General features: G+C 53.4%; 46 protein-coding genes and 1 non-coding gene across 47 annotated transcripts; 29 read left to right on the forward strand and 18 right to left on the reverse strand.

Moving 5' to 3' along the window:
* Window positions 1-3,307: 3,307 nt before the first annotated feature.
* N0V96_000622 (uncharacterized protein) lies at window positions 3,308-4,942 on the forward strand (the record flags this gene model as incomplete). The annotated part of the gene is made up of 1 exon (XM_053197677.2): window positions 3,308-4,942. The coding sequence occupies one exon, from the start codon at window positions 3,308-3,310 to the stop codon at window positions 4,940-4,942; it is 1,635 nt and encodes a 544-aa protein (XP_053044900.2).
* A 1,532-nt stretch (window positions 4,943-6,474) lies between these two features.
* On the reverse strand, window positions 6,475-7,273 carry RCF2 (Replication factor C, subunit RFC4; the record flags this gene model as incomplete). The annotated part of the gene is made up of 2 exons (XM_053197676.2): window positions 6,475-6,533; window positions 6,637-7,273. The coding sequence occupies 2 exons, from the start codon at window positions 7,271-7,273 to the stop codon at window positions 6,475-6,477; spliced, it is 696 nt and encodes a 231-aa protein (XP_053044899.1).
* Window positions 7,274-17,252: 9,979 nt separating this feature from the next.
* On the forward strand, window positions 17,253-19,592 carry SFP1 (Transcriptional regulator of ribosomal biogenesis proteins; the record flags this gene model as incomplete). The annotated part of the gene is made up of 4 exons (XM_065755991.1): window positions 17,253-17,944; window positions 18,079-19,158; window positions 19,218-19,398; window positions 19,455-19,592. 4 exons carry the CDS (start codon window positions 17,253-17,255, stop codon window positions 19,590-19,592), a joined length of 2,091 nt encoding a protein of 696 aa, XP_065615231.1.
* Window positions 19,593-20,841: 1,249 nt separating this feature from the next.
* On the reverse strand, window positions 20,842-23,253 carry N0V96_000625 (uncharacterized protein; the record flags this gene model as incomplete). The annotated part of the gene is made up of 3 exons (XM_065755992.1): window positions 20,842-21,760; window positions 21,816-22,749; window positions 22,821-23,253. 3 exons carry the CDS (start codon window positions 23,251-23,253, stop codon window positions 20,842-20,844), a joined length of 2,286 nt encoding a protein of 761 aa, XP_065615232.1.
* A 1,015-nt stretch (window positions 23,254-24,268) lies between these two features.
* slp1 (WD repeat-containing protein slp1) lies at window positions 24,269-26,130 on the forward strand (the record flags this gene model as incomplete). The annotated part of the gene is made up of 2 exons (XM_053197673.2): window positions 24,269-25,952; window positions 26,009-26,130. 2 exons carry the CDS (start codon window positions 24,269-24,271, stop codon window positions 26,128-26,130), a joined length of 1,806 nt encoding a protein of 601 aa, XP_053044896.2.
* Window positions 26,131-27,275: 1,145 nt separating this feature from the next.
* TOA1 (transcription factor IIA subunit alpha) lies at window positions 27,276-28,415 on the forward strand (the record flags this gene model as incomplete). Its single annotated transcript, XM_053197672.2, has 1 exon — window positions 27,276-28,415. One exon carries the CDS (start codon window positions 27,276-27,278, stop codon window positions 28,413-28,415), a length of 1,140 nt encoding a protein of 379 aa, XP_053044895.2.
* A 24,228-nt stretch (window positions 28,416-52,643) lies between these two features.
* Window positions 52,644-53,434, reverse strand: ATP20 (ATP synthase subunit G atp20; the record flags this gene model as incomplete). The annotated part of the gene is made up of 3 exons (XM_053197670.1): window positions 52,644-52,920; window positions 52,982-53,066; window positions 53,170-53,434. The coding sequence occupies 3 exons, from the start codon at window positions 53,432-53,434 to the stop codon at window positions 52,644-52,646; spliced, it is 627 nt and encodes a 208-aa protein (XP_053044893.1).
* A 928-nt stretch (window positions 53,435-54,362) lies between these two features.
* lad1 (L-arabinitol 4-dehydrogenase) lies at window positions 54,363-55,559 on the reverse strand (the record flags this gene model as incomplete). The annotated part of the gene is made up of 2 exons (XM_053197669.2): window positions 54,363-55,293; window positions 55,363-55,559. The coding sequence occupies 2 exons, from the start codon at window positions 55,557-55,559 to the stop codon at window positions 54,363-54,365; spliced, it is 1,128 nt and encodes a 375-aa protein (XP_053044892.1).
* Window positions 55,560-57,711: 2,152 nt separating this feature from the next.
* N0V96_000630 (uncharacterized protein) lies at window positions 57,712-58,403 on the forward strand (the record flags this gene model as incomplete). Its single annotated transcript, XM_053197668.2, has 2 exons — window positions 57,712-58,206; window positions 58,347-58,403. 2 exons carry the CDS (start codon window positions 57,712-57,714, stop codon window positions 58,401-58,403), a joined length of 552 nt encoding a protein of 183 aa, XP_053044891.1.
* A 5,826-nt stretch (window positions 58,404-64,229) lies between these two features.
* Window positions 64,230-65,900, forward strand: FCY21 (Purine-cytosine permease fcy21; the record flags this gene model as incomplete). The annotated part of the gene is made up of 3 exons (XM_053197666.2): window positions 64,230-64,475; window positions 64,536-64,752; window positions 64,804-65,900. The coding sequence occupies 3 exons, from the start codon at window positions 64,230-64,232 to the stop codon at window positions 65,898-65,900; spliced, it is 1,560 nt and encodes a 519-aa protein (XP_053044889.1).
* A 2,514-nt stretch (window positions 65,901-68,414) lies between these two features.
* On the reverse strand, window positions 68,415-72,410 carry N0V96_000632 (uncharacterized protein; the record flags this gene model as incomplete). Its single annotated transcript, XM_065755993.1, has 2 exons — window positions 68,415-71,543; window positions 71,622-72,410. 2 exons carry the CDS (start codon window positions 72,408-72,410, stop codon window positions 68,415-68,417), a joined length of 3,918 nt encoding a protein of 1,305 aa, XP_065615233.1.
* A 3,400-nt stretch (window positions 72,411-75,810) lies between these two features.
* On the forward strand, window positions 75,811-77,149 carry LSP1 (lipid-binding protein; the record flags this gene model as incomplete). The annotated part of the gene is made up of 5 exons (XM_053197664.1): window positions 75,811-75,867; window positions 75,928-75,985; window positions 76,081-76,214; window positions 76,273-76,456; window positions 76,515-77,149. 5 exons carry the CDS (start codon window positions 75,811-75,813, stop codon window positions 77,147-77,149), a joined length of 1,068 nt encoding a protein of 355 aa, XP_053044887.1.
* Window positions 77,150-77,528: 379 nt separating this feature from the next.
* N0V96_000634 (uncharacterized protein) lies at window positions 77,529-77,965 on the reverse strand (the record flags this gene model as incomplete). Its single annotated transcript, XM_053197663.2, has 2 exons — window positions 77,529-77,759; window positions 77,855-77,965. The coding sequence occupies 2 exons, from the start codon at window positions 77,963-77,965 to the stop codon at window positions 77,529-77,531; spliced, it is 342 nt and encodes a 113-aa protein (XP_053044886.2).
* A 482-nt stretch (window positions 77,966-78,447) lies between these two features.
* On the forward strand, window positions 78,448-82,281 carry RAD2 (DNA repair protein rad2; the record flags this gene model as incomplete). The annotated part of the gene is made up of 1 exon (XM_053197662.2): window positions 78,448-82,281. One exon carries the CDS (start codon window positions 78,448-78,450, stop codon window positions 82,279-82,281), a length of 3,834 nt encoding a protein of 1,277 aa, XP_053044885.1.
* A 4,051-nt stretch (window positions 82,282-86,332) lies between these two features.
* On the forward strand, window positions 86,333-87,912 carry TOS1 (target of Sbf; the record flags this gene model as incomplete). Its single annotated transcript, XM_053197661.2, has 4 exons — window positions 86,333-86,572; window positions 86,639-87,162; window positions 87,223-87,395; window positions 87,449-87,912. The coding sequence occupies 4 exons, from the start codon at window positions 86,333-86,335 to the stop codon at window positions 87,910-87,912; spliced, it is 1,401 nt and encodes a 466-aa protein (XP_053044884.1).
* A 2,120-nt stretch (window positions 87,913-90,032) lies between these two features.
* Window positions 90,033-91,177, forward strand: N0V96_000637 (uncharacterized protein; the record flags this gene model as incomplete). The annotated part of the gene is made up of 3 exons (XM_053197660.1): window positions 90,033-90,209; window positions 90,301-90,490; window positions 90,591-91,177. 3 exons carry the CDS (start codon window positions 90,033-90,035, stop codon window positions 91,175-91,177), a joined length of 954 nt encoding a protein of 317 aa, XP_053044883.1.
* A 1,243-nt stretch (window positions 91,178-92,420) lies between these two features.
* PEX13 (Peroxisomal membrane protein PAS20) lies at window positions 92,421-93,701 on the forward strand (the record flags this gene model as incomplete). The annotated part of the gene is made up of 2 exons (XM_053197659.1): window positions 92,421-92,913; window positions 92,965-93,701. The coding sequence occupies 2 exons, from the start codon at window positions 92,421-92,423 to the stop codon at window positions 93,699-93,701; spliced, it is 1,230 nt and encodes a 409-aa protein (XP_053044882.1).
* Window positions 93,702-95,157: 1,456 nt separating this feature from the next.
* YET3 (Endoplasmic reticulum transmembrane protein 3) lies at window positions 95,158-95,956 on the forward strand (the record flags this gene model as incomplete). The annotated part of the gene is made up of 3 exons (XM_053197658.2): window positions 95,158-95,228; window positions 95,316-95,465; window positions 95,581-95,956. 3 exons carry the CDS (start codon window positions 95,158-95,160, stop codon window positions 95,954-95,956), a joined length of 597 nt encoding a protein of 198 aa, XP_053044881.2.
* An 880-nt stretch (window positions 95,957-96,836) lies between these two features.
* N0V96_000640 (uncharacterized protein) lies at window positions 96,837-97,333 on the reverse strand (the record flags this gene model as incomplete). Its single annotated transcript, XM_065755994.1, has 3 exons — window positions 96,837-96,913; window positions 96,982-97,047; window positions 97,129-97,333. The coding sequence occupies 3 exons, from the start codon at window positions 97,331-97,333 to the stop codon at window positions 96,837-96,839; spliced, it is 348 nt and encodes a 115-aa protein (XP_065615234.1).
* A 1,399-nt stretch (window positions 97,334-98,732) lies between these two features.
* N0V96_000641 (uncharacterized protein) lies at window positions 98,733-99,216 on the forward strand (the record flags this gene model as incomplete). Its single annotated transcript, XM_053197656.1, has 2 exons — window positions 98,733-98,993; window positions 99,094-99,216. 2 exons carry the CDS (start codon window positions 98,733-98,735, stop codon window positions 99,214-99,216), a joined length of 384 nt encoding a protein of 127 aa, XP_053044879.1.
* Window positions 99,217-101,773: 2,557 nt separating this feature from the next.
* Window positions 101,774-102,318, forward strand: N0V96_000642 (uncharacterized protein; the record flags this gene model as incomplete). Its single annotated transcript, XM_053197655.1, has 2 exons — window positions 101,774-101,838; window positions 101,940-102,318. The coding sequence occupies 2 exons, from the start codon at window positions 101,774-101,776 to the stop codon at window positions 102,316-102,318; spliced, it is 444 nt and encodes a 147-aa protein (XP_053044878.1).
* A 714-nt stretch (window positions 102,319-103,032) lies between these two features.
* On the reverse strand, window positions 103,033-105,474 carry DUS3 (tRNA-dihydrouridine synthase 3; the record flags this gene model as incomplete). The annotated part of the gene is made up of 3 exons (XM_053197654.2): window positions 103,033-103,114; window positions 103,200-105,113; window positions 105,167-105,474. The coding sequence occupies 3 exons, from the start codon at window positions 105,472-105,474 to the stop codon at window positions 103,033-103,035; spliced, it is 2,304 nt and encodes a 767-aa protein (XP_053044877.1).
* A 1,492-nt stretch (window positions 105,475-106,966) lies between these two features.
* Window positions 106,967-108,415, reverse strand: pzh1 (serine/threonine protein phosphatase Pzh1; the record flags this gene model as incomplete). Its single annotated transcript, XM_053197653.2, has 1 exon — window positions 106,967-108,415. The coding sequence occupies one exon, from the start codon at window positions 108,413-108,415 to the stop codon at window positions 106,967-106,969; it is 1,449 nt and encodes a 482-aa protein (XP_053044876.2).
* An 8,366-nt stretch (window positions 108,416-116,781) lies between these two features.
* Window positions 116,782-117,807, forward strand: N0V96_000645 (uncharacterized protein; the record flags this gene model as incomplete). Its single annotated transcript, XM_053197652.1, has 1 exon — window positions 116,782-117,807. One exon carries the CDS (start codon window positions 116,782-116,784, stop codon window positions 117,805-117,807), a length of 1,026 nt encoding a protein of 341 aa, XP_053044875.1.
* An 826-nt stretch (window positions 117,808-118,633) lies between these two features.
* Window positions 118,634-122,398, forward strand: WDR6 (WD repeat-containing protein 6; the record flags this gene model as incomplete). The annotated part of the gene is made up of 2 exons (XM_053197651.2): window positions 118,634-118,651; window positions 118,766-122,398. 2 exons carry the CDS (start codon window positions 118,634-118,636, stop codon window positions 122,396-122,398), a joined length of 3,651 nt encoding a protein of 1,216 aa, XP_053044874.2.
* A 2,093-nt stretch (window positions 122,399-124,491) lies between these two features.
* Window positions 124,492-127,234, reverse strand: N0V96_000647 (uncharacterized protein; the record flags this gene model as incomplete). The annotated part of the gene is made up of 2 exons (XM_053197650.1): window positions 124,492-126,949; window positions 127,005-127,234. 2 exons carry the CDS (start codon window positions 127,232-127,234, stop codon window positions 124,492-124,494), a joined length of 2,688 nt encoding a protein of 895 aa, XP_053044873.1.
* Window positions 127,235-128,197: 963 nt separating this feature from the next.
* On the forward strand, window positions 128,198-129,554 carry N0V96_000648 (uncharacterized protein; the record flags this gene model as incomplete). Its single annotated transcript, XM_053197649.1, has 3 exons — window positions 128,198-128,333; window positions 128,416-128,528; window positions 128,592-129,554. The coding sequence occupies 3 exons, from the start codon at window positions 128,198-128,200 to the stop codon at window positions 129,552-129,554; spliced, it is 1,212 nt and encodes a 403-aa protein (XP_053044872.1).
* Window positions 129,555-130,672: 1,118 nt separating this feature from the next.
* N0V96_000649 (uncharacterized protein) lies at window positions 130,673-131,879 on the reverse strand (the record flags this gene model as incomplete). Its single annotated transcript, XM_053197648.1, has 3 exons — window positions 130,673-131,164; window positions 131,221-131,695; window positions 131,752-131,879. The coding sequence occupies 3 exons, from the start codon at window positions 131,877-131,879 to the stop codon at window positions 130,673-130,675; spliced, it is 1,095 nt and encodes a 364-aa protein (XP_053044871.1).
* Window positions 131,880-139,672: 7,793 nt separating this feature from the next.
* On the reverse strand, window positions 139,673-140,107 carry TIM10 (protein transporter tim10; the record flags this gene model as incomplete). Its single annotated transcript, XM_053197647.1, has 2 exons — window positions 139,673-139,862; window positions 140,010-140,107. 2 exons carry the CDS (start codon window positions 140,105-140,107, stop codon window positions 139,673-139,675), a joined length of 288 nt encoding a protein of 95 aa, XP_053044870.1.
* Window positions 140,108-140,785: 678 nt separating this feature from the next.
* On the forward strand, window positions 140,786-142,697 carry MSK1 (mitochondrial lysine-tRNA synthetase; the record flags this gene model as incomplete). Its single annotated transcript, XM_053197646.2, has 3 exons — window positions 140,786-141,179; window positions 141,296-141,472; window positions 141,550-142,697. The coding sequence occupies 3 exons, from the start codon at window positions 140,786-140,788 to the stop codon at window positions 142,695-142,697; spliced, it is 1,719 nt and encodes a 572-aa protein (XP_053044869.2).
* Window positions 142,698-143,783: 1,086 nt separating this feature from the next.
* Window positions 143,784-146,040, reverse strand: N0V96_000652 (uncharacterized protein; the record flags this gene model as incomplete). The annotated part of the gene is made up of 3 exons (XM_053197645.2): window positions 143,784-145,060; window positions 145,113-145,536; window positions 145,591-146,040. 3 exons carry the CDS (start codon window positions 146,038-146,040, stop codon window positions 143,784-143,786), a joined length of 2,151 nt encoding a protein of 716 aa, XP_053044868.2.
* Window positions 146,041-158,372: 12,332 nt separating this feature from the next.
* On the forward strand, window positions 158,373-160,185 carry N0V96_000653 (uncharacterized protein; the record flags this gene model as incomplete). Its single annotated transcript, XM_065755995.1, has 4 exons — window positions 158,373-158,644; window positions 158,702-158,891; window positions 158,948-159,709; window positions 159,757-160,185. 4 exons carry the CDS (start codon window positions 158,373-158,375, stop codon window positions 160,183-160,185), a joined length of 1,653 nt encoding a protein of 550 aa, XP_065615235.1.
* Window positions 160,186-164,957: 4,772 nt separating this feature from the next.
* On the forward strand, window positions 164,958-167,084 carry ROK1 (RNA-dependent ATPase rok1; the record flags this gene model as incomplete). The annotated part of the gene is made up of 1 exon (XM_053197643.2): window positions 164,958-167,084. The coding sequence occupies one exon, from the start codon at window positions 164,958-164,960 to the stop codon at window positions 167,082-167,084; it is 2,127 nt and encodes a 708-aa protein (XP_053044866.1).
* Window positions 167,085-167,812: 728 nt separating this feature from the next.
* Window positions 167,813-168,703, reverse strand: N0V96_000655 (uncharacterized protein; the record flags this gene model as incomplete). The annotated part of the gene is made up of 2 exons (XM_053197642.1): window positions 167,813-168,383; window positions 168,459-168,703. The coding sequence occupies 2 exons, from the start codon at window positions 168,701-168,703 to the stop codon at window positions 167,813-167,815; spliced, it is 816 nt and encodes a 271-aa protein (XP_053044865.1).
* Window positions 168,704-177,955: 9,252 nt separating this feature from the next.
* On the forward strand, window positions 177,956-179,667 carry N0V96_000656 (uncharacterized protein; the record flags this gene model as incomplete). Its single annotated transcript, XM_065755996.1, has 2 exons — window positions 177,956-177,961; window positions 178,009-179,667. 2 exons carry the CDS (start codon window positions 177,956-177,958, stop codon window positions 179,665-179,667), a joined length of 1,665 nt encoding a protein of 554 aa, XP_065615236.1.
* A 45-nt stretch (window positions 179,668-179,712) lies between these two features.
* Window positions 179,713-181,615, forward strand: N0V96_000657 (uncharacterized protein; the record flags this gene model as incomplete). Its single annotated transcript, XM_053197641.2, has 2 exons — window positions 179,713-181,452; window positions 181,505-181,615. 2 exons carry the CDS (start codon window positions 179,713-179,715, stop codon window positions 181,613-181,615), a joined length of 1,851 nt encoding a protein of 616 aa, XP_053044864.2.
* A 762-nt stretch (window positions 181,616-182,377) lies between these two features.
* On the forward strand, window positions 182,378-183,757 carry N0V96_000658 (uncharacterized protein; the record flags this gene model as incomplete). The annotated part of the gene is made up of 1 exon (XM_053197640.1): window positions 182,378-183,757. One exon carries the CDS (start codon window positions 182,378-182,380, stop codon window positions 183,755-183,757), a length of 1,380 nt encoding a protein of 459 aa, XP_053044863.1.
* Window positions 183,758-184,092: 335 nt separating this feature from the next.
* Window positions 184,093-185,035, reverse strand: RRF1 (ribosome-recycling factor; the record flags this gene model as incomplete). The annotated part of the gene is made up of 2 exons (XM_053197639.2): window positions 184,093-184,915; window positions 184,968-185,035. The coding sequence occupies 2 exons, from the start codon at window positions 185,033-185,035 to the stop codon at window positions 184,093-184,095; spliced, it is 891 nt and encodes a 296-aa protein (XP_053044862.2).
* A 165-nt stretch (window positions 185,036-185,200) lies between these two features.
* On the forward strand, window positions 185,201-185,274 carry N0V96_000660. Its single transcript has one exon. It is a non-coding gene; the product is annotated as a tRNA-Val (tRNA).
* Window positions 185,275-185,647: 373 nt separating this feature from the next.
* N0V96_000661 (uncharacterized protein) lies at window positions 185,648-187,510 on the forward strand (the record flags this gene model as incomplete). Its single annotated transcript, XM_053197638.1, has 3 exons — window positions 185,648-185,709; window positions 185,774-185,822; window positions 185,936-187,510. The coding sequence occupies 3 exons, from the start codon at window positions 185,648-185,650 to the stop codon at window positions 187,508-187,510; spliced, it is 1,686 nt and encodes a 561-aa protein (XP_053044861.1).
* Window positions 187,511-187,968: 458 nt separating this feature from the next.
* On the reverse strand, window positions 187,969-191,943 carry RAD50 (DNA repair protein rad50; the record flags this gene model as incomplete). Its single annotated transcript, XM_053197637.2, has 2 exons — window positions 187,969-191,688; window positions 191,740-191,943. The coding sequence occupies 2 exons, from the start codon at window positions 191,941-191,943 to the stop codon at window positions 187,969-187,971; spliced, it is 3,924 nt and encodes a 1,307-aa protein (XP_053044860.1).
* Window positions 191,944-195,979: 4,036 nt separating this feature from the next.
* Window positions 195,980-197,488, forward strand: N0V96_000663 (uncharacterized protein; the record flags this gene model as incomplete). The annotated part of the gene is made up of 1 exon (XM_053197636.2): window positions 195,980-197,488. One exon carries the CDS (start codon window positions 195,980-195,982, stop codon window positions 197,486-197,488), a length of 1,509 nt encoding a protein of 502 aa, XP_053044859.2.
* Window positions 197,489-199,397: 1,909 nt separating this feature from the next.
* Window positions 199,398-200,796, forward strand: N0V96_000664 (uncharacterized protein; the record flags this gene model as incomplete). Its single annotated transcript, XM_065755997.1, has 5 exons — window positions 199,398-199,479; window positions 199,645-199,668; window positions 199,875-200,069; window positions 200,274-200,461; window positions 200,638-200,796. 5 exons carry the CDS (start codon window positions 199,398-199,400, stop codon window positions 200,794-200,796), a joined length of 648 nt encoding a protein of 215 aa, XP_065615237.1.
* Window positions 200,797-201,068: 272 nt separating this feature from the next.
* On the reverse strand, window positions 201,069-203,179 carry N0V96_000665 (uncharacterized protein; the record flags this gene model as incomplete). Its single annotated transcript, XM_065755998.1, has 6 exons — window positions 201,069-201,709; window positions 201,742-202,126; window positions 202,207-202,223; window positions 202,284-202,800; window positions 202,891-202,993; window positions 203,049-203,179. 6 exons carry the CDS (start codon window positions 203,177-203,179, stop codon window positions 201,069-201,071), a joined length of 1,794 nt encoding a protein of 597 aa, XP_065615238.1.
* A 2,979-nt stretch (window positions 203,180-206,158) lies between these two features.
* Window positions 206,159-206,731, reverse strand: N0V96_000666 (uncharacterized protein; the record flags this gene model as incomplete). The annotated part of the gene is made up of 1 exon (XM_053197633.2): window positions 206,159-206,731. The coding sequence occupies one exon, from the start codon at window positions 206,729-206,731 to the stop codon at window positions 206,159-206,161; it is 573 nt and encodes a 190-aa protein (XP_053044856.2).
* A 22,997-nt stretch (window positions 206,732-229,728) lies between these two features.
* Window positions 229,729-231,488, forward strand: GT2 (Type 2 glycosyltransferase; the record flags this gene model as incomplete). The annotated part of the gene is made up of 4 exons (XM_053199037.1): window positions 229,729-229,814; window positions 229,935-230,789; window positions 230,862-231,156; window positions 231,216-231,488. 4 exons carry the CDS (start codon window positions 229,729-229,731, stop codon window positions 231,486-231,488), a joined length of 1,509 nt encoding a protein of 502 aa, XP_053043544.1.
* Window positions 231,489-251,014: 19,526 nt separating this feature from the next.
* GWT1 (Glucosaminyl phosphatidylinositol (GlcN-PI) nositol acylation protein) lies at window positions 251,015-252,676 on the forward strand (the record flags this gene model as incomplete). Its single annotated transcript, XM_053199036.2, has 2 exons — window positions 251,015-251,122; window positions 251,285-252,676. 2 exons carry the CDS (start codon window positions 251,015-251,017, stop codon window positions 252,674-252,676), a joined length of 1,500 nt encoding a protein of 499 aa, XP_053043543.2.
* Between the last annotated feature and the right edge of the window lie 4,985 nt (window positions 252,677-257,661).

The following is a 257,661-nucleotide window of genomic DNA, read 5'->3' on the forward strand; positions in this document are numbered from 1 at the left end:
TGGGACGCCTCTGCAAGAATAGCTCGATGCGATTGTGAATCTTGTCGGGAAAAGGAGATTAGGAGTTAATCTTCCAGGAAGAGATCCGAATCGTTCGTCGGAACTGCAACATAACCCCCGGTTTCCTGTTGTTCGATTCGTCATACTCGTCAGAGCTGGCGAGGTAATGACGCAAATCAGATATCACATCGGGGAGGGGCTCCAAAATGCCCATCAAACAGATTCGGGGGCTGGGATATCGTGGGGATTTCCTCCTCGTCAACACGCAGGTCGCTTCGCACACGTGTATGGGCCGGAGGCCAGAACGTTCTCTCTCTCTCTCTTTCTCAAGTTCTCAACCCCCGGCCTTGGCAGGGTGGCAGGCAGGAAAAAGATCCGGGACTTGAATCGTGTATCGTGCATCGGGCAACACTACGGATATGGATTGCAGCTCAAAAGCTACCGGGAATGGAACTCCAAATTTCCAACTTTCCCTTGGTGGACTGACTCCAAACTCCGCTAAACCCCCTCATAAACTCCTCATCGCTTTCTGCTTCAAGCCTATCCCAGAAAACCGATGTTCCCAGCACCCCGGGAATGGACTGTCTTGGGTGGCAAGGGGTCCTATCCGAGCGGCTGGCAACACAACTCTTCTCGGGTCTTCTGACCTCGTAGGCTCACCGTTTTCGTACGAAGAGTCGCGACGGTCTCTGGACGGTTGGTAAATTGATCACGCAAGCATACCTACTCACACCCCTTCTCTTGAATCGCCAAAAACACACAATGTTGCAACTTCCTTGATTGACCCCCAGATGGGAATTGCGTCACTGTAATCTCAGTAAGGCAGAGTCGCTTCTTATCTTACTTTCTGCTTAGTTCCCCCGGACTCCCGGTGGGAGTCTCAAAGCTCACACCCAAGAGAGCGGCACGACTTGCCTGCCCGTTTCGATTGGGAAAGGCTTCGAAAATGATTAAGGTTTCTTGTGTAACCCGTCAACTATGAGATGACGTTGTGGATAATGGACGCGGCCCCGCGCCGCCGGCCAAAGGAGTTGGTTGCGGAGTCTCACTGTAGCTTGCCTGCCAACCTCCCTCCGGAGTCTTGAAATGCTGCTGTCGGTTAAAGGGAAGGTTCACTTACTCATACAAAGCATGCCATTTCGGCAAAAGATGGCCATACCCCGATAGGAATCCCGAATTGTTATCACTTCAAAGCCCGAGCGACGCGGTGATAGCAGCGGGCAATGACTGGGCAGAACTTCTCCTCGTCGACACGAGGAATTAGGTGCTAGCTCGGTCATGCTGTGAAGTCGAAATATCGAGAGCTGGATTGGGAAAGGAGCCTGGTGAATACCGAGACATGTCAGAGCTTTCGCTGGGCTAAGAGAGAAGATGGAAAAATCAGGTCTCACTTTCGCTCTTAGTCCGACTCTGAGTTCAAGTCCCGGCCGGCAGTAAATGAGAAGGTGCAGCTGGAAATCCTGGGGCTTCAGAGAGAAGAGAAACCCCTTCGTTACGTTTGTCGCTTACTCGTTTCTATCAGACCGAGTGGCCTTGGACTATGATTGTTAATTTGTGCATTCTTGAGTAGGTTCACCCAGCCAACTATAAATGGACCCATTATCAACTTGGGTAAACGCTCCCCGCCGTCTGTAATGAGTTCGTTAGCTACGAGATGGTGCTCAACAACAGTGTCATAAGTGGGATCGGGTTGTTATTTCCGCGAGGCATGTTAGGAAGTTGGGATAGTCCCTTCAACGATTTGCTGGGCAGAACTTGCAGAGAGATATATATAGCACTTATAACCTCGGGCAACCGGACCTTTTACTAGTGAAACGTACCCAGCGGATGATGATATTTCCTTGAGTGCAGAAAATGGTCACCTTGACCTGGTGATTTCTCCATTTGAGTTCGTTTTCACCGAAAATATCCATAATTGCGCTTCTCCGGAGACATATCGGTCGCCCGGTGTTCGCACACTACTTTGATGCCACGTTGTATCCCTACAGGGAAGATATTCAAGACCCTGATCGCGGGGTGTGACTATGTGAGATGTTGGTCCCCCTCATGGTTACATGCTGTTGTTTTCCATGCGCAGAGACAAGCCTAGAGCTGATCTGAGATCGAATCCAAGGAGAGACACTGTCTCGAAGTACAAGACGCATTATCCGTACGAGGACTTGGAATCTCACACATGATGGGACATGTCACTGAGCATCTACAATACGTGTGAAGTAATTGGCAGATGCCAGCTAGAGAGGATCACCTGTGACCTCACGCGACCAATCACACCCACCCTGGGCGGACTGCCTTACCATGCCCCCGAGTGCCACCGTGACAGCAGGACAGCGGCAGGTAGCGGACAGGCTCGAGGAGCACAGCAGGCCAATGCAGGGGCCGACAGTGGTCTGTGCTTGGCTTTAGCGAGGGGAATGCCTTAACGAGAGTTGTGATACGTGGGCGGAATTGCTCAGGGACCAGAGGCTAGCCCTTCCAGCCCTTCTAGGCCTTCTAGCCTTCGGATCCCGCCAATCTCAGCCCAGGGAAGGGACGGAGCCGATGGATGCTGCTCCAGCAAAGTACCTTTCATTACCTCATCTCAAGGCTTAAAGCACACCTAGTTTCCCGTAGATGACATGGGGGGGCACACCTGCCTGTCTGTGCCTTACTGTTAACCTACCCGAGGCCTGGCAGTGACCGCACTAACAAGGCCCCGTCACCGAGGTCGTGCGACGCACCTTCCCCCCTGCCAGTGCCAGCCCACGTCCGCCCGCCCTCCCCTCTGTCTTCTTGTCAGGGCCAGCGCCAGCAACTGTACCTACCTACTTCCTTCAACACGGATACCACTACCAGCGCCTACTACAGCACTAGAGCCTTACTTGGGACCCGACCTTGCAAACCTAACAAGACGAAAGTGGATCTCTTTTCTGCGGCTGGGCTCCAATTCTTTCCTCTACCTTCCTACGGCTACCTGGCGTTCTGCAACCGAACTACACGTACCATACCTCACAGTAAACCACACAAACCCCGAGTCATCCAACGACACAGCAACTGCAACACAACCCTCGACAACCCAAGTAAACAAAGCTGTCCCTCGACTCAAGCCCCGAAGCCCCCCCGACGCACGTCCGCCAGCCTGTTCCCGAGTCACGGCTCTCCCGACGACCTTGCCTCGCCAATTGGCCCGGTATACCACCTTCTTTCTGCCCTCTCTTTCCACACCATCTCCCTCCCTCGAACCGCATTCGCCTTGTCCCAAAGACCGACCCCCGGGGCAATCATCCACATCCTCGCGAGAGGGGGGCAATGACCATTCCCCCGCCGAACCATGGCTGATTCGGCCAGGTCCTCGGACAAGAACCCCCGGTCGCCACTCAAGTCCAAGGTTGTACGCTCTCAGAAGATCTCTCCGCCCAACGATTCCCGGCCCCCACCACCGGGCGTGCCCGACGATCTCGAGGACTTCAGTGACCGCGACATCGAGCAGCACCGCCGTGTCCCCTCCGCTCCGGGAGGTCCCATAATCCCGCGTTCCCATACGCCCGGCCATCTTGCCTCCAAGAGTCAAGACCGTCGCCGCAAACCTTCCGAACTCTCCATCCGCCAGCGCTCCCAGTCGGCGTCCCAGGCCCAGGCCTCGCAACAGTCTCGTACAACACCCACGAGCGCGAATACCCCTAGGCCTCCTCCGCCGTCCTTCCGGCCGAGCAATACTGCCAGCGATGCCACGACGCTGAACAGCAACGATGGCTCCGAGTCTACCGGTGGCCACGGCTCCGACCGTGACGGCCGCCGCCCTATCGCCATGCGCTCCACATCTGCCATAGCCGCAAAGCCTTCTTCACTCCCTCTCTCGTCATCCTCAACACGCCAGCTTTCGACGACAATCTCCTCGAGATCCGCCCCCAAAGGTCAACATATCCTCTTTCCGCCCCTTCAGGATCCAAAGACTGCGCCAGATGTTCCTCCGGCCCCATCATCAGGCATGTACTGGTCGCGAGCGCCCGTCTCAGGGGCTCCTCATACGTCACTTCGCGCTCACACGACCACGCTTGTCGGATCCAACATATTTGTGTTTGGAGGCTGCGACTCCCGCGCCTGTTTCAACGAGCTCTACGTCTTTGATGCAGATGCCTTCTACTGGTCCGTACCGCACGTTACCGGCGAGATCCCTGTGCCACTGCGCGCAATGACCTGCACAGCTGTCGGCAAAAAGCTGGTAATTTTTGGCGGTGGCGATGGGCCCGCCTACTACAATGATATATACGTTCTAGACACGACAAATTTCAGGTGGCACCGGCCAAAGATTATAGGCGACCGTGTCCCTTCCAAACGTCGCGCGCATACAGCCTGCCTCTACAAGAATGGCATCTACATCTTTGGAGGCGGTGATGGGGTTCGCGCCCTCAACGATGTCTGGCGCCTCGACGTTAGCGACATGAACAAGATGTCATGGAAGCTTGTCTCCGGGCCCGAGCGGGCCCCGCCCCCGGGCGTCCGGGAGACTCGTCCGAAGCCCCGCGGCTACCACACCGCCAACATGGTGGGAAGCAAGCTGATCATCTTTGGCGGATCCGATGGCGGCGAGTGCTTCAACGACGTGTGGGTCTACGATGTCGACGCCCACATCTGGAAAGCCGTGTCCATCCCACAGACCTACCGTCGCCTATCACATACGGCCACCCTCGTTGGCTCCTATCTATTTATTGTCGGTGGACACGATGGCAACGAATACTCCAACGATGTCCTCCTACTTAACCTCGTTACCATGACGTGGGATCGTCGGCGTGTCTACGGCTTACCACCTAGCGGCCGTGGATACCACGGCACCGTGCTTTACGACAGCCGTCTGTTCATTATTGGTGGATTTGACGGCAGCGAAGTGTTTAGCGATGTCTGGATGTTGGAACTGGCTGTGCACGCGTATTATTCCCAGATTAGCCACTTCACTATTGAGGTCTGAGATTCAAGGGCCTGGGAGTCTGCCGTTGTTCTTGCTTTCAAAAACGTCTTTGTGTCATATACCATAATCTGGTTTAATCTGGTTCTCCTCACCCCCAAATTTTGCGTGTCGTTTTCCAAAGCAGCAATGCTTCTTATCTACAGTTATCTACCTATGCTTGATGACGGAACGGCTTTATTAAAATCCCAGGTGGGCGATGGATAGGTGGGTGGGCAGGCATGCGTTATCCTTTGTTTTATTTTATTTACCTATCCTATATATCTGTTGAACATACTCAGCCCTTTCACATCAGAGGGACGGAGGCACAGAGTGTTGGGATCTGCCCTCTTGTCCTCTTCGCTTATCTATCGTTGTGTGACGTGACGTGACGAATCCGTAATTGTGAGATCTCTCTCTCTCTCTCTCTCAAAACTACTTGGGTATGTCACATCGGGTGGTGGTTGCCCATGTATCCGTACTTCACCCAATCGTTGGGATGCCGGATCGACAAACGCAACTCGTACTTTTTTTTTTTTTTTTTGGACTGACTCGCGATTCTCTCGGTGTCTGGCCTGGCCCGTACCGCTTGCTGCGCGAGTAGGGGGGGGCAGGGTTTGATGCGGAGAGGTACGTCATGTCCAGCAAGGAGTCGGTCTTTTTTTGATGATGATCATTTGGAGTCGTGGCCAGTACGTAGACTGAGTTGGAGTAGGTATTTGAGGTTTACTTGGAGTAAGGTAGCGTAAGGAAGAAAAAAAGTTACCGTCGGAGGTCCCAGGACGGAGTTGAGGAGGAGGTAGAGGGGAGGAGGAAAAGGAGGGGTGGGTTGCGCTCCGCCAAGGATCACGGGAGCTTGGCCCCCCCTTCTCCATCTGGTCTCGATGTTCCGCTGTACGGATACCGTAGCCTAGCGTGTCCTGGGTAGCTAGTGTTTCCGTTCCCCTGCGATCCTGCTGTTGGATGGCAGCGAAACCGATAACGGGCATCAAAAATACCTTAGGAAAAGAATTAAAAATAAAAAAATGGTGGCTTCGGATTAACGATTGCTTGGGAAAGGAGTAGGCATATATGGATCTGGTGTATAGTTGTATCACACCACCTGAGTGGTCTGATTTTACGTGGACAGAGAAGAAACACCGCTTGTCTCTCTGGCATCACTCGCATCGGGACTGCTTTGGCTGCTATAACCAGCAAGTGAATTAAATAGAAATTGTATTTGGCAAAGCCTTGCTAAACCGCCAGATTGATAAATCAAACATCTAGGTTCTTGCTTGTCAATGCCGCTCTCTCATAGAGACGTTTTGAGCATTCATCAATGGGTGTTGAACGACCAGGCCGTGGCCCGGCCATTGACACTTTTCTCCGTATATTAAAATAACGCCGGCAATGCAAGATAAGAATCATCCGCCAAGCTGATCATCTCTCCACTCCGTGAGGAACTTTGCTCCGCAAAAGACATAGGAAATAAATCGTACAGAGAACCCTGTGTGGGTTTATAGAATTGGTGGATGTATGGTTGGATGGTAGGTCGTGTGGCTCATTTTGAGAGACGTTTACTTCTGCTCGGAAGCCTTGCGGGCAGCAATACGGCGCTCCTCGGCAGCAACCATATCTGTTTGAAAGAATGTCAGTAAAGAGCTCCGACAGCAAGAGTGGGGATCAGCTGATCACCCGCCCGAGGGAGATAGGTTCAGACGGATGATGAAAAAACGTACCCTTCCACAAGTCCTGACCCTCATACTCCTCCTTGTGAATCTTCTTCTCAATAAGGTGCTTGTGCTCCGGGTCTTCGGGGTCGATAATCATTACCGTCTCCCAGCGGCCGGCGCCCGTCTTGGCGTCCTGCATCTCAAAGGCGGCCGTCACGACAAGCATGACGACAGCGAGAGCCTGCGCGTAGACACGCGCCTGGACGAGCTTCTGAGCGCCTGTGAGATACTTATCCTTGCCGACGATCGCGAGCGCGACACCCATGGACGCGAGCCACGACGCAAAGACGATGGAGTATCGGTTCTCGCGGCCCCACTCCTTGAGCTTCTGCATCTCCGTCTCGTTGGCTTTCGCCTCGGCGATGGCGCGCGCCGTCGCGTCCTGGTAGCCGTACATGGGGTCCTTTTCCTTGCCGTAGCGGATGGACTCGCGGTCGGCGTGGACGATGGCGCCAAAGGTCGCGGACGAGGTGACGAGGAAGGAGCGGAACGGCAGAGTGAGCTGACGGAAGGACGGGTAGCGCTTGCTTGCGAAGAGGACGCCGCCGAGACCGACGGCCAGACCGGCCGTGCCGCCGATGAGGCCGGCCTTGACGACGACGCTGTAGTGCTCGGCCTCCTCTTCTTTGCTGAGGACCTTCATGATTGCGGTTTGTGCGGGGTGGTTGTGATGTGAAAAGTGGTGTGGATCTTTCGGATCGTAGAGGGGGAATAGGTGTTTATTCCTGAATGAGGGGAGAAAGAGTTGAAGCTGCAAAGAGTGACGTCTAGGTGCGCAGCCTCGTAGGTTTTGGTGTTGTCGGGATCTGAGCCGGCGGTGGTCGTGGGGATAGTAATGTCGTAATTAGGTGGTGGTTGGTGACGGATGGATGACGGATCGGGATTCGAAGCTACCTTTGCTCGTTTTCGCTAAGGGCAATGGTCTCAGTGGACTGACTGTTCTCTTGAAAGTCTCGATGGATATTTCTGTGCAGCTGAAAATAAGACCGTGAGGCTGAAGACGAGTGTCAATGGCCTTATATCCAATGAAAGGAATTGTCAAAGTTGATGACAGGTGCAGACGGCGATTGAAAACCTGGTGGACGGGACGCCGCGTGGGCGAAAAAAGCTCCCATGGGACCCAGAATCGTGCCATGAGGTCGTCGCTACGGCATGATGTAATGGACCCTTGTTGCCCGGTCTTTGCCGTCCCGCAAGTGCTGGCCCTGCTCTCAGCAACGTCTCGCGGCACCGCAAAGCGGCTGTTCAGCGGCCGGGCTCTCTCAGTCTAGAGCCCTCCGCGGAATCACTCACCTCTGCAAATACCGAGAAATTTCCGCAGTTGCTGAGTAAGCCCAGAGAGAACACTTTAGTCTCTTCTGATTGGCTGTCACCTACCTCAGAGGCACAAAAACCGGACGAGGCGCCGCACATTCCCATCGGTCGTCAGTCTGACCACTTTGGCAGAGAGTTCCCTATTTTCGCCGTTTGCTCAAGGCTCCAGTAAATTATGGGATTTCAAACGCCGAACGCCTTGTCCCCCCCGAGGCTTCAAGCAAACATGCTGCATTGAAAATACTCGCGTATCGGGGATCATTCAGCTGCGGACCTGGAGATCGCCGACTTATGTCCACAGCTTTCTTGATGACGGGAACGCCGCCCTCGGGTTGGGTCAACTCTCCTATCCGCGTTGGTCGGGCCTGAGCGTCCGGTAAGAAATGCTGCCTTTCAAGTACATCGAACCTGGCCTGCCGAGGGCGACCTCCTGTGACTACAGAGTATCACCGTAAAACGGCCCCTTTCTCTCACCGGCCGTGCCCGAACCCTCAGCCCGGTGCCCCATAATATCCGCGTACGCACATCCCGTTGGACACGAATAAGCAAGGTACGAATCATCGCCAGATGCTCTCTGTAAGGATGGGAATGGCCTGATGTTGGTAATCTGCATTTCTGGCACCACTCCCACTCATCTTTACCATTTTCCTTTCTTTGATTTGTGCGCTAGCCAGGCGCAGACGTGGCAAAGAGGATTTTGTAATTGCAACACCAGAGTGCGCATGAAGGGTTAGTCCGAGGTCGCCCTAGAAATATGTTGTCGTGGTTGTTGTTTATTCCCAGCCCTTGACCGCCCTGCAATGGCTATGAGTTGTTCTCATCTCGCAAGTGGAGGCTCAGGGTCCGGCCATGTTGAATGGCGCTTCGCAACAACTAGAAAAGCCCAGCGAAGTGTCAGCTGGCTAAAAAGGCCATGCATTACCTCTTGCTTCAAACTGGTGCTAGGTAGCAAAAGGAATCGCATATATGTGTTTGTCAGTCCGTTCCCGCGTCGTGTTAGGTGTCTTCCCCGCAAAGCACGGCGCTTGGAGATGCCTAGGAGAGCGCGTGATGTTTCTGAGCAAGCTTCACAGATTCGCAAGACCGGCCTGAAGTGAATGTTCAGCGCAGGAAGTGTCAAACAACACATCTTGGCGGTGTGTGGGCGAGCATCCAGAGGCGGTGAGCAGAAACTCATCTCATGGCTGCGTCAAACCGGCAAAACCCAAATCCTTTCTAGCGTGGCAGCAGCGGTGCTGTTGGTGCATTGGCGCGAGAATATAGGAGGCCAAATTTCCGTAGCTTAACTCTCGTCAAGTTTCGGGTGCTCCTCTGTTTCAAAGCTTCGAGAGATACTCAGGGTCCAAGTCATGCAGTCCACCAATATCCACATGCAACAGAGCTTCCGCCCCGATTCAGGGTCCTCGCTATTATGCGTTGCATACAGAATACAGATGCGCCCCGTAATTCTCACCGCTGGTTGGATGATGGATTACCCCGTTGCAATACACAGTCTACGAATTCGTGTGTTAGCATGGCAAACGAAATCACAGACCAGGTCTAGGTCCCCTACGCAGTAAATTAGTGAAGGCCCGTCCTCACGAGGTCTTGATGAAAGGGACGGGGGCGATTCCCGTGCGCCTCATTCTTCAGCCCGAACCGTCTTCTAGAAACCTTCCACGATCCTTGCTAGGGTCAGGGTCCTCTGTGCGCTCCCGCCTGCCACGTTTGCCCTCAGCCCCCGACAGAGCCCGAGTCACCGAGCGACTTCTAGCTTTTGGAGGGTACAGATCTCGAAGGCTTGAAGCCACGGCAACTGATCCGAGTCTAAATCGTCACTAAGCCTCAAGAGGCTGCTTCTTCCTTGTGTAAGGACGTCTTTGTTGGTGTATTCGTTTCGTGCGCCCCTTTAACAATTGCATTCCCAATGTCGTCCGTCGTCCACAGCGTTGCTTCATTCGTACAGTCGTCCGAACTGCTGGCTCTCGGCTCTAGACCTCCTTTAGTCTGAATCATGCCTCATGCATGCATCATGGACTGTCGTTGTGCAGAGGCTGTTTGAGTACAACCCCTTGTGTTACTGGGCCTACTTCAGCAATGTCCTCTCTACCTAATACCGACCGCGTCAAGGCTTCATCCTGGGCGAGTCCGGTCCGAAGCTCTCAGATCGGTTGGCGCCGAGTCATTCGCTTGGAGCGAACACGGCGTTGAAGACATTACGTACCTATCCAGAATAATTCGGCTTTAGCGCTAAGTAGTGCGTATAGGCCCCGAAGTTGCTAAGTAAGGCATCTCTCCTTCTCTGTGTACCCGTTTATCGAGAAGAACCCAGAATGGTTGGTAATGCCTGTTGAAACCAGACGCCTTCTCGGGCATTCGAAAGCAGGCCCTGCGAGTAGCTCCTGTGAGGTCATGCCCGTGATCCAAAGTCCTTCGCCATTGAGGAGCTCTTGCCTTTCCTTGAGGTCAATTCCGCTGATGCGTTTTGCAGTGTTACGGTAGAGTCTAGGGCTTCCCAAATAACATTTGTGGTGTGTGATGACTGAGGGACTGCGGACATGCAGCCAGGGAGTTTAGTAGCCACAAGGCTCAATAGCAATAAGGCACGGAACCTGTAATAATCTCCTACCCGAGGGGAGAAATATCGGCTCGTGTGCAGAACCATGTGTATCCACAGGTGGGCCAGTGAAGAGTGATGGACAGCCGACCATGCAGTATCGAGATTGCGGCATTTCAGGCGTTACCCCGCTACGATTCCTGGCATTAACATATTGCCATCTGGGTGGACGGCCGAACGGTGGACAAACGCTGACGTTACTGTAACTGTCTCCGCGATCTCGGCCGGGTCGTGTAACATGAGGAGTGTTCGGGACTCCGTGCCTGCGGGGTGAAGTGTGGGTGGTGGTATCAGTGTTAGTGGTTCGTCGGCCAAGCGTACGCAGGATCTTGGATTGCTCCTTCAACAGTTGGCCGGGTCGGCGGGGAGACGATTGTGGCAAGCCGGTTTTGATGAGCACGATCGGCAAGGAAAATCGTACAACATGATGCTTCTGGCCACGGCCATCACATGCAGTACGTAGGTCGACGGCGGGTCATACCATCGAGGATGCAGCCTAGGTAGGAGTGAAGTGGAGGGGTTCGAGATCGAGGTGTAAACTCAAGATCGCACAGAGATCCGGTAGCTTGCGGGCACGCTTCGAGGCCCATGTGCACCTCATCTGGTGGGAGAGATGACAAGCGAGTCAATCCCCTGGAGATCTACGGCTTTTTTGGTCCACTGCCCTGGACCACGTTGCCCGTCGAATCATGGGAGGAAAGCATGGTAGAAAGGTTGGTATAACGCTTTGCCAATTCAAGCTGTATCCAACTGAGATGAAGGTTGCGGCGAGCCCCAGCAAGGGGGAAAGGTTGTCCCAAAGCTTTTGGGGCGAGGAAATGATGCGTCAAGCATTTCGGGGCGCCGTTTGCAGTGGTACTTTGGCGTTGGAAACTTGAGATATCACTCGGTATCTGCGTTTGCTGTTTCTCGCTACCCGCGGCTGCGTACTAAAGTCGATCTCTTAGTTGTCTGTGGCTTCCTCTTCCTGCAACTCGCTCATCAGTCTGTAGGCGAAATGAGAAGCCTCGGTCTTCTCAAACGCGCCCTTGTTCTGTGCTTGATGAGCCAGGGAGTATGCGTATCTGTACGGAATTGCTGTAGATCGTGGGCGGTCGTCTGCCGTGGTAGGTAAAGTGTCCGTGAGAAACGTCCCACACCGCCTTTCCTCCCAAGAGCGAGGTATCCGTAGTGACGATAGGTTGCTCGTTACAAACGGTCCTCCCCTCTGAGACAGGTCAGAAATGTCGGCGAAATTGGGATCCAGGCATGCGGCGCTAAGGAGCGGTGTTCGTAGGCGGCTTTGGGGTTTGCCAGACTCTACTTCTGCCAGCCAGCCAACGCTAGGAGCCATGTCCCTGAGTAGCAAAGTGTCAAGTGCCTTGCGCAGCCCACCCATGCGACGGTGAATTCATCCGGAGCGGGAGCGAATTCTAGGAAAAGGCAGCAGGGTGTGCACGGCGAACGTTAGGCTCGTTTTAGTTGTTGCGGCTAGCAAGGATATCGTAGCGAGGCACAGACCTGGCGTCCCGACTCTGGACTTGGCTGCATCTTTGGCCTTGGGGGTGCCATTGTCCAAACTGTCATTCGTCGGGTCCGGAGTGGACCGGCGTCGGCGGTGGAGTGTTGCTTCTGTTCCGCTTCTGCATGTATTCGCTGCACCGTGTTCCCATTCCCAGCCGTGCCAGCGTGCCATTGCCTCCACCATGAGGTAAACGTCGTGGGTAAGGCACCCAGCCCAGGACCCCAAAAGCAGACATGCAAGTATTGTAAGACCAGACCGCCTTCCTTGCTGCAGGCCCAGAGGTCGCAGAGCTGAGAGAGAGACCCTGTTTCTGCCACTTTCTTTTCCGACGTTCCCACAGACTTCTTAGGAATTTCCATGGATGTCACCTTGAGCTCGCTTTGAGTTCCCTGAGTGCTTGACCGTCGTCATATGTGTAGAAAGTGAAGTAGGGTGCAGGCATCGTCTGAAGCGCGTCTCCTCTCCCTCCATCGCTACCCAGCCGTGTGCAGTGTCAGAAGGAATCGAATCTTGAATTTAGTTGTCGGAGGGGTTGACTGCGGAGGTGGTGGTGGTAGTTGGTACACCATGAATTCGGAACCCCCTCCGTAGCCTCCTACCTTCCCTATGTCTGAAAGCTGGGATATGCTTTTGACTCGGCCGCTTCGGAAAGCCCTGCAGCACTCTGCGTAGCAAACTCTTTGCTTCCTCGTCCTCTCAGCCAAGGCACTTTACTTTCAGTAACAATTTTCTATATTGTCTTTGTTGTTGAAGACGGTCAATCACCGAGGACGGGTAGTGGCCGATGTGTGCAGGAGACTCTGACATGGAGCATGGGGTGGCCAAGCAGGCCTGTCCCCGACACTAAATGTCTGGCTATGAGTCAAGCATGGCAGCTTAGAGGCGGGTGTGCGGCAGCCTTGTCCAGTCATCTCGTGGCATCTCCATCCGTCGGTACCGTAGGATCCACCGCTACAGAATAATTCTGGGCAATTCGTGGCTCGCTGACGTTGATTTTCTGATTTGACGTTATTGCCAGCCGGTGCTTCTGCCACGAAAATCAATATTGGGTCTTTTGGTACAGCGCTCGCGGCTCGCATCTGCGGACAAGGCCTAGGGGACAAGTTGGAGTAGCAGCCTCCAATATGTCTCAGTAGGTACTGTATGTACTCCGTACGTTGCCTGGGGACATCGTCGATGGTCGACTAACTGACACCTGCGATTGGCCTGCGGCTGGTGACGTCCTTGTCGGCAAGGCAGGTTGACGATCAGGCGCAGGGCCGGCGCAGCTCACCCACCAACCAGCCTCTCTCAGCTGAAGCCAATGGTGCCTGTTCTGTATTCGATGTGTAGAGTGTATTCGCACCAACAGCCAGCTTGACCAGCCTTTCGTTGTCTCGCAGGAACTCCGACCCAGCGCTCCGGGTTACTCGAAGTAGACAGGCACACAGGCTCGCTGCTCCATGTTTGGCGACCTGAATCGTGCCCGTGCGTGACTTGTCGGTATAGGAGATGAGAGGTGATGAAATAGTTCCATCGATCCAAGTACGTATCCGTCGAATGTAGGCATTTCATGTGGCCTGGCGTGGATATGGTGGGCAGACAGGCTTGAAGGCTCCATTTAACACAGTGACCATGACCTTGTTCGATTCCCAGAGCGTCCCCAAGAGACTGGGTCGATCACGTAACGGTTTGGATCCTGCTCCGTCCCCTGTGCTTGAGGCCTTCGTCTCTGACACGGGATTCATATTTACCCCCGTGGACTCTGCTGTATGTGCATTTTCTCTTCCTTTCTTGGGGAGTTAAGATGGGCTATCGTGGGTGGGAACAGCGGAAAATAGACGGTGGATAAGAAGCGTTTGATCATGGATCATGTAAGTCATTGCGCTAGGACAGCCTGTGACAGACGTAGACAAGACTTGGCCTGGGAGGTAGTGTCGAAAGGGGAGGCCAAGGGACCAATGGGCCATAATTGGGGGCCGGTCGGGATGGTGCCGGCAAATGTCGACGGACGCCGCTGGCCGTGTGGCGACAAGCTGATCTAGGAACGGTTCGATGCAGTGTAATGGGTGTGTGCGGCTTTGGCGAGAAGGTATTCAGCATGGCAGAAACGCGTCCAAGAATGGGCGGTACAGAGCCATGCAGCGAAACTCGTCTGTTGATTTTTGATTGATCGATGACAATGTTGACTGCGGCTGATGCCAGGAGGTCGGGCGGCGGGGAAAGAATCGAAGCCATAAACGAGGTGTGTTATGTTATTCCAGGCTTTACGGAGCACTTCGTACGAATATTCGCAGATGAGAGAAGGGGATATCCGCCATTACGTACCTTGCCGTGTGGTAAGGTATCCGCCTCGAGACAAGCGCTAAAAATCGGTACAAGGCTACAGGCAGGCACGCAGGCATGCAGGCAAGCCCTCGCCTTCACCTGTTCATTGTTGCTTCTTTTTCGACCTCGGTGCCTCCCTTGCCCTCCTTCGAGACTCGAAAGTAAGAATGGAGTCGTGAAAGAGTGGGATCACAGGTCCCCTGGGGGGCGCCAGCTGGTCGACTTGTTGCTTTTTCCTCGTCTGTTGTTCCTTCCTCGGTGGATCGTGCCACGCCTGCCTCGAGAAAAGTCCCTTACCATGACCGTTGCCTTGCCTCTACCTTACCTTTTCCGACCCTGTCATTCGTCGAGAAGATCGTCTGACCCAGGACGCACTTGCCTGCCCAGTGTCATCTCCTGCCTCCTTCCTGTCGTCGCCGCCTCCGTCGTTCATGCGGAGCGCGGAGCAGGAGCGTGTACCGCACTGAGATGCGTACCTACCTGCTCATACCTTTACCTTAAGGTAGGTATCAGCTCGTTGGAAGTCTGCAATGGAAGATGAGGTACGGAGTACTTGGGAACTTACCTAGAATCATCAATGACGGGAAGGAAGAGTGTCGTAAGCCGAGTTAGGTACCGTACGTTGAACTGAGGAACGCTACCTTTGGAGGCAGGTACAAAGTATCTTGTACTTGCCGTCTCTCCAAAATATCAGGTCCTGCCTCACACAGTAAGGTACCCCCGAATATCAATATCGAGGCCAAGGCCATCCCACACAAACCCCCTAACAAACGGTGCAATTGTCTGTCTTACTCTACCCCGGAAAACATCAATGACCGGTACATCGGACCAGATCAGACACTTGGGGCTTATTTTGCCTTTTGATTTGGTTGTTGTAGAGAGCACCGTTTGTCGTCGAGGAGTCACACTAACAGTCATCGGCCGTTAGGGTGTGTGTCTGTGTGGTGCCATTCGCCCGTGTTCCCCCGTTCTTCTCTGCCTCGCCCGCGCCTGAGGTTGGGCTCAGACCCAATATCTACGGTTCCAATGGGAAAGTACGCAGGCAGGCAAGCAGGTTACCAGCTTATTGGTGGTGTGTGTGTGTGTGTGTGTTATTGCAGCAAACTCCCCATCTGGATCTAGGAGTGCTGAAAGTCTAAGGTGTAGCTCAACATCGGTGTGCCTGTCAGTCCGAGACAAGACGATTGGGTCCCCTCTCGCTTTCCTGCTTTGCCTTTCTCGCCATCTCCTGCATACCTCCAGCTTGCTTCACCTACTGCGTAAGGTAGAGACCGTACTTTACGTTCGGGCAGTTGTAACTATGTATGTAGATGGACAACCCTTCATGGGACAGAAAGACAGACAGACGGACAGTAAGGTGCTACTAACATGGACTGGAACCCCCGTCGTCAATGACACCCCCAAAACCTTCCCACACTTCCCACCCCCAAACATCGGCCGAGCTTTCGTCGAGGGACCGCTTTCCAAGCGCCTTCCAAGTTCCGTGCTCTGCCTTATCCTACAGATACCCTCCTCTTCTCCTCCTCCTTCTCCCCAAGTCCCAACCTACTTCCCAAGGTGCCCTTGGACCGATCAACCTAGAGCCTGGACTGACCAGGTCAAGTACCTTGACTCTCACGCCAGGACAGCCCGGATTTGTTCTTGTGTCGAGTCAACGCATGCCCATCTCCTCCATCATACCGCTTGCCTTCTTATTCATAACCCCGTCCCCTTCCTGGCTTTCGTCCCCGACATCTGTTGTGCTTCTACTCTTGACTTCGTCCCAGATCTGCTCCCCCAAATCTATCATACACTTATACTGCCTTACCTTTGCTTCCTCTTTATCTCGAGCCCCCAAAGGCCTCGTCCATTTACAGTCTGGTGTTGTCGACGGAAGTACATTACACAGCAATCGATACCAATACCCACTCCAGCAACCCCTTGTCGAGACTATAAGACGATTTCTTATAATCATAATAAACAGCATCGACAACACCCAAGCAACCGTTCAAAAAGTACAATAGGCGTTGATTCGTCTCGAAAGTCGACTTTCTTCTTCGATGATCAACACTCATCTCCATCCTCAGCTCAAAGCCTCACCCAGCGTCGCTGTTACGACACCGCGGGCATAGACCGGTCACAACCTTTTCGGAGATAGCATCATCCAGCCGTCACCACTACTTCCACAGTCTTCCGGAGCTAGCTCGTTTCCGATCTTTGGACAATAGAAACCACTAAGACGCGGAAGACTTGCGCACTCGATTTTCGCCTCCGACATTTGAACGCGCCTCTAGAGGTCATTACCAATACCACGCGCCGTCGCCGTCGCCGGAATACCTACCCATCCACCATCCTCGGTCGGTCCCCAGCCCACCTTTATTCGCCTCCCTAGGCGGTACACCAAAACCACGGCCACCACGAACTGTTCCGTCAGGTACCTCCCAACCTTTCACTGCCCAAGGTACTTTCCGGGAAAAGGTACTTGGACCATCGCTTTTTAAGCTTCGACCTGCCACCGCCGCAATACCCCCAGCAAATCGTATTCGAGACATCCAATACCTACCTACCTTTTGCACCGAGTCCGCCCTCCCCTCAATATTTTCTGTCTATTCCCCAGAATTCGCAGAGAATCCAAACCAAAGACGAAAACAAGAGAAACAGGGGAAAAAAGAAGTGCAGCACACAAACACAGCGCATACACGCACGCTTTCCCTCGCACCCCTCCCCCCTCTTTTTTCTCTTGACACATTACAGCGGCAGCGCTGCTAGTCGAGACGCGGACTCGATCTCCTTTTTCGGGGCGCATCCGCCGGCTGCATTCAGTGGCCCGATTAAATAAGTACCCACAAAAAGGGTCGAGAAACGTTCTGGGAGCCACGGATCCCCTGCCTAACCCCAATACAACGGCTACTTCCAGCTGACATGAGGAGCGCCCTTCGCTGGTTCAACCCAACAAGTACCGAGGACCCAAGGGACCCGTCGACCCGGTCCACCGCCGCCGCCGCCCACAACAGCGAACCCAGGCGCACGCCCAGCAGAAGTGACTGCGCCAGCGCCGATAATATTAGTTATCGTGCGTCGGCTTCCTCTTTCACCACTACAACACCACCACCACCTTCTGCCTCCGACAACATCTTCGCCTCTCCTTCACCAGGTTCTTCCAACTCGTCATCCCGCACTCCAAACTCTCCTTCCTCGCAACCCCTCACACCCACCGACCCCTTTGACGTTCGTGATTCCCGCGCAGGCCTCTGGTCCACCAAGCCAATCACCATCGCCACACCCACAAGCACGAGGGACCCTTCATCCACCTCCCCCTCAGGCCCCGCAAAGTCCAGCTTCGACAGAAACCCCTTTGCTCTCCCCGACGAGCTTCTCGACTTTGCTCCCATCTCAACCAAGAGTATCGATATGACCACTGGCCCAGCCATGGATTCGGCCATGGGTCGGAGTCGCCAGGACTCCTTTGTCAGCGCTGGTCCTAAGCCAATTTCTATGGCCAACCCCAACCGCGACCATGTCAACCGCCAGAGACGAGAGAGTCTCGCTGGCAGCCTCATGGGTGCTGGCGCGAGCTGGGGAGGAATGTCATTCGGCAGCTTTATTCGCGATGAGTATGTTCCCGCCTTCCTTTCTGGCCTCCTACATTCATTTGCGTTACATACATGCTTTGGTGGCGACCATTGGCATGTCATCAGTCGCAGTGACGCTCGTGCGTGCGAGAATTATCGCTGACTGGTTCTACTAGCATCGCCATGGCAGGCACGTCACCATTCGCACACCAAGCCTCGCCATCCTTCCACTCCGGTTCCTATTTGCCCAAGCTTGAGGCGAGTTTTATGAAGGATTTCACTTGTTGTGGTTTGAACTTGCCGAACCTTCACGATCTGTTACAGCATTATGAAGAGTCTCACACCCAACCCAGTCCGAACACTGCGCGCAATGCGCCCTTTTCTTCCCAGTTTGCCGCGATACCCACACAACCCTCATCCAGAGCTAGCAGCGCAAGACCACAGACTCAGCAACAAAACACCACTTCAATGTCACAGCTTGGACAACCAAGCCGTCCAGGTTCCAACCTTGGCGGAGGCATGGGAGGTTTGGGGATGCAGCTTGGTCAGCAAAATATGGCAGGACAACAGCATGCACAAATGTCGCAATTCGACGAGATGGACGCCGTCGGTGACATGGAGATGGACGATGCTTTGGGAACCATGGAGATGGACGATAGCCAGAGAACCATGTCCCAAACTCGGCAAATGTTTGGCCAGCAACAGCGACCTCAGTTGCACGTCAACGCCTCGGGTCTCACTCAAGGACTGCGGACATCCCAGCCACCAACGCCTGCAGCCGCCAGCTTTGGGCTGCAGCACAACCCCACGGTATCATCTGTAAATACTCCGACCCTTACCACCCAGCAAACGCCACAGCAACAGCGTCCCAACAACGGTTTCCAGAACTCCCCAATGCAGCCCATGGACGATATGGACGACATGGACGATGACCTGCCAGGCATGCCTATGGGTGGCAACATGGAGCTTAACGGGTCCAACTTTGGGGATGTGAGCTTCGGAAACTCTGCCTCCGAGTTCTGCATCAACGATCCCGGCAAACACCTGTTCAGCCCCGGAGGCGCTCTCACCAACCAGCAGCGGGCAATTCAGGCACATCTCATTGGAATGGGTTTCGATCCTAGCCAGCCCAACAGCGCGGCGAACAAGGCTCTAATCCAAAAGTTTGGCGCAATGATGATTCCAGAGGAACACAAGCCTTTCAAATGCCCCGTCATCGGCTGCGAAAAGGCGTACAAGAACCAGAACGGTCTCAAGTAAGTTTCCACATCCTGGCTGGTGTGTATGACAGGTGATTAATCAGGGTCCAAATCAGGTACCACAAGACACACGGGCACCAAACGCAGCAGCTACACGAAAACGGTGATGGCACTTTCTCCATCGTCAACCCTGAAACGAGCACCCCTTATCCCGGTACTCTGGGTATGGAAAAGGAGAAGCCTTTCTCATGTGACGTCTGCGGAAAGCGCTACAAGAACCTCAACGGTCTCAAATACGTAAGTTTTTATATGATGCTAGGAGCGAGAGATGCGGTGACTGACAGAAAACACAGCACAAGGGACATTCCGCACCTTGCAATCCCGATTTTAAGTTCTTAGCTGCAGGACTCAACAATCTCGCTAGCCTGCCGGGTCTCATGGAGAATTCGATGACCAACCTGCCGGGAATCGGCGAAGACCAGATGATGTAAGGGATCAATGCGTCCGACGATTCCACCACACCCAATTCAAGTGACTTCCGAGACATCGCTGGGGTCACTGGGAATCGTACAGCACCCCGACCTCGGCCTCGGAATCGCGACTACATATCTCGGCCATGCGGTTGGTTTGCGGCATACGGAGCGGCGTTTGAATGCTTTTGCGGGCGGTTTTCAGGTCGATTGTCAGGTCGATCGAGTCTGTTCCCCATTTTATACCCTCATAGACTTACCAGTAACGCTTGCGATTCTTCGACCACGATACAACTCCTTTCTTAGATTAATACAAGCCTCGGCAGCTTCAGTCGAGGTTAGACGGCTTTGATGCCATCAGAGCAGGCCGGCAATGTTTGGTTTCTTTTGGTTTCTCTGCTTGTTTAGTTTTCTTTGTTGGAATTTAGCTGCCTGTCTAGGTTTGCTTTACCATTCATTCCCACTGCTTTGGGGGCAGGAGCGTAGTGACGCTGGTCTCACGTCGTGGATGGGTCCAATCCTGTTCAGGGATCGCGAGATTTCCGGGGATGGGAATTACGAAGCTCCAGTGGAGGATGGAGAGCGAATGCGGAAATGATGGTCTGGAAAAGTCTTTGTATGAGCTTGGAGGCAATGAGTTGGAAGAAAAAAAAAACAGACGAGTAAGGGTTGGCTTGACTTTAGGGCTATTGAATAGTCTCTTGTCATTTTTCGTTCTCTCAAGTCTCTTCTCAAAACGATCTTCCCTCGTCATATGCGAGGGATTCGAGCTCGGTTGATAGTGTGTAGGCGTTGCAGTAGGGCATCGGTTGGGAAAAGTTCATTCATGATTTTCATTTCATTTATTTTCTTGCCTGCTTTATCGACAATCTCCCAAAATATAGACTGAACGAATGTATTGAACGATCGATTTGCAAAAAAAAAGAAGCAGAAAAGAAAAAAAGCTTTGTGTGATTGTGTTTGGGATATCAATGACTACCAGACAGCAACTCCAGCACGATTTGAGTAAAGACAAAAAAACCAGAGCCAAAGCCGCTCTACAAACCAACACCATACCATGCCGAAAACCATTAGCCACCACATAAGACATTTCTTCGTTACTTGCAAAAGCCATGAACGTTGAGGTGAAATTGTGCAAGCCAGCCAGTTTGCACCGTAATCATGTTCACGTTATTGGGGGCATCTTGCTAGTCCCTTCCTAAACATGTTTCGCCTCAGCAAATCGACGTGGTGTATAAGCCGTGCCTGGATGAACGACATAAGCACCCATTTAGCTCATCTCCATGCCGTCTTCGTCGTCGGCTTCGCTGTCAAGTAGCTGCGTGTGATTGCTGCTCACACTCTCCTTGCGGCTGACGACAGAACACCCATCTCCGAACCGGGAACCTGCTAACCCGCCGACGTATTCCAGTTCATCACCGCCGACGACGCGGCCCTCCATGTCGATTTCCTGAGAGAGTTCAACAAGCGCTGACCGTGGCAGGCGAAGGAACCCTTGGGTTCGTACGATACGACCCCAGTGTGTGAGACAGAACTGTGCAGCCCGCTTGCGGAGCCACTCTTCGTTCGCTAGTCCAGCACAGTGCCAGATGACACAGGCATGGTCAACATCGAGTTCTTTGGAGAGTCGGTTCACGCACAAAAGTCTCAGATGCGGAATACCATAAATGTTCGACATGACGAGAAGCCCAGCCACGTCAGACAAATCAGTGGTGGCACCGCTCTCGTTGACAGACGTTCCATGTATGCTGTCCGTGTATAGGTAATAAAGGAAAGCCTTGACCACTGAGTATGGCTCGGGGATGTGCATCTTCTTTGTGTGGAATTCCGCCATCTGGGAGTTGTATAACCGAGCAAAGTGTGGCCAACGAGCCTGAAGAATAAGCTTGTGGACGTGGATTGGTTGGGACGTAGGAGCGTCAGGCGCGAGCCAATTTTGACCTGCAGACGCATCTGTGACACGAGACATTATGTCATCGTCTTCATAGTCGCCCTCCAGGGCCGTGACGATGAAGTCAGTGCCACTGCCACTCTCGGGAGGATGATCAAAGAGTTTTGCCAAGTCAGCCCCGAGCCCTTTTGAGGGTTGGTCGACTACTCGCGTTGTCGGCCTTGATTCTATACGTGGCTCAGAAGAAAAGTTGTTTCCCAAGAAGCCGTATCTACGAAGATCGATCTCCATTATGTCGCTGCGAGTGATAAATCAGAAACGCCCATGCTTGATAGTTGGTTGAAATTACTCACCTCAGGTATTCTTCGAACCCGTTGGGGCCCAAGTCCGAAGCGACAGGGTCGGTAGGACATCCAAGCAGCCATGCCTTGGTTCCGTCCTCGTTCATGGTACAGTAGTGCCATCGATAGCCTGACTTGAAGATTTCGCGGCCCTCAGCCAGCTTTTGCCATCGCAAAGTTCCCAGGTCCAGTGCTGATAAGGAGCACTCCTTGGAAGTGATAGTTGCAGCCGGTGTAACAAAGTCAAGTAGCGTGCCCGATGAGTACACATGGAAGTGTATGCCGGACCCTTGTGAGGGGATGTTGGGTCCAGAAATGAACTTCAGAGACGAAATTGTTCCTGGGGCCATGGGTGAAAAGGTCTTAAGCTGAAAAGAAGGTGGGTTGACTTGTTGAGTCCGCGAGTTGGCGGCATACCCTGAAGAGCCGACTGCAGGTGGTGGATGCGCCATAGAATAAGGTTGTCTTGGCGATCCAACAGCGCGGCTGGTGCCAGATTGACGGTCGTATATCCCAACGTGGGGTGCGGAATCAAAAGCCGGACTACCCTTGAGGTCGAGCCACCAGAGATCGCCAATCTTGTCCATGTCCTCAGACAATCCGCCAAAGACCCATACTCTGTCTCCATAAATGTAGGCAGAGTGATCGAATCGACCTACGAAACGCCAGGAGCGGGACCAAGTGAAGGTCTTGAGATCGAGGTAGCAGATATCGTCAAGAACGTAGTTATCATGGCCAGTTATGCCTCCCACGATGAACAGCTTATCCTCGTGTAGGACTGCTGCGTGTCTTGCTCGACCCTTGGGCACGGGACCAGTTACCGAGGGTTGTGTCCAGTGCGCAGTTTTCAGATCAAAAATGATCAGGTCGGAGAGATAGGTCCGGTGCTCGTTTTCGCCGCCAAAGACCAGAAGTTTATCACCTTGGTATAGAGTGGCAGTATGACCTGGGTTTTGTTAGATCATGGCAGTGGGGGAAGGCTCGAGGAAGCCGCGCTCCGCGATCAAGTTGACTTACCCATTCTTACGCCGGGAATATCGCCGTAGTTGTCAACCAAACTCCACTGGTGGCTGACCAAATCCAGCTTGAGTACATGGTTGTAGACTTCGTCGGTGTACTGATCGAAGCCTCCGAAAGCGTAGATGTGATTATTGCCACAATAGGTGACCGAGGCGTTGACAAGGCAAGCTGGTCGCTGGCCTAAGGTCCTTGTTACCCTTGGACGATAGCCATCCAAGGTACCTCTACTCTTGATGGGAGAGTTGGGCATGATGTACGTGTTGTTGCTTGACGCTGCTGAACCCGGAGTTTGGTCCATCGGAGAGGGCGAAGGTTGCGTGGATGTGTTTGAAGGCTGGTTGGGTGTCGATAGGGCCTGAGCAGCCGGCCCACCGAAGAGGGATTGGGCCAAGGCCCCAGGAGTCGCTGGTGATGGCTGAGGCTGGGCCATGATGGGCAGCGAAGGTAGGGTGGATGCTAACAAATCATCTCAACCGTATGCGAGGTCGCGAAAGTGGTGCTGGCTATGGCGTGTAGTTGGCTGAACAGCGTGGGGACGCAGAAGTCGCGGCAGGAGCGGGTGACGCTTTTCGTTCGAGTGCAAGTTCGACAGAGGGACGGCAAGCGACAGTGAGATGGGATGGGATGTCGTCGCACACCGGGGACTGGAGGTGGAGATTCGCAATGTTCCTGCATAGGTTGACAACCCAGGCCTCTTAATTAGGGATTCACGGGCCACCCTCCTGTCTCCAGCCTGTGTCTCTGTCGTGGCAACTGCAGACGGGCTGTGTGCAGGGGACCGGGAGGCTGCGCTTCGTTCATTGGCTTGTCCGGTTTTCGGCGGTTGCGCCCGACTTACAACGGAGCCCACGTGACCCGTCGTTTCTCCTAAACCTTACCTTACGTCAGCGAGAGAACAGTGAACAGTCACTAGGCAGTTTCCATGGCAGAGAGAAGTTTGACGGTGCAACGTCAGAAAGCCCCACTCATGTCAATCTGGCAACGCCGCAACGCTGGCCCAAGCGTCGTTGCCCGGCCGCGATGATGGTGGGGCACAAAGTAAATAAAAGATGATGAGAGCTCCTGTCCAACTTCGAGCTTTTTCCTCTCTATACCAAACCTCTTCACTTCCGCTATCCTCTACTACCTTGAATCTGCTCTCCCACGCTTTCGAGCTGGGTCAAGCTTCTCAATCAAAGCCTTTTCACAAGAACAATCAAGTCCGCTAGATCTCATCGCTGTCCACAGCCATTTGGTCGCCCTTCCGACTTCGAGTCCTTCTCGTGACGGCACTACTTCGAATATCGAGCACAACGACAGAATACTAACAGAACACGCGAAACATCCAGGAACCTTTCGATAGAGTCTCTTGGAGCTCTCATCACCTCTTCCCTCGGTGCGCCAAGCTGCACCCGTTGGAGATTCACAATTCGTTTTATCACGATACCCCACATACACTACTCAAAATGGCCACTGCATCAGTATCCACCCCCATCAAGTCCCACAAGGGTCTCTTTTCTTCCCGCACCGCTGGCGGTCGCATGCCTCTTACACCTTCGCCCCGTCAGCATTCCACCTCTGTCTCGGTGAACCTGAACTCTTCCCCCTTCACCCCTGAGAAGCAGTCTGGCAGCGACGCCTACCGCGCATCAGGCAAGTCAACCTACGGTGGCAACCTCACCGCCCACTTGGCTAGATCCACCACCACTAAGTCGTCTCACCGCGACTCTCCCAAGTCCAACATTGCCAGAGGCGTTTCAACTCCTCGCAGAGCTCTCGAGCTTGGCCTGTCCGATTTCGCTTTGACCAGCTCCGGAACCTCCAAGACGCCTTCTAGCGCCAAGTCCAAGAAGACCTCCCACAGACAAAAGACCAGCAAAACGACTGTCAACTATGGTGGTGACCGCTTCATCCCCAACCGTAGCGCCAGCTCTGCTATTTCCAACGCCGGCAGCAGCAAGCTCGACCGACCCGACAAGCGCTCCAAGGCCAGCGTAAGCGAAGCATCCAACGTTCTCTCATCCGCAACGGAGGACGCCATCGCTGCCCTCGAGGGTCTCAACATTGAGGACGAGGAGCCTTCCACCTACTCTCGTCCTTCTCCCAACACCGTTGCGTACCAAGATTCTCTTGCAAGCGCTTGCGGAGTCAGCCTCAACACCCGCATTCTGCAATTTAAGCCTGCGCCCCCCGAGTCTTCCAAGCCCATCGACCTCCGCCAGCAATACAACCGCCCTCTCAAGCCTGCGAGCGCCACGTCAGCCCAATTCCGCCGTCGCGTTGCCACTGCCCCTGAGCGTGTTCTCGATGCTCCTGGTCTGATTGACGACTATTACCTCAACCTTCTCGACTGGAGCTCAGGCAACCAGGTTGCCATCGGCCTTGAACGCAACGTCTACGTCTGGTCCGCTGACGAGGGAAGCGTCAGCTGCCTCCTTGAGACAAGCCCCGACACGTACGTCAGCAGTGTTAAGTGGTCTGGTGACGGCGCGTATGTCGGTGTTGGTCTTGGCACCGGTGAGGTTCAGATTTGGGATGTGGCCGAGGCCCAGAAGGTCCGCAGCATGTTTGGTCACGACACCCGGGTCGGTGTGATGGGCTGGAACAAGCACCTTCTGTCTACTGGTGCTCGCAGCGGACTCGTTTTCAACCACGATGTCCGCATTGCGGAGCACAAGGTTGCAGAGCTGGTCTCTCACACTTCAGAAGTCTGCGGTCTGGAGTGGCGGTCGGATGGTGCACAACTGGCCACCGGAGGCAACGACAACCTCGTCTCTATCTGGGACGCCCGCTCGCTCTCTGTGCCTAAGTTCACCAAGACCAACCACAAGGCTGCTGTTAAGGCCCTTGCGTGGTGCCCCTGGAACATGAACCTTCTGGCTACGGGTGGTGGCTCTTATGATCGCCACATCCACTTCTGGAACTCCACATCTGGTGCTCGCGTCAACAGCATCGACACTGGCTCCCAGGTCACCAGCCTCCGATGGAGCCCCCACTACCGTGAGATTGTCAGCTCTAGCGGCTTCCCTGACAACTCCCTGAGCATCTGGAGCTACCCCACGCTGGTTCGCAACGTCGAGATCCCTGCACACGAGAGCAGAGTCTTGCACAGCTGCCTTAGCCCTGACGGTCAGATGCTTGCTACCGCAGGTGAGTCTTGGGAATATGAAACCTAACAATGACAACTGCTAACCACTATCACTTAGCTGCCGATGAGAGTCTGAAGTTCTGGAAGGTCTTCGAGAAGAAGGCCGGTGCCAGTGCCAGTGTTGGCAGCAGCACGTCTTCGGCAAAGGCGGACATGGTCAAGCAGATGACCATCCGGTAAACGGTTCACCATCGACCAAGCCTGGCGAATGTCGGTCAAACGACGTCAATAAATGTAGGTATATCTCCTCTGGCATTTGTCGGTCATGGGTTCCTGGCGGTTGGGGTCATCTTCAGCGAGGAGTTTGGTTTTATTGCATCCGACTCTACGTGGCACGAAAGGGCTTCTCCACGGGAAACGAAATTGCTTGGTCATGAGTTACGACAGAAGATATCATTCATTGCTGTTTAGCATGGGACAGATTTGTAATGCTTGTTTTTTTTCGAAGGAATGCATCGTCAGGGACGTGCTGTAGTATCATAGAAGACGGCCACAGTTCAGTGACAAGGACCGCTCTTACAATAAAGAAAACCTGGTTTTTTACCTTTTTCTGATATCATTACTTTGATTGCCTTTGCTATTACCATTTGCTCAGTATCTCGTTGCTTCTGAAGTGTGCAGCAGGTTATTTCAACTAAGGCTTTAACCACATTTGCTTGCTGGCGACCGGAGGTGCTGTTCACACCCCGCATTCCGGCTTCAACCCACTTCTCAGGTTGGCTTATCGGGTTAATTAATGCCTTATCAGTCCCTGCGGGAAGTGTGGATCCTTCAGCGATCATCGCGCGGGCGGTTTGCGGGCACTTTGAAGTTGGCAGGTGCCTGAGTTCAGCCTTCCCACTGTGCGGCTGCCGCCTAAGCTTACTAATAGGCGAGCGCTTGCTTCGAGCCTCAAAACGAAACCCACCGAACAAAGGCAATCTTGACCCGGACACATCACCAACCGAAAAACAGGGCCCAGCCAGATACCCTGTCTACATCTAAATTTCCGGATACCAATCAGCGAGATCTCGTCGGCAATCGATTGCGTTTCCGCCGTTACCGATTTTACACAGGCGCATGCCATTTTGGGCAGCGAGAAGTGGCGGATTGAGCAGGCGATTCCCCATTGACGACCCAAGAGCAACCCTGTGAGGCGGATTTCGATTCAATATCCTCGAACATTTTCACGACTCGGTATTCCAACTTAATCCGACAGTCAGGAAGGAGGGATCAGGTTGGAGAAGGCGCGACCACAAAAGTCGCACATCCGTCTCGTCGGTACCGAAGCTTGACACGACTTTCTTCGATAAACACACAGTTGACGACGACCAACAAACGCCACCATGTCTAACAACGCGGTGGGTAACGTCTACTCACAAATCATCGATGAGGTGATAAATTCTTCTCGAGTCGATTTCGAGGAGGGTGGTGTTGATGAGAGTGTGCTGGAAGAGTTGAAGAAGGGATGGCAGGAAAAGCTCACTCAACTGGAGGTCGCAGCGTTTCCATGGGACCCCGTCAAGGAAGCTCCAGCTCCTGCTGCACCACCTCCGACTACGGCTGCTCCCCCGCCTGCGGCCCCATACTCTCAGGCCCAGCTCAGTCCGCAACTCCCAGTGCCTGGTCTACCTCTGCCTGGCGGAAACCAGGCTCAGCAGGCCAGTAACATGCCTGTGAAGGAGGAGCCTTACATCAAGCCAGAGCCTGGCATGCAGAATGTGCCGATGCCCCCATCTCAACAAGACAGCGCTGGGCTCGCAGCTTACCGAGCCGCTCAACATGTGCGCGGTCAGTTCGGTGAGAAAGGCGCGGCCTCCATGAACGCCATTCAAGCTTCGGCGACCAACAGGCCCGCCAACCAACCGCCTCTGCCCCAAATGCCCGGCCAGCCTCAGCAGCAGCAGCAGCAGCAGCAACAGCAGTATCGCCCTGGAGTTCCTCAACAGGGCCAGCCTCAGCAGCGCCCGCCTAGCAACGGTCAGCCAGGTGTGAATCCCTCGCAGACCGATGGTGCAGGCGACGACTTCGACTTTGAAGGTGTTCTGCTCCAACGAAACCCTGATGGGTCTCAACGCGAGATTGGACGTGTTGATATTGATCGCATGATTCACGCACGGATTGCCGCCAACGCCAAAAGCATGGAGGGCGGCGGCTTGATGCTGCCTCTTAAGGAAGCCACGAGACATTCGTCAGCTGCCACCGCGCGGTCCAAGGGCAAGGAGCATGGTGGAATTGCCGGTTACGACGGTTACGATGATGACGAAGTTGACGAAGACGCAATCAACTCAGATCTTGACGACCCTGATGAAGACAAGGATGACGACGAGGTCGACGATGAGGGTCTTGGACATATCATGCTCTGCATGTACGACAAGGTCCAGCGCGTCAAGAACAAGTGGAAGTGCGTCCTCAAGGATGGTGTTCTCACCGTCAATGGCAAGGAGTACGTCTTCCACAAGGCTACTGGCGAGTACGAGTGGTAAGGAACCCGACGCGTTTTGCACGACGAATCGACGCTTTTTAGTCGTATGAAGAGTGGAGTCTTTTCGATTCTATCGGTGCCACTTCATTGCCTACCCAATTTCGATCTTGTAGACTAGCAGAGGGCAGAGGCTAAAGAACAGTCTCACGCCCAAAAAATTCAGCATCGTTCAATTTGATTTCTTTGTCGGAATGGCAGTCGACGCTCGATTCCTAGTGCAATGCCTCGAAACCGTTTGCGATGCAATGACGCTGGATTTCGTAATTTGGCGTCTGTCTCCCAATACCATCAAAGATTGTGGCTGCAACCCATCGCGTCTCAAGGCACATGCATCTCGAAGCGCAAAGGCATGCTCTGAGAGTCGACTCGGGGGCCATGCTATATCCACGGAGGGCATAGGAGGGACTGAGAGCTTGGAGGTTTGACCGAGGAAGTTGAGAAGTTCTATAGGGGAAAAGACCAAAAGGAAGACTCGCTCCAGTCAAGCAGAGAGGGAAGACGGATCAGAGCACATTGGTTTTTTTTCCCCCATTCTGCGTTGGTTTCGATGGGAATGCAGCAGACCCCTTTCATTCATTGCACGATAAAGACAATCAACGAAATGGAATTCAACCCAAAAAAAGAAAAACGTGTACAACAGCAAGAAAATCATGAAGTTAATTCCGACTCTCTAGAATAAAAATCTGCTGCCACGAAGTGTGTCCGTTCCTAAGTACCTATCGGCCCGCTGCCCGGCCTTAATATGTTGAGAAGTGAAATGTTCCAATATCAGATATACGCCACAACCCTTTGTGAAACGTACCTTGCCGTTCTGTCTTAACCTGACGATGTACTCCAATACCCTCATTGCCCAAACCCTCCCCCCTTTTCACTCACCCTATGCCCCTCCCTTACACCTCGTGTTCTCTCATTTTGAGTGGCATCTATACAAGAATGTAGAAACTCGGCAGTGTGCCGTGCCGTCTTTGGAATCAAACCAAACGAGATAGATGGAAAATCCCCTCTTTCTATTATCTACTCCTTGATGTCTCTGTTTCAAACTCTAACTTGCCCTTGCGGTCTCTTCCTTTCCAAAAAAACAACTCCCCCCGCCCGCTGTTATGATGTTTGACCAAGATGTCATGGGGTACTGAGACAAGAGTGACAGACAGGTAGTCATAGAGGTGATTAGGGAGAACTCAAGAAGTGTGTGGTCATCAAAGCTTCAACGTATGTGATCGATTGCCAGAACCGGGCCCCGGTGTCAGCCACATAGCCAGCCGTGTTTCGTGATAATCGGTCTGGCGCGCTCGATCCGTTCCGTGGAGGAGGTTCACATTCCTCGTGACGTGGCCGGGGAGTTGAGGGCTCGTAGAGCAGGTACTCTATCTTGCGCCTTGTGGATGGGGGAGTCAGCTCTACCCTCTGCTGGACAGGTTCCTCGGCCTCGTTCTCACTTTCACACAGTCATGGGGCCATCCCGAAGTCCCGGGATCCGACACAAATCATTCAGACACGTCTCCAGATTGCAGGTTTTCCCGGCATCATTGATGTGTGGATGCTCACAAAAGGTTGGCCCGGCATGGCTAGATATCATCGAATTCAGAGCAGGAGAGAGTAGGAGGAGGGGATGCTTCGAGTCATCCGCGTCCAGATATTCGTTCAATAAGTAGGAGACATGGATCAACGACGGGGGTAGGGCTGAAAAATGAGGCTCACAGTATCTTGCAAAGATCCCTACGTGCAGAGACCCCGAGACGCGATGCTGAGTATCCGAGGGACTCGCAGAGTAGTTCCCAGGGTGTGACACTGAAGAGTTACTCTCATCCAGATGAATGCCCTTTGGCGTAGATGACAGCTGCTTATGTGGGCATAGAAGGAAGGCATTTACGCAGGAATTTTATCACAGGGGCCATCTTTCGCAAGACACTGTGAGGATTGGCCCGTTTCGTCCAAGCCCAATCAATACGTTGAGATATGAGGAAGATGATCAAAACCCTCAAGAGTTCCGGTGTTCTCGACTCATACCTTTCTTCTAAAGTGGATGACAGGAACACCTCGGGAATCATGCTTCGTTCCCCTATTGCCGTCCCGGGTGGACAATCCCCTCCTCCCCAAGCACCGTATCATGAGGAGATCTTCGTTGAGCCCTAAGCTTGAATCCCCAATTCAAGCATCGAAACCAGATAAAGTCCCCCCTCCACGTAGAAAGCACACCAAAACACCAAACCGTCGGTCCGTTCCACGAACACCCCCCCACTCTACAGATTACCAGCAGAGGCCAGCGGCTCACAGCAAACGCAAACGCAAACGCCACACAAGCCATCCTTAATAGGCGGGCCCCCGGGGCCCGGGAGATGGTTTCCGCCGCGCTCCCGGCAGCAACACGATCGACTCGATTCGTAACCTCCAGTGCTCCATGGCAATATGGTTCGTCCTCGGGTGTGATGACCTCACGGAATCTCCAGCTCGCGTCCCTCGGCTCGGCTATCCAGAGAGTTGAGCCTATGGGCCCACGGGGCAGCCAGATTGCCATGGGCAGACAATCGATCTCATCGGCTACAGGACATCGGAAAACCTACGTATCCGTAGGGCCTAGGCTAGATTAACCCGGGGGACGGAGGGTGAAGTGAACCATGGCCCATGGTGGCCGGTATTCCGCTTTCCGTCGAAAGGGAAAAAAGTTTGGTTCTTCACCACGAACAGTACAACCTCATAATGTACGCCGTGCCGAAAGAGGGATAGGAGTAATCCAGGAGCAAATCGCGTCTGCCCATCTCGGCCGTATTCCGACTTGGTGGATACCGACCAAGTACCGACGTTACAATCTGCAAAACAGGCAGTAGCAAGACCGTAAGACTGAAAAAATAAATCTCGAATGGCAAGTTTGTAGAGCTGCGACTTTGTAGTGTATTCATCCGTAGTTCCGGACACTTGCGGATAGAATATAGCCAAGGACGAATACCTAGGGCCCGTCAATCGTCAACGGACGGCTCCTCGGGCTTGACCACCGAGCAATCACCGGAAAGCCCATCATGGGACCCTTGAAGGTGATGACCTCTTCAAACCCCAGCCTATGGGTTAATTGGGGCCAATGGATCAGCGGCGAGCATAATCTGATGCGATCATCAGCAAGCAGCCCTTCAAAAGGCATTCACATATATGTAACCCTCACCGTAGCCGCGTGTTCATTCAAGCGCTCTGCTCTGTGTTACGGGAGGAGATGCTCGTCATTGCTGTCCTTGTTCGACAAAGCTGCAACAAATACTCGTGCAAAGCCCCGTGGTCTTGTCCAGCGGGGTTTCGTTTAGATTGCATGACCGTTTGAGGTTCGCTTCATCATCGGAAATCCCTTGTAGAAGTATGAATAGTGGAATGGCCCATGGAGCCACCGATCGTCGTGTGGTCTTCTCGTCGAGGCCCACTGGCGATTTTCACGTCCAGCCTCTTGAGCCCCGCCGTTTCCCATACTCAATCGGAAGTGTGTAGCATGCACCGACCGACTATGTACTCCGTACGGAGCAGGCTCTAGGTGATACGAATAGGCTACTATCGGTGAGTGCACTTCTCACGCGAGCCTCAAACACGTTTACACACGCCGTGGTACGGCCCGTTGAGGGTCCTCGATGAGCGTGCAGCGCATCAAGACCAGCCAGGGTATCCGTACTCCGACATGTTACGATTGACGTGGTTCCACTTTCGACGAATGGGCGACACGCCTGATTTGTTTGTGATGAGCCTACTTCTTCGTGGTTGACTATTACAGAAGTGGGAACCAAGTTGTACCAAGGGCGCTTAAAACCCGCGTTGAAATGTTGTTGCTCATCCTTCTTCTATCAAGCAGGGAATAGCCATAGCTATTTTGAGACGCCTACCGATGCGCCGGATGGTTGGTGCTCTGGTATCACAGCTCGTCATCGTTGGTCAGCTTTTGAATCCATGTCGAATGACTCTGGGCAAGCCTCAGAGGAGAGGGAAGAGGGCCTCTTGATGTTCAACTAGGCACTGAGCTACATCCCGCTCGCTTGCAAAGTAAATATTCGCAAGATGGTCGCTGTCAATATATACAATATCACCCAATCAAAGGCCACTCAAAGAGCGAATAATTGCCGACGGCTTATACTGTCTGCTGCTGAATATGCTGTAGCCTTCGTGGCGAGCATTGTCCTCAATTGTCACCGAGTATGGAAACATCTTTGGAGGTGGGTTAAGATGAGATGAGATGGTTGTGATAATGCTGACTGGTGGACAAACGAAGTCACGTCAACCGACCAATTGAGAAACGCACCTCGTGCTAGTTATTCTCGAAAAGCCAGAGGACAGGGCGTACTGGCACAGAGACTGGACCCGAGAGCTTGGAACCGCTATTGCAGGATGGCGTCTGGGATCGCATTCCCTGTCGGTCAGCTTCGCTCGGGAAATTTGTTGTTCGTTGTTTCTCGCACCGGCTCCGGTTTGCTACTATAAAGAGAAGGAGTCTAATTGGAGTGAGCGGCAGCGACTCCGGCCCATGGTTATGCTGTGATAGATTGCCGCTGGACTGTGCCGCGTTCTTGTTGATTATCTTGCCAGGCTTGCCAGGCTTGCACACTTTCGCTGTCTGCGTGATCATCATGCCGCAGATTGCAATCGTATTCGGTGTCATTTGGGTGTTGTAGTGACGGGTGGTTCACCGTATTGAGTATCGACCAGGCAAGGATCTAGGATGCACATTGTGAGGCGATTAGCTCAGCCTGTTCTCCAACAGAAATTCGATGTTGCGCCTTTGTGCCGACGTTGGCGGCGCAGCAGATCACCTATCCTCTTGACGCATTGTGATCGGCAGGCAAGATTCAACGGCGGTACCCAGCCATAGCCGCTCGGCGAGTCCTGACCGCTGCTGTGATAGCATGGGATCAAGTGAAAGGGAGCCAACTTGATGTAACGTCGCTGAACCTGTCCGAGAGGCTCCGGTGAATAGTACCCTGGTTTTTAGTCCTGTGTCTCCAAGATGTGCAGCGATGGTCGCCACTGGAACCTCAGGAATGTTGCCTTGCTGCCTGCACGCCACTTGTGTGACAAGATCTGGTTATCCGTCGATGACAGCCAACGTCAAACCTGGCTCAACTCAAGACTGAAGCCAACTAGAGTTACCAGACTGCGCAGGTAATCTGGGCAGACCATTCTCTTTTGGCGCCCCAACTGCCGAAAACATGACCCAGATCGCCCATCAGGGTTGAACCATGTCAAATTGATTCGGAGTAGATTTGCGCCATTCTGAAGGGGAAGATGGAAAGATTCAGGTGTGTAGGGTAAGAAAAAAATCAGTCCCCGAGGCCCATTAGTGTACTGTGTAAGTAGGGTGGCAGGGGTTGAGTACATAGACATAGGCAATCAACCCATTTGCCCGTCTAGATGGGTCAAAAGATTGCCAATAAGCAAACCCTGGTTGCTGTTATGCAGCGACCTGGCAAAGACTGGGATGCCCGCCGAACCCCGTTGGATGCTCGACTGCTGCGCGTCAACACCGATGCCTGCCTGGCTCGCCAGACGATGTAACCAACGTCTATCTGGACGGAGTATGGCTGGATGATATCCGAATACTTGCCGTAAACAGGACAGTAATAGCGCGGATATGTGGTCGCACCGAGTCCAACTATTTGGATCCCTCCATTGTCAATGGTACTTTGTGGGACTGCCAGCGGAATTCGCCCCGTTTGCTTGACGGAGACGTCGGTGCAAAACACCTATTCGTAGGAAAATGGCGGCCGCCTCATGGCACTACGATATACTATCGGCCCAGAGCTCCGGGCGATCCTTATAGCGCCTTTGGCCGTGAATAATCCGCCTCGTTATCGAGGCAAAAGCAAGCTCTGTCGTCTGCTTGGCAATAACGAGCAACTTCAGATGAAATCAAAGTGCGGGGAAGACTCGGGTGACTCGAGCTCGAGTTAAATTTTGACCGTCGTGTCTAGACGCTTAGCCCTCCAGGCCACCAGAAGTTGGTTGATGCAAAAGTCCCTGCATGTCACCGATCATGTTCGATTAAGGTTTGGCGCCGTCCATGCCACCTGAGGTCTCAAGACTAGTTGACACCTCACTCAGCAGGCGGAAGGTGCTTCCTTACATTAGTCATTCCATTGCTCTGGTACCGGCTGGTCTTCGTCATGTTCCGGTTGAGGAGCGTTATTGTGGTGGGCGCGTACGTGGTGTGTGAGCAAATGCACCCTGCTCTGGTTCAGGGCAAGGATTCGCCTACCCGGCAAATTGGAACACGGCAAAATAGGAGATACTTGGAATTCTCGAAGCGTGTCGGCCGCGGAGGCTCGGCTTCGCATATAGGCCCACTCATCTTCCTTTTGTTGTTCTTCCCGCCCAGACTGTGAGCTTGTGACTCAGTTGACAGGCTTCCGATGTCGTGGCTGACGCCAGGGTGAGTAGCGGGCAAATGCAGAACCAGAGTGTCGGGTCGTTAGTCTCAGGGGTCAAGGGTCGAGGAGCGTCATCACCGCTGCCAGCTCATCTAACCCCGACATCAGCCTCAGACATTACCACGGACCCCGGGATGGTTTGGTATGCAGCCCCGAACAGAAGCGGGAAAGTCGTGGAACCGAGCCAGCAACGACCAATCACTCAGCTGGGACCAAGACACAGCCCATCCATCGTCTCGGTCCAACACGACCATGCTGGAAAGAATCGCGAGTCCAATTTCGACTGCTAAGAACTTGGACAAGCGTGCCACTGATACTCTCACTGACCAGTAACTGTATCTGTCCATTTGAGCCCGGATGGGCGTCTCGAGCGCCTCCACGCCCTTCCGGGCTGGGACCTTGCGGAACAAAGATTACAGGGAAACCATCCGGAGAGTACTTGTGCTAAAGGCGAACAGACAAAGGTGGCCAGGGTAGCTCCTCGACCGCCCCCATCTCCTGGAAATAACACCGCTGGTGCCGATCGGTCCCAGGCTATTGGAACCGTGGCTTCGGATGATTCGTACCCCTTGGACCTGGGACCTCGACAACCAGGGATCGCGTCGGCCGCTGCAAAGGTGCATTGTGATTCGTTTATTCGCATTCGACTCCATCTGATTAGCCTAGTGAGGCCAAGATCATTCCAAAGTCCCTGTCAACGATTCCTGTGATGCCGTTTCAAGGAGGTTGGTGACATGCGCTGGAAATGGATCAAGACCTGATTGCCGCTGTAGGCGAGGTTTAATGGCTGCTTGGTACCGTATAGGTGTGCCCAGTCTCCTGGGATTGCATCTTGGAAGCGTTGAACGCAGGAGGTGTCTCACAAGCCCAGGGACTTGCATCCGTATCTGTAAGGCAAAGGGCAATTTGCGCCACGCGAGCACATGGCCGTGGAGGAGCGGTATGCTGCCAGTGGCACATTTGATGCGAGACCTCATTGGTCCGGTGGTGTCGTCCTATTCTTTGAGAGCCACGGCGACACACACATTCCGAGTCTCAAGAGTCGACGGATCCCTTTTCCTTGTATGCAAGAACCGTCTCAGAATTCGGGTTTCTCGTGGTACACATGACGGGAGCTCTCGTTCCAGAGTGAAACAAAAGACCATTATTGGATATATTACCATCCTGGGAGGGCGGACGTTGAGGGGGGTGTAGATCAGATCCAGTCCTCCGGTTCCAGAGGCCATGTACTCATTACAGACTGGGATACAAGCAGGCATCGTGAGCTGGTCTGCACTTGCCGGCAGTCTAGTGCTCAATCGGCTGACATCAGCAGCCTACCGCCTTGCACCGCTTTGCTGCAGGGCCAAGCTGGTTATTCGGATACATGCTCGAATTTCGACAGTATCTTCATGAAGGAAGCAGCAGAATATGGTGCGGTTGGTGTGTCTCTGACAAGTCATGCCTGATTGGACCACTTCGAACTGTCTTGGAAAGGCCGTGTTTCGATCAATTCTTGACTTCAGATATGTGCTGTCATGCTGGATGAAGTAATGCTTTCGCGGTAGAGCCGGAGCCACCCGGAGGCGCAAGTTATTCCATCCTCCCATTCACTGTGTTACGTGACGCGAGGTTGCGAACAAGGTGGTGTAAGGCTCCTTGCAGGATTCGTCTGCGTTCCGGAAAAGCTGTTGCCAGCTTGGGCGAGGTAAGGGGGTGGAAATTCCGAGAAGCTGGGTGCCACGACGTCATCCCTGCAAATACAGGAAATGGTAGTGGCACGACGGTGTGGAACGTGGATATTGTAAGGATTTGTTAGATATCGTTAAAAGCTCCGTGAACAGGGCCGTTACAGTACTCTGTACCATATCAGGGATGCCATTCCTACCCAGGACGGACAGGACTTGTGTGATGCTGGGTATGAAGCAGGCTGGACACAGTGTGCGGAATCGAGGTTTCTCAACACACCTACTTGTGAAGGGGGCCGCGTTCCGGATGGCAGCACGCACCGTATGGTAAGAATTATCATATTGATTCCCCACTAGCAATGCTGGCGCTATTGTTGGGGACCTCATGGTGGAGTTGGACTTTGCCCAGGTTGTTGGTATTCCTGGCCGTTTCCTGCGACGAGCCATCCAAAAATGCGGTCCATTTCCTGGTCGTCATCTTTTGTCTCCAGGCATTCGACCTGTACAAACGAACATGCCTGAGCGACCTTCGCGAAGAGCTCAGCACATGGGCTTCTGGACATATCCAGGCCGTGATGGTCGAGATGGGATCGGGTGGATACTTGATTTTTGTTGACTCAGTACCTATTCGTACGGATGTCGTGGTATCAGAATGGACGGCGTACGGTCTGGTTGTTTCCTTGTCGCAGCGTCGTATTTCGGGTTCGATCTGGGCAGGTGACCTGGACATGGTCATGCCGCCCTTCTCTTAACTTCCTTGCAGAGTCACCTACTGTCACAGTCTGTGATGTTGAACATCGAGGTAATAGCCCAAGAGAATCATCAGAGGCTACCGTGTAAAAAAAGAGGAAGAAAACGAATGGCGTCGTGAGATACTATTGTAATAAGCATCTCCTTAGCATGCATCTTCGGAAGCATCCCGTCTTGCGTCAGAGAACTCGAGGAGGGGTATTCAGTGAGCATGTCTCGAACCTTGAGATAGGTAGAGTGGATGCACCTTGCGCCTTGGAGCAGTTGATGATTGAGTTATTAAATGCGCGGACTGTCTGCAATGGGGTCTTTTGCGGCTATGCATGCAAAATGCGAAGTTGATCTGGGTGCGGTGATGGGGCAAAGCTGGTTGACTGAATGATGAATGCTCTAGACGCATCGTCAGCCGGGAGATATTGTCGATGAGGATACCATATCTGAAGTCAGGCACGGCAGCCACAGGCGATATTTTTGATGCTGACCTGATGCAAAAGAGATAAAGATTACTAAATAAGCAAATAGGTAGGTATCCAAGCCGAATGGCCAGTGGCAGTGGACAAAAACCTTGGAGGTAGAGGCAGGGCGGAAAAGGAAAGAATGATGAAGAGAAAGCAGGCACTTAGAGGGCGTCCATCCACTTCGAAACGGGGCAAATACTACCCAAGGTAGGTAACGTCCCAGTTCAGGACCGCCCGCCCGGAGCCCTGTTGATGCTTTCCTAAGAAGGGAAACCGCAGTGAACCTGGTGAAGATGTGGTGAAGATGACCCGACCAACAAGCGACAAACTGATAAAGAGGAGACTTTGAGGTTGTCCCTCTCATCTCCCAGCGTTTATCCGAAAGGCAAGTTGGTCCGCCAAGTTGCTTGACATGCTTGACACTGACACTGACACTGACAGGCGTGGAAGTATCCAGGTGCGAATACATACTGCAGTACTTACAGGGACGGTCTTGTGCCCAGCGCCGGCCCGCTTATAGCTTTGCACAGGACGCGCTTGCTTTACTGCGCAGTACTGTTCATTCATTACCCATGAGACCCATGCGACCATGCCAGAACGCTCAACTCGTTGTACCGAATCCATCTTGTTTCACCGAATCAGGATCGAGCGGAGGAACGCGCGATGAAAATGGGGGCGCGGGAAGAGACACAAGGGGCCAGTAGGTGGGGGGCCAAGGGGGGACTTCCCCCTCAAGATGGCTTGCAGGGTATAAGGTATTTCCAAAATGTGGCCGGGGTGAAGCGGGAACAGGGCTTCCTCCAGGGCTCCCAGCTGTTTCTACGCCGTGGAACCCCAGCCAGCACAACCTGGGCTTTTGCAAGGGATCACTAAGACATAGTGGACGGGCACTAGAACCAACCGCCGTGTAAAGTTGTTGCTGGCAGCCAGTGGCCTGTCGTCAAGGCCGCAAGCCCTGGGAACTTTGTTGGACGCCATTGAGGAGAGCATCATGGTGACATGACTTGACGTTTCTGAGCTGCTCATTATGGAGTAGTAATGGGAGGCATTTGTGTCCGTACGGATGGAGAGGTGCCAATATGTGATCTCGGTTGAGTTCTGGAATAAGCCTTGACCAGCTTGGAATGAGGTAGTTGAGTAAGGTGAGGTAAGGTATCTGTCCGTACTCCGTAATTACGTACCCCGAACTGAGTGAGGTCTTCGACACATGGCGTCTGGCCTTTGATACGTATCGAGAACCAGATTGCCAGGTCCCACACGATGATTGCTTGCCTTGATGATCCTGTCTGCCTGGCTACCCATACGGATACCTAGTACGGACAGGCCTAGCATTAGTGTATGGAGTATCCGTACGTTGTGGGTAATGGGTGAAGGAACATGAGGGTGGGAATCTGAAATGGGCGGGCGGATACTGGTCCCCTGACTCTCTCCACCAAACCTGCCCTACTGGTAGACGTACAGTAGCGCCGCAGTCCAGGTAGTAAAACACAAAGAAGGAGGCTGGACGGGCGAAACAGACACCTGGTTAAGAGTCGAGACATCGGGTTGGGGAATGGACGCGGTTGGGGTAGATGGACTTGGTCTCAGGTCGAATCAGTCGGAGACTCGAGATGACAGGTCATACCTTATGCCCTTTATCAAGGGAACAGCAAGCCCGAATATCAAAAGTGAAGTTGAACAAGAGAGAAGACAAAAACAAATGGTAAAAAGGGTAGAGTTGGAACAGCGTTTGGTACTGCGGAGTGGCCACCGCCGCATCTCTCACTTAGGTTGTAGGTACTTACCTTACCTCAGCAAGCACTGTTGAGTGAAGGTGCAGAGTGCAGTTGAAGACGCTCCTTCAGTGGCGCTGATTGCCGTACGCTAGAGCCATTTTGGCAAGGCAGATTTATTGCAGACTATGCCGACTTGGTCCAAGTTGAATCTGAGGTGCCCATCCATGTACAGATAATGGACATGTACTTTGAGATACGTACTCTTTCTTTGTGTTGGACTAGGGTTGCAAAGAGCTAAGTATAGGTAGGGCAGGAAACTTGAGGGGCATGGTATGGAACGGAAGGAAAAATGGGTGATGGCAACGTGGGATGGGATGAGGAGAGAGACCGGGAGTGAGAGCAGAAGAAAGAACAGAGTCGGTGAAGAGCACGAAAGAAGGGTAGAGGTAGTGAGACACACAACTCAAGGCAATACTTGGAGATGGACTTAGCAATGAAACCCCGAAGGTTGTTGACAACTTGGTATTGATTTACCATGGTAGAAGAGGTATTAAAGTCGACAAGACACAAAGAAACTAGTAGGCAGTCGTCCTTCGTCCTTCATCAGTTGTCAGTCGACGTCTCTGCTTGAGGTGAGGTGGATCCAATGTATGGATAAGGTAGGTAAGGTAGCGTATCCGTACCTCAGGTAAGAGAAGAGACGGGATGAGATGAAGACGAAAATAAGGAGGAAAGAGAGGTGTAAACATTGGAACTGGGAACAAGGTAAGGTAGAAAAGGTACTTTAGGACGGGATGATCCAGTAGGAGGGTTCCAATTTTCCTTTTGCACCTTCCGTGCTTCCATCATCGTGTGTGCTACCTTCCTCCATCACCCACCACCTCTTTCCCCTTTATTTTCCATCGCCTTCGTTGGAGCACAGACCCCAACGCCTCGCCTTCCTTGCCTCGCCTTGCTTCATTCACCTAACCTAACCTCACCTCAACTTCCCGTCTTAACCAACTGAGCCCGTATACCCCGTGGTACGAACAGGCTACCTCACATCGAATTTCCCATTTATGAAGCTGCGGTCCTTCAGGCGCCTTGCCTCGCATTCCCATCTCCCACTGCAAGTCGTCTTCTGCCAGCTCGATTTTGCTCCCTCCAGTTACCTATCACGGCGCTGTCTGTCTGTGCAACACCCCGGCTAGCTAAGGAACACGGACTCGGTTTGCATTCCTCGCACACCCTTTTTTTTCTTCTTTTTCTCTACACCTGGCCTACGGAGTACGGATACCTTGCCCATCTTCGAGCTGGTCCGAACTGGCTTCTCGATATCTTCTTCATCCACTATATTACGCGGAGGCCCTGCTATGGGTTAAGATTGCTTCCAAGGTAGGAGACAAGCCCCCTTTCCGCATTTCCCGTGCTTCTATCCAAGTGTCATGATCCATGACGGGCTGGGATTGAAAGAGCCTGGGGGTGCTTTTCTTAAGGGAAAAAGTGACATGGTGAAATGGAGACAGATGGAGTGGGACGAGTGGAAAGCCAGGCCTTTTGATGGGCGCCAAACCACGGATAGACCAACGACAATGACACGGGCAAGGCTCTGGAAGTCCACAGAAGAAACGGACCCTGGAAGCGCAATTACACCAGCCCGCTGTCCGTCAGCGGTTTCCCACCTTCATGTTACAGGCCATCATCTCCAGCTCTAGCTCCAGTCCCAGCTCCAGCTCCATCACATCAGGCGTCCTCAAGTCTCCCGGGCAGGGGTGGCATCAACCCAAAATCCCACAGCAACCATGGGAATTGCATGCGCCAGCACCAGCGCCAGGAACAGGGAGGGGCAGGACACACTTGCGCGAGGACAAGGAGAGAGAGAAAGAGAGAGAGAGAGAGAGAGAGAGGTATCCGTGGAAAAGGCAGAAACAGAACAAGAAGATGACGACGAAGAAACCCACTAATTCTACTTAACAGCGGACGATCCCCCGAGCTGTGGGACGCGGAGAGCAAACTCTAGTCCACGATTACCTTGCGACGTTTCTCTTCTCAAGAGCCGATATTCAACAGCATCCGGCAGCCTAGCCTTCAATCCGAAAGTCCCTGCTCTGTCTGCATTTCACACCTCTGCCACCCACAGACCTCACAGAAAGCGTCGTAGGCGCCGCCACCGTTTGTCCGCCGGTCCACCCACTCCAAAGCTAGACTTGCTTGACGCTACTCCTACCAACAAGTACTTGTCTACGTTGACTCTCAAAGCATTCAGATACCCGCGTTGACCTTGCATACGGATACTACAATTACACCTCACACCTGCCGGTGCACGTACACACGCATACACACACACATACACACATACACACATACACGCCACCACCTGTTCTCTAGAAACGTTCTAGGGCCAAAGCACAGAAAGACAAACACCAACACCCGGGACTTCCAGCGAGCCAGCCAGCCACAACTAGCAGAAACTAACAGAGAAACTGTCTATCTCTCCATCTGCATCACTCCGTCCTCGCTTGCTCACTCGATCGAGTCCAGGGTCCCCCCTCACAACGTCGCGGAAAGACGCAAACACACATCTGCCGCAGCACGATTGTAGTCCACACGACCGGCTATTTGTACCTTACCCACCGTAGTTTACCACCTCTGCTCGTCGTCAGATTCCCAAGGTCAGGAGCTCCTTGCTTGTTCCAGCGGTTCTGCCCTCTAGACAACTACAGAGAAGAGCGAGCATCCCTACCTCCCTTGTCTTTCTGTTGGATTACTTCTTCCCTTTCTTTTACTCCATACATCCCATCCCATCAGATCGCTGCAGCTCCTCCCGCTCCCGCCCGTCGCCAAAAAGAACCCGACCTGACCCAACCTGCCCAACCGAGACTTGAAGCTCGTCTCGCCCGCGTCGACTTGCATCACATCTCGTCACCCTGCAGCGTTCTCGCCCACGGCCACAACCAGGACCACACTTCGAAACCTCAGCTCTCGACCTTGATCCGGGCTCTGACCGCGAATCTTGGCCAATTTCACCGCCCTGTTCTCGATATCCTTGCATCTCAAGTCGACTGGACAGCTTTAGCCATCGCCTTGGGCTCACCTCATTCTGGCTAGGTCTATCACGTCGTTTACTTTATAATTCCCAAGTCGGCCTATCTCATCGCCAAGATATCGAGGCGGAAGGTCGAAGTCGCTCTGAAACTCCAACCCCAACCCAGCCCGACCCAACCAACGGCTTCTCGCCTTCTGCGACGCCTCTCGTCGTTTCGCAACCTATCGATTTCCTGGCCAATCTGCACACGACGAGAAAGACGCCGAATACCGCAGCACCGGACCCGGTCTGTACAACCTCTCCAACTCGTTGTGCGACATCAATTGACTCGCTCGACGTCCTAAGCGGTCGAGGAAGAAACCTCGCTCTCCATCCCAAACATGTACGTCAGTCGCTGTCTGCTTTCCTTTCGTCGTCTCGCCTGTTCTCTGGACCAACCCGACCACATGTCACCTGTTCAACTTGCCTGCCTGCCTTTGGACAATCCCCGCCGCGAGGGGTGCCTTATTTTGTATGCACGTTACGAACTTCAATGACACTTTGGTCGGTGAGAATGCTCCTGCGTCGTTCCCTATCTAGCCCTCCCCTTCCCCAGCATGTCAAGAAGAAACTTAGGACTGGTTATGTGGACAAGATGAGCCTACCTCTCCACAAACAGACACAGTTGCACACATGCATTCTGCACAATTTCCTTACACCCCCAGCTTCGAGCAGGCTGATGCTGCGACCGTTTACATGCAGGTACATGTACTGGTACGCTGTCACGGCCCAGCATTCGGCCCTCTCCTCTGCCCTAAGCTGCTGCTCCTCGACCCATGTCATTTTCACCACCCATACCACTATGGAGGGCAAAAGCTGTTCTGCAGCTCTTCCTTTCGCTTCCTCTCTCTTTTTGGTCGCATCGTCGTCCGCCGTGTTGTTGGCTGGGCATTAAGTTGGAGTGTCGCGCCAGCAAGGTTATTGTGCATCGAAGAGACCATAGTCACCCAAATGCAGAAGGATGCGTTCGATCCAATGTAGGCGCGCGCTCGCGGGTATGTGTTGGTTGACGCAAGTGCAAGTGCAAGTGTGGCCTGGTCGAAGAGAGTGTCTCATGTGTGTTTTTGTTGTGGTGAACAACGCCATGTGTGTGATGGCGTCGGTCTTGAGTAAGAGAGGCGCCTGGCTACTTGCGTATCGACGCAATTCTCTTGGAAATACAAGAAGCTGGTGGGAGTCACCCAGGTCAGACGCAGGAACGAGACTCTGGCTTGATCACCGCCTCCTTCATTGCCTTGCCCCTTTTCCGACTGGTGTCTGTTACATTTGACCGTCTGTCGTTTCCCTCATTCGCGGTACCAACCCTCATGACATGAGACGGGGCTTCTGCTCAGGTCACATTTCTCCATAAAAGGCAGTCGTACTGGCAGTGTTATTCCCTGGATGCCATCAGTGTGTGCTCCCATCGACTTGCAGCCGCCTGCACTGCGACCATCATTTCGTTTCGTTTCCCATTCAAGACTTACTACTGCACGCACACTTTAAATTGCCCGCTGCTCGATTCCACTCCTCCAGGTCCAATCCCCTTTTCATGTTTCAAGGTCACCAGCTTCACTTCACACCTTGCCTATCGGCTCATGGTCCATTTCCTCACCACGCGGACGCAGAGCTTTATCGTAAATTTACTAACTTGCAGAAGCCACCACCATCACCGTACCGCAACGAAACGAAACGCCCGCAGTGTAGCAAGAAGCTCAAACATAGCACCACTCTCTTAGTTCTTGGACGTTGGTGATAGATTGACCTGCTGCTTTTGCGCCCATCGCCCGTCACTTATTGATGCAAGTCCCTGGGAGAGACTAGAATCCCACCACAGTCGGCAGATAATTTTGATTCACGTTGCCTTTCGCATGGTAACAATGTCACAAAACGGGTATGTCATGATGCCAACACGACGGTGGCATTGCTGCTCTGGACACTATCAGAACACAGCGCTAACGTGCCATCTACAGTGGGACTGTTGGTACCGAGTACCCTGACTACACTGAGCATGGCCGCCAGTATGGCTCATTCGGACGCGGGCGGTATCTTTTTCCTGTCGATGAGGTAGGTTACCTATAATTCCTTGCCGCGGTAAATCTTTCCTCATGCTAACTCACTGTGAAGCTCGAGAAAGACAGGCTAGACATCTTCCACCATCTGATCACCAAGGCAAGAGGAGGCCTTTGGGAAGTGCCTCTGCCTGCCAAACCCCATGTCCTTGACCTCGGGACGGGCACTGGCATATGGGCGATCGACGTGGGCGAGTAAGACCATCCACCCAAGCCACCGTGCATCGACAGCTAGAACCTAGATTTGCTGACACTGTCACCCTAGCAAGCTATACGTGAACGAAGATCAACGGGCTCAGGTCTTGGGGCTCGATCTTTCTCTCATTCAACCCAAGCTGTATGTTCTGCATCTCCTTTTCTACCGCTGTTCGTAGCGAAAGCTCATCGTTTTACAGGATCCCTACATGTGTAAGGTTCGAGCGAGCCGACGTGGAGGCGCCACTACCAGCTCCGGAACAAACCTTTGATCTGGTTCATATTCAGATGCTGCTTGGTTCCATAAGAGATTGGCCAGACCTCTACAGGAAGTCATTCAGGCACATCAAGCCCGGAGGTTACATTGAGCAGGTGGAAATCGAATGGATTCCCCGCAGCGACGACAACACTATCGCGCCTGATTCGCCTCTCGCCGTTTGGGGTATGAACTTTCGGAGTGCGATGCACAGGTACGGGCAACCCATCGATATAATCGACACGAAAAAGGAGCTCCATGCTGCGGGCTTCACAGACATCACCGAGAAGATGATTAGACTACCAACGAACCCGTGGAGCCAGAACCCGATGGAAGAAGAGCTGGGTAGATGGTTCAACCTCGGCCTTACGCATTGCTTGGAAGGCCTCACACTTGCGCCCTTTATTCAGGTGGAACGCTGGCCAAAACATGATGTGGACAGACTGGTGGACGAGCTCAAGAAGGACATCTGTCGACTCAATGTCCATGCCTACTGCAGAATGTAAGTTACCGCATGTAGACTGCCGTCTGGTAGCTCCTAGCTTTTCATGATGCAGAGTACTGATTGCCGGACGCAGGTTTGTTTGGACGGCAAGGAGACCAATTCCAAGGCAAACCCAATGATTCAAGAGTGGTCACTCAGACTGCCGAGGGTTACGTCCCGTCTCACAGGATGGGGGCAGACTGCTGGCGATTTTGCTGCCGTCACCCTCCCGTCGCATGTTCATATCCAAAACGGGATGAGGCAAGCTAGCAACATTCGACACCTATTGCCAAAGCAAGACATCTCAAGCGGAACGTCAGAGCGATTTGTCTTCTGTGCCATCACTTCTCGTCTACTCGAATGTCAGAAGTACGACTTGGTCGCTCTGGCGCCGTCCTGCCAACAAGCAAGCGTGCTTGCTGCTACCCATGCGACATTTCGCTGAATAATTTGTCGATCGTCCTTTTCTACTGTACTTCGTGGGAGTGCCGCATGCTTGCTTCCTCTCCTTCTTCTCCCTTACCAAGATAGACCTCCAGTTCTCGGGCTGGCCGAGCGCGGGGCAAACATGGCGAGATCGGGAGCTCCAGACTGCCATTTAGCCCAATTAGTTTCACGGGCTTCATCGTCCTGCTCTCCTCAAGGCTTTGGTAGCCCCTGTAGAGTACCGCCTGCCACGCGATTCGGCAAGCTTTCCCACTTTGTTCGGGCCAGGCGTATACGGACGCGATGAGGAATGCATCAAAACATGCAATCAAGTTCTGCTTTCCTCTTCACGCTGTCTCGGTACCCTTGGACATGTTCTGCCACGTTGTCTCATTGTTTTTTGTTTTTTTTTCTTCGGGGGGCTTCGCAGGCTCGGCAGTCACAGATCGAGTTCGATGCTCCGCGGAGTGGCCTTACTTCTGCCCTTGGCCTTCCCCAGCATTACGCTCTGTCTCTGAGCTACAAAGTCAAATTCGAGGTAACACACGAGCGCAAACAATATTGTTGCCAGACAGCACAAAGTCACAGTCGCTACGCCTCTCTTGTCACTACATCATATCCTTTTTTCAGTACGGATTCATCGGCGGAGAAGAAAATGGGCCGGGTTTCACCAAAAGTTGATGGCGGCGCCGGCTTGGCAGCATTGCAGTTGGGCCGTATTTTTTGCATACTGCATACTCTGCTCTCTTTCGGCATGGAGCAGACTCAGGCTTGGGGCGTTGGATTTCATTGTGCAAGCTCCTGCGGATTGCAAGAGGGCGCGATGAGAAGAGTGGCCAGTACGGGCATGTCGGCCAGCGGAGCATTGCACGTCATGTCTTTTAGCATGACCAATGTTAATCGGGCTGGTTGTCACGTCCGCATCGCAAGGGCTAATATGTGCGGCCGCTATTTTTCTTCCCTCTACCTACCATGTTATGATATATATAAAAATAGAATCTGGTCATGATGGACGGTAACCCAAATCAGCAATCACAAGAGCGGCCTTCTCAAAGTTCGATTACAAGTGAGCCGACCCGGCCAGCGGCGACTCAAGAAAAGGCCGAGTCAGGCTACTGGTGCTACCACGAAAAAGTCATTTATGTCGCGACTTACAAATTGAGTGAACGTGGAAGGTACCAACGGTTGTTACTCAAGGTTTTGCGGCCAGGAGGATTTGTCATTTCCCTCCTACGTTCCTTCAGAGCTCGAGCAACATCAAATGCACAAGCCACGATAGTAGAGCCAAGGTTGGTCGACAGCTGGATACCATCCCCTTACCCATCTCCACTTCCTCATGCTGGTTTACATGACTCCCGCATGCCCATCCGCATCATTCGATCATCCCTAGTGCCCCCATTTCTTGTTTGTCTGTTGGTTGCTCTTGCTCCCACTTCCCCGTCCCGCCAATGGGATATTGTGCTGACAACGTTACAGTCCTTCGTTGAGCCCTCCCAGGTTGGGCAACAGCTGCATGGTGCGAAGGCCGGGATAGGAACTTCGCTGTGTCTGCCAACATTTGAACAGCAAAGCAATGAACCCTCGAGGCACTGTATGTAGGAGACGGCACACCGATACTCAGTGAGACGGAGAACCTGAGCGTCGTGCGATGGGCCACATCCTGCGAGCCACCGTTCTTGTCAACCGCCTCATACTGTTGCTCCATGGCGACACGTTGCAGACGAGGAGGCACTAAGATCTGTGCCTCCATCTTCTTGGTGATCGACCACGTTGATGAGGTACGTTTCCCTTGCTCATATGATCCTATGTCCCATGTGGGCCGATTACAGTAGTATCAAAAGAGCTTACTATTTTCAGTTTGCTTGTCTCCGGCTCGGCTCTTTTTTCTGGATTATCTCGCTTGCCCTGGGAGATAGGACACGCTCTTTCCCCGAGGTGAAGTTGGGCAAGCGTTCCCTCTTCATTAAGGCTGCCAACCAACGCCTCGACCCGCATCGAGCCAGCAACCTACATGCACTCTCGACGTACGACTTGCATGACGGAGAGGAGTCCCGCCGCCCCGAGCCTGCAGTCCATATGTTGGCTGGATTGGCGGATCTCCTCATGATACGCTACAAAGTACGATGTACTCTACACCCAGCCTTGCGCCCCCTCTTCGCTCTCCACACACACTTGTATTTCATATGCATGCGAGCACACACTCACACTTCTTTATACTTATCACTAATGCCCTTCCCTTTTTGGGACCTTGCCCCCCCCTCTTCTGGTGTATCTGGGCACCCATCGAACGCCCGATGCCCGGATCCGGGAACACGGATCTCGAGATGAGTGGTTCGGGTAGAAAAGGAAAAGGGCATTGAGCTAAGTTTTTTTTTTTTTTTCTGCCCAATCCTACACATCTAACGGTGCGTAAAGAAGAGGAGCAAGAGGGAGAAAAAAGACAGATTCATGCTGCAAGATTGTGGAAACTTGTATCAAGCTTCCTCCTCATACCAGTCCATCACCGCAAGGCCTTTCTCCTCCTCACCTCCATCCCTGCCCTTTCTTTTTGTTTCTTCCTCTGCATCCACAAGAAGCTGCACCGTTGCCCAACCAAACTCGAGACCGGTCTGGATCTCGATTCTCGGCCTCGGCCTCGGACCGGGGGTTGGTGATGAGTGATGAGGGGCCGCCTACGACGAGGCCCTGCCACGCTGGAGCTCAGAGCCCGGGATCAACCTTCCTCGTCTCATGCGGGAACAGCTGGCTCTGCAGGATCACAGAGGTAGGTGAAAGGTGACGATGGGAAGGATGAGGCACCCCAGCCTCCGGTGTTATGCTTCTTTCTCCTCGGGTATTTCTTTCGTAGGATCGCGAATGCGATTACCTGGGACACAAAACTTCCCACGCTGCCAACGGGCGTAGGGGGAGGGGTTATGCATGAAGGGGCGCGCGAGCGAGCGGACGGGCGTTGTCCGACTACCAGGGAGTGTTCCAACGAGAGAGTTTTGGGTTCGGAGATGGCGGAAGCGTACCGGGTGACTGCCATGCGTGTTTCCTCTGGGGAAGGAGGAGGGGGCGAGACATTTTTTGCTTTGAAGGTGCTTTTGAACCGAATAATCTCGAATGATATAGTCATGCACGATACGGCGGTGTGTTTTGTTGGGTTCCTGTTTTTGGTCCTTCGTTCTTGCCGCCTGAGAGGGAGAGGGGAACTTCATTGCGTTGGATCCGGGGGAAATTTGGTATTGGAATCTTGTCCGGGAGTTTTCGGTTTTGCCTCCTTTAACTAAGATATTTTCACTGGAACAGAGCTTTTTACGTCTCTTGTTCTGAGACTTTGTCACGAAATTAGAATCACTGTCGATGAAATCTGCTTCAGTGAAGACCGGCCCGCTCGGCGATGACTAGTAAAAGCAAGATCATTACCCCTAAGCTTTCCGCTTCGATTATTCTCATTCTATGGACTGGGTTGGGTCACATCGAGTATTATGTCTTCTTACAGAAGCTCTTTGGTGCCTTGATATTTGCGAGTTTCGTTGTTGAGAATTCGGTCGACTACGGATCCATGTGGTTTTCAACCTTTTTCTGTTTTCTCGAGTATGAGTTCTGAAGGCACAGATACATTTGAATGTTGAAATATTTTCCCGCCTAGCTTTCACTTCATTTTTACGTGAGTAGCGAGGTTGACTTGGTCGTACAAAGAATCAGGAGAGGTGATGATTCTATACCATCCCTACCAATAAGAGTATTTATCTACATCACGGATACAAGTCCGAACGATCACCACGGAATGAGCCATCGGCTCTAGTAGCGAGAACATCTGCTCATGTCATGACAGTCTTCATAGTAACATGTGTAGGTAGGCAATCCACAAAAGGAAAAGAAGACCGGCCAGGAAGATTTGGCAAAAAAGATACTCGTTTGCAGCCTTCTTAGGTCCTCCAAGAATTACTCAACTATGACTGGATTCCCTTGACCACCATCAATCCTCTACCCCAAGAGGGAGAACCATTTACCTCTTTCGGCAATGTTCAGGGGGTGTGAAAACGGTCTATTCGTTCCTTTCTTCCATCCTGACCCGACGGAATGGTAAAAGGGGGCCCAGACATGGGGGGGGAACCAAAGTCCCCAAACATTTGAGTCCCGTAAGGCTACTCGTGGGATTCTCTTCCTGGTAAGATGTACCCATGGAAACGTTTTTGCCCGAATAGTTGTTGGTTGACATCTTGATCCTTCTATGCTACGCCACTGCTAAGTGTCAAGTGTGTAGCTAGGGGATGAGGGAGGGGGAGTGAACAAAGGGGGCGTCGATCCAGAAACAATGTCAGTGTACGCCACCATGCAAGATTGAGGCGTTTGGACAGTAGACAGCGGTATGTATTGGATGAGAGGGGGGCATGGGATCAGGGGTCTGTTTGTGAGTACGAATACGGGATCACCTGGCAAACGGTACGGGCCTTGAACGGAATTCGGCGGGTGAGTTGAAGGTGAGAGTGGCAGGCGTGCAGCGTAAAGTTTGATTGGGAGGGGGGGACGTCTAATGACCCTCTATCTGCCTATAGTATCATGAACGGAAAAGGGAATCCTCCCCATTCTGGCTGGCTGCTGCCTGAGAGACTGTGCGACAACGAGTTGGCCTTTCCCGGCAAGACAGCATGAGTACGGGGTCATTGTTGGTTGCCAAAAAGGGGTAAGTGCTTTTGTGTCCTGACCGATGACCGGGTTCTCGGACTGGTAAGGCAAAAGAAGGGGAAGTGGCTTAAGGGATTTGTGTGACATGGGACTTCTTGATAATATGGATGAGGCTCGGCGAGGATGATTTGACGGTCTCTCGCTGTTGACGAATACGATTTTTGGCTCCTCTGACGGCTGACTGTATTTCCATGCGAGGATTTTAATAGAGCTATTTGTGTCAGTTCAAGGGCATGGGCTGAAGTACATCTTTACTACTCATCTGCCTGTCGGATTCTCATTGCTGGTAAGTACATAGAGGTAGAAGCATGAGAAGGTGGCAAGGAAGCATTTTATATAGTGATAATCTGCCTTGCCAACCACAAGAATTACTAGATAGAACCAAGACACCCCTTGAAGAACAAGACTCGGTTATCTTCATGTTGAGGTTGATATTTATCCCATACCATCATTGCTTGGATTCTCCGCAAGTGGCCCTTGCGCAATCCATATCTTTACTTTTGATACCTGCATGTAAAGTGAATTGCGCTCAATCCATTGGAAAGACCAAAAAGGGATAACTACTTCTGTGGGTAGGTATAGTAATGAATACTGCCTACTCCCAAAAGCGAAATTAAGAGGAAAAATAAAAGGAAAGAAAGGAGGGGGACACTGACCTTATAATTCACGCCCCTGCCCCGATTCGAACAGCGCACCCCTCAGTCAACCCGGACTCTGACTTCATTAGAGTATTTTTTATTTTATTGTAACTAACTCGACCACCTCGCACACAGCTTGAACTGCCCTCGTCGACCTAGACGGGCGCTGCTGTGCTGGTGAAAGGAACGGTGAATAGATCCCTTAAGTAGGTAAATAGGTACGTCAGGTCAGGTAAGGAGAGGGGGGGAGGTGCCTTCCAAGTCGGGAGGAAATCCATCCTTTCTTGACTGACTGAGGAGTAAAATGAACCATCGCAACGTCCTTCCCGAGCCGGCAGCGAAGGGGATAAGAAAAGACGGCAGGTAGAGAGGAGCTCTGTGTCATTAGTCTTGGTCAGAATGGGTGTTAATTTGCGATGAAGACCAAAGTCGCACTTCTAGCCATACAAACCCCGCCGTCACCCCAGTGTTATAGCTTTGCATACTTTTGGTGTGATATGGGAGGAATTAGGCCATCCGACGAATACGCGGGAAGTAGAACGGCGCGCTCGTTTACATCCGGCTAGTCAAGCAGTGTTCAGTTAACAGTGGTGTTGTGTATCAACTGCGGATCATACTCGAGGGTCATCGATCATGAACGTGTATGCCTGATCCCGGTACGCCACAGCTTTGGCTACTTATCTAGAGGAGCACCATGGTCTATATGAGAAGATAGTAGGATGCGCTGCAACATCCAACTCGCCAGCCAGTTTCCAAAAAGGGGTCATCATCGTCTTACCTGGTTTCTCGAGAAGCAAATCTGCATAAATCTTTCTAGTAGAGCGGAAGAAAGAAAGGGCACAGGAATGCATCTCATTCTCGTCAATACAGCCATAGTGGTTGTCACGTCTTGAGGTCAAGGCTCTTGCCGACGCGAAGTGCCCGATCCGGCTTCTGCTTTCAATCCAATAGAGTTTCACGAAATTGGTTCCACCAAGCAGAACATTTAGTTCAAAAGGTTTCCTGATATTTACCTGCAGGAGGCAGGTTTCGCAGCATGGGTGGGCTGCGGTTGGCGTGTGTGATGTACAGAGTCTACATAAGGAAATAATCAGGTGGCCTGTTGAGAAAACGCGTACGGCGGTGACCGGATCCAAGGCCCCCCGAGACCGATTCTCTTTGCTTCTCTCCCAGTACATCAGCCCCCGTAAACGGTCAAGGGAATATCGACCGGAAGGGAACCGTGCGACTGGATAACATGAACCTCTACCACGGACATCGAGCATTCATGTCATTTGGTTCCAAAATAAAAACACCCCCTTTCCCACCGATTTCTATAACCCGAAGCCACCATTTGCGCTCTTTTTCTTTAGATGCAGTTTGAATTAATTACCCGGGAAACAAACCCCTCTTCCATCACGTCGTCGTTTCGAATCGGTACGAGACTGAGAGGGAGCGGAGTTTAGAAAGGTTCTTTCTCCGTTTAGTGGGCAGCGGCGTGGGTCTCGCCGTGGTATCCAACGAGCTTGAAGCGGCCGAGCATCTCGCCGACGGTGAAGAAACCGAGGCACTCAGCAGCGACAACTGCACCGGTAGCCACGGTCGCGGTATTAATGCGGGAGGCGATGGTGGCGGGCTTCGCAGCGGCGGCGGTGTTGGCGGCAGAGCTGGCGGCTGAGGAGGCGGAGCTCAGGAGGGCGTTGGGGTTCTTGACGGCACCGAGGGCGGTCTGGAAGTAGGACTGGAAGGTGCTGACGGGGCTGTATATCTTGCGTCAGAAGCTGAATGGACTAGACGTTTCGCTCCAATGCTGGAACTTACGGGGGAGCCATCTTCTGGCCGTGGAAGACAATCTTGGACAGCTCAAGAGTGACGCGGGAGTAGTAGACAACCCAGGGAACCTGCTCTGTAGTCGGACATCCGTCAGCAATTGGCCCTTGAAGTTAAGGATGCGCGCTCAATCGCGCCTCTGCTCATAGAAATTCCCTCGTGACCGGATTGAAGCGTACTCTCAATGAAGTTGATGACCTTGCCGGTGCGGCCGCCGACCTTGCCGAGGGCGTTGACAGCACCAGACAGAGCGGGACCGGCGGCGCTGGCGGCGCGGCTCAGGCCCTGAGCGGCCTTGGCCGAGTACTCACTGGCCTTTCCGGCAGCATCCTTTGCGGACTCGGTGGCCTTCTTGGTGGTGGTCGACTCAAAGCGAGCGGCGACGCGGGAAGGGAGAGTGCGAGCGGTGGTCCGCATGAGCGGGCGGGCGAGGGCGGAAGACATCTTGGACCGGGGGGTTGGGTGTTGTGGAAGAGAGAGAGGAGGTCGACGGATTGAAAATCGGGGTATCTGGATCTCGGATCGGGGTGCGTCGATGTGGGCGGCTCCGGGGTCGAAGAAGGAGCTTCGTTGGCTGCCAATTGATGGGAAGGGGGTGGTGGTGAGTGATGTTTTTTGCGTAAAGTGAAAAAAAGAGCTCTCTCTGTCTCTCTTGCCAGAGTCTGCCCGACCTCTCGGAAGATTTCGCTTGTGCTGTTGTTGCGAGCCGGAGGAGCGATGGCCCGTGCGCCCTTCTCTTTTCTTGCGTATGAAAAATGTCAATTGGTAAGGTCAGGTACAAGGAATAAGGTACCTTTTTTCCCTTGCTCCCAGGGGAAAGAGACGCTGGCACCCGTCGGCCCAGCGGACTATGCCGCTTTAAGATCTAACCAATCACAAAGTGGATCTTCCCAAGGGAAGTGGGGGCTCTTTTCAGTGCTGGCAGCCGTGACAGGGCAGTTCACAGGTGCAGGCAGGCACAGTTCACTGGTGAGATCCATTGAGTGAGAAAAGGTTCACCGGCAGGTGCTGGGGCAGAACGGGTTCTTGCCATGAATGGATACCTCCTACATTATCACCTGTTCCATTTCAAGGGTAATTTACCTTTTATGGAAGCAGTTTGTCACTGACTTACAACCCCCAAATCCCATCATCCCCATCACTACCTCACTTCACTCTCAATACCAACACCATCACCATCGCCAACACAACAATCCACATCCCTGCCTACAAACAAGCATCGTCAATCTGATGAAAGCTTCATATTGTCATACGAATTCATTGGGAACATATCTCTAAAATATAGTCAAAAACCCATCCGTGACACCAAATCGCCAGCACCGCCATATTATGCCCAAAAAATCAATCGTGTCGTCTAACCATCAGGCTTGGTTTAGTCCAAGCTCTGGATCATGACCTTAATAGCGCCTGACTTGGGGTCCTTAGCCGCTTCGAAGGCGCCGAGGGCATCCTCGAGCTTGAACTTGTGTGTCACTAGCTTGCTGAGGTCAACAACACCGCTCTCCACCAAACGGATGGCTCTGGGCCAAGTGTTGCAGTAGCGGTACTGCAGTTGAATATCGACCTCGCGAACGCTGGCGCGCATGAAGGGGAAGCTGATCTCGTTGCGACCAACACCGATAATGAAGACCTTTCCACCAAACTTGCAGGCCCAAACAGCCGAAGCAATGCTGCTCTCAACACCAGTGCACTCCATAACGACGGCCGGCTCAACACCTCCAAAGGACTCAACAATGCGCTTGGCCTCTTCCTCGGCGGTTCCACGACCGACCTTGTGGGTGATGGCCGTGGGCACCAGCTCCTTAGCAAAAGCCAGACGTCCGTCGTCAATATCCGTGACAACCAGCGGGCAGGCACCGGCAGCCTTGGCGCAGAGAAGGGTGATGAGGCCAATAGGGCCGGCACCGCAGACGAGAACCGGATCGCCAAGGCGCACACCGGCACGCTGCATACCGGCGAGGGCGACACTCAGGGGCTCCAGCATGGCACCGTTCTCATATGACATGTTGCCGATCTTGTGGCACCAGACAGCAGGGTGGTTAACGTATCGTCGCAGCAGACCAGGCACCGGCGGGGTGGACAGGAACTGGACCTTCTCGCAACCGTTGTAACGACCGGTCAAACAGGGCTCGCAGGAGTTGCAGATGACGTTCGGCTCGACGGCGACTCTGTCGCCAACCTTGAGGTGGGTGACGCTAGGGTGGACGGCGAGGATCTCACCGGCGGACTCGTGGCCGAGAATGTGGTCGCCATCGACAATCATGGGTCCGATGCATCCGTGCTTCCAGAAGTGAACGTCGGACCTGTATCTCTCCATTAGTCTCGTCCTTGCGTTATCGAGGGGCACTCTTGTCTAGCATGAAAATCCTTACCCGCAAATACCGGTGCTTCTGATGGCTACCGTGACTTCGCCATGCTGCAGTCCCTCGCCGGCCTGAACGGCTTCCAACTTGGGCTCGGCCTCGTTGATCCACAGGTCGTGTGCGGGGTTGGTGTAGACACCAATGTTGGCCTTAGACACCTTAACGGAGCCGACCGAGGCGGGAGGATCAACAGCTGAAGGGGACATTATGAAAGCTGGGTTGTCTCTGTGTGCGAGGAGTGATCTGAAAGAACGGTCCAGAAGAGTGTTCTCTTGCTAGGTAAGAGTATGATGTGTCGGTGGGGTGTGAAACGTGGGTGCGAGACTGACGAGACGACTGACAGCGACAGCAACGGCGAGAACCTGAGTCGAGGGTATGGACGAACAGAACAGACGAAGCGGGCTGAGAGGAGGAAGAGTAGAGCGGACTGGAGCACAACGACACACGACCGGACAGTCGCCCGGCTGGATATATACCTTGGAGCTACACGTGGATTTTTTTATTTTTATTTTTCTGGGTCGGCCGACAATCCAGCAGCTTCGTCGGCCCTTTGGTCAACAATTATTCGAATCCAGCCCCTCATCACCCCTCGTCGCCCAAGGCGAATAGTTTGACCCCAGTTCCCCACGTCGAAACGTCACGCAGGGTCGAAGCTTGTTGGCAGGGGTGGGGCGCTGCCGCGTTGTGGGAATCGTTCGGTCGCTGTAAGACCGATTCTTCCTCTTTGCGACTTTCCGCTCCAATCACGATGACGATCCGTACCCGACATATACCATTCCCCGCGACAAGCTCACTGACATTCTACGCTTTCTCTCATATAGTCTCACTACGGATACAACCAAGCGGCACGTCTCGCGCTTTTCCAGGTCCAGGCACGCCGGGAGGGGCAACCATCTCAACACACGCGCCACGGGGATTTTTCTTTTGCGTTCACGTGGTATCCGAACCAGGGGACTTCGTTGGGCTTCCGCATCTTTACGGTTTATGGTCGACCATCGCCTTTCCCTTGTCGTCGTATCGTCGCTTGCTTAGGACCATGGCGCTCCACGAATCGCGACTGCGGCCGACGCAAGATCCTTTATTAGCTCCACGAAAACATGAACCCCCTCCCCCTCCCTTCCCCATCTCATCTAGCTCCAAAATATTCTGGAGGTCGGCCCCGAATTACCCCCATTCCAACTTCGCCTTAATCATCGGGGAGTCGCATGCGGCAGACGCCTTAGGTAGCAGTGAACATCGTGCCTCGGTCCTATACCTCCCTTTTCGAGATGCGCCTCCATGGGGAAGTCTTTCTTAACTTTCATCGTCTCATTACGCCCAGACGCGCTCCCGAAAGCTAATTATATGCTTGGAAATTTGCTGCCGTGCATACTGATGCAGTCAGAACCTCATGCTGTTGACATATGAGACTGTGTCTGTTTCTCGTCCTGCAGTAGGCCAGGCAACTCTTGTTGGCCGCGGGGTCGGACGATAGCCGCGCCGACGCACATCTTCCCGAAGAACTGATAGATAGGCCAGGCTTTTGACACCTCCATCCGATACAAGCGCTGCAATGCGTTGCTGCTTTGTGCGTGCTCTGCGGGATTTCTTATCTACCGACTTCTTGGTACTGCATGAATGAAATCTGACCTTTTCTTCTTCAACCTACACACACTCAGTGACATTAACACCCGTCCAATCGCTCCAGACCATTTATTACCCGCAATCGGGGCAAGAAGTGAGCTGTACCCGCCGCTGTCGGGACTAGAATATCCGAGGAAAAAACTCGGACCCTTTTCGCACCTTTGTCATGCGCCCAGACTTGACCTTTGGCCCGCCGGGCGACGAGTGGCACTACGACAGACCGTCGCGAACCTATGATCTCACCCGGGGCCGGTCGCCGGCTTGGAAGGTCGGCACCAGCCAAGGACCAGCGGGGACGTCGGTTTCGGTGAACCCCCACAGCACGGCGCTCGTGATTGTCGATATGCAAAACTACTTTTTGCATCCCAGCTGTCGAGACCACCCGGCCGGGCTGGCTGCGGTGGAGCAGACCAAGAGGGTTGTTGAGAAATGCCGCGAATTAGGTATTCAGGTACGGCCTTGACCCCATTCTATACTACTCCCCTCCCCCGCCCTATTCGGACGTTCGGGGCATCCGGCAGACGTTACCGCCCGTCTTTCCGGAGGTACAGTAGCAGGAGTCGCTAGACATTACAGAGATGAGGGGCACGCGGGGTTAGATGCCTGGAAGGGGATTGGGGAGGGAACTTTGCTGGGGTAGTGGCGGTTAAACAAGCGACGTATCGCAGCTCACTTTTTTTGCTATTGTAGGTAATTTGGCTAAATTGGGGCCTGACCGACGACGACCTGGCGCGGATGCCCGCCAGCGTTCAACGCGGCTTCTCGCGATCGCTCATCCTGGGTGAGGAGACGACCAATGACAAGGGCACCGTCGCCCGCCTCGGCCTCGGCGCAGATCTCGGCGACGGCATGGGCCGCTGCCTCGTCGCGGGCGAGTGGAATGCCGACATTTACGAGCCGCTGAAGCGGAGCAGCCTCCGCCCGGAGGAGGACGTGCGGTGCGACAAGAATAGGATGTCGGGGATGTGGACCCCGGAGCAGCCGCTTCGGAGGTATCTGGAGCGGACTCGGGAGGATGCTAATGATGGTGAGGAGGCTGCCTCCGGGACCGGGAAGGGAAGGGCAGCAGGAGAGATACGAACGCTGCTCTTCGCCGGGGTGAATACCGACCAGTGCGTCCTCGGCACGCTGACGGATGCGTATAATGCCGGGTGGGATTGCATCTTGATTGAGGACTGTTGCGGGACCGGGACGCCTGGGGCTCCCGAGGTGTGCCTTTACAATATTTCTGTGAGTTTTCGTTTCACCCCCTTCTTCTCTGGTCTATACCCTCTCGTCCCCCCACTTTGGTCATGGTCGTGGACTTCCTTGTGATTGCGGGTACGGCTGTGACGAAAGGTGAACGAACAGCTCACTAAGCCTTGTCGTAGGGCTCATACGGGTTCGTCGTCTCGACAGAGACATTTCTCGCCGGAACAGCCTCGTGAAGCATTGGCGTTAGCCCACCTTGCACGTCTGGGTGATGTCAAGGTGAGGTTATGTGGTTGAGTGTGAGATCAAACATCGCTGAGTCAAGCCATGAAAAAAAACGTACGATGGGGCTCAACCTTCAAGGTTGGCAAACAAACTCGTGGAAAATCGACGAATGCGGTCCTGTGTCGTGAGGTGGAAGTTGGAACACCCGCTAGACGGCCTGTTCTCGTACCGAATATGCGGGACGCTTATCGTGCAAAACGAAAAGCCACCCCAATGGACCGATGTTTGCAATACGAGACAGTGGCCAATGGACGGGCAACATGGGGGGGAAGGTGAGCAAAGAGTCAGAGAGAGAAGAGAAAATGTCTCCGAGAGGCGCCCCAGTCAGCACCAAACATGTACTTTTCTGTATCCCGTGGATCCGTAACTCCTTTCTGAAAATAAGTCTGAAATCACTTATGTCTATACTTTTGTTTTTTAGCATGTGATTGATGATGGTATGATCTGTCAAGACCGTGACGATTATGTGCATGATTTCATGGTAGGTTTTATTTTAATTTCTTCAATACTCTCTATCTGAAGATGTCCTTTTCCCCGGAGGTCGATTTATGACCTTGTCATGTCCTGACAGCTCATTCTCGGTAAGATGACCCAATAGCTAGCAAAATAATCATGTAGTCGTGTCTAGTGTGAGCCCGGTGCAGCCGTCTCACTCCGCCGCCCGACCGCCCAAGAAACTCTTTCTTGAAGGCCGAGAGGGTGAGAAGGGGGCAGCGGAACTCCGACCGACTCTTCCCATTCGTCGAAAGAGGAAGAAGAATGTGTTCTCAAGATACCCGACGAAGATACGCATGGCCAGACCGAAGTGTGGTGGATGTGCTGCGTGCATCTGCATGTCTGTGGTCGGTGTCCGTCGTCCAATCCCGAATAGGAAGTCTGCTAATCCCTGGTCCTGCAAAAAAGCAAGGGCTCCAATTTGTGGGAAACCCTAGGTTGCGCCCGTAAAACGCCGTATCTATCTGACTTGTTGAGGGGGATGGGCCCGTATGTGAATGCCGATATGTGCATGTCGTTCTAGTCGACTCTGGCTTTGTGTGATAGGTAGGGTGTTGTGGTGGTGGTGGTGGTGGGCGGCCTTTCATCGTCGTCGTGTTAACGTTGAATGAAACGCTTTGACGATGTTTTGGCGCCTGTTCATGTTGCAGAGGTGTTGTTGACCTTTGAGCTTCTGATGGAAACGATTCTCTGCATTCAACCGCTCATGACGACGACATCACCCTTGCAGACGCCGTATGAGCAGCAAATCTCAGGGCTGGCTTTGCCGTTGAGGATGTCATCTCGCTTCCACTATATATGAAAAAAGTCAGAATCTCTTCGTGATATTGCGGTGGGCACCGAAGGGGTTGGAGGAGGAGACGACGAACATCGGGACAGGGAGATGGGCGAGCCTGGACGAAGGCGCTGAGAGAGGCAATGGCGAGAACCATGGAGAAGACCGCCGGGAACTGCATTTTTTCCCTCTAGATATGATGTCAAAAAAGAGCCGGGCGAGTTGGTGTTTGTTTGTTGTGGTTGTTGTGTCGGTGACTTTGACTTTATCCGAGATATCTGATGAAATTGGGAACCCAAATCGTCGCTTTGTTGAAGGCAGCGATAAAGGTTGAAAGGTAGCGAGGGAACACAGGGAGGAAACAAGTGAGGAACGAGTAAAGAGACGGGAAAGCGGAAGAGGCCAAGAGACTTCTTTATGAAGCTGTTACAAACCAGGTATCTCACGGAATGCAGTGGGGTCGAGTCTGGGTGACGACAGGGCGGGAGGAATGCTATTTAATATGGACAAACAAAACAAGATGTACTTCGTACACAAGCATCCTGCTCTGATGGGGAAGCCCATCGGCAGCCCAAGGGTGACGGCGTTAGTCCGCGCCACGCCTTGCAGCTTCTTGCTCCGGCCGTTAGTCAACGTCCATCTGCCGCCCGTCGCAGTCATCTGGAAACCCAGGGGTGCTGGAGGTTTACGAGGGGCCGCTTGTTCTGGAAAGCAATTACAGATGGAAGGGAGAAATACAGACGACATGGGCCTGACAAGTCCCCCCAACCCACGATCCATCATCTGGCAAGATTAATGTGCATCACTCAGACACGGCAGCTTGAAATTTACCAGTCGGATACACGATGCCTGGTGCCATCGGTCTTGTAGCAGCTGTGGTAACCTTTGCCTCTCATTCTGGCACAGGAGGGGATAGCAGGTGCTCCGTTCTACAGAGGAGAGATTGACCGGGGATGGACTGCCAAGTGTACAAACGAAATCGAGTCTGATGGATCAAGATCTACCAAACCAGGGCTATTGCCGGGGGACGTAGGGTTGTACCTCGTGGGTGATGGTCTACTGGACCGGCGACATTCAATCGCTTTGGCCGAGACCTTGTGAAGGGAAGCAAACGCTACTGGCAATTTGTCGCGAACGAGTTCTCCAAGATGGCTAGCACGCTGGGTAGTGGTCGGCAGGGACCGAGAATGCTGGGAATCTGGGAAACATTGTCTGTGCCATTAGCACGAGCTGAGGGCGTGGGACTAGGACAGGGGAGGTTTGGCGCTGTTGTGGTGGGGAGCTGAGGCATACGAAGATTCTGACGAAGAAACTGAGGCGCGGGGGTCGCAGCCGGCGAGCTCGGGGAGGCGATATGTGGGACAAGAATAGAAACTGTGGCTGAGAGGCACCCAGACGCAAGAGAAAGTTGATGACCGACTCAAGCATGTGGTATGAGAATACTCCGTAGAGTGCAAACAAACGGCCGTTACCGTCAAAGGCGCCCAGCCTTACTGCAACCAAAAAGCAAATGTTTGGGAAATGTCGTCCATGCTTTTTCCCAATGTGTTGATCGCGTTGGACATTAGACGATGATAAACAAGGTTCGCCTTGGCTTGCTGCTGAGACCTCTGATGAGATTGCATTCTGACAATTCAAACTCTGAGCGGGATCGTGAGTCTTGGTGGGCAGCGACGCGGCGTGGCTCTCCCTCGTGTTCACGACGCAGTCTTGGTCCAATCGCCGTTTGAATCGCGCCATGGCTGACGGGAGGCTGCTGAATCTTCTTTGTTCAACGCTGATATCGAGCTTTCGCCGTCCGTTCGACTCTCGAGTCCATGCAACGAACGACCCGACCGCAAACAGTGAGGGGCCAGCGTTGTGAGCGTCAGGACGATGGAAGATGCCCCCAACAGCTTTCCTTGGCAGTCATCCGTGTTGGTGCGAAGAGAGTTAGCGGCAGAAGCTTGGACGACGTCGTTGGACAGGTCTGAATCCCACGAGAGGTCTGAAGGGAGCGCCCCGAATGGTGTTATCGGACGATAGGGTAAAGTCTCACTGCCCTGCATCCCCTTGGTTTCAGGACGACGAAATCGTAGGACAGCCCGTCGTAGTAGGCATCTGTAGCCTCGACTTGGCCTCTTCCAGACTTCTGTGCTCAAAAGTGTTGCTTCTGCTTCCAGCAAGGAGCCTTGATAGCTGCCGGAATCCGCTGCACCAGTGTGAACGGTCGGTGACCACGACGTGTTCCATGTATCCGTACGGATACCAACCAGAGCCAGACATGTCCATCTGTGGTTGGGTTGCTTGGTGTCACCCCACGTCGTGCCGTTTGCAGGATGGGGGTTGTGTATGTTGCGTAACATTTTGAGGCCAACACGTTCAATGAGGTAACACCTCGAAAACATGGTGCCAATGGCTCGTCTAGACGCTGCATGAACCAAATCCTCGCGCTCTCAGTTGTTTATTGTCCTGTGATCGAAACGCGTGTCGAGCTCCAGCTATTCCCGAGTAGGTAGTCAGGATATGGAATAGTTGCGCAGAGAATTCGTCAAATGCCTTCTTCAGGAAGAGGCGTCATTGCACCAATGGAAGCTCAAAAGGGGGCTGGAGGCCATCGAAGTACAGTCCAGGCCATGACTGGCATCAAGACAATTTGAGCGGGAATTGATCGAGATGTTACGAGATTCCCCGACCTTCTCAAGTATGGCGCTGAAGCAGCCCGTTCAGAACCTGGGGTTCGATGGAATGTAAAGAGATCAGTTGACAGACAGGCTTTCCTTCATATCTGCGAATACGGGCCGGGCCACGACTCTGCCTGCACCTGCTTTGCCGCAAATGCAACCATAGTTGTTCGGGTGAGGTAGGCGGACCGAGTTGTTCATCATGTCGGAATACTTGAATTATGAGGGAGTCGAGGCTGAGGAACAGAGATGTTATGTGAATGGAAGAGGTGTTCGGTATTCATTCATCTTGGAAGGACCTCTGCTGGCTGTGCACCCACCGCCACATGTGGCTTGTGGATTATTGCCAAGCCACGCCTTCCCTTTGCAAAAAGCTAAGCTTTGTGGGCACGAACCCTGGGACGGGAAGTTGTGGGCGGCCCTTCCCTTTTTCGCGATGCATCTCACCAGTCACCACTCACAAGTCATAACTCGTGGTCACTGCCAGTGGTCACGACTCGCTACGCCGTACTATGTAAGGATACCTATCGTGCCGGATATTGATGTTTCGGTCTCTTCCTGCGGATAGTTCCTGCTGCCCTCAAGTGTCGATCAAAGCAAGCACGATAAGATTTGACGGGCACCTCCTATCTCCAGACTTCGGACCCGGGCGCTCTTCAATCCTCTCCCCCATCTGGAGACCCCAAACTTCATCTCTTGCGCTAGACTCTAGTCCGCATGGAAGCCAAACAAGATCATCACCAATCTCTCGTCTTTTCATGCTTTCGGCTCTGCGGCAGCTAGACTCGGCCCCATAGCGGACATACTGGTCTCCAATAACCAATTGCAGTCCTTGTAATCCCCTCAATCCTGGTCTATCTTATCGTTCAGATTCGTCGGCCAAGATAAGGCATCTTCAGCAACTCTCGACTCTTCGGATTTACTCACCGGGCCTCTCCCATTTTGCCTCCCGTGTTGCAGGTTCACGGACTAACAAAAACCTGGGTAGCCAATCCCTGCTTGCTATCAGCACGGATGGCACTCTGCAATGCGTCCACTCAGGGAAATACGCCTCCTTTTTCGAACCGTGGGGTGATACCCTCTGCCAAATAATCAGCAAAAATGAAAATAAAAGGTCAAAAATCAGAGTTGTCTCGAAGAAGCACGTCAAGCCCTGACCTACGGGCTACGGCCTCCGCAACTATCGCCTGACTGCCTCCATAGTGACCAACAAGTATCCAGAATCATTGCCCATTCGAAATTCGCCATTGGGCAGATCAGCCCGGAACACCCGAACTTTGCCTCCCAGTTCTTCTTCTAGCTTACTTCGAGAGCTCCAGTTCCCCTTGCCGAACCTATCCCAAACGGCTGTCAAGTGCCGGCCACCTTCCGAACCACACCAGTCCCGCCATCAAGGACGCGTCGGTGGGCCATCAAAGGCTCTTCAATGCCGCGGTTCTTATCTTGATCGCTCCATGTCCCCCACCTACACCAGTTTCGCGTCAGGACTTGGTGTGTGCTCTGCAAAAGCCCACGACTGAGGCTGTATCTAGACTCCAGAAATCTGGGTATTCCGCGGTCCGCCGTCTGTCGCGCCCTGATAAGGGTTCCTCCACTTTCCGCAATGAATATTACTACTCGGCTTGCCACTACATGTTCTGGCGGCTTCGTGGATCTCCCAGTCTCATCCCCTCATAGTTCACCAGTGCTTTGAGCATCTGCTCCTCTCTGCCGGTATCCCGCCCACGAACCTCCCCCCTCCCCCGGTCTACCATTCTCAGTCCGTCTTCGGGGAAAGCAATGAGCTGTCGGTGAACTAGATTCAATCTCATCACCAACCTCACGGGAATCACCACAGTCCAGATATGGCTATATTCGAGACCAAGAGCGACATTTCGTCGACTGGCGGGGAAAAGAAATCAGCAACCGATGTCGAACGAGGCTTCTTGGGGGATGATCATGCCGTCCACCAGGCCGACTTCGCAACCGGAACCAGCACCTACGCGAGACTGCAAAGGCTGGCTGGCAAGCTTGGTGTCGAGCAGAGAGGCATCGAAAGGGTCCCCGAAGACGAACGAATCAACGATGCCGTCGCCAACGTCGGAACGTTGGTAAGTCCAGCTTGATGGCTGCGCTCATTCCGCCAGGAAACCATCCTGACCATTTCACAGTGGTGCTCTGCCAACATGGTAGTCTCATCCTTTGCCATTGGTGTTTTGGCTATTCCAGTCTTCAGTCTCGGTTTTGTTGATACGGCTTTGACCATCATCTTTATCAACTTTCTGGGAGTCTTACCGGTCTGCTTCTTCTCGACTTTCGGCCCCACATTCGGTTTGCGACAAATGGTCCTGTCCCGTTACTGGTTTGGCTTTTACGCTGTCAAGCTGAGTATGTAACTATCTGCCAAATCGTCATGGCCTTACTGACTGGTTGAACTAGTTGCGATCTTCAATATCCTTGCCTGTCTCGGTTGGTCGGCAGTCAACACCATCGTCGGTGCTCAACTCTTCCATGCGGTCAACAACAATATGCCTGGGTGGGCTGGTATCCTCGTTATTGCCATCTCAACTCTGATGATCTGCACCTTTGGCTACCGAATTGTCCACACCTACGAGCGATTCTCTTGGATCCCCTGCGCCATCATCTTCCTCATCGTTCTCGGCGTCTTTGCGCACTCGGGCAAGTTCAACAGCATGCTGCCCATGAGCACTGGCCCGTCAGAGGCGGGCTCTGTCCTCTCCTTCTCCGCTAGCGTCTACGGCTTCGCGACAGGTTGGACATCCTACGCGGCCGATTACACGTGCTACTACCCAGCGTCCACCTCCCGGATGAAGGTCTTCCTCGTCACCTTCTGCGGCCTCTTCTTTACCCTGTGCTTCACCGAGTTGCTAGGAGCCGCCGTAATGACCGCCAGCGTCACCGACCCTACGTTTTCCGACGCCTACGCCAACTCTGGAATCGGAGGTCTACTGGCAGCCGTTCTGGTCACCAAGCTGGGTGGCTTCGGCCAGTTCTGCCTCGTCATCCTCGCCCTTTCGATCATCGCCAACAATTGCCCGAACATCTACTCTGTCTCGCTCTCTCTTCAGGTCTTGTCCAGAAAGACCGAGCGTATCCCCCGATTCATCTGGGTCTTTGTCGGGACTGGCATTTACATCGCCATCAGCATTCCGGGCTACGACCACTTCGAATCCTGGCTCGAGAACTTCATGCTCATCATCGCTTACTGGCTCGCCATCTACGAGGGAGTCAGTCTCACTGATCACGTCGTTTTCCGTCGCGGCATCAGAGGGTACGACATCAATGACTGGGATACGCCTTCGCGGCTGCCCCCCGGATTTGCGGCCATCGTGGCTTTCTTGATGGGCGTCATGGGTGCCGTGCTCGGCATGTCACAAAGCTGGTTCACCGGTCCCATTGGCAAGCTCGCCGGCGGAAGCTTTGGCGGCGACATTGGCTTTGAACTAGCCTTTTCCTTTGCGTCAGTTTCCTACGTGGTGCTGCGTATAGTCGAGAAGAAGTTCTTCAAGAGATAGCCAGCTGAGCGCACAGCGCACGGGCTGAGTGACTGAGTGAGTGAGTGTATGATATCGAGCTGTGGGTTGTATATACTTGAAGTGTAGGCGTATATGGTGTTGGGAGGCCTCCGCAGGACTTTGAGCTGCGAATTGGTTTGACAAATGACCCAAGTTTTACCTGGGTGTTTGCAAGGACAACATGATTGTTGTTGGTCTCTGAAAATAAAAAGGCCTGCTATTAAAATTTGAATAAATCCATCTACGAATACGGTAATAAGGGTGTCGTTGAAGAGGATAGCGTGCCAAGCAATTGCTTCATTTAGTTCCCGGAACTCTAAGTTTAGCTACATAATTGTGGATCAACATCATCTGGAAACCTATGTGAAGACGAGATTTGGACGAGCATGCATTAGTGTAGGTTGGACTGATCAGAAATCAAGTTTCTATCGCTACTCAGTCTAATATCTATCAAATGAAATGGAGCGACGGCGATGCATCGCCGTGTCATAGCCACCAGTACCGCTGTTATGCCGTGTTCTTCTGGATGGGTTCTCAAGCCAATCCGGCCGCTTTGCTCGCTAAAATCCCTCACTTCAAAGCCTGAATTATGAGACTTCAGGCTACATGACCCCCGGTTGGACGGCTTTCATCTTCGGAAGTCTAGAAGCGACAAGAAGTTCCCAGATGGCGGTAATCTATTAAATATTCATCTTTCTTATCTTGCCTTGCCTTGAGCGGGCCGAGATTTGCTACAAGTAAGCAGCGAAAACCAGACAACTTTCTCAGAGCATACAATTCTTCCGCATACCTACGATAAGAAAGTGGACAGAAAGACAGAGAGAAAAAAGATCATCCTCCCCCCTTGGTCCTTTTGCAGGAGTCGAGCCCACCAGCCGAAGCAGATGGACGCCCCACCCACAAAGATACCAGAGGCGCGGATGACCCCGGGAAAGCTGCGCGCACAACCACTCGGCCAACTGCGCCGGCACAATTGGTCTGGCGTCGTTGCGTACGAGGCTTCGAGAAAATCGGCGAGCTGTGTGGTTTAAAAAGATATGGGGGGCTTTGGGTGATGAGACCCTGACGGTGATGGATTCTTGAGGCATGAGACTGGATGCATATCTGGCATGGGAGCCGGATGGACCCGTCTAATGATGGAACGATCTCTTCGGTCCATGGTTCTATGAACTTTGTCTTTTGCGGCTCGTTCCGCCCACTATACTCTATTAAAATTGCGTGTCGAAGGTGGTAAAAGGGGGGGGGGGGGCATTTCTTGTCTCGTGTGAAGTCTGTCCAGCTCTAGTGTCATGCGTCCAAGTCGAGATCCGTTTCGGCCCAGCTACTAGCACGGGTTGAGCCTTCCCGTGGATCTTCTCAGCTGGCGTCAGAATGAGTTGAGGTTGTATACTTTTTTGCTGCGAGGTCATTGGAATCAGGTCATCGGCATTTCTTGATGGCAGTAGGAGCCGATGCTCACTTGATACGAGTGGTTGTCTCAACGACAAGAAATACCTGATGAAGTTTATTTATGTGGCCGGCCACCTTGCAGGCAGATCTAAGGGTTGACGCAAGTTCACGTTGAGAAAAAAGAGACATCGGGATGGAAATGGCCGTGTCAACTGTAGTCTCGCAAAGCTAAGACGATCATAGACTTCAGACATCTGGTCCGTAGAGGGTTGGCCGAAGAGTATGATGGATGGCATTCACAAATGGGTTCCAAGGGGGATATGCAGACGTACTACGGTGACCAATTAAGGCACTAAAACCTTCGGTGGCGGTAACAGCAACACGCACGGCATTCTCACCAGCATGACAGTCAGGGTCTACCCCTAGCTGCGCGTCACTCTCTGAAGATTTCATCTTTCATCCAAGACCGACACCACGGCACGGGGCTGGTGGCGTACCCATTACCGCCTTCCGAGGCCGTCTCCCGCAAGTCCGCGAACGCATCTTTTTCTCTCTAGTACAATAGGTCAGGACATATAGTGTAACATAAGGACAAGCCACTAAAATTCTCGGCTTCTTTTACATAATTTCGCTTCTCACTTGGCTTGAAGAAGGGGCGATGAGGAGTGGTAGTTGAACCTCTGACGGCGGGTGTTGAACCGAACGTAAAGTCTGACAGCCACGAAGCAGTGATGAGCCAGCAATTCAGGCACATTGGAAGAGGGCATATTGAGAAGTCCCATGATCTATGCAAGTACGTATATTCGGTGGATAATGCATCTGCCCTGGCAAGACGTTGTTAAGCATTCCGTCCGCGGCATGAGATATGTATGCTTTGTACTCCTGAATACGCCTGAAAAAAATGTAGACCCGGGAAGATGCCGCCGTCACCCAAAACCAAGCTCCGTATGACTTGAGGAGCCCGTCAACTACATGCCTTCTCTGAATGCAAAATGCGACCTCAATTACCTCCCCACCATCCTAACTCATCCATCATAGCATGCTTTGTAACTGCAGATTAGCGCTCAGTTGATGTTCGTCCGCGCTGCAGTCACCCCAATCGATGGGTCATGCTTCCTTTGATTGTCAAGACTCCTCGTCGGATGAACGGAATCGAGCTGGAAGTTTCCTTTGCCTAGAAGTGCGTTTGAGACCAACAATGTCGTCATCGTCGTCATCATCATCATCGGAGTCTGAACCAACGCCAGGCATTTTAAAGCTGGACTCGCTGTCGTTCACCTCCAAAGGTCCAAGAACCCTTTTTTGCATCCGCTTCCTTCGGGATGATGGAGTGAGAGTGAGGGGCTCTTCGTCCGAGTCCACGACAGCATCCGATTCGGTAGGCATACGACGCGCTCTTGACACAGATGTGTGGCCACCCCGAGATGCCCCACGAGCCGTGATCGAATTCCCCTCAGCCCTCCGTCGACCTCTAGACCGCGAAGGAGTCGCGTCGATCTCTGCCTCAGCTTCGTCCACATCCATAGGATCCTCAACAGACTGACTGAGAGTAGACGTTGTGAACTTGCGACCCCGTGCAGACCTCGAAGGCTGGCTCAAGTCAACCGAGATCGTGCCACCCTCTGCTTCAGGGTTCCGGGTGAGAAGCGGACTGGCGCGAATCTCATTTTCAACGTGCTCCATTTCTTGTGGCTTTTCCACGGCTGGGCTCGGCGGACGAGGATTCTTCGGCGGGCGTCCGCGCCTCTTCTTCGGAGGCGGCGTGTTAACTGCTGGTTTCTCGGGGTTTACCGAAGTTTTTGCAGTTGTTTGAGAATTGCCAACACCGTGAGAACTATTAGGACGTGCCCGTCCACGCTTACGAGGGGTTGTTCGCTGGGAACCATCTGCCTCTGAGTCTGAGGGTATAATGGAACCCATTGATCTGACACGTTGTATTCCGCTTCGGCGACGAGATACGGCTGGCCGCTTTCCCTTGGCTCGTCCTTCAGCATTCTCTTCTGATTCCAAGGACGGATGAAAGTCTTCATCCTCATCATCGCTCTTCGCGACGCGCTTCCGCTTCCGGCTTGCATTCGGTGCCGCGTCGACGTCGGCCAAAGCTTCGTAATCGTCTATCGTCACCTGCGGCGCCTCTTTCCGAGCTCCTGTGCGAACGCTTTTCGCAATTTTCGCCGTGGCGAGTTTCTGGGCAGCTGATTTCTGCGTGCCATTGACTGTCTTTCGGCGCCCGCCTCGGCCCCGTTTGACCGGTATAATTCCTTCTTCTGCTCCAGACTCTGCGTCTCCTTCAATGTCGGCCTTCTCCTTGATCATCTTCTTAGTAAGATTAGGAAAGTTTTCGCCGTAGTTGAAGAAAAGCTCCTCGCCAGCCTTGATGTTGCGAGTTGCCGAAAACCGGATACGGTATTCGCCATTCACGTAGAGAATGCCAGGCTGAACATTGGCATTTTCTACAGCATGGTTGATGTAGCGACTGAGATTGCCGTAGATAGCAGCGTCGACCCAGATGCCTTCGTAATCTAAGAGACTGAACACATATGATGTGCTCTTCTCTACGGAGAAAGCCTCGCCGCGGCGTGCCTCTCTTCTGACTCCTTCGTCTGCCACGATGAGTTCTCCCGTGTACTCAATCACGAATTCGTCCTGTGCGATGTCTTCTGCAGTGAACAGACCGTACCCACAGCCTTCCAATTGACTCTTGCCAAGGACGACTGCTTTGCTGACACCTCGTTGAATGGCGGTATTCTGGCAACCGGTCTGGAAGAGCGCGTCGTCGTGTCGGTTTTCAGGATCGGCTCGCTCAACAGCACCGCAGCTTCCGCAAAGGTCGGGATCGCACTCGCGATTCAACTGTACGCAAATACAAGGACGGCCCTCCTTCTGTTTCTGCAAACACGTTTTGCCGCTGCCATGGCACCCGCAACCTGTAAATTTCCAAGCGCAACACTCCTCCGTGCAACGGCAGAAGCGCTCACACAAAATGTCATTCAGCGCACATGGGCAGTCGTTTTCTTTCGAGCAAGGGCCTTCGTGATGGCATGGGTCGTTGGATGGGCGGACCTTGGTATCATGAGAGTTGGTCTCTGCCTGCCAGTCGCCCAAGAGCATCTTTCTCTTGCGATCGTACCAAGGAAAGTTTTTGGCCCTCGGCTGATCGATCGTTTCAATGGGCGGAAGCCTGATGTCCAAAGATTGCAGATGGCGATGAACGTCCCGGCAGTCTCTGTTGAGAATTTCAGCCGTAGCGCATTGAGCCTTGACTCGGACCTTGTTATGATCCAAGATCGTGAACAAGCTGCGTAGCAAGAGAGTCTCATCTTTGGTCCATGGCTTCCCCTGCGCATCAGCGCTGCCGGTACCATAGATCTGGAAGCACTGTCTTTCGCACGGCGGAGGAGGCTCCAGCGGCTCTACCGGATCACTAGAGGATACCGTGCGATTTGCTGAGAACATACGCCCGTACATGCCGATGCAATCCATAGAGAAATTGCGCTTGTGGTTCTCAATGCTGTAGTCTCCATGCTCGCACGAATTGCTGTAGCATATGAGACAGCCCATAACCGTGTGAGTTTCGATCCATTGCTCCAAAGAGTCTACTTTTTCGCTGTCGTCTTGTCCACCCTTTGCTGTCTTCTTCGATTCGACAATCTCATCGACGGACTTGTCAAGTTTCAGAACGTCGCGGAGGAGAATTTCCTTTCCTTTAGGAGCGTCATGGTAAAAGACTTGGTCAAATGCCTCCGTGAACACCCTCGCAGCTTTCAAAGCCCTTGGCGTAGTCGCGGCCATGTTGTCGTCGCTGTGTAGGTTGACCAGACTCGTCTTCTGCTGTGGCGTGATAGCATCATCGGAATTTGAACTTGCCATGTGGCGAATCAAGGTAGTTCGATTACAGTTGTCGATAGCGATCTTTCTGAGCCATGAGTCCAAGAATAGTGATAGCGTCGCAGTCCTTTCCTTTTTGATAGTCCGGGCGACCCGTTGGTCACGACTGCCGAGAGTCTCGAATCCACAGCTTTTGTCCATTCTCTCCAGTTCACCAAGCCAGAGATTGTAATCTCGCTCCTCGTCAGGGTCGAGGTCTCGAATGACGGGCACGAACTTGAGCATCGAGTTGGGGGACAATACATTCTTGATGATTTCCGTATGATGGAAACGATACCTGGGCACGGCAGGCTTGTCGGACTTGACACACACTGGGAGGTAGTGCGTAGCTCTGAGAGTATCCACCTTTCTCCCACGGAAATGTTGCTTTAGATAGGTTAGTTACGTGCATGTTTTGAAAACAGTAAAGTCTTCGGGATGCCCGAAAACAACGTTTTGACTCACCTTGGCCCGGATAGTCATGGTGGTCCCCGTTTTCTCAGCATCAGCCGGGGCCAGTTTAACATCAGCAAAGTAATCTATGCCGGTCTTCACGCGCGTCTCGACAGGTTTGGTAGACCTGAGAGCATAGAGACACAGTTGCGAATGCACATTGCTGATATCGGCTGAGTAACCCCGCAGCGAGGTAATGATTTGCCGGACATCAGAAACGTCTTTTTTCGGGGTCTGCTTCTTGGAAATGGCGGCTTGCTTGGGAGACTGATGGCTCGAGGGCCGCGTAGATGACGGCGGCGTCACCTGCTGAGGCGTTTTCAACGACGCCTCAAGTCGTGGCGGTCGAGGCATCTCGCCGTTTAGGCCGTCCTCCAGGTCGATTGATGAGACCGAAGGTTGAACGGATACTGGCGGTGGCGAAGGATCCAGGACTGAGGCGGCATTGCTGGAAGCGGCGGTTGAGCCGCCGCTCGGATCCGAAAGGCTATGCGCAAGGCCCAGAGAAAAACCCGGAGGGCCTTGACTCTCAACCTTGGTTCTGAGGGGTGGCGCGCGATCGGCATCCAATTGGTGATGAATGGAGGATCGTGATACGGGACTTGAGTTGAGGGTTAGATCGATGATATCGATCTTTTTCCTAGACTCTTCTTGATCGCGAAACGGTGGCTCAGCCTGAGCGCGGTTCATGTAGTGGGTGGAGGCGGGATCGGTGTTGAGTGGGAGAAATCTGGCGTAGTCGATGTAGGGACCTTTTCGCGAAGGATGGTCCCGGTCGGACCCAGCGCGGAAGGGGGACATGTCGAAGGACACCTCAAGTGATTAAGGCAGGGGCGCAAAGAAAGCGACGGTGGCGGCGCCTTCTTTCCCCGTCTCTGATGGCCTCTGCTACGTCCTCCTCACTTGCGTGCGCGAACACAGACAAAAGACACGGTCGCTCACCATGCCCTCTTTCCCCGTTGTCAGCGTAAGCAAAGCCTGTAAACATTGACTATGGAAGTACCATGCTAGGCCGCCACAATAATGAGCCGCTGGTGAAGTTGAGTCAAATTAAAAAAGTTGAGGGTTGATGGCGATGAAAAAAGGGAGTGGCGGTCCACGAAGATCACGAAAGTGGACTTTGTGAGATGAGGTTGATGATGAGAGAAGATGAGATATTGTGAGACGCGTTGGTGAACTGCGAGGCTAAGCGCGTTCATGAAAGGAAAGAGTTGGAGGGAGAGATTGCAAGGCACTAGGCCGAAACTGGGGCGGGGAGCAGGGATTGCGCTTCGAGCTGTTCGCAATCCCGGCTCAGATATTGTCTGGCTCCTTCTTTTTCCGTGCATTGCGGCCTGTCGCAACAATCTCTAAAGACTTTGACTATCGAGTAAAAGATGCCAAATGGAAACCTTCTTTTTCCCCAATCGTTTTTAGGCATTCACTAAGTTTCAGTTCCTATTTCGAGGTGTTGCGGCAGAACATGCTAGCTTGTTACCACGTCTCAGGCAGGGACTTACCAAGCTGGATAACTAAGAGACCATTGCCTTCAAACGTCAAAGATACTCAAGTACCTCGCCAACTTGCTTGATTACCTTACCTACCACGATACTAATCGGGATGGTCAATTATTTGTTCCAACTGTTATTCCTTGACTCCTTGAGCCAACTTGTTGAGTTTCGGGTTCGACACAAAGGGGAACCGTGCACCGGATTCTAACGTCTGGCTGTCAATTTCCGCCTGGGTTGAGTGTCTTGTAAAGAGAGGCGAAACGTTATTACCGCGCAGATAGTAAGTCGTCTTCTACAACAGCCTTGTCTCTATGAGGTACCGCAGGCAATGCACTTTACCAACTAGTTTCACACATAAGTAGACACACAAAGACTAATTCCTGTAATTGTCGAGTGAATTAACTCAAGACAACTAGGGTAAACATAGCGAGAGAGGAAAGTGCATAGTTTAGACCTTGATAGGGTAGATAGCCCGGCTTTGCATTGCGGAGTTCAACATTCAGAGGTGTCAACCCTCGCAGGCACGCGATTGATAGTCAAATCTGATATCGTCTCTTCACACAACCCTAAACTTTTATCTTTACTCAAGAACGTTGCACACTTCGAATAAACATACCCCAAGTCGTCTCGGCTTCCTCATGGAAAGATAGGAGAGCATGCCATTCGAAGGGCGGAATCACTGAGTACCTTGAATAAAGAAACAGCCAATCTTGAGTTTCTCTATGCCTACCGTTCGTTGGGTAAGTCTCCGTCATTGAAGCTTACGACAGCTGATTGTGCTAAGTTGATCACATCATGATATATTGTGTTGGACCAGGTACTGGATGTGGGGTGTGTAGCCGAATCTAATGAGGTTATCATTTTCAAGGCGATGCAAGAACGCAGCCGGAAGATATGATTTTTTTGGTGTGTACAGTATCGATATCTAGTCGGTTGTGAATTGCCATTACTGCTGCTATCCATGAGTTCCTGAGCTTGCTACCTACCTTAGGTAAGATAATATTTAACAGGCAATGGGAGACGACTTGTGCTGAGTCATGCTACCGGCAATCATGGACAAGACTGGAGTATCCGTAGCTAGTGTAAAAACCCCTGACAACCGGATAGGATTAATCCGGCCATGATGCTGCCAAAGCATATGAGGTGTGTTTGGAAATTGGAAGAACGGACCAACGGGAGAAGGCGGCGCTAAGGAATGGTTCGCGCAGTCAAAGAGGAATCGATGAAATCATCGCACATTGCACGGCCAAGCACAGTCGGCCTAGCCTCCAAATATCTGGAGCAGGCCGTGCCGAAGCGGACGGCATGCGGCGCTAGCATCACAAACCTTGGACGACAATTTGATTTGATGTGTCCACTGGCAAGATGGAGACGTTTTGAGAGCGATTCGGTTCTATCTTAAGGAATGTCTTTGCTTATGATGTAAGGTAGTTTATGTTCTTGAGCCTGACGGCCTGATGGCCTCGATGATGAACAGGAACGAACTCATGTACTTACTTGGGCATTGGAGCAAGACTCTGGGCAGTGATGGGAATTGAGAATTGATGGTCCTCTACCGCATCTTAACCGCACGAATGCCTAGATGGCAGTCAAAAGGTTAAAAAAGCTAAGATGGACCAATCCATGATCCATCCCAGCCCACTGCGTGCTGCTCAGTTCAATAGTCCAACCCCCGTCGGGACCTGCAGGTGGCCTGGTAATGGGAACAGGTAGGCATGGGTTGATGGGTCCTTTCTTGCAGCTTGCGTCGAAAGCTTGCTGTCTTCCTCATCCCAACTTCCCAAGTCGGTCCCCTAGAGCCCCAGCCGTCCGTTTCATGAACCCACATTGGGCGAAGGGTTCGTAGAGACGGCGCCATCCCGGAGGGCGATCATCATGGCTGTGCTTTTTGAAATTCGAATGGGGGATATGTCTGGCCCTGCCTGTCCTTCTCCCTCCCAACCACGGCAGGCCGCACGCATGGATTGCTCGGTGTCAGGTAACTTAGCAGGTCTTCGCCTGCACCTTTCAGCTAACGTAGGCCGGGCTAGACCGCAATGAGGAGTGACTTTGATTAGAGCTTTAGGGATTGTAGCTTTCGACGACGATGACAGGCCGATTTCAGCTGAAAAAGCATGCCGTCAATACCTCTAGTGTGGGGCACTCGTCTTGTACCTACGCAGGCCTGCAGGCACCAGGTTAGCTGGGTGACGCTGCGAACAACGCCAAAAAGTCGAGCTAAAGACACAGATGACGTCGTCAACGCGAAAGAGGCACTGAGGGGGACGACCATTCAAGGGGGGACGGCACACACACACACTCCCCGCCAGACCGTCACCTCTCCCACTGGGGGCCTACCTTTCACTGCGTAAGGTAGGAACGAAGTACGCGCACCTTGTGTTGTCCGTCCTGTCACCTCAAAGTCCCGTCGCCTCCGCAACAACCTAACCTCCCCTTGCCTTACGCAGTAGACCACACCACTGGAGCCTTTCCGGCGCCTACATATAAACACCCGGCCTCGCTTCATCCCCACGCCTTCTTTGACCCGACCTCCATTCGATCTCTTCCCGCTCATACCCCTTGTCACACCCCGCGATACCCTGCTTCCCAGCGCATCACTGCATTGAAGCTTTATTCTCCTAGATACACAGATCGATTGTCTGCAACGACTTCACACCGCCGACGCTGTCTTACCACCGCCACTGCTATCAGTCAACGTCACTCCCGACATCATGCATCGCACATACTCCATGCGCCAGTCGCGGGCGCCCACCGCCTCGCAGATCCAGGTATGCGCCCAATTTCATGACAGCCTTCGATGTATGGTATGGTGCTTACCGTGTTCGTAGAACCCGCCTCCGCCGCCTTCTTCCACCAAATCTGGTCGCCTGTTCAAGGGAGGATTTGGTAAGTAGTGTTTTCTCCATCGCTTGCCACTTTTGCGCCGTGCCACTCCAATCATATCCATCAGGGAAGCTCAATGGGCTAATAAGCCAATCCAGGTCATGCCCTCCGCCACAAGTCAGCTGGTGCCTTCGGTCCAGACCTCGCAAAGAAGCTGTCTCAGCTGGTTAAGATGGAGAAGAACGTCATGCGCAGTCTCGAGCAGGTAGCAAGAGAGCGTATGGAGGTGGCTGTAAGTCATCCGAAGATTCCATCGTCCCGTCATACATTTGCTGACTTCAATTTTCTAGCAACAACTTTCCATTTGGGGCGAGGCTTGCGACGAGGATGTATCTGATGTAACCGACAAGCTTGGAGTTCTGCTCTACGAAATCGGTGAACTCGAGGACCAATACGTCGACCGTTATGATCAATACCGTGTTACAATCAAGAGCATTCGTAACATTGAAGCCTCCGTCCAACCCAGCCGAGACCGTAAGCTCCATCCTTTGTGACGCACGCGGTATCGGTGCCTAACTAACATTAACCTTAGGCAAGCAAAAGATCACCGACCAGATCGCTCAGCTCAAGTACAAGGAGCCCAACTCCCCCAAGATTGTCGTTCTTGAGCAGGAGCTGGTGCGTGCCGAGGCTGAATCATTGGTCGCAGAGGCTCAGCTATCCAACATCACGCGCGAGAAAATCAAGGCTGCTTATACCTACCAATTTGATGCCCTGAGAGAGCACTGCGAAAAGGTTGCCATTGTTGCCGGCTATGGAAAGCACCTGCTCGAGCTGATTGACGACACCCCCGTCACTCCCGGAGAGACGCGTGCAGCTTACGACGGATACGAGGCTAGCAAGGCCATCATCCAGGATTGCGAGGATGCTTTGACCAACTGGGTCACATCCCAAGCTGCCGTGTCTTCCAAGCTGTCAACTCGTGCACGCACCCTGTCAACGCGCCGCAGAAACAACATTAGGGCACGTGCTGAGGGAGGTCATGACCTTTCGGGGCAAGATGTTCCGTTGAACGACGACTCTTCGTGGACGCGGGCCCACAACAAGGAAACCGAGTACAGCGACGAGGATGAGGAGGAGGATGATATTCACCACTCTGCTGTTGGCACCGATGACGGTCTCGGCGGCGAGACGAGAGGCCGCCAGCATGAAAGCGTTGTCGCATGAGACGATAACTGAATGTCTCTGAACTTGAGTCAACCCTCCCTGCTGTTGGTATTGGACGGCATTGAGCACATAGCTCGTAATGGCAGTAATGTTCGGGTATTGGCAAAAGCCAAGGAAAGCGTTTGGTGCAGGTGTTTAGGAATCGGTACCTCGGTAATCTAGTCGAGGTTGACTTGCTACGGTGAAATAGGATGGTTTAAGATAGTGCCTTATTTTCAGCTTCTAATGTCCAGTATTTCATACCCAGACGATACACTGCGTCTGTACATGCCGCGTAATACTTAATGAAGTCTGTATGTCTCCGCGCCAGCAATGTTCAGTGCTTCATTATTCATTCACCACCCGTCTAGCCACGCAAATGGTCAACGAGCTTCGAGACCTACACGACAACGTCGGCGTATGAATTCCGGCCCCCGATCTGACTCGCGAATTCTTCTACTTCAATCTTCACGATGTACTGCCCGGGCACCACGACCAAGCCCAGGTACCGGGACGTCATGTCCATCGTGACCGAAGCCGTTCCCTCTGTAGCCTTCTTGGCGGCTTCGGCCCGTTGCTGCGCTGATGGCTGCCGGTATTCGTACGTGTGAGCTAACACTACGTTGCGATCCTGCAAATTTGAAGATGGCATTTGTTAGCAAAACGATCTTGACGAGGGGAGCCCATAAGGGGAGGGGCTTAGGGTTTGGAGGGGTGGTGATTTACCGGATCGGTGCACTTGAATTGGCCAAGGAACATGCGGCCATCAGTAGCCAGGACGCGCAGGTTCTTGTTGAGAAGCGAGGTCAGAAAATCTCTTCCCTCCTGTTTTTCCATGGCGACTGGTTGACGGCAATGTTGGACATTGCTTTTCCAGACGTCGGGGAGAGTGAAGGTTCTCTGCAAGAATGGGATGGCGCATAGACGGCGCAATTGCGAACAGTCCCCTTTGGCGGTGTTTGCTAGCGGGTGAGGTTCGTGCCCCGCCGCTTGAATCTGTAGCCAATCGATAAGCATTGATAAAGACGCCTCTAGTGGAGGCAAGCGCGTCATGACCTTGAGCTCCCATTTCAAATGGCTTACAGGCAGCTGCGGCCGCCTTCATTCTTCACAAACTCGTAACCTCGTTCACTTTTCACAACCGCCACACTTACATCTGTGCTATTTTGACTGTACAAGGACGTAGCGCCCATCTTCTACAATGCTATATACACTCGGTAGATGAGGAGAGCGCTTCTCGCAGCACCTGACACCTTCTGAAGCCGACCCCTCCGTGAACTCCGAATCAAAGGTGCCGGCTTTGCCCTCCCGCCAACGCCATGGGTGTGAACGGCCTCTGGACCGTCGTGCAGCCCTGCGCGCGCCCGACGAACCTCGCGACCCTCAACCGAAAGCGCCTCGCCGTTGATGCCTCCATCTGGATATACCAATTCCTCAAGGCGGTGCGTGACAAGGAGGGCAATGCCCTGCGCAACTCGCACGTTGTTGGCTTCTTCCGCCGCATCTGTAAGCTGCTGTGGTTCGGCATCAAGCCCGTCTTCGTCTTTGACGGCGGGGCTCCCGTGCTCAAGCGCCAGACGATCCAGGGCCGTAAGCAGCGGCGCGAGGGTCGGAGGGAGGATGCCGTCCGCACGGCTGGGAAGCTGCTGGCTGTGCAGATGCAGCGGATCGCCGAGGAGGAGGAGGACAGGAGGAAGCGCGATGCGGATCGAGGCATCCAACGCGAGCGAGAGGAGCCGCAGGAGGCTATACCTGATATGGAACAGATTGTTTACGTTGACGAGGTCGGCATGTCGCAGCAAGAGCGTCAAAAGACGAGAAAGTTTTTCAAGCAGGATGCATATCACTTGCCCGAGATGGATGGTGATATTGCATCCATGGCCAAGGCGGATGATCCTAGAATTATGAGCATTGAAGAGTTGGAAGAATATGCCCGACAGTTCCATAACGGCGAAGACATCAATCTCTACGACTTTAGCAAGATCGACTTTGATGGCGAGTTCTTTCGAAGCTTACCGGCAGCTGATAGATACAACATCTTGAATGCGGCAAGACTCCGCAGTCGTTTGAGGATGGGCTTGAGCAAGGAGCAGCTTGATGAGATGTTTCCGAATCGCATGGATTTCTCAAGATTTCAAATCGAAAGAGTTCGGGAAAGGAACAATTTGACACAGCGCCTCATGAAAGAAGCCGGCATGACTGGTCTTGATCTTACTCTGAACGGTGGCGGGAGAATCGCTGGTGAAAAAGACAGGGAGTACATCCTAGTCAAGAATGACGGCGCGGAAGGTGGCTGGGCCCTGGGAGTTGTGAGCAAAGAGAAAGATCTCGGCGAAGCTCATAAGCCTATTGATGTCGATGCCTTGGACTTTCAATTTCAGCCAAAAGAAAAGGCAGAGGCATCTGAAGAGGAAGACGACTTTGAAGATGTTCCAGTCGAGGGCCTGAACCGGCTGCCCAAGATGCCTTCCAGCGCAGCCGCACAAGCATCCTGGCAAGCAGCTATCCAGAGGCAACAATTACATGGAAACCGAGGAAGCAGTGAAGTGAACGACTTATTCGAAGAGGAGGAGGAGAGTCTTTTCGTCGATGGTGATTTGCCGGAAGCCCATGTCAGAAATGTTGCCAGGCAACGTGACGATGAGGCAATGCACCCAGAAGAAGAAGACGACATCAACCGAGCCATTGCCATGTCACTGCAAAACCAGCACGGAGAAGCTGCTGAAAAGTCCGAGGAGGATGAGCAGTTTGACGATGTGGAGTTGGAGGCACCTGAATGGAAGCAGAAGGCTGTGGAGGCACCGAAGCCGATTGCCGCGAGGAGCGGTCGCATGGTTGCCCATATTGTCAACAACAGGTCCAATGCTGCGGTGCCAAGGAAGCGCGCCAACAGTGCCAGCAGCAGCGACGGAGAGATGGACTTGCAGGCGGCTTTGAAAGCCTCTCGACAAAAGAAACGAGTACTGCCCAAACCTGCAGTGCCCAACGTCAAGAACCCATTCGATGGCCCACTACCATTCCCTAAACTCGCATGGGGCCCCTCTCTCTTCTCTATGAAGGCTCAGTCAAAGAAGCCCGAGAAGGGAGCCCCAAAGGAGCCGGCGAAAAGTTTGCAAGAACCTGCACGCGAAGATGGTGATGCCCAATTCGGTGGCGGTTTCTTGGCTGATGGCGCTGAAGAGCAGCCCGCTGGCGATGAAGATGACGAAGGTGGCTTTGAAAGAGGGCCAGAAGAAGATCGTCCCAAGCCTCTACCTCCCTGGATGGTGGACAATACGGATATCCGAGAGTCGATTAAGCAACAGCGGCAAGTGGAGAGTGAAATCAACACGGAAGATAGAGAGGCCGCACAGGAGGAGGAGCGGAGGTTTGAGCGTCAACGGCAAAACCAGCTCATCGAGATTCAGTCCTCTGATGACGAAGACGACGACGTTGAGATTCTTGACGCGCCTCCACCTCCGAAGCATGCTGCTTCCCAGGAAGAAATAACTTTCCTAGATGAACCCGACGCTGCCGATGCCGCTACAAACGCAGAGCTCGAGCCTGAGAAGGAAGAAGATGTCACGACTGCGCCGTCAGAAAAGGCAGATGCACCGTCACGCAACTCATCTCAGCCTCCTGAAGTCGAATTTGAAGACGTTCAGCCTGAAGAAGTTGACGAAGACGTGGAGGTCACTGTCACGGCAGTCCCTGACTCCCCCGAACCAGAGATGGAAGATGTCGCCGAGCCACAACGTCCTGATTCCCCTCCGGACTCAGTAATGGAAGATGTTACTATCAACGCAGAAGAACCGAAACCCGTCGAAGAAGAAGAAGAGCACGAACTCACGTTTGAAGAACTCATGGACGGGCCCACGCTCGACGACCCCAACACGGCCGGGGATCCAGTGCATGACGCCGAAGCGGCCGTCTTTGCCGAAAGCGACGATGAGTTCAGTGACCCGGAAGATGAGGAGCTCTTTGCCAACCTGGCGCAGGAAGCCGAAGAGCACGCCCGCTTCGCCAGCGAGCTAAACAACAAGTCGGAGCAAGAGAACAAGGAGGCATACGAAAAGGAACTCAAGGCGCTGCGCACGCAGCAGAAGAAGGACCGCCGTGATGCCGATGAGGTCACGCAGGTCATGGTCACCGAGTGCCAGGCTCTCCTTCGCCTCTTTGGTATCCCCTACATCACCGCACCGATGGAGGCGGAAGCGCAGTGTGCGGAGTTGGTGCGTCTGGGCCTGGTGGACGGCATCGTCACCGACGACTCGGATTGCTTCCTCTTTGGTGGCACGCGCATCTACAAGAACATGTTCAACAGTAACAAGTTCGTCGAGTGCTACCTCGGTTCGGACCTCGAAAAGGAGCTCTCGCTCTCGCGGGACCAGCTCATCGCCATTGCCCAGCTTCTGGGCTCCGATTACACCGAGGGCTTGCCCGGCGTCGGTCCCGTCACGGCCGTGGAGATCCTCTCCGAGTTCCCCGGCAAAGACGGCCTCATCCAGTTTAAGGAGTGGTGGGCGGACGTACAGCTGAATAACCGACCCAAGGAGGCGGACGCGGGATCGCCTTTCCGCCGCAAGTTCCGCAAGTCGCAGGGCACGAAGCTGTTCTTGCCGGCGGGGTTCCCCAATCCGGCCGTCACGGACGCCTACGTCCGGCCAGAGGTCGACGACAGCCCGGAGCACTTCCAGTGGGGCGTTCCGGACCTCGAGGGTCTGCGGCAGTTTTTGATGGCGACGATTGGGTGGAGCAAGGATCGCACCGACGAGGTGCTGGTGCCCGTGATCCGGGACATGAATAAGCGCGACATTGAGGGTACGCAGACGAATATCACGAGGTACTTTGAGGGTGCGGTCGGCGTGGGCGCGAGGGACGCGTTTGCGCCGAGGCAGAAGGGCACGACGAGCAAGAGGATGGCCAATGCTGTGAGTCGGTTGAGGGCTAATGCCAATGGGGAGCAGCCGGGTGATGAGGAGCAGGAGGGCGGAGCTTCTGCTGCTAACATGGCGGCGCCGACCAGAGCTACGGGGAAGAGGAAAGCTAGGGCTAGGACGGCGGCTGCTGAGGATGAGGATGAATTTGTCGATGGTGAGGTGGAGGAGGAGAATGAGCAGGGTGGTCGAAGTGGTAGAGCCCGACGCGGAAAGAAGGCCAAGGCATCTGCGTAGTCACCTCTGCTTAATCGAAACCACAAACTTGGCTTCCATCCATTTTTGCGTCATCTTGCTTGCGGTACTACGGAATGCCCATGTAACCTCGATATGTTTGTGGATTTCAAGCAACAAGGTGATGGCCAGCAAGTATTAGGGAACGAGAAGACGATGTATCACCAGGGTTCATGGAAAAAAGCATTTGAGCCAACGGCCTCGAGTCAAGAAAACCATGACTTGGCTCCCAAAACCCAATCTTCTCGCTGCCAAAACTCCGCTGTGGCGATAAGACGGTGATTGAAATCGCGCAGTAAAGCACAAAATCTCTCAACTTCGGGCTCGAGTGATAAAATCTTCTGTACCTGCATATGTATGAGTGAGTCACAAGGTAACAGGTAGTAAACGGCATTTGCCCGAAGGAAGAGAAGACCCAGGTGGCGACTTGACCCAATGAAGCTCTGGATGATAGAATCTACAATTGGATTAAATCCTCTTCTCCCAAGTCTCTTCAGACTGCGGGTATGTATCGACCGAGCCTACTAAGTAAGCGCCGAACCTCTCTTTAGGGCTGAAGGGGATTCCATTGCCAAACCCGATTTTCGAGAAGTGATTTTCAGGTACGACGTTGTACTTTAACCTCGTTCTTAGTCGGGCACGTGCCGAGACTAGATCTGGGGTGGAATATCATGAGTTAAAGTGGGAAGAACTAGTTCTCCGAATGCCAATCGGACGGAGGGGTTAAGGCAGAATCTTTTCAAGTTTTCACGTGGCGGGGTACGGTTGAGACGTTCGGTAGGCGAAGATCTCCTCGAGACGACGAACTTTGCAGGTTTCTCACGTGTTGGTTGGGTGTACGGATACACCGCAGAAATGCCGTGTGCGTGGAGCTGGGCGATGGTCCGGATACCAGCTACTCGAGAACCCCGGTGGTCCACTGCAAAGGCTCAAAGTTTTCCGCCAGTCAGATATCTCGTGGGACGTGGACGCATGCAAGATGAGAGCACTGGCTTCTACTGTAGGTCCGAAGAAATTGACTCGTCCACGTCCGAAGAACGGTAGAACCTTGGTGATGTGCCGGCATATTCAACGTGGTGCGCCCTGACCCGACCTGCCGCCTGGACTGCACAGCAGCGCAGAGGATGATCAGCAACAGTGACTGCGCAACGCTGTTGTCGAATAAGCATTCGCCACGGCGAGAATAGAGTGCGCAAATGCAGATGAGAAGTCCAGGGCAGCCAATGGAAACGGTCCGGGTAGGCGTTTCCGCTAATGCAGGAACAGCGAACGCCAAAGTCGTGGACGGTTGGCGATGATTTTGACTTTCAGTCATCAACGGCTTCCGGCTTATGAAAGACGGCCTCGCTTCGGATTACTTTGTTGTTTACTCAGTAGTGCCGATTTGTCTAGTCATCAATCCTTTTCTTCTGATAACCTCGCTCGCGTCGTCACCAACACAAGGGGTCTGGTCAGGCTGTCCCTCTTTTTGCCTTGTAACAGCAGATTGCACCGAGTCCCACGACTGGACCTGCGGATCAACGACGTCAACGTGGTGATGAAAAGAACCAATGCCGCGAGACCGCCATGTGGCACGACGGGTCGCAAGGGACGGTCGGTGGAGTAGGCAGATGAGCGGTTTTCCCAGGTTTAGGCTTTTTTGTTTTTTGTTGCCTCGGAAATTTTCCTTTCGTCCCGCGGTACGTTTTGTCCAGGGATTTTTGCTTTTCTGGCCAGCCATCGCGACTAGGGTTGCGACTCAGGCAACTTGAGCAATCAAGGCCGTCCGTCACAGGACGGATCTAGAACGGATCAACAAAGCCGGGTAGCACTCAATCTTAATGAGAAGGAGCAGAGGGATCGTCGACTTCATCCTCGTGGTGCCGGAGGTTGGAACGGGTTGAAGCGCAAAAGTAAGACTAAGAACCACTGGAGGCGAGGCCCAACCCGTCCTTCCGCGGTGTCGCAGCATGGGTTGGGCGGTACGGTGGTGTCGGGATGGTGCCTGTTGTTGAGAGTTGTCTGCGCGATTAAACATCGGATGAGATGGACCGCTCTGTGGATTGAGTGATATCGGACGGGCGTGTTGATTGGGGCGATATGAGGATTCCAGATGTCACTGCCGTTGGGATGAACCCATGGCGAGCGAGGGGTCCCCGTCGGACTTGAGATGGGGACACACCTTGGAGGACACCGGGCGCACACCACGGTAAGCTTGAATCGCGCTTGATCTTGCTTGTCACCTTTTCAGGGTCAGCACACACAGACGCAGCAACGCCGGCGCTGTCACTGCCACCCCCAAATCCCCCGAAAATTGGCGGGGGCGATAACCCCTGGCGATGAACTGACTGAAGTCAAATTGAGGAGGGCTCGAGAGCGCTGCAATGGCACCTCTCAGGCTATCTTTGACGCTCTACTTCTGGTGTGTTGCAATTGCTGACTAGCGAGGGTAGTCTTTAGTAATAAGCCTGAAGTGGACTCCTTGTTTCCAAAAAGCAGCTGCAGATGTTCGGAACAACGTCTCTGTGCGGACCTGAACTTCTGAAGAAAGACGGATCAGGTTTCTGGGGAGCCGAAATGATCCCCCAGCCTCGAGCAGCAATGCCGAGACCGTCACCTGATCCAAGTGCTCTCAGGGCGTGGCAAAGCCGGGGGCATATAGTATTCTTCGTATTGCTCTGCTGATCTATCGCGACGGGTCTGGCCCTATTTCTTGCTGCTTTGATATCATCCCCCTCGTTGCCCTGTCGGGCACAAGCTGGCGGCATTGTTGTCCTCGAATGTTGCATTTGCATCGCCCTCAAAATTAGAGCCCAGAACGCCGAGGAAGTCTAGCTGGGCGTGCCGGGTGGTGGTTGGTTGTCTCTCTCCAAGCCTCATTGAGAAGAGCGAAACGGCCGGGCTTGGCCCTTGGCGTTTACGGTGGCTCTCACATCACCATATTCCGGACGGCGTATGGATGACAACAGTCTGCTCAGCTGCTGCAGCCGCTGGCCGCGGTCAAGATGCAACACGGCACCAGCGAGTTGACCAACAGAGGTACGAAGGGAGCCGCGGGCGAAGCTGAGGGAGAAAAGTATCGTTGCTGGGCCTGAAGTGAGATTGAGGTTAGCTCGGCCCTCCCCTGCCAATAGCTGCAAGGTACGACCCCATGGAGAGCCAAGCCAGTGTTTCATAAAAAAACCAAGCCCGGATTGGTCCATTCTGTTCTGTTTCCCTCTTTCGTCCAATGATGCAACGGCTTTTTTCTGTTCCTGGACTCCTCCTTCCTCACTTGCAGTCTGCAGAGAAGGAAGGAGGAAAGGAAGGATGGGAGGAGGCACTTGCCGCGGTGAGGCGTGTTAATATCCAATTCACCTTCAAAAATCAAGGGAAGGAGCGACTGGACCCCCCCTGTAGGTTGGTTCCTGCCCGCCCAGAAGCAGGTCTGCTCCTGCCTTTCTGCAGTTCGTGCCTGCCCGTCTGCCCACCAGCATCCATACTCCGTACCTATCCACCAGGGCCAAAGTCCACCCACCTCAGATTGGATCCTACCCTTCTCCATCCACCCATTAACCTTGTTCCCCGAGATGCGCCTTCTTGCAACTTCCTCGTTTGCTTAGGTCGATTTATTAACTCAGCCCTCCCACACTCACCTTATCCCGGATTTTCTCTTCTTCTCTTTTCCCCCCCACGATCCAGTGTTAAAACACAACTTCGACCTGCCGGCTATCGAATAGCATCGACTCTCCTTCCAAGAGACTCCTCGTCTCAAGTCATTCCTTATTCACGCACTCAACCCTTGGTCTCACCTGGTCCTTGATTCAGAGACAAGACACGCCACACCGTTGAACAGGGTTCACTGAGTACGCCAACATTCCTAACAAACCCAGTCACACCTCGCAAGTCGAGTCAAAGAACAATCTGGGCCCTATCCATACACCACTGGGACATTCCTACATCACTTTTACCAGCCACTTGCGATTCTCTTTGAGGCCGGTCAAATATCCAGAGGAACTCACTCCAATTTCCCAGCAAAGCTCAATTTCTAAACATTCATTCCAACCATTTTTTTCGAGAACGACACTAGAACAACATGAAGTCTTACACGGTTCTCATGCTGGCTTCGGCCGCTGTTACCCAGGCCATTCAACAGTGCTCTGGCACGGCCAAGGAAGAGGGTGGTAACTGGTGGTGCGGTGCTGTTGATCAGATCTTGTATTCCAATGTCGGTCACCCTGGCACTTACAAGGCTGTCAGCCACATGGGTGATGATGGTTCTTGCACCTTTGAGGACGTTGCTTTCTCAGGCCCCCTGGCCCCTTTCAATGAGGAGGTAAGCTTTTTTTTTCTTTGGGCATCATTCACTTACACGTTCGCACAAGTACTCACAAAATGCTAGCTTATGCCCGTCTTCCGTGGTCCCATGGAGCTGAAGCAGGTTGCTATCTATAGCCTGTCTTCCAAGGCCAAGCGCTCCCCTGCCGCTTCTCACGTCCACGCTCGCCGTCATGGCCATCACGGTCACCAGCACCTCCACAAGAAGTCGGTCGAGTCTCCCAAAGAGGAGCCCAAGGAGGAGAAGCGTGGTGAAGACTGGGTCGTTGCGGAAATCGACGGCAAGGTCGTATCCTGGATCAACAACTACTTTGGCCCTACCCCCGCGGCACCCCCTGCTGCTGCTGCGACCCCTGCTGTCGCTCCTGTTGTTGCGCCTAGCCCAACTCCCACTCCCTCCCAGCCCCCTGTCGCTGCTGCTGTTCCTCAGCCTGCCAGCTCCAAAGCTGCTTCAAGCTCTGGCTCCGGATCTGGCTCCGTCAGTGGTGACTACGAGCGTGTCGGCTACTACAACGCTGATGAGGGTGTTGCTGACGGCATCGTCTTCCTTGGCAACTACGGAGGCCAGCTCTCTGGCAAGTTTGACAAGTAAGTGTCACTTTGAGATGATTCTTTGTACATGAGTCACAGTGTGCTGACTGAGAACAGCGTCTTTGGTAACTCTTTGTCCTACCTGAATGCCGCGGGTACTGGTGGTGCCGCTTCACCCGAGGTCTTGAAGCCGATCACCCTCAAGTCCAACCAGGAGTTCTTGATCGCCAGCGACAAGTCATGCGATGATGGTGGCTGCGGATATTCGCGCCCTGGCTCCGTTGCATACCGTAAGTAATTCATAGAATCTTGTTCTACCTTTCAGTCTGCTTACACATTTTAGACGGTTTCAAGGGTGAGGATTCAGTCTGGCTCTTCGAGCTGAGCATGCCTCTCGACGGAACCACTGGTTTCAACGCCGACATGTCCGCCCTTTGGTTCCTCAACGCTCGCATCCCCCGTGTTGCTCAGTACAGCACTTGCTCCTGCTGGCCTGCTTGTGGTGAGCTCGACGTTCTCGAGGTCCTCGCCACTGGCGATACCAAGTGCAAGTCAACCATCCACTCCAATGTCCCTGGCGGCTCATCCGACTACTTCGACCGTCCTACTGGCGCCCCCGCCAAGGTCGCTGTTGTCCTAGATGGTGACTCTGGCCAGGTCTCAGTCAAGATGTTGGACTCTAGCGTCAACTTGAGCTCTGGCATCACCCGCTCTCAGGTGGAGGGCTGGCTCTCTGCCGACTCTGTCTCGACCGCAAGCACCGGCGGCAAGAGCAACAGGGTCTCCTTGTTCGCTTTGTCGTCTTGAATGTTTCCGCGGTTTTGATTTCTACTTGAATGGTATTCCAACAAGTACATGATTTGCATATATGGGATTGGGGGTTTGACGATGACTTTTTTCTTCTTCTTCTCGCTGGATTGAGCCCAAGCAAGACTTTTTCTTTTTGCATTGGATCTTCGACATCCGATGACTTCAGACTTCTTTTTTTCTTCGAAATGCGAGGGTACTAGTTACCTTCGCCTTTGGGGGCAAGGGGATTGCGGAACGACATTAGACGGCGTCTAAGACGAAGATACCCACCGGCCCCGGAAAAGTGCGCCCTTTTTTTGACGATTTTATGGAAAGGAGGCAAGAGTATTGGTTTTCTCTAGCAAGACAGTTCAGCCAGAGAGTTTTCTTCTCCAACAGGGAGGGGGTATCAATTGATACCAAAATTCTGAGAGTAACCAAGCGTGCCTTTAACTATGCTCATGCTCATTGTGACTCGAGATATACTCTTCGATAACTAGACGTGCCATTTCCCACAAAAGAACACGGAGGCTTGCTTGAAGGAAGTCACATGTCACACCTTTAGTCCCGGGTGGCTGCACCTTGTGAAGAAGTCCCAGCTCTGTGGCTTTTCCGCCGAAGACAGCGCACTCGCGCCACAAGCCACAAGTTGTCCGGTGCAGGGCAGATGACACTCGCAAGAACAGACGTAGACGTTTGTGTGCCTGACATGTCACTGACTTTGTCATTGTGGCGCGAGACCGGGGAAGGCAAATGCATCTGAAGTTTTGAACAAAAGAAGAGTCGTTGTCGAATACCTATAGTGGTAAATGCGTGAGTGTGGTAGGTAGGTCCCGGTCGTTGCAGGAAACTCCGGAACCCGGGGCGGCCAACGAACGGACATCCGAACCGGTTAACCCTCCGTGCGCCTGACAAATGTACAGAAAGAGTATTCGCCCATGCCGCGCGCGACTCGTACTGTCATTTTTCAACGTGTTCTTGGCGAATGTGGAATTCCTAAACTTTCTAGTTCATTCGAGTGAGACTGATTAATCTTGAATTACAATGAGAAAATTGGGAAGCACCAAGGTGCGCGCCACACCCTATGTTTCCCTCGCGGCTTCGGCTTCGTGGTTGGGGGAGAGGGATGACAAGTATGGGCTGGAAGCTCGCGGATCCTTGATGGGGTGTGGTTCTCACAGGCGCGGCGAACCGCGAGGCTTTGTAAGCTCCCGCGCGAGAGGTCCGGAGTCTGTTCCCCACCATGCATCTACCTTCCTACCTACGGATACAGAGCCAGCAGAGCAATCATCTAGGGTGTATCCTTTGTCTGCGCGCGTACTGTCTACAGAATTCTGTAGCCTATAGAAACTGAATTAGAGCTACGCTCAATCTGTAGTACAAAACCCTATACATTGTAAGCATGCACGGCTTGCGGGAACACGTACAGCTTCTTGATTTGTAGTCGTCCAACCAAAAGGTAAGGTAGCTTATACAGTTTTCCCCCATCTGGGTACGCGAAATTTCGCGCGGGGCTCCAGTACGATAGACTTTTGTAGATTGTAAATCGACTGTAAGAGGTACATACCAGCTCGCCGCTTACATACTCATGATAGTATGGTGAGGTAAGGTGGAGAGGGGAAGGAAATCCTTCCAACGGTCCAGCGCGAACAGGTATGCGCGCGGGCGCGGGCGCGAGGCCTCTCCAGCCTTGCGAGACCACCACCCTTTCAGTACCTACGGAACGACACTGTGGGTGAGACGGAGGTGCATGATGATGAGGGGTTCTCCCGCGCGCCCTAGCTTTACCTAATCTGGTAGCTTATGTCGAGGTGTGTCTAGCCTATGTACATGACCAACGTCCTGAGACATATGCGTCTTGGAGGAGGGGCGGGCAGTGAGGTTCATGAGCGCCATTGTGTATAAAGACCGGACGATCGCTTGTCTTCATTGACGTTGATTCCTGGAGAAGATCATCAAGCTACAATTCCAACAACACTTTGACTCTTACTACTCCAATTCAATCGCAAGATTAAGGTACTTGATATTCGACACCTCCCCAATGTTAGAGTGTGATGCTCGAGGACAAACACCATCTGACTGACATTTGTATCAAACAGATCGTCTTCACAACAGTAAACCGCCCAATACATACGACAATGTCCAAGAAGATCATCACCGTGTTCGGCGCCACGGGCGCTCAGGGAGGCAGCGTCGTCAACATCTTCCTCAACGACGCCAAGCTCAGCAAGGACTGGCAGGTCCGCGGCGTCACCCGCGATGCCACCAAGGACTCGTCCAAGGCCCTCGCCGCCAAGGGCGTCGAGGTTGTCGCTGTAAGTCCTAATTCGCTCTCAAGCGACTTCATAGCCTTGTTTTTGATGGTGTTGGAATTGACATGCTGACGAGTGCTGTGACTTCAACCAGGCCGACCTCGGTGACAAGGCTTCGCTGGCTGCCGCTGTCAAGGGCGCTTCAGCCGTCTTCGCCGTGACCAACTACTGGGACAAGATGGACAAGGAGCTGGAGATTCAGCAGGGCAAGAACATTGCCGACGCGGCTCTGGAGGCTGGCGTCGAGCATTTCATCTTCAGCTCCCTCCTCGACGTCAACAAGCGTACGTAACCTGCCTGCCCACTCCCGAGAAGATACATACGTACATATGTCACGTTTTACGAATAAGGATCCAGGGGAGCTAACATGTCACGCAATACTAGTGTCCAAGGGCGCCCTCCCCGACGTGTATCACTTTGACAGCAAGGCCGCCGTCGAGGAGTACATCCGCACAACCTCCCTCCCCACAACTTTCTTCCTCCCGGGCTTCTACATGGCCAACCTCCCCGGCGGCATGTTCCGCCAGACGCCGCCCGACAACGCCTGGGGCCTCAGCCTCCCCGTGCCGGCCAGCGCGCCCATCCCCCTGTTTGACGCGGCGGCCGACACGGGCAAGTTTGTAAAGGGCATCGTGCTGCATCGCGAAAAGGTGCTCGGCAAGCGGGTGTACGCGGCGACGAGCTACGTCACGGCGGGCGAGGCGGTCGAGACGTTCAAGAAGGTGTACCCGGAGGCCGGCAAGGCAGCGCGGTTCAACGAGCTCACGCACGAGCAGTTCAAGGGCGCGCTCAAGGGGCAGGGGATGCCGGAGTTCGTGGCCGAGGAGATGTTGCAAAACATGAGGCTGCTCGACGAGTTTGGGTACTATGGTGGGGAGAAGCTGGACGAGTCGCATGCGATTGTCGAGGATAAGTTGACGACGTGGGAGGAGCATGTGAAGAATGCCAAGGCCTTTTCTGGACTGGCGTAGGTCTGGTCTGCTATGTCGGATTGGCTTGTTAGCTTGCAATGAAGAAAGAAAAAAAAAACAGTAATCGATGGAATAAATTCATGTCAGTATGATCTTGGTGGACTCTGTATTTGGAACCCATCCTGCGTTTGAAAGTCGAAATAAGGGTCATCTCGTTGAAAGAATTGAAGCGCGGATCAAGTTGGTTCGCTACGGGTTTGCATGTCAGTTCTAGTAATGTAATGCAACAACTCTGCAGCGCGAATCGTCGATCATCAAATTCAGCAAAGCGTCAAGTTCCCAAACAACCGGGGAAACCCCAGATTCAAGGGTCTTGGAAACGGTAAAGCTAATGCGAAATGGCGACGGGAGGGACGACAAATTTCCCCAAGGTGCAAGATGCCTCGGCCCAAGGACGTGTCTGCGGCACGGCAGCGGCGAAAAACAAAGGTTGCGAGGCCCAGGCCGCCCACGTCGGAACTAACGTGAAAGATACCGAGGCAAGAATGGAAGCCACTGGACGCAAAGTAGGAGCGGGACCCGCCCGTCCCCGACCCCATCTTTTTGACGGGACATTCTGCGCCTCCAACCGCTGACTCTCCCGAGCCTCCCCCAAAGGGCCAAAGTCTCCAGTTTCCTCTCCTCATCACCTCACTGCCAACCGCCAAGCACGAGCCTCCGGGTCACTTGCCCGCCGCCTCTGCACTCAGTACTGTGACTACGTCCCCATCCGCCGCGGCCCCCATTATTACTCAGGTGCATTACGCTGCGAGCCCAACTTGTTCCCGCCATCCCAGTGACCCTCCAGCTTTCTCTTACCCGTGGGCCGTCCCCGAATCGATCTTCCCCTCTCCTCTCTACAACACGTCGCAAAACGTCGTTGGAATCCTCATTTTCACTGCATCTCCCATTGAGGTTGATTGTCAGTTCAATCCGACGACTTGGCCGATAAACGCCAGCCTCCGTCGCGCATATCCGGAGCCAGCGTGCAGCAACCGGCAAACCGACACGACTCGAGAAAATCGCCACCGGCTGCGCTCCCGATAGGCGGATTGCGAGATAACGCCGAGCGAGCGACCAACACCACACGGTATCCAAGGAAAACTTCTTCCTCGCGGGAAAAGTAATTATGGCTTCCCCTCCAAAGCCCTGGGAACGGGCCGGTGCTCCAACAACAGCTGCCTCAAGTGCGTTGAACACCACAAATGGTCCTTGACCGTCGCCAAATTCACACATTTTGCTAACGGCCACTTTAGTCACACCCATGTCCGCCGCATCTATCGCGACCCCGACACCGGCCACATCCCTCTCCGGTGGTACCCCGCCCGCCGTTCCCGAACGACCTGCCTCTCTTGCCTCCGCGGTAGACCAGAACGCTGCCGCTTATAGCAGAGCAGGCTTAGGTGCGGCCGCCAGTCCATACGGCTCATACGGCGGCGGTGCCTACTCTTCTCCATACAGCAGCCCATACTCAAGGATGGGTTCCTACGGTGGCTACGGCGGCGGTATGTACGGTGGTGGCATGTATGGCGGCGGTTACGGCGGTGGCATGTATGGAGGAGGCATGTACGGCGGCGGTATGGGCATGGGCGGTATGGGAGGCATGGGAGGACCCAACGACCCGAACAGTCTTACCAACAGATTTAACAACAGCACTCAGGCAACATTCCAGATGTTGGAGGGTGTTGTTGGTGCCTTTGGAGGCTTTGCTCAGATGTTGGAGAGCACATACATGGCCACACACTCGAGCTTCTTTGGTAGGTCAACTGCGTCGCATGCTGGCGAAATATGACTAACAAATATCACAGCGATGGTGTCGGTAGCAGAGCAGTTCAGCAATCTTAGGGATACCTTGGGCTCGATACTCGGCATCTTCACCCTGATGCGTTGGATCCGCACCCTCATCGCCAAGATCACCGGCCGCCCACCCCCAGCCGACGCGACCGCGCTCACACCAGCAGCCTTTGCCAAATTCGAAGGCCGTTCGCCCATCGGCCCTGACGGTGCTCCCTTGGGACCCCCCAAGGCTTCCCGCAAGCCGCTCTTCTTCTTCCTCCTTGCCGCTTTCGGTCTCCCGTACCTGATGCGCAAGATGATCAACACCATGGCAGCATCTGCGGAGGAGGAAGAACGTCGCCGCATGGCTCTGGCCGGCGCGCAACAGCCCCTGGACCCGTCCAAGCTTGATTACTGCCGCTTGCTGTACGACTACGCTCCTCAGCCCGGCAACGCCGTCAAGGACGTCGATATGGAAGTGCGCAAGGGCGATCTGGTCGCTGTTCTCTCCAAGAGCGATCCCATTGGCAACCCTAGCGAGTGGTGGAAGTGCCGCGCGCGTGATGGCCGTACCGGCTACCTCCCGTCGACCTACCTCGAGGTTATTAAGCGACCTGGTCAGCCCCTCGCTGCGATCAAGGGTGCGCCTAGCGACAGCAGCCGGACCAACTCGCTCACCGGCGCCGCTCCCGAAAAGGGACCGGAGATCAAGACGAAGATTGGAGACGTTTCGCCCGAGAGCTTCCAGAAGAGCGTGTTCTACAACTAAACTATACATAAATATCCGTCACGAAGGGCGACCTATCTGGCAGGAACGATACAGCGGTGTGACGAGTGATGCGGCGGATGGAGAGACGGATTTTTCTTTGTAGGTTTTGTACGATTCAGTACCCGTTTGGGATGTCTGCAAGTCCGTTTAGGACTCAAAAGCTGGGCGTTCAGGTTCATGATCGCGTCCCTTGGTAGTGGGAGCGGATGGAGTGGCCGCTTGGATATCTTGGCCTCAGTTTGATATGTGATTACGCAATTCAAAGCCATGAGCAGCGGTAGTGTAAGCGATAGAGTTCTTGACTATCAATTATCAACTATCAAATCATCTTCGTTGCTGTGCATGTTGAGAGAAGAAGAAGAAGAAGAAGAAGAAGTGTGAGGTCTAAATGCGACGACATAAGACATGTGACTAAACCAGTATCTCTGCGGCTCTACACCACTTGCGAGGCCTTGAGCGGGTTCTGGACCGGGTTAGTTTGTCAGACTATCCGCTTTTGCACTGCTATCATTCCATGTCTGGACGATTCCACGATTGACGTCACATGGGATGACAAGCGTCAGAAGCCAGTCGTACTCCAGACTCTTAGGAATGGTGGTATGCCAGGTATACATCCATCTGGTGACAGCTGCCGATGCAGCCGTCTCTGAACACTTTTGCGGACACGAAAGCCACTCGACGGGCTTAGCTGAAAGCCCGCAAGCCGCAGCACACTGAAGAAGACCTTAGAAAAGCTAAGGTGCGTGCCTGAGCTCCCCCAGTGGCTCCCTCCGCAACCCTTGGAGGGAGCGTGCACGAGCCACCGATGACGTTGTTGACTTACGTCTTTTTTACGGCTGTTCTGGCACACACTGCTAGCTGCACTTGCTAGCTGCTCCCAGCCCTGTTCTCCCGCCAAGGTCCCTCTCCCGTCCCGGCTACGTAAGGGTTCCTCTCATTGAGTTCCATACCTAACGCAGTACCTTACCTTCTGGTACTCAGGCAGTCGTCAAAGAGGGTACTTGTATTCACGTACCTGCCACCTTTACTTGTCAGAATTACCGGACCCCATCGTCACCCTCACACCCATCCTACAAAAGGCCAGCTCCGCCCAGTCCGTCAACTGTGCTCCTACAAATCACAGCTACAGGCACCAAAATCTCCCCTCGCCAAGAACGACACCCAACAAGAACACCACCGAAGAAGTCAGTTTGGACTTCGAGCGTATTCTATCGCACGACATATCTCTCCCTGTATCTACGGAGAGCACACGATCACAATCCCTTTTTTTCTAACTAGCTATCCCGGGAGCTGAAGCTTTCCCCGCACCAGTCAAGATGACTCTCTACTACACTCTTGTACGTCTACTGCACTCGACTCTAATCTCCTCTCGCCTTCGTCATTGGCGGAATGGGTAGCTCACCGAGCCATTGACAATGTGTGCTGACTTTGTGCGTCACAGGTGTTTATGCTGCTCATGGCGGAGATGGGGCTTTTCATGCTCCTTCTGGTGCCCCTTCCCTTCGCCGTCAAGCGGAAGTTGTTCACGTACGTTCCTCCCTTCGTCGACCGCTTCTCTACTGCCGACCCATATCAAGCATTCCGAACCGAAAACTAATGTACACTTCTTCGCAGCTTCATCTCCGAGAGTCCAATCGTTGCAAAAGTGCAGTATTGGATGAAGATTACATTCGTCTTCATCCTGATTCTGTTCATTGACAGCGTCAACCGCGTTTACCGCGTCCAAGTCGAGTTGGCGATTGCGACTGAGAACCAGAACAGCGGGTATGTCTCCTGCGCCCCTCTTTCCGGCGTTCCTGAGACGCTCCCTTGATTGAGCACCACAATCAAACTCTACAAACCCCCATATGTACACAATGCTAACAATGATGCCGTACAGCGCCGCCGTCATGGGTCACGAGCGCCTTGAGGTGCAAGCCCGCAAGTTCTACTCCCAGCGCAACATGTACCTTTGCGGCTTCACCCTCTTCCTCTCCCTCATCCTTAACCGCACCTACGTTATGATCCTTGAGGTGATGCGTCTGGAGGACAAGGTCCGCGGCTATGAGGGCACCAAGGGCAACACCAAGGAGAGCGAGAAGCTCGCCGTTGCCGGTGACGCCGGTGAAATCGCCAAGCTCCGCAAGCAGCTCGAGGAGAAGAACCGCGACCTCGAGACCCTCAAGAAGCAGAGCGCCGGTCTGCACAAGAGCTACGACGAGCTCTCTGACCAGTACGCCTCCACCCAGCCCAAGGGTGACAAGAAGGCGCAGTAAATCAGCAAAATGGATATGCATATTCGATTCAATGAAATGTTCTTGCAAGAACGATAGCGCCGCCTGAGTGCGGCATAAAAAGGGGTAGTGGGTGAGCGACAGAATAGCTCCAGGTCATTGGCCCGTTTCACTGGTATAGAGGCGTACGTAGGAAGCCTGGATGGCGTTAAGCTACAGCTCTAATAAAGCTTCTCCTTTTGACACAACCTTCCGTTCTGTGGTGCTTCCAAACTTATTGATGTTCCGCGGCGCCTCGTTACGTCGACCGAGACATATTTGTCCCAGCTGCTGGGCCTGGATGATGTATAAAACGCCACTCGCCCTCCATATTCTACAGAGCTCCAAGCAGCTGGGCACGGCGATTTCGGAGGCATGCTCTGGTCGTGAGGGAAGTCCATGACCAGGTTTTACGCATCGATTTCATTGTTAATCCCACCGCTCCAGTGTTCGCAATGCGCCAAAATTATTCCGTGGTACTAGGTTGGCTCTTTCATCGTTGCAGTATTCCCAGGAGTATCAACACAAGTTACCATGAGAAGCTATAGGATGCTAACATTGGACGAAGCATTGACATGCATTGGAAATGAAAAATATTGCTATCAGGTATCGGGCCACTGTCTACACGCTCAGTACAAGAACAGGGGCATCCCGGGTGCCTCGATACCTTCACAGCCATGCGTGCATGACCCAAGGTATGAACGACGTCTGTCTCCAACGTCCTTATATATCACTGTTATGTGCGACAAGTAGCGCGCTCTAGGTCATGACAGTCTCATTGCCATGGCTGCTTGAGAGGTCGTGTTCCTTCCCCAGGAAAGATCCGTGGGGAGTGTGTAACTCGTGATAAAAGGCCTGGCTGTCTTGGAAACCCCCATTCCATCTAGAAAGGCTCGCAGCCCTTGCAAGGGCCTTGGAAGTTGGCCACGGCTCCGAGGCAAGCGACATCAGCGAGAGGGTCTACATCAAAAGTCAGCCACATGTCTCCGGCACCGTCTATAAGGATTCATATAAGCAAGATAACTTACTCAGGAAGAGCTCATCAACAGCAGCTCCACAAGCTGGGATCACGGCCGCAAAGGCACCGATGCATGCTATTCCACCCCTTTTTGTCAGCCATGTATCTCGTAAAGGTGGGGTAGGGGGGGAGAAGATGGATGGAAAAGGAGACTTACACCAGACGTCGCAGCCCCTGGCCTCGTGACCTCTCAGCCTGGCAATGGCGTTGTTGCAGGCGCCGAGGTTGTTTGAGGTCTCGCACTGGTACTGTCTCTGTCTCTTTGCCAGGGTGGCGTCGACGGCGTTGACGTCCGAGGGGACGGCGGATGCGAGGGGGAGGAGGGCGGCGAGGAGGGCCACGGTGTTGATGTTGAACTGCATGGTGTAGATTTGGGGACTTTTGAAGATGTGAAGAACTGGGAAGGACGGTAGAGTAGTATGGATGGATGGCTTGAAATGTGTAAGGAGAAGTGGACTGGATGATGGGAGGTATCTTGGTATAGAGTTGTGCTTCATGGTGATGAACAACCTCTTGTATTAATACATCTCGAAGTCAGAGGCAGTTCAGGTTTCCTATTCGGAATCCGAATCCCTTCAACTGTCTTACCGATGAACATCGTATGCGTAACTTCAATAATGAGGACTTGGCAACTTGGCGGTGATCCGACGAACAGGCTCACGAACTCGTGTTCAGACGGTCTCCAGTGGAAGAGCTGGAAGTATGAGAGATGAGGCTTTTCCAGTTGCTTGGCAAATAATATCATGGGCTTATGAGGCCTTCACGGTACGGCGGTACAGCGGTGAAAAAGTTGAAACACCTCGGGTATATTGCTTTAACCCGTATCATAGAGACCCGTAGGAGGTTGAAACTATCCTCTTTCGGCAGTCGCTCGTGTATTTCATCTACTGTGGTTTTTAGACCGTTTGACTTGTCATAAACTTTCCGTTGAATCCGAATCGATATGAGTGTTGTCGAGTGTGCCTGACACAGGTTCCTGGTCAACTCTGGAGTTGTCGTTGGGTCTCGTCGTACGGGTCATTCCTTAGTACGCTCTTGGCGATGGGGTCTCGGCCGAGTTACCATCCATAAGAGGGTTGACAATTTGGGTCTGATTTAAGGTTATGAGTTGCGGTTAAATGCGAAAGACTTGAAGGGAGTGGTCAACTAGTCTGATACTATAATTAATTAACAACAAGAAAGCTCACAGGTGACTTTTGCTGACTTTGATTGCGCCACGGTTGATCATGGCCTCTTACAGTACCCCAGTCTATGCAGATCAATGGGGAATACTGGGAATTTTAGGAAAAGTTGATATCCGCTTTCTGGCTTTATCAATCTCTAGAGTTCTACGGAAAGATAAGAATTGTGTGGATAGTGGATTTCGGATTCGTGTGGGATAGAGGCTTGGCGCGTAAAAGTATCGTGAATCATGTTGCTAGTGTTGAAGGGGTTTGAAGCCGTCGCTCCTTTTTTGCGGCCCTGGGTTGACGGACGGACGGAGTTACGAGGCCAAGGAATTTGGGTCAAGGAAATCATGCATCTTGAAGTCTTGGGAGGTTGGTGGTCCATCATGCCTGAGTGAAAGGTGGGCAGCTGAGGCAAAGAGGAGAACTTGGTGAAGAGATGCTGTAGTTGATGACTTGTATAAGATGCTTGACGATGCCCGATTCCTAGAATAACAGCCACTCCCATAGACATCATCCTCACTTGTCCAATAAATCTTTGTTTCTGCCAGATATCCCACTCAAATTTCAGAATTCAATTCTCCTCGCAGCCAACATGAAGTTCAACGTCGTCAGCCTCGTTTCCATTGCAGCCTGGTACCAACAACCCCCCTCCGGAAAGAATCTTTCTGCACAGAATGATCGTGCAATGATGAAAGCTAATGATGAGAAAACTCACAGGGTGCCGCTCGCAGCAAGCCAGTTCTCCTGCCACTGCCAAATCGCCAACAATGGCAACGCAGTTATTGCCGCCATCAGACTCTGCGATGCTGTCGGCGGAACTATCTGCTACAACTCTGCCGGCAACTACAATGTCGTAAGTGAAGCCATGTTTTCCATGTTTCCCCATACACATTGTTCTTCTCGTACATGGCTATTAGAAGAGATTGATGCTAACCACAATCGACGATGGGCAGTGTAAGACGTCAAGCCAGTGGACGGAGCAGCAGTGCAGGGACACGTTCCAGGGCATCAACCAGCCGAACGAGAGGTTTAGGGCCGTTTGCACTGCTTACAACGGTGCTGGTTGCCCGGCCTGAGTTCGTCGCGTCATGTACCTGTTCTCCTGTGGATGAAGGGCTGGGCAAAGTTGGATCCTCCAGATGGATTCCTTCTTGGATTGAGTGTTGTCATATAAGTTAAGAAGAAGACAGTTCTTAGCAATGATCGAGATGTTTTGTTCATAGCATGGGAATACGGAACGAGTGAAGATCTTTACCTTTGACTATGCCTTTGCTATCAACATAAACTTAACGGAACGAGTAAGGAGATTTACCCACACTACTCCTCAGTAAGTTGACTAACTAGAGTTGCCCATACGGGGTTCTGAACATCTACGGATCAATTTCCTTCAACTTGTCGAGGTGCCCACGCTGGCATGATCCCGAAACCTGTAGAAATTCCGACACCTTGCGTCCTCGCACCACGTCACGTTCTTGAACTCGATGTCGTCGACTAGATTGTGAGACGAAGGGTCCAGAGCCTGGTACCATTGCGAGTCACAAGGCTCCAACGCCTGGGCAGTAGACGCGCGCCGCCGAATCGTGCGCCTTTGAGACAAGGTGACACAGCCATCATGATTACTACAGCGCGAGAACTCGGTATGTATGCATGCCGTGCCGTCTCCTGACCACCGATCCTCTCTATGATAATCTGCTTTCCGCAATTAGGACTCATAGTTGTAGTCAAGTCTCTCTCTTGAACCTAATGGGGGAAACTTGCGAGGACAATCGTTTGCGTACGGATCCCAGCTGAACGGGCCAGCAATGCACTCCTGCTGTATCCTCCCCCTCTCGTTCTCGTCGACCACGCAGATGCAACGGAATGGCTTGAAGCATGCCATGGCCTCGATTTGACGAGGGCCTTCCTCCGGGAACCATGGGCAGGGCGACTGCCTCCGCTGCGTCTCTAGGCGTTGTCGAAGATCGCTGGAAAGTAACAAGGACCCCGGTTGTTATCTAAGCATGTATGCGGGAACCTTGAGGTGGGCCCTCTTGTCGAGACCAATGACACTGCCCCACGAAGCGTAGTTATTGGTATGCTCTAACGTTGCCTTGGCTTCATTGGGTGTGCCAGTCATCGCTGTGTGCGGTGACATCCCAAGCCGCGCGCGGAGGCTGACTAGCTTGTTCGAATCTCCTAAGTGGTCTGGATGGTTGCGGGTGATGCTCGTATCCCCATTGGTCGTCGAAGAAGTGTGCACGAACTCCTCCAAGCCAAATGCTATGTGCTCGCAGAGCCTGATATGTCCCTCTCGACCGATGCAAATCCGTTTGTTTGGCCCCTCTTGTCGTTGCTTTGCCGAAAAGAGGGATGATGAATGGATTCGACGGCAACCTGAGCAGTATAATGGTGAGATTGCCTCTCTGTAATTCTGGATAGAGTGATCGCTATTCTCTGTGCAAGGTCTGCAGAATGGTCCCGATGTGTCGTTTGAGCGCAATATCTCTCTTCTCGTTAGGTTACGAGATGTAGCTGTAACCAACGGGCGCGTGTTAACATCACCGAGCCGCCAAGAGGAGTTGTTCGGGTTATCTGGGACTCTCGTAAGGATAGAAACGGTCTCCTCTTCGTCTAAATCATTTCCTGGGTCTTGGGAATTCCCCTCATTGATTGTAACGCTCCCTGCAAGGCGATCAGGGGCAGGTTCGCCGTCGTCTTCAACTGTCGAAGACATACCCACTTGATGACTATCATCACGTAAGCTCTCTTCAGCCTCATCGATAACAACGAAGATAAATTTGGATCGAAAGAGGCGTTGCAAGTGGCCTAGAACGAAACACAGCGGGCAGGAGAACCCAGGAGGTGCGTCGCTTGTCATCTTAGAGACTTCATGCAGTGTGGAAGCGGTAGATGTCTGCGTTAGTAGGCGGTCACTTTGAGACAAGCGGGAGCAAGTTAGTTATATATACGCGAACCAGAAAGGTTGTCCGGAAAATCTTCATCTGTATTGAACGAGGAGGCGCAGCAAAAAGTAAGGTTTTCTATCTCTATAAAACCTGACACTCAATGAAAGAGAAGTCCAAGTGTGTGAGTCGAAGTGACGTAGCTGAGGTTAACATAGAGCTTTAGATCAGTTCTATCGCTGCTACTTCCATTGTTGCCCTTGGCAGTATGAGCCTATGGCCATGTATTCACGATAGAATATGCCCATGAAGCCCTACAGCAAAGGCAAGGACTTGCGTAATAGTGAAGCTTGGCCCTCGTGGTGAAAAGAGCTAGACACCTGGAATACCAAATCCCTCGGATTAGGAAAGCAGGATTAATACGTCGTCCACCGGAAGGTACGATACGTAATGAGAAGGAGGAGCCCGGTGATCTTATCTCCTTCACAAGCTGGCAAAATTTCACCTGGTTCTCGACCACCGACCTCCTAACTTACCTCATCCTTCTCAACACTCTCATACCTTTCCACCAGAAACACCGCATAAGAAAGAACTCAGAGACCAACCGGCGCCCGCGCCGCCGCCTCCTTTGCTTCCCAAAGCCCAACTCGACTTTTTCTTCACCAAGCACCCAAACATCGTGAAGAAAAGAATTCCCGACTCACACAAATCGACAACCTTCTCTTCCAAAGTCGACTCCATACACCACACAATGGAGCAAACCCAAGCACCCGAGACCAGAGAGGCTAGACCTCGCCGCATCCGCCTTCACCACCCGTACGTCCTTATTACAGCAAAGACAAAAAAAAACACATCTACAGATCCAATAGACAACGAGAAGAACATTGGCTAACTTTTGATTTACAAAATTCAAACAGTGGCCGCTTCAAAACCTTCACCCTAAGCCTCATGTGCGCCACCTTTGCCGTCTTCGGTGCCCTCGTCATGGTCGCCCTCGCCCATACTCCAAAGGTGAACAACGAACTCCATGCCAACAACTCGACCACCACCACCACCGCCACCGGCGGTGATTTCTCCACCACAGCTGCTATAATTACCGGCACCGGAGTCACTGAGCAGGTCTCTACTCCCGTGGAGAAGGTCCCCCATCAAGAGGAGGAGAAGGGTCATGTCCTTCCCGAGGTAACCGCCCAGACCACAACCACTCTCTACACCGATGACAACAACACGATCGTCTTTACCACTTATGAACCCAAGGTCTCGGTCGTTGTTGAGGGTGATGCTGCGTCCGTCTAGAATCTCTCTCGGCAACACCTAGCTGGCCACCGTATCGACCGAGGTCACTTCCGAGATATGGTACATATTTGAAGGGGGTGGGCAAGGCTAGGGTTTTTGGCTGAGATGAAGATGTAGTGGGCTTCGTTCTATCGTTTGTGTGCTCTCGGAGAGGTCTCAGCACGGCGGAGGATTGTGCGGGTGCGGAGAGGACAAAGGTTTTGGTCAATGAGATCACGGGAGGGCAGAGATGAGGGAGAATGCGAGGCATTCTTGATCTTGTTGTTGCGTTCACTTGTGGTGAAAATTGGGAATAAAGAGGCAACTTGAGGGTTGGAAGGAAACCATGGGATATCAAACTCCTAGCGATGCTACACGCTTCGTTTGAATGGATCCAACGGCAAGGAAGGTCGGGTCATGGGAGATGTCACTAGGTTCACAATGCCTTCAAACATCAGAATCCATCGACTGCATTCCTCTCTCCAGTGATTGCAACAAAAACTTTTGATTCTTCTTCTCTGTTCGATTTCCAGCTGTATCTCATGTTTCCTCAAAGTTCGAGTTACCTCGAGAGTTCAACTACAGCTAGACGCGGCATCTCCGCGCTATACGAAGCTCAAGATAAAAAAAAAAAAAGTATCCCTCCACCCCTGATTTTTTTCCCCCGCGGGCCTCCCATTCCGGGTCAAGATACAACTCCAACACTCCCCTTCATGTTGTTCATATAGCCAGCATTTAGCCCTCAGCCTCGTAGGCGTGAGACTTGTGCTTGGGCTGGAACGTGAAGTTGGGGTGAGCGGGACCGAGGAACATCTCGCTGTAATACGAGTTAGCAAAATCAATCTTGTACAGATAGCATTCAACCAGGCAGAAGAGTGCAAAGAAAGTCAATCATCACGTACCTAATCTTGATCCAGTCCTTGTAGTTCTTACTAGCAAGCAGCGTCTCTAGGTCGTCGCGGCCGCGGTACGCCGGCGGGCGATCATTCAGGTCGGGCGGCAGGTGCTCGAGCAGGCCGAGGGGCACGTAGCGATGCGAGAAGCTGAGCCACTCGAGCAGGAAGCGGCGCGTGAAGCCGATACCCAGCTCGTCGGTGCCCCAGGCCTCCATGCCGAAGCGGCAAAACTTCTCCACGTACGCCAGCCGCTCCGTCGCCGACTTGTCGAGGTACTGGCCCTTTTCAATCTCCTCAAAGAGCCATGGCTTGACGAGGGCGCCGCGGCCAATCATGAGGGTGTCGACCTTGGCCTTTTCGACGTGCTCAAAGTACTCGACGTGGGAGTAGCAGTCGCCGTTGCCGAGGAAGAACATGCGTCCGTCCTTGGCGTTGGGCAGGGTGGACTCGTCCGCCTCGCGGACCGTGTCAGTGATGTCGTCCTTTTGCTCGTTGTAGGCCTTGATCATGGCGGCGCACTCGGCAATGTAGCCCCAGTCGGCCTTCTTGGTGTACCGCTGCTCCCTGCTGCGGCCGTGGAGGGTGATGGCCGCGCAGCCGGGGGCACCGAGCCGGTCGCGGTTCTCGCGGGAGCCAAAGGCGAGCTTGCCGAGGATGGTTGTCGCCGTCGGGCGGTTCTGCCTGACGCCGGTGCGAAGCTTGACGGTGATGGGGATCTCGCCGGACACGGTGTTCATGCCGCGGACCATGCGCTCCAGCTTGCCGTGGGCTTCGAGCAGCGCGGAGCCGCCGCCCGACTTGAAGACCATGTCAATGGGGCAGCCGCAGTTGAGGTCGATGAGGCGCAGGTGGGGCACGTAGCGGTTGAGAAGGTCGGCTGACTTGACGCAGTGCCAGGCCTGGCTGCCGGAGATCTGGGCTCCAAACTTGAGATCGCGCGCGTTATCGTAGCCTTGGACGATATTGCTGTCCGGGTTGACACGGGGCGGGCTGATCTCGGACTCGTGGGCCTTCATCAGTGCCCAGTCGTTCTTGACACCTTGAACCAAGGGCATACCCAGGGCCATCTCGGAGTAGGTGAGTTGCGCGCCGAGCTCGACGCAGAGGCGGCGGAAGGGCAGGTTGCCCTGAGTGGTCAGAGGCGCCAGGGCGGGCGTCTCCTTGCCAAAGTACAGCTTGCGCTTCTCGGATGGCTTCAGGGGCGGGTCGACGAACTGCGCGCGCAGGTCCTCCTGGGTGCTAATCACTTGGTCCTTGCGGCGCTGATGGAACGCATCGCCCAGCTTCGCCTCCTTGTTCATCCAGGAGATGTACTTATCCGTCTCCGTGAAGTCGATACGCTTGCGGCTGAGGTCAATCTTGAGCTGGTTCTCGGTGTTGTTGTAGACGCCAGGACGGAGATCCTCGCGGCCAGTCTCGGCGGGCGCCTCGCCGGTCGTCTTCTTGGCCTCTTTGGGCTCCTCGACGAGGACGAGCTCTTTGCGGCCGTCCTCGTGGTCAACCTCTTTCATGTGGCTCTTGACGAAGCGACACTTCCAGCCGGATGAGCAGACCCCGAACTGCTCGAAAACGGGGCACTTGCCCTCAAAGGTCTCGAGGTCCTCGCGGCGGCCCTCCTTGAGATACTTGCGCAGGTCGTGAAGCATGTTGCATCTTTCTCCAAATTTGCACTCACGCGGGGAGAACTCGGGAGCGTAGGCGCGGGTGTTGCAGAGGCGGAGGTTGTCGTCAAAGTGACCAAAGGTGCGCTCCTTGTTCTGGCCCTTTTCCCGCTTCTTCTTGTCGCGCTTGTCACGGCCGTCACGGCTATCACGGGCATCGCGGCTATCGCGAGCATCGCCATGGTCACGACCCTCGGCAACATCATCATCGACGACCTCGTCTTGCTCCTTCACTTGACCCTCCCTGTGAATGAGAAACCTAACTCACACGTCAATCTCATGAGTCTGTAGAACATTCCAAGAGGTACTCACTCGGCCTTGATTGGGGCCTGGCCCTTCCTCACGTCTCTGGCATCTTGCTTCGGCTGTGCAGGCTCCCCATCGGCCTGCTTTTCGGCAGGAGGTGCCTCGCTCATCGAGACATCAGCCTTCTCACCATTGACGGTAGCGGAAACAGGCTCCACACGCTTCGTAGCCTCATCGACAGCAACGCGTTCCTCGGCAGCCTGAGCCTCAGCGGGTTTCGCAAACTCCTCAGTCTGCTGCGCGGAATCGTCCACCTTAAGACGCTTCGCTGCGCGTTGCTCAGACTCGTCGATCTGGGGCGCTTGGTTCTCCATTTTGGCCCCCCAAGTTTCTTTTTCGTTGGGTGCTATATAGATGGAGAAGGCGTGAAATTGGCTCTTTCTGAAAGAGAGAAGTTAGATAAAGGATGAGCCAAGGATGTGGTTGGGAAGGTGAAGGTGTGGGCCGATTCAAGGTAAAGGAAATCCCGACTTGAGGTTGAGAGAAAGAGAAAGAGAGGATGAAAAAGGGCAGTGAAGGTAAATTTTACCTATTTTGCCGCTTTCAACTTGGGCTGGAGAAAGTCGCACCTAGCTCACAGGAGGAGGCAGGAGGGTCAATTCAACATGCGAGATTCGCCTCAAACTGATTCGAATCGCCTGCTGAGCAATTGGCACTGGACTCGAGTGTTCGTCTGTATTGCAGCTTGTCCTTGTCGAGGTTACGGCTTGAAGGGAAAAAGTTGATGTCACAGGCTGATCTCAGGACGTTAAGTGGGGCAACTTCATGGAGGGGCACATCCCGCGCAAGGCAAGCGCGGCACTCCGTTACACTGAGATGCCTTGCATTCAACGTCGGCTCGCCGCACGCTGTTCAGCCGAAGCTCATTTATTCATATGCCATAAATAGATAGGCCAATACATCATTAGAGGAAGAATGTCACGGCCAGAATTATCAAGCAATGAAAGGACCAAGCGTACAAAATCAAATCCTAGTTCCCACACCCTAACTACCTTACTGTATAATAATGATAGACACCGCTAGTCGATGCCTTCATCGATGAACATTCGGAAATGGACTGGATGCACGCTGTATCTCTAGCTCGCGGTGCAACTGTCCGAGACAGGCTGGCAATTGAGAGTTCTCCTCAGCCATCATCCGCCAGTTCCCAAAGGCCGCAACCGATGCATGCCTTCTCGTCCTATCGTATCAAGGAAATCCGCAAGATTCCCAGCTGCCTCCTGCTCTTGCCCGAGCCGTGTCTAGAGATCGGATAACGAACGGCACCTGCTAGAGTTTGACCCTGCCAAGTATCCCAACCTGGCCATCACTCGACTCGGCTATTACGCCTTTCGCAGGCATCGTCCGTGTATGACCGGACTCGAGTAGGCGCTCATGTCCTTCGGGGAATTCCACCTGCCGAGGGTATTGGTGATGCCGCCGGAACCGCATGCTTCGCCTATTGTGTTCTGATCTGAAATGTTCTGCCCGGTTGCCCGACTGATTGTAACTCATAATAATCCATCAATGAATGGAGATTTCTCTGCTGTCCCTCGTCTCCCCAGCGTGCCTCCTCATCAAACGCTTCGCGGCTCGACATGTGCAGGCTGTACCAACGTTAGTGACTGCGCTATCTTTGCGTTTCAAGTTTCTCCAAGGTCTACTCACCGGACTGTTGAGCATGCTCTGCCTCTTGTTCCTGCCCTTCTTAATATGGCTCTTCAGCGCACTCGAGTCTAGCGGCTTAAGCAGCTCGAAGCTGCAAAGCAATTCATTCGAGACGGACATGACCGCACCCCAGTTGTCGAACTCGCCACAATACTATGATCACATGTTAGCAGAGCTCGTCCAGAAATATCCGTAGAGACTTACATTGGGGGCGCTGAAGACTGTTACAAGGACTCTATCGTTGAAGAATTCGTAGCCGTCCTCAACCACCATGTGCGCTCGACAAATCAAGTCAAAGTCGTGAGTCGCAAGGAAATCCAATATCACTCTCTTGCCGAAACAGTAACTGACGCCTCTCTCGTTGGCCTCCCAGTCTTGCTCCATGTCAGCTGGATCAGACCATAACAGGTCGTTCAGCAGGCCGTAGTCGGGAACATCGGTGGGTCGAGCAATGTTGCGAATGTCATCCATATGGCTGAGGGCGGGGGAGAGACCTCCGTGCACACAGAAAATCTTGCCAGCGACAATGGCAGCAATTGGGAGGGTGTTGAAGCAGTCAATAAAGGTCTTCCAGATCTTGACATTGCAGCGGCGCTTGCACTCGTCGTAGAAACCGTACACCCTCGTAACATTGGCGCACTCGTGGTTTCCTCTCAACAAGAAGAAGTTCTCGGGGAACTTGAGCTTGTAGCATAGAAGCAGCAGGATTGTCTCGAGAGACTGCTTGCCGCGGTCGACATAGTCACCCAGGCAGAGGTAGTTGGATGAGGGCGGGAAGCCACACATCTCGAACATGCGAAGCAGGTCCGTGTATTGGCCGTGGACGTCACCGACAATCTTGACCGGGGCGTCAAGCTCCAAGAGGGCGGGCTGGGAGAGGAACACTTCGCGAGCTCGTTGGCAGATTGCGACGATCTCGGCGTTCTTCAAGCATACGCTCTTTGTGACCTTTCCAGCGTAGCCCGCATCCAGAAGACGCTTGATGAAGTCGTCGAGGTCAATGTCCTTGATCTCGCTCATGGCAACGCCTCCCTCATGTCTGTCTCCTGAGTTTGCCGACGAGGTTTTGGCGACCGGGGTTGCAGCGCCATCTGCATTCTTGGTGGCCAGGATGGACTTGCCCGGCTGCTGCATATGGGTATTGAGACTGCCTCCGGCACAAGGGGGTTGGTCGGAGACGTGGTCGACCTCTCCTGATGCTTGCGCAGCGCTCACGTCGTGAATGCCGCTCTTGATGGTGCTGGACTGGGTCGGGGACGGCGGCGGCTGAGAGTCATCGAGCGGGGATTCAATGTCAGTCGAGGGGGACGTCGGCGACGTGGCGGAGTCATTGCGGCTCCGGGGGACACCGGACTTTGCGCTTTTCCCCGACTTGACCGAAGCAGCGTCGGATTTTTCTTCGGTAGGGGACGTGATGACTGAGTTCCTCGGGCTGTCCGTCTTGCTCGAACCGGGGATCTTGGACCTGAGGGCCTTGAAGGAGCGAGAGGAGTCCTTGGTGTCGGATCTGCCAAAGGAAGGGTAGGACTTGAGGGGTTCAGCGGTGCCGTCGCCTCCGGGGCCTTTGGTGGAAGCGTGGCCACCCTCCTTGGATGGCTGGTTTCCCATGATGTAGCTCGTATGCCGATGCAGAAGGAACGACGACGATTGTTGTTGTAGGTGTCGTATGTCGGGTTGTGCGCGTGGGCTGGCCTCGTCTTCGTCTGATGTGTGGCTGGCCTACACGTCTCGCCGCAACAGCCCGAATCTGGCAGGGGCTCGAGATGGGAAAATGTAAAGTTGTGTCGCAGTAGGGGGTCCTAGGGAGGATGGAATAGACGATCGAGGATGGACAGGAAGCGGATGCGGGAGGGAGAGCGGCGTCCACTTGAGTTGTCCGTTTTGGGCGCGTTAAGGCGATTGCCTTTGATCGATCGCTGGAGATGGGGAGGAAGAAGAAGAAGAGGGTCGTATGTAAGCGAGGAATCGGGCGAGTGACGTATACGTGGCTCGCGGGCGGCGGTTGTGTCGGGTCAAAGAAGCGAGAAGAAGACTCGAATGAAGTCGGTAAGCGCGGATGGAATGGAGCTATGGAGGCATTTGTCGACGACTGCGTGGGAGGAAGTGTTGGTCAGCCTTGTTCAGATCGTGTGGGCTGGAGTCTGGAGATAAGGCGAAAGAATCCGAGGTGTTGTTGGTGAGTATGTACGGGAGGAGAAGGTACAAGGAGGGACGGATGAATGCAGTACGGGCGGGATTGCTTTACCTTAGGCGACAGGCAGGGGGGACAGAGCGGGTGGGTATTGGATTTGGGCTCCGTACCTCGATGGATAGAGAGACTGAGAGGCACCTTCTATGGAAAGGCTACGGATACCTGAGGTGTGCTAAAGTAGTCGCAGGTTCAATGGAATGCGGGGGGGCTAGGACGGATGGAGCCAGCAAGTTGATGTGTGTACCAAGCGGTGGTGGTAAGGTGGTAGTTGTAGTATGTTAGTAGTGGTAGTCCGAAAGAGTAAGGTAGAATAGCAGTGGTGGGTGGTCGGTAAGGTAAGGTTGAGTAATTAATTGGCAATGGATGATAGAAGAGGCGGAAGAACAGCAATTGGCAGCGGCAAAGACGGTGAGGGGGTCCTTTGTGTGTACGTGCAGCAGTGTGCGTGTGTTGTTGTTGCTCAGGTAAGACAGGTGGACAGATAAATTGGGGAACCTTGGAAGAACATCCGTACAGAGCAATTGTTGTCTACTGAGTGGGCCAAACTTGTTCGAGGCGCACGCAATGCACAAAGTTATCGGAACAGCAGCCGGTGTATTGTGTAAGAAGGAGTGGTCTGGTGTACTGGGAAGATGGACTTGTTGTATCTGTTTGTGTGTGGCGGGAAGGCGGTTTGAGTGGTGAACTGAAGTGAGCCTGGTGAGGTGAGGTGAGATGGGTGGTGGTGAGAAAGTTAGTACCATCAGATTCTACCAAAGAAGAGGACAAGTCCAGTCCCCGGTTCAACCCAATTCCAGGAATTCCAGCCGTGTGCCCGGTTGCTTGTTGCCCCCAAGCACCAGTGGCACCCAAGAGTCCCAAGATCAAGGTCCCAGGTTCATGGTTGGCGGCCGGGTGCTGTGGTGCTATGGCGCGCTGCCAAGGATCCAAAGATGGAGTTGGGTCACCCTTTTTTTTCTGTCCTATTTTCCCTGTCGATGGTGTCTGAAACCCTCGGGCTAAACTGGGCTGGGCTGACCTGACCTCCAGCTTGTCTGCGACACTCTGTGCTGCACAGCTCGTAAATCTATTGCCATGCTCTGTCTGCCCTGTCACGCTTGTTCAGCTTCCCTCACTCCGTGTTGCCCTGCTTTCTGCTACGGAATTAATCTAGAGTAGACAAGGGAGGAGGGAAAATGTGTGGGACATATTGGGCAACAGGTGCTGTATGTTGGGTGCTTATCTCTGATAACCTTGATTGACCCTCACATCCACGAGAGAATTGAAGCCGGATCTTGATTTGCCTTCTGGAGGTGGGATTGAGTTGAACAATCCAAAATGGCCCAGCCAGATGATTACTTTATGCTGGGATGAAAGTATCCGCAGCCACACACAAAGTGTAAAAGCGCTTTGGGTGATTGATCCTTTTTTTCGAGCTCCAACCCCTGTGTTGATGTTGCAGAGACAACCCAAGGTTGAGACGAAGAAAAGAGAGAGTCCCGGCACGACACTTCATACCTACATGGCAAAGAGTACATTCAAGTTTGGCAGACAGGTTAGTAAGCACAAGTTCACACAAGAAGGGGTATTCCCAAGACTGAAGCCAAGTTTCATCCTATACTACACACAATGAAGAAGAAATCGCACCACATTTACACAATTGACTTTGTGGACGATGCAGTCAGTCTATCGGCACCTATACATACATACCTTGCCTTGTACACAGTAGCCCCTCATTGCTCTCTCTCATCGCTACTTGTCGTTCCCCATTCCAAGCTTGGCAGCCAGTCAGACCACGATGCGTTGAGGCTCAGCGCAAGACAAGCCGAGTGGTTAGGGCCCGAGGATTGGATCACCTTTCATCCATGATCCATTCTAGCATGCAAGCGCAGTGGTGACTGCTGCAGCTCGTCCTGCTCTCAAGAGGAGAAAAAGGGACTAGGTTTGGTGCCAATCAGGGCGCCGTCTAGAGGGGATTAAGTTCTCCGCCAGCAGATAGCCCGGGGGCCTGGACCTCCTCCGCCGCACCACCACCATCATGGCACCAACAACGGCTTGTATTCTCTGTTACTGGACTGGGGAAGTGAGGAGATGTTACCTCTTGAGTCTTGCCACCCATTCTACCCCTCCCCTCCACCGTCCCGCTCCCGCTCGGTCAGAGCTGGACCGCCTTTCCCCAGTGACGACACTCGAGTCGTTCCAGTCCAACGTATCTTGGCAGGCATTTTCTGCTACTAGTTGCGCCGTGAAGAAAACTACACGCTTCTCTTGCGCTGATTCTAGCCGGAGAGGGCAGGACCTGTGAAAGCGCCCCGACGCGTGTCCAACTTTTGGTATTGCATTATCGTCTTTGGAGCAGATGCTAGGTACTTCCCAGCTATTCGTGTGCGCGTTCGAGTTTGGGTGTGGCAGCCGGCGGAGAGGGGAGGGAGGAAGGAACGAGACAAAAGATGAGATGAGACGAGAGGGGAGGGGAGGAGAGGGGAGGAAGGCCGAAAGGGAAAAAGCGTGTGAAGAGGGTGGAAGACACGGCAGGATGTTGAGAAGTGACCATCGTGCGATCAATACCAAGGTAGCCTTTCGGGTCACATTGCCAACGTTTGTGCTCCGTATTCCTTCTTTGCCTTATTACCTTTCAACGGTTCAAGTGCTTTCAAACGTCGTTGCGGTGTTTAATTATAAGCCGAGGATTCGTTTATGCTTCGGAGCCATCTACGCGCACTCGTGCATGTCTGTTTGATGAGTATCATGCTCTCAAATCCACGAATATAGCAACTGTCTCTCAAACTTTCCATCTTCCGGTGCCGGTGCAGCGGTGTAAGAGACACTGACTGACAACCCTCCTCCCCCACACGCCCAACGGCCCAAAACGAGAAGGACAAGCGAATCGAGAAAGGGCTGGATGAAATGAGAAACCAGACGCTGACATTCCATGACAGGGGGAAAAAAAGTGTGATACATTCCTTCGGTGCGCTGTCCCCGCGTCCACGCGAGCACGTGCTGCACCTGGCTGCCGTGCGACGACCAAGGTGGTTGAGGGCCTCAAAAAATGACGGGGGAAGCGTTTTCTGACTCCCACGTTGCCAGAGAACCCAGCAAACAGGAATCTGGAATAGGTAGCTGAGACGGCAGGCAGCGTTGTGTACGTGGCCCATGATAGGTTATGTAGCTGCAGGTTTGCGCGGTAGGTCTCATAGAAGCTTGAGGAACGGAGTGTGATTCGCGAAATCGTGAGTATCGTTCCCAGGAAGCACACATGCAGCCAGACGGGATTATTCGACATGCCAGGTGACTTCTTCACCCTTGGAAGACGCAGAGGCAGACAAGTCCTCACCGAGCCGTAGGTTGGCATAACCCCGCGCAGGACTCAGTAAGCCGGTAGGGTTCGTCCAAGTCGGTATTTCGAGGTATGAATACGCCACAAAACCGGCCGCGCGAGAGCGAGCTCATGCGGATGGCGAGATGTCTTGTAATGCCGCCGCCGTGCACCGCGCGTCAAGCCGGCATCGCCGCCTTCGGGAGGGAGGGGCATTGTGTCTGGCCCCGCCGGACATGGACCCCCGAACCGTCAACCAGCTCTTGTTCTCGGTGGCTGTCTCATTTGTCAGGATGGACTCGGAAGTCGGCCAAAAGAAGGTTGCGTGGTTGGTGGTCCTATATCTTGGGGACTGCTATTGCAGGCCCTACCCCTGCCAGGCTTGTCCCCCGCCTGGGATTCAGGGTATCTCGAAATTTCGCTCTCGCCGCTGAAACGGATCTCGACTCGAGTTGAACTTTTTTCGAAAACGTCGTTCGAGGCTCTTGCAGTCGCGACGTGAGGTGAGTGGGGGGATGGAGAAATTCGAGGTTTGATCGCACTTCTGTTTCCCGGGATGTACACTACACCGTGCAGCATCTCAGTGGGCATCTGGATGTTCGCTCCTCGACGCACAGCGTTGCAGCCAAGGCTTGAGATACGAATATCTATAGACTATCGTCCAAGCACAGCCAAATAAGGAGGCAAACAAAACACCAAAGAAACATGGCAGAGAAGAACGACTTACACGACGTGGGGCAGAAATGGGCCTGTTGGCATATCTCTCTGCCAAGAGCAGCAGCAACAATGATGACGAGATTCAGATAATGCGACGAACCAACGCAAAGCTGCCTGCAGCGGCCAGAGTTCGTCTCTCCACAAGCCCCATGAGCCAAAGTTCGAGCTCTAGCTTCTAGCCAGCACAAGCTCCACGCCGAGATGCAAACGTAGAGCTTTGGGTGGCCGAGCCACGATAGTGTTCGCGGCCAAATCGTACGTACTTTGCGGGAGCTGTCAAATCAGCTCAAGGCTGAGAGGTACCACGACGGGTAAAGAGAATGCAACATCGCTAGTAGCGGGGCCAGAGAATTGGGTTTTTGGTCAAGAAGAGCCATCAACGGCCCCTCTTTCGGATGCAAGCCAGAATGTCACCGCCGCGCAGCATGCATCAGAGGTTGATAGTGTACACTATGTACGGATATATTGATAAGCTGGTCGAGTGGAGTCATGTTTCTCTGCCTTCTCGCCGAGGTAGGCGAGGACGGCACGGGAGCTAATCTACAGGTTCGGGCCCTGTTCCTGGAGTTTGCGCTGGACAATGGTGGCGGTGATGGCTTCGTCACGGGTCGAGAGGCCACGCCTAGCCAATGACGATTGATTCAAGGTCGCTTTGTTAGGTTGTTCGAGAAAAAGCTCGGCAACCTTAAAAAATTGAGAGAGCCTGGAGCCACAAAGGCCTCGGGAGGGCCCCGTATTGGAACTGAGCCTCGTGGTGCGTGATTCGGCGCCGACGACCGGAAAGTGGTTGTTGGACCCGGGCGTTGGTGGCCCGGTTGGTTGGCAGTTGGGCGGTGTTGGACGAATTGTGGAAGAGAAGAAGAAAAGAGACGGGAGGATGTTTCTAAAATTAGCTGGGAGAGACACACATAGAGAAAAAGAGGGTTCCATTCCGCCTCATCGGCTGGTGCTAGTGGGAATTGGGAAAAAGACGGGTTGGGGCCCTTGGGGGGTGAAGGGAAGCGGGTCCAACTTCTAAGTGGGCGATCTGGCGAAGCCCGACAAGATGACCAGCCACCATCATTAATACCACCTCACCCAGCCCAGCCAGCCAGCCAGCCTAGCCTAGCTCAAGTTCGATAGCCGGTTGTTACAAAGCACGTCCCGTGGGGCTGAGCTGACTACGAACATCCGTATAGGGGGCCATCGAAATGCCCATGATGCTGGACCGGCTGGCTGTATTCGTAAATGCGCAGTACTCACGTAGAGTATGGAAAAGAGAAGAGAATTCGGAACGTGGGCATCAAATAATCCGGTGCCAAGTGCTGCAGCGCGAGGTGTTACAAAATTACACTAGGCCACTTTTGTGCTGCCGTAATTCTCTTTCTCTCTCTCCCGCACTCAGTCGTGAGAAGGAGGAGCAAGAGGAAACAGAGCTGAGCCTCCGCAGGATGACGAACCCCTGGACCACTTTAATTGCGTGGACGGATGGATCCCAACTAGTAAGCTTGGGACGTGTCAGACAGCGAGACGGGCTGCCGATCAAGGCCAATCGTTGATGTAGATGCAACTCTGATGAGCACATTGAACCTGTTGGACTTGTTTTGTTTCTTGCTCCAGTCGCCTCTAGTCTACGGAGTAACTTATCCCTCAAGCAACACACCAGCGATCGGCTGTTCCCAAGGATGGTGATATCAGACAGGGACCACTCATTCCCATGATTCTCCATGGGATTTGGGAGGTTGGCTGGCCGGGGGTTCATGTTTCTCCAAACTTTGTGATGCTCTGTATACGGCTGTATACAGTGATCACAGTGTGCGATGATGATGCTTGATGCGCCGTTCCATCTCATCTTTTCCGAACTTCCACGAGTCCGACCGGCCACGAAAAGCCAAGGACGAATGAGAGGTTCGAGGCGATGGACGCGTACGACGGGATGAGAGAAGCAAAGCACACAAAGTGGAAACGTTCCAACTTCCGGAGACCTTTCGCCATTCGGGAATAATAATCAGTCACACAGATATCGGCTTTACCACACCGTCCTCACCTGAGCCTTTGAGGTAGTTTATCTTCTTCGGGTCTAGGTAGGTATCTCTCTACAATAGCATATTCTAAGCTCAGCTCCATGGTTTCTTGGCCCGGCTCTTGGCCCGGTTCTACGTTCAATCAACCTGCGGCGGCTTTGCTGTACGGTGAGATTGGACTTGATACTTCCTAGTCCGAATGAAAGTCGTCCCAAACCCAGCTCATAGACTGGCCGGCATCACATCCCGTACTTCCAATGATGACGATTGGCCTGCATATGGTCCGAAACATCTCGAGTCTGCAAATCTTTTGGAGAGATCATTGACGATTCGAAAGGTATCAAGGTGAGTCTCTTGAAAGTTGAAGCAGTCTGGTGAAGCTGAAGTAGCAGGATCTCGAGGGAACAAGATCCCGGGCTCGACAGGTTGAGGTGAGCAAGGTTTGACGCCAGTGTCAGAAGGTACCCGTGCGCAGGCAGCATAGGTAGCCAGAGAGGTACTCGCCTGTGGCGTCACCGCGGTACCTGCCCACGCTGCCCTACGGATGGACATCCCTGTCAGGCTGTCAGCATCTATCCGTACCTTTATTCCTAATTCCAGGCCTTCCCCATCTTGTTCCCCGGCTGGCTTCATTGTCTGTGTCCTGACAGACAGAATAGAGTAGGACAGCTTCTGGAGCGGACACACAGCAGTGTTTGGAAGGTGCTGCATCGGTCATTTCCATCGTCAAAGGCCAAGACGGCAAGTTTGAATGCGTGAATGCCTCGCGGACATGTGCGGACATGGATGATGATTCGAGAGTCGCGTTCGATACAGTGTTTTCGCACGGCATGTGGGAGGAAGAGGTCGAAAAAAAACACCACCACCAGGACCACCACACGTAAAGAAGAGAGGCTCGGAGAAAGAGTGGAGGAGGGAGCCACAGCACAGCAGCATAGAATAGCAGCGCTCCCGCACCTCGTTGGTTTACGGTTCGGCTCCCGTCTGCTATTTGGCAGCCTGGGGTCTGGCTGTCCTGTCGACGCCGTTGCTCGGTCGAGGGATTCTCCAGGGTCATGGGTGTTCCTAGTAAAGCCGGGGGCTGAGTCGTGGCCCGCTACTGTGCAGCTCTTTTGCCTTACATGAAGACTCCAGGAGTGAACACTGAATACTGTAGTAGATGCCTTACCTAAGCATTTGCTGCCCTGCTTCGTAGTGCGTAGCCGTCCCATCTCCACCAAAAAAAAGCCGGTGCTGTGTTCACTGTTCGCGACTTCGCGGTACTGCGCCACGTCCGCGTCCCTGTCCATGTTCCGCTTCCCACGGTGCCCACTCACTGCCCACTGCCCCCCAAAGCAAAGCAAAGTGCAAGTGCCCCAACCTGCCCGCCCTGCGCCTTCCTTGCCGTACTGTGCCTTACGCAAAAATACGTAACGGCACTTCCAAGCCTGCACCTGCGCTCCTGCTCCCTCTTCCTACGGTTTTATAAACATCAACGCTCGTCCGTCTGTGTCAGCCTCTTACTTCTTACACTCATCACACTCACATCCGTTTGCCTCTCTCCCGCATACACACTACTCTCAAAAAGGGCTTCCCATCTTCCCTTTTCTTCCTCTCTTCCCCTCTACACACACATTTCCCACCTACCAACGATCGTTGCTTTCCTAGTTACACTCGTTGACGACAAGTCGACGACCCACTTACCGAAATCGGCCTATCTGCAAACACATCAACTTTAAACTCTTTTACACCAGTCTTCAACAACCACAACCACACAACAACAGCAAAGATGGGTGTCGGCCGTGTTATCTGCGTGGCTCTGCCATTCATCCTCAGCGTCGGTTCCATGATCTTCTTGTTGGTCGCTGCCCTCGGCGGTGTTTCCAACAAGGATCTTTACATGTTCCGCGTCAACCTCACCGATCTCGAGATCAACCCTGCTTCCGTATCAAGTATAGTCTCAAGGGACGTCAAGGCAGTCAACTTTGGAAAGTACCACGACCGCGCTCTTCTCACCGGCGATGGTGACAATGCCATCACCAAGGCTGCCACCGACTCCACCACTCAGACCAGCAACATCACCGCTGCCGACCTTGGTCTCGACAACCTTTACGACATCGCTCTCTGGGGTTACTGCACCACTGACACCAACGGCGACAAGACCTGCACCAAGGCCAAGTTTGACTGGGCTTCATCTTACCTGAACACCTCCACCCTCGAGACCATTGGCACCGCTGCCGGCCGCAAGATCGAGCTTCCTGATGAGGTCACCACCGCTCTCTCCGCCTTCAAGACCGCCACCAAGTGGACTCAGGTTGCCTACATCATCGCCTTCATCGCCCTGGGTCTCGAGATCGTCTTCGGCATCTTCGCCAACTGCACTCGCGTCATGTCCTGCATCACCTTCCTCGTCGCCTCTCTCGCTTCCGTCGCCGTCTGCGCTTCCGCCGCTCTCTCCACTGCCATGTCTGTCATCGTCGTTGGCGCCGTTGAGGGTACTGCCAAGTACTATGGTGTCTCTGCCGGCTTCAACAACAGCTTCCTTGCTCTCATCTGGATCTCTGCCGCTCTCGCTCTTGGTGCCGGCTTCTTCTGGATGTTCACCATCTGCTGCTGCGCTCCTAGCCACACCCGCAAGGACCGCAAGCGCAACAGCGACGGCGAGAAGCTTCTTCCCCAGTCCAGCAGCTACCAGCCCATCCACGAGGAGAACGGCTACTACAAGCAGCAGCAGGCTACCCAGTACGGTGCTCCCCGCTATGCCAGCGGTGCCCGTGGTGACACCGCTTACGAGCCTTACTCCCACCGCTCTTAAGTTGAGCATTTGAGAGTTCGCGGTGTGGTAATCTTTTGCACGAGGGAAGCCGTTTGATTTGGCAGCACTTTTGATTTCAGCATTGTTGGCGTTGGGTAACGGCTCACTATCATGAGAACGACGGACACGCACGGAGGTGGATATGAATGTTTAGTAGCTTTGGGACGAAGATGATCGTCAGGGGGGATGACGACAATTGATTGCTTTAGTGGACTGCTCGGGATTGGAGATACCCCCATCCAGGCTTTATTGTCTATAGAATTCAAACATGCTCATAGAGCTATTACAAAAAAAACATCATAGAGTTTACGAATTTTCTGTCCTAGGCAAAGTGAAATGTGTAGGTTTCATATGAGAGAGCAGTCCTACCATTGAATCGTGACTTGCATCTGAGATGGTGGGCAAATCTCAAACAACGTGCAATTTGGGGTGTATTGACACTGTCAAAGGAACACCTCGAAATTTCTCAAAGAAAAAACCACCGAAATGAAAAAAAAACTCCACCAAAATCAGCAGAGGGGTGGGCGATGACTCGATCCACCACATTACATCCTATCCTAACCACCATCAAGTGCTGACCGGAGGAAGGGCCTTTAATGCAACCAGCTCAGCTCAGCCGCAAAAGACTGGCATCATGCTCCTGGGACCTTAGGCAACCACCATTCACAAGAAACGCACTGCATCAAACATCTCGCTCTTCTAAACGCTAGGACAACCCCTCTTGTGAGACTTTTTCCCCCCGTCTTAGCCAAGTGAAAATACACAGAGTCAGATATTACCCGACTTGGGCAGGCCAGTTTTTGAACGGCTGCCCGCTCCTCTCCTCATGAACCGTCACCATGCAGTTAGTAACCCAAGCCCCCCTAAACTCTTAAAATAGTATTCACATATTGTCCTTTTCTCATAAAGGTAGAGGGGGGGTGAGAAATATGCATCTTACGCTAACGAACGGAAACAGCAATTCGTAGCTGGACCCCTGCAGAGGGATCACTACTTCACCCCCGTCACCAGCCTCAGCTTCTTCAACGCCCGGGATGGCGAGACATACCTGCTCGCGGGCGAGGACACGGAGCTGAAGGTGTACGATGGTGAGGGCCGGCTGCGGTGCCAGCTCGGGATTTTCCACGCCCAGCCCATCCACGGCATTCATGTCGCCGCCGCCGCCGCAGGCGCAGGAGCAGGGCATGGTCAGCGACATGTGCTGCTCTGGGGGAACCAAGCCGTGACCGTCGTTTCTGCTGCCGTCATCGAAGAGCTTATCCTCGGGGGCGAGGACGGGACCGTGGCAGCGGCTGCGGCGGCGCCGGTAGAGATTATCGAGGCCAAGGCGCCGGACTGGATCTACGACGGCGTCATCTGCCCCGAGGACCCGGACCGCGGCGTGCTCATCACGGCGCATAACGAAGTCCTCGAGTTTTCTATCGGGGCTGATGGGAAAACGGTTTCGTTTGGCCGCATTGTGTCGCCGTCCCGGCCGATCCTGTACTCGGCCAACCTGACGTGGCTATCAAAGACTTCTGTGCTCGTAGCCGGCGGCACGGTCTTTGGCGAGATTATTATCTGGAAGTGCCACTTCTCCGGTGACGAAGATGGCACTGCAACTGCCGCTGAAGAGGACGCGGGCCCGAGAAAGCCTTGGTGCGAGGTCCTCTTCGTCTTCATGGGCCACGAGGGCTCCATCTTTGGCGTCGATATCTCGCGCGAGATTGACCTCGGCGGAGGGTGCATGGCAAGGCTGCTTGCGAGTTGCAGCGACGACCGAACGGTTCGCATCTGGGATATCACCGAGAGACCTGGCTCGCCTCGTCTGCAGTATGATGCCTTTGGCGAGGCTAGGGAGACGGGCTTCGGAGGTTCTTCTTCATCTTCATCTTCTGCCCCTGCTGCCCTTGCTGCTACGCCCGCCGCTGCTACAGATCTCACGACAACGCAGGTTGCGTCCAGCGCGCCCCTGGCCATGGTCATGGGCCACATTTCGCGCATCTGGCACGTTAGGTTTCCCATGGGAGGCCTCGACGAGCTGGCGCGGGGCCGCCCCGCGACAGTGTACTCCTTTGGCGAGGACTCCACACTGCAGGCCTGGTCTCTCGACGTCGACCTCGAGGCGTGGCGGCGGAGAGCAGAGTCAGCCACAGTCGAGGGCGGCGAGACGCCCGTCGTCGCTGCGAGCATCACGTACAAGGAGACGTATGCCCGCCACGACGGGAAACACATCTGGGCCACCGCCGTCACGGAGAAGGCGGACGGGCAGGTTCTGGTTGCCACTGGCGGCGCGGATAGCAAAATTAATCTCTTCTCGGACCGTTCGCGCGCGGCTGGCGGCAGCAGCAGCAGCAGCAGCACGGCAGCGTCCAAGCTGCAAGAACTGCCGAGCGAACTGCAGACTTTGGTGATGCGGGACGTGGTCAGCAAGCTACCCCCGCGAAACCCCGACCATGCGATCCCCCTGGAGACGAAGGAGGCCTTTCAGCGTTTCGCGTTCGTGCACGAAGACACCATTGTCGCGACGAGCACCACCGGCCGTCTTCTCGTCGGCTCCTTTGGGCCGGAGCTGACGTGGACGCAGATCGGGACCGACGGGGAGATGTTGCGCGCCCTGAATGCCTGTACAAGCTTGAAGAGTCCGGCGCCGGGCCTGGCGCTGATAGGCACGGCCAACAAGAAGATTCTACTCTACCGCGACTCGACCATCCAGCAAGTCGGCACGGTGCCCGGTAAAGTGGCAGATATATTCCCCCTAAGAAAATCTTGGATAGAGGACGGGGGGGCATCGGACGAGAAGCTCGAGTTCCTCGTCACCATGCTGGGCAGCGGAGACGCCATGCAGATCCTCACACTGGACCTCGATGCCACGGCCGTCACATCCATGATGCCCGTCCCTGAGCTCGACAGCAGATTCGTCGTCACGGCCGCCTGCCAGATCAACGACCTCCTTGTCCTTGGCTCGCGTCACGGCTATGTGTCCGTCTTCCGCCGCGCGGTGGGAGATAAGCAGCAGCAGCAGCAGCTCATTCCGTTCCCAGCACCGGACCGCCGCTCCGGCGACGCAATCACATCCATCAACGTCTTCCCCACCTCATCTACTACCTCTGGTGCGGCGGCATCACACATCATCACGACGAGCCGCGACGGAAACTATCGCGTCTACGAGACCTCCGCCTCCGCCATCCACCTGCGCCACGAGACGGCGCCCGCGGCGGTGCCGAACCTCGAAGACGCGTGGCTTTCTGATGGCAGCGATGACCTGATTCTCTGCGGCTTCCGTAGCAAGAACTTCATCGTGTGGAACGAGACGCGGCACGAGGAGATCCTCCGCGTCGACTGCGGCGGCGCGCACCGCGCCTTTGCCTACACCCGGCAAGGTCACCAAAACAGCAACAGGGACCGAGACCGAGACCATGGTATGCGCTTCGTCTTCAACAAAGCCGCCACCTTGGGAGTCTACACCCAGCACAGCCCCTCCGTCGCCGCAATCCACCACCGCACCCTTAAGCGCGGGTCCCACGGCCGCGAGGTCCGCGCCATTGCGTATTCTGGGCACTCTGAGCGTCGTCGTCGCTACATCGCCACCGGCTCCGAGGATACTTCGATTCGCATCTGGGAGTACACCACGGCCGGCGCCACGGGAGCTTCATCCTCGCCTGATGAAAGACGGGAGCTGCGCTGCGTCAAGGTCGTCAAGGTCCATACCGCAGGCTTACAGGCCCTCAAGTGGCTCGGCGAGGACCTGCTCTTCAGCTGCAGCGGGAACGAGGAGTTCATGGTCTGGCGGGCGTGCGATCTCGGCGATAGGGGGTTGGGTTTGATGCGCGAGGCCGTGTTTGCGGATAAGAGCGAGGACGGAGACCTTCGGATCACGAGCTTCGACGTTGTGGTGTTGGACAAGGAAGAGAGTGGTAGCGGCAGCGTCGCTGTCACTATGGCCTTTTCCAACTCGTTCGTCAAGACGTTCCTGTATACACCCGGCCAAGGCTTCGAGTTACTCTTCAAGGGCCAGTACACGGGCGCCTGCCTGACGCAAGCGCGGCACCTTCGGGTCCGGGAGGGTATGTTTGACGTCATTACGGCCGCGACGGACGGGTGTCTTGCAGTCTGGCGTTCTCATGGGTCCGAGTACGTTCTTCGGCACACGGAGCGGATTCACCAGAGTAGTATCAAGGCCCTCGACGTGCATGTCACGTCCGATGACAGGGTTGTGGTCCTTACTGGCGGCGACGATAACGCGCTAGGCATCGTCACGCTCGTTTCACGAAGCAGCAGCAACAACTCTGATACCCATGGCGGCGATTTCGAGCCCGTGACGAGAGCCGGTGTCAGGAAAGCGCATGCGGCGGCGATCAACGGGCTCACGGTCCTCGGAGAGGCGGCGACGGCGACGGGACGAGGAGGCAGCCCGGTGGACTTTGTGACGGTCAGTAATGACCAGCGGGTCAAGATGTGGCGGCTCGGGTGGCGCGAGGGGGTGGAGGAGGTTACGTTGCTGGCGGACGAGTATAGCGGCGTCGCGGATGCCGGGGACGTTGAGATTATTGGCGATGGCAAGGTTGCCGTCGGTGGTGTTGGGCTGGAGGTTTGGGATTGGAGGTCTTGAGGGGTCTGGAAATGGAAACAAAAAGGGGGCCTCAAGTGATGGGGCATTACATGGCTAGATAAAAATAGAGATGAAGTAGATGATGAGCCTGATATAATGAAGCTATGTTGAAGCCTTTCTTCCCCGCAGGGACTTGTGTATGGAGTCGTGCCACCATCAACATATACTCGCATTGGCAAGGACGACAACAGATGTCACAGCTATTGTTGAAGTAAGGTAGTAGGCAAATAGTCTATCCTACCAATCCTGCATTCTCGGTCAGGTTTCGTCTACTCAATGGCGACCACAGCTTCCCTTGATGTCTTTTCGCCGAGCATCTAAAATTCTCGCGTCGGCTTTCATCTTCCACTACCTACCGTAGGCCGGGGTCAAGCCGCTAATCCATCACATGTAGGCCTGCCTATGTGTCAGGAACTTCTGTTTAAGCCTCGTGCCGAATGATCTCTAGACCAGACCAGCCAAGTGTTCCCGACTTATGATAATGACAGCCGTAGTGGCGTATTTCAGAACACCTAAGCGAGCATAAATACCGCGAAGCTGTTCAATGGTTGGGCACCCGTTCGAGCATCTCGACTCTAAGCAGGGTAGTTCTATTCCACTGTCGTCTCTCTCTACTTCATATGAAATACTGGATATCCGTACAGGTATATATACGGATGTCTGATAAAAAGTACTGTCGTTTGGTGCCGTCGTTCAGTGCCGTTTCACGTTGCCAATTCCAGCCGTACCTAGTACGCCCGTCACCTTGTGCTACCACACAGCTTTACGGCGATTTACAACGGGCATACTATGGGCTGTCAGAGAAGAAGATGAGGATGACAATGCGTTCTTATATTTATAGCTCTGGAAGTGATGTTATCTATTTCCTACATGATGGTCTATACGAAATCCAACATCGTACCCCCGAGCTCAGTTCAAGTCAGGAGCATTTCTCACATCTTCAATCTTTGATAGTCATAGATACTTCATCTCTAGAGCCTACCTTGACAAGTCATCATAATCCGCAGTTGCATAAGATCTGCATTCTTAACATCCTCTACGCCATAATAGCCCGCCTCCTGTCTGTGGACTTCTCGTTTCTTCAGGATTTCAGCATACCGCAACAATGGCAATAAGTCAAAGTGAAATGGGGAAAGCAATACGAGAGAATTTGAAGGATTGAGACTCTTTGGATGCTGCAGGCAAGTAGATATCAGAAGCACAAATGCCCGCGTAGCAGCAATAAGATCCCAACGGAAAGACCCCACAGATCATGGAAGTATCACATAAATTGTGAGTAAGTGGATTGAGTCTATAAGACGCAGGAGCTGCTCTCAGTAGTTCAATTTTAGAAGCACCTTGGGAGAAACCGCCTTCTCCCTCCTTTCCCTCACTATTGCGGGCTTCGAAGATGCGGGAAAGGAACGCAGGTCCGTTTCCACATGGCTTTCAGCCTCGACACTCTTGGGCATACCATACGATATTGACCATTGTATCGGCTCAGGGATCAGATGCGCATCGTGTTCAACCACCTGGCAGGCATGAGCTCTAGTGCCCAACGTCCTTAACGACTACCTGACACGGAAGTAAGTTAATGGTGTAGACGCCATCATACTGTACAAGGCATCCAGAAGGAAGAGACGACCGATCGATCCAAAGTCTCGTCTGTAAAAAGAAGGAAGAAGTAGTAGCGCTAAAATGACTACAACAATCATCCGTTGTGAATCCACCTTAGTTTCTGTTGTCTCATCTATCGTCGAATCGGAAGGTTTCCAAACTTAATGGATCCCTTCACTGCATTTTCAACATCCCCAGGAGGGCAGCATGCCCATCATCACGCCACGCACGTGACAGAGACATTATTGATGTTCCCCTTGTAGCACAGTAAACCTTGAACCGGCGATTATATGTCATCCTGCGCCTAAGTATACAGCATCTGATAGATATCCCGCAATATAAAGATGCCCAAAAAAACAAAAAAAAAAAGAGTCCTTGCTGGGTATTTTCCCCGATGCGAACCAAAATGAAAAACGAACCACGCTATGCAGCCCAAAGACCACCATATCTCTTTCTCTTCTCCCTTCTTGTCCTTGCCAAAGATCTAGTTGTTCCTCTCACGAGCCCCTCGTAATATTTGGCCCCGTACCGATGCCCGTCAGCGTCCGGACGAACCAGTGCGCCCAGCTCTCCGTCTCGAGCGTCGCCTTGAGCTCCTCGGCGCGCTTCTCCACGTCCTCGACCTGTCTCTCAAACAGCCTGACGCCGTCCTCTACGTCGTCCACTTTGCTCACGAGCCCGTTAATTTCGTACTCGAGTCGTGCCACGAGGACCTCGACCTCCTTAATGGCCTCGGTAATGTGCGCACGCTCTTCGGCGATGAGCTCCGTCGAGCTCTGCTTGACGCGATGATAGGCCTCGCTGAGCTGGTAGTAAAGGTTTTGCAAGTCCTCTTGCTCGCGGCCGTAGTGCTCGTCGAGGGCGTCTACGGCCTTGACCTTTGACTCAACCCAGGGGTTGACCTCGCGCTTGATGGTGGCGATTGAATCGTACAAGCTTCGGGCGAACTCGGCCAGGCTAGCCTGCTGCTGCAGCGCATCAGCGGTAGAGAAGTGCTTGTCGTCGTACAGTTCGGTAATTTCCTCCCATCTGAGAACCGCTTCTTCGGCGTCTCCAAATGACAGCCGCCGAGGCCAGCGGGCTTCGTTCAAGGGATGCTTATACCTGAGTCTGGAGACAGCGACACTGTGTCGCCGCTGGAGGAAGCTGACAGCCGTGTTGCTGGTTCGTTCTGCTTCAAAAGGACCTTGGAGATCGGCCTCATCAACCACAGACCCTGCCACAGATGTTTGTATCCGATCAGGCTCGTCTTTGACTGGACCATTAGGGGGTGTTGAGAATTTCTCTGCCTCGACATGTGTCGAGCTCGGGTCTGAAGACTCGCGCGTAGGCTTGGCAATCACGGGAACCTTCTCAAGCTCCTGCGATGATTCTCTCAGATCCTGAGCAGCTTCTGCCTCTTTCTTGAAGGCATTCAGGTACTCCTCCGGCTTATTCTTCCATGTGAAGGCCCTACCAACCATGACAGGAGACGACAACGTTGCCGAAGACTGCGCCAAAGCTGAGATGCCGGGAGCGCTGTTGTAGCCATTTTCACCAAAATCGTCTCTACTAGGGCGACTCGCGTGACCCCTTAGGCCGGTACCAACAACGTCTTTGATGCGCCCAAGGCCAGACTTGGCATCACTAACTCTGCCAGCAACCGATTTGAAGACTGTCTTCCTAAGCGCGTCTTTCTCTCCCGATCCTTCAACCACACTAACAGCTGAGGCAGGCGCTGGGGTTGAGTATACGCCAGGTGACTCTTCCTTTTGTCTCTGAAGCTCCTCTTCCAGCGGCAACGATTGTGTTCGCTTGCTAGACGGCAGTGCAACCTCATCTTTTCCGAAGAGTGGCTGCGCCACGTCTGTCGGCTTCTCCTGTAGTTCCGGCGCTGCTCTCCTGGGCTTCCCGTACCAGAGCCATTTTGCGCGCTCGCCGTACGCCAGGGCAATAAACTTGTCAATGTCTACTGTCTCGATATCAGCTATGCCGGCTTTGTCTTTCCCACCGACCATGCCGATGACAAGCTCGCCCCTTTTCCCGCCAATTTCGGCGACGGTGGACTTGACCGCCTTCTGCACGCCCCAGCCTTCACCGGCAGCAGCCTTTGCCGTGACAGAATGAAGCTTGAGAATTGTCGGACGATCCAGCCGTCTCGTCCGCTCAAGCTTGTACGCCTTCTGGAAGTACCCGATGCCCCTTTTTGTGCTTTCAATGTCAAAGACGTCCTTGGACACAGGCGCGCCGTAGTAGTGCAGTCGATTTCTGGCGCCCATCAATAGCCCAAGCAGGGCTGCCGTTGTCGTCGGACCCAAGATACCGTCGGTAGGCTCAACATTGTAGCACTCGGCACCAATCTCTGTCCACCAGTTTCCGATAGACTCTTCAGTCTTATCGCAAAGTAAGCCATCAATGTATTCCATGTCCAGTTTCCCAAACATAAAGAGAGAGACTTGGCATAATTTGACAAGCTCCACTGCCGACTGGGTAAAGGGAACCTTCTCGCTTGTCCTGTACAGCTGGTAAAATTTGGCCTGGGTTGCAGGTGTGGGGTCTGAAAGATTCATGCCAGATCGGCCAGAGCATCCCAGTCGCTTCAGGTTCTCGTTGACGATGAAGGCCTGACGGTGGGTGCGGATATCGCCCTCGGGTACGGGTATGACTGTCAGAGCTGACGGGAAGCTGCTGAGGTTCGTGACCATCACGTCGCCCAACGGCGTTTCCTTCGGACGAGCATGGTACTGATGGATGGCCCTGAAGTAGAATCGCAAGCGGTCGGACCATACGCTCTCGTCCGCAGGGACGGCCAGCACCCCAACAACGACCTGATGCTTCGGGTCACCCGTGTACGTGACAATGACCAGTGTTGGCGATTTCCGCGAACATGCCCATTGTTCGACTAGGTATAGCTCGTATCCCTGCAAGATTCCTCGTCGCTCGAGGACCGTGACCGCCGGATCGCTTTCTAGGTATCTTGGAGACTATTAGTACGCGGGCTCGTCTCGAAATCGGGAACAGGAGAGCTCACCTAAAGGCTACAGGATCGGCGAATACCCATTTCCTCTTCGTCGTCGGTAAGGGGGAGGGTGTCGCGGGTTCGGTAGAGGCCTCCTTTCGCGCCTCAAGCGGTAAAGGTGTGCTCAGGGGAGAAGGTCCATTGACACCTCGCTGAGAAGCGACTCTCGCCAGAGTCAGTTCCTCCTCGCGATGCATTCGCGGATCGTTGACGGGAAAGGGAAAGCGGAATGACATCTCCATTTGCAGGAGTGCGGCGGTGAAACTTGGTGCATCGACGACACTTTTGGAGGCGCCTGCGACTATCTCCAAGACGAAGAAGTCATAGTCGTCGTACTTATTCGCCTAAAGGGGAGTTTCGACGCAATCAAAGAAACGTCCAGCGGGTGCTCTGCATGTGACTGGAAGGGGGCGTATTCGTCGGGTTGCTTCGTTCGCGCTTCGAATGTTCTCCCGCTTCGATCGTTTAGGTTGTGTCTTTCTTTCTGTTCGGAGGGCTGGTCGGCATGTGACGCAATGTCCTACCGTCGCTGTCGTGGTTTTGCGTTGGTTGATTGGGCCGGGAGCTGTACGACCAGTACAGAAAGAAGGGTAGCACGAAATCGAGCGGTACTGCGGCAGACGCTAATATTCCCCATCCCCACGTCTGTAATGGCCCAGATCTGCCGAGCTAAATCCCCCTGCCCCTCCATGCTTTCAGGCCTCCCCTCGCTAAACCATCGCTCAAAATCCCGGGCCGCTGTTTCGCCGGCAGGTCGATCCAGTGCTACAAGACCGGGACATTGTTACACTGGCAGCGGCTACAGCAGGCACAGCGTACTGGAGTGGAGGCTCCTAGGTACCCCAATGCCTGAGATAGGTGCGGGTGCCCGCCGGACGCTTTATCAGTGAACCCGCCAACCGAGGAACCTTAGCTTCCATTATCGGTGATGGCCTGGTCGGTCTGTGCCTACCTCAACTTCATCCTTCAACCTCCAAAGCAGGACCATCGGACAACCAAGCCTGCGCCGTGAACCCCCATCCGACAAACAGTAACAGCAGTCCTTCCCATAACCAACCCGAGCTTTTATGGGGAGCCCGTAGCCATGATCTTCCCGTCATAATCTCCCGAATCTCGAGCTACACGCAAGCAAACATACTATACATTCGCTCACTTATCACGACATACGAATATACCCTCCTCTCCTCCCGCATCCCGCCACCACCATGGCAGAACAAAACCCCATGGTCACCCTCCAGGCGGAGCTCTCGCGCTTCCGCAGAGCGACACTCAACTCAGCCGTCAAAGACACCGACAAGCTTCTCGACCTTCTCATCCAGGCGAGGGAGCAAGTTGCCAATGGTATGTCACTTGCCCCGCTCCATGCTGCCGCCACAGGTCGTGTGCTCACAGTGATGCCGCACGCCAGATCCACACCGGGCAGGCTTGACGATGGCCAAGCTACAGAACCCCGTCACCGCGGGGTTTGACGCCATAAACAACGACTTGAAAGAGGTCTCAAAAGCCCAAAAGACGTTTGGCAAGGCCCTTGATAAGGTATGCGTCCAAACAACCATCTCCCGTCACAGAACGAACCTCGACTTACACCCATTTCTCTAGTCCTTCCCCCTTCGACCACTCTCAACAGACTACGATGCCATGGCCGCGTATCCCTCTTTAATCAACCGCGCTGTAGCGATGCACATGCTCCGCGAGGGCCAATTCAGCGTGGCCTCGACTTTCCTCCGCGAAGCTCACGAGCGACCTCCGCCACTTTCCGCCAATAACCCAGCCCTCGATGCGGATATACACTCTCTTCAGTCTCAGGAGCTGCAGGACAAGTTTGCGAGCATGTACAAGATCCTCAACGAGCTCAAGAATAGGAACCTCGTTCCAGCTATAGACTGGGCGCGTCTCAACAGCGACGAGCTCGAAGCCCGCGGTTCCAACCTCGAGTTCGAGCTCAGCAAACTCCAGTTCGTCTGGCTCTTCAAGGGTCCCGAAGTCAATGGCCTTCCGGACGACGAGCGCAACGGAAGGATAGGTGCCCTCGCCTACGCACAAAGACACTTTGGCCGCTTCCAGACCCGCCATATCAAGGAGATCCAGCAGCTGTCTTGCGCCATGGTCTACGCATCCAACATCGGCCAGTCGCCATATGCCAACATCTTCGAGACATCTGCAGCTTTTGACGACGTCGCCCTATCCTTCACGCGCGAGTTCTGTTCTCTTCTCGGCCTCTCGGCCGAATCACCACTCTACGTCGCCGCTACCGCCGGCGCCATCGCGCTGCCCCAGCTCATTAAGTACACAACATACGTAAAAGCCAAGCGTACTGAATGGACGACGGAAAGCGAACTCGCATTCGAAACGCCGCTACCTCGCAGCATGATCTACCACCCCATTTTCGTCTGCCCCGTGAGCAAAGAGCAAACAACAGAGCAGAACCCGCCAATGATGCTGCCTTGCGGTCACGTCATCTGCAAAGAGTCACTTCAGCGCCTGACTAAGGGCTCCCGCTTCAAGTGTCCATACTGCCCCAACGAGGGCCACATCAAAGATGCTCGTGAGATTAAGTTGTAGGACGAATTGGGCTTCGAGTTGGAGGATAGATGTGAACATTACAAACATCTCATCAACGCACTGGTTTTCCCATGGCGGAAGACGTGCAATAGACAATGGCCTGCATTGCCACTTGCTCGTTAGGTGAGATGGGTAGGTCTGGTACCGGGACGACAGGCGTTGTGGGTTGACGTCTGACGGGTTAAGCTTTCCTCGGTCACCAGGTCACTTTATTCTTTTATTTTGGGCGGCGTTAGGTTTCGGATGCAATCTTGTTTGGTACAGCGATCCGGGTTATTGTTTTGAGTAGGTAGGATAAAGCGATCGTAAATGCAAACGCATGTCAAATACGTGATCAGTTCAGGTTGCATTGGTGTTTGGTTCGCACACCTTGACGAATATCAAGTCAAGGCCGGCGGTTACTGGGCCGAATCAGTAAAGTTAAAGATGAGGCCACAACAATGACCCGGCCGGAGCGGGAGCACAGGAGCGGCGCCGGGTCATCTGGGATGGCAGCGAACGCCTGATGGTAGTGCTCCATCCAGTGTGCATATAGTCTTACAGAGAGGACAAGTCAAACAGTCATTCTTGGATAGAAAATTGGCTTTCGTCATGGTATTTGAATTACCTCATGCTAACGCTAAGTTACACTAAGGAAAGGTATTTTATTGCATCTCGCTGCCCGCGGTAGCCCCGAGGCGGCGCAGATACGTATGGGAAGTCAAAGCCTTTCGACTGCTCCCAGAGCCATCTTAATATCCCATACGGGATCTCGCCGCCGGTGCGACTCTTTACGTAGAAACAGATCCATAACTCCGCCATGTAGGGCCAGTCTTCTTCATCCTCGCTGGGTGGAGAGAGATCAAGCATCGTCAACGCCATAATAGTGTGTATCACACAAGGAAGTCAAAAGAAAAAGTGAAGAAAAAATAACAGCCGATGATGGGGAATCTCAATCAGTCCAACACGCGCCCGGCCCCGCGTGTCCACCGTTCCGTCCGCCTACGATCCCGTAGTGGGTTTTTTTTGTTGGGATAAGAAAGGTGGCGTTGTTTCGTTAAGTCATTTCTTTGTACAATCGAACGGTATCTCTTTGATCGTGCATTGCCTCGTCGGGTCAAGCCAGCTCCACCCCCTCGTTAATCAATCGTCATTCTGCTCGCAATTTGCGGCTTGACATCCTGTAGGTTGATCGAGTTGAGGTCCTGGCTCTTTTCGAGATCGCGTGACGGCTTTCGCAGGTGGGTCTTCAGGCCGGCTCCGAAGTTGCGCATGCAGACCACGCAGTTGGCAATGGTGCAAATGATGAGGAGAATGGTGATGACGGTGAAGGCAGTGAGTGACTTGCGCACTGGCATGTACTGCTCGGCTGTGTGTGGTTGGTAGATACGGACGAGCTTGAAGATGAAGTAGCTCAAGCCGCCAAAGTAGAGGACGAGAACAGTCGCCATGCCGACCTTATTCTCGATTCTGGTGAACCATGCGGCCAAAAGCAAAATGGCGATGGTAATCGGAATCGCAGCAATGGTCAATCCAAATTCGGCGTCGGTGCGGGCGTTAACGATAACCAAGAACTGAACCGTGAAACCGAGGAAAAAGAAGAAATCGAACTTCAGGAGTGCGATATAAATCTAGATGTCATGTTAGCTATGTCAGGGCGATGGTCAGCAGTTCCGCAGACACGTACCTGGTAGTGGAGGAAACGCTTCTTCATTCTGTAGTCGGCTCCTATCGTCTTCAGAATGTCCCAAGCAAAGACTTGGTAGAGTTTCCAGGCAGTCAAGGCCATGGTGATGGTTCCAAAAGCCAAGACGCAGGGGCTTGCGACCAGGTAAGGCTTCACATCGGCCCACATGTCATCGGTCGGGTCCCTGAGAGCATTGTTGTCCTTCAGCTGCTGCACAGCCTCCTCAATCTGTTCGACCTGAATGGCAGTGTAGACGAGTAAAGCGAGATTGGCGATGCACACTCCAATAACTTGAATGGTGTTCTTCGCCCGTAGCGCATCCCAGACGATAACCAATTCGTACAAGAATCCAAAGATAAAGAGCGTCAGGAACGTCGGGATTGTCCTTCTCGGCGAGTCGGTAGCATCCGTGGTTTCTGTGTTTTGATGAGGGTCCTGATCGGTTAAACCAGTCTGGAATTTCCAGAAGACATAACTGCGTCGCTGTTAGTACCGATCAATTCCGAATGCGATGGTGGATTGCCGGCTTACCACTCAAAGCCCAAGCAAAGCAAAGCCTGGACGAGGGTGATGAGGAAAAAGATTCTGGGCCATTTGGCACCCATGAAGCCGAAGCCGAGGGGGCCACTGGCACCACTGCTGGGACGCGATCCGTTCATTGTGGATGGAGCGAGACCTTCGCGAAAAGCGTAGCCTTGGTTGTTTGATGTTTGCGGGGGGTTGTATTGCTGCTGGTATTGTTGCTGATACTGTTGAGCGTATTGGCGGGCGGCGAGTTCTTGGTCGAAGCCGGCAAAGTTCGGGTCACCGCCGAGCAAAGAACGGCGGGAGTCTAGCCTTGTAGCCAGATCGACGGTATTGGCGACTCCCCGGAAGGAGTCGAGATGAGATGATGCTTAAAAGTGGTGGGAAAGCGTCGGATGAGAAGGGAGGCTGGGTGGGTGCGTGTTTGCGTGCCGGAAGGTACTGGATGTCGTGTGTCGGGTTGGGCGATGGTGTGTGAGATGGGCACACAAAGGCGGGCGTCAGCGGCGGCAAGAGGTACAGTCGGATCGAATGGGAGTCCTTCTTTGGGAGGGACGGGAGTGAAAGAGACTCAGAGTGGTCTCGTCTCAATCGTGTGGTCAAGGGATACGGTAGTGTCGAAAGCGAGTGGAGAGCGAGGGAGGACCCCGTCGGCGGGAAATTCGAGAGGGAATCAGGCGCGAATGATCAAAGGAGGAAAGCAAAAGAAAGGGAGGAGAAAGTGACGGGATTAAGTTTTGGATTTCCCTGAAGGACCTGACGGGCACGGAGTAAGGGTTTTTTTGGGTTTTTGGGTTTTGGTTGACAGCAAGGGGCAAAGCTGTTGGAGAAGGAGAGAATGCGAAGATGTTGTTGGTGCGAAGCTGAAACGGGATGAGGAGTTTGATCTGTTCAAAGACGGACAGGGCTCTTGTCTTTTTTTTCCCCTTCTCCTGCTTCTTCGCTGTCTCCGGGTTTGACAGGCGCAAGAATACGTAGTAACGTACGGAGTAGGTAGGGACCTGGCGGGAAGGGGGGCGGAGGCAGCAGGCAACGGTACCTTGTGCGCAGCAAGAGACAGCCCAGCGTCTAGGTGCCTATCCGATTAAGGTGAGGTGAAAGGTAGGACGGAACACCACGGGCTTGGGGCTTGGGGCTTTCGGGGGCAGTGGTTGTGAGAACCAGGGGTGTGCCAGGTGGAAAGAAGGTGCAGGTGCGCAGGTGCAGGAGCCACTGGAGCGTGAGCTGGCTGGGTCCGCTGGGATGGAAGGAGGAAGAGGGGGGTGGAGTCCAAGAGACGCTAAGCGGCAGTGGAGCCAGGACCAAGGACGAAGGACCCAAAAGGACCAGAAGGGAAGGGAAGGGGGGACTACGGGGGTGAGAGAAGAAGGACCTGGGCAGGGAAGGTCGTGGGCGGTGGACGACGGAAGACGGGAAGCGATGACAACCTTGGCAAGTTTTTTCGGGAAAGACGCAAGAGTGTATCCGTACTGCGTAAGGTCGTCAATGGTTCGAGTGAGTTTTGACAATGAGTCAATTGGGTAAAAGAGCGACGTTGTAAGGCGTGGTTTGACGGAGGTTGTTGTTGTTGTAGTCTGTAGGTAGATGTTGATGAGGAAGTTGGTATAAGTGGTGTTGTTATCCGTACCACCAGGCCCAGAAAGAATGAGGGGCCAAGATTGCTTTAGCGGCTCTTTTTCGAAAGTCAGATGCCGGATGTCTGTTGCAATTACTACGTGTGTTGTAGCGCAGATGCGTGGTGAGGTAAGACGGTTCTTCCTTTAGCGTAGGAGGGTCGGGTTGGGGGCTTTCCAAGTCTGTGTGAGATTCGATTCGTTCAGCTGGTCGATCAACTGCTGGTGATGGATTGTGGGTGGTCGAATGAATGGGTGGATGGATTCAACACTGGCTCCTTCAACAGCAGTGATGATGAGGTGGTGAGGTGAGACCCAGGAAGGTGAGCGTGAGGTGTTGTCTTGGAAGTGAGAGGCGTGCAGCGTACGCAGGCTGCAAGTAAGGCGGGTGGATGGTGGGTCGCCGGTGCGGTCTGGTCTGGCCGATAATGGATCGATCAGACACGGATTGAGTGGTTTGCCTGGGAAGATTTTCTTGGTATTACGGAGTTTGTACTATGTTGCGTGGTTGCAGGACTCGGCTGTTTCCTTTTCTCGTATTAGTGCTTTCTGGCGGTCGACCGGTCGACAGTATTTCTTAAAGTCGTTCAGCGACTAATTAGCTTTTGGGGCGTTTGGCGATCAAGAGTAGAAGACGAAGAAGGAGAAGATCCAAACCGGGAACGAAGGATGACGGGAGCATGTGAAGGACTCATAAAGTAGGAATATGACAGTAGCAAGAGGCCTCAATCTTCATAGGTACCTACAGGATCCTAGGTGCCTCTCTTCCATCGATTAATCCAATGTGTCGGCCCCCATATCTTTGGATTGCGTTAGTGCCGGCACAGCACAGCCAGAAAGCCAGTGCCCTCACTTCAGTCTCTCCAGACTTTTCTGCTAGTAACCGTACGCAGTACTCCGTACACTACGGAGACCCGTCCACACCTCAGTACCTAGGTGCCAGGCTTCCCCCCCGATCCAATGCCACCTCGACCAAGGAGAGAGGTTGGTTCTTCCAGGGACAGTAGGGCTGTGCAGAGAACCCGGGCTCCAGGTTGCAGCGGGCTGCGCCAGGAATAGGACCTTCTCGTGGAGATGGTGCGCCCAGCGGCCCTTGTGTGGGTATCGACCGTATCGTGGACCGTCCACTTCTGTTAGTGCAAAACCCAGGATACACTGCATACAACATTGGATGATGGGCCGGGCGGCTGCCTAATTCTCATGACCGTGCTAACATCTTAGGACCGTGAGATACTTTGCTGTTGTGGGCCGCTTGCTGCAGACCTGCAAGTCAACCCGCTCTCGAAAAACACGCGACCCCGCTGCTTCTTCCCCGTTCTCCCCTTAACATGCACGACTTTATTGACAGCCAGCATCGGTCACGCTTACAACTGCTAACAGCGTGCAGTAAATATGGAGCCGGAAAACTTCTGGGTAGCACTGTTGTTGAGATTGATTTGTAGTGTATGATCTGTGGTCGTCATGATGGGGACGTGTTGGTTGGATATCCGATCGAGAAGATGAGATGAGGCCTGGCTCACAGCCACACTCTCGCAAACCTTTTTTTTCTGCTTCCCCTTGTTCTACTTCTAGTCCTTGACGCAAGACGCAAGACGCAAGACTGATCACCACTGGCCCTACCGTCCTAGATCATCCCCGGCCTCGAGACTGCCCAGCCGGACCACGCCGTGGCTTCCTCAGGCGGGTGATAGGCTCATCTGCGAACCGTCCCAGACGCCAGGCGCGCTTCCGTACAGCCTAGGTAGCACCTACCTGCTTTGGTCTCAACCTTACCTAAGCTCAAGGTAGGTGCTGATTTCCCGGCGTTCCGTTGTCAAAGGGCTGAAGGGAAAGAGGCTGACCGCTCATGCCAGCTTTGCGACCAAAATAACATCTCACATGTCGATCGTGCATATGGCTTGAGTTGGCTTTCCATTTTCCTGCCACCATCACGTTATTCTGTTTTGGTTTGCTTTGCTTTGCTTTGCTTTGCTTTGCTTTGCTTTGCTTTGCTTTGCTTTCATCTCACTCCGATTCCTGGTCCGCAGGTATTATGAACCAACCATCAAAGCTTACGGCATCTTCCGCTATGGATTCCCCGTTACGGAGTTTCAAAAGGCAATAATTCTCTGCAAAGCACTAAATAAGCGAAGGCAGAATACGCGTCTCTTTGGCTTTCGCTACAGACACCGATACAGTCCACCGGTACCTACCTACCTATTCACAGGTATGGATACCGACATGGACATGCAATCTCAGTGCGGATAAACTTCTCTTTCAATTCGAACGAGGTCTCTCCAGGGAACAGATAGGCCTGCTTTCTACTTGTATCCGCTGCATTCATTCCCAGGGCTGCCAAAGTCCTCAAGCGGTGCTACGTCAGTTCGACCCAATTCAAGGACCGTCATCTCCACGACCCGTCCGCCATGCCACCGTTGCACTCCCGCTCTCGCTACATCCCTCCCACCCTCATCAATGCCGCCCACGCCCACGCCCTCATCTCTGGACCCACAGCCTCCGATCCCAGAACCCCACTGGCACCCGTCCGTGAGCGCCGCCCCGAGAAATGTGCCTTGATTACCCACGCACCCACGCAGAGGGAGAGGATGACGATCGGCCTTGTGCTGTATTACGGATAATAATGCAGTGACGACAGGTTGGGCAGACACACAAGAAAAGCCACTAAGCCACGCCGGGAACTTCATCGCGACACCACAGTTTGAGGCTCAGTCAAACTGAACCACCATCGCGAAGACATTCTCTCACACTTACACTCAAACGCACAAACTTTCTCCAGACTCAAGTGAGAACGGAAATTCTGTCAACGTCTCGTCCGCCCAACCCTTCCTTGCCTTACGAAGTTACAACCCCTCATGCGCCTCTTATCTTTGCTGACGTCCTCCCGTCAATGCGTACGAAACAAGCTCCATGCTGGCTGAGCCGCGCAGCAGCACACACACACACACTGCCAGGCCTGCCAACTCTCTCGTCTTCATCCGAATTATTGAAACAGCATCCCTCTCCCCTTTTACCTTCAAAACTCTGAGTTTGCTCAACTTTTTCAAGGGCGGCACACCACGGCCAATTCTTGGCTTGGTCATTCCCGTCGGTGCCCGTTCATCGCCTGTTCGTCAACTCACCCTGTCGCAGATCTAAACGAGTCAACAAAGCCCCAAGCTCTCGGGCGTAAGTTACTCGACAGAGTGAGGATTTACATCACTCTCCATGCCAGCGGGTGGTGGTGCTTGCGGTAGATCAACCGGTATTGCTTCCCCGGCCACCATATTTAACGCAGCCACGGTCTTCCTCATGGAGACCACTTTGCATTCCAATAATGATATTCTATTTTCTGCGTCTTTCTTCTGCAAGGAGCAAACCAGACTGCAAAAGTCTAGACCTGACCGACTTTTCAAAAGGCTTTGATGATTGGTTTGGGGGCGAGAAAGGCCCAGTTGACAATCTCGCCTACTGGATTCCTCCAACGAACCTTTACAGGACGGGGGAATCTCGTTCAATTTCTCGATTCTATGTTTAACACATCCCGGAAAGAGCCCCGTTTCTTCAGTTTTCGTATACATTACGAAAGGAGTCCTTCATTTTGTTATGTTCAACACCCCCTGGTTTCTGGGGTAACATGGAAAGGCCGGTCGACAACTTGACAGGTCCACGCATTTCACAGCAATCCATTGCCCATTGCTCAAGAGCCGTTGTGATACCTGGCGGCAGAGAGTCATGTACGAACGCAAAACTACGACTTGGCTACCGCGGCATCTGTGGTACCACAGAAAGGCTCTTGCGTCGCTGCAGTGAAGCGCGTGCCCCTGATTGAGCACGATTGTCCCTTCTGGATACACCAATTTCTTAAAATCTTCGGATGATTTATTTAGCTTTTCCGAGGTCATCGTTGCCGACCAACTTGACCGATATTACTCTATCTATCTAATGCTGATTAATTGAAGTCTATCAATTGGGGCTCGATGAACCACATACACAGAGCATGTAGCTACGGGGTACATATTCCCGGCTTATTCGAGGCAACCGACACCGACTCGTGCCGGCTGCCTCTTGGCTCTAGCTTTTGTCGATTTCCCACCAAATGAGGCTGTCCAAACGGCATTCTATCCCCCACCCTCGTCGTCGGAACTTGGGCCGTCGTCCACGAAGAATATCGCGACATCACGTGGGAACCGGCGGGCAATCCGAGATCTAGCGGGCTCTTTTCTTCCCGAATCCACTCCCAGTCCACGTGCGAATAGATAGTCCGCGCATAAACTACGGATACCAATGGCCACTCACGCAAGATATTCTGAAACTACCGGGTTACCTCACGCCGTACGGCCCCCTCGGAGGTTGACCTTGAGAGCCGAGCATATACCGACGCTTGGCTCCTCGGCGCCGAGCTCCTCAGAAAATCGACGTTGTGAATCCACATACTTTAGTAAGGCAAGGCAGATTTTTGAGAATTGACTTGAGATTGAGAAGTTGAGGTTCTGCGGATACCTACACAGTAAAAGCCAAGGCCGAATCCCGGTGGCCATTCATGATTCGGCTCCGAATTGCCGGCGACGACGACGACGGTCACGCGTTTTTGGACGTTTTTTTGGAAGGTCTCTAACTGAAAGGGGGTCTTTGTCGCTCGTTATGGCAGGGAAGGTTTGACTAAGATGGCTCAAGAATGGGTTTCCAGAGTCCCAACCACCTGGTGACATGTTACTGCGATTCGCCTAATAGGGAGGGAGGACGGGGCCCGCGGGTCTCTCGTTTGATTATCCTCTGATGCATTCGCTTCACTGCCAGGTTTGCCGTTGCTGACCTATCAATTTACTCGATTTTGACGGTCCATTTACATAGCTTGCTTTGACACGACCTGATATACAGGCATCAGTCACAAAAGAGGATACAAGTATTGACGGCAGATGCGGGTTCGCTGGCTATCGAATTCTTATAAGTTTGCAATGGCATCTTACACTGGATGTCACCTCTGACTACACTGAAGTATATATCTGAAATCACCAACTTACCAAGGGTGGACAGAGGTTTACCGCCCGACGTCAATTGCAAGTGCGACTGCTCGTGGATGTACGACAAGAGAGAGAAACAGGGTCCGCCAGGCGTCATCCTAAGAAAAGTTGACGCCGTTTAGGTTGGGCATCCAGAAACTGAGAATCATGTCAAGAGCCGTGCTACTAGATCGCAGTTACAGCCCGGATAAGCAGCAAAAGTTGATCCACTCTAGTTGTCAACTCAACTTGAGTTGAATGCTTACTTAACTGAGCCCATGGAAGTTGATGTCTGGAGTGGATGTAAATGCTTAGAACAATTTGTCAAAGATACATCTCATGATGTATGGACTTTAGGTATTAACGGACAAAACCCCTAGACGGATAATCGGAATGGATGACCTCGGATCGGTTGTAGCAGTGGCCCTAGGAATAAGTCGAGAAGGCGAATACACACCACCGTACGACGATCTTCCAAGGATCCCCAATTTCTCAGTTGTATGGAATTTGGCTTTCAAGAACTTCACCATGAAGAGCACGCGTGGCGCAGACTGACGATTACCTACCAAGGTGCCGCCTAAAGAATATGGGCACTTGAATGTTAGGGTTGCTTGATTCAACCCCAGACCAAAAGTCTGGTTGCACCATTAAAGGTCTGCCACTGAAATCCCGAAAGCCCGGCATAAGCTGTTAACATATACTACGATAAACAGGCTGCTATCGCCTATTCATGCGAAAGTATTGGGGGCGACTCATTCTTCTAGCACATCTTATGGGTAGAAAAGGGGAAACCATATGTGGTGTTGAGCTTCATGGTGCAAACAGGCTTTTGACCTGGAGCTGTGGCTAGTTCATGTACCTGCTCAAACAGAAAGAATCTTCATGACATGGCTTATGTATCGCACGACAATTTGTGAATCAAATTTAGTAGTCCGCTTTGCCGAGGTGCGTAGGTACAGCCTGTAAGTTGTGAGGGTAGTTCTTCTCATTGCTAGGACTTGTTTTCAGTCCCTCTTTGTATTATACACGAAGCTCCCGGTTGCGGGTTATTGCTTCAAAAGTACATCCGAATACGTCACGTTTTCCCCAAGCTTTGCGCAAGCTTGCGACGCGATGCCCCCCCCTCCTTCCACATCCCAATCTCATCCTGAGATGTTGTTGCGTCGTTGCATATGCTACAAAGAGCAAAAGCTGGCCTTCACGAGGCTGCTTTTGCTCTGTCGATGCTCTCTCTCTGTCTCTTCTATCATGATTTCTCCGTTTCCTTTGTCTGTCCAAAGGTTCCATCATAATTGGCGCTTATTCATGGAACGCTCCATTTCATGTTGACAAAACTTAGAACATGCCGCCACCCATACCGCCGCCGCCGCCTCTCTTCTGGCTCTCGTTCTGCATCACCTCCGAGGCCTTCATGTGCGCCTCAAAGAACTTTGCGGCGCAGCGGTCGAGGCAGACGGACTCGCCCTTGTTGAGGTCGCCCTCGCGGTAGTCGGGGAGGCACTTGGTTTGGCAGATCTTGGTCAGGCTATGACGCGTATGTTAGCTACAGTTGTTTGAGATCCTCTTCCTCCCAAGTTTTGTCTTCTGTACGTCCGCTTCGATTTGAGATTTCAAAGGCTTAAATGCTCGAAAGGGGGTTCTCAAGGAAAGGGGACTGTCGATGGTGACGTACCGGTTGTGCATATCAGCCAGCAGACGCATCTCCTGCTCAGCCATGGCAATCTTCTCGTCCGAAGACAGCTTGGGGCGGCCCATTCCAAAGAAAGACATATTTGCGATTTGTGTTTTTGGAGTTTCTAATAAATTGGAAAGATTGAAGTGATGATGGGTCGGCAGCGAGGTTCGTGGGATGCGACGGAAACGGTTATTGACTTGCAGTTAGCTTGGTTGCTTGACGTCGCAGAGTCGAGATTTTACGAAGAGCTCCTTTGCCTTATCTTATCGCGCGTCAGCTACCCGTATGCGCGCCTGGGGCAATTCAGCTCGTCCCGTCTGCTGCGTGAGGTACGCAGGAGCCGACCCACGCTTCGAAGCTCCGTCATCCAATCACCGCTGCTGCGTTGGGAACCCTTTTCCCGGGCCGGCTTGTTCCGCAGGACTTTATCGATAACGTCAAGGACCCGTTTCTGGCCACGATAAAACCGCGCCGTTGCAAAATTTCTGTGCAGAAGGTGACCCAGACACTATTTTTTGGCCACACCAAGAAGAGCCAGAATCTTCTTGGGCGACTATGGTGGTAAGTCTTGAGCTCCGCTCTTCCATTTCCTCTCTCTCTATCCTACCTTCATATGATGATTGCAAGCAATTCAGAACCGCTGCGACTTACACAGCTCTTTTGTTGTGGTTGATTTAAACCGCCTATTATCTGACATCCTTTCCTGTTTCCAACCTCGTTAGCACCATTGGTCTTGGAAGAATAACGAAGCTAACAGGAAACAATCAGACGCGATGACTTTAATTCAGAGTCTACGGCTTTTGCGGCCGGCAACACGCACACCACAAGTTGCCAGACTGGCCCAGTCCTTCCATGTCGGTCGACCAAGTGGCGCCAGCGTCCAGGATGGGCCCGGAGGGAAGAGGCAGAAGAAGGATAGGGTAGCAAAGGGAACAGAGCAGCAGGGTCAGCAGGACACGTCAGCACAGAGTGAAACTGTTAGGATATCAGAGTTCAAAAAGATGCGCCTCCAGGCGCTGGAGGAGGTGCGTGAAAAGGGTGTGATTAAGGAGACGCATCCGCGACTGGTTCATCGCAAGAAGCCAATGTCGGTCCCTGCCTTTAGGAAGGTGTGGGAGAAGAAGGAGTTGAGTGACCCTGGCAACGCCGAGGTCGTCACCCTGTATGGTACGCAGAAAGAAATACAAGTCGTCGTTCCACAAGAGCAGCAGCAGCAGTCGCCGCAGCAGCTTGTGGCCGGCGGCGTCCCTAACCACCATCGGCCCTTCGCTGACAGGCCACAGGCCGCGTCCAATCCGTCCGTCTCCACGGGAACAAGCTCGTCTTCGTCACTATTGTCAATGAGTTCGAGAAGATACAGGGCATGATCAACTATCGTAACCTAGGCGCCCACTCGCCTGACATGAACATTGATACCTTTAAGCTCTTTGCCCGGCTGATCGAGAAGGGCGACCACATCTGTAAGCCCATCATCTGCTGCTGCTGGCTGCTCTCCTTGAGCTTGGTGACATGATGCTAAGACTACGACCCCCCTCAGCCATCACCGGCCGGCCCACGCGCACAAGCACCGGCGAGCTCACGCTTCAAGCCGTCGTCCTCCCGGAGCTGCTGTCCCCCGCGATGGAGCAGATCCCCCAGACCCTGACGGACCCGGCGACCAAGGCCGCGAAGCGTCATGTCGACATGATGGTCAACCCCGAAGTCGCCGACGTCCTGCGCATGCGGTCCCACATCACAAAGTACATGCGCGACTACTTCCACGACAAGTCCTTCCTCGAGTTCCAGACGCCCATTCTCGCCGAGAATGCCGGCGGCGCCGTCGCCCGCTCCTTCACCACCCAGGCCACAGAGTTCCCCTCCAAGGAGCTCTCCCTCCGCATCGCCCCGGAGCTCTGGCTCAAGCGCCTCGTCGTCGGCGGCGTCCACAAGGTCTTTGAGATCGGCCCGGCCTTCCGCAACGAGGGGATCGACGGCACGCACAACCCAGAGTTCACAATGTGCGAGTTCTACAGCGCCTACACCAACCTCCCCGAGCTCATCGACCGCACCGAGGAGCTCCTCTCCGGCCTGGCCACCCACTGCCAGGAGCTCATCAATACCAAACTCACCTCCCTCCAACCTGTCGACCTCTCCAAGTTCGCCCGCCCCTTCCGCCAGCTCGAGTTCATCCCGGCCCTCGAGGAGGCCCTCGGCTTCCGCTTCCCCATGCTGACCGGCAAGGACGCCTACTCGGAGCTCGTCGCCGTCCTGGCCCTCAGCAAGATCGAGGTGCCCGGCGGCGTCCCGCCCACCATGCCCAAACTCCTCGACCGCCTGGCGGCCATCTATCTCGAGCCCAAATCCTTCGAGGGCCCCCTCTTCATCACGCACCACCCGACCTGCATGTCTCCACTCGCAAAGAGCTTCGTCTGCCCCAGGACGCTGCAGCTCGTGTCGGCGCGGACGGAGCTCTTCGTCAACGGCCGCGAGCTGGCCAACATGTACGAGGAGGAGAACGACCCGGCTGCGCAGGCGCGCAAGCTCGCCGAGCACCGCTTCTTTGGCACCGGTAAAGACGCCGCGCCGCTCGAGGCGGACGATCCGCACCCGCTCAGGGACGCGCCGCTCGACAAGAGCTATATCCGGGCGCTCGAGGCTGGGTTGCCGCCCACGGGTGGCTGGGGTGTGGTGTTGAGAGGCTTGTGATGTTGTTTTCTGGCGCCAGCCGGATCAGCGATTGTTTGAGTTTTGGGACATTGAGGAACGTGGTTGGGTTGTCGACTGAGGGGCCGCAGAACCAGTCTGAGGAGGGTTCTTCTACCCAGACCGATGAGTCTACGTCGAGTCAGTCGGGGGAGTCTTCTTCTTGAGCGGCTTTCTCCATCTCACCTGGACCCCCCTTATTTTTCGCGGTCGAAGCCATTGTATGCATTGGCCTTGTAATGCTAGATGGAGTTGGTACGCATGGGCAGCGTGTAATAATTTTTGTACAACATCAGAGACTCATAGATGTATCACATTGTAGAACAAAAACAAGTGCGGCATTATACAGAGAACTGAGTGCTTCATTCACGTGAGAGGTCACAGAGCATACCACAGGGACGTCAGATTGAGAATTGCTATTGCTTCTATGGACTGTGTAAGCTAGTCCCGCCTATTCCTTGAGAATATTATTATGGGATCTGGCTGCAATGCCGAATGAGAGAAACCTGAAAGAGCAAAACCAATCGAGCCAAATGAGAAAAGCCAAAGCAGCCAATTATCATACAATTATCCCTTTCTCTCATTTGCCATATTCGTGCGTATGGAGAGGGTCGTCTGTCCTTTTACCTCTCTACCCTGGAGGTGTATGGCGCTGACCTCGCGACAGACAGCGGCCATCGCTGTCTGATGCAGTATCGTGAAGCAACGCGAAATCGCCCGCGTCTTCCCAGTCCATCCTGCTTTGTTCTCAACGAGCAGCGCTCAATGCCGTCTAATAGTGTATGACGAGGAAACGAAAAAAGCATGTTTCTTTCCAATCCATCTTGCACAGTGCAGTGTCTTCCACTTTCCAAATCCAATATCGTCTCATCATGTTCCGGAGTGGGAGGAGAGGTCGAAGGGTTTCGGATAGAAGAAGTGTGTCGGAACGTAATCTGTTGCTTCTGGTGTGCTGAGACTGGTCGCGCCAGATCTGCGAATAATGTGATATCTGAAAATAATGCCGTTGATGTATGCTTCCAAGGACTACCGTGATTTCGGGGGTGCCTCAAGGATTGTCGTGTCGAGCTCTTGAGGGCTCTCTCTCTCTCACCAAAAGCCGGCTGGCTTGGGAGGTTCGTGGCCGGCTGCCATTGCAGCCGCCTGCTGCTCGGCCAAGCCAGCGTCCTTGTAGTAGGTCTTCCACAGGACGTATTCCCAGGCCTGCTTGCGAAGTGTGCCCTGGTTGGCGACTCTCATCTTCGTATACGGAGTCTGTTTGGTCATGGTTGGGTGATCATTGAAGAGCCCAGCCTTCCACCAGCCCGCCTCCTGGGCATCATACATCGCAGCCTGTCCCGCAGCATTGAGAATATCAAAGTTCCTGCGTTCGTCGATAAGAACTTGAACCTTGGGCAGGCTTCGGTGCTGAAGAACGGCCTCTTCACGATGGGTTCCATTGATCATCTCTCCTTTGATAAAGGGATTGCGAAGAGGAGGGGCCGATACGCTCTGCATCTCATCGTCACTGGGATCGGTCTTGTCCTCAGTATCGTGGGGCGAGTAGAGAAAACGGTTGAGCATTGTTCTCTTATCATGGAGGCGATGGTGGCTCTCTCCATTGAGCTCACCCCGAAGGTCGCAGATGCGGCAGACGCGATGATCGGCCGCGCGAGACTTCATCTCCTCACGGAAGAGGACCGCGAGCATCTCGCATCCACATTGGCAGCATTCGTAATTCTCGTTGTAATAAGACGCTCGCTTATGCTTCTGCATCCACTTGCACTCCTTCGTTCCTTGGAGCATACTGAGGAGAACTTGATCCTCGAGCATGAGGAGGTCAGGGTTACGGAACTTACCCTCGATACTCTGCGTGTCGGTGAGCCAGTCATAAGCTTCAGGAGTCTTCGCGGCGTCGAGCCACTTGAATACGTGGTGAAGGAATACCGCGATTTGACCGGGCCTCATGGGCACAAGATCGAGGAACTGACGGAAAGACTGATCTTTGGACACGAGGTCAATGCCCATGGGAACGGCCTTAAGAATGGCCCAGAAGACTGTGACGAGGAGGCCTGTTTCGACATTGGTCTTCAGAGGGTTCCATGAAAGAACGTGGGTGCCAGTGCGATTGTGGGCCGGCTCGGTGTAAGAACGAGGGTAGAACTGAAGCTTCCTCAGCTTCTTACCAGTCTTCTTGGCGCGTCGGAAGGCGATGTCGAGAATTGGGTTGATGTCCGCGACATGAAGAAGCTCGCACTTGTCGATTCCCAAGATCTCAAGCACAGGGCAAGCTGAAAGGATCAGCTCGAGAATGCGGAGGTCCATCATAGGAACTTCATGTAGCTGCAGAGAGGTAAGTGCTCCTCCATACTGGGACAGAGATCTTACTATTCTTTTGTTAGCTATGTGAATATCATGATCATTCTTCGGAGGACTTACGCATGGGAATGTTGTAGCTCATCTCAGCCAAGTAGATGTTGCCGCGCTTGTCCCCATCCTTGGTGGTGGGAGGTAAGCCCATCTTCTCATGACCACGCCTCCAAGCATTTTCAATTTCAGTGAGCTTTTTCTCATCACGGTGAAAGCGAGCAAAGTCCTCGACGAGGCTGGAATTGTCCTCGCACAGTGTTTCCGAGATAGCTCGCAATTGATCGCGGTTCTGGGGGCTGGACCAAAAAGAGGGAGCATCCTTGATGCAGTACTCGGCATACGGGTTAGTATCGAGGGCCTTGCCACGAACGAAGAGATTGCGGCCGATGCCGCGGATATCAATGCCGGCGCGCCAGTCGTCGTCCATGCGAGCCAATTGCTGCGGAAGCCAGTCGCAGTCCCGATACTCGCCCGCAGGGAGGTCGAATTTGGACTATGACAGCGTCAGCTTCGAGTTAGCATTTTCTTTTTCGGAATGGTGACTTACCACATGAATCTCAACGGCTTCGGAGCAGCCCTTCGAAGCTGATACCAACTTTCCAATAGCTGCTGTGTCGATAAGCCACAAGTGGGCGATTATCTCGTGTCCGACAGGCACCACCTTCAAGAGGGTTTCAAGAGTCACATTGGTCTGGTTCGCCTTGAGATTTTTTCCCATGCTGGAATCTGCTCCGGAAATGGGTTGGCCAGGGTTATCTTGACGAACCCCAGTAGTGAGGAATTTATGTCGAAGATCGTCCCAGAATGCCATATTAGGCGGTGAATCAGCAGGCAAGTTAGGCAAAGAGCCATTGGGACCGACCAGGAGCTTTGTGACGAGCTTGAGTTGGTGAGCCGTTTGCTCCTCCAAAGTGCGACCGACGACTTGGTGAAGTTTGCCGTCGGCGGGGACTGTGAGTTCTATCTTGCTAGAACGGAGAGGCCGGCGACTGGCCATCTTGTTGTGCTTGATACCGGTCTTTGGCTAGGTACCAAAGGAAGGAGATACTTGAGGGGTAGTGTATGTCTTTCTTGACTCTAATGATCGTAAAAGGCGAGAGCGGAGTAATGATAGTACTGAAGGGCAAGAAAGCCAATTATCAATAAACTTAGGGGTTGGAGGGAGTGGCAATTGGGACAATGCTAGTGAAGCAAAGTCCAGGTTGCTTTAGTCTTCGACTGTGTGTCGTGCAGAAGAAGAAAGAGGTTAGGAGGTGAAGTAGTCGAGAAGGATGTGGTCCTAGGTGTTCTTTTAAGAGAAAATTGAGGATGGAAAGGTGGTGTAAGGTTGGGCGCGACGGAGATAGGTTGTGACCAAAAGGTGAAGTTGACCCAAGTGGAAGTGGAAGTGTGAGTGGAAGTGGCCCAGAAAGGAAATGCAAAGCCAAGATAATAGGACCAAAGACTGCATAGCCCAGGGAAGGAAACTCGAGTGGGCTCCTTCCTTTCCCATATTACCCCTTTCAGGCTTAGTATGGTGGTTTTCAGTCGTACGGTCAGGTGATGGGGGAGAAGTTGTGGGAGTTGCTGGGGAGATGGGATGGGAGATCGTTCATCTTGAGGATGGCAGATGGTACATAGATGGCAGGCAGGTGGCAGAGATCATGGCTTCCCGAAGTACAAAGAGGCCATCTAGATGAGTCTAGAGCGGGATATGGGTTGCAGAGACTCGTGTTGTCCTTTGTGAGCTTTATTAGTCTGCCACTTTGGATCAATTGTGTTCCTCGCGCTCGTTATCAGATCGGAGAGTTTATAATAATATCACTTGCTCTCCAGGAAGGAGCTGAGGCGTCACATGGAGGAAGGACGAGGCTATGGGTACAACAAATAGATATGTCATGGACCTGGCTCTGCTGTTCTGGTCAGATTTGTTGCTCTCGACGCTGAAAGCGACGATGGTATGCGACATGGTAGGTGACATAGTAGGCGACTTGATATTTGCTTGCGATATGGTTCAGTTGATGGCTGGTCTAGGAGACAGGATAGCAATCGCCTGGGAAGGGACCATCCATCCACCTTTCCCGGTCAGCCAGCTCCGTGTAAATTGACGCCAGCGTTCATGGCTCTGTAACTTTGAGGCTTAACATCCATAGTTCTTTTGCCTATAAGCTTTACGAATCCCATGGGCCTCGAGAGAGCAGGCTTCTCATCCATCTACAATCAGAAGACACCATGTATGTACCTCTTGAGCTTGTTTGTCACGAGAGGAAGGCCACTCCGCCAAGCGGCTTTGCCTGGAGGCCAGCTTCGGCCATCACGTTCGAGATAGCGTCCAAGTTTGACACACGATGCCCCATCATTCCTAGAGCTTAGGTATCTTGCTTACTCTCTTTCATTTTTGCAGTTATACCGGAACGAGTAAGACGGCTGTGCTACACAGCAACGGATACCTTGAGAGATGGCTTTCCCCCCTCCCCATGCTGCAAGAGACAGTCGACCAAACAGTTTGAGACCCTACCGGGGTGTACAAAGAGCCTGCGAACACGCAAGCTACTGGCGACTTGATGAGGACAGCATTCCAGCGAAACAAAGCAGCCTACGAGAGAAGGTAGTGGTCTCATTTGAGTCTTGTGAAACCATTCAGTAAATCCCCTCCCCAGAACAGGTGATGGCCTCATTCGAGCACACGCCTCCGAAGGAGTAGGACCTCCAACTCTACACATAAGGCTGCGGTGAAGCAAGACCATCATATATCAGCTGCGTCTCATCCAATTGATACCCAAGGCCTTCGCTCAAGCTGGTTGCCCGAATATGCCGCGCTTGTTTTTTCAGTATGCGACCTTGGGAAGTCAATTGGCAGTAGGACCGGCTCTAAACAACAATGCCGAGAACAACAGCTGCTAAAAGAACGACCGAACAATAAAGTAGGCCTTGATTTCCACACACTACGAGATCTAGAGCTGGTACTCTTTATGAGGCAATCTCACCGTTATGCGTCAAGTAGCATACCAAGCTGGATGTTGGGCTGAGGCGGACAAGATCAACGACTCCTCTCCCTCTGGCTTGATATCCTCAGGTGTCTCTTTGTGTCTCTATCCAGTTGAATGCCTGCTCATGCTGAATAGATACACAGAGAAGACCCCCCAGTGGTTGCCAATGGTATGATCAACTCATCCAGTATGGCCATGACACCATATACACAGAGGGGCACAGAGGGACACATGCCTATTACGCCTAACAACCAGGATTTTAATCGTTGTCACTATGCAGACAGGTTGTACTTCACTACTTCCTCCTTAAGGAAGGGCCAAATTCTGACTGACTTTACGCAGGCCCGAATTCGTTGTTTTCATGGGCTTGCAGGAGGATAGGTAATGAGCTGCACCAGATGTCGTTGAGTACGATCACGTGCCCGGCAATTACGACTAAACGGGATATTGGCGAGCAATGAGCATTATCAAGTCTCAACTCGAGACTCAAGTTTGAGAAGAGACACAACAACAAACACAATTCTCAGCCGAGTCGAGACCCTACGCCTGCCTACTCTGACAAGCGACGTGAGACTCGATGCATGGGAGAGCTGCAAGGAACTCCGCAGAACTTCCCTTGAAAGTCAAACTCGGCCGACGTAAAGCCTACAGCATGCAAACATAAAACTTCCCAGGACGAGGGCCCTCAAAAGCCACAAAAGTATCTCACTGCGTACTTGACAAAGTCTGCCTCGAAAAAGTGGCTTGACACTTCAGGCTTCCTCCATATGCGGTGTGATAAGAGCTGCATCCCTTATTGGAAGTACCGCATGAACCACCGAGCCAGTACATCTCACAGATGACGCCAAAAATGGCCACTAGGCCGGATGGCACGGTTGGATGGATGGCGTCTGAGGCATTCGCGGCACCGGCGGTGACAACGGCAAACGAGACCTCGACTCGAAAGAAACAAAAAAAGTGTGGCACGGCTGACGTCGAGAAAGTCGAGCAATGCGACCTGCGCGATCCCCTTCCGATTTGCTTGATGGCGGGCCACTTGACTCGTCGTGGTGCGAGACATTGGCAATGGTACGCGGGGATCTAGAACGTGGTGAGGGGAGACAAGCCGAGAAGCCAAATGCATCATGTGCATACCAACGGCGGGGCTTGCATGAACGTTTTATTCTGTGTGCCGGGCCTCGCCAGCCCATGGTGTGAAGACAACAAGGGATCAACACCTGAATGGTGGTGTACGAGCCACACGACTCCAAGGCGGAGCTGTATCGGAGACCGTCACCGCAAATTCGTTATGGGCGAGGAGGCCGAGGATCAAGCTCGAAGCGGCCAACGGTAAACTCAGTCGGTCAGCGGGACAAACTCAGAAATGCGGAAAGTCTGGGCATCGATACTCCCTTTTACCGCCTCATTTATCGCCGACAGTGGTAAATATTCGGGTCTAGCAGACATCGGATTATTACCCTTTATTCGATGTTGCTGCTCAACTGTGACCGGAACTCTGACTGACGGCAAGCCATCTCAGGTTGGGGAAACGAAGAGGTTCGGGCGTAGCTGCTTTGCTTGACCTGGGTCACCTTGCCAGCAAAAGGAGCGGACTCATCTCAAATGCCTCCTCTGGTTGAATCTGGCGGCCTCATCGCTTTACCTACTGCGGCGGAATGCCTGCTCTTCTTCGTGTGTCTCAATCTAGCCCCCACCTGCATCAAACGAGAGACGGGTTTGTTTCACCTGCGGGCTTCGTGGATCAGCAAGCACCAGCTGAGCTACTGATGGGCGACCGATAATGCGCTTGAGTGGCTGGGTTTTTTGCGTTTAAACTGGTGTGCTCAGTAATACCGCGCACACCACAGCTTCAGTACTGGCCCATCTGATCAAGCTCCGACGAACTGTGCAATCGTGGTGACTCGATGCGTGGGCTGAGACGGGAGGGGAGTTGATATACTCCGGCCGATCCCGTTTGCAAGGCCCCGTGGGTCCGCAGTCCGGGACAGCGCTGTCAAAGCTGTATCTAATACTCGGGTGATCAACGTCACACGATTTGAACCGCGGGGATGCATATTGATTATCGAGATTCTTTGTTCCAAACGGGCGGAATGCAAGATCAATAAAGGCGAAGCAAGCCGGGAGAGCCGGCGAAGTATGTCCAAATCATTGGGGTACTCTGCTACACCGTTATACCGGCCGGTGAGATTATTGGAGGTTCAGGTGAATGCAGGCCGTGGGAGCCGTGTTGCGGTTGTGGTTGCAGTTTTCCGTGGTGTGTCAATGTTTCACTCCACAAAGCCGTTGTGAGCTACCCACCCCCCAGGCCGTCTGTCTCAGATGGGAGACAACGGCATGGGCGGCTTATCGAACCAGCGGGATAGGTGTGTTATCTGAGTACAAGATATCATGTGCGTGTGCTCATGAAGATGCCTGGTTCTAGTCAGTATATCCGTATGGCCATAGCCTTCTTTGTACATTTGACAAACTGATAGACGCAACGGATTATATCGTGCTGCCTGGCTGCAGGAATGATAGGTTGCAAGATGGCAGATGACGTAAAATGGCCGGACCGAGGATGGCATATCAAACGGTCAATGGATCTCCACTGCTTGGAAAGGAAATAAAGCACGATCATGCGCATACGCAAAACAGGCCAGGGTGGATGATCTATCGCTTGCCATACACAGGTCTCTCAGCCACTGCCAACGCAGTCCCCAATATGGTACATGACAAGAAGGCCAAGAATAGGAATGTCGTGACGATGCTAGGTGGCGCTGGGCAAATTTGCCTTGGACCGGTTCGAGAAATGTGGGCGAATAGGGTGGTGATACTTCAACATTCGGTAAGTACGGAGTAGTCGATTAATGAAGGTTGCAAAGCAATGTACCTACCCACCTGTAAGCGCCATGCTCGGGGTAAGTACGTTGGAACCAGAGAAAACCTGCTCTCATCCGTCGCCACGCCAGATACCTTACCTGAGGTACTTGGTGCTTACCTTGGCCTGCAATTACAACATGGACTGGCAGGAGCGAGGGTGGGTTGATGTACCTGACCTACATCACCTATGTTCTTGCCTTCACCATCGTGTCGAGTACTTCTTCTGCCTTACGTAACGTCCTTGCCAGCGAAGATGGACGTCAATCACGATCCTGATTCTTGGCCGAGAACCGACGAGATACAACAACAACAACAACATCATCGACAACTTACAAGGCCCAAACAGATCTGCCGTCTCGAGCCATTAGCATACAGGCATAGATACATCAAATACGTTCCCAAACTACCAACTCGGAGCAATCTGATTTGGCAACACCCACCCGCGAGATTCCTACTAGGATTCACGCCAGGCATTCCGATACGATACCAGTCATCATTGACACCATTCCTAGCCAGGCGTGCCAGGCCACCAGAACCTTCCACCTTCTGTGCCCCTCCGCCTCCGGTCATGTGTATCTGAGACTGCAACCACGGCCCCGTTTTAAACCAGGGCATTCTGCTGCTCGATGCTGCAGTTCGTCAAGACAGATCAGGGAGATGGCGAGGTGGCCTGCGCTCTGCAGCGAGATTGGGGAGATGACGATTTCGCAATCTACATTGGCCAAGCAGGGCTGTATTAGTATATCCGTATGGAGTACATACGTGGTCTGATGAACGGGTTCGCTGTCTGCCGCAGATTCCAACCACCAACTCTATTTCACCTTGGTCAAAACAACGTCTAGGAATGGTAATTTGGAACGTTATGGGATCCGCGTGAACCTTGATCGCTATCCTCATCACCGCCCAAGAACCCACTTGGGCGAAGAGAAACGATACCATCGCGGATCTTGAATTCGAGGGGCAACGAACGCCCGGCTCCGAGTCTCCGTCCCACAGCAATGAGCTGTTCTCCGGCTGCCGGGCCTCTCCCTGGAGCCACCGCCAGCATGACTGGATGCCATGTGGGGCCACACGAAAATCCGCTGCAAATGCGACTTCTCAACCTAGGAAGTAAAATCAAAGCAGAGATGGACCAGGGATCAGCTAACAGGGTTGTGAAGGACAGTTCTGAGTGAGGTACGCGCAGGCCGCATTTGACAGGGCTTGGTGGTGGCATCTGACGGCATAAGTCGACATTGATTCGGCTTTCACTTCATGGGCATCCTAGATATCGAATCGCATTCCACGGGTGGCCCCTTCATCCTGACCCAACCCATCCCATGGAATTCCAAACGGATCAAAAGAGCGGTCGGCCACCTCTAGCAGACGGACTCGGTTGACCTCCCGATGGCCTTCCAACGACATCAGGCATGTCGATCAACTAGATGCTAGGACATGATCGCGCCGTTCAGGGGCACCGCATAATGGCCAAGCATGACTCTCCGAATATTAGCCTTTCTGATTTCGGTCTCGTTGTCCGTGACGGACTGTCCGCTGTCGCCCGTCAGCCAGCTCGGGTCGTCTGTCATGGCTTGTTCAATGTCAGGTACAGATGTTGGGGCGCATTCATTCATCACCTAATTTGCAAGCTAGGTACGCTTCAGGCGAGAATGGTCAAGTGGTGAAATGGGATCGCGATGGTAGCGCCGCGCTGGAACCCCACGGAGCCAATAGTGGCCGACTCGGACGGCCCAAGGCTCTTTGTTGAAATGAAGGCCGTGTCCGTCAGCAATTTTTTTTTAGCTCGGCAGTGGCCGTAATTTGCCGTCCCTGCGCATCTGCATCTGGTCCCCGTCACGGATGGTCACCCAAGCAGCAAGCAATGTCCAAACGATGGCGGGTCCTTTGTGCGAATACAAACCTCGCTTCGTTGGGGATATGCTGTGCTGCGTTCGAGGGGTCTGGTCTGGGAAGCCGGCGGGCTGGAGTCAGCCGCAAGTCTTCTTGGCAGGTCTAGAGTCTGGATGGACACGCGCCCAAACGGAGCTGTTGATGGAGTGTCGTTTGGCGTTTGGCGTCTGGACTCTGGAAGACTTGATTGGGGAGGCCGTTGGGTCGCAGTGTGTGCCTATTTCCAGGCGAACAGTCAGGACCGGACGGTGGAGGGGGATTTTAATGTATCCTGTTCTTACGCTGTGGTCCTGAGAATCTCGAGAGGAAAGAAAAAATTCCCGTAGGTGGCCTCTGATCATAAGAGGCAGGGAAACGGCCCCCTACATCCCCGTCAGTCCCTGTCTGTTGTCCAAAGAGGACCAAGACTAGGCCTGGCGGCAGCTAGGATTGTTTGGATCAAATATGCGGAATGGGTCCAAGTCAAGGGCCTGTGGATCTCCGATTGATTGGCAGTTGCACAGTGTCGGGCGGCTGTTGTTTCTGATTGTCATGAGAATGGTCTCTCGTCGTCTCCTACGGTGGATCCATCGTGCCGGCCTCAGTCGAGTCTTCTTTGAACGACTTCTCCTTTTCTGGGTCGCTACCGTTACGACAACAGTAACGCGGCAGGCCCCCCCCCCCCCCCCTTCAGAAAGGAGAATCCTGTATCCATACGGTCACCGAGTGGCGCCACGCCTTGAGAGTCAAAATACGATATCCATGGACACAAGTCAACTAACTACGAGATACAGATTGGCGCAACCGACGAACGAACACCAAGACCGCGCTACGGGAGGGAGGCAGAGTCCGAAACATTTAGCTGCTTGCCCTGCATTGTCATGTCCATGAAGCACAAGAAGCATGCCTAGGATAAAAGGAGACAACCTAACGGTGACTGGCAGGCCAGGCAGGTTGCAGTACACCTATCTTCAGACACAAGAGGAAATAGATGGCGCCGCCGCCTCTGCACAGTCTCGCAGGGCACAGGCGCAAAGGCCCTTCAGGCTGGCCGCTGCATTTCATTGCCCGGCTCACTTGGCTCACAAATTCACGAGTGCTGTGCGTACTCTGAATGAGAGCGCCATCGAGTCCACGGAAGACGCGACGCACACGCAGCACCTCCCACACCCATACTGTTGCATGCCACCCCAATCAGCGCAGTCCGTTGTCGTGCGACGAGTCCAATGAAGTCTTGGGATAAGGTGTGCAAACTGATCGACACTCCCGCTCTGGATAAATCTTGCTTAGACGGTATCTTGCCTGAGTCACATGGTTTTAAAGAGGATGCAGCTAGTCCTGCTAGCGGCACATCTCGACGAGAAGCGTAAGGTAGTGTACGGAGTACTGGCCCCCCATTTTCTCCATCGTGGCCCTATGGCGTGGTCGTCGTTTTAATAGGGGACCACCTTGGCTCCTATTCTTTCCTCTTCCTGGTCCTGCTCCCCTCCCCTTGCCTGCAGCCCACATACTCTTTGACCATGTGGATCTTGGCCCCAAGGGTTTTCTGCTTAACCTGCTTAACGAGGGACCGGCAATGTCTCGCTCGCCTTTGGAAAAGTGACATGACAGGACAAAAGCGCGTGTCGCAAAATACTGAGGAATTAGCGTAGACCCTCTCTCTCCTCCGAGTCCCGTTTTGCAGCCGTAGTGCGTGAGCGTGGTGGTCCCTCGAAATTGCCAAGTTCCAACGACACACGCGAATCATTTGGGGGCTTCTAGCGATGTGCTATGGAAGGGACTAGTGGACGAGGTTAAAGGAACGGCACTGGGCTGGGCTGAGAGCGCGGGAAACGGTGAGTACAATTGGTGAAGACGGAGGATTCCCTACAGAACGGAGGGCGGAATATGAATGGCGACGGACGGTATGGGAGACAACCGCTATAGGTTGCCCAGCCATGCCGGCACTTGGCCGCTGGTCACAACGTTTCCCATGTGTTCGCGTAGGGCAGAGAGAGAGAAAGAGAGCCGGCCCATACGGCGAACGAGAATACATTTATTTGGCAGACGGATTACGGAGCGTGGGAGGAGGGCAGAAAACGATCGATCGGCTTGTAGTATCTACAACGAGTAGTATGTGCCTTTTTAGGTACTGTGCCGAGCGAGTATTGGGGGGAGCCAACCAGTCCTGAAGCTCTCGTCTCGTTGTAATGCTACCTATCCGCTCTCTGAGATGGTGGTGACTCGTGAGTGGGAGATGCGTTGTGGTTGCAGGGTGGACACACCTCTACTTTTGGTGGTGTCGCGATTTGCCCGGCAAAAAGCTTGCCTATGTAATGCACGAGAATGGAGCGCATTCAACGGCATCACCCTCGAAGGGGGGGGGGGGGGCGGCAATATGACGTCCGTCATGGGCTGGCTGCAGGACATCACGCGAGTTTTCTGGCCGTGAAAGTCATTCTGTTTAGGATTGTATTGACAGCAATATGTCACATACACGTGGTGTAGGTACTGCTTTTTTTTCTTCTTCTACTTTCCTAAAATGTCTCCCTTTTTCTATTTTTTGTTCACTTTTTGGTGTTTATTTCTGAGCAGTGTGTGGGAAACCCGAAAAGGTGAGGAACGAAGTTTGGTACTGCAAGAGCATCGTATCCTTTTCATTCGTTCATGGCAGCCTTCAACATCCCCCTCATCCACTTTTTGATCGTCACGGCCTCGAGTTCTGGCCATCGAATGTAACGGTACCCAATAGTCTATGAATACTTTCAATACTTTTCAGAGAGGATACACTATACGGACGGTGAGCCAGAAACGGAGAGAGCAAGTAGCGGTATCAGGAGAAGAGGCCTGGACTGAAAGATTACAGTGCGACATGAGTCACTGAGAAGGGAACTTTATTACACACACCTCCCGCCGGTGACAGGAGCCCGAGCGAAAGCTTCGCCAGAGTCAGTCAGCCAGCGCCAGCCGGTTCAATTAACAGTAACAGTATCCCTAGTAGTGGACGACATCTGCGAGTCTGTGAACGTGGACGACCGCCGTCGCGGGCACCCCCTTTTTTTTTTCTTTTTCTTTCTTCGTTTCCCTTTCTAATCCATACCTTATCTGACTGGATGGAGACAGTTTGTTGGACTCAGAAAAGGGACCCGGCCGGGTGCTGGGTTCCAGGCCCGGGTTCAGCGCGTATCGAAATCACCCAGCCATCTCGTTGTGGTCCACTGTGAATTTTGATCATTTGTTGGTCGCGTACGGAGTACGGCAAAAAACGAACAGGTCTAGACAAATCGAGTAGAGCCGTTGCTGGGCCGTCGGTGTGTGGCGGCGTAAAGAAGGGAACGGGAGCCTGCGGCGGCTACAATGTTTCAACACCGGTTGAAATTGGTTCTCTTGGTTTTCGGGTTCTCCCATTCTTTCAACAATAAAGGTACAATGGAACATGTGGTTCAAAGTACGGATACCTTATCCTGTACGGATAGTAGCGTCGTCGCATCGGAGGGGCAACCGGCGAACGACTTTTCTCTCTCTCTACCTTTCTGGGTGCGTTGCTGCGTAGCTGCTGCGTATTAGAGAGAAGAAGCAAAGAAAAAAAGATTCAGACAAGAAAAAAAAGATTAACAAATGAATTAGGACAGCCACTAACGTCTGGGAATGGCAGCGGGAGTGGGTCATCCATGGCATGTTCCCGGCAAAGCAGCAGGGTCCAGGCAGGCATGGCGAGGTATGGACATGGATGTTCATGTACCGCTGTACTACACCCCTGACGCTGTCCAAAGTGTGGAAAGGCTCGTCCTTGTATCCCCTGTCCGTCTTTGCATCTTGTTCGTCCTGCACTCTCTTTTCTTTCTGGGCCCCCCATGTATTAATTATCTTTTATACGTATCTAGGCGCGGCGACTGGGCACGTACCGATACACGTGAGTTTCTGGCTGTCTCTCTAAGGTACACTACCAATACGGTTTTCTCACTCTCTCTCTGTCTCTCGCCTCGCACACACGATACGACACGAAGCAGCAGAAGAAGAAGTAGAAGGCAACACGCAGTTCCCAAGCACATGCAGCTAAAGGTACGGCAAGGTACCTGAGGTATTCCGTACGGGTCTGGCAATTTCGTCCCACTCGCTTGCGCGCAGCACGGGCCAGCACGCGACGTTCAGTTCGTTCTCCTCTGACTCTCTGGCAATGCAACTGAGAGCGGGAAACACGCCAAAAAATCATAGCGACAGGGGAAGAGCTACCAAATGCCATGCCCCACCTCCCATTTTAAGGTACAAGTTGGTGTACCTCGTCGCGAACATTTGTGTACTCTGGCCTGCTGCTGAAGGTAGGGGAGATTCAAGTATCTATCTTCTTGCTGGACCAGGGCATTTCGTACCCTAGCTAGAGACTTGATTGTACCTATCCTACTTCCATTTCCCGAGATGCGCATCGCAACCACCAGTACGGAGTAGCGACCCAACATGGAGATCAGGTAAACCACGTATAATGAGGTGAGAGAGAGGGGCAGGGCTTTTCCCAAGGCATGGAACGAGATGGATAGAAATAAGTACTCCGTGGACCAGAAAAAGAAAGGCAAGTGATGCCATACACATTACGCAGTACTGAATGATAGGTGCAGTAGCCTCAGGTAGGTGAGTAGAGTAGGTACATAGGCGACAGGGCCGTGACAGCGAGGGAAAGTACCCCCACTAAAAAGTATCCGTTTGGAACGGCTTCTTTCCCGGACCCCTGTCCTTCATCGCATGCTTGTTGAACCTCACACACACCACACTTCGCGACTCACCACTCACACACCTTGGAACTCTCTCGTCCTCCTCACTTTCCTTTGCGCCCAAGCTCTCCAGCAGACCAGCAGACCTCCCATCCTCGTCGCACTTGCCTGCGCTCTCTCATCAAGCTCAGACGACCACTCTGACTGGCCTTTTGCAACCCCTTCTCCCTCTCCCTCTCCCTCGAGTCTCCTCCCCTCATCGCTTTACGGTCTGATCGTACCGTACATACTTCGTACCCACCATACGGTCGGTCTACAGATACCTGACACCGTATCGCATTCCCACCGTTCTTGTCCAAGTCACCGCTCATCAACCTCCCACGCCAGTGCCGCCGTCTAGACTGATACTGACACACTTCCACTCATCGGTCGTTCTCTTTCTGCCCAGCTACCCACGCCTCCCTCGATCCCTCCTTCCTTCCTCAAGTACCTACACGCACACTCCAAGGTACCTCACCTCTCTCCTACCCGGGGGTAGCCACTCACGACGGGGCCACGCCTCTTTTTTCCTCCTTCGCAAGGGACTGACTGGACCGTGTGAGCCTCCATCAACCGGGCCTCCTGGCAAGGGCAAAGCCTCTTCTCGTCACCCTCTCGCAAATAAGTACCCCCAGCAACCCGCTCTACCTCCCATTTTCCTTCTCTCCCTCTCCCGTCTTTCCTCTGCCACCATTTACAGGTCTTCTTTTTCTCTTGCCATTATTCCCCAAAAGAGCTTCTATTCTTGAACTCTTTTATACCCAAGACCTCAAACCACCCCTCGACACGACCAATACAGTACTTTTAGTAGTGCTTTTTTAAAAAGACCTTTTCATTGTGATACCCAAGTCTACCGCCTGACTTTTTGATACCCAACTCCCCTTTCTCAACACCACACATCATACACAATGGCCGAAGAACAGAAGCCCGTCGAGGTCCCCAAGGAGACTGTCCCTGCCACCACCACCGCTGAGGCCCCCGCCGCCGAGACGAAGCCCGTCGAGACCACGGAGACCCCCGCCGTCGCCCCTGTCGCCGCCGAGACTGCCACCGAGACCCCGGCTACCACCACCGCCACCGAGACACCTGCTGAGGCCGCTGCCCCCGTTGAGGAGGCCAAGAAGGAGGTTGTCCCCGTCGAGGAGGGCACCCTTGAGCACAAGGGCATCAACTTCCCCAAGTAAGTGTCGCGCGCGTTAACAACTTCTCGTCGCATATGCTAACCGCCATTCTGTAGGAACTTCATCTACTCCAAGGAGTTCTTCTGGTTCGGATCCGATGCTGTCGAGTCCAAGAACCTCTCCTCGTACCTGAAGAGCGAGAAGTCTACTGAGACTGCCCACCACAACGCCGCCTGGGCCTCCCACACCGGCAAGGGTCTTCTCTTCTTCGGCGACAAGACTGCCCCCCAGGGTGTCATCAACTTGGTATGTTGCGCCCTCTGACTTACACCAAAACCATGATGCTAACAATTATTCTCCAGGCCGATGCCTCCGAGCCTGCTGCCGATGGCGCCAACAAGTTCCACTTCACCGCCAAGGGCCACAAGCACACCTTCAAGGCTGCCAACGCCGAGGACCGCGACAACTGGATCTCCCAGCTGAAGCTCAAGGTCGCTGAGGCCAAGGAGCTCGCTTCCACCGTTACCGAGACTGAGGCTTACAAGACTGCTCTGGAGGCTTTCAAGCCCGCCAAGAAGGAGGAGAAGAAGGAGGAGAAGGCCGTCGAGGCCCCCGCTACTGAGGCTGTTGCCGCCACCGAGACCCCTGCTGCCGAGACCCCTGCTGCCCCTGCCACTGAGGAGGCCGTTGCTGAGACTCCCAAGGAGGAGGAGGTCAAGAAGGAGGAGCCTAAGCGTCGCTCTGCCAGCCGCAAGCGTGCCTCTATCTTCGGCAGCCTGCTTGGCAAGAAGGAGGAGTCCAAGAAGGAGGAGAAGGAGGAGACTCCCGTCGTTCCCGCTGTCGCCGAGACCCCCAAGGAGGAGACCCCCGCTGTCCCTGCTGCGACAGAGACCCCCGTCGCCGAGGTTCCCGCCGTTGAGGCCCCCGTCACTCCCGCTGCTGAGACCCCTGTCGCCGCTGCCACTGAGACCGCCGCTGAGGACAAGCCCGTCGAGGCCGCCAAGGAGGAGAAGAAGCCCCTTCCCACCAAGCGCAACAGCATCTTCGGTGTCTTCGGCAAGAAGGAGAAGAAGGCTGCCGCCGCTGCTGAGGCTGAGACCCCCGCCCCGGCCAAGGAGACTGAGGTCACTCCCGCTGCTGAGTCCGCCCCCCGTCATCCCCTCCCGTTGAGGCCACCACTCCCCTCGCTGTCGACGTTGCCAACCCTGGCACCGTTCCCGTCGAGAACAAGGAGATCACCCCCGCCACCAACGGCGAGCCCCGCCCCGACCTGAAGGAGAAGCGCAAGTCTTCCCTTCCCTTCGGTTTCGGCAAGCGTGACAAGTCCCCTGCCAAGTCTCCTGCCCACTCCGACAACGAGGAGGCTGAGAAGCAGGAAAAGACCAGCGCCTTCTCCAAGCTTCGCGCTACCATCAAGGGCCGCGGCAAGACTGAGAAGCCTGCCGACAAGCTCGAGAAGACTGAGGAGAAGCCCGAGGAGACCCCCGCTGTCGCCACCGAGACTCCTGCTGCCGAGACCTCCAAGGCCACTGAGGAGCCCGAGAACAAGCCCGAGAACGTCGCTTCTTCCACTCCTGCCCCCGTCACCGCCGCCGCATAGAATGCGAGATGGGGTTCGCTGTCTCTTCGTCGCAAGGGCCAGCGTCGGTCGTCATGATCATTTGAATGAAGCAAAAAACACAAAACAAAACACCACAAAAAAAAGTGCAATCGCATCGGATCGAGATTCGGAGGAAGAGCAACATCACGTGACAACTCATTTCACTTGGATGGGTTTGTCTGGAATCGGATCTGCATTTCAAGATACCCCGTCAAGACTGGTTCTACCTGATACCCTTTCCTATTTCCCTCTTTACACAGCACACGCATCGGAAGGCGAAAACTGGCGGGAGGTGATTCCGTTCCACTTTCAGTCGTTTCGAAGTCATTTCTGCTCATTGTTTTTTTGTTTTGATTTGTTTTCCACAAGTATCCTGCTTTGATGCTTTGATACCCAGTTATACCCGTCGCTCCAGACAAGAACACGAGAAGAAAATACCCACGACAAAAAATTCGAAGCGCCTTGGTCCGACAAGATGGACGGACCTCTTGTGTGTGTTGGTTCATATCGGGCTAGGGTCAGGAATCGTCAGATTTGAGTTTGGAGATGCTGTTGGTGGAAAAAGACTGCATGGAACCGTCTGTGCTGGCCACTAGGGCCGGTGTCAGCTTGTTCGCATTCACTTAATACTTAATAGAAGCTCGTTGCGTGTTGTCTAGAATCGTGTGTGCGTTCACCTTTGATCTCTTGCGCCATGTGACACTTGTGACATGTGAGTCAGTTTCCTGTGCTTGGTCTTGTTCGCTCTGGCGTGCACACGTAAGTCATGTCAATCACGCCCGTCCGCGTCCTCGACGTTTTGACATGTAGGTCTAGTTTCGATAACGGTCAGTCGTCCAACGTAGTTCCGACTTCCGAGCGTGGGCAGGTCCAAGCTTACTTACTCCAAACTCCGTGCCTATTCTTTCCACCACGCGAGCTCCGTCCGGATCGAGAGACTGTCGACTTCGTGTTCCAGAGGGGGGAGGGGGGTTCAACAAGCGTGAAACGAATGCAACGCTACGGGATTCTATGGTTGAACCGTCCATGTACCCCAGGTTTCTGATTTGCGTCAGAAGAAGTTGGAAATGGTAAGGCAGATTGAGATTTGAGATTGGATCGAGAGTTTGCCTTGCGTTTTGTCTATCGCTTGCATCACATGTGGTTGAGTTACATTCACTCTTGAAGACCGCAGGAGTCAGGACGCAGGCGAGGAAGGGTGTGTGATGGGGTTGGATGCAAAGAGGGGAGTCAAGTCAAGTCAGTTCGGAAAGTGACGGCGCAAATGCGAAGTGTGTGTGCCCTCTTCTTTCTTCGTCTTCGTCTGGCCTCGTGTTCGAAGCACGAGCATAGCGTCTTTTCTTTGAGGGGAATGAATAGTGGACGGACGGACAGATGGACGGATGGATGGATTCACTCTTCGCAGTAGCCGCATGCGCCTCAGGTTCGTCTGGCCTTTTTTTTTTCTTTTTTTTTTTTCTTGCGTGTACTTGTTGTTCAAGCACGTATGTATGTCACTTTGGTCACCCTTCGTATATGCGAGGGGGGCGCACTGAAGCTGCCGTTTTGAACGGAGATGTGAAGGGCGTGTAAGGTCATGAGGTGAGTACGTGTTTGACTGATGCGCACCTAGCGTTGCGAGGAGGGTGTGAGGCAATGGGTATGGGCTTGGACGATTTAAACTTCTTCGGTACAGCTTTCCAGTTCTCAGGATCTCGCGATGTTCTGTGTGTGTGTGTGTGTATGGTCAAGGAGATTGTACCTGGAGGTGGCTGAGTTGGGGGTCCATGGGTTGATATCAACTCATTTGGTGAGGTAGAGGAGACCCAGTAATATTCTTCTCGTGTATGAGAGCAACTGCTTTGGAGTCGGAGTCAGGTATGTCGGGGGGAGCTCGGAAGAGCTTTGATATCTGGCTGGCTCTCGACGAGCTCGGAGATCTGAAGGGGCGGATGAACTGTGGGCTTGTGCTACCGCTCCATGGTCTTCATGCGCGTCTTGCGAGTTCTCACGGAGGGAGAGTGCTATGATCATGTTCATCTCGATACTGGTCTTTCCGCGACGGGTTTACGCAACTATTCCAACATGAGCCATTTGCTATGACCAGAGCCAGCAGACCGTTTCTGGGGTACCTAAAACGGTATGGTATGTACGGTAACGGGCATAGTCCAAGGCAAAGGTATGAAAGCTTCCTGAAAAAAGAGGACGAACTTCCTCCTCCCCTGCCTACCTAGTCTTTCTGTCTCTTGGGGTGCTGTTAGGCAGGTTCAAATGCCTCGACCAATCAATGTCAGTCTAAAAGAATTTTCTTTTCAAAAATCTGTGATCGATCTCGTGGATCGTGAGATGATGACTTGCATATTGAGATTAGGAAATGTTACGACGGGCCGGGATGCCGAGGGTGGAAGTTGGATGTAAAGTCGGCGGCGCGAACCCACATCGTAAGAAGCGGGCCGATACATGCAGGTCTAGACTCTATTCAAGACTTGGTCGTGGTGGAGACAAGCTGTGTGGGTTTTTTCCTCTCCCACTTTATGTTGAAGCTTTTAATCCTGTTTGCAGGTGTGGATATTAGAATAAGTATGTTTCTGTGGTGGAGAAGGAGATGATGTATTTGGAGGAGACGACGGAAGAAGGTCCGACTTTGAAATTTTTGAGGAAGGTTTCGAGGATGAAGCATCAAGATCGTGGTCAATGGTCATTGTGAGCATAGTGACGCCAAGTATTCGTAACGTCAGGGAAGGGAGGGTCATGTTCTGCTCTCGTCATGAGAGCTCGGAAGCACATACTCGCCGTGAACCATGCCGCGAGGCCGATAGTTAGGTGTAGGATGGGAAGCAAAACGCATAAGAAAAGCGGAAACACAGCGAATGGCAAACGGCAGAGTCAGGCTGGAACCTAGGAACACTTCTTCGAAGTTAAGTATGGTCTGGAATGGGGGCTGTTGGCCTCTATGGCTTCCCGTTACTTCCCCTTCAACCGATGACAGGAGCAAGCGTTTTTAGAATTGTATCTGAACACCCAAGGCATTGGCAAGGGAAGTTGAACCGCCCCTAGAAGCACCGATGCTTTTTTTTGCTTGTTTTTGGAAAGAAGGCGCTTCTTGCTTCACTTTAGTTTCGACTTCCATTGGATGTACATAGTGAAATCTTGGCCTCCACCTAGATTGAAGGAGAGTGCCTCAACTTCATCCTCTGATTGTTGGTCTGGACATGGGAAAAATGTCGCAGGATCCCCTGCTACTCATAGCCAGCCGATAGAGCCGAAGTCACGACAACTAAGGCAAGTCATTAGTGCTGCTTGAGTTGACGCTGGTGTAGTCCTGGTTTAGAACTACCCCGATTTCTCGGCCTTGAAGGTGTAAGGCAATGACAGGCAATGACAGGCGATCAAGGTAGAGACTTTCCCTCGTTCGACGCTAGCCCTGGCCCTGTCTCTGAGCTTGTACGGATACATTGAGGGCGACGAAGAGGTTGGCCGCGGGCCAAGCTTCACTTGGTAATATGAATATCAAGGAAGACAAGTACCGTAAAAGCAACTGATTCTCAATGATGAATGAACTGATCCAGTAGACACTGCGGAGGAAACGTCGCTCAGAAGGCGACTACTGCTATAGGGACATTTGTGACCGGTTCAGATCAGTTAAATACTGAATTCCACGCAATAACCGGACTTCGAGCCGAGGTCTCCATTCTCGGCCTTTACACACTACCATCCATCAGAACGACACTTGAAATATACCTTCACTTATTCCAGCATCATAGTTTAACGTCAACCCATGAGAGAAGGCTTGATAATAGAAACAGGAATTTGTACTTGTATGAGGGAAACGTTGTGATTTTGGTCCTGTAGGCGTGCTGTAGGGAGTTTCAACTTCAAGAGATACTATGCTACTATGTGACCCCGAAGGGTAATTATGTACAGAGATATTCGCAATGGACGAGCTTTCTATGTACTGCTGCAAAATTTTCAAGAAGGCGCTTCATCTACTTGACCAAGGAGCTGAACTTTTTGAGTACCTCAGAGGCCGAGTGTCTTTTGATTGAACCGAAAAGCTGGCGACTTATGAAAGTCTTTGTCGGTGCTCACTTCCTTCTGTCATCCTGCTGAGCTTGGCTACATTACCTGAAACAGAAGCTGACTGGGATTGCATCACCATGGCTTGCTATGAAAAGTGATTTTCATCTATGGCCTTGTATACTCGGTGGATCAATCTACATTCCAATGAAACAGTAGGAAAACCTGAGCAGCATTCATGATTTCATGTCAAGCTGCGTGATCTAGAGCCTGCAGAAGACTACTAGAAGAAAGAAGAGAAACCAAGGCACAAAACGCTGTTCGATTCAAAAGATAGTCATCCACTCAATTCCATTTTTCATTTGACAGTGTATCAGTGCATCTAGGGTCTTAACTCGATCACATGTAGACAAATACGAAATGAAGGTTAATTCGCTTCATCACATTGAGATATTCTGGAAAAAGTAAGAAAAGCCGAGAGAAGCAACAAGAGCGACCGACAAGTCTTGAAACAACACCATCTGGTGCCCTACAGTGTTACTGCTTAAGTGACTTGATGCACTGTATCACGAATGCCCGGTTGATTATAGTCACTGTTGAGGTAGACGCCCATGAGGTGAGGTTGACCAACCCGAGAGTCGAAGCTTCCGCACAGCGCAGGCACTGTGCGGGAACGGTCCGCGTCTCCACTTTAAAATTTCCATGCCAGGCGCAACTGTAGTAAAGCCGGCGGACAAGTTTGGGACCTCTTCCACTTGGAAACTGCAAATTCAACCATGGATATCCTCAAGGTGTTGTCGCGCGGCATCAAGCAGCCTGCGAAGGGCGCCAAGAACGCAAACAAAGGAGCGGCTAACCTGCCATCCGCTGGCAACCGAACGAACCCCCAACTTTTCCACGACGAGGTGTCTTCAGCGCGGGGCAACAAGAGGAAGCGAGGCAAAGAAGAGGTCGAGGAGAAGGAAGAGGAACAACTGCCCGAGGTCGATTTCTTCGCGCCCCCCAAGCCCGAAACCCCCAAAGAATCCGAAAATGCCAAGCAGCCCGCTGCGAATGCCAAAAAGGCCGACAAGACGTCCTCTAAAAAGGCGACTCTGCTCCCCGAGGACGAGTGCCGACAGATCCTTCGCTCCCACCGATTGAAGCTCACACTACTCTCCGAGCGCCACAAGAAGGCCTCCAAGGTCACCAAGAGTAAGAAGAAGAAGGTCGCCGTCGAGGTCGAGAAGGAGACGAACCAGCTGCACCCGCAGCCCTTGACTTCTTTCCGCGAGCTTCGGACGAACTACAGTATCGCGCCGCTGCTGTCGGACAATCTCACGCATCAGGGATTCAAGGTGCCGACCGAGGTGCAGCTGGGCGCCTTGCCTCTGCTACTGAAGCCAGAAGTGGCATTGAAGGAGGTGGCGAATAAAGAGGAGCTTGGAGATGTCTCAAAGGGTGTGGATTTCCTCGCTGTTGCGCCGACGGGCAGCGGAAAGACGATCAGCTTCCTGATCCCCGCGATCAACTCCATCATGCACAAGAGAGAGTCTAGCGAGGACAAGGATAAGCACGATCTGTCTGCAATCATCATTGCGCCGACAAGAGAGCTGGTTTTTCAGATTGTGAACGAGGGACGCAAGCTGGCTTTGAACTCTGGCATCAAGATCGCCGGCATGAAGAAGGGTATGCGCTTCGCGGTCGAGGAACAAGACAAGGCCGAGAGTGAAGATGAGGACGATGAAGAGAGCGAGAGGTCAGACAATGATGAGGATGAGGACGAGGACGAGGACAGCGAGACCGAGCCGGTCAAGTCAAAGTCCGTTGTGAAGGCTGACATTCTCGTCACAACACCTGCACTATTCTACAACTTCCTTACGGCGTCGTCAAAGACGGATCGCAAAGTACCGACTGTCACATCTCTGATTCTCGATGAGGCGGATGTGTTGTTGGACCCCCTGTTCCGCGAACAGACCATGGCGATCTGGTCCGCCTGCCCTAACCCGGAGCTGAGAACTACGTTCTGGTCTGCGACTTTCGGGTCCAACATCGAGACTTTGGTGACTGAGGCACAGTTGGCGAGACCGGCATCCAAACCGTTGATTCGCTTGGTAGTCGGTCTGAAGGACACGGCCGTCCCTAACGTCACACACAAGTTGATCTACACCGCTACCGAGAAGGGAAAGCTACTGGGTCTCCGCCAGCTCCTTCATCCCACAGCAGGAGATGACTCAGGGCCACCTTTGCGACCTCCATTCCTGGTCTTCACCCAGACCATTGAGCGCGCCACGGCCCTGGAAGAGGAGCTCAAGTACGACATCCCCCTCGCCGCCGGCGGTCCCACCAGGATCGCCGCCCTGCACAGCGGCCTCGCCGACAAAGCCCGCGCCAACATCATGCGCCGCTTCCGCGCCGGCGAGATCTGGATCCTCATCACGACGGACGTGCTCGCGCGGGGCGTGGACTTTGCTGGCGTCAACGGCGTCGTCAACTACGATGTGCCCGGCTCGAGCGCCGCGTACGTCCACCGCGCGGGGCGGACGGGCCGCGCGGGTCGCGAGGGCGGCGTCGCCGTGACGTTTTACACGACGGACGATATCCCCTTTGTCAAGACGGTCGCCAACGTCATCGCCGCGAGCGAGAGGCAGGCGGGCAAGAAGGGCGACGAGGCGAACGTGCAAAAGTGGCTGCTCGACGCGCTGCCGAACGTGAGCAAAGAGGACAAGAAGAAGATTCGGGAAAAGGGCGTCGAGGCGCGGCGGAGCCACGGGGCGGCCATGATTTCGTCAAAGAGTAAGTGGGAGAGGCGCAAGGATGCGAATAGAGAGGGGGCCACGGCCGCGAATAAGATACGGATCAAGAATGCGCGGAGGGTCGGCGATGACGAGGCTGGCGCCGAATGGGGCGGCATTGACGACTGAGGAAGATTCTCGTCTTCAAGGAGGCGTTGAAAATAAAAGGTTTTTTTTACTTCTTTGAACTGTGATTGATCCCATCTCCTCCCTCTCAGCCCTCTCCATTTCATATGATACCAGCCACTTGACGTGGAACCAAGCTTGAGTCGAGGCGTGAGGCCACGAAGGCGTCTTGTTGAGGGCGAGCTAAAAGGTCATCAGATGAGGAAGTCGTGGTTCGTTTTCGGATGAACATGAGAAATGGACCAGGTCATCCGTTGACCATCCAGTGGATGATGTACTGTCAAGAGACGGCAACGTGTAGACACACTTCCGAAAAGGGGTGGATTTGCTTGGGGAGATGTTAAGTGAGCAGAGAACACACAGCCCCGCTCGCCGATTCAACAAAACAGAGGGCGTAAAATGTGCCAGATTCTTTACTTGTAATGAGTTTGACTCAATGAGCCCAAAGCTCTGTAAACTCGAAGTCAAGAGTTGGGGTTTGCTTGCTACTCGAATGTATAACAAAAGTAACAAAAGTGGTATATCAACATTAAGATGAAAAAAAATAGATAAACAATGAAATAGTAAAGTTAAAACCACGCCAGCGCCATTTGTAGATTGTAGAGAAAGTATTCCGTAGAAGAAGTGATGTTCTTCTCGGCCACCGTCATCCATCATCCAAACATTTGGAATCTTTCCGTCTTTCCATATAATCTTCTCATCCCCCCCTCCGCTGATGCATCGCTACCCTCTTAGCCATACTGCTGCCTCAACGGTAACTTCCTATCAAGCGTATGGAAAGCCTGAGTCCTGGGCGTATACGGCACGACCCCGACCCGTGGACTCGCCGGCCCGCCCTTGGCATGCCAATCCCTCATCTCCCACTCCCTCCCCTCTTTGGCATAATCCACCGGCGAGCTGCCGTCGCTCCCCTTTCCATCCTCATCCTCGTCGCCGTCCACTTTATCGCCCGCGTTCGGCCACAGCACGTACAGCGCGATGCCCAGGTTGGCTACGTAGAGCGCGAGCATGTAGACCGTCACGGCGAAGGTACCCTTTGCAAGCTGGCAGCTCTTGTAGGCGCTAAAGGGGCGGGCGTAGTCGCACGACTTGGCGATGTACCAGGCGATCGAGGACGGGTAGCGCGGGTCGGCGTGGTCGGGTCCCATTTGGCCGTAGACGGAGACGGTGTAGAGGGCGACCATGGCGACGTTGATGCCGGCGGCGAGGAGGGGGAACCAGAACTTCATGATGAAGGCGACGAGTTTGGTGAGGAGGAGGAAGAGGGTGATCACCGAGATGGCGACGTTGAAGTCTGTGAGTCTGTGATTCCAAAAAAGTGTTAGTTGTAATGGTCTTTTGGTAGAAGAGTGCAACAGGCTAATGGGGGGGACTCACGTTCGTGTCCATACAAAGGGGACCTTGGGGTACGGCTCATAGTTTGCGTAGGCGTAGAGAATCATCTTTGGGTTCGAGTTGAAGCCGTAGGCGTGCCCGACCTCCCAGAGCTTGGTCCGGTAGAGATCCGGCTGCGCGATGCCGAAGAGGACAAGGAGCGGGACGAGGCCGGCCAGCTCCAGCGGCATGAGCGTCCACATCCATTTTCGTAGCAGCCATTTCCTGTGCAATATCTTGTACGCCATCTTTTCCTGTTTCTTCTTCTTCTCTCCTTCGTCCCTTTTCGTGTATGCGTGTTTGACGCGAGTGTGTCTCGATGCTCGTATCGCCTTGGGGGGTTGTCCTCTTAATGAGTCTTTGGGTTGACACTCTCTTCCCTCTCCTTGTTCTGTCTTTGCCAAGACTTCTGGGGGTTAAAGGTGACCTTCCTTTTCTTCCTAGGCGCAGTTGTTCGCCAAAGCACACAATGGGATATTACATTGGCCAAGTACCCAGCACTCGAACGCAATGAGAACAGCCGTGTGATCTGACTTGCGAAATTCGAGGTCTACCGTCGTCTTGGTCGTTTCGACAGGAGGTCCAATCTTCAACGAGAGCGAAGAGTGAAAAGTAGGACCAAGGAAGAAGAACGAGCCTCTCAATGGGTCGGATGGGGGCAGGGTGGCAGTTTAAGGGCCATATTTCATCCCTTCTGCAGGTCAACCCATTCGCCGCCGCCCGTTTGCTCCATTCATTCATCGCCATTCACCTGTCCAGAAAGGGGGCCAGGCGGGCGGGTGGCCGGGTAAGCTCAGGGCGATGGGGGGTTGAAAGGGCCGCTGAGCTGCATGTGCCGTGGTTGACCGACGGTGCGCCGTCACAACGGGGAGGTCCAATGAGGAGCGGAGGTGATGAGGGATGCTAAGCGCCGGGTTCGAGAGGGGCCGTTCAATTGGTCGGCCTACGTGCGGATGAGCCAATGGGGGCGGCAAGATGCGACCTTGCGCACAATACCCGCCTCGATGAGAGCAGGGGGGGTTTCGGGGGCCACTGCTGTTGCAGTATTGATTGCCAATGGGATTGGCCGGTGAATGGGGAGTTGGTTGGCCATGTTGGATTGCACATACTGCAGTACGGAGCAGGTGGGTGAGCAAGGTGAGATCAGCTTGTTCGTGCCACGCTGGTGCGATGCAACAGCAGATGCGGCAAGATACTAGAGAGAAAAGTCAGCAAACCTGTCCATCACTCTGCAATAGACACACACGGCATTGGATGCTTCATACCCTGGAAATTGAAACCAACAACGTGATTGCGACGATGCTGGAACCGCGCATGGGGCCCGTGATGATAAGCGCCCGTTGGGAACATCTTTTCACGATCTGCGGATCCGAGAAGCCGGCACTGCGACAGGCACGTTGAGGAGTACCTTGATACCTCAGGTAAGCTAAGGTACACCGTACGACCAGGTGGTAACCGGCTGGATTAACCATCAGCCCGAGTAGATCGCATGCGGTCTGATGACCATGTATGCCCGCCAGCAAGTGTGGCGAAACACCAAGCAGGCAGTATGCACTACATACTACATGCATTCGCTTGTTCAGCCGGTGTGCTGGTCGACCGAAAATAAGCCTCTATTCTGTGTCTGGCGATGACCGGAGATGTGTAAGACAGGCTGAAGTGCAGTCGCACGAGTGGGTGCCATCCCACGCTTGCGGGCTTTTTTTGAGCTTATGTGAGCGACGATCTGATCAGCCGGCAGTGAAGAAGGATGCGGTTCCCAAAGAGATATTAATAGAGGGGCAGAGAGGGATGGGAAAGTCCCACGAGAAAGAGAATGCGATTTTGGGGCTGCCATGCTCCTCAATCTTTAGTCTTGGCTGCAAACGTGTATCGCCACTGTCCATCAACGTCGATCGTGCGGTTTGACTTAGACTCGAGTCTGGCGTAGAGCTTGAGCTGTCAAACTAGACTTGACAAGCGTGCACGCAGATCAGTCGGACAAACCATGCGGGCCATTCAACTCTGCTCACCAACAGCCACAAATGCCGGATCTTTGCATCGTGGACTGCGGTGATCCGTATATCTGGCTGCCTGGAAACAACGTCGGATCGCTGAAAGACAAGTGTTGTGTCCATCAACGAAAGGTAGATGATCGGATTATCCATGAAACTGAACTCGGCCGGAGCCGATTGCGCCTCGTCGCTGGATCGGAAATGAGAATCCCATGCGTACAGAGGGAGGTTTGAAACAAGACAGTGTTCCTCGAGATGGACCAGAACACATTTCCCTCACTCGATGCGAGGAATGCTGCACATCTCATATCGGGATTGTGATCCCCGCAACTCCGACTGGCATTGAGAGGTAATTGAGACCGTAAGACCGTTTCTCCTTGCGTCATGACCAACGGAACGAAGCCGTTTGATGACACAAATGATCAGGTGTTTGCTGCCCGCGACTGTCAAATACGGAGTCGAAAATAGCTGGGCTGCTAAGGTTGAAAAAGGTACTGTTGGATTCATGGCATGCGTCGTTGAGGATCAGGAGACAATGATAAGACCGATATTCGACTCCTTTGAATAACGCAAGTCCCAGGACTAGACATGAACCTCCGCTGTCTCGTAGCTTTGCGAGTAACTATGGATATAAGCAATTGGTTGGTCATTGAGCGAGTATCGTGGACCGTATAGCGGGATGAATCGTCCGGAGGGTTTATAAGCATTCCTTCCCCTTGCAGAACATCCAATGGGAGCGCCGGCCGAGACGAGTGACATTTGACGTGACAGGGATACAGGTCGGGAGTAAGGCGTGTGTGATGGATGGAGGAAAGGCATCCGCTGTCACCATATATCTTGACCGAGACAAGGTCGTGAAAGATGTTGCAAGGGAAGGAATCCCGCGCGGGTTCAAGTACACAGTGCTCTTTTCCCTGGTTGGGAATGCAGTTTTGCATCCCTTCACCGACAATCGCGACTCGGGGCGGTGCCCGGATCCGAGGTGAGACTTGGAGAGTCTGAGATCCAACGTTGCTTCGTACCCAGAACACATGTGCGACTGCATCACGGATTCACGGTTTTTGATATTCTTGGCGCCAAGGAGATAGTAAAGCCCTTGAACCACCCTTCATGGCGATCAACACTGTTGGCTCAATGGTTCAGTCGCGAGTATGTAAGCCACATCTCTGCTTGTCTGGTTCGAGAAAGTATTTCGCAATGACGGAATGCGAGGCCAAGTGCTGCGACAGTTACTAAATGTATAGCCCGGCCGGCTTAGTCTTCCGCACGGAGCCTGGCACAGACAGCAGGACAGCAGCAGGCCGGCGTTATCGTATGATGACTGCTTTGGGGTGGCAGCGGCGTCACTGCTATGGACGCAGGAGAGGCACTAGGCACTAAGTGTATGTATGAGGAGAGTACGGATAGAGGCGCTACTATCTCGTCCTTCTTCTCCCAATTAACACGAGGGCGAGGGAGGTGTCTTGGTCGAAGGCGGTTGGTGCATGGATTGATAGAGTATTCCAGATTGTATTGAGTGCTTCTTTTGCTTCTTCTTTTGCCAGCTGGCACCTCGTCTCCGGGGTAAGGAGACCAAAGTTCGAAAGTAATGCCCGGATGCGAACAGAAACTGAGACACATTGAAAGACCCATGTCGCGAAGCTGCCAAACGTTGATCTGCGGGCTGGCGTTGGAGAGTGCAATATGTTGGTATTCGTAGGTAGGTAGGTAGGTATCCGTACTTGGATGTTGACATGTCAAAATGCAAGATTCACACTCGCGGCGGACAGGTTGGGAGCCACGGAGGCGTGGCATTCAAAAAAGAAATGACAAGCTGCCAACGACTGGATGTGTCTGCTTTTGCGTCCATGTCTGCAATCCAACGACGTGGATGTTGACGCTGGTGACTGAGTTGTGACTGCTTCCTGACAAGACTGGGAGAACTGACAGGAGCTTCCTTCCGGATTGGGGCCAATGAGAATGGCAGGTGACGATCATCGATCGGCGAGCTCGGGGTGGGGGCGACCACGGTCTGGACCGCGCCAGTTCGAGACCGACAGGGGAGAGCGGATGACCAGGGCTCTTTCCCTTCTGGTATCCGTATGGAGTAGGTACAATGGTATATTCATCACGTATCCACTACATAAGCGGAGCCCTGCCCTGCCCTGGGACGTGTGGAGTGGAGCTCCCTTTCGGGTCCATTGATCCATTGATCCAATCCCAATGCTTGGCTCGTTGGCTCTTTCCCATCCGGACATTTTGAAGCCATTCATCGGGTTCGCTTTGCTGCATCTACGCCGTTGCTGACGACGGCGCAACTTTTCGGCTAGGTACGCTTGTGGAATGTCAAAAACCCTCTTCTTTGATTGAATGTGAGAGACAACCTACCTTAAGCACACACACGGTTTATCGTGAACCCGCACCAGATTGACTCGGACTGACGTATGCCCTCTGCCAAGTGCCGGGCGTCACGGAAAGCACGGCGGGTACCTGGCTTGCCGCTTGAGAAACTATCTTGATACAAGCGTTGGTCGCCGTCTGCAGCTTTCAATCTTTCTCGTCACCCAGTAATGAATGGGTAATGACAGGGAATAACGGCATGGCATGGCAGTTGCGCGGGATATGCAGGCAGCCCGCAGACCACGGGCGGAGCGAGAAGCCGCGAGGACAGAAGTGGACGGGCCTTGGTCCTTGGTCCTTGGGTTCTGTTTACTTTTGAAATGTGCGCCGTGCTGGTTTCTCTCTTGTCATCGCTTCCTGTTTCGTTTCCAGATGACTCAAAAGAAGCTGCGCCCACCCACTAGCATGCATTCCTGTGAGGTGGATGAAAAGAGCGAAATACGCGAGCCGTTGCCCGGCCTTGTAGAAAGATCGAAAAGGTCATATAGCCGGCACATGTTGTCTCTAAGTTGCATTGACAAAATCTGTATGCCCATTGCCGAAGTATCAGAGATCTACGCAAGATTTCAGCATCTTGTGTGTCTGTGAAGGGGTTGTGAATCTCCAATTCTCCATACGCGGAACTCCCTAGGTAGGTACTTAGGTGGGCCAAGCTTGGGCCTTTTGGTGGACAACGAAACCTTGCCTTAGGTACTGCGTACGTAGTAGGCCTTAGGGCCGTGGGGATACGAAGGCTGCAGATTTTATTCACGATTTGACTTGTGCTTGTCTTGGGAGAAAATCAAACACTGCCGATGAGACGCACTTCGTAGTTGCAAAGTTCCAATGACGAAAAGGTCATCAATTACGTTGCGGCTGGGTTGGCAATTGGCATGAGGTAAAGCAGATGAAGTTGGCTAGGTCGTCTGATGCCTGGTGTGGAACTGGGAGTGTCCATGTCTGGAAGCAGCAAGGCTCATGTTGGGGTGGGAGCAATGTCTTGGCCAAGGCGCAGAACCCAAGAAATCTAGAGATTCCAGACCCGGGTCCAAAATACCACGCTGCCGTCCATCCACAATGCCACCACCACCACCACCACCCCCAGGCCCCAGCTGTGCGGCGTGCCTGCAGTGCGGTCCACGGGCTACAGTACAAAGTGCGGATACAAGCCGACAGCTCCGCCCCCAGTCCCAGTCTCCCGTCCGCCTGAGCCTTCATCCCATCTGCCCTTTCTTTTTGATTCCTCACACCCATTTTAGGTTGTTCCTCACATGTGCAGAGAGGGCTGGCTGCCTTTGTGAGCGCAACGGGCGAGCTTGCATAGGTATACACCGGCACACAACTCATATCTTGTCATCGCTGTGTGGCCCGCTAGTCCCTTGGAATCGAGGAGCCTTCATTCTTGACGTCTACTGATGCTTCCGTCCGTGCTGTTGACGACTGGGCTACCCAACTTAGGAAGGAGAATCGGATGAGATGCATAGATGGGTATGGAGTATGCTTGTGTGCGAGTATATGTATTTGCCAGTGTCAAGTGCGATGGAAGGAAGTGAGTGAGTAAGGTAGGGTACCTTAGTGAGATGAGGGATAAGACATTATCGGATATATCAATTCTGGTGGCTTTGGTAGTAACGTAGCTAGGGTACGGAAGGACACGATGCCGTTCTCACCTACCCTATCAAGAGAGAGAGAGAGAGCAAACCTGGGGAAGGAAGGACAGGACAGGACGATTTGGAGTTGGATTGGCAAGAATGAACGGCATGGAAGGAGTTCCGCAGTGGGATAGCCCCGGTGTGAAGGAAGGCACGAAAAAGCATCAAGGGTACAGTTCCCATTTGTTTGATAATTCCACCTCATGCTCACACCTCCCGTCATGCATTTCCAATTCATGTCCAATTCATGTCCAATTCATGTCCAATTCACTTTCCAGTCAGTCCAAGACTCTCTCCCACGTCCTTCTTCTTTTCTTTTTCTGGCCCTTTCCGCAGACCCCGTACCCCCTCGACCCTCGAATTAGCTAGCACCTTGCCTTACGGATACTCACAGCCTGACCAGACCTTCAGTTGCACATTGTCCCCGTTTCTGTCATTGCCAGCCGCCAAGAAAGGAGTCGACATCCATACGTCCTTCTGCAAGGTCCTTTGCAGTTTGTTGGTCTTCTAGACTCCCACCTCACACGTTGGATCCATTCGCATAATCATGCCCGCCCACCTACAGTAATAGTTACTAGTAGTCCACCCCCCTCCCCGGGGCCATATCTCAGGTTTTTGGTTGCGAGACCATTCCAATCCGGTCCAAGTCCCAAAGGTCCTAAACCGGACCAAACCAGGAGAGAAGAAGGACAGACGGTTCCCGCAACATTAACCAATACACGGCGTGCCCTCGCACTGACTCCTCTTTCGATATCGAGATTCCTATTCCGCCTTTCTGTACCATCTCTCGATTCCATCCTGCGCCCTCGATCTCCACGTACATCTTCTCACCTACCCACCGCTCCAACCATCGGAAACGCAATCACCTTAACGCAGCATCGCAGAGCAGTCCAGTCAGTACCTAGCACCAGACCACCAGACCAAACCAGCAGAGCACACCTCGGAGCCATCGCATCGTCAGCCGCTCAGTCGCCTTACGCCTCACTGACACCTCAAGTCGTCCTCAACGGGCCGTCTGCCTGTCTTTACCGCTCCGACCTCTACGGGCCTGACCTTGCTTTCTCGTCTTGCGCGGCTTGCTACAACCTGATCAGCACTGCACGCAGCACGTTTGAAGGCAGCTTCGCAGCTACGCCTCACAACAGCACCACGTCCCTTCGCTGTGCTTAAGGTCCAGTAGCGTCAGAACCATCACACTCGCCCGTGCCATCATCTCATACACCGCACCTCGTGTGTGGTGTAGATTGCAGTCACACCCTGGATCGCATTCAACCTCATCCTGGTAACTTCATCTCTTTCCTTCTACTCTCTTCTAGTCACGGCACTTGATCGTTTGCCTCTGCCGTCCCTTATGCCTTATGACACTCAACGGCGGCTGCCGTAGTGGTGGCACCCTCCCAAAGTTTGGACTGCCAGACCCAGATTGACGACGACACGCTTTCGGAGTCCTTCCCGGTTGACCATCCCACAACTTTGGGCTACTACTCCGGCTGTCTTGTTTCTGTGGCTGCGATAGTGGCAGTCCCATTGTCGCCGTCCAAGTCCAACAAGTCATTATTGTCCCCTTTATTCTTACGACCCTGTTGCCATCTGTCTGCTTTGCTTTTATCTTGTCCAGTACCGACTGCGCCGGATCAACCTTGCCTATCCAGGTGACAGGACCCCGTACAGTCCCTATGGAACCTTCATCTCCAACCCCCAAATCCCCATTACCCATCACCCCAGTCGCTGGCTGTATGCGTCGTACTTGCACCTCAAGGCTCAAGGCTCAATCCCACCTTACCCTAACACACCTTGCCTACCCTGATCAGGCGCGCCCCGATCAAGCCCGCATGTTCCCAGTCATTCATTCCCCTTCTCCGAATCCCAACCCAGGCGTCCGTCCCTTCCAGACTCTTTTTGCTGCAGGCCTTTCCCCTTCCTGTTCATGGCCCGGGCCCGTCAAACCCTTGCTCTATCTCGACCCCCAATTCCCGCCTCGCTCACCCACCATCTGTACCCCGGTTGCAAGCTTAGCTAGCAAAGCACCCAGCGCCCGTCTGGTCTGGCATCTCCCTGTCGGTGTTTTCTTCTTCTATTTTTCTTACCGCTAGCTCGCTGCCCCCCCTTCCCTCTCCCCTCTGGGAATACCCGAATTTTACCTACCTACGGATACCTACCTTACCTGATTAAGGTAGCGTTGCCCGCCTAAGCCTTTCTCTTCCCGCGGCACCTGGGCTTGCGCTCGCTCGCTCGCTCGCTCGCTCACCTGTGGCCTGCAAACTGCTGCTCCCGCTTCCCAGCCCAGCACCACACCAAACCCCTCCGTGTCATCGTCCACTGTGTCTGTGCTTGCCGTGCGCCTTTACTTCTGCACTTGCTTCAGTCCCGTCTCCGCCGTCGCTAAAAAGGAATCGTTTTAGTTTCGGCAGGGGAAGGCAACCATAGAGAAGGAGGCCCGAGACGAAAATTTCTAGAACGGACCGACTCTCTCGGCCGCACCTCTTCTTCACTCCCTCTCCCCGCGCATTCATGCCGCAGGGCGACGATCGCTTCCCCCAGCCCACCATACGACTCCTCGCTCCCCCGTTGCCCTCGACACACCGACCCTACCACGCTCCCGGAAACATCACCACACCCACGACCACGGCAACGAACCCGACGACGAGCAAGAGGAGGACGACGACCAGACCGACGACGGCGGACCCGTTTGCTGCCGTAGCCACCACCACCGCGATACCCGAGGCTTCTACCGCCGCCGCATCTTCTTCTTCCACCACGAATGTCAACCACAAGCGATCGGGTTCACAGCCACAGTCAAGTAACCCACGTTACCATCCCGCCTCGCCAACCTCGACGACATTAAGCCCCGGAGGGTCATGGACAACTACCGACATTAGTCGGTATGGTTTGACGTATAGCGACACTCCTTGCGATCCCTTATTCGACGCCGCGTCTAAGACGCTCTTGACCCCCAGGTCGGACCCGACCTCTCCGACTATCAGGTCGTTTACAGAATCCACCCATCTGTCGAGACCTTCAACATCCAGCGGGAAGCGCCTATCCGACGACGAAAACGCACACGAACGACCGAACCCGTCACCTCTAAAGAAGGCGCGAACTCGACTGGGGCCACCGGGGCATATCAAGCTGCCAAAACAACCAACTGCGTCAGTCATTCTGGCTAGGCACAACCAAGGGGTCGTCTCCCCTCTGTTCTTCTCTTCAAACAACAAACGACAGATGCCGCCTCGACCAGCTGCTCTTCCCCCCTCGGACGCTGCAGCTGTCCTGCTAGCTCGTCTGAGGGAGGACCAAGACCGCGTTCATACTGTTCGCCTACCCCGCGGAACCGTTCATGCACAAACATCAGCTAGGTCTGGGAGTACGCCGGGGAGTAGTAGTCTATCTTCTGCAGACGCCACCCTAACCTCTTCAAAAAGCCCCAATAGCCAGCATCTTCCTCAAGGGCTCCAAATCTTGAGAGGAGTTGGCGTGATCGAACTTTTGGAACAGGATGAGCGTCCAACTTTCATCATCGATCTCGCGAATCCTGTCAACGTGCAAAAGTCAGGACTGCATTTGCTATACGCCAATGCGGCGCTCAGGGCCTCCGTGGGTGTCTTGGAATTACTTTCTGTGGAGGGTGACGATGTCATCAAGAATCCCGACTATATCCACTTCAAAACATGGGCCACGAGCTTTGTCTTGAACCATGAATCCCTTGACGTTTGCCTTCCTTCTCACAGCTATGGCGGCATCACATGGACATGCTCGACCTTACGCAAACGATTTCGCTTCGTGAGTGGCAATGCTAGCGCCGTATCAGCACCAGCAGACTCCCCTGTTCCGTTGGCCGATGAATCAGCAGTACTGGAACAGCGGAGTAGAGGGCCGACACCAACTCAGCCATCAATTGTGCCCATGGATGACGAACCCGATTACTTTGGTGATATGGAAGCGGAGCCGCATGAGATGGATGATACACCAATTGTCGTTGACGACTGTGTGATGATAGACAGTGGCGAAAAGTATCACACCGACGAGTTCACCCAACAGGTCTTCCAAGCAGCGATGATGAGGCCATCATTCGATTGGACCCGCATTCAAACGACTCCGGATTTGAGTGAACACATCCTATTCTGTCGCAACACTGATTGGGCCTCCACACCATTGGGTCCGTTGGGGCACTGGAGTTCAGAATTGAGGGCCATGGCCAACATGGTTATGGGTAGTCCCCACCCTGCGGCCATGTACTGGGGACGGGACAATGTCGCCATCTACAACGAGGCCTACATTGAGCTTGCCGGACAAAAGCACCCTCAACTCATGGGCATGCGATATCAGGACGCATGGAAAGAGATCTGGTCGGATATCGAGCCTTTGTTCAACAATGCTTGGACAAATGGGCAATCAATCATGAAGAACGACAACCAGCTATTTATCCTTCGACACGGATTCCTCGAGGAGACGTTCTTCTCATGGTCAATCATCCCATTACTGGGTTCCGATGGCCAGGTGGTCGGACTCTACAATCCGGCTTTCGAAAATACCCGCCGCAAGGTCAACGAACGCCGGATGTTGACTTTACGAGAGGTGGGCGAGAAGACAGCAGCTGCTAAGGACGTCAGAAGCTTCTGGCCGCGGGTCAAGGAAGGATTGGAGTTCAACGACTTGGACGTACCGTTTGCTCTCATCTACTCAGTGAAGGAAGACAATAGCGAGAGTGAAGTATCTTCTATGCACTCTGGAAGCATAGCACACCCACCATTATTACACCTCGAAGGCAGCTTGGGCGTTCCAGAGGGACACCCAGCTGGGCTAACCCAGCTCGACCTAAAGTCATCAGACGATGGCTTCGCTCCCTATATGCGCCAGTCTATGACGATGCAAGGTGCACCTATTATTCTCTCGTCGGAAGCTGGGAACCTGCCAACAAAGTTGCTTGAAGGCTTGGAGTGGCGAGGCTTCGGTGACCCGAGTAAGACTATTGTTATCTTGCCTGTCCACCCTACCACAGCCGGCGAGTCTGTCGTTGGCTTCATCGTCTTGGGCACCAACCCCCGTCGACCCTATGACGAAGACTATCAGCTTTTTATCCATCTCTTGTCGAGACAACTTGCGACTTCTATGGCATCGGTTGTTCTTTTCGAAGAGGAGATCAGACGAGGACAGAGGGCTGCTCGCTTGGCCGCGATGGATCGCCAAGAATTGCAAATGGAACTCTAGTTGAGAACACAAGAGGCAGTCGAAAGCGAATACAAGTTCTCGCGAATGGCAGAATTCGCACCGGTCGGTATGTTCATTGCTAATGACAAAGGCCTCATCAACTTCGCCAACGACATGTGGTGGCAAATATCGAGGCATCCCAGAACAGAAGACAGTGTCAACACGTGGATGCAAAGTGTGAGGGATGAAGATCGATCGGGCGTCGAACTTGCTTGGAGGAAGCTCATTGAAGACAAGGAAGCCATCACCATTGAGTTCAGGTTCAAGTGCAGCCGCCAGAATGGAATGAACACCATCGATACCTGGGTCCTGCTGAGTGCTTTCCCAGAACAGACTCAAGAGGGCTACCTGAAGAGTATCTTTGGTTGCATCACCGATATCTCGCCGCAAAAATGGGCCGAGGACTTCCAGAAGCAACGCAGAGAAGAGGCAGTCGAGCTCAAACGCCAACAAGAAAACTTCATCGACATCACCAGTCATGAAATGCGCAATCCATTGAGTGCGGTCCTCCAGTGTGCTGATGAAATTGTCAACAGTATCACAGAGTACCGCGCTCAACCGCAGGATCCTACGCAACTCGATACTCTGTTGGAAAGCTGCACCGAAGCCGCCAGCACCATCAACTTATGCGCCAGCCATCAGAAACGTATTGTCGATGACGTGCTCACCCTTTCGAAGCTCGACTCGCAACTTCTGCTTGTGACACCTGTCGACTCGCATCCGGTCACGATTGTCAAACACGTCATCAAGATGTTCGAGTCGGAGTTGAATACACACGAGATAAAGCTGGATTTCTCGGTAGACAAAGCCTATAGCACTCACGCTGTCGACTGGGTCAGGCTGGATCCATCTAGGCTGAGGCAGGTTCTAATCAACCTCATGACCAACGCTATCAAGTTCACCCAAGGCCGCGAGAAGCGCGAGATCACCATGAAGATGAGCGCATCCAAGAATATCACCGAGGTTACCCAAAAAGGAGTGTCGTATTTCCCGACCCGCAAAGAGAAGGAGGACGTTCGGGCTTTGACCCAGGAGAAGGATTGGGGCACAGGAGAGGAGATCAACCTCCATTTCTCAGTCCAGGACACAGGCCCTGGTCTCCGCGAAGATGAGAAAAAGCTTCTCTTCCAGCGGTTCTCCCAGGCCTCACCCCGCACCCACGTGCAATATGGTGGCTCGGGACTCGGTCTCTTCATCTCTCGCATGCTTGCCGAACTACAGGGTGGACAGATTGGTGTTGTTTCTGAAAAGGGAATCGGCAGCACTTTCGCGTTCTATGTCAAGTGTCGCAAGACGGAATCCCCTAATCTGGAGTCGCCGTCTCTCTCAGCACTTAACTTGGCGCAACCGATCAAGAGCGAACCAACTTCCGCACCATCGACGCCTCCACTCACAGCCCTGCCTAGAAGGGCTTCCATCAAGAAGCCGGTTGTTCCTGCGACGCCGCTGTACGATGTGTTGATTGTGGAGGACAATATTGTTAACCAGAGGGTTCTGCGGAAGCAACTCACAAGCTGCGGCAACACTACATACGTCGCTAATCACGGAGGCGAGGCCCTCGAACAGCTCAAGAAGTCCCGTTTCTGGGCTGGCAACGAGGCTGAGGGCTTTGATCTCAGCGTCATTTTGATGGACCTTGAGATGCCGGTCATGGATGGTATTACGTGTACGAAGCGTATCCGTGAACTGGAGAGGGAAGGCACTCTGACTAGGCATATACCCATCATCGCTGTCACGGCATACGCGCGGCCAGAGCAGATTGAGAGCGCGAAAGCTGCCGGTATCGTAAGTGGGCCCCCAACTGCGCATATCGAACTTCACTAACATGACGATACAGGACGACGTGATTTCGAAACCTTTTAGAATACCAGACTTGCTGCCTAAAGTGAAGGAATTAGTTACGATGTACAACGCACCACCTACTACCGAGGCCGTGCCCCTGGCTTGAGTAGAATGATGCCCATAGAGGCTGCGTTCCCATGAAGCTCGTCAATCGCATGCGGTCCTGTCCAAAGCAATGACAAGAGGCCGTTGGAGTTGAATCTCTGTTTTATTCAAATTTCGAATTGGGTCCTTGCATTTTTTATTTTTCTCCTTTTTCTGCCAAGACTCGCTATCGCACCATAGAGATGTGGTAGTACTAGAGGATAGGCCGGGGGCGTTTAAGGAGGGGCAACTGACCAAAAAGACTTGGGAGAAGGTATTGGTTTATTTAATAATGCACAAGACTTGCATTTGAGAGGAGCAAGGCATTCGGAAGCAAGAGACTTGGAGTATTGAGGCGGGAACGCACATGATGCGAGGACGAGTCACGGTCATATGGAATCTAAGTAGGCAACAGATCCTACTGACGAATATCTTCAGCGTATCTTTTTTTGATATTCCTTACTCGGAGTATTGTAATGAAAAAATACCCATATTGCCGTGGTTAAACAACGATTCTCGACGCGTGTGTGAAGTTTTACTGTACAGTGACTCTCAAGGTCGCCGTGAAAGCATCCACGCATGCCACGGTCATCGCCTTGCCTGTGATTGATCCTAAGCTCTCCCAACCCGAGCACGGACCAAGTTCACCACGCTTACGTAACGAAGATTTTTCTGCCAGAGCAAGGTCCTGGCAAGATCAACCTTGAGGTCAGGGACGAAGCTCATCACTTTCGACAGACATTGATCGCGAAACCCCCCGTCGATTCAATTCGCCCCCTCGAAAATGCATCAAACGGCGCTGCGATCGGCGAGCAGCCGTATAAGGCCCGATGTGGTCGCAATCAAGACCTGCATCCGAACCTTTTCCACGACGCAATTGCGTCCCGCGGACGAATCTTCTTCATCGAACTCGAACAGAAACGACAATGGCGGCGGCGGCGACAAATCTTCCTCATCGCGAGCCTACAACAGGCCTCAACTTACCGGACGAGAGCGCTCCCGCGCCGCGGCTAGCGAGATTGGACAGCTTCTGCGTGGCGGACCGGTGAATAATGCTGCTTCTTCTTCTTCCGGTGGTGCTTCTCAGCCTAGGGGCCTTGATGAGAAGCCTAGGCTTGGCGGTCTCGATAGACCTTCTGGATCTGGCGGTGCGGTCAAGTTCGTCAAGGCGCCTGTTGGACTCGGACGTGGTCGCGGTGGCCCTGGCGCTGGCGCTGGCTTCGGCGCTCGTGGAGGACGTGGAGATTTCGCTGGCCGTGGAGGGTTCGCCGGCCGTGGAGGAGGCGAGGGAGGAGGCAGTTTCAGAGGACGTGGCGGCGGCGGCTTCAGGGGCCGTGGTGCCGGTCGTGGCGGTGCCGGTCGCGGTGGTCGTGGAGGCCGTGGAGGTCGCGGCGGAGGCCGGGGCGGACGCAAGGGCGAAGAAGACGGCGAGAACCGTCCGCCGAGGCCTGCTGGGCAGGGCCCGGAGGCCTGGAAGGCCCAAATCGAGATGTTCTGGCGGCCTGAGACGGTCGAGGAGCGCGCGTACATCTCGAAGCGCAACGGCGCGCCCGAGCAGTTTACTCCCAGCCTCAGCGTCGGCGACCTGCTGGGCTTCAGGCCCGCCATGCCACTCTCGTCGGCGGCGCCGCCCGTCGTGCAGGCGGCGACGGTGCTGAGCTCGCTGCGGGAGGTCGCCGGCGCGGCGGACTACACGCCCGAGCGGTGGGGCGACGTGCGGCACACGGCCGAGACGCTGGCCAACACCCGGGACCGGGGCGTGTACTTCTTCGTCGACGGGGAGGAGAAGAAGGCGTTTGTCGAGGCGCGCGAGGAGAGGACGGGGAAGACGGCGGCGGAGGAGAAGCCCGACGCCATTGCGGGTGTCGTCGACGACGACGTCCACGTCCACGCCGTGCGGGATGTGAAGCTCGAGGACGGCGCGAGCAAGGCCGTGCGGGAGTATATCCTTGAGCGGGCCGTCAAGGGCCAGCACGTCGGCCCCAAGTTCGTGCCTGGTGGTAGCCGGGATCCGATCAACATGGCTAAAGAGTCGCATCTGCACAACGAGACGTATGTGGCGGGGGATATGAAGAAGTTTGATAACAAGATTGCGGCTCTTGTTGCCAAGAAGGGTGCTGCCGCTGCTGGTGCCGCCAAGGGAGGCAAGGCTGCGAGGGCTTGATCGGAAGCCTGGGTCTTTCAAGAGATTGTAATATCAACAAGGACGGATATAGGTACGGGAAGAAGAGTGAAGACGAAAATTCAGACGGGGGGGTTCATTGTAGGATTATAGAGATGGGAGGTTTGGTACAGCCAAAAATAAATACATATTGTACAACTAGATCCGAAAGTCTCTTCTACTGTACACTACGGATTGAATTTTTTCTCCCGAGACTTTTCTTTGGTTTCAATCGCCTCGTTGCAATTGGGAAATACACATCTCCTGTTTGAATGCGACCCGTCGAAGACTTTTAAACTCAAAAACTTTGAAAAAGGGGTTTCAGCTATCTCAAGAACTTAGGCATGTAGCTTCTTGACAGTCTGCTGCTCAGCAGCATCGACAACCTTCATCTCCTTATCCTGCACCTTTTGCAGCTCCTTGTCGGCCCTCCTCTTGAGGTCCGGCACGATGCTCTTCTCCTTCTCCCACTTTGCGTGCAGCTTCTTCCTCTTCTCCGTCGCGACGCGCATCTTGTCCCGCCACGCCTGCGCGGCGTCCTTTGCCCGGCGCACGACGACCTCCTTGTTGGTCGCCTCGACTTTCAGCACGAGCTCAAGCTCGTTATCCGGGTCGCGCTGCGGCTGCTGGTTGAAGTCGGGCGAGGCCTGGACGGCGGCCATGACGGGCTTGACGTAGTCCTTGTCGTGCAGGAGGAGGCTGACGGTGCGGCCGCCGGGGCGGGGCACGATCTCGGCGAGCTCGCGGAGGGGGTAGGTCGTCGGGTCCTTGCGGTCGGGCTGAATCGCCAGGGCGCCGATGGCGTCGGGCGAGAAGCGGTCGCCGGATTGCAGTTTTTTGAGGATCTCGGTGTGGTGGGAGGAGAGGGAGGCGAAGCGGGAGGCGACGTCGGCGAAGTTGAGGGGGTCGGTCGGGTCTGGTTTCGGGTGCTTTGAGCCCCTGAGGTCGTCTGTGTCGGCTTCGTCTGCCGTGTGGGAGGTGCGGGAGACGACGGCGGGGGAGTCGGCTGTTGGGTATTTTGGTTCGTTCTTCTTCTTCTTTTGGAGGGTTCTTGAGTGGGAGAAGGGACGGATCGTCGCAGCGGCGACGGCGGTGTTTTTCTGCGACTGGAGGGTTGAGGGTATCATCAGGCGAGCCGCGAGCGGTGCCTGGAGTGCGCTGCTGTTCTCGGGTCAATTGAGGTCGCCTGGAATGAGCTGGCGTGGGAGATCACCTCTGCGAAGCTGGCAGAATGCCATTGGCAGCTCTGAGGAGCGCATTGGGGGCTCTGACTCCTCGCATAGTGTCGTTGTGGGTTGATGTGTATGTGTTATTGACTGGTTGTTGGAAGCTCTCACAATTTTGGAGCGCTGGATGTGACGTATGGAGCTCGTATGGTGGACCCAGCTCCACTTGTTCGGGGAACTTGGGCATACGACTGACCCGAAAGTTCAACAACAAGCATTCGGTCGATTGGCCCAGCGGTTTAAGGCATCTGCTTTACACGCAGAGGATCGCAGGTTCGATCCCTGCATCGATCATCAGCTTCAATTTTTGCGTTTTGTGATTCGTAGGGAATGATTGTGAGGCGTAGAACATGTTCGTTGTCACATTCGCTCTTGTAAATCAAAATTAGAGAAGTGGTCGAGGATGCAGCGAGGCGCACTTGAAGCTCAACCTTTTTTTGCATTGACTTTGCATGTACTGCCGGTAACTTTGGAGCTTGGAGCGGGAAGCTGCCAACTCGTTTAGACGCATTGTACCTACGAATACACCTACCCCAAGACCCCCCGAGTTCTCTGAGCCTCTGAGGTAGGTAGCTAGAGTCGCGCTTTTTCACAAGCACGCGACGTCAGTGGGAGGCTCAACCTTTCAACCACCACTTACTTCACCCAACACCCCATCCCCGCCAGAATGGAGATCGAGGTCGACGAAGATCTCTTGCGGACGGTCGCGACAGGCGGCGAAATGGACTAGTAAGTGAACTTGCCGTCTTCTCTATCCGTGTCCTGTTCAGCTGCTAATTGCATGGTGCATCAGCGGTTTATGGCCCGCTCTGTCGCAAGGAATCATCTCGAGGCTAGATAAGGTACGTCCGCCCCCAAGTCTGGCTTCGACCGGAGAATCCCACCATCATACGTCCATGAAAGACGAAATCTCCTCGGTAGGGCGCGCTCACCAGTTCGCATCGCGAATATCTAGATCGCCCACAATGAATTCCCTATTCCGAACCTACCCACCCCTCCTCAACCCATTAACGCGCCAGGCCAACAACCACGACTACTCTCGCCGCTCCCCTCGTCCTCCATCGATCCCGCCAGCAGCCAGCCGTCATCACAGGATGCCGACAAGGAGAACAGCCAGCCCAAAGATGCCTCGCCATTCAAGGCCACGGTCGAAAGCGCTACTGATGCCGACGCAGCTGTCGCCGATGCACCCCCGGCCACCGCCTCGGGATCGCTCCCCGCACAAATTGAAGCCATGCTGAACGAGATCAACACTGTCTTGGCCAGCTTCCCGAAGTACCCGCCGCACACGATCCAGCGCCTTGCAGAGCTCGTCCTTGAGCCGCGCCGCCATTACCGCCAACTGGCATCCTACCTCCATGCTGTCGACCGCGTCGTTCATGTCACCAGCGGCGCAAACACCTACCCTCTTCCGCCAGCCATACCCGACATGTCCACCATGACGCTGCTCTCCAATGGCAGCGCGAACGGCCAGGAAGTTAACAACCCGGCGGCCTCGGTGGCCTGGAGCAACTCGACAAATTCGGTCGCCTCAACCGTCGGCACAGACGAAGCCCTCGGCGGCGCTCTACTAACCCCGATCCCGTGGCTCACACGCCGACCGAGCCCCGGCTCATCCTCGCCAGCCTCTTCAAATGGCGGTGGACCGGCCGAGATTCGTACTGAGTCAACGGAGACCATTGATGGCCCTAATGGCGTCGGAAGTATCGAGACCGTCAGCGTTAGTGTCAACGGCATACCTTCTATGGGCGCCAGCAGCAGCCGCGCAATAACACAAGGTGAGTTACTGCGACAAGAGCAGGAGCAGGGCGTCGTTCCAGTCAACCAACTCGTGCGACAAGCAGAAGAAGCACAACACGCCGCCGCCCTGCGAAGCGGGGACGGCGGCAGAGCCAGTAGCCCCGAGAAGCAGCAGCAGGATGATGAGCAGCAGGAAGCTGACGCTGCTGCTGCCGCTGCTGAAGACGAGAACGAGGCGCCGCACGCTCGCGGTCCCGAGGAGATTGGTGTTGGCGACCTCGGCCCGCAAAGCGAGACGACGAGCTTTGTGAGCGGAGGGCCCGGTCTTGACATGCAGGGCATTGATGTTGAGGCTGCGGTGGGCAGGAAAGCCGCCACGCCTCCTCCCGAGGACGTCAAGGAGGGTGATGCCGCGGCGGAGGATGAGACGGTGGCGGATGCAGTTGTCGATGACGCTGCATCCGACACGAGTGTCACTTCGCATCCTAAGCGTGATGCTGACGAGGAACTCGATGGCCTCGCGAGCAAGAAGGTCAAGGAGCACGATGGTGACATCGCCGGCGAAGCGACGGATGCTACGATCTCTACCTCGCCAAAGGAAGACGACACCAAGGAGGAGGATGTGAAGAAGGCTGAGTCTGGTGAGGCCAATGCCGAGGAAGGCAAAGATGAGGAGACTGAGATCAAGAAGGGTGATGCGACGGACGAGACTGAGGCGGCAGCTGCGGCAGCGGCAGCGGCAGCGAAAGCGAAAGACGCGGAGATGGCTGCCAAAGCAGGAGGCGCTTAGGAGAGGACGGAAAGGATCTTTTGCTCAATGAGTGAGTTGTGTTGCGGATGATTATATGATACCAAGAAACCGTCTTCACCCAAAAACCTACATTGTCGTTTGTCGTTTGTCGTGACTCGAGACTTGAAGCATCGTAATGAGTTTGGGGTCGAGCTGGCGCGTTAGTATCAATATGTGATGGAATCAGAGTCAGACGCGAAATTTCCGAGAGAAAGACAAGAGAGGTAATATCACAAAACGAACGAGTGGGTGAACGAGTAGTTCTCAACCATATCGCTGCCAACTCAAGTGGCAAGGTCATATTCGCGTAGCTTTCTGACTACATGCGTGGAGAAAACAAAATAGTAGACAAACGTGAACCTCCCCGAACGCCATGCGCTATTCCATGGTCCATAATGAAGCAGCCCCGGATTCCCATATCTTTCCCATATAAACGCCGTATGAACAGACGAATCACATTACAGGACTCTGGTGATGCTCTCCTTCGTAATGACGCTGTTCTGCTTGTCGTCCCGCCGAACCCGGAAGAAGCTGTCGCAGAAGTCGCTGCAGCGCATGTGTCGCAAAAACTCCTCGTCGTGCGTGATGACGATGAGCTGGAAGTTGCTCTGCGCCTGGCGCGCCTTGATGATGGCGTGGAGGCTCTCGGCGAGGCTCTTGATGTTGTCCTTGTCGAGGTTGGTCGTCGGCTCGTCGAGGGCGATGAGGCCGCAGTTGACGCCGAAGCTCTCGGCGAGGGCGAGGCGGATAATGATGCTGGCGAGGACCTTTTGACCCGCTGAGCAGCGACCGCGCATGTCCATCTCAGTGTCCTGCTTAACCATGCAGACGCGATAGTTGTACGAGCGGCGGCCCGTCGTCGCGTTCTCGTTGTCGGAACGAATGAGGATGGTATCAATGTCGGTACCCTGGTACGTGCTCTGCCACAACTCCCCGGCGATGCGGTTAATCTCCTCCATCTTGAGGCTGTGATACCGCATGATAGCCGTGTCCAGCGCCGAAATATACCGGCCCAAGTCCTCAATGGCCGCTTTGGTTGTCTCAACCTTGATGTGCGACTCACGATACTTTCTGGAAGAGTTCTTGTACTCCTGCTGCCACTCTTCGAGGAGTCGCTCAAGTTCCTCATCTTTTGTCTTCATCTGGCCCATGATAGAGCCACGATCGGCGACAAGCCGGTTGTGGCGGTTCTCCAGGTGCTTTGCTTCGGAAATCAGCGATTTGTAATCCTCGTCAGCATCACGAGACTCAAGCTCTGCAATGTCTCGGCGGAGGATATCGAGCTGCTGCAAGTTCTGGCGATACTTCAGGTTATTGCTGATATTCTGCTTCTTGCGATCGCCATTATCAATGTCCTGCTTCAACTTGTTCGTCCGCACTGTCAAGTCTGAAATCTCCTTCTCCAGGCCAGCAATTGACTTCTCGAGACTAACGATTGCACGTTGGTTTGCTGCCAGGTTAGAAGGGCCGCCACGGTCAATGTATTCCTGTATATCACTTTCAACCATCTTAAGCTCAGTGAAGGAGTCGGCCACCTTATCGCGCTCCTCGGCAACAGCCTGTTCCTTGCTACGGCCGCGTTGCAAGGTTTCGTCCCGGACCGATCTGGCCTCAGCGATCTCCGGCTCGATAGATTCTAACTCCTGGTCGGCGGTGCTGATCAACTCTCGTTGATGGGCCTGGTCCTCCTTTAGAGTCTGGATCTGGTTCATGAAGTCCTTCTTGCGCTCAAGCTGGTTTAAGGCCTTGCTCAACTTGTTCCGGAGCTCGCTCTTCTCCAGCTCGAGAGAGTTCACCTGGTCCCTCATCCGCTGCCAATCCGTCGTTGTCTTTGAGATCTTGCCCTTTATCGTTCGAATCTGTTCGTTACACGAAGCCTGAAGCTCGTGTATTTCATCAGCGCTTCTGCTGACGTTGCCAGAGGATTGCTGAGACATGATTCTGTCAACCTGCGCTTCGGAGTCTTTGATGTCCTTCAAAACCTGTGTGATGTTGATGACAGTCTTGTTAAGAGACTCTATGTCGTTCAATTTGCCTTCCTCGGTGCTGACAGCGGCGTCATGCTCCTCAAGCTGCCTGCCCAAAGTTTCGCACTCGGCCTCGAAAGAAGCAACCTCTTCCTTCAGAGGAGGCAGCTCCGACATCAGCCTCTGGTAGGTTTCGTACTGCGTCTTGACCTTCCGCAGCGAGCCAAGAAGGGTGTTAGAGTTGGCGAGGTCTTCCTCTGCCTTCTCCTTCTTGTTGGGATCAAGAAATTTGATCAACTTGTCTGAGAAGCGAGACTTGGAGACATTAGACTTGTCATCAAAGTTGCGGTCGCACAGCCGGCATTTGTTCTTGTCTTGCAGGGTTTTTTGGCAACCGCGGTAGTAATCCGCCAAAGCATCAAGGAGGCTGATATCAGTGGTGTATGTCTCCACGTCTTCCTCATGCATCTTGACTTCTTCTTCGTAATCCTCAATTGTTGCACCGTCTCGGACCGCCTGCAAAGCGGCAACAACCGCAGTTCGACAGCGTTGTGCTTCATCGGTCTTTCTGGAACCAATGTCTTTGGCGCTCTTGAGTCTAAAGTCGACCTTCTGTTGCTTGTCCCGCGCAGTATCCCGTTTCTGGCGAGCTTCAGAAACAACCTTGTTCTGGTGCTTCAGAGCATCGTGGAACTGGGCCTCGAGAGTGTCGGTCTGCCACGAAGGGCCGATATGCGTGTCTAGCTTGGGCTTCCATGTAGTGGCAAGAGTCTCCAATTTCCGCTTGCGATCTGCTAGTTCCTTCTTTCTCAAATCCAACTGTGCCCGCTCCGAGGCAAGTCTTGTGCACTCAATTAATTCGCGCCCAAGTTTTTCCGTCTCGCTCTCGAGCTGCCACAGCTTCTCATTCTCCGATTTGAGCTGAGTGTCGTAATCGGCGCTACTCAGGGACTCTTGAGCCTTCTTCAACCTGCCCTCGACATCCTCGAATTGGCTGTCTAAAATGGCCTTGGCGCCCTCGTCGATGTCCAGGCGATTGATGTCCATTTGTAAGACGTTGATCCGCCTTTCAATGGCGCCCATTCGTTGCTTGGCGAACACACGGTTTTGCGTCGTGGTTGCCTTGCGGCCCTCCAGCTCAGTAATGACCTTGGTCGCCTCGTCTAGCTCACGCGCGTTCTCCTTTTGTAGACGATCGAGATCACGCTTCTTCTCAGCTAGTAACTTCTGGATGCGCTCGTTGAAAGCCTTAATCTGACTGTCCTTCAAGTCGCCATCGTAACCGCGGAAACCGTGAAGTTCTGCTGCATCTCGGACCAATTGCATACGGGACTGAAGTTGCCGTTCATACTTGTCCTTGTCAGATTGGTGTTTTCCCTGCTCGGCGAGCTTCGCTGAATGTTCTCGACGAGATTGGGTGAGATCTCTTTGCAACTCCGAATACTGGGCCTTGTTTTGTTCTGATTCTTCTTGATATCGAGACATGCGCTCTTCGTACTGCGCAAGCGCATTCTCCAGGTATTCGTCGGTCTCGGAAAGCTCTTCAAGGGTCATCTTGATATCCGCGATGGATCCTTCGCGGTAGCTGAGCTGATCTCTCTTGAACTTGAGGTCATTGACGATGCTCAAGTAGCTGTTTGCCTGTTCGTGTTTCTCGCGGATCTGCTCCTGGAGCTCCTCCATCTCCTCTGTGAGGGCATTGCACTTATCCCTGGAGCTCTCGATATCGTTCTGCAATGCCATAGATCGCTTTTCGGCACGGTCGCCCTTCTCCTTGTTGATTCGGTCTTGTTCCTCAAAGATCTTGAGCTTGGCCAGCTCTTCGCCCTGCTTCTTTCTGAGAACCTTTAGGTTGTCAATGGCTTTGGTGTATCGCATCGCTTCGAAGATCTGGTCGAACTGTTTCTTCAGGGCCGAGGGCTCACTCATGGGCCAGAGAGATTCGTCCTGATGGCAGAAGATGACGTAGTCGAGGATTGCTCTGGAAACGCCCAATTCTCTTGGGATGAACTCGTCCATCTGGGCGACCCTGGATGAAATGACGGTGCGCTCGCCATGGTTGTTGTACACCAAAGATCCTTCGAGAGTTTTGAGTGATCGAGTGGTTTTCTTGACGGTTAACTGAAGGCTTCGTGTCGCAACGCATTTGTGGCTGCTAGTCGATGTGAAAGCAAGCTTGACTTGGGCCAGGACTTCCTTCTCTCCGCAGAGCTAGAGTATGTTAGCCCTTAGCTGAATTCAACGGGGAAATGAGGCACAAACCTTGGGGTCATGAACGAAAGCACCGCCTTTGCTGTTTGGAGGTTGCTCACCGGTGGTCGCATACTTGAGACATTCGATGATGGTCGTCTTACCCGAGCCGTTGTAACCGACGATGAGGGTCAAGGGAGTGTAGAAGGAGATCGTCTCCCTGCTGCCACCAAAAGAGCGGATGCCCTGGATGGATAGCTTGTCGATCTTAGACATGGTGACTTGGGACCAATGCCATGCGATGAGGTGGAATTGGGCTGATCAATGAGGCGCAATTTGTGAAGACGTTGACATGGAAATCTAGGACCGAGAGTAGAATCTCGCAAGAAAATCAGGCCTTTTTGTGTCTTCTCGGCGGGTAGGTTGCTCCTGAGGGTCACTCGTCGTCGCCGTCTAGGCTCCAATGAGGTCGGCACAGAGGCAGGTAGGTGCCTTGGGTGGGATGCAGGATGTAGGGGACGTGCACCAAAAGAGGACGCGCTTTTCCGGCAGCCAGGCACGCGTAGATTGAGGTGCGAAAAAGCGTGACCTCGCTTCCTTGTTTATGTAAGCCGCTGCTGACTTAAGGTAGTCAAGCAACAAACACTACAGAAGCTCGCAGTATCTGAGTCCCGTAGATGACTGATCCTCAGCACCATCGCTCTTCTTAGATGCCTTACCCCATGATATGCGAGGTTCGATATAGGTACAGTGATTTTGATACCTGGAAAAGCCCCGAATATCACGGGAATACTAAACACAGCAAAGCCAAAGTTGAGATGAAAACCATCTTTTAGATATTCCATCACTTGTGTGTGTGTGTGCGCGCCCTGGTAGGTAGAGCAACTCGAAGTGGGGGTGGTTTCTGAGAGTCTTCATACAGTAGAAGCTACTTCCTCGGCTGGGGCGCTAATTGAGATCGGACTACTTTGGGAGAGCTCCAACCTAGGTGCCAGGTAGAGACGGTGCATACACAACGTCATTGAGACAACTTGGGCTTATTCCTTTGTCAGAAGATATCTTCATTAGCCATAAATGCCCGCATTGTCCATTTGGAAAGGTAGGTTTAGTAGGCATACTGGAATGGTTCACCTTTCAACTGCTTGTGAAACGGCATGTTTCCGAGGCATTTGCAGAATTGATGCTGTTGCTCCATTACATCACTGCGTACCCTGCATTGAAAGGATAGGTACTATCAAGCAGGGTTTTGTTCTAAGGTAGTTTAGCAGATTCCGTCGAATATCAGATGGAGTTTTGTTATGTCACAATGCGGATACGCCATATCCATAGCCCTCTCCGGTGGATTGCAGGGAACATTACTCGAGTCAAGGCCTAGAGCGATCGAACAAGCAACAAGTTGGAGTAAGCGCAGCATGCCCGCTCAACAAGAATTCCTTTGAAAAAGAATCCAGCAGAAAGTTGAGCGTATTAGGCAAGCATTTCGGATGTGACGCCCTGACTTTGGTGCTCAGCAATCCTGACTTTCGTCTGGTTAACGGGACGGAGGGCGAATGACGACTACTGACATGCTGTCGTTTCTCTACGGATAGTGTATCCGGGACCACTTGAATTAAGCTGATGCTTTCCTCAAGAAACAACCGTCAAGGGCAAGCCACAGTTCACTCACGAGGCGTAAGGTGCAAGATGTGAGGCGTGAGACAGATAGCGGATACTCTATGGTTCGATACCAAACAAGCCACGAGCCCACGACATCCAGTCCTAGTTAGGTAGTGTCTGTCCAACTCCAAGTCAGCCCCACTCACTGTGTGGTCGGGGAAAGCCTTTGACCGCTCAAATTGCAGTGCAAGACGGGTTCACAAATGGCTCTGGGTCGGGGCATTTGCTCCGGGCAGCGCCATCCCAGTTGCCCAGTTGCTTGACCCGTCGGGATGGGCTTGGAGCTGTGAGGGGATTATCGCTGTGCTGAAATTCTCAGGGCATCAGCCTTGGAAACTACTTTTGATGGAGCTGCTGGGCATGGGCCGTGCATGCCGGACGCATGACCTGTGGTGCCCAAGGCATACAGTAAGGCAAGATAAGGGAAAGTCAGGTAGGAATGGTTTCCAAGGTGAGCCAAGGTAAGGTAGATGATGCCATGCCTATTCATGCCTGCAATGTGCTGCTTCACACTACGGTCTGGCTACCTTAGCTAGTAAGGTCAGCCAAGGTGAGGCGCGGCTTCCCACGAGATACCTAACTTACCTAAGGTGTCTTAAGGTAAGGTAGGTATCGGATGGGAGGGACATGGAGAGTTTTCGGCGGGGTTCAAAGGATGGAGGTCTGGGATTGGGAGGGGGGGTAATATGGTAAGGTAGTGTAGTGTACACTCCGTACGGCTATGGAGTGAGGTAATGTGCCAGAGGGAGAGGGAAGAGGGGGAAGTTGGAGGGAAGTCCTTGGGTGAAGGGGAACTACGAAGTACCTCCGTCTCAGTGAACATAGGCCCGGCGCCCAATGTGAATGGCCAAGTGACCCAACCCAATGCAAGGAAGGCAGGGTCGGGTACGATGATGTACCTACCTTCCGTGAGGTAGGTACGGATACTTACTGCGCAGTAAGGTACGTTCCCTGCGTCTGCGACGGTGGAGGGGTGCAGCGGACCAGCGGTGCAGTGAGCGACGACGGGTTGCTTGAGGTGGGAAAAAAGGTCCATAGCCAGAATTGCCATGTGCTCCGTTTCCATTTTGCAGTTTCCCATCCTTTTTTCCCACCTCACATCAGGTCCCTGCTTCTTCCATTGCTTCTTGCTCCTGCTGCTTCCGCTACCTTACCTGACCAACCTTACTTACTGCTACCGCTTCCGCTTCCCTTTTTTTTTTTTCTCCATCCGTATCCGTACCTTGCCTTACCTTACCTTACTTTACGGAGCTCAGTAACTGGGTACCTTATGTGCGCACTCGCAGCTCTGCACCTTCTGCATCCCAGCTTGAGGTAGCCATTCTTTCCCTGCCAAATTTTTGGATGGTGACGACTTGACCTTATTTTCTCTCTCCTTTCCTGCACTACACTTTCGTGTGCTTCGCACCTTCACGTCTCAACCTTTTTTTTTTTTTTCTTTCCCTTTCACCTTTTCCCCCCATTCACGTCGTCTCCTCATCCATTCCCTCTCATCCCATTTCACTCCCCCACCGTTCCGACGCAGCTTCTGATCTTCCCTCACGACCCTGCATCGCTGGCCAGGCCAGGCGGCGCCTCGACTCGACTTCACCTTATGACCCGCGTGCCAACCTGACGGAACCCAATCCAGCCCTTGCAAAGCGTCTCACAGCAGCCAAGACAAGGACCGTAGCCACGGGCTCTCTCTACTTTTTACCTCACCGCTGCACTCCCACTTCATTTGGCCATCCATCTTCAACCTCGACTCACTCGTACACGCACTCACTCAGCTCGCTCCGTCGACAACTGGCCTTGTGTACTACTAGGTACTGCTGCCGCTACCGAAACCTCGCTTCCTTTTGCACCGCTCCGAACCAGACAGGCATAGTCAGCCTCTGTACCGATACTCATTCGCAGCAGCAAACCCATCTGGCCCTTTTTATTAATTGCTACGAGACCCCGTCGCTTGGAAACACTTCACAGAGAAACATACCACCAACACAACCATCCCCGTCCACCTTATCTGGTTGCCGTCCACTTTTTTTCTTCTCTATACCCTCGCTCTGTTGCATCCGCCGCACGCACTCTGACGTCGTCTTCGACTCCCATTCTTTGGCACCCTTTTCGACAAAAAAGACAAAATAGACGTTCTGGCCAAATAGACATGCAAGGCTAAGCCCACTACTCGATGCCCAAAGCCCCGTACCAGCTTGCGCCCTACATTCTATCTTGATCTGTTTGGGTTCTAGGCCTCTCCGGATCACCAGTTCCTACTCCCCGCATCTGCTCATACCCATACGACGGTCCCCGCGACTTAGACCAACGAGCTCACTCTCCCGCGCCTTCGCAGCTCATCGTCGTTGTACACCCAGTAAGCTGCTGCTCGTTGTACCTGGCATTGGCCCCAGTTTGAACCTGGTCCTCGCTCCAGCCACAGACGCAAGCAGCCAGCCATCTTATCGCAGTTTGAGTTGCCAGCAGACGCACGAGACGGTACTTACGAATAGACCCAGCCGATCTACAGTACCTACCACCGCACATTGGCCGCGAGGTGAACGGGACCGCATTCTGCCCCCCTGGGAACACTTCCCGCGCATCGGTATCAAATCAGCCCCCTCAAATCGCCAATGCCTTTGTTAGAAGCCGTCAGGGCCAGTATCGGAACAGTACCGCAACCATGTCTCACGGACCACCTCAGCCTCCAACCAATTTTCTTGGCTTTGGGCCCCAAGATGCCTATTCCGCCTTTGAAGCTGTTCGTCCCGCCCGCTTTCCTAACCATGCTCCTCCTTCTGATCTGATAACTCACTTTCCTCCCCTCGACCGCCTCGCTTACCTCCCCTCTCTGTCACCCTTTCCGACCTACGACCCGCCTGACCCCCCGGCGCATTGCTTTGAGAACCCTCCCCCACAACCACCATTCGCTACAGACCGCTCTCAACAACGCGCTGACGCAATGCAGATGGCTGAAGCCGACCCCAACATCATGTCGTCTCTCCTGGACTCGACAGTCTATGGAAGCTTTGACGCCATGTCCATGAGCGTCGACAACCCCAACGACGAGAACGCCATGTCTACCTTCAACTTTGTCGGCAATACACCAATGCCCGACGGCCTCCCCGACGATACCCCTTCCATGAATAACAATTATTCCAACAATGGCGACGATGCCTCCAGCGTAGTTGGTGGGGGCCCCATGCCCTCTAGCGGCTTCAATTCGCAGGCTTTGCAGCAGGCCGGCAGCACCCTCACCGAATTCACAAAGAGACGCAACTGGCCCGCAAAGGTCGTCGAAGAGCTGAAAGACTTCCTCCAGATACTTGACGCCAATGGTCGCATACGTTTCGTCTCCCCGAGTATTCTGAATCTTACGGGTTACACTGCCGACGAAATCCTCGACACATTCCTCAAGGAACTCGTCCACCCCGACGACCAGGGCGTCTACGTCGCCGAGCTAAACGAGTCTATAGCATCAGGAAACCCGCTTCGCTTGTTCTTCCGGCTGAAGAAGAAGGACGGTAAATACGCCATTTTCGAGTCGGTCGGTCACGCCCACATCGCCGCATCCAAGTTTGCGCCGAACCCGCACAATCAAACGCCGTTTTGCCAAGCCGTCTTCATGATGTCGCGCCCGTATCCAACAAAAAATGCCGGCCTACTGGACTCATTCCTGGAACACAAGATTGAGAACGAACGTTTGAGGAGGCGCATTGCCGAGCTGCGCAAGGAGGAAGAGATGGAGAATGAAGAATCACAGAGGCAGTGGCTCCAGAGCCAGGAAGGCAGGTCGGACGTAACACCATCGGAAACCACAATGACATCCGCCCCGAGCGCCATATCTCGGGCCGGTGACGGAGGCGACAGGTCGTCGGCTCTCAACGTTGCGCTTACACGCGAGGCACTGGAGGGTGTTGCGGGGAGCCGCCCGGATTCACTGAAGGACAAGATGGCCAGATATGAAGGGAACTCACACACTGATACTATTGAGATGTTGACTGGACTGAGATACATCGAAGGCGAGAGGAGCCGCGGCATCACGACAGGAAACGCAAGTCCGACCTTGATCAAGGGAGACGCGGGCATTGCGATTCCACAGGACCGGGACCCTCGGACAGGTGACAAGAAGAAGAAGCTCAAGACTTCGGAGGAATATGTCTGCACGGACTGTGGTAAGCTCCGACTTTGATGCGACTTGCAGTCCACTTGGTATGGCAAGACGCACGCAGCACAATGGCTAACGATGATGGTCTGATCAGGTACCCTGGATTCTCCGGAATGGCGTAAAGGCCCGAGTGGACCGAAAACGTTATGCAACGCGTGTGGCCTTAGGTGGGCCAAGAAGGAAAAGAAGAATCGACATGGTAACAACAGCGCTCATCACTCAGGATCGCTGCAAGTTGAGCATGGCGGAGGTTAAGTTTTAATGAGTCACCACTGGCGCATTGGTCGGCAAGTGCCCACGAGGGCTGCCCTGGGCGTGGTCATTCCACATGCACCGGAATTGGCGTCTGGAAGACGGCACGGCGCAGGATATCAACTTTGACGGACATGCAGCTGTTTGCCATGTTTCCAGCTTTATTATTTCACAGCAATCGAGATACCTGAAGACGATTAGGTCATGGGAAGGAGGAAGGGAGTAGTTTTGGCAAGAGCAGTCTCCAACAACAGAATCTATTGCAAGCCATGATGCTTCAACCCGCGGGGTGATCATCCGGTCAGGCGAGTCAGACACAGTTGATGTCCGTGGCGGCTCGGGCGGGACCTACCCGGACGTGCGGTCCTGTTTATCGCAGTTCGGCCGGCGGTCAACGCTCGACCCCGGCACCAGCTAGGAGCTGTAGCCTGTCTATCGGCGGGTGGCAGGCATCGCATCGTGCCTGGTGTTCCGAAGCGGAGCGTTTTGTATAGACAGGCTACTTCAGCCACAGCTAGTCTCCCCAGCGTGCTCCTCGTGGCAGACGTACGGCGGAAACTGGCTGCCATACTCGGGATCTGCGTTGATCACAGAGTATTACATCCGTTCTAGACCCGAATTCGCCTCGTTCACGCACCCATGATCTTACTATCGTCTGGGTGTTGACACATGTAAGCCCGGGGGGTTCCTGAAACACGTCGTTTGCCCTGGGGCTATACACACAGCTGGGCAGGCTTCGTCCTTGCATAGAGGGCGACTCAGGCCATCCCCTCGCAGATGGACTGCAGCCACTACACTGCGTGACTGCTCGCGAGGGTGTGCAGAGCTTGCTGCTGTGGGTGCGACATAGAAAGCTAAGGTAAGCACCCAAGGTGCTAGGTTCTGTTGATCATCAAGGGGCTCTCGCAGAAAGGACCCCGCTGTCGGGGCGGATCAGCTGTGGAGGGGTACTTTGTGAGGGGCTACTTCAGGGTCCAACTGAGGAGCACTCAACCCAAGCGTGCCAAGGCACCGCCCATGGAGCCCAAACACCTCACCTCACCTCCCGAAATCATATGGCCCGGTTCTTCACGACTGACTGCGCACTTTGTACTGCTCCGACGTGTGCAAGCATCGAGCTGCGTCATTTGAGTTGCACTACCGACATGAGTAGTTTGCGGACGACCCGGGGGCCTTGCGGTCCCCTCCCCATGTACAGCTAGCTCGCTCCATACCTTACGGGATGTGGTCTTAGTGGTTCCATTCTACCGCCTGTGCTGCTCAGATTGTCGATTGTGGCTGTGAACCGGGAGGCCTATCCGACTAAATCAACCGTCTGCCACAGATTCATTGGATGCCATTCGATTCTGATTCGACGTTCCTTCTGTTTTTGGGGGGGCATGCAATGATGCATGGCCAGCTCAGGGCTCCTGAGACAGTTGATCGCCCGCCTGGTGATGCGGAGACGTGGCTCGCCGGTCCTATTTACAAAGAGCTATCATACCCGGGGCTGCCTTACTTGCTCTTTAGTTCCTCGTTCGCGTCGTCTTTCCTCCCATCTTCATCTCTTCTCTCCCTTCTCATTGACTTCCTCTCTCTCTCGCAAGATTAAGCGCTCTCTATTCAGCAAAAGCTCCATTTCCCCCACAATTGCATCATTACCATCATCATTACCACCAAGCTACAACGAAGCTTCTTCACAATGGACAAGCTCATGAACGCCGCACAGGAGTACCTCGCCAAGGACGACGATAAGCCCAAGCAGCAGCAGCAGCAGGGTTACGGTATGTGCGCTCGTCTGGCCCTTTACAAGCTTTGTTGCCCCTCTATTGGGATGCCTTGGTACCCCGCTGTCCCGGATCTTAACTCCGCCCCCGCCCCTGAATATCACCAAAAGTGAGAGAGACGAAGAAAGAAGATTTGGACTGATTGTGATACTGGAAATCTAGGCCAGCCCCTTCCCGGCGGCGACAGTAAGTACTCTTCTCCTTGCTAGAATCCTTCATCTCATGTTTTCGAATCGGACCGAATTCCCCTTGCACTTGGGGGTGGTCAACTTGCTTTGTTTGATTTGAGTACCTGCGTCTACTTGATTGCTAGAGAGAATAACTATAGAGAGTTCAAGAGCAGCTACAGCTAGCTACCTTTGCCCAAGCTAATCACCCCGCGTTAAAAACAGAGTCCCACGGAGGCAACTACCCCGCCGGCGCCGGAGCCTTCGCCGACGACGATGACGAGGACGACTACCGCCACGCCGCCAACGAGGCCTCGCGCCATGCGGGATCGCACGGCGACACGGATCTGTTTTCGAGTGTGCTCGGCGCCTTGACGCAGAAGAAGGGACAGTTGAGGAACGAGGATATTGATGAGGATGGTGCGTTGGTTCTTGTCTTTCTTCAGATGCCACCACCCCATATCCCCTTTTCCAACCGTCGAACTCTCTCTTTCTCATGATTACCTCATGGTATCATGGTGTCGAGAAGAGGGGAGAGTAAAAGATGGGAGTGAAAGAGGGAGAGGGAGGGCAATAAAGGTCATCCTCACCATGATACCAGTACTGATGTTGAGTACCCAACAGAGGCCGTCAACAAGCACAAGAAATACTTTGGCGACGACGACGACGACGACGACGAAAAGGCAGACGACAAGGGCCTCGGCGCCGCGGCCGCGATGCAGGCGCTCAAGATGTTCTCGAGCGGGCAGACGGGCGGACAGAAGCAGTCCCAGGGCGGGTTCGCCGGTCTCGCCATGGCCGAGGCCAGTCGAGTGAGTGGTTCCTCTTCTCCTTCTACACCTACACTTTCGTCTACGACTACATCTACAACTACATATCCGTCTACTCTTCTACTCTAATCCCCCTGATCAAACCCCTTGTACTATTGGCATGAAAGAGTCGAACAAGCGCAATGTAACTAACACACGCTTTTTTACTCTCCAAATAGCTCTTTGACCAGCGCCAGTCACAGGGCAAGGTCGCCGACGGCACGAGCAAGGAGTCTGCTATCCAACAGGCGGGCGAGATGGCGCTCAAGATGTATTTCAAGAGTCAAGGGCAGCAGCAGGGCGGTATCATGGGCCTGGCGTCCAAGTTTATGAAATAAAGCGTGGTCAGTTAATGAAATAAGGTGTCGATTATTGAGGATCAGGTGTGGAGGGCGTATGTTCCCTGCCAAAAGAGTATGATAAAGAAATGATATCAACGATGATGAAAATGTAGAATCTCCATATTTGTTATGTGCTTGATTCATCGTGATGATTAGATTTCCACAGGCTAGAAGCACCGAGATACGATTACATTGATTTCTGATAACCTCAAAGTGAGTGAACGACATGCTGCCTCTTTCCCCGGTTTGGATACCCCTCGCTTGCCCTCTTAGATATTCTTCTTCGCCTCGAGGCCGCCGTTCTTGGCAACCTCGACAACGTCCACCCACCCCTCGGGCCTCTGCCGCCCTTCCTCAATCAGGTACGTCTCGGCCTCCTTCGCCCAGCCGAGAAGCTGCTCCTCGCACCCCCACTCCGCCATGGCCATGAGCCCGATGGGGACCTTACCCTCGCCCTGGACGGGGTCGACGTAGCCCACGGGCGCCGTGACGGCGGGACACCCGCTCACGTTGGCGACGTAGACGTAGCTCATGTTGGCAATGGTGGTGTTGGCATCAGACACGCCGTACGCGTCGTCGCCGGGCTGGCGGGGCCAACCGGGCAGAGGGGTGGTGGGCGTGACGATGAGCATGCCCGGGTTCTGCTCGTAGAGCCAGGCAACGTGCTTCATGAGCAGGTCGCGGAGCTGGGCGTACTTCATGTAGTCGCCGGCGGGCGTCTGCGTACCGACGGACATTGTGATCTTATTCGCGTGGTTGATGATGGACTGCCACTGCTCCGGGTCCGGGTGGCGGTGGCGGGCGAGGTCCTGCATCTCGGTCACGCAGGTGGCCGAGTGCATGAGCTGGATCTCGCGGAGGTAGGGGATCTTGATGGGGACGACGGTGTAGCCTTGGGATTTGAAGTGGTCTACGGCGCGGCGGCAGATTTTGGCGACGGACGGGTCTGCACGGGACCACCACGCCTCGTCGATGCCAATGAGTTTCGGGGCGGAGGGGAGAGTGCCGGGGAGGGGTGTAGAGCCCTTGGATGGGGTCGTCTGGGTTGGGGGCGGGACATGAGGCGGTAGGCGATTGTGAGGTCGGCGACGGTGGCGGCGAGGGGGCCGACTACGCAGACGGACGAGTTCATTGCCATTGTGCGGTGGTGGGAGGGTTTCAGGCCGTAGACAGAGTTGAAGGAACTCGGGATGCGGATGGAGCCGCCGGCGTCGGTACCGATCGCGATGGGGACTATGCCGGCGCCAAGGGCGGAGCCGGCTCCGGAGGAAGAACCGCCGGGGTAGTACGATTTGTTGTGCCAGTTTGTGGGGGTTCCCCAACGGGGCTGTTGTAACAAAGTCAGTTATTGAATCAGGGGTTTACGAAGGTTCCGTCGTCTCCTAAAACACGGTTCCCTCTACTCACGTTGCAACCGTTGGTATCTGCAGGGCCTCTTGTCAGTTTTGTTCTTTCAAGTTTTGATAGGGAGCGGCAATACGGACCTCCTCCCAGCTCATGCATGGCATTTTTGCCCAAGACGATGGCGCCGGCGGCCTCAAGCTGCTGGACGGGCCATATCGTCTTGTCGGCGGCCTTGAACCACGGCAGGTCAGGACGGTACTGCATGCCATTGTGGCTGACGTAGCCCTTGACATCGCAATCATCCTTGACACCGATGGGGACGCCGTCCAGGGGCCCCAGGGTCTTCCCTTGCTTCCACCGCTCAGTGGAGGCGCGGGCGGCGTCGATGGCGAGGTCCTCGCGGCCGTGGGATGCCACCCAGGCGTTTGCGTAGGGTCCCGTCTCCGGCGGGGGGTGGCCTTCTGCGCGCCGGATCAGGGGCAGCAGTGACTGGACCACGTCCAGCGGGGTGACGGCTCCTGAGGCATAGAGGGCTTGGTAATCTGCGCTGGAGAGGTAGCGGCCTGGTTGGTCTTGTGGTGCTGGGGTTGTCAGGTCCTTGGTGAGCGCGAGGGGTTCCGGGTGGGATCCTGTCTCGGAGAGGACGAGCACATCGGGCTGGCAATGAGTGTTAGCGGCGTGGAGGTTAGATTGCGAGTGTCATTTGAAGCTCAGCGGTGAGCAGAGGCTGAGAAGAAGAAGACGGACCTGAAAGCGGTATCTGTAATCGACAAGGCCAGGAAGGTCTCTGATGGAGCCGAACTTGGCGTTACGCCAGAAGAAGCGCTGGATGACGCCGGAATTGGCGAGTCTATGTAGAATGGATCAGCTCATGAGTTAGCATATGAGTGAGACTCAATACATACGCTGTTGCACCCGCCACAAGAGGCCAGCCGCGGAGGACGGGGTTCTGGTCCTCCTTTTGGGTCTCTGTCTTTACTTGCGTCGGCGCCTCGCGGGCACCGGGGTAATTGGCATATTTACGATTCGGGGCCATTGTATATTTTGTCTGACTGTAGTATTACTCCACGATTTTTGGAGCTGATTTGGTGTCTTGACGTCGTGGACCGCGTTTGGCAAGGACCCCGAAGCAGTTGGTCAAGGATGGATGTCTTTTGGACCAGCCGACGTGTGATGAAGGAAGAGGAGTTGGAGCTACACGAAACCGAAAAAAAAGTTGAAGCAGAGCCAAAATAAACCGAAGAAAAGGCTTAAGACCTGGATAGCAGGATCAGAAGCCGTTGAGAAGGGACGTTGAGGGGACCCTTTTGGGGGAAGGTCAAGCTCGGCTGAGTGAATTTAGAGTTTCAGGGGGGTTGTTGCTGCTTGAAGAAGAATCGAAGAGGGAATCAAGGCTGGGAGCTTTGGCCTTGGAGACTGTAGTGCGTACGGAGTAGAGTAAGGTCTCTGTAGCTTCTTAGGAGCGGACACTCGGACGATTTTGGAGGTTGAGGGCGAGCAAAAGTTGAAACGAAACGGATAAGCGAAGCGGAGCAAATGGAAGCACTCTGCTCGGACTACCTTACTATGTTTCTTTCCCTTCTACTCGGTAATCACGTCGGACTAAGGTAAGGAGGGGAGGTATGGAGGACTCCCTTGCGTTAGCTCGTCTTACCTTACCTCAGATGTCTAAGGTGGTGATGCTGCTGATTGATGGGGGAGGGATCAATCAAAACATTGAACCAGAAAGCTTCGGGACCCGCGCGGGAGCTCGGATCAGCGCGGTGCAGCGCACGCCGCAAGCTCTCTTCTCTGATGGCGGTTCCCAGCAGCTGAAAGCCCCATCTTCCTATGAGTTCCTGGGGCTAACTTGCCAAGGCATCGCCAGTCGACCGACCTTCCCTGCCCAGTGTTAAGGGCAAACGTAAGTACGTTTGACACTCGCAGACGTCACGAGCAGCTTCATATGCCTCGGCAACTCCAGTCAATTTGTGATGCCAAAGAGTGGGTGGAGAGAGGGGGACGGCCTATCTCGTGCTTGGTCACATTCCCGTCGAGGCCCGGTGTTGCTATTGGTCGCGCAGTTAATGTGTGGGCAGGCCGCAATTGACTTGTCTTATTCGCTGGACCAGCCAGAGAGACCCCTCTGCCAGGATCCGAATGCGCATCACGTAAGACGGAAGGTAGGTAAGCCAGGCTTATGCCCATCCAGCTGAATTCACTGCGAGTAGACATTGAAAGTCGGACAAGTTTCTTCAACTCGCAAGGGCCTGGAAGAATCAAAGCGAGCGCTAGAACTGCCCGAGTTTTTGGGGTTACTTCTCTGTCGATGTTGTTTCTGCCAGTGTGAGATACCTAGGTACCTTACGCAAAGGAGCGGTCTGGGGACCCGCGGACGGGGTTCCTCGCCTTATCGCTAGGTATCTGACGGGGTCAGCTCCCGAAACCCTTTATCGATAAGACAGAGAGAGATAAGGCAACCTCGGTGCGTGCGGCGTCGCAGTCGCGTCGGGGCCACCTTCCCAACCCCACACACAAGCCGATCTCCCGTCGGTCAACACCTCGAGGCACACGCGACCTGAAGAAGGCGCGAAAAAGAAAAGAAAAAGAAAAGAAAAAAAATCGCTGGCGCCTTCCGAGTCCCAACAACGGGTACTTCCGCGGAGCATTTTTCGTTTTCTTCTCACTTGGGAAAAAAGAAAAGCCAGTTGGTGGTTACCTTACGTTTTCAATCTGCATGTAGGGTCCTGTTCAAAGATATATTGGCACATCATATAGACTGTCCAAGAAACGCCTCGAACTAGGTAAAGATATGACATGATCGAAACCGCGCCATCGCAATCTTGTCCCGCTCGAATCTTTACCCCAGGATCCCATGATTTGCACATTCCCGCGATGGCACGATCGCCACTTCCCCCGGGGGGCGCTAAGGGGGAACTTCGGGAAGGGAGCATCAAGCCATTTTGTTTTGGCACCTTTTTTTCTTTTCTTCTTCTTTACCCCGCCATCCCGCTACGAGCTAGTATCCGTAGACTGCCGTCGAGGGAAATGTTTCCAGAAAAAAGAGTAAAGATCACATGCATTTCCGAATTGGCGAGGCATGGACTGGGCTGTCATGCAAGACTGCAAGTGCATGCGTCTTTCTCCACCCCAGCTCAATTGGTGTTCGGTCTGATTCCACTAGGCTTGATGACGATTCATTGCAGATTTCCTACAGTATTTCTCACTCAATTTCACAGTTCGTAATGCACACAGTGACGAGGAAAGGAGCCATTCCCATTTTTGACTCTGTACTTCTACATACGGCCGCGCTGTTCCCGTGGGAATAAGCTGTTTTCTGGCCAGATGCCCATTTCACTCGCTCGCTCGCTCGGAACCAAGACGCCGTTCCCCTTCATCGGAAGTTTCCTCCAAGAAGCCCACGAGGGCCCAAGGTTTCTTCTCAATCCCTATGTCCATGCCGTCTCCCACGGCAGCCAAACGAGTGATTCTCCCATATTTCCTGAGGAGTGTCATACCAGAGAGAGAGAAAGAGAGAGGGAAAATGGTGAGATACAAAGAACTGAAAAAATCCCAAACGCCATGCCAATCCGAGTTCCGTAAAAAAAAAACTAAGGAAGTGAAATCCTTTTTTCTTTTTCTTCTTGCTCATCAGCCCATGTCCGGAAATTCGTCTGAATGCTGGTCATAATCGTGGGTGTTGTTGAGAGCGTAAAAAAGTTCAAAGAGGCCCTGGCCTCTGCAAGGGCATCTGGTGGTGTCGTGAAAAGAGGTAGAGCGGTTGTGTTGATGGGTTGTTTTGGGGCTTGGGGTATATGATGAAAGGTAAAATGCAATAGGACAAGGGCTGCCTTGCCCGCCCGTTGTCATGATGAAAGGATCTGTCTCATTCATGCTCGGAGTTGTTGTGTACCATGTTGTGTGATGTGGCGGGAGAATGCGGACTGGGCGGTGAGCCCCGAGATAAGCGCTGAGGTGAACAAGGGGAAAAGATGGCAGCCGCAGGCCGAGAGAGTGCTTTCTTCTGAACAGCCCTTTATTTCTTGGCCATGTTGGTCTGGAGTCGCAGAATTCTAGTCCGGAACCAAAGAACGAAGCTCGTCCAGGCACCCTGCGTCTTGCGCTTGGCAGTCTGGGAGCGACGGGGACCCTCAAACATGAGCTCATCAGCAACAGGCTCTTGACCCTGGTTGGTGCTGGCGTAGTTGCGGCTGGCAAATCCAACGTCGCCCTGGGCACCCATGGCCAGCTTCTCAGCGTCGGCAGTGGCCTTCTTGGCATCCGAGGGAGTCTTCTTGCGACTGATGGAAGGGCGGATAATGTCGCTGGAGCTGTTGCGGGTGCTGTGGGAGAAGCTCTGCTTTCGGGCGGCCTCCTTTGCCTCTCTCTTCATCATCTGGTGCTGTTCACGTTCATAGCGCTGTGCCTCTTTGAAATCGGCACGCTCTCGATCGCGCATGTCCTTCTTGTCTTTCTTCTCACTCTTCTGACGCTCCTTCTCCTCCCAACGGCGGCGCTCCTGGCGGATACGCTCCTGGTGGTAGTTGGAGTCAAGCTCAGAACGAGAGCGAAGGCGGAAGCCGTCAATGGAGGTGCGAAGAGGCGACATGGCAGTGACTGAGGTTGAGGGCGAAGCTGAAGATAAAGGTGAAAGTACAGGTGCTGTACTACTGGGGGCAGCTGATTCTGAAAGCCTGCCAGCTGATATGTTGATATCCGAGTGACTAGATACGTGGACTAGTCGTGATGAGGTAGTGTTGGAATTTGTACGACTGGTGTTTATGCGCAATGACGGAGGACCAGTGTGGTTGTTGATATCGGATAGAGAGGAAGTGCGGCTTGCCAGTGAGGGTCGCCTGGGGTAAGAAGAAGAGGAAGGGTTGCTGGTGATGGGGATTGTAGAAGATGAGGGTAATGGCGGGTGGTGATTGCTGCGATGGTGTAAATAGTGTTGATCGAGCAGATCGTCGTCGTCTTCTGTTATTGTCGGGGAGTAGTCGCGGGGGGCAGGAATGCCGGCAGAAATGTTTGTATTGCTGTTGCTGTTGGCGTGTTCGATGCTGGCGAGAGAATTGGCGTAGGATAGAGGTGGTGTTGAGGTACGCGGTGTTTGTTGGAAAGGGTGGACGAAGCTGCCGTTTCGCTGGCCACTGCCACTTGTAGCAACACTGACGTGGGAGGTGCCGCTGGTAGACCGGGCGTGGGAGAATTTGCTCCTTCCGTTGTTGATGCTGCCGCTGTGGTGAAGTTCGGTGGCCGAGATGCTGAAGCTGACGTCCCTTCCTCCAAAAGATCCTTCCCTCTCTCGTCCCAGGCTGCCACCACCCAAACTGCTCCCATAGTTTCCAAACATTGTCTGCTGCTCATCCCAACCACGATCCAAATCCAAAGAATTCTTTTCCGAGTGCGACAGTTTCTTCAGGATCGGCTTCACCACTGGTTTGCTTCGCGACTTGGACAATTTGCCCGGCACCGCAGCGCCCACTACATCCGTGTACGAAGTCATCGTTGCTGATCTTGTTGTTTACAGGCAAATTGCACCTCATGCACACGTTTCCACCTTCGGTCCCTGTCCTTTCCTATGCTCTACTGATGGCAGCGTCGCGTGCTGGTGCGGCCGACGTCGATAGCGGTGGCGGCAGCTTGTTTGACGGACCAAGCTTTTCTCTCGACCAACTGGTGATGGCGATGGCCAGACTGCCAGACCGGGACGAGTCCTTCACCATGCAGGCCGGGGCCGCAGACCGCACCCCAGTCTCTCAGAGACGACTCTCTTTACAGCGACTATGATCACCGGACGCGATGCATGGATCGGGCAATGGAGATACGCAATGGCGACAGAAGGCGACGGCAGCGGCGACAACGGCTGCTATGGTTCGATGCCAAAGACGACGCGATGTGTCTGGTAGTGACTGTGAGCAAATTTAAATCCACCGAGACGAAGAAGCGGCGGTCATGTCATCCAACATACGGTGAGACTTGGACCCAGATGGGAGGGGGAGCGAGATGAGCGGCGCCGGGGGGGTTATCTAATGGGCGAGATGAAAGGTGGGAGCGACAGGCTGACGCAGCGGAATGGGCGGAGTCCCCAGGCGGATGGGATGGGATGGGACGGGATAGGATGAGCGATGGAGAAGAGTGTGTGGCGGTCGTCTCGGCCTGCCTCACCTTGTCGTTTTCAGCAGACACTGCCCACGCAGAACTGATTCAGCGACTGCAAGGCCAAGACCTCGTCGGCTCAAGCCGAGTGCGAGTAGGCCAAGAACGACTGTCGTTGCCGTTGCCGTCGACTTAGCCGTTGTCGTCGTTGTCGTCACTCCTCTTCACCTGCTGCTGCTACGTCGTCGCCGTCGTAGTGCTGCAAATAGCAGTGGACGACAGCTACACGGTCTACCTGGTCCAGCGGAGAAACAAGATGAGGGGAGGGAAAACGAGAATGGGGAAACGAGACACAATAGTGACAAAACACCCCAAGCAAGGCAAGTTGTACAAGGGCCAACACCGACCGTCCGCATCGGCACCAGGAAACAGCGAGCCCAGGCCACCGCCAAAAAGTGCGCCGAGCATCCGCAACCCGCTTGGCTACGCCTGAATCAGCCTCATTCCTTTCCCAACTGGCATGGAGCACGTGGGGAAGACCAAGAAATGCGCCCGGAGAAGGATCGAGTGCACCGAGCTGGAGCGCGAGACTTTGACATGGAAGAAGGAGGGGTTACCCTTCTAAAGCGGAAGCAGTGGTGTGGCGTCGTTTGGAACCTTTAGCCCGCCGGGTTTTAAGGTTGCGGGCTCTCAGGACGGGCCCAGACGGCTCAGCGTTACAAAGGTTGCTTCCGGAGTGTCTTGCCCCAGGGAGCGCGGTCGAGTTGAATTTTCTTCTCGCTATATCTCTTGCTGGCTGGCTGGGTTGGGTTTGTTTACAACGAAGCGGATATGTTTTGTTGATGTTGCGGCTTTTTCCCAGGGTCTGTCCCCGAGCAAGGCATTACCGGTGAGGTGAGAGAAAAGGCGGGCTCGTGGGCCTCAGGTGATCGAATGAGAGGCCTGGAGAAGTGAGGATGGAGACTGGAGAATCCGAACTAATGAATATTATCTGGGTCCGGTCCCGGGGTCGACCGGGTGGGAACAGACGGGGATTTGACGTCGACGATGGCAAAGAAGCAGGGCAAAGCGAAGCCGTGCAAGGCGATGGTGTGAAGGGGGCCTGCGAATCTACGGCCACTGCGCCGAGTACTGTTGTGGAGAGCACGGCATTGGCGCTGGTGGTGTTTCTCTCCCGCGCTGGCGAAGAGGCAGAGGCAGTGGCAGTGGCAGTGGTCGTGGTAGCGGCATTGTTGGCTGCCTCTGCTGAGCTTTCTGCCCACCTCAACGCCGAGCGCAGTGCAAAGAGAACGTGACCTACATACACGAACAAGACTATCCCCCCAGTTTCCGGGCGCACCGCCGCACACAAGCACGCGCGCAAACGCAAGTACTGCGTCTAGCAATCCCACGTTACCTTACGCCCAGCCAAGACCGAAGCAGGAATGGAACAGCGGACCAAATAACGGTCAGAGATTGATGGGATGAGATGGGATGGACGACGTGGGCGGAAGACGAGAGAGAGTGTCCCAGGTGCCAGTCTCCCCGTCGACGGCCTTGCTCTGCAGTAACGGTACCAACAAACGGCTTCTCGCACACAGTACACACTGACTGGCATAACCTTACACCAGCAACCCTCCAAGCAAAGTGTGTAAGAGACACACGGCGGTTGGCAGGTCACCCTCACCTTGTCGTGCTTCGGGTCAGTCTCATCTAAACACCCAACTCGCCGATTGCAATTTCCAAATCAAATATTTGGCGTGTGGCGAAACCAGAACAACAAGAAAGCTTCCAGGAACATCTGTTTGCGGGTTTGCGGATGCAAGGCACAGCATCGGCCAGGCCCAGCCGCAGAGAGAACAAGACGAACAGAAAAACAACATCCTTTCAAAGAGAGATGCCGCGAGACACAGGCCGTCTGGGACACAAAGTCGACCCCATCGTTCTCGAATTGAAACAGAGCTGCATCAAGCTAAAAGGCTACACTCTACGAATGAAAACGCTCCAAATCCCACGTCCCGGCACCCATCCCCCAGCCTCCCCTTCCGGGCCCCTCCTCAATAATCCTCATGCGCTTGTCCACTCACCGTCTGCAGCCCATTCCTAGTCGGGTTCGCGCTTCACGGGATGTCCTCCACATGCGAACGAGGGCGACGAGAAGGAACGGGGCAAAGTGCTCTCTCCGGCAAATCATCTTGACCGTCACTTTCTATCACCCACCAGTGGCCAGTTGCAAACGCCAGACTCTCATGAATCAACATGAATCTCCGGCCCGAATGCCAGGCTCACCTAACCAACCCCACAATCCTGCATCCTTTAGACATGACGCTTGCTTTCCCCCAATCACCATCGCCAAGTGCCTCACCATAGGTACTGTGTTCAATGTGTTGCAGGACAAAGCTTGCCTCGCGTATGCTTATTATATCTGCTGTCAACGTCAAAAGTCGCCCAGGCCAAAGTCAAAAGTTCAGAAGTATTTCCCTTCTCGAGTTTGGATTTAATCTAGCTCGCCATGCCTTGTTCATTGTCAAAGGTACTCCCTTGACAGGGCAAAATTTCCAAAGACATCCGATGACGATGACGAGCCTCGGGCCGCTTCGTGGCAGCAGCATCAGCAGCAGCATACGATTTCGCCCAGGACTAGGGTTTGGACATGATACATCCAGAAAGAAGGCCGAATCGGTTAACAGCATCGAAGATGCGGCAGCCTTCGTACGTAGTGTTTTCTCGATATGTGGGCTGGGTCATTGGTGCTGCCACTACTGCTGCCGCCGCAATCACCACCACCACCACCACCACCACCACCACCACCACTACCTCTAGCAACACCAACGCCAGCGTCAACAAAATTCCTGGTTTGCTGGCTTCCAGCTCTGTTCTCTGACAGGCTGCTCCCCGCACAATGCCAACCTGTAGTTGCACGAATCAAGTTGCTCGGCCAGCTCAGCAAGGTGAAGCGACTGCAGGACCACCACCAACCATAACCCTTCCTGCTCGGACTCTGTGGCATGTCTACCCCGCCACCAAGAAGTCTTGCAGATAAATGTCGAATCCTCCTGGAATTCCAAAAACAGACCCGCCCGGTCTTTGTGCATACTCGCTTGGCCATTGCCAGAATGACTTTGGGGATCCTGCTAGGACTCTCACCCAACGTCATCACTGGTATTGGCGTGGCTCTCCTGGGCTGGCATTAGTAGCCACAGATGCGCCGTGGGCGTAAACATGAAGACCTGAGGCGTTTAACAGCATCAGTTAAGTGAAGGAGAAGGCCAATCGAAAAGCAAGGCGGGCGATACCCGCAGGCCACATCCGTAAAACTCTCGCCATTTTGATGGCTTTACGGCGCTGGGCTTGCCCCACTCTCCTCCGACCCGGCCCCTCTCCCCGACAATGCCCATCTGAACTCAATCTTGAGTTGCATCTCCAACCATGTTTCGACCAACCTCGCTCGGACTCGAAAGCAAACCCCGGATCCTGAGTGGTCAAACTCTCTGACCGTGACATCTGGCCTCGACCGGCCTCGACCAGCCTCCTTTCATCGGAATTCCATGTTCTGGCACTGATGATACTGCAGGGGACATAGTATGTTGGAGTGAGTGTGAGGAAACAAACCACGGCAAGGCTTCCTCAGCCAATGATTACGAGCTGCAAATATACCAACAAGGCAGGGGATGTCAACGAAGAGAGTTGGTTTCTGCGCGACCTCTTTGTCTATTGCAGCCTCTTGGCTTGCTTACAGGCTCCTTGCTACCTCCCCTCCTCCCCTCTTCTCGATGAACAATATGTGGTTGGCATCGTGCATGTCGGCGTATGTACGTACGGGGACTATTTGCAAGCCCGCAGCATGGGAGCATGAGCATATACCTCAAAATAGCCCACCCGCTCTCCCGTTCCCAAAGTCTCCTGTTCCGGCGGGGTCTCGACGTCCGGCGGCGTTGGGTCCCAGCTCCCGGCGAAGTTGTTGGCCTTTTTGTTTTCTTTTTTAGTTGTGTAGGTGCCTATATCAAGAATCGGACCAAACGTGTTGTTTCGACTTTATCCTTATAATGCCTCGAGGTCTGTAAAGCGGTTCATCGGAAGGGCCTGATCTAGGCATGAAGAAGATGGCCCTTGGACCAACCTTATCGTGTGTATCTAATTCCAGTTGATCCCGCGGGCATTTACCTACCTGGATGGCAAAAAGCCTACAAGTCAGAGAGTGAAAAGATTTTTTCTCTTTAATTTTGTTATGTTCTATTCCTGAGAAAAAGTTGTGATCTCAGCTAGATCGGTCCTTTTAGCCTACGGGATGTTCCTTGTTCTGCCATCATTTTTCTCAGCGTTACGATCGACATCGCTTCCTACTTGTTACAGTAGATGCTACTGCTGCCGCCGCCGCCGCCGCCGCTAGGCTGGTGGTCCCTGATGATCAGTTCTCCCCGGACCAGAACGAGACCGGATGTCTTAGGCTGGCCTTGGCATAAACATCATCCTAAGAAAAGCTCATATTTTTTGCCTCACATTTGTTATCGTCTTCCAAAGACTTGTTTTCGTCAGCGAATGATAGAGCACCATCCACCTTCTGTCAATGTTGACGTAGGCTTATATGGCGACGGAACGGGCTCAGTTGACGATCTGATGATGGACGGGTAAAGTTTACAAATCCCTATTATGCGTAAGAGACTACAGCCAGACAGAGGTCGCTTGTGGGGGGATGAACGGCGGAGTATATTTGCCCCATGTTTGGCGTTATTGTTAACCTCACACAGTCCTCACAGAGATCACTCATGTGCTCTCTGGCCTTTTCGTGCGAAACACATTGGCATATCTGTTTCATTCATATGCCTTTATAACCTTACTTACCCCAGGTACTAAGTTTAGCAAATACTAGCTCGGGGAAAACTCTCCATGCGTTTGAATATTTTAGGGCGAACCAAGGATAGTACAGTAATGGGATGTTTCTAATTTATGCAGCACTTCGGAGAACAAGTTGGACGATAATGTTCAAGACATAGATTGCTTGACATTTGAACATGCCATGATTAACTTACGCGGGCTAAGTGACCCTGACAACTCAGTGGGCTCTATGCGAATGTATCTCTGTTCCCATCTATCGGCGTAGCATTCTTGTGTGTGTTTGATCTCGCGGAAAGGGTTGTGTCTGATATGCAATGGTACCAAGTCGGTGTTTTTAAATGACTACTAGATAGCCGGGGGGAGGAGGGTGGGGTCTTTCGATAGAGTATCGAAACTGCTCTATTTAGATTTGCTTTCATGACACTTAAGAGAGAATGTGTTCCAATGCAATACTGGGGCAAGATAGCTAGCTAGCTTCGTGCGGCAGATGGCCTATGTGACCAATGACCTACAGCTCTTTCTTCGTAATCCAGAGGTCTTGAGATTGTCTCTGTGTCAACCCTGGTGAGCTATCATCGGGGCCGTCGGCGCTCCCGCGGATGCCATTGACATTGAGTCTTGCGGCGATGTAGAGTATGAGAGCAACTGCTACTGAAGCTGTTATGATGGTCGCTTCAGAGATTCCAGGTCTGGTGATATTTGGTGGTATGTCGTATTCGTCCAAAGTGATGGCCATTGGGGTATCCACAAACCGGCCTATCGAGGCAGAAAGATGTTGCAACACCCGGACACGCATGGTTCCTCTGTTAGCATAATATCAAAATCCTGATAGGGATTCAATAATACAAACAGAAACGAGTTCACCACCGGTATGGCGATATCCCTTGGTGCTCATGCTGAGACTCGAAGTCGGAAACTCGGTAGGCCTGTCGTCGAGGAGGCATGTGGGCGTATTGGGTGTGGACCATGAACCACTCCATCATCCAACCAAGTTGTCCTGATCCCCCGACCTGGAGGGGCGTCTCCTGGCTGGTGACGGGAATAGATTTGAGGGTATATATATGGGCTTGTTGGTTGTGGTGTATTATGGTGAAGGCTGGGCGAATACGCGATAACGCGATGACGCGAGGCGATGATTCACTGAGCAAGTGAGGTAGTTCTTTTGGGTATTAGTGCCTCGTTCCTTCTACTACTGTTTGATCTGTCCTCTCCTAAGTAGGCAGTGACGGATGAGATGAGATGATCCGCCATTTCAGTCTGAACTTTCGAGGAGAAAGGAGACAAGCCTGAACACGTTTGGACATTGTTCACGTCCCCTTCCAAGAATATCGCCTGACTTTCTTTTACAGACGAAAACCCCCTCCCGTGTCCTTCACGTAACGAGGAACGATGAATTTGCGTTTCCAAACTCAGATCAGCCTCTCACCTCCTGAGCGTTCCTTCTAGAGGAACTGTATCTTGAGATCGTTATTCTAGGCCTCTTTTCTTCTTTGGGCGCTTCTTCTTTCGAGTCTCCATTTCTGCAGGGGAGTCGTAACGCCCAAACTCATGATGGATCTGTAGTACTGCAGTTCATCGTTTTTCCTTTTAGTTACTTTTCAACTTCTCCATAAGGACTACATTCCTGAACGAGGTTCCAAAATGCAGACTGACTGAAGCCGACCGTGGACATCAAATCGCCTCACGTTGACTAGGTATGAAAGCATGGAGCCTGGGTTCAACACCCCGGGGATCATGTTGAATGTCGTGAGGTACATGCGCAGTGAGTAAATGAAACTTCACGGGTTTCCACCGACGTTCTATGATGGCCTACTCTCTAGATCACAATCTCCGCGCCATCATGAGTCAGAGAGACGGGCCATGCTGATTCTCCTTCACCCGACTTACATCACGCAGAGACGGGAAGAGGCCATAAGGTCCAGAGGTGCAGTCCAAATACCCAAGAAACTCAAGGATATATGCCTTGGATAACACCTATCCATAACGAGTGTCCCAGCAACTAGTAGATACTGTAGGCGTCTTATACATAAATATGCGATACGTAGTGTCTAATCCTCAAGAGGCACCTCAGCAGGCGCGGAGAAATATCTGATAAAAATATATACCTCTTAGATATAACTTTCACTTTTCACAACTTACCCATACAAACCTTCAACTACGTTCAATAATGTGAACAAACAAATCAAAGCCTAGCCCGTCAAATGATATATCTCATCCTCGAACAAAGCCCTCCTCCATCTCCATCTCCATCCCCCCTCAACGCAAGCGATATCCACACCGGTCAGTGCCCATCGCTGATGAAATGACGGACCACATGTACCACAAGAGAATAATGCCCCGTCATGTGTTTTGTTTCCCTTACCATGACCGATGGAGGAGGAGGGGGGCAAATGCCCAAGGGGCTGCTTACATCGGTGAGTAGGGGTCGAAAAACGCGGGGGTGGTGGGTGGGCTGTTCGTTTCGCTCGGCTAAGCAGAGCCAGAAGTGCAATACGTGAGAATGACAGCCCGAGAGAGAGCCAGCCCCACGCTTGCGTGCGGCTTGCTTTGCTTGCTTGCTTGCCTACCTATCCCCCCTCCCCTCCCCTCCTTCTTCCGTCCTTCCTTCATAGCAACATTCGTTTTCGATGGCATACAGCCTCACCGATGTTGCCTATTCCAGCATACCGGTCAAGAAAAAAAAAGGGTACCTACACACTGTGGATGGAGTGAGCCAACTTTTTGCCCCCCTTCCCTCCCGGTGAGCTGGCTTATGATAAGGGGATGGCGGTCGTCTGACCGAGTGGGATGCGTATTGTTATATATGAATGATGACAGAGTTTCTCTCTAAATACTATGGTGTGCCCAGCTTGATGTTCATGGTCCAGCTTTTGTGATTCTCTTTTAATCTTCTCTATGCCAGCCGAAATGCTGACTCCGAGCTCGCCGGCATGTCCGCCGGTCCCTTCGATAACATACGCCCGATTGCCGTATACCTACTCGACACAGCTCGCGATATTTTTCATGGATGGTACAGGAACCAGTCTCGCGGCGGGATATCAGATGGGTACTGGCCCTTAAGCACATCGCCTCAAAACAGAATACTCGAACTCTGAGCCGGTCACAGATGAAGTCTAGAGAGTTATGGAGGCTCTTCAACTGTGGACCTTGAAGCGCGTGGAACCTCCGCAGCGGGAGCAGAGAGCTGCACCGGATGCTCGCCAACATGGCCGATTCCCTTCCGAGTCACGTATACGATGAGGGCCGCAAGCCGCGTGGCTGACCGACCCCGAGCCGCTTCTCTTCCCCTCCAATGTCTCGCCAGCGACCGTCCTGGCCACTACTAGCTGCAGATCAGGAACGGTTCCTCAAATCGACTCACTTCCCTGCTCATCGACGGCAATCAAGCGAGCAGGAAGCTTACCGTCTGTCTATCCGACTCTCAATATCGAGCGCCGCTCATCCGCACAGCCCGTCGTGTTGTCCTCGCAATCTTCTACTCGACAGGCATACAGCGACCATGGAACACCAGTATCCCAAGACGGCCGACGACATGAATGGTCCCGCATTTTATCTCTCGCACTTCTGCGTCACCTAGAAGTGAGCTCGTCAGCTGCAAATAAGAGTAGCAATTCGCCGACACTTATCATATCTCGGGCACATATGTATCCTCGACGAGCGCCAGCAACCCCTCCTACGTCGTGCTCACAGTGGACTCCTCTTTGGTAAAGGACATCCCGTCTTTGCCATAGCTGAAGCGGGATATTGCTTCCCCTCTCGCTCGCCATTCGAAGACCCTCGGCGAGAGCGCCAACGCCGTTTCACGGAAGGCCCACCTTCACTCGAAAGACATACTTACGGCGATTCTCACTGGACCCACGTGTAGGTTCGGGGCGTCGTTATCTGCCACTCGAAATGAACAGCCTCCTTCAACAAGTCCAGAATCATCGTACGAGGGGCCTTCTCGGTCCCCAATAACCGACAATCTACCCTGGGCACAGGTGGTCCCCTGGATCCCAGTCTGACACCAGGACGCACTTGCAAAAACACCCCGTGTAGACAGAGCGTACAACCATGTCTTAGTACCCGGGCTATTCGCGTGAGAGTCGGGGTTTGGATGGGCTCCAGGATGACAGATGTACCCCCAAGGTAGCCTGCTGTAGTCTTCGAAGCCGTCTTCGATGCTGCTCTTGCAGATCCGGATCCTTCATCTTCGAATCCACGGCATGTCCGCCTGTACCTCAAATGAATCCGGTAAGCACTTCGAGGAATCTGGGTCGATGGTCCGAGGACCTCGCCAGTAATCATCGTGAGAACGACTCTGTGCGGCGGGGCAGGTGGCGAGAGCGGAAAGGGTTGGCGGTGATCCTGAGTACACCTCACGAGGTGGACAGGGCTTGAGATAGCGTGGAGGGTCGATTTAGGAAAGAGCAGGACGCCAGAGTCACTTGACAAGCATCCCGATTTCTTGAACGAGCCTACCAGCGGCTGGACCGCCCTGCCGTGCCTCTAGAAAACGAATCGCATACATCCCATGACAATCGAACTCCAGGACCGCAGAAGATGGGCTGAGACGGCCTGGAGTAAAGTTCCCGAGCCATGTCGAGTCACTCGTTCCTGGCGAAAGAGAGCCTCAATGCGGAGGCTTGACTGACCTGGGGCAAAAGGGGCGAGCCCCTGGGCATGTCCGAGTCGATGGTTGAGCCCTTTCATGCAGCTCAGATCATTACGAGTCTGGAAAGGCGGTCCCTCCTTGGCGTAACAACGAGACTCAACAGCTTGCCATCAAGACTCTCATTTGATGAGTCCAAGATATATCGAAATATTCAACGTAAGAAGAGAGGGTCGAAAGGCATCACAGCCCTATGGACGGCTGTCCTCAATAGCCATGTCGCATCATGGCACGTAGGTCACCATGCATGATCCCTTGTGTGACTCAAAATTCGAGGGTTCCAGAACCCAGCCAAAGACTCTTCTGCTGCCGTTGTGCTGCCCATTTACACAGCTAGCAGAATCTCATGAATTTGTGCGAGGGTTTGGCCCTGGGTACCGCCGTGCCGCCGTGTGTGCAATATGGGAGGCGTCGTGTGTTACACTGCTGACTTATCGTATGCGAGCGAAGTTTGTGTTCAACCAACGTTGCTTTGATACTTCCCAGACGTAGAGAGTGCCCAGAAGCCGTTGGAAACTGTCCAGGATAGAAAAGACGATAGCTCATCTTCAGTACGGATACTGCCAAATTGACGATGTCGCATCGACCCCGGGTCCTTGCAACCTGTGAGACATGCGTCAGAAATTGGACAACTCATTACGCTGCCATACATGCACCCTGTGCGTCTGGCGCAGCAAATGGTTGTTTTCATCATGACAGAGCGGAGATAGAATGGGGGAAGTTGCTCACAAGAGTAGTCTTCCTTGGCGGATGCATGCCCATACGTCGTCTGTGTGGCTCACCAGGCACGGTTGGAGCTGCAATAGGATTTTATCCAGACAAAACAGCAACGGGTTTGCATGAAACTGGGAGGTTGGATGCGCATCATCCAAGATCGACTCCTCCGGAAAGTGCTTGCCTGCTTCCCCGGGACACGCTTCCCGCACGATTCCACCCATACCACCATGCGCTGTCATCAGGGCCTGGATCCATCACAGGCCGCGTGGGTGTATGGATCATCCGGATATGGAATTGAAGCCTGTCTAGGTAGCCCTCCATGAGGGTCATACCGTGAGCGTCCTTTACGACACCCAAGCGACTGGGGCCTGATGTACGATGACGGAGAAACGGTTAGAGAGAATCACATAAGCCACAGCGGCCCAAGAAGGCTGCGCAAAAACGACGGTATGAGATGGTAATTCCCGAGAAAGTACTGTGAGACGTAAGAATTAATGAGAAGCAGACAAAAGGACGGCTACTCCTAGTTGACAGGCAGTCTGCGGCCATCACTGCACCCAAGGAAGATTAGAGGATTCGGACTCTTGGGCATCTCTGGATAGGACGTCAACTGCGAAAGGGGGAAAAGTGCTAACAAGTTACGAGGAGTTCATCGAGCTGAAATTCTTGTAATGCAACTCTCCTACTGGACATCAGGTCATGGGGATCCGGTGGCTTGGGAGCGGTTGGAGCGCCTCTCTCAGAAGGAAACGGTGTTCTAGACTCCTCTTCTCGCTTCTTGGCCCAGATATTGGCGAATGCCGGCTTGCAGCGCATCGGGTCTGCCGGCGCAACTTGCCCGCAGTTCCGAGGTTGGCCACCATGAGGGTAGACTGCAGAGCCGGTATCAGTGATGACAAGCCTGACAGTTGCGTATATTACACTGCATAGTGCAGGGACCTTGACACTGTGGAGTTGGCGAACAGCTGAGATGTGAGGAGTTCATGCCAGCTCTGATCTTCACTTGGTCTTGGTCGCATCAGATCGCGATCTAATCAGGCCACAAGATAGGATTGTGCCCTAAGGAATCGGAATCAGGATGCTGAGTTTTGCGGGTTGACTTGAACTCATCTTCGTCTCGCGCTGAGCCTGTTGGGGTTCTAGGATGTGTCATTGACAGGAGTCTGTGCGAGAAGCTTGTAAGCACGTTCAAAATAGATATGCATTTGCAATACGGACGGCACCTTCGTCTGTTCTGTGAATACATGACAGCTCACAAAGTGACAAAAGCCACACTCTCAGAGGCAGGAATGAAGTCGCTAGACGATATGACAGTGTGCATATTCATGCCGCGACTCTATGCAGAGTTTTCCGAGTGGGTTCAAGCTTCGTTCCAGTCCCCGTCGAGGGAGTGTGTGAGCATAGGCAAGACAGTGGACCCTGAAGAAACCGTCCGACGGAGCAGAGCGATGGGTGCGTTTTGTGTCACTGTCACATCCTTTCTCTACCTCAAATCCAGAGGGAGGGGGTTCCGTCCGTCTGGAGGCTTGATTTTGCAGAGATCTTTCTGGCTTGTCGACTTCCCCTAAAGACATGGCGCGTAGAACCTAGCAACAGAATATCCAGTCTAGGAACGAGTTTCTCTTGGTATGGAGATCTGTTTCGAACAGCTGCCTTGTTTTTTCGTACAAGCGGCTGCGAATTTGCGGCTGCTACGTTTGCGGACAGTTCCCGGGGTCTTGATTTTCAGACGTTTCTCGGGCAGTTGACGGCTGCACCGTGCTAAGGTCCGTGTGTCATCCGAACCGGGTGGCCGTGGCATTCTTCAAGCACGCCAGGAGGAGTAACATGGATTGTGTCCGAAGGAGCTAAAACATTCTGGGGAGATCCCTGGTTTCTGCCCCAGAGTATCAGTCGCGATTTGCGCTCTAAATTAACCAGGGAAAGCGGCGATCTGCTGGCCCGGGCATAGGTAATAACGCCTTCATGAGCCTCGACCCTTTGAAGTTGACTAAGGGCGGGCGATGATGCGTATAATAGGGCATGTAAGGCCTACTTTTGTGGTCAACCATGATCCGTCTATCCATGGCTCCGATGCATTCCTCGAACACATTATTGGTGATATAGCTAGAGCTGCTTTAACATGATTGTGGCCCAGAGGCAAAGGTTGATATGACTCGAAAGCATCCATACAAAAAAAGACAGAGACCAAGCAATCGCTCTTTCGCAACGCCCTGTGCCGGAGCGTTCGCCCTTTGGCAGAAAAGAACTTGGCTACGATGCGGGAAAAGATAGCGAGGCTGGGCAGGCTGGCGATTAGAGAGGGGCGCTGAATGCATGCACCGACGACGTAGGTACCCCTCGTCCACAAACTTGATCCTGGGTCGCATGTCTCGAGGACGGAGGTCCCGCTCATGTCGGCTCGGCCTGGAGGCGTGCGGACTGCGGAAAGGTTGACGAGGGGCTTATCCCGCAATCAGCCGGAGTCGCAGGCTGCCTGCCCAGAATCGCACGAGAAGCCATGACTCGTGGTGGACACTGAGCCCCAACCTGTTTACTTGACGACTTTTCTGTGTCAAGTTATACCATGGTCGACAACTTGGCTAGTGGATTATCTGTATCCGTACGATGGGTCGTTTCAATTGCCGTCCAAAGGACCAATGCAGTTCGACGTATACCAACAGGTGCGGGTTTCCATTGACGGCAGTCGTGCAGACAAGTCTCGATAGTGAAGTAACAGTGGCGATTGTCAAGCATCGATGGTAGCTTTTTCATGCAAGATTCAATCACTTGAAATGCCCTAAGGGGGCTGATGGCGGAATCCAATGGAAGACCAAAGGCTCGGACCCAGATTCGGGCCCATTCATGCTTCTGGAATCCAACGTGGACGACGAACAGCGACAGTGTTGCGACTGGCGTAGTGGCGTTTGACATGGCTGCGCAGAAGCCGGGATGGCATCCATTGGCTCGGTAGTGCATGGAATTCGAAGAGGAGGCAGTGGGTGACGGAATGTGGTTGGCAAAAGTGGTGGAATCAGATGCCAGCCAAGGCGTCGCAGCCGACCAGCATCGTGCCGGAGGGTGCGGCGAGCCATTGAACCAACGCCCAAGCACGTCGTAATGTCGAGCTAACGGCGAGCTTCCCTGCGACGGTGATCTGTGGTGGGCTCTTAGCAAGTTCCCGATGGGGCCAGATGCAGCACACCATGTCCCTCCTCTACTCGATGCTGGTTGATGGTGAGTGTCGGAGGGCGTAATCATCCAAAGTAGGCGCAGTGGCTCTCAAGAGGCACAGTAAGGTACTTTGTTGACACACGCCCGTGCTGTCTTGAAGCTGGTGCTCAACGGTCGTGTAGCGACGAGACGAAGATGGGATACTTTGTGGATTGTCGAGCGATGGGAAGAGCAAGGTAGTCCTTCTAACGGAAGCTGCGGCTTGGGCGAAAGCGGCGGCGGCTCATCCTGGTGAAGATGACATAAATCACCCGTAAGCATACAGAAGATGAATACGGAGTACGCTTGGTTGTATTCGCAGCTTGTTTTACGATGGTGGAGGACCGGAGGAGAATCGTCGCAGTACGGAGTAGTGTACTCGTGTATCCGTACGGATAATGGGTCAGCCAGGAGCGGACATTGATTGACAAGCATCCGTCAACGGCCGGGATCGCCAAAGGCAAGGAGGATGGGAGGCTCCGGGGGGTGGTTCATTTCGAGGCCCATGTTGCCGAACGGCGCATGCGGCCGCCGGTTCCATTGCGTACGGGACAGGAGGCCGAGGCGAGGCAAGATCTGGAAATTGCAGCAACAAGCGACTGTGGGAAGAAAAATAGAGTATGCTGCGAGTTTGAAGACATCCATGCCTCTTGCATCCGTATCTCAGCCGAGGGTGGAGGGGCATCAAGCGTCACCTCTTTCGCTCATCGTCTGATGGAGTTTTCTGTTCGGTCGAGGGCTGGCTGAGACGAAAGACCAAAGCAGATAGTGTTGTCTGACAGGAAGAGATAGATGGCTAGGTAGGTCAGCGGCAAAAGCTGTGCGTGGTGGAAGACGATGTGTAAACCGTAAGACCCACCCGAAGGAACTCGGGCTAAACAATCTGTGTTGGGTTAGCTAGGTAGGCAGAGAACAACAGTGGTATACCTCTGTGCAAAGTACCTTAGCAGCCGAGACGTATGTCTTGACTCCTGAGAGAAGAGAAGTGACAGATGGCTCTGAAGATAGTCCACGGACGAATGATGTGTGCATCAAATCAACCTGGGCTTGGGGGGCAGGGAGCAAAGCCCATGCATCATTCATCTAGCGGCAGGCGCAATGTCCCTCGCAGCAGCCGAAAGAAATTGGCATCCACGGCACCGAAGCGAATAATTGATACATTACTTGGCCAAGAGACTAGTATTTCGGGGATACATCAAAGGTTCTCGAAAGGAAGTGTTCCGTAGACACACATCCGTTCCTGTGGATATCTCTCAATTATTCGTACTTGAGCGAGCCATTGTTGTTGATCATTAAGATACCTGCCCTACCCGGGCTTACCTTACTTGCTTACCTCGCCTTAGGTGCTCAGGTAGTGAAGGAAGGTAGAATGGCGAGAGGTAGCTTACCTAATGTAAATAGGTACCCAAGGTACTCGGATTTCCATGAAGATACAGGTGTGTTAAGGTATGAGGCAGTCGGGGCTGAGAAATACACGATCGAGGCAAGGACAGGCTCGGAATCCGGGGTAGGGACGTACTACCTTACCTTACCTTACCTACCTTACTTTACCTATTGGAAATGAGGTAGGAGCAAGGCAGAAGAAGCAAGGCAGGACCGGGGAAGATGGACAGACACTTGCCCGCCTTGGGATCCGATGGTCCAAGGAAGGTAGCCACTCTGATCTTCTCGATGAAGCTTCCTTCCCTACCTACGTGCGTGCTTCCCAAAGGTACCAGCCTCACCTTCCTTGCCTTGCCTTGCCTTGCCTTGCCTCGACTTCCATGAAAACCTTCCCATGGAAGGTACGGATATCTTACCTACCTACCTACCTTCTTCTTACCTCAAAATAGGTAGGAAAGAAAGATAACCACGCAATCGTGGTTGAGACCTGAGCACCGAGGTATGTCATCTGAACTACTACTCGCACCCACACTTGCGCACACACATACACACGCACACACTCGCGCGCACACACACTTCTCCATCTCACATACCTTACCTTACATACGAACACACCTGTTTGTTTGCACATCCATGGAACGGACAATGGATGACCTACCTCAGCCCCATCCTCAGATATGAACACCACCGGCTGTGGTCCAGGCCACTCCGTACGCCCAGTCAACTGTTCACTTGCCTCACGTCACATTCCACTTTGTCCCGTCCCGCCATCACACTCGTTTATCATTGGCATCTCTACCCATTCGTCACTGGAGCCGCTAAGGCGCGGCTTTCTCTCAACCGTCTCCATCCAAGACAATCAATCATGAGGTGCCAAAATAGACTGAGACATATCCCCGGCAAGTCGCTCCAAAGAGGCACTCCACGCCCAGCCTGAGCCACTCAGAGTCAACTCTCCAACGGCAGGCAATCTTGCCATCTCAATTCTCATATCTCCATGTACGGATATATACAAGTCTTGGTATATTGAGGTACTCTTGAATTCTCTGCTGGTCTCCTGTCACAAACTAGAGATACTAATTCTGATACCTACCAAGGTCCGGCCTGCAGTCGCAGTTGCGTCCATCACACTATCTCCATCTTCCCGCCCGCCTTGATGGAATGTCTCTCCGCCGCTCCGCCGCCTGCCGCCTGCCCAACCACAACGGAGGATCGACTCAGCCAATATGCAATCCATCTTCTTTTCCCCTCCTTTGGTGTTCCCCCCCTCGTCAACCACCATTTTCCCTTTCTTCACTAATGCATCATCGCTCTCAAGGTACCTGCAACACCTTACTTGCTTGACTAGCAAGCACCCCCAGGTTGATTGAACAGATTGACAGACTCGGGATCTGATCATGGCTCATGCTAGGCATTGACGAGCTGCACTGCACCCGCACAATCCTCAACGGCTTCACCAAACAGGGCACCCGAATGTGGCAGCCGTTGCCGAACGGCCGATCCGGCTGCCACCTCCAGCCCCCGTCGCCCGTCTGCCCTCTTGTCTGCGAGGCAACTTCGGGCCCACGCCATACCATCCCAAAGAGCATGCGATTACGGATACCCATCTTGTCTAGGAAACAGGCACGACGTCCTCCCGTCCTGATGCGGCTAGTCTTCGTCTCGTCTTCTCCGGCTCGTGTTCAATCGAGATCACGACAGTCAGACATAAAGCATCTCCATGCTGTTCTCGCACACCACACCTAATTTATCCATCCACATGCTGCCTCGTCCTTGTCGTCTCCTACATACCTACAGCATGCGAGTGCTTTCTGATGTCAGGCCCGAACTTTTGAAGGATGGACTGATCAATGTCTCACGCAAATGCAAGTAATTCGCATAATTTCTCAATCCTAGGGTCAAAATCAAGTTCATGGATTCATGGCTTGCAGCCTGCAGCACGACGGTCCGCCCTGATGTGGCCTGCCTGCCTCTACCTGTACTCAAGGAAGATCTTGGATGTCGAGGACCCCGAGATAGCGGCCGGCACGAGCCAGTTTTCAGCACCGCATACGACCTGTTAGCATGGGGTGCTGCTTTTCTTCCTATTTCCTGCAACAAATGTCATATGCCGCTATGCACATGTTCTTTCACGCAGAACAATATGGCCACGTTCTTCTGCTCGGCCGGCACGGGAGCGGTCGCGGTGGATGTGCCATTCTAGTATCAGTGCATCCCATCCGGTCCGGTCTATGGCAAAGAATGGGTTCCTAGCCTTTCACTTCCTCCTCCCGTCGGCCACCAGGAAGAGACGGGAGACCGACTGGCTTGCTAATGATTGATGGATACTATCCGCCCAATCTCCACCACCCCAGCACGCACTCCGCAGCGCAGTACTGTGTATACAGTAGAGCACAGGACAACGCAGCATGGGGGCCAGTGGCTCTTCCGCTTGTTCGGCCCAGCCTGCGCACGTTCTGTCTGGTCAATTCATTCAACCCCAAGCCAAGCGATCTACAAGCTACGGGAAATATTCGCGCCTCTTTGCGAGGACGAACCCCGGGGCCGTTATCATCACGAAAACAGCATCCGCCCCGGCCAAGTCAGGCAAAGGATCAGGAGCATCATGGAACGTCAACCCTGTCGGTCCGGTCATCGCAAAATGGCAGGTCAGACTGAAGAATGTGAGTGCAAAAGCGACGGCACTGCGTTTGTCACGGTCCTGGCTGCATCATCCATCAGATATCAGAATCTTCAGAGCGACAATGGCCCTCCATCAAGAGTCAGACTCTACATTGAATGCTCTCGAAAAGCAGCACTCAAGCAGCCCTGGCGTCACCTAGCCTGGCGTATGCCTATTCGCACACAAACATATGCACCCTCAACCTCGCTTCCTGACCACCAACCGACGGGTGGGGGAAGGAACAAGGGATTCAGGCGACTGAAGAGTGACAAAGCCGAGCGATATACGGATATCTCAAAGGATCAGTTGAGGGACCTGCAGGTCCGAGAGATAATGTCCTCGGTACCATTCGAGAGCCCCAGTACGCGGCAGAGGCAAGGTGAAGGCACAGAAGTCGTAGCAGGCAGAGCCGGATTTAACTCTTGTCTGGCTTCGTACGCTCGTCCAAGTCTGGTCCGGTCTCTGCTTCATCATGGGCCAGAGAGGGGACGGGTATCCATAATAAGCAGCACGAATGCTTGTTCATCCGCTCAATGAGACTCCACGCCGGCCGTCCGTTTGTCAGATGCGAAAACTGGAGACTCTACAACGGCCCAGGCCATGCCGGGGGTTTGTCAGTGCGTACATAGAGATGGCGAGCCGATGTTTTTCTCACGCCTAGCGACTGGAGGCTGCTGTTCTCCAATTTTTTCAGGATTTTACCCCTCCCGGGCATTGCGAGAGTCTGTCTGCGGCTAAGTTGCTCTGCCCATGAGGTTACTGTTTCCTACGGCCTACGGATATTGCTAATACTGTCCCCAGACTCTACGTTGCTGCTGATGAGCAGACCAGGTCGGTTATTTCGAATTCCATCCTTTTGTCGCCAAGATACTTACCTGCCTCTTACCATGACTTTCCCCCAGCTTTCTTTGGCGTCGAGCCATCTCATTACCGGGCCGTTGATTCGACCTCGCCTAAAGTTGTTCCGCCAGGCCCTGGTCATTACTCTCGGTCTGCTGCAACTTTTCAGGTCAAGAATCGAGGCCATTGACGGAAAGGCTCTGTTCCTGGTCCTTGTCGCCAGCAGCTCCTCCAGAAGCTCTCCACCTTTTGTCTCTGGATGTGCAGATGCCCGGTCGTACTCAAACGAATGATGGAATCTGCCCACCAAAACAGTGGATCTCCAAATCTCGCCGTGCTGCCATTTTCCACATCAACTAGCCGCTCAACCATGGAGAATGGAGTACGACAACCAACCAAGGCAAGCAGACCCTCCCTAGTGCGCAGGGTATGGCGTTATTCGCGCGCTACACTAGGCTCTTGCGGCTTGCCAGTCTTACCATACAGTAGCAGTACTACAGAGTACCCATTCTGAAAAGATAGATGAATAAAATAAAAATAAAAAAAAACATGCTAACCTCTCTTGTGAGTCTTGTCGCTTCTCGTCGCCTCTCACATTCCTCGTCCCCCTCTCTGTTTCTTCAAGCCATACCCTCATACAGCCTCCACAGGCTGCCGTCGTTTCGCTCCCCTCCCCACCAGATCGCCTCCGCTCTGTGATTCGCGTTTCCCCAGTCGCCATTCATAGCGTGATGGGGCCAAGAAGAGGAGGGGAAGGGAAGAGGAGAGGGCAGGGACCAGCCAGTGGCTTAGTACCCTCAACTCCAGCCGCCTCTTACCATTACTATGCCTATCGTGCTGTTTCGCTTCAAGGGTCGAGGTTCGAGGGTCCTTGAGGATTAGTATGGCTCGTGTTCTTTGGTCGACTCCAGCAGTCATCTCCATTCTTGAAACTACCCGACCGTGGTTGCAGGTCAGACAGACATCAACAAGGAAGTAGGACGATGGAGGAGAGAGTAGGGTAAGGTAGGCAGGTAGAACGTCAAGCCGGATGGCCCCAAATCACGTTTCCCGTTCCTTGACACTTCTCCGTCGCATGCGCGCCGAAGGACGGCCGTCGAGGTGCGATGGCAGACGATGTAGTGCGAGGACATATCGCAGCACTACTCTTCGCAAGTGCTGATGCCAATCGGTGCGAAGCGTCCATGGCAAGACGATTGCCTGCCCACTGCAGGCTATCTGGATGCTTGCTAAAGAAGCGTCGTCCCAACGCGGTGCCACAAAAGCCAGCCTCTGGGCCCCATTTTGCACCTGCACCCACAAGGGCCCCAGCCCATGCCTAGCCGGTCGTCAATCCAGCCAGTATTGGAGACAAGAGGCAGCAGCAATAACAGCAGCAGCAGCAGCAGGCGAAGACGTAGTTGCAGCAGTAGCGGCGGCGGCAGACGCAGCTGGGAGGCAAGCAGGGTGGCAGCACCAGAGACAGAGAGGCACACACAGAAGCGCGCACTCACTCAGTGAGCGAGAAAAACGGGAGTGAGTGGGTGGGTGAGTGAGTGAGTGAGAGGAGGGGAAGAAAAAGATACTTGGGATGCGGTTGTGGACTCTTCCGCTCCAAGTACGCGCAAGTACCTACTTCGTACTCTGGGAACCCTGGCTGGGGGGCCCATGGATGGACTGGGTGGGAGAAGAGATGGACGATTTGAACGCCTCCTCTGTACCTATTTCTCTCTCACTCTATCCGTATGTTTTTTTTTCTGCAACTGGCACATCTGCACACGCCCTTCGCACCCCCATCCACCAAGATGCTCACCCCTCCCTTCTTCTTCTTCTTCCCCCAACCCCGATACAACCGCCGCGCACCCCTCCCCTCGTCTGCCCTCGTCTCTGCCCCAATACCCTTACAGACGAACGTGATGCATGTCTATCTGTGTGAGAGAGAGCCAGTGGTGAGTGTGGTGTAGCTAAGAAAACAGGCCGCGAGTAGGTGCCAGTCTAGACGAAGTACCTTCAAGACCCATCGTCTTGCCTTCTTGCACCACAATCTTAGACAAGTCCAGTCGACAAGTCCGTACATCCATAATCCATTACCACACATTAGACACATCCATCCATACTCCGTACATCTCCAGTACTTTTTTTGCCTTGTTTGGATGGAGCCACCATTACCGTCTCCATGCATGGGCGCATCTCTAAACTAAACAACCCATGCATGCCTGCCAACCCTCCACCACATCTGGCTACGTATATATCCTTGTCCCTCGCCCCAGGACGACCTACTCTCCTCGAACGACCTCATCACCACTTCTTCTCCCCCCGGGTCATTGTTGTTTTTTAAAAGACCAATTGGTCCGCGCAATGGTTTGAGTTCCCATTGCCATCTTTCATCTCTGTATAATACTTTGTTTGGCCCCTTCTCGAAATCCCCCCCCCCCCCCACTGCCTCCAGCATCCCATACACGCGGCTTGGGTGTTGGTTCTTCCGTCTTGCCCGTGTCATTCTTTGATACCACCTTGAACGACGGACATAGACAAAGCGCTTTGCTAGTCCGATCTACTACCTCGATCGTTAGGGTCCTTCTAGACAGAACGGAAGAAGAGACTTGAAGATAGAGCGAGAGCAGGACTTGGCTTCGGAAGCTGCACGACGACACATAGATCGAGCAAAATCTCATCATCCGGGACTCTCTCGACAGTCATCACCACACGCTACTCTAAAACCGCGAGCGTGATACCTCGTAGGAAGCAGAGCAGATTGGAGATATCATCTAGATTTCTCGTATTCACATCACCTTGGGTACCAGTTTGAAACTGTTTGGAAGTTCTCAGGTTGCCTCACCTCAGCAAAACACCTCTCACACACACCACACTTCGGTCAGAAAACAAAAAGTGGACCATTTCATCTGAATACGCAACAAATATATTCACCAAAGGGCAAATCAAAGAAGAAGTCACGGGACTTGTTCAAATTCACCAAGACGATATTCTGAGAAGGAAGGCACGCTCAAGGCCTGGACCTCCTGCCACCTTCTGACCCTTCGAGAATTTCTCTGGACCAGAAGGCTGAAAACCCAACTCCTTCTTCCACTCCCTTCTTCTTCTCATCCTCCTCACCCTCCACAACAACCAACAACCACGCGCGCAATCCCTCCCATTGCGGCTTTGTTGAATTCCCCTTCCCATCTCCATCAAAAACCTACTCACGACCTTTTCTGAATTATTTCAGAAATACGCACGCGCACTCTTCAACCGCAGGAAGCAGTTCACGATGGCAGACATCATGAATCTCTTCTTGCCCAACCTTGGCTTCGGCTGGTCTCCTACCGCCTGGATGTACCTGTTCATCGCCCTTTGGTAAGTCACTATTTCCTGCAGAGAAAAATCCATGCCCATTCCATTGCTGCTGCTATCGCAGCAAAGACGTGCCTTGTCATTGAATTTTTGCCATCTTGTGTATCTAACCTTCCTTGGCAGGCTTCATCGATACACCCGCCTCCTCGTCAACTGCGTCAGCCACTGGGTCTACAAATCCAAGCCGATTCCCGCCAACCCTACTTTCACGGCTGACGACGTTACCGTCATCATCCCCACCATTCACAATGTCTTTGAGGAGCTTCGTCCTTCTCTGCTCAGCATTATCGCCTGCAACCCTCGCGTTCTGATGCTCGTGACTACCAGCGAGAAGCATGCCTCTCTTGAGAAGCTTGCTCGCAGCCTTCCTCACCCTAACGTTCAGGTCTACTCTACTCCAATTGCCAACAAGCGTCTTCAAGTTTGCGAGGCTCTACCCAAGGTTACGACCAAGCTCACCATCATGGCCGACGACGATGTCACCTGGCCTTCTACCATGATGCCCTGGATCCTCGCTCCCTTCGAAGACCCCAAGATTGGTGGCGTCGGCACCTGCCAGAGAGTTAAGCGCGTCTGGGATGGCCCGCTGTCCACTCGCATCTTCAACTGGCTCGGTGCTGCTTACATTGAGAGACGCAACTTCGAGATCTCGGCCACGCACAACCTCGATGGCGGTACATCCTGCATGTCTGGCCGAACTGGTGCCTACCGATCTGAGATTCTGTCCAGCCACGACTTCCTTGAGGGCTTCAAGACCGAGAAGTGGGGCAAGTACATCCTCAACGCCGACGACGACAACTTTGTCACTCGCTGGCTCGTCAGCCATCAGTGGAAGACATGGATCCAGTACGAGAAGGAGTGCGAGCTTGAGACCACTCTGGAGAACAGCACCAAGTTCCTCTACCAGTGCTCTCGCTGGGCTCGCAGCAACTGGCGCAGCAACTGGACCAGTCTTGTCCGTGAGAGATACGTTCTCACGTAAGTTGAAACACGCCCATCTGGGATTCCTCCTTTTGCCTGGCATGGTATGCTAACCCATGGTGACTACAGTCAGCAGCCCTGGTGCACCTATGCTCTCCACATTGCGACCTTCACTTCCTTGGCATTCCTCTTCGACCCCCTCATCATCTTCGCTTTGTGGAAGGGTACCGCCGACTGGGATGTTGAGAGCCGCCGCCAGGCCCTCTGGGCTCAGATCATCTTCGTGTTCGGCTTCACCAAGGTCGTCAAGCTCGTGAACCTCTTCCGTCGCAACCCTAGCGACATCCTCTTCCTCCCTGTCTCTATCCTGTTCGGATGGGCCCATGGAATCATCAAGCTCTACGCCTTGTCTACCCTCAAGATGGTAAGTGGCTACTTTTAGCGCATTGTGTGATATCAATCTCGCTAACACCTTGACAACAGACCTCCTGGGGCAGCAGAGCCGATGGTGATACCAACGACGACATCCGTCTGACTCCTCGTCCCAAGCGAGCCATGAGTCTTACTACGCCTCCTGGTGGCCAGGATCTCGTCCGCTACCGCTTCGAGCGCCAGATGACCGAAAAGGTCTCGGACTGGCACCGCCCGGCTAACGAGGCGCGCCGACCCCAGACTGTGCGCATGAACACCTTCCCCGCGAAGGATATCAAGGCGCCTCACGTCACCTTCTCCCTCCTGGAGCACCCCACGGACTAGATCCATGGCAACCACGAATATCACGAATTATGAATTTGCAACACATTGGTTTGCCAGAGGAGAAACGGGACTCTGGCTTGGGTGGCTTTCTTATGTCTTCTTTCCTGAAAGGCGGAAACGAAGAGGGTTAATCAGTCACCCTTTCCTCATTTTCTTTGCGCCTCTTTTCCGGAAAACAAAAATCACCGACCCAAAAGGACTTTGGAACGGGAAAAGTTTTGTTGTTCTTTCCTCTTTACGATGAATACACGAACGATCGCATACGGGAAATGGAACCACAGCACAGAAGTGCGTGTCATGAATATAATCATCAACGGCATGGAAACCATTCAGCATGGAGAGCAGGAATAGGTGGTTTGGTCATCTGCTTCAGGGATAAAGTTTTTCCTCCCTGGATTTTCTCGACTCTTGGTCTCTTTTTCTTTCATTTTCCTCATCAAAAACACCCCAAAAATGGCGAGGGCAAAGGGTTGGTCTTTGTGATTTCTTTTTTTTTCCGTCTCCTCAATTTCAGAAACGAAAGGGAGGCAGTTGGGAACGGTACATCGCGCGGCGGGCAACAGGGCAGGCAGCTTTGATCTTCGTCGGAGGCATTTTATTCGATGCATTGCGAGACATGGGAAATCAGGAAGACGCACAGAGAGAGAGAGAGAGAGAGAGAGAGAGAGAGGGCGGCAAGGCATTAGACATTTGGTCTCTACCATCACTCCATCTTCTTTCCACACAGACCAAGAGACAGCTTTCCATAGACTGAAGAAAAGAAAGCAAACTTCCACAGTAAACCAAAAAGATGAGGCTCATGAGTTCCACTCCACTATCTATCAGTAGTTCGTGATGCGACGCGTGATGTCGGACAGCTGCATATCTTTCTTCAACGCAAGTTGGAAAAAGAAAGGGCTACCGAGCCAATGGGAATACGACGTCCCTGCATCCTGACGAACTGGGGGATCGACTAGTTGGATCGAGGGGGCTCCCCAGGAAGAAGAAACGAGCAGCAAGCACAGCATGTGCCAGGGGGAGGGAAGGGAAGGTTGGTGGCATTCGTTACACGGCAGGGTGATTTGACGCGCAGTCTCGTATCCCGCCATGGTGTTGGCCCCCAATAAACGGTTTCCGGGAAACCCGCGATATCTGACATGCGATACTGTATGTGTGTGCGCGTGTGTGTGGCTTCTCATCAGGACGGACCCCACGATATGGCCCCCGGTTACACGGCAGGGCCAAGGTATGCGAAAGCCTACCTTGTTCACTAATTCTCCGGGTGAGGAGGCCTGGACTGGCCTCAAGAAACTCTTCTGTTCCTCCCAGAAATCGAAGTTCAATGTTAGTGAGAGGCTGTGCCATGTTCATGCGCCTCGTTACCACGGTAGAGTGGTGTGTGATATTGTCTTACATGACGTCCCTGGTGAGGCTGGTGGGTGTGGAGACTTTGGAGGGGGGTCAAAAGCCCATACAAGCACGCGGCTCTGGTTTGGCCGTCGTTTGCCGCAATGCTCGCCCGAAGACGACGAGCTGAGGAATGAACACGGTTCCGGGTCGATTGTTGTGACTGTTTATGGCAGTGGTGGTGTTCTCCTGCTCATCTCAAATCTTGAACATTGTCCATGTGCTCTCCAGTGGCATTTGGCTGCTTCGTCAGATGCGCCTCTCTTGACTCACATCGGGCTGGCTGGGACGACTAGCCTCGTGAGACGAAGTACGTGCGACTAATTTTCGGTGGTTGTCGTGGTGGTTGCCTTCAGGATGAGATCTCACACCCACCACCATCAGTCGAACCCTACACCCCTCCATCCCTACTAGTTCAGTGAACGGTTCGAGACTTGGCTAGATTAGGATGGCTAGCAGGCCAAGCTAAGATAATCGAGCACCCCACACTCAACGGGGGCAACGAGGCAGGTGATGTTTTGAGAGCACGTAAAAACCCCGCAGGGCCAAAGTTTCCGGATCGAAGATGTCCGGACATTCGGAGGCAAGAGGTCGGACTGCCCATCCATCGATCACTGGCTGCCGGAAGGGGGGAAAAAAACAAGACCTGACTACTGCCAGCCACCACTTCAAGCAGAAGTTCGACCTTCGAGCTGTGGCAGATGGATGGATGTATGGATAGATGGGTGAGATCGAACGCTATGCCACCCAATCAGAGAGCCCAAGCTCGAACCGTAAGGTCATTTCGATGGGTTGGGGGTCTTTGTCTGCGTCCTTGTTTACGTTATCAAGTAGCCCACTTTGTTTTCTGATGCTTGACACGAGGCCTGCCAGGCTGCCCCTCCCCCTCCCTTACTCTCGGACCCCTGGCCTTGTCTTTGCTGCAGGTGGACGAAAAGAGGCTTGCTGATGACATAGGTAAGACAGCGTCCAAATCTCAAAGTGTTTCGTAGTGGATGGGATTAATGGGGAACGTTATTCTCGACTCCTCTTCTACGGGTCGCGAAGTAGTGTATGCTTGACATCCGTACGCCGGGACCGGGACGGGGGCGAGGAGACGCAGAGATGCACGACATGATACGCGTGTTTTGAGGCTTTTGAGCCTGCATCAGGTCGGAAGAGGGAGACTAGAGGGATGCTGTGGGGAGGACAAGGAAAGCACTCACCAAATTCATGTTCAGATCTGATTGTGTTCAATACTTAGAGTTACCACGCAAAGTCAATCTGCTACCGATGTCCAAAATCTTGTGGGTCGAGTTGGTGGGCTGAAGATGATTGCGCGAGGTACCCTGGATTCGGGCAGTGTCCACGATGCATCGCTGTAGTGGCTTTGTGAATCGTGCGAGTAGCAGTGAGAGCCGGCTTGCGAGAGTTGCGTTGCAAGACATGCATGATTCCTGACGATGAATTGGTTCTAGGCCTCGCGTGCGTTTGGAGAGGGGGTTGCGGTTGTCTGCAACATCTGCAACGCCTTGATTCATGCCGGAATTCGTCAGTGGTAAATCCGTCATCCGGAGTGAGTTGTGACAACATGCAATATAGGACCAATGGTAGCTCACAATTGGGTCTGCCGAATGACTTGTGCCTCGAAGGAAGAAAAATTCTTGGAAAAATATTTCAACACTGACGACTCTTGTTGGTCCATTGAGAATGCTTCTCCAATTCATGGTGCCACACTCTCCAGCGTGAGGTGATGGGGAGCGAGCCAATGCGACGGCATGAGTCAAGACGCATTGGGTATGACGGCGACTAAGAGTCCGTAGGAAAATCAGCAGGAATACGGCAAGTAAAGCACAAAGTCGTGCACGAATAGGTACGCAAAATCGGGTAGGCAAGAGAAGGCGATTTTGGTTGGATCTGTCAAATGTGTCAAAAGTGGCGGCCGTGGGTTGCCCATCGACGACGGAGCAAGACCGGGCGAACAGGCTCGCGTTGACCACGGACAAGCGCCGACAGCGCGAGCGAAAAAACAAAGGCCTAGATTCGATGGAGACGGGTTGTGGTTCTGGGAGCTGAGACCGAGGACGAGGACGATGATGATAAGACGGCCTTGCTAGCTTGGTGGCTCTACTTGATTAGTACAGGTCTTTTCATGGTACAGCGGCAGAAAGAGGAAATAGAGGTGCGATGATAAGCTGGCGGAGCATGCTCACTTAGTAGGTACTGTAGTACTGTCGCAAGCATGCATGGCATGGCATGGCATGGAAGGGCGAGTACTGCATACACTACTCCGTAGAAGGCGACGACATTCGAGATTGGATGGAACCACACCTCAAGTGCGCACGGCCCTTGACCTGTCATGGCCTGCACTGGCGTTGTGTTATGATTGCCATTTGTCGTCGGTGTCGTCGTCGTCGTCGATGATGATGATGATGATGTGGTTGTGAGGGATGTTTATCGGCTTATCACGGCTGGATGTAAGTGGTCTCTGGGGATTGAGAAATGGCAAAGTGGGCGGGTGATTCAGAGTGGATTCCAACATGGGAGAATCCAAGATGCCCGAGACGATCGAGGCCCTCGGACTGTAGTGTGGCCAGAGCAGCAACAAGCTGGCGGGTGGCTCCTGCCAAAAGACAACCGGCGAACGGTACGGGCGTTGAGGTACTCCGTACCTTCCAAGTTGCTCAAAGTGTCCCTGCCTTATCCGTAAGGTACAGGTCGTCTGGTAGAATTCGGATACCTACCTTACCTTAGGTAAGTAGTACGTATCTGTACATGCACAAGAGTTATGGGCCTCCCATCCTCCGAGGGAAGGGGCATTGGACGGGACTTGCTGAATCTGGTTCCCGATGAAGAACAACCGCCAAGCTTTGGTAAGCGAACTGATAATTCTGTGCCTCAGGCCAGGGAGACAAGAAGCAGCCGCAAAGACCAGCAGCCGTCGAGATACCAAGAAATTCGTTTCTAACGTCAATTCATGACTACCTGTGTGGGTGATGACGACCTTGTACTCCATTTAAGAAAATGAGGAAGGCAAAGCAGGAAAAGGCGAAGGCGACCCTGGTGGGAGGGGAGGGGCAGGGACTGTGGAGGAGATGGACAACATTGAACAACCATGGCTTAGTCAAGCCCGGAGCAGGGAAATGGGAGGGAACTAAAGACACCAAAAAGATACTTGCGGGTTCCTCGACGCACAGGCGGCCGCGGTACCTTCACAGATCGGGCAAGTATCTTTTTTGTCCAAGTCTTGGCGCTCGTCTGTTCTGGCCCTCAACCAACGAACGCCAACGGACCCCAGCGACTAAGGTAAGGGCAGGGCCACAATGTATCTACGGATAGATTTCATCTCAAAGACAAAATAACCACAGACATTTTGGATTTTGGCCTCCCGTCCCCGTCCCGGTGTCTCGCACAGACAGAAACAGAAACCGAGAAAGAGCGGGAAAGAGAGCCCGGGTGGGGAGACGGACACGCAACCGCAACCGCAACCGCAGCCGCTGTTGGTAGTGCAGTTGCAGTGGGAAGTTGCCCAGTTGCAGTTCCAAGATGGCAAAATCTGCAAAATGCAAATCGTCAAGGCCCTTCGGCCAAGTCGAAACGCGCAATCCCCTCTCCACCGGCAATCACATCTCAACTTTTTCTTCTCCTCGTTCTCGCCGACACAACTCGAACCTCGCACCATCACATCATGTCATCTTGTGCGGCGTACATACATACCTACTACCTACCTTATCCTCTTTGTAGCTACTTGCCCGCTGCGGCGCTGCAACTGCAATGGAAACCAGTCCCTTTCTCGCTTCCCCTCCTCTCCTCCTCCCCCTCTCCACTTTCAGTGAGCATATCCCCGTTTGGGTCAGCGACTCGGACCAGGACTGAAGCCAAGACGACATGGGCTTTCCTTAATGTAACCCTCCCCTGCGAGCCAGTGCGCTTATCCGCTTCTCGTCGGACCTGCGTCTGCACTACCCATGCGAGCCAGGTTGCCAGGGTCATCACTTCTTTTTTTTTCGCCAAAGAACAGAGGGGGGGTGGACAAACTGGCCAACCAGCGAAGCCATGCCTTTTCCATCCTCATCGCCCTTCTCTTTCTCGCCCGCACTCTCAATTCCACATCAATCTATGTACGCCATTTCCTGCTCCTACTATACAGTACCTACTGCACAGACAGACACACACCACTTATCCTTGCCGGGGACTGCGATATACTACAAGGCTACGGATAGACACGTCGGTTTCCGCAACTAGTGTAGGACCACGCATCAGTGCACATCACGGCCATCCTCCGCCGCCGCTAACTCGGTCTTTGAACCCTTCAAGCATCCAAAGGAACCATCACTCTCGCCGCTTCCACACTAAAAAAATACTCTGGGCAGGAGGGAGGCTCTGCTCCGTTCGAGCCCACGGGGTTTGGACCGCTCGCTCGTCGCAAATATACCTTACGATAGTATGGCAAAATCACAAAGTACACAGTACTACACAATCGAGCTGCGGCAGACTTGAGCATGGATGAACAGCAAAGCTCTGCATTTACGACGTTGCCATGTTACTGGCCCTGGCTGACCAGTCGTCAAAGCCTAAAGCAGGAATGTCGCCAACTCAACCAACGATCTCGACTGACCACACCTTGCCTCACCTCATCTCACCTAGACAGTATCTCTGTGCCTCAATACCACTTGAAGCTGTTCCGCATCAGGAAGCCATATTCCGATATGAAGGTCACCTCTCCAGGGGCGCCACTGTGACCTGAGCACGAGTCACTATTGCCATACGGGCCAACAACTTCAAGTTCAGCGCAGCGCCGCAGTCAGCATGGATACGGATTATGCGTACGTACGGGGTACGGATCCGTACGGGCATCTTTCGAACCAAAAAACCCTAGCCCTGACCCTCGTCACGATCCTCCGCACGCCCAGAGTATAGAGGCTGATCATGGCCGAAGCTCGGCGGAGTCGATCTAGCCAAGTGGGTCAGCGTCGTCTTCGCGCCGCCCGTCTATCCCGTCTTGCCGACACGTAGACGGAGACTTTCGGATACTATAACAAAGTACGGGCGTGCTTATAAGTGCTCAACAAACCATCATTTCTGAGAAACTATAGGCTCTCTTGCTACAGATACACTCCATGCGTCCAGGACATCGAATGACACGGGAATAAGGACGGCATCGTTTAGGAGGGACTTGTGCCCCGTCTTCGTTGCTAGGCCCCGTCCTATGACACTGGATCTGCGGCTGCGCAACCATGGTTGACATCAACATGCATCGCAATCGTTCATGCTCGCAGCCCGAGATCCGCCGGGGAAGCACCTCGTGCGATCCAGGCCGCGTCTCGCGCCTGTAGTGCACAGCACTATGCCACACCTGCCTGTCAGCAATCTGCTCTCCGCAAACTTTGTCCGTCGCAAGCCCGGATGGACAGGCTCACGATCTTCCCGCCCTCGCGTCGATTCGAGAGGCCTGGTTGGGAGGAGGGGGTGGATGGAGACTTGCTGGTGGGTTTCCTCGACTTTCTCCTCCGTGCCTAGTCAACCCCGCAAGATAGCATCATTCCATCACGACATCGACCGGGCCAGCTCTTCTTCAGCGACCAGGGGGGGGTTCCTACACTAGGACAGAACCCATGTAGTCATCCAGTGTCCACCGCGGACTTATGGAGAACAACAGCCACGTCAACCAAGAAAATTAGAGAATTGGCAGAGCTCCGTCTCGAAAATATCCCGGCCCAGGAGGGGGGACCCACTCGCGCTTCTTGGTTCGCTGTAACCTCAGCGCGCACTATCATGCAGGTTCAAGAGGCTCGGAACCAACAATGGCAGAGGCAATCCGACTCTCAAGAGGTCATCAGCAATCCCTCGATCCACAGAAGCGATCTTCGGTCTTTGCGAGCCGTTGAAGAATTTCATGTCGCCGCAAGGGTGCTTTGCCAATTGCACGATGCCATGTCGAAATACAATGTCGAGATCGTCCGATTTTGTCCAATGAGCTTTGCTATCGCTGCTAGGTCTGTCCAAGCAATAGAGAGTACAATGCGGCAATGAGCCTTCACACAAAACGCAGAAGTGACAAGCCTCCTCATTAGGAAACGCGATATCACGTACTGTACAAAAGAAGTCAAAGCCGAAAGAAGTGCGCCGAGCGACGCTGCTGGTGGACGTCTTGGCCCGTGGGTTCAGCCTATTCGAGCATCTTGGCCACTAGCTGCATAAAAGGGCGCCATGGATATCCACACGTTATCCATACACTCACGATGGAGAAGAGGAGGATCCGTTGACGGAGGGTATGCCACCAATGAACAGGCCTACGAAACCAGCCTCTTCGAGGTACAAGCGCGGTACTGAGCATGTACTCTTCTTGGTCTATTCCAGGGTATGCCCCGGGAATCACCAGGCAGTGTCAATGGATTCGACACCAAGGTTCCTGCATCCCTCGAGCGTGCGACAACTTGGAGCCGATGCCTCACCAGTCAATCGGCTAGGAAGCTACTACTATTCGGTACAGAAATTGTTGAGTTGGTCATCAATTTACTAACCTTATCAAAATCAGCAAACGACCAACGGACAGATTGGCAAAGAAATCAGACAATTTTAGTCTACAGCAGTTGACGCAGTCCGGCTATGGAAGCTCAATATTGCCTTTCATTCCACTGCGAGAAGCATGCTGTCTATCACCTTTGCTTTCCGGCCCCCACGCAAAACCACGCCAATTGAGTTGGTTCACAGTTATTCTCCCCTCGACGGGAGCCTCAATACAGAAGAATGGTCATGAATCGGAGATCCATGCCGAACCCTCACACCCATTCTGCACCCATATCCACAATTGAACTTCCATTGTAACGTCTGCTGGCAAATGGGGGCCGAATGGTTTTGAGCCCGTTTCGCCAGTGGCTCAATCTACAACGCCAGATAGTGCTTGAGCATAACGGATCGTGTGATCGCAAGAACTGCGATGATTGTCATGATTGTAGCCATTATCGCCATGTTCTCAGCGCGGTCCGAGCGAGCCATAATCCCGACCGGTGCGGGTTTTCCATCGCGGCTGCGGCGTCCGCCGCTTATTTTTATTTTTTCACCATGAGGGGTTAACTGAAGCCAAACAAATGGGTCATGAACAGGAACTCTGTCAACTTTGCACCGCCAGGGAACGGGGATGGGGATTATTGAAACAAACACACCCTGGAGGGACCACACAACTGGCGTTAAGGACCGGCCGAGGCCTGGCCGAGCTGGGCGGAATCGACGTCGTGGTGCTGAAGAATCGACCAAAACGAAGAACAGGCTGCGCGACTGACAGGACCCTGCCAGTGCGTCCGAGTGGATGAAGCCACCCCCCAGCGTCTCAACCAGCCCCAAAGCTCTCGGCGTGAACCTATCATCCGATGAGAACGCGCGCGTATCACACAGACATACACAACCCCTCCCCCACCACCTCCGAGGAAGTGGAGTGGTGAGTTGGTGGTTGTCGAACCTCGAATGATGGGGACTCGTCTTGCTTTGCTACTGTCTCCAGACGACGAAGAAGAGGGTGCGTGGCTGTACGTTGGGAGCTTGCAAACAGAAGCCAGATTGTCAAGCAAGGCCTGGACGTACATGATGCAGGATTTCTTGCATCAAAGGCTCTAGGGACGTCCGAGTGTCCACCAGCTGCGGCCCATTAGCGGAGGTGACAAGGGATCATAGCCAAACTTGGTGAGATGGATGGCCTGACAGTGTGGAGAGTAATAACGAAGGCGCATGTGCCTCTGCTCTCGTACCCGTTGGCACGCAGGCAACGAGCGAGGTTTCGAGGAATATCGTGAGCTCGATACAGTTCTTGGCGACCACCTCAAACGAGAAGCGAGATAAGGCGACAACAGACCGTGTCTTGTGTCTCGTATTTGGAGTCACATGCTGACGGTCTCACAACCTGATATGACCATCGTGGGCGGCACAATGGACAGGCTCAACACCATTCTACTTGGACCCATTGGTCGACACGGAACAGTGGACGGCGCAGAGACTGGAATGCCTGTAGATACGCGATGCAACAATGGGCCCACGATCTGGCCGCCGCATTCAAGAGGTGCTGCTACATGATAAAGCGCCGTTGTTGAGAAAACAAGCCTGTCCTTCTCTGGACAGCCGCTGGCCATGGTCTTGCCTATCCAGTTCTTTGGTCAAGAGTCAGGCAGGTGTGCTAAAACGGGACACCTTCATTCTCCAACGGTGCCATTGGGGCTAAGGCGATGTGGCATATGCATGTCTTCGATGAGACGGCCGCGCTTGTGTGGGCGATGCGACCGAAGCGACTGAGGGAAGACACACAGGCATTTGGCCATGTTTGTCCAGCATCAAGAGCATTTTGACATGTGCGTTGGTTACATGGTACTGAGAGGGAGAGAGATAGAGTTTTCGCGATGGACGAATTGGGAATCGAGGCCGAGTGCGATTGGGAAGTTGGATGGCGGTTGTAACGGGGGGATCCTCATCCCCCGCGGGGGAGCGATCTGGCTGGTGGTGATGGGGGCTGGAACGTGGGGAACGATCGTCTTCTGGTGAGTGTCTGTGGGATTTGAGCCGCTGTCGATCTCTCACATGCTTTCTTTTTTCTGTTCTTTTCTGTCCTTCACCATACCGTGGAAATCAGCCTCCAGGAGGCGTCCTCGCATGGTTTACATTTCGCCTTCCCGCCGAATTTCCTTCCCAAAGCCAGATCGAGTGGCTTTTGAAGAAGCAGACCAAGGCGGCCAAGTGGAGATTTCCAAGTCAAGGACCACGCGAGCTCGAGTGAGTCCAGGCGTATAACGTGCCAATCAATGGCTTCGAAGTGTTCTTTTCTTCAAATTTTCTTTGGCTTCGTGGCTGCCTTCGGGCTGCAGGAGGACCGACATTATGGATAAGTCGTTCGGCCTGCATCCTCGGTGCCAAAAGCTGGGACCGGATCGGAATGATGGCTGCATGCTGCGGTTGAGAAGTCTGAAGAGGGGGGGGAATGTCTCAAGGAGACTAGACATGCGGCTCGAGGATACTAAGAGGATTAAAGCATGTGAAGCTTTCGGTGGAACACTGCAGCGAGGTCTGCGTTCCATTCAAGAGAAGAGTAAGGGAAGGTCAAGGTCAACGTAATTCAACGGGCCGCCACTCCTGTTGACTTACCTGAGTTCGGCATTAGCGTTGTCGTTGGTCTTTGGCTCTGTGGGTGCAGGTTTCTGGTGGCTTTTTGTCTTTTCAGCTTTCCTTCTCACACCTCCTTGCACTTTCACTTGGGGAGTATTTGCTTTTCCTTTTTGCGTTCTTTGGCGTCATTGCCGCCGTTTTGAACTATGGTATGGCCAGCGAGTATGCGCGGGCCTTGCAGAATATCAGCATCACCACATGCCTCGACGCAGCCACAAACGACAATATCGGGGACGTGGTAGGTATGGCTGAGGGACGAACCAAGGGACCCTGCGCTCTGCCTGCCGCGTACCAGTACCCGCGTCGTTGGATGTTTTGCCGCCTGATGCTCTGCCTTTTTGCCAAGGGGTTGGGATATGCATGGGTTTGGAGATCGGATGTGTAAAGGTTTTGGAGGGTAAACGCAAGAGATGTCGGCAAACACAGCTAGTTGAATGCGGTCGAGTGTTACCGGTCCGGATTAGTGTTCGCCTGCACTCCGTACCCTTTCCGAGACGGTGGGCCGTGGGGGGCCTGGCTTTGTGTGGTGAACTTTGAAAGAAGGTGGGAGCAGATGTTTAATGTTAATGCATGGACGAGAGGTAAGTACCCCTTTACGATAAATCGATGGTATGTGTGGATGGACGTTGTGCCCTTGAGCTTGGCAGAGCTTCGACTCATATGGCACCAGAAATTTGGTTGGGGAATTGGTGATGAGGTGATTGATAAGTTTGATCTTCATTGGACTCATAGAAGGACTGCCTTGTATGGCTTTTTTCCCCCCTTATGGTAGGCGCGAAAGTCTTGCGTGACGCGAGCTTTTGTTGATCATGGTGCTCCGTAGGTTCCGGTTTCTTCAAATATCTACGTAACCTGCGAACGGTAGTAGTATAGATGAAGTCATCCTCTCTCGTAGGGCCGGGGTTTCTCCAGCGGAAAAGTTTATGGGACTCAACCCTCGTGAATACATGAAGGTAGGCATGTATGTAGTGTGATTACTCCCGAGACACGACACGGCAAACCCTCCCGTCACATTAAACAAGTTGGGTTTCTTCCATGCGGCTTTTACGGACAATGGTTGTCGAGAGTGGGCTGCCGCCGCGTTCCGAAGTCCTCTCCTACATTCATGTTTGAGTCTGATGTATGTCCGTCAGCATCTCTGTCGACGTCTATCCTGTCGTGGGTGTGTAGAGACGAGTAAGGGTGTACACGCTAGGTAGTAGCCGATGGAGGCTGGCTTTGGGACTTGATCTCCGATATTTTCATATTACAGTGAAGAGTCCCTTTATCATTGAATGAATTCCCAATCTTGGGTAAACTGGTTGGTTCGGTGTGAGCTACGTGCCTTGCGCGTTTGGTTCTTGGTGTGTAGTATTTTATATCTCGGGATCTTCAAGGGCATCGCTTTCACATCCAGGTACTATCATAGGAAGAGTCTCATGGCGGATGGTTGGTAGAATTTGGAACATCATTAATACATCTGTCACTGAGAACTGAACCGCTGTTATTCTTGTGTTTAGTTTGACATCGGGCCATGCGCCAGGTTGGGTGGGATTCAGAAAGGAAGGAATTCCTGGGATATGGGACTTGTAGAGAGGGGCCTAGGTAGATGGCCAACCAAAACAGAAAGAGAGGATGAGCTGGAGCTATATTTATGCTGCAAAATGGTGCCGATTAGAAGTGTCGAGATTGCTACACGGGATATGTGCGTATATCGTGGAGAGCACGAGAGGGGGGGAGGGGTATGATATGGCATAAGTGATCTATCATCCTAGCTAAGTATTCGACCCCCTTCTGCAAAGGGGCATTCCCAACTATCAGGTGTCATGGTTTCCTAGATTCTAAGCTACCGCATGGTTAACACCTCTTGGGAAACCTGATATTTCAATCTGCAGAGAACCGAGATTTTAGCCAGAGAGTGGTGCAGAGATGTGGCTCTCGAGCCGTCTATTTCGAGAGGGCTTCCATATTTACGTCCCTCTGAATACGCCTCCCTTCCCCTATACCATGGAAGCTCCATGATCTATGAATATGGCAGATGTTTCCTCTGACTGGGTTGGCAACACGGGTCTAGCGATCCAAGATATCATGGCATTGTCACCGACGTCTCTTACATTGAGTCTCGTTTGCATTCTTGGTTAGACGTTGTTCATCGTCAATGGCTATCCATTGACTCTCACTATGCTCTCTCGCTGCAAAGTTTTGCCGAATTGACTTATCCGTACATGGCATGTCTGCAATTTTGTTTCCCGTTTCCAGGCTCCGGGACGTTGTTGGTGACATTGGGTCTCTTCCTCACGTTATTAGCCTAGAACCATACGTGCGAGGAGTTGGATAAGAAGGTACGAAAGGGGTATTTCGTACCCGATGAACTTACGAAAATAAACTGGCGAGTTTATGTCAACAACGCAAATGCCTTTCGAAACTGGTCTTTCGAGTAGGTTTGTTATGGCCGTCCACTATGAGGCATGACCTGCCTCGGTGGCAGAGAGAAAGGGGAGCCAGAAAGCGAGATGCCGTCAGAACATTGTACGAGGATAGCTGAGAGGATGATTTATCCCTCGTATTCTCAAGTTAAGGACGGTGGCTCCATCTATCAAGCTGGTCCAGCCCCTTTTTTAAAATCAAGAAAAATGGGCAGATGACTCCCTTGCGATGGCACCAAAATCGGTTATCTGCTTTGAGATTTTGGCATTGATTCCTGCTGTTGAACACAAACATGTAACATCTCCTACGCCCGCGGTGTGTTCAAACATTCCATCATGCGGCTATCAGTATGATACTGGTTTAAAGACCAGGCTTGACAAAAACTCTTGGGTAGTTCCTTCTGGGCCGATGAATAAACAAGCCATGTTCATAGCCCAGGTAGAAGGAACGTGCTGCTACTGTACCAACTTTATATCACCATAGGATCTAACTTTCTAAGAGAGCCACTTGTAGACTTTGAAACGTAGGTTCTATAGATAAGGCACCTATGCACAGCTGGATTGAGGATGGAGTGAATGGCTCAACCGCGATATCATGATGACCATGAAACTCCGCTGACGTCCTCGGGTCCTTTTACCTTCACACTGAGAGAAGTATTCTTCACGCTACAATTTGACTGTCCACAATTCCTCATTTGAGCCGGCGGAAGAGAATCTCCGGGCCGGTCTCGGACACGGAGGAGGGAGTGGGTAACCCGGAACCGGTCCCCGTCAGTCCGTCCCCGTTGTCCGCCGCATTCCTTTCCGCCGTTTACATCAACCCCGCACCGAGACCTGATACCGAGCAACCGAAAACGCGGCCCGGAACCAACCAGCGGAACTTCCGAAACCTTTTTATGCCCCGCTGTTCCTCTGAAGGAAAAAAAAAAAAACTTACCATATCCGGACATCATCTGCGGTGGCTCATCGGACACGTGAGCAAAATTGCTCTTGCCACTTTGGTAAAGTTTTGCAACCACGAGGGACCCAGACAGCCAGAGACAAGAAAGAAAAACAAAAGGGACCCAGTGCGAGGAGGATCTAGGGAAAAGAAACAAGGATGGGGAAAGAAAAATAAAGAGGATGGAGAATGAAAACATTGTCTGATATGCTGAAAACAGACAGGATGCCTTCAGCACACCACGTCATCGAAAGGCCCGAATAGTAACACACGCACACGAACACGCACCCACACACTTGCCGAGAGATCGGACGGTTACACAAGGCCCGAGTGGGGGAGTTTTCGGGTGATGAGATTGTAGTGATGGAGAGCAGGTAGAAGTGCACCCAAAAAAAAAAAGGTGGCTGATACCCTTCTGCTTCGGTATTTCCCCGTAAGGTGGGAACAGCCCTTTCCCCCCCCCCTTTTCGTTTTTCTTGGGAATAAAAAACGCCTTGCCGCCTTTGTCCTACCGACATACCCTCTGCACACAGAATATCTGCTGGGACCTCATGGGAAAGGGTTTGGCGCTTGGGGCTTGAGGCGTAAGGCTTGGGAGAGATTTCGGAAGCGACAACTGCCGTCAGCCTCCCATCTCGTGGTCATGGTAGGTTATCCTAAAGCTTGCCTGCCGAGGATAACCCGGGGCAAAAGCGCGGCAAGGCAAGGAAGTTGAGGGATGATGATGATCATTGATTCGAAGACCATACACCAGACAGCTTTCCCCTCCTATCCCGGTCAAAGGCGCTGTTGGTGCCGGTAGTGGACAGGATGGACATCAACGAACGAGATATTCCATGAAAAGCCAAAGGTCCCCCCCACCCAAAAGAAAGAGGACAAGATCACGCCGCGCGATCTGGGTTCAAGATCGACACCACGCTCCGGGAAAGATTTTGGCAAGTGTAGCCGGCCTTGGTTGCTTGGTTTGGGTAGGTATACTAGTAACCACGGGTTTGGGGGCAGGGAGGAGTGTGTATAGAAAACAAGAAACCTTAGGAAATATCAAAGACTGAGATTTTTCAGAGTGATCAAAAAGATTAGAGACAAAAAAACCAAAACCGACAGGGTTATTGCAATGCTAACAAACACGAGGGGGGAGGCGAAGACATGAAAACGTCGTCTTCTCGGCCGGTACCAAACTCGTTGTCAACGTCGGTCTCAGCAGCAAAGCGCAACTTGAACCCCACCCCACCAGCTAAGGTAGGCCTTTCCTCACGGAGCGGGCTCCAGCTGACAAGGATGACTGGAGTGGGAAGATCACCATCATCAAATCCCTTTCGCAGCGATGTCCGAGAGCATCATGTGTATAACCCATCAAAGAGACGGAGGTGCGGGAAGATTCAACAAGTCCCCCCTTCTCGTGGGCGTTCTCCATCGTATGTTGAGGCGGGTTCCACACCAACCTTCAACCCCACGTTTGCGGACGTAAAGATGCTTTGCCCTAAACAAAGTAGTTTTTTCCTTGTGCCCGTCTCGGCGGGACGCGGAACGAAGAGCGGATAGGGCGGTCATTGACAAAGTGTGGCTGGCATGTCACTCGTGGCCTGACGAGATCGAGTTTTTTTTTTTGACGGTATGTCATCGCTCTCTCTGTTCTCTCTCTCACCCTCGAGGCGCGCGGCTCACGAGATATGTTGAGCACAGACAGCATTTATCACTTAGTTGCAAAACACTAATGGCAATGTGTCTTTGATAGTCATGCACAGTAAATATGTTCTAAGTTGTATGGCGAACAGAGCGTCCTCCAAGAAAAGAGAACAAAGGAGTGGTGAAGAACAGAAGAACAACAAGGCAAACGGCCTGCAACGATCGCTAACCCCCCAATAAAGCGCGTGATCATGGAATGCGCAAGGCATACAGAGTGCTGCATTCGTTGAGAAAGGTCGGGCAAGTGGAAGAGAAGAAAGAAATAAGAGTCATCAGTCGTTAAACAAGCACGAGGCCAAGACGTGGGCGTTAAACCTTTCCTGCAAGGTAGAGGATGTTCTCTTTGACCGCATCCGTCAAGTCCCCTTGTCCAGTATAGACATAGGTGACTGTTTGGGACCACACTTCGGGATACGGTAGTGGCAGCTCGACAACGTCGCCAGCCTGGACAGTACCAGAGACGATGATAGCCGCCAACACCGGGAGTGAGGACCGGGCATATTGGAGATCTATGGGTGGGTTGGGTGTTAGCCTTGAGATCCTGCCTTGTATTCGGGTAGGAGTGAGCCGGCCTGGGAGGCTATGGCCCAAAGGGTTCAAGTCCGCAAACGTCAGAGGGGATCAACTTAGACAAGACAATACTTACGGATTGGTATAGTGTCGGCGCCACGCGATGAAGCCGCGCGAGGATCTCCAGATTTTAGCCCGCGGCTGTAAGGGAGCGTGGTGTGAATTGCACTGCTGGACCGTCTTCGTGCCGCGCTCGGTCGCGGAGATGAGACCTTGGGCAGCGGTGAAGTGGCCTGAGTATGCAGAGATGGCCGCCGTCTTTGATCCGCGGGAACAGGGCTTGGCAACGGGTCCGCAATGGTGGAGCGTAACTGCTCAATATCGAAAGTGTGAGTGATGAGCATCGGTTTGCGTTCGAGGGCCCGAGGGCGAACTCCAAACTTCATTTGACGCTGGCGGTGTGGGAGAGTTGGCGTGGTCGGCATTCGTGGAGGCGAAGAACCTCCAGCAGATTGATCCGAGTTGGTGCTCGCATTGGAGCTTCGACGATGAAGAGACACAGCTTGAACAAAGACGTCGGAAGTTTTGGCATCACCAAGATACACATGACCCCATGCTCGCAGCTGCTCAAGTTGAACTCGCTTCTCAGCCTCCCTGGATCTGGCGACGTATCCAGGTCCTGCCACAGACTGTCGCCGTTGTGCCTCTTCACCCAAACCGGCGAGAAGCATGGATCGAGTTTCCGCTGCGAGAGTCTGCCTTCGAATACTGCTAGCCATGGGTGGTGAGACCGGAGTTGCTGGTGGCGGCGGACCTGGCCGGCGAGGGCTTATAGGCGCAGCCGAATAACGTCTACCGTCGCTTGCTGAGTGCTCTGCGAGAGGAGAAAGCGGGCTCGGCCGGTTTGCTGACTTGGGCGGGCTAAGGTCGCCAGAACCTGGAGCTTGTCGGAGTCTGGAACCGAGGCGGTCGACCATGGCGCGCTCATGCTGTCTCATTGAGCCATCGTTGGAAGGAAATACCGGAGTAGGCAGGCTTTTGGGTGATCGATCTGATGGACTGTAATACGAGCTAGGAGCAGTAGGTCTACTTGAAGTCGAGGAACGAGGGAATCCGCCTTGACTATATGAAGGTGTCCATAATGGGTGAAGACTTGCGCGAGGGTGGCTCTCGATTGGGGTAGCCATGGTGGTTTATGATAGTGATAGAGGCGAATGCCTTGTAAGATATATATCAAGTGGTGACTGAAGAAGGATGCCCGAATCAGGGGTTTCGAGTAACAATGAATGGGCCCAAAGATCGGAATGTGCAACCGAGATGATGGGATGGCGGTGATGAGAGTCAAGAGTATGCAGCTCTGTAGGGATTGATCAAGGGAGAAGAGCTTCTCTTATGTCTGGGATGGATGGAGGGACGAAGAGGGTTAATTAATATCTTTGCGGAAGACCTTGTGAGCCACCTCAGCTTGCAAGTCTTGAACTTGTCGCCCACCAGTTTCTTTAGGGGCCAGAAGAGAGAAAGGGCACTTGCAGCAACTGCCGGGATCAGAAAATGAAAGGACTGGTAGGTACGGTAGGTCTCTGTCTCTCTCAAAGAAGACAAGAAAGACAGGCAAGGTGCAAAGAAGAAGAGACTGACAGACTGTCACTGACAGAGAAAGGGTGTGCGAAGAAGGCGGCTACAATCTTTGCTTTGGGCCTGCAAGCCCCGGTGGGAGTGTAATGAGGAATGCGGTCGTCAAGCATGAAGTGACAATGAGCGGTTGCGGCCAACAGCCATGCCCATGTCACTCACTCATTGCATATGAGAACAAAGGAGATGAGCTAGCAGGTGTGTGGGTTGGGTTGTCGGAAGCAAACCCATGGGACATGGCAGGCTTGAAGTTGAACGTCTGCAGATGGATACAGAGGAGAACAAAGGAATGTGGCTTGTCTGGGCCTTGATTGGTCATGTTTCTGGCAACATCATTGGCTTACTATGCATCTTTTTGCCTGCCACCTTAAGGTCTGGGGGTGTAGGGTAGGTAGGTTGTTGGCTTCGACGCATAGGAGCAGTTTCTATTGCTCTGCCCGCCGCGCATTCTCTCTTAATAGACGGCCAATCCAGGACTTTCGGTCCGGGGTTGAGAGACTTGGTAGCAGCCAGAGCAGCAGCAAGAAGACTGCAACCAACAGTTGAATGCTGGAGGGGGTGCGGTAACTGGGTTGGGACTTGCACTTGCATTTCCACTTCCACTCGCACTCGCACCAGTCGAACTTGGCATAGCTGCATCTGTCCATGTAGCTGTAAATAAGTTTTCAAGACTGCACAGATGTGTAGGTTGTAAGGCTAGGTATAGCTCTGTCTTCAGACCAAAGGGTACCCACGATTTCCATGTAGAGCTGGCTTGAGATGAATGCCGCAGTGAGGCCGGGGGCGAAGCTGCAAAAGTGTGGAGTTGGAACATCAACGGCGTCGGTATGTCTTGGAAGTTTGGCACGGCGCGAGATGGTTGCGGCCGTGATGGCGAAAAGTGGGAAACGGTGGGACAAGACGATGACAGGCAGTAATTGGGATCTCAGATCTCGATTTGTGATGGGTTGGAAAGACTGGAAAGGTGGAGGGGGGAGGCGAAGAATGGAGCTGACAAACGGATGAAGAGGTGTCAGTCTGGCAGAGACAAGAGATTCGGCTGTTTGGTTGGCTGATTTGCGCGGATGGATGGGATGGATGGGATGGATGGATGCGTGGAATGCGTCGTATGCGTGGGAGACATGGAGGGATGAGACAACAACAGGATCAGCAACGATAACAACAAAAACGCTGACAGGAATAATGAAAGGAAAAGAAAGATGCCTCGGAGGAAGCTCCTGGAATGCCATGTTTGTGACATGTCCGCCTTCGGCTGAGCTGTGCCTTCCCAAAGCTTGCCCCGTCCCCCGAGCTTTCCTTTGACAGCGGAAGGCACGGAGACATAGGAGGATTTCTGCGTCAGGTATCCGTATACCGTGAATCCCCTTCCTTCCTCTCCGTGCCTCCGAGGCCATCGGACCAAGACCCACACGGTGCTGCGGAAGGAGCTGTTCATTGGCTCTTCTTTCCCACTTCATTGCCTTACATAATCACTCAGGCAAGGCAGGTACGTATCTTGTCTGGAGCACTTGGAAACTGGAAGGAGCTTGGACCACCTGCCCACCCAGCTGGTGCTGCTGCTCCTTCTGGCCAGAGTTCGTCTCGTCTTTTTCCCGAGTGGTGGAGAGGACACAGAAGGAATTGGACGTCCAGGAAAGGTTGACGTTGCAGTTACCAGTAAAAACCACATCTCCAAAAGTGCAACAACGAACAGCTTGTTCTTTTTGCTGAGCCGGGCAAAAGCAATGCTCACCCTCGTCAAAACCATTCCCTTCTCTTTGGACATGCATTGAACATCTCCCACATTCCTTGTTTCTACCAGAAACCAACGAAACCAAACTCTCTTTCGAGCCATCGCAAACATGTCCGACGCTACGGCCGCGAGCTACAAGAAGCTCAAGGAAGACTTTGTCTCCAACCTCTCTGGTGGCTCCGCCTCCGAAGTCAACTATGTGACTGCAGTTGCTCCCGTGCGTAACTATCTTCTTTGAACAGAAACTCTGATCTGCCCTCCTGACCCTCTGATCCCCTGCTGCTGCTGCTGCTGTTTCCCCCCCTTCACATCACACGCGCCCCCGCGCAGCGCATGCGTCGAGACAAAGCAAAGTACTGACATCCGCATTCCTTTCCAGGTCGCCGTCCTGCTGTGGTCTGTACTCCAATCACGCCAATCCTTCTTCAAACCCTACACGCTGTTGGGAGCTGTCGCCGACTTCCTCCTCAACGTCACCGCCATCCTACTGTCCACGACTCTCTACGCCTCCTCCCCCTTGCTACTCTGCGCCCTCCTCCTCGGCCCTGCCGTCCTCATCTACACCCTGCCTCCCAACTTCGGCGCCAGTCGCAAGAAGCCCGCTATACCACCCAATGCGAAGCCCACGGCCGGCTCCGGTGCGGGGCCGCTCTCCGTACTGCCCGTAAAGCCTTTCCTGACACACTACCGGGGTAGCATGCTGGTCATCACTTGCATCGCCATCCTCGCCGTCGACTTCCGCCTCTTTCCGCGCCGCTTCGCCAAGGTCGAGACATGGGGAACATCGCTGATGGACATGGGCGTCGGGTCCTTCGTCTTCAGCGCCGGTGTTGTCGCTGCTCGGCCCGTCTTGAAAGAGCGCGCCGAAGGTCGATCGATACCCTTGACGACACGTCTGCTGCAGTCGATGCGCCACTCCTTACCGCTACTCGTCCTGGGCGTCATTCGCTTGCTCAGCGTTAAGGGTCTCGATTACGCCGAACATGTCACCGAGTATGGCGTTCACTGGAACTTCTTCTTCACGCTGGGTTTCCTGCCGCCGTTTGTTGCCCTCTTCCAGTCCGCGCTCAAGGTTATACCTAGCTACGCCGCTCTTGCAATCATCCTGAGTGTGCTGTATCAGGTGGCTCTGGAGAGCACCGACCTGAAGGCTTACATCCTGACCGCCCCGAGGACCGACCTCTTCTCAAAGAACCGAGAAGGTGTCTTCAGCTTCTTCGGCTACCTGGCCATCTTCCTTGCGGGACAGGATACGGGAATGTACGTCCTACCTCGAAGTCTGAACACCAAAAGCGATTCTACTCCTGCTACTCAGCGCAAGACGCTTCTCATGATGATGGCCATATGGTCTGCTTTGTGGACAGGGCTATACTTTTTGACCACCAGCAACAGCTACGGCGACGGTCTGAACGTCTCACGTCGTCTCGCGAACCTGCCCTATGTCCTGTGGACAGCGGCGTTCAACTCGACACAACTTCTAGCCTATGCTCTAGTGGACACTTTCTTCTTCCCATCTTTCTACAATGCGACTGACGCGAAGACCGAGAAGGAGGCGTATCATACAGCGACCAGCAGGGTATTCCGCGCCTACAATCGCAACGGCCTGTTCTTGTTCCTCATCGCAAATGTCTTGACAGGACTGGTCAACATGACGGTGCCGACACTGAATGTTGGGCCCATGGCAACGATGGGTATCTTGGTTGCCTATAGCGGAGCAATCACAGCCATCGCTCTCGGACTGGACGAATACAATATCTCCATCAAACTATAGATGATGTTGAAATAAAATTTTGAGTCGCACAGCTACAAACATCTCACCCACCGTGTGATACTGGGCTCAGATAATCAGCTAGAAAATATCTCAACAAGGCATTACATCAACACCTATTCGGATTCGGCGTGTCGTTCGAGGATGGCCAAGCCGCGAAGCATCCGATCGACTTCCATGGAGACAGGCTGTCGCTGCTGAGAACAGACTTAGCAGCCCAACAAACCCGGAGGATACGGGCGGGCTACGAACACGGAGCCACCGGAAAACCGCAGACCGTCAGCTGACTGATTACAGTCTGACATCAAAGAGGTTTCCAAATAGGCAACTTTCCCGGGGCTGATGAATTTGACAAATCATCCTGTATTCCGGTGGTACAACAGCAAAATCTCGTTACCAGCAAGAAAAGAGCAAGCCATCACCACGGCGTGGACAAAGCTTCAAAGTTCTCGCAACTTGGCAACTGCAGTCAGGACAAAGCTTTTTTTTTTTTTTTTGTTGTTGTTGCAAGACCCGCGGTTGGATGTGACTTTGATATTACTCTATTCGTCCCTCAAAGAATGGGTGAGGTGGCCGGGCCTACGGATCCCTTGCATTGACGGGGTTGTCCCTCGATCCACACCGCCGGGTTTTTCTTTGGAAATCTTCTAGAATACTCGGTGAGCTCAAACTGGATTCCTGGAATCACTGGACGAGGACAGGGCTGGCTCTAGGCAAGGCGAGGCGAGGCAAACAGGAAAAAATCCAACAACAAAATGGTTACCAAAAACTTGGTCCAGGTCCGTGGTTAGTTGGTTCGAGATCGCCGGGAACCCCGTTTGGACGTAATTCCGCACACCGACCAACACCACTTTCGCATAGTCGAACGCGTGGACTTTTCCCCCTCGAATGTGGCTTGCTTCCCGCTTCCCACCTCTGCCGAATTATTACCTACGGACCCTACGGATACGTACGCTGGTACGGTCCTGCGGAACACACGTTTGGGTCGGTACACGAAGGATCCCCGGACAGGAATCCGATGTCCGGATACGGGTGGTTCGTCAACGTGTTTGCTCGAACCAGCCGGGGTCGTCCCCTGCGGCCCTTTTGGGAGGGGGGAATCATGGATTGGGCCGCATGGCCCAAGTTGCAGTTGGGTAATGGGTTATTTGAAGATGGAGAATTGGGACGGGGTTATGTGAGATTAAATAAAGACGCGTCGCGCCTTTTACGCGAATTTCCTGAGCCTTTGATGAGTGGGCTCGTCTACTGTTAGTCCGTGGAGTCGTCGCTGGAGGTTATCCATAATATGGCTCTGCTCATCATCTTCGTTGCTAACTATTCAAAGAGGCTTCGTCTTCACCGTCGATTAATTCAGTTTAAGAACAGCCGTGGTGATTGTTCTCGGCTTATATCGGAGGCTATGTTCGCCTATTGTATAGAGTACGGATACACGACGATAGCTCGCCAGGGCTTTCGTCGTCCGCTCAAGAACTAATATGATGTCACTGGACAACACATCCACCGTGATATTGTGGCCCCAAGTGCCGAGTCTGGCTGGGCTGTCCCGGGATGATCTTCTCGAGGGGGCAGCTCGCTTGCTCCAAGACCGGGGGAGACGAATGTCAATTTGGCTTAATTGACTGATGTATGACCATGGGGGGGTCATTCGGAAAGACCTGACCGAGAGGGTCTTTGGGCAGTCAAACTTCAAAGAAAGAAGTTGGCCGACATTTGAAGCCCCTCTTCATCGGCACGTGCATTTTTCAGGATGCGAAAGTGCTCTTGGGTACGCAAATCTTGAAGGTGCCAAGTGACATGACTTGTGGCCAGCCCTGAATCCACTCAATTGGCAAGTCGAGCCGGGGCATTTTGAGCTGGTTCAGAACTTCAAAAGTTCAGCCTGCTCATGACGGACAGGTTGTATTTGGGCTGACGCAGGCAGACCCCGGTCAAACGCCGTGCGCCTCATCTCCGATGTTAATGCTGGCTAGATGGTGGACACGACTTTAGTCGTCTTCGCAAGTTGGTTATGAGCAGACAAACCACTACCGCCTTCAGAAGGACGAAGCAAACGGTATTCGCCTTGAATATCGGTATTGCTCTTACTTAGAGAACATGGTCAATGCAAATCGGCTCAGTCAGCTTTGTATATGGCTTGATAAGCTGCGCAAACGGATGGGCTTTATTCGGTGTGGTGCACTGCAACCGATCGGCAGAATATCAAAATACTGTCAATTGTATGTAAGACCACCAATGGCTCGCATAGAGCATCGGTCTGCCGCAAGCAGGCATAATCTTGGTCTCCAAAGCGAATATTCGTCAGGGGTGGATCTTCCGAGGACAAAGAGGAGCGAGTATCTTGAAGTGTAATGGAGCTTGTAGGACCTGCGAAACGGAATTCTATCCACGAGTGCGGGACGGCTGTAGCCTGTACAGAAGGTCTCTGATGATTGATTACAATGAGACAGGCGAATCAAGATGCAGCGAATGGAGGACAAGGATTAGTTACCTGGAGAGTAAAGCCTGAAGACCCAGAAGCTTGGTGAAATAAGGTAGATTCGATTACGTGCGTACCTTGCATTGACGACGGCTGAGGATAGCCGCCGAGTGAGCCATTCAAGTATTAAGATGAAGGTAACTTCGTTAAGGCAAGGGATGCTGCGTGATAATCGGGTAACCTCGTGGGTGAATGAACCTCGACTCGTCCTTGAGCCATGCGCCATCAGATCCAACCGCTTGGTGCGCATAAACATTGGGGATTCAGTAAAATGCGAAGGCGATGGCGACGGCGATATTAAGATGGATGTGTGGGGAGGCGAGCGCTGCCAAATGACACGCGATGCGCAAACACGCGATCCGTCGTTTGAGGAGCGAGGGGAACTTGACAGTCCGGTCTCGCAGACACCGCCCGCCAACCAGTCAGGTTCTGGGCGGTAATTTGGAGAAATGCAGCCTGCCACGTCAATGCAAGGGACCTCGCTGCGGTCTCAAGTGCGTACACTAGCAGCCATCTGCGATTAATTATGCCGCAGCTCACAGGACGATCCTGTCCGTCTGAGTGATGTTGTATAGAGCTGCAATTGCACCAAAATGCACAAGGCAGAAGAACGTGGCACAGTTGACTGACTGGAGATACAAGTTACCGGTCCAGCTCCTAGTCAACAATGGACACGGAGGATGGGATGGAATCGGACGAAATCCAAATCGTTGCGGGAGGATCAGGACAGTCGACCGGTTTGGGCAGTGGTGCGGCAGCAGCTGGTCCTGGTGATGATGACAAGTCAGAACGACATGACCCCCGGACCATGTCGATACCCCGGTCTTTATCGCCTGGATGCCCAGCCCACCAGCAGGGGGTATGAGGTGTTTCGTTTGACGGTGGCCGACTAAACGCAAAGGTAAATCGTGATGCGACTCTGTAGCTTCTGTAGTTTACTGCTGCATAAGGAAAGGGCATCTGCCCTCAATGCGGTTCAGTCGTAGAGACCTCGAGATATTGACGATTGATTGGTGCTGGACATGAATCGTGGGAAAAGTTGCATCTGCGTTCCACTTCGGGCGACGCCAACCACGCTCGGCACCATGCATCGCATCTCGTCCCGCAGCCGATGACCTGTGGAAGGCGTCGAGATTGGAACTGACGGCCCGTAGCCAACTTGCTTTCGGACGGCGAACTGGTGTTTGGTACCATGTTGGCCTTTCCAAACTAGGCACACGCTCAGTCATTTGGTTGGAGACAATGAGAGAGATGGGGGAAGAGGGAAAAAAAGAAGACGTGAGCTCACAGCGGGCAGATATTCGTAGATGGGCTGCATGATCCGCGGTAACCCTTGTCGAGGGGTCATCCCATCCCCAAAGACGAAGCACATGGGGTTGGGCATGAAGTTGGAGTGTTGCTAAGTTGCCGGAGCGTGCGAAGCGGGAACCTTCAGTCTTCTCGAACGAAGTGGGACGCGAATTGGAGGCTTGATGCCAGCTTGATCTATCCGTACGAACCCAATGAGCCAATTAGTCCGTTGCACCGAAAAGCCCATCGCCCTGCCGTTGTGCTCATGCTGACTAGATTCCTTGGAAAAGAGCGTCTGAGCTGTCGAGGAGGAGAGAGCTCGAGCTTCAGGTGAAGTCGGGTGCGGGTGTCACGTCAATCGTCAGGCCTAGGAAAGATCCCAGCGTGCCTGAGAAGCTAGAGCAGCTGGCAGAGATTTGCATCCTTGAGACAGTAGGACATGGCAGGATCCGGTAGAAGGTGAATTGCAGAGATGATGTTGGAAAGAAAATATTGATGTTGCTGGCGAGAAGGAAAGGCATTCAGGTAGTCAGGCAAGGAAGCTCCGATTGAGTGAAGTGGGCAGGTACCGGTACGGTAACTTGAGAAGTCGAGTAGGAGGGAAGGAAAGGCTGGGAAGATTTGATAGACGAGGCAGGTGCGACATGCTGCATCTCTCCTTCCTTCTCTAAGGTACTGCCGCGGCGCCGCCACCCGTCTCCGTCTACTCCATACCTTAAGGTACCTACCTTCCTTACCTTACCTTACCTGAGGCGCTGTGCCTTACCTTCCAAGTTGGTATCTCTCTCTCCTAGGTTGCTCCCTCTCTTCCTTCCTCTTCCCGTCCCATCCGAGTGTCTCTCGTCATTCACGTATTCTCCTGACAATCATGAAGTGTACGAAGTATGTGTGTGCGTGCCATCTGCACATCTGCATTGGGCTTCCAGCTGGTTGATATCGAATTCCAGCCACTCCCTTCCACATTCACATGTGCGAGTATCCGTAATTGGGACAACAATCAACAGCTGCAAATTTCAGAAACCGCGCCAGCGCCGGTGCAAGCTGTTAGTTGGCACCATCATCCGCACTAGCCACACCCACACCCACGTTTCGGCTCTTGTGCAACGCCTTCCCACTCCCGCGTCTTAAATCTTGAGGCACACAAAGGTTCAAAGCCTTCTCTCGACTTACACAGGCCTCTGCACTGCTCTGGGCTGAGACGTTAACTCAGACACGCCGA

Source organism: Colletotrichum fioriniae, assembly GCF_027942845.1.
Source record: "Colletotrichum fioriniae strain IMI 355084 chromosome Unknown scaffold_1, whole genome shotgun sequence".
Classification (NCBI taxonomy): domain Eukaryota; kingdom Fungi; phylum Ascomycota; class Sordariomycetes; order Glomerellales; family Glomerellaceae; genus Colletotrichum; species Colletotrichum fioriniae.